This window comes from Eulemur rufifrons, chromosome 24 (assembly GCF_041146395.1).
Source record: "Eulemur rufifrons isolate Redbay chromosome 24, OSU_ERuf_1, whole genome shotgun sequence".
Classification (NCBI taxonomy): Eukaryota; Metazoa; Chordata; class Mammalia; order Primates; family Lemuridae; genus Eulemur; species Eulemur rufifrons.
Window position 1 is genome coordinate 2,926,285 of NC_091006.1, and position 215,428 is coordinate 3,141,712.

At 46.7% G+C, this 215,428-nt stretch overlaps 5 protein-coding genes and 2 pseudogenes across 5 annotated transcripts; 3 read left to right on the plus strand and 4 right to left on the minus strand.

Annotated features, from left to right (window-relative positions):
* The first annotated feature begins 5,790 nt into the window (after positions 1–5,790).
* On the plus strand, positions 5,791–69,954 carry TDRD12 (tudor domain containing 12). The gene is made up of 32 exons (XM_069458113.1): positions 5,791–5,833; positions 9,194–9,352; positions 13,960–14,096; positions 15,739–15,858; positions 18,634–18,689; positions 19,971–20,056; positions 23,788–23,977; positions 24,662–24,754; positions 29,517–29,614; positions 30,507–30,583; positions 34,489–34,569; positions 40,771–40,831; positions 41,342–41,449; positions 44,569–44,754; positions 46,271–46,427; positions 46,996–47,123; positions 48,525–48,716; positions 48,940–49,068; positions 49,892–50,009; positions 50,626–50,765; positions 50,893–51,113; positions 53,577–53,676; positions 56,761–56,948; positions 57,728–57,938; positions 59,955–60,047; positions 61,870–62,042; positions 65,635–65,744; positions 67,073–67,136; positions 67,222–67,335; positions 67,433–67,586; positions 67,675–67,741; positions 68,190–69,954. The coding sequence occupies exons 1-32, from the start codon at positions 5,810–5,812 to the stop codon at positions 68,282–68,284; spliced, it is 3,930 nt and encodes a 1,309-aa protein (XP_069314214.1). The 5' UTR covers positions 5,791–5,809; the 3' UTR covers positions 68,285–69,954.
* Positions 42,084–43,237, minus strand: LOC138374872 (large ribosomal subunit protein eL15-like; annotated as a pseudogene).
* A 510-nt stretch (positions 69,955–70,464) lies between the features above and the next one.
* Positions 70,465–92,465, minus strand: SLC7A9 (solute carrier family 7 member 9). The gene is made up of 13 exons (XM_069458552.1): positions 92,396–92,465; positions 91,620–91,732; positions 89,441–89,588; positions 88,962–89,204; positions 88,426–88,551; positions 88,084–88,183; positions 87,295–87,339; positions 86,701–86,824; positions 85,964–86,067; positions 81,758–81,854; positions 80,974–81,123; positions 71,963–72,137; positions 70,465–70,940 (listed from the first exon to the last, which is right to left on the minus strand). Exons 2-13 carry the CDS (start codon positions 91,704–91,706, stop codon positions 70,876–70,878), a joined length of 1,464 nt encoding a protein of 487 aa, XP_069314653.1. The 5' UTR covers positions 91,707–91,732; positions 92,396–92,465; the 3' UTR covers positions 70,465–70,875.
* Positions 92,466–100,836: 8,371 nt separating this feature from the next.
* On the minus strand, positions 100,837–154,407 carry CEP89 (centrosomal protein 89). Its single transcript, XM_069457217.1, has 19 exons — positions 154,289–154,407; positions 151,307–151,413; positions 148,061–148,219; positions 145,605–145,791; positions 135,420–135,522; positions 131,548–131,573; positions 130,292–130,334; positions 128,017–128,235; positions 126,672–126,814; positions 125,632–125,682; positions 125,385–125,468; positions 123,128–123,231; positions 121,647–121,762; positions 119,440–119,620; positions 110,490–110,657; positions 109,745–109,886; positions 109,260–109,349; positions 107,086–107,255; positions 100,837–102,084 (listed from the first exon to the last, which is right to left on the minus strand). Exons 1-19 carry the CDS (start codon positions 154,379–154,381, stop codon positions 101,715–101,717), a joined length of 2,556 nt encoding a protein of 851 aa, XP_069313318.1. The 5' UTR covers positions 154,382–154,407; the 3' UTR covers positions 100,837–101,714.
* Positions 140,070–140,807, plus strand: LOC138374873 (ras-related protein Rab-23 pseudogene; annotated as a pseudogene).
* A 308-nt stretch (positions 154,408–154,715) lies between the features above and the next one.
* On the plus strand, positions 154,716–157,800 carry FAAP24 (FA core complex associated protein 24). Its single transcript, XM_069457837.1, has 5 exons — positions 154,716–154,843; positions 155,035–155,153; positions 155,288–155,424; positions 155,606–155,758; positions 157,114–157,800. The coding sequence occupies exons 2-5, from the start codon at positions 155,048–155,050 to the stop codon at positions 157,360–157,362; spliced, it is 645 nt and encodes a 214-aa protein (XP_069313938.1). The 5' UTR covers positions 154,716–154,843; positions 155,035–155,047; the 3' UTR covers positions 157,363–157,800.
* A 442-nt stretch (positions 157,801–158,242) lies between these two features.
* Positions 158,243–203,393, minus strand: RHPN2 (rhophilin Rho GTPase binding protein 2). The gene is made up of 15 exons (XM_069458523.1): positions 203,314–203,393; positions 191,286–191,401; positions 182,298–182,426; positions 179,697–179,772; positions 173,524–173,601; positions 173,057–173,181; positions 171,410–171,576; positions 168,591–168,778; positions 168,027–168,183; positions 166,284–166,403; positions 164,325–164,519; positions 162,922–162,998; positions 161,717–161,863; positions 160,914–161,069; positions 158,243–159,510 (listed from the first exon to the last, which is right to left on the minus strand). Exons 1-15 carry the CDS (start codon positions 203,380–203,382, stop codon positions 159,250–159,252), a joined length of 2,061 nt encoding a protein of 686 aa, XP_069314624.1. The 5' UTR covers positions 203,383–203,393; the 3' UTR covers positions 158,243–159,249.
* Between the last annotated feature and the right edge of the window lie 12,035 nt (positions 203,394–215,428).

The window sequence follows — 215,428 nt, forward strand, 5'->3', positions numbered from 1 at the left end:
CTCAACCCAGGCACTTTTGCCCTGAGGGGGCATTTGGCTGTGTCTGGAAACACTTTTGGTGGCCACAACTGAGGGGAGGATGCTACCACCGTCTAGTGGGGAGAGGCCAGGGAGGCAGTTAAGTCACCCGCGGTGCACAGGATGGCTGCCCCTCACAGACTTACCTGGCCAAGGGTGAGAAACCTCCACCTAAGGTAAAATCTTTTTTTTTCCCTCTCCAGTAAATACTTCCAATATGTAAATTTTAGGAACCACAGATACTGTTATCATTGTATGTGGCTTTTGAACTTTTGGCCTTGGGCATAATGTTCTTTCATTCTCACAGGCCAGGAGTGTCACTTACAGCTGGAAGGGGCCTCAGTGAACACCATGATTTTGCCAGTGAGAAAACGGAGAACGAGATTTATGTAGCCAGTTAGCGCCGCAGCCAAGAGTAGAACTTGAGCCCTAGTCCTGCGCCTTTTTCATGGGAGTTACTGTGGCTCAGGGGGTGATTTTAGGGGATGTTGTGATAAAGTAATATGACTGGTTTTTCTTCATAGAAAAGATACACTTGCTGTTTTTAATCTGAATGAACCCTTTCCTCCTAAGAATTCCTTTTGGGTCACTGTCACATGACTTCCTACCTATGGTGAAAGGTGATACCTTGCCCCCCTAGCCCAAAATAATAGCGTTGACCTCATGAGCTGAAAACTGATGTTGTTTTAGAACCCAGCTTGCTAGTGCTCATGGCATTCATCACACAGTCTTTCTTACCTAATGTATTCAAGCTACCTGGGCCCCAGGTACAGAGGCAGAAGGCTGATTTCTTGACCCTTCCCATGACTGTCCATGCCGATATCTCCACTCCATGCCATCTGGTCCAGGGCACGGCCAGGACAATTTGTTTTCTATAATACCACACATTTCCTGAAAGTGCAGTTACAAACTCAGGAATGAGCATTAAGTCAGTATATATTTCCCTTGCCTCTCTTTTTTTGGTTGATTCTTTTGGATGACCTCCCTCAGCATCCAGAATGGGGCTGGTATTGATATTTTAGACTACCATGTCTTGTCCACACAGTTTTTATTTTTCTTTTTTTGAGACAGGATCTCATTCTGTTGCCTAGGCTAGACAGCAGTGGTGTCATCGTAGCTCACCGCAGCCTCGAACTTCTGGGCTCAAGTGATCCTCCTGCCTCAGCCTCCCAGGTAGCTGGGACTACGGGCATGTGCCACCACTCCCAGCTAATTTTTTTTTTTGGTATTTTTGTAGAGATGGCATCTCATATGTTACTCAGGCTGGTCTCGAACTCCTGGCCACAAGCCATCCTCCCACCTTGGCCTCCCAAAGGGCTAGGATTACAGGCGTGAGCCACTGTGCCTGGCCACACAGTTCTTTGTTAATAAAAGTAAAACAATTCATAGTGCCCTATAATATGGGAGATGTAGTAAGGACTCAAATATAAGGGGACTCCCTCTCTTCTGAGGGATAATTTCTCGGGGAGAGGAAGCTCTCATACTTGGGCATAAGTAGTTATTAATATTTTATACTCGTTCCTCTCTCCTCAAGCCTCTTTATTTTTTCAACTTCCCTGCAACCTTTGACTCCTCTTTATTCCCCACTTAGCCACTACTCTGTCTTCATTAGTGTCTTCTCCTCTAACCTTTAGATGTTAGAGTCCCTCAGTCCTTGTCCTCAGACCCACTTCTCTCCCTGGGAGCAGTAAGTAGCTTCCAGGTCATGTCCTTCAAGGAGGAAACTGCCTGCCGACCACTTCCTCTTTCCCTTCTCACTGGCTAGAGATGGTGACAACTGGAGCAGCTGCCTTGGGCCCAGGGACAGAAGCTGAGTGTTAAGGGACAGCTGCCTGCCAGCTCTGGACTGCTCACTTCTTGCCTTTACATGAAAGAAAATACACTTCTATTTTATGGAAACTACTATATTTTTGGATCTCTTTGTTAAAACAGTTTCACTTGTTCCCTAATCTATTTTCCCTGGAGCATTTTGCCACAGCATGGTCTTCCTTATAGCCGACGTGTACTACTTACTCAAACCCGAAATCTGAGTCATCTTTGATTCCTCCCTTTTCCCCATTCCCATATGCAGGAGACTAGCAAGTCCTGTTGATTCCGTTACCCACGTATATCTTGCATCCTATCTTGTTAACTCTGCACTGCTGTCACTGTGGCTAAGCCACAGTCCTCTCTTACCTTGGCCCTGTAACAGCCTTGGAACTGGTCTCCATTCTCTTCCTTCCCCTTCCCATGCACCCTCCCACCGAGCTGGACAAGCGATGGAATGTAAGTCCTGCCCTGTCCCTGCCCTCATTAAAACTCCTCAGTGCCTCTTCTTTGCACGTACAGTCTAAACTTACCATGGCCCGCATGGCCCTGCCTTTCTGATCTCGTCACGGCCCCCTCTCCATCTGCGTTCCCATCAGAAAGGTCTTTTGGTTCCTCAACTGTTCAAAGCTCTCTCTCGTCTCAGAACCTTTTGCAGTTACTGTTGCTTTGAGACAAATCTGGAACTCTGAGCTATTTTTGTTCTTGGGTCTCTTTGTTACTACAGCCTAAGAAAACCAGGTATTAAAAATAGAGGATGACGTCCAATAGGGGCTATCTAAAAGAAAATTCCAGAACAAATGGAAACACATTATTTGGAGAAGAGAATGACGTTTTCTTGAGCTAAAAGAAAAATGTTGATCTTCAGATGACAAGGCCCTCGTGGTCAAAAAATTAACAAAAATTGTCTAATACCTGGATGACATTTTGAATGTCAAAGATAAAGAATGCCACAGATCTTCAGGAAGCGCAAAAATACAAAGGAACGAAATCAGGCTTCTGGGTGTGTGTCGCGGAGCAGTGGGACGCACTGGAGGCATGTGTAGTATGTGGAGGGGAGGATGTGTGTGCTCAGGAACTGTCGGCCACATGTGAAAGCTACAGAAGTAATTCTCACTTGTACATGGGCTCTGAAGATTCCACATTCTCTGAAGAAATTCACTGATAGAAATTCTATAGATGACTGAGAGACTAATCAAAAGCTTTTGCAGTAGTCGTGCATGGTAGAAGTCCTGATGGTGAGTTGTGGAAATGAATTAAATATAGGAAGGAAGTCTGAATAAAGATGGCTAAAAAGCACCACAAATGTTAAAAATAATTCAAATTTAAGCCTATTTTGAAAAATGGAAAAAAACACCTTTTTCATAAAATAATTTGGTTCAATAATCCCAGATTATATTGTCAGAAACAGGAGTGGCTATGGGAAGAATGGGAAAGAACATGAGAGGGGGCAATCCATAGGTTTGTGACCACTGAGAAATAGCTGTTAAGGTGTTTTTAAATGCAAAAGTAGTTAGTAGAATTAAAAAGTAAGGTCACCTTTCAAATCAGTCAGAAACAAAAGCAGAACCCCTAATGCAAAAGGTGGAAAACTATGGAAATAGCAACAGAACATAAAAAGCCAAATGCTTAGAATAAAATGACTGAAGTTAGTAATAGGTATCAATGTGACCATGTACAAAATGGGTTAAATTTATTACAAGATAAAGGATCTCAGGTTAGGGGCAAAAATATATATATTAATGTAAGAACAGAACACTGTCCACTCAGGCTCCTTGCGGAACCAAGTGGCATTCCCGTGATGGGAGAGACTTTGATTTCCTAACAGTGTCTGGTCACCCAGTCTGTGCCTGGAAGAGCCAGTCTGCTCACGGCAACTTTAGGAACAGCTTTCATCGCTAGCTGTGCCGTGATCTGGCCATGTTTGTGACGGGCTGGTGTTAAACCTTTCTGCGTTCCTGAATAAGCCTTACAGCCTATTTGGCCGTGGCTTAACTTTAAAAAAAAAAAAAATGTGTCCTGGTTTTACACAGTAGCATTTTATTTGGGATTTCAGCACCTGTAATGATAAGGGAAATTAGTCTGCAGTTCTTTGTGTTATCTTTGTCAGGTTTTAGTGCTGGGATTTAACTACCTCATAAAAATGCATTGGGAATCTTTTTATCTTATGTTAGCTTCTCACTGGTGTCAGGGTTGGGGGAGCAGGTTACAGTAAAGACACTGATCCCTTTTAGCATCAGGGGGACTGGGGGGCAGCAGAATGGACTATTTATCCCAGTGATGTACAAATATTTCCATTTTCGGTAAGCCACATTGTGAAAAAGTTTGGGAAACACCATACTATAGCATGGCATCTAGTCAAAGAAAAAAGTCTGTCCCCACACGAAGAACTGGGAGAAGGCTGTATTCTCCATCTTCTCTGGGGCTTGGGAACTGTCTCTGGCACCTCCCATTTAAGATGAGGTCTCACTATGTTGCCCAGGCTGGGCTCAAGGGATCCTGCCATCTCAGTCTCTCAAGTAGCTGGAACTACAGGCATGGGCCCGTTTAAATCAGATCCTTTTGTTTCCCCCCCTTTTTGACAAGGTCTGGAGCCTTTAGATGAGTTGGCCCTGCCTGATACCTTGATGGAGGGTGAGGCCTCATTAGCCCAATTTCAGCAACAGGTGAACCGCATGCACTTTGCAGCTGTGTCTTCCTCCTGACTGGCAGGCACACATTTTCCCCCTCAGACCACCCTGCCTGTGGCTTTAAGCACATATTTGTGGGACCCTGTGAAATCAAGGTTGCTTTTAGAACTGGATGCTTATGTGAGCATGCGGTTCCCCAAATACTAAGTCCACAACTCCCAAACCCTTCCTAAACTGGTGCAATCTCTTGCCATCTTGTTGGTTTACTTACTAGCAAATGAACGCATTTTGATATGAGCTTAAGAAATTTTGTTTTTTCACAATTGAAACATAAAAGCTTTCAGCTGTAAACCCGTGTAGGCCCCGCACCTTTTTTCTTCTTTTTTTCTTCAGCTGTGGTCCCTTTAATTTTTAAGGAATATTATTTCACTTTCTTCTTGTCTGTTGCCTTATTCCTGTCTTGGAGAAAGACTCCTGAGCTATTCTAAGAGCCAACATCCCCTGCATGCTTCTTGAGGGTCCTTTGTTTCACACCCACGTGATGTCATCTAATTCTGGGAACCACTTTGCAAGTCCCAATTTTTAGATGAGAAAACAGAGGCTTGGAAGTGTCCAAAGATCCCTGTACTAACTCAACACTAACTCAACAACAAACCACACGTCCGGGCGGAACCCCGCCCACGAGGCCGCTGTTGGCGACCTTTGGCGGTGACAAGGATGTTGGTGACAGAGACTTGGGAAGCCCTGGAGCGGAAGGCCAGCTGGGGAGAAAGCTGGACACTTTGCGGGAGTCGCAGGTCAGGTAGGAATGTCGCCCGGAGTCCACGCAGACGCGGGGGGCGGGGGCCGACCCGCGCTCCTCCTCACCACGAGGCTTCCGGCCCACAGCGGTCCAGGGCCGGAGGCCGGTCCGCAAGCCCCGAGGTCCCTCGGGACGGGTGAGGCGGGGCCGGGCGGGTCCCGGCCGTCGGAGGTCGTGCGTGCCAGGGGGAAGCGCGCGACGCCCTGGACCCCGCGGGGCCCGTGCCTCCCCGCCGCGGCGCGGCGCTGTGCGGGCCGGCGGTTGTCCCGGCCGGCCGTTGGGCGCCCCACGTGGTCTCCGAACGCCTCGAGGCTGCGCGGGCGCGGGCGGGGCCGCGGTGCGGGAGGCCCGAGGTCCGGCGGGCGGGCGCCCGCAGCGGCCTCGAGCGAGAGGACCGGGCGCGTCGCCTCAGGCGTGGCGGGCCGGGCCTGCGGGCGGGGACTGGGGCCCGCGTGGCGACCAGGGGCGCAGAGCCTGAGCCCCCGTGGCGGAAGACCGCGGCGCTGAGCGGTGCGGGGTCGGCCGGCTGTGCACGCCCCCCGGCGTCGCGAAGATGCTCGAGGTCCTGGTGCTGAAGGTGGGCGGGCGCCGCGCGGTCCGCGCCGGGGACGCGGGTCCGACCTGGGGTGGGGGCCGCACAAGACGCCAGAGCCTGCGTTTCACAAAAGCAGCAAGAAAGTTCCCTGAAGTGTGTCGCTGGCGCTACTTGGGACGCACTCAGCGTAATAAATTGGTGGTTTCCGTGAAATTCAGGTGGAGCTGCGGCTGCCTCGGCGCGGGAGGCGGCCTGGAGCCCATCGCCCTGCACTGCCCTGTCCCCGACGGGCCGCGGTTCCTCGGCCTGGCCCGGACCCCCACCCGCCCCCGGCTCTCTGTCTCTCCTGCGCCCCTCACCGCGGGGCTCCTGGTCCCCCGACTTTGCGTGCGGGTGCGGGTGGCTGGACCCGCAGGGGCCTGACCTGACGAGGCTGGCCCTGGGCGGGCGCGCTGCCTGACCGTCCCCGAGTCGTGCGTGCTCCCTGGCGATGCGGGGGACTGGGGCCCTGTTACCGCAGGAAGGCGTTTTACAAACCGGAGCAGAGGGGAGGGTCTCGGTGTTTGGAAAAAGGAACTGTAAATCACTTTGGAAGTCGTTCTTCGGTGGTCGGAGGAGAGAGATGTAGCAAATGGTAGGATTTTTACAACCACCAATTTTCCCGCTGCTATTTTATGTCTTCTGCAATTTATCCGAACAAAGATTCACACACGTTCGAGGCAGCTGGCGCTTCCAGAGGACTTGCCCTGAGACTTTCGGGGTTTCAGACCCAACGGGCAAGCTCCTCTTTACCGCTCAGATGTTGTCCGTCGGTGCTAAACATGCTAATGTGATTTCTCTTGTTAAAAGGCAGGGCTGCTCCACACGTGCCCATCCACTGGGGCAGAACTGCCGCGGGAGGAGCGGGACTCACTGGCTGCGGCTTGGGAGCCCTGAGTTCTCAGCTGGGCCCAGAAACCCTTTCATTGGCCCCCCACTTCTGGCGCTCACTCAGCTCACCCTCTGAGCAAATTTTCTATCCCTTATAGGAGCATTTCTCCAAGTATGGTACAGGTACCAGCTGCAGTCCTCCATATTAATGTAACTTTTACAAGGATTAAATGTTTTTGCCCCCAAATATCCATAGACAGGTGACGGAATAAACAAAATGTGGTATGTGTATATACGATGGAATATTATTTAGCCTTAAATAGCTGAGAAATCTTTGCCTGACTTACAGTCCTAAAGATTTCCCCCATATATTCTTTTAGAAATTATAATTTACATTTAGAGATATGATCTGAGTTTCTGTATGTGGTACAAGGAATGAATGGAGGTTCATTGTTTTGCACGAGGTTATCTAGTTGTTCCAGCATGATGTGTTGAAAAGACTGTCCTTTCTCCATTGAATTGCCTTTGTGGAAAATCAATTGACCTTGTCGGTGTGAGTCTATTCCTGTAGTATTGATTGATGTGTCTGTGCCTTCTCCAGCAGCACACGGTCATGATCACTGTAGCTTTAGAGTTAAGGCTAGGAGACAGAAAGTGTGAGTCTCCCAACTGTTCCTCATTTTCAGAATTATTTTGGCTATTCTAGTTCTCTAGCTTTTCTAATAAGAATTTTGTAATTAGCTTGTTGATGTCTACAAAATAACCAGCTGAAATGGAGTTGTATTTATAGATCAGGTCAGAGAAAATCAACATCTTAATCTAGGAATGCAGTATATCTACATTTATTTGGGGGTCATCTTTGATTTCTTTAAATCAGTGTTTTGTACCTTTCAGCATAGGAATTTTGCACATATTTTTAGGTTTGTGTTATACCTAAGTAATTCCTGGTTTTTGGTGCTGTGGCAAATGGTACTGTTTTTTAGATTTAAATTTCCAATTTCCCTTGATGGAGTATAATAGAGTAGTACAATTGAATTTTTTATGACCTTGTAGCCTGTAGCCTTGTAAAGTCACTTAGTTCTAATATATATTTATTTTTTATTGTGGTAAAATACATATAACATAAATGTTAGCACCCATTTTGTTTCATTTTTTTGAGACAGGGTCTCAAACTCCTGGCCTCAAGTGATCCTCCTACCTTGGCCTCTCAAAGTGTGCCCAGCCTCATTTTTAAGCGTATGGTTCCATAGTATTTTTTCCAGGGTTTATAATTATTACCGGCAGGTGACATATCAACTATTCTGCTATTTGCTATTACCAGACTCAGAATGACTGCCTTTCTTTTTTTTTTTTTTTTAGACAGAGTTTCACTCTGTTTCCCAGGCTAGAGTGCCGTGGCATCAGCCTAGCTCACAGCAACCTCAAACCCCTGGGCTCAAGCAATCCTTCTGCCTCAGCCTCCCGAGTGTCTGGGACTACAGGCATGCGCCACCATGCCTGGCTAATTTTTTTTTCTGTATATATTTTAGTTGTCCATATAATTTCTTTCTTTTTTTTTTTTTTAGTAGAGACGGGGGTCTCGCTCTTGCTCAGGCTGGTCTCGAACTCCTGAGCTCAAATGATCCACCCGTCTGGGCCTCCCAGAGTGCTAGGGTTACAGGCGTGAGCCACCGCGCCCGGCCCCGCCTTTCTTTTTTACAATTATTTGTTATAAAAATGTTCAAACATTCAGAAAAGTAGAAATAATACTAATGTGAACACCTGTATTCCTGCCTCCTGGTATTTAGGATCCAGAATCTTGGGATGTCATTGCTTCTAGGTGCTTTCAGTAGGCAGAGTGAAGAAATACGTTTGAGAAAACGTGTGTTCTTGTTGATATTTTCAACTCAAATTTAACTTTTCATTTTATATTTGTATCTTTAACAATGAAAATCGTGGTTTGTAATAACACATAACAAGGGACATTCAGGGAAGTCTGACTTTTATCCTTGTCCCTTGTCCATTCTTTCATTCCCCTGTAGGTCATAACTGTGTTTGTTTTGGTCATCTGCCATCATTTCTTGTTTTAATATGAGCAGAATGTGCATATATTCACATTTCTTTCTGTTTCTTACAAAAAACAGAATATTGAAAACATTGTTCTGAGCCTTGCTTTTGTATATCATTATGGATATTTTCAAAATATAGGAAATCAAGGTCATCTATTTGCGTATTTTTTTAAATTCTTATTTCACCATATTGTGGTGCTACAAAAGTTTAGGTTACTTATATTGCCCTTGCCCCCCCACCCTCCCATCTATTTGCTTTTTGAGTCACAACATTTAACTGAGAATTACTTACATATTATTGGTTACATGTTTTAATTTATCTTTATTTTTTTATCTTTGGTGTGACCATTTAAGACAAAGGTACTTTTGAAGAATTTGTTAGATCACTTAAATTAAAAACAGTGATTGTGATTCTAAAGTTTATTTTTTTGGTTCTACTTTTAAATCATGCGTTGTTTTGTTTGTTTTTTTTTTAATTTTACAGATTGACGATCCAGGTTGCTTCTGGGTTATTATAAAAGGCTCTAGTCCCCTTTTAGATCACGATGTTGACTATCAAAAACTAAATAGTTCCATGAACGACTTCTATAACAGCATGTGTCAAGATATAGAAATAAAACCGTTAATGTTGGAAGAAGGGCAGGTATGTATCTGAGTGTGCTTTAATCACTGTGTCTTGAAACACCACTTAAAATGTAAAATATTTTGGCAACTAAGATGATTAAAGCTTTTAGAGTATTTTAGTTTCCTGTACTCACTGCCTTGTGTTAGGTTCTTTAGGTTTCACAGGATTCAGGCCAGCCATGGAAAGGGCTGGTGGTTGTGTGAGGTTCATATGGGGCACTGGGAGATGGAAATCTAAACCCAGGCTTTAGAGCCATCCTCCTGGGGCTACCGACCGGGGGATTATTCTAGATCCAACACAGGTGTGGGGACCTCAGCAAAGAGGGCGTGACGTCCTCATTCTAGGGTTGATGCCTCCCTTTGAGTTGCTCGTGACGTCGGCCAACTCACGCGTCTTTATTTCCTTCCCTCCACGTCACGGCCCCTTCTTGCTTTCTTGCAGCCTCCACTCTCGTTGCCCTTCGTCTGAGTCTCTCTATGGGTCAGCCACGTTTCAGAAGAATTTGAATTTTTGCAATAATGTGATGGGAAAAGATTTATAAACTCTTTATGAGAAAAAGTAGAAACAGTTTGAATTCCTTCCCCCACCCCAAAATCATTAATAACATAATTTATTATTTTTGCACCATTTTTCAATACCATTGACTTATTGAAGAAATGAAACCAGGTCAGTTATCCTTCAAAAATATTTTATGTTTTAGATAGCAGTTGCTTCCTTGTGGTGGTGGTTTAACTTTTTCTCAACCCTTTGTATTTTCTGTGGACCGATAGTTAAATATAAAGTTGTGGATAGATTTAGGGTCACTTTTGTTTTTCGAGAATAGGTGTGCTTCATATTGCATTGAATTGGGAGATAATATTACCCAGTTGAAATCAGGCCAGTTAATAACCGTAAAATGGCTTCTAAGTGTTCAAGTGAAAGGAAGAGTCACACATCTGCCACTTTAAATCAAAAGCTGGAAATGATTAAGTTTAGAGAGAAGGCGTGTCAAAAGGCTGAGATGCTAGGCCACTGTGCCAAACAGTTAGCCAAGTTGTGAATACAAAGGAAAAGTTCTTGCAGGAAATTTAAAATGTTACTCCAGTGAACACACAAATAAAAACATAAAACAGCCTTATTGCTGATACAGAGAAAGTTTTAGGGGTCTAGATAGAAGATCAAACCAGCTACAATATTCACTTAAGCCAGAGCCTAATCCAGAGCAAGGCCCTAACTCTGTTGGCTTCTGTGAAGGCCGAGGGGGATGAGGAAGCTGCAGCAGAAAAGTCTGAAGCTCGCAGAGGTGGAAAGAAAGAGGCCGTCTCCGTAATATAAAAGTTCAGGGTGAAGTGCTGATGTAGAAGCTGCAGCAAGAAGATCTAGCGAGGATCATTGATGAAGGTGGCTACACTGAACAACAGATTTTTTCTGTAGACAAAACAGCCTTCTAGGCCTTTCATAGCTAGAGAAAAGAAGACAATGCCTGGCTTCAAAGGACGGCTGACTCTCTTGCTAGGGCCTGATGTAGCTGGTGACTTTAAGTTAAAGCCAGTGCTCATTTACCATTCCAAAAATCTGAGGGCCCTGAAGAATTATGTTAAATCTACTCTGCTTGTGCTCTATAAATGCAACAAGAAAGCCTGGGTGACAGTACATCTGTTTATATACAGCACGGTTTACTGAATATTTTAAGCCCACTGTTCGGATCTACTGCTGTGAAAAAACGATCCCTTTCAAAATATTACTGCTTATTGACAATGCACCTGGTCACCCAAGAGCTCTGATGGAGATATATAAGACGATTAATGTTGTTTTCATGTCTGCTAACAGCATCCATTCTGTAGCCCAGGGATCAAAGAGTAATATCACTTTCAAGTCTTACTTATTTATTTTTTTGAGATGAGTGATCTCTCTGTGTTGCTTAGGCTGGCCTTGAAGTCCTGGGCTCAGGCAGTTCTCCCACCTCAGCCTCCTGAATAGCTGGGAGCCTGGCTAAGTCTTACTTTTTAAGAAACTTTATTCTGTAAGGCAATAGCTGCTACAGATATTGATTGCTCTGATGGAACTGGGCAATGTCAATTGAAAAACTTTCGGAAAGGATTCACCATTCTAGATGCCATTAAAAACATTCATGATTCATGGGACGAGGTCAAAATAACGACTTTAATAGGCATTTGGAAGAGGTCGATTCCAGCCCTCACGCATAGTGGTTCAAGACTTCAGTAGATGAAGTAACTGCGGATGTGGTGGAAATAACCAGAGAACCAGAGTTAGAAGTGGAGCCTGAAGTTGCTACTGAATTGCTTCGATCTCATGATAAAACTTGAATGGATGAAGTGTTGCTTGTTATGAATGAGCAAAGTGATTTCTTGAGATGGAATCTACTCCTGGTGAAGATGTGAACATGGTTGAAGTGACAACAGAGTATTGAGAATATTCCGTAAACTTACTTGACAAAGTAGTGGCAGTAAACAGTTTAAGAAGATTCACTCCAATTTTGAAAGAAGTTCTGTGGGCAAAATGCTATCAAACAGCTTCACATGCTACAGAGAAATCTTTCGTGAAAGGAAGAGTCAATAGATGCCACAAACTTCATTGTTGTCTTATTTTAAGAAATTGCCACAGAGACCGCAGCCTTCAGCAGCCTCCACTCTGATCAATCAGCAGCTGTCGACATCCAGGCAAGACCCTCCAGCAAAAAGACTGTGGCTCGGTGAAGGCTCAGATGATTGTTAGCATTTTTTAGCAATAAGTTATTTTTAAAGTAAGGTACATACATTTTTTAGGCATAATGCATACTTAATAGACTATGCATTACACACTTAATAGACTGCGGTATAAACATAACTCTTATATGCACTGGGAAACCAAAAAATTCGTGATTCTATTACAATATTTGCTGTACTGTGGTGGTTTGCAACTGAACCATAATATCTACTAGGTATGCCTGCACTATTTTTATCTCATGGTTTTTGATATATTTATCATTTGTAATCATTGTTGTTCCTGATGCTTAAATTATTCCAGTTTTGGCTAGTGGAAGCCCTGATAGAACACAATTTCAAAGTCTGACTGGCTGTGTGAATTATTAACTGTTCATACCATTCCTACAAGTTGCTTTGACTTTAGCATTAAATAGAAATGTCCCCCATCCTTTGTCAGGATTTTTCTTAAATTATTGAGGTTTTGAATTGAGCAAGGTTCTCAGGAACCCTGTCCGTTGCCGTGTGGCTGCATTATATTTGTCAACTTAAATTCCTGAGGACAGCAGTCTGCACAGGCCCACTTCTTCCCTGTGTGGGCACAGCTCTCCTTGCTGGGCCACTCTGTAAGCCCGTGGTTAGCACACGGTTTACCTGTCTGTGGATTGCCAGTCGAGTTGGCTGTAGTATGGTCAGGATGCCAAGGGCTGGCACTTCGACAGGGTGGTTCCCCTGAAAAGGGACTACAGGCATTTACAGATGCTCCTTGACTTACGGTGGGGTTATGTCCTGACCAACCAACCCATCATGGACTGAAAATATCGTGAAGTCAAAATGCGCTTAGTACACCTAAGCCACCGAACGTCATGGTTTAGCCTAGCCTACCTTAAACGTGCTCAGAACATTTCCATTAGCCTATGGTTGGGCAAAATCATCTAACACAAAAGCCTGTTTTACAATAAAGTGTGGAATGTCTGTGTAATTTATTGAATACTGCACGCTGTGTTGAAATTGCAACAGTTTCACACCGTCATAAGGTTGAAAATTCTAAGTCAAACCATTGTAAGTCAGGGACCATGTGTGTTTATTCAACCATGCAACAGGTAGTTTTGGAAACCTTAGTCTATACTGGGCAGTGTACCAAGCAGACAAGAGTTCGAGTCGTGATCCAGCGTCCCATTACGGCGGGCAGTGAGCCGTGTTAGAGGACGACAGCAGCTGGGGGAAGGGAATGGGGAGGGTGAGCCTCGGGTTGCAGTTTCCTGTTGGTCTGGTACGTGATAATCATTTGCAAGCACCGTTTGCTGATTTAAGACGGTAAAGCTTATTTTGATCTAAAAATCATCCTTAGTTAAGGAGCCAAAATGATAGAAGTAAGAAAAACAGTGAACTAGAATCCAGGTGGCCTGTTTTCTTCTGAGGTGCCTTTACCGGCAGATGGTGTTGACCTGGCCAGGTCCAGCCTCCTGGCATCTCTTTTCTCTGTTGTAAGGTAAATGTAGGCTGAGATGATTTTGAGAGTATCTTTTTTTTTTTTTTTTTTTTTGAGACAGAGTCTTACTCTGTTGCCCAGGCTAGAGTGAGTGCCGTGGCGTCAGCCTAGCTCACAGCAACCTCAAACTCCTGGGCTCAAGCAATCCTACTGCCTCAGCCTCCCGAGTAGCTGGGACTACAGACATGCGCCACCATGCCCGGCTAATTTTTTCTATATATATATTTAGCTGTCTATATAATTTCTTTCTATTTTTAGTAGAGATGGGGTCTCGCTCTTGCTCAGGCTGGTCTCGAACTCCTGAGCTCGAACGATCCGCCCACCTCGGCCTCCCAGAGTGCTAGGATTACAGGCGTGAGCCACCGCGCCCGGCCGAGAGTATCTTTTAATTCTCATTGTATGACTAGAGATTTTAACACGGAACTTAAAAACGCTTCCTTTTTATTTTGTAGGTTTGTGTGGTTTATTGTCAGGAGCTAAAGTGCTGGTGCAGGGCCATTATTAAATCAATCATGTCCTCAGCAGACCACTACCTGGCAGAATGTTTCCTTGTGGACTTTGCTAAGTACATTCCAGTGAAGTCTAAAAAGTACGTATGTATTTATTTTGCCTTACAGTCTTAATGGAGACAAATGCCAGTTTTAAAGGAGAATGTCAGTTTTTAAAGTAAGTGAGTAAAGGTCATTACCCTTTGAGGAAAAAAATGGAAGTGGCTTTTTTTTAGCTTCAAGAAGAGAAGACTTGGAGGTTCCAATTCCGCGTGCACTGACTGCAAGAGCAGGTGATCAGAACGAAAACTCAGGTGGCTCTGACGCTCCTCCGCCTTCCTGGGGAGGGTGGGGCGTGTTCAGGCTGTTCGCTCTGTCTGGGGGCTCTTTGCCAGCTGCTCTCCTGGTCTGGATGCAGTGGCTGCTTCAGGAGGGCGGGGCTGCAAGGACACACCAGAAGGTGGAGAAACTCTTCTTGTCCCCACCGAAGGGGGAGGTTGCGATGACAACCTCGCGTTGCAGAGAGCAGAGCATACACTCAAGTATGTGTTCCTGCTTGTCCTGCTTTGCACAGTGAGGGTGTGGCCATCGCATGACGTGGGGAGACAGAATGAGCTGGTAGCTGGATGGTGACTGTCCGGCCTTCGGTGATTCTGGGACCACACGTCATAGTTCATTAGAAAACACTACCAACAAGCCAGTCTTGGCATTTTGTGATAATTTTTTCATAGTTTCCTGTCCCAGAGTAAGAGGATGTCAGTTTAATAAATAAGTGTGAGGACTGTTCCTTCACGGAAGGAAGAGCAATACCAAATAGATTTCAGTTGCAATAATAGGTATCTCTTGGATAGAAGAATTTCATGGCAGAGGGGCTTATTGGAAATTTGCAGATACTTAAGGGAAAAGTAGACGTCCTTCTGACTCGTGATTGTGCACCTTTGTATAATATAACCATAATTGCTATGAAAATAACTATTGTGCTTATCTGTTTGAGGAGATTTTCTTTTTGCATTTGGTGCTGTATTTGTTTGGGGCAAGAGAATCGTATGACTACACAGAGCACAAGGAGGCCTCGAGGGGCAGTTAGTGCTGCCACCCTCTTCTGGCCTCTCTGAGCAAAAGCCGGCCAGGCTGCCGGTGCTGGGCACGCTGGGCCCCGGGAGGAGAACCAGCTCCCGCTGAAAGAGTGTGTTGAAGTGATGACCTGTTCTTTGCCGGAAGAAGGATGGAAATAAAAATGTTGAACTTCTTACTGTCAAATCTTTTTCCTTCAGCTCTTTGGTGAAAAGTTGGCAAATACTGTTAAAACATCTGTTCATTTACAGACATTTTCAGGTGGTCAGTATTGAAAATTGATATTTAAAAATCTTGAGTAGAATTTGCATCCAGGTTAGTTCATTATTGCCTAGTAGTTTTCAACCCACAGAACCTTATTAGACTTTTTCCCCTAAACTCCTGCCCTGTGCCATGAAATTTTAATGCCACAGATGTCGTGTCTGTTTATGTACCGTATATATAACTGTGCTTTATGTGTAAAAGGAGTAAGATTTTGCTCAACGCCCAAGAAACAGTTTTTTGCGTCATTGGCCAAATAAAGCACTGTTGGTGGCCATGTTAGAAACACAATTGTTTTTTGTGTGTTTTGTTTTACATTAAGTATGTTGGCTATATAGGTGTACTTTAAAGGAGTATGCTGTGTATAATTTTTCTCTGTAATGGAACTGTTTCTCTTTCACTTTGAAGCATCCGAGTTGCAATAGAGTCTTTTATGCAGCTTCCCTACAGAGCAAAAAAATTCAGCCTCTACTGCACAAAACCTGTCACTTTACACATTGACTTCTGCGAAGACAGTGCTGAAATTGCGTAAGTACAGCTTCTTAAGTAGTTTGAGTCATTAGTACAAGCCTTAGATCAAGTGTATGATGTTATGAAATCAATTCCTCTGTGCAAGTGCCAAGCAGGAGGTCTCTTGGTTCTTTGGGATGTGGCCTCTCAGTGTCTGTCAAGCCTTGTGAGGCAGCAGGGTTCCCCCGGCAGCCCCCACCCCAGGGACTGTGGTTGGGGCATTTGGAGCAGGGCCTGGGCTCTGTGCATTTGCCTTTTTTTAAAAACCTGTAAAAAGTAGCAAGTTAACTGTAAAGAGCACATTCATAAAACACAGGCTCATGGAGCACTTAAAGAAAAAGTTCCTTGCATTCTGCCCTGGGCCCACATCCTCCCTCCTGGGAGGCCTCTGGTCTCTTCAGGCTCTGAACTCCCAGACTTTTGTCAGTGCTTTTATGCACACATATGTGCATGGAACTTTCAATGAAAATTAGAACATGCTATTTTTCTTGCAAAATTAACTTAACAATGTCTGTTGAAGCTCTTTGCTGATACTTGTACCTCTCCTTCCTACCTTTAGCCTTTTCATGGGTGGATATAATTGACATGTTGTATGTAACCATTCCCCTCTTGATAGACAGCTAGGTTGTTTCTCAACCATTTGCACCATACATTCCCACTAGAACGTAGATAAACCTGTATGAAACAGATGTGGAGACATATACGCTGCCCCCCCATCTTTGCTCCTTTTTCCTAGTATTTGCCCCATTGCTGATGCTTGTACAGGAGGGATCCGTGCACTGGGCAGGACCCTGTGGGATATGGGTGCAATCTCTGCTGTCTTGGACGAGCACTGCCGAGTGGCTTGAGTTCTGTCTCCTGTGGTCTGTGGGGCAGTCCCATCCTCCCACCGGTGCTCCTCCTCTCGTCACTCTCCGCGACTGGCATTATGGAAAGAAAAGCCACAGGGAGCAGCCCAGTTCTGACGGCATTTGCACGTCCTGTTGATGTTGCAGGTGCTCTCTGAACTTGGAAGCTGCCTCTCTCGTGGATGCTTCTGTGGGCTCTTTGGAGACTTTCCCATTCTCCACTGTCCCCCAGCCCCCATCACCTGCAGTTCCCTTGAGGTGGCGAATGCGTCACTCTTGTGGCTGGCCTTGGAATCTGCACTGAAGTGGTAACGGGCCAGCTTGTCTCTGCTGAGGCCAGGGGGCTCCACCAGGCTGCCCTGCAGTCAGCCCATACCACCATTCATGAGAGCCTCTGGGCGTGGGGGTCCCCGGCACGCAGCACCCCCTGCCCCTCTGCTGTCCCTCTTCAGAGCAGCCAGCGGCTGACTTTCCAGGTGAGGTTTGGGCGCCAGCCTGCACAGCCCAGTTCGCCTGCAGAAGCAGTCCCTTTCCTGTCTTCCTCACTCGTACCTGCGTGACCCCCTTCCCAGCACTGCAGGGGTCTTCAGGGGCCTTCCCCACCCTCAACGCACCCACCCTAGGATACCCCCAATGTAGGCAAAGGGCCATGAACATGTCATCTTACTGGGTTTTGATCACCTTCTTTGACATGTGATATCTTTGTGCTTGCACTGTAGCATCTTTCTCAAGATGTGTATTACAATTTTTATCAAATTTGCCTCCAAAAAGGTTGTAGCAACTTATACTGCCAACTCTGGAGTATAGAAAGTACTGTTTTTTTCCCCCACACAATATTAAATATTGTTAGACTTTTTGATTGCTGGATGAAACTGATATTTTGTTTTAATTTGTATTTTTTGGATTTGCAAAGTTGGGTATCTCTTCATATGGTTTGTGTGTGTGTGTGTGTGTGTGTGTGTGATGAGAGAGATTGATTTACCTGTTCACGTACTAGGTTGAGTTTTCTCTTAGATTGTGTGCTGTTTTCTTATTAGGACTATACTATATATTTTTTTTTAAGAAAGCGTATTAGGTAAATTTTTTGTGTGTAGTAAGGTTTTAGAACCACTGTCTTTATTTTACTACCTCCTTTTAGAAATCCTTTGTAATTCTCTTCAATTGCTTAGGATCTTTCTTAGTAAAAATAAAAAATAACTAAGATTTTTGAATAATGATTACATCAGGCACTGGGCTGTTTTATGTCCGTCACCTCATTTGATCTTTAAAACAACCCTTAGAGGACGGTGGTGGCATCTCTGATAAATAAAACCAGTAGAAACATAAAATTTATCATTCTAACGTTAATTTTTATTTTATTTTTGTTCCTTGCCTCCAAGTCCTGGTTTCTCCTGTTTTTTGTTCCCTACGGTTTTCCTATGGTTTTCTTTCCAAAGCCCGGGGAAGGGGTAGGAAGGGCACGATGGTAGCGGTGGAGTGGGAGAGGGTGGGAGGGTGGGAGAGCGGGCAGAGGGAGGGTACCGCGGGACGGGGGTGGCTGGCTTTCCCGTGACGGCTTCTTCAGGGTGCGTTAGCCAGCACGTCCTGAGCTGCCCTCTGTGCCAGTCTGTGCCGGACGCTGCACAGAGTCTCTGCTTGTGTTCTGGTTGGGGATGGGTTTGTCACAGGTCACAGGGGATGACAGTGTCACAACAGACGATGCGGAGGTGGTGGGCGTGGGTCCTTCTCAGAGGGAAGCGTCTGCTCTGGCACCGGCAGTGTCGGGAGCAGTGCCGTGCGGGACGCAGCTGGATGTTCACCCCAGAGCTGAGCTCCTTGTTATCTGCATCACGTGTTCAGTACGAAATGTGAGAAACATCCAGTGTGTGGTTTACAAAATGATGTGAGTTTCCTGTACTGGCCTCAGACGTTTGTTTAACGGAGTTGCACGTGTTCACTGTTCCAGACCTGCCAAGAAGTGGGACAGCGCGGCTATCCAGTACTTTCAGAACATTCTAAAAGGTAAGGCCAGTGCACGCCTGATGGCCGCAGCCTGCCTTGACCTGGCACCCAGAGTGGCCTAACCTGTTGGCGAGGGGATTCGAGATGTCTGCTTGGCCGCCTGACCCTCCTCATGCAGGTTTCCTGCGTTGCCTGGAGCTTCCTCCACTCCGGGTGTCGCAGTAACCGCACCGCCGAACTTGGCGGGTGAACGTGGGCCACAGTAGTTGACGGCTGAAATTGGAGGGGGCTGTTTGTGTAGAGGACCCCCTACGCAGCGATGCCTGCCTCTTAGTTTGCGTGAAAGCTGCAGCACTGCAAAATAAATTTATGTGCGTTTTATTGGACCAGCAATTGATGAAAACCCTGGCTTTTAGTGAGCAACGGATGGTAAACGGATCTTATTGTGTAATAATTGTTACTGCTGATTTAAGAAGTACAGAATGTCTTTGCCTATTTAGTGTGCTCTCTTTGTTTTATGTCAGTGACCATAAAACATAGTCTCATTTGTGGCATCTGTCCCAGCCCCTGGCGGTCAGGAGTCAAATACCTGTGCCTGCCTCTTTGGGCTATTCCCGAGAGCTGGTCGGTGGGAAATGCCTGGCACACTGGGTGGTACCTGGCCGGGTTCTGGCCCCTCTCCTGTGCCGGGCCATTGGCTGGGTAAAGGAAAAGCCAGAAGCTTTGAACGTGGGAGGTGGCTGGGTTAGGAGTTTTGTTCCTTGTGAGCCATGGGGGTTGCTGGGAGAGGACACGGGGTCTGCAGGAGGCAGACACCTCTTTCTGTGCGGCCTCAGGCGAGTTCCTTAACCTTCTCAGAACCTGGTCTTCTCACCTGTGAAGTGACAAGGACAGTACTTATCTCAGAGGGTGTGGTAAAAATGGAATAAGGTTTATGAAGGACTTAGCATAGTGCCCGACAGGTACCCACGGAGGGAGCTGCGGTTTGGGTTATGAAGTCTCCGATAGAGTAGCCGAGTGCTCCGCCCTGGGGGGCGTTGGAAGGGGTAGAACGACTCTCAGATGCAAGACTGTGACTGGAAATTTGGGCCTGGGAGTCATCGGGAGAGAAGAAAGGACCAGGACGCTTACTTGAGGAGGTGCCCACGGGTGGCAGAGGACACGTGACCCGTTGCCGCGTCCGGAGGGCCCTTTCCTCGCAGCTCTCCCCAGGTCCTGCCTGCCACTGTGGTGCTGCGTCCTCTTCACGGGTTAGCAGAGATTGACTGGGGGAAATAGTCCTAATTTTTTCAGGTATACTTGCAGTATCAGCTGATTTGTGTTTTCATTTGTACTGTTTAGCAACTACCCGGGTGGAAGCCAAATTATGTGCTGTGGAAGAAGATACTTTTGAGGTTTACCTTTATGTAACTATAAAAAATGAAAAAGTGAGTGAAAGAATTACATTTTTAAAATATTTTATCATTATTTTAAGTTTTACTCTAATAAAGAATAAATGCTAAGGAAGACACTGTAATTCACACAGCATAGAAATTATCTTAATCTTTTGAGGTCTGCCTTAGGTTAAAAGTTGGCCAGGACTGTGCTTTCTTCTTTTGATTACTTTAAAAAATGACTTCAGTGTTTTATTTAGCAGTGGGCAAGAAGTTGTTCTACAGTGATGAATATAGAACTTTTTTTATACAAGGACATCATTTCTATAAACACATTCATCTGCTGTGTTGTTAGTTTACTACCTTTTCTCCCCAGATTTCCTCGTTTGTATATGTGTTCATTGTAAGGAATTCAGGTAACATCAGCAGGAAGAAATCGAACATCGTGAGTGAGCAGCCTGCTCACCCCCGGCATCAGCCGCTGGCATTTTGGCTGGCTGCCCTTTCTGCAGGGTGGCGCGAGGGTAGAGGGGGGCCGCAGGGTGCAGCTCTAGGGCTGTCACCTTAACCACAGATTTTTTTTAAATTGTATTGTGAAGTAATTTCAGACTTACAGAAGAGTTGCAAAAATAGTGCAGAGATTTGCCCAGGTTGACCCAACACCCGATGCTAACGTCATGTAGTACAGTTATTAAAACCAGAAAATTAACCTTGTACAATATGCTATTAAAAATCTACAGACCTTGTTTGGCTTTTGTTTGTTTTTAGAGACAGGGTCTTACTCTGTCGCCCAGGCTGGAGTGCAGTGGAGTGATCATAGCTCACTGCAGCCTCCAACTCCTGGCCTCAAGCCACCCTCCCACGTCGGCCTGTCACAGTGCCGGGATTACAGGTGTGAGCCATCGAGCTCGACCTTGCAGACCTGATTTGAACGTTGCCAGTTTTCCCACTAACTTAACTTTTCCTGATCTAGGATCTGATCCCACACCCCACATTGCAACTGTTTGCCATGTCCCCTTAATGTCCTCTAGGCTGTGACAGTTCCTCAGTCTTTCCTCACCTTTTGTGACCTTGACCCCTTTGAAGGGCGCTGGCCAGTTATTTTGTAGGATGTTACTCAATTTGGGTTTGCCTGATGTTTTCTCATAATGAGATTGAAGCTGTACGTTTTGGGCAAGAATGCCGCAGAGTGACACTGTGCCCTTCCTAGTGCGTCTCAGCAGGGGTCATGCTGTTACTCTGATTACCAGTCATGTTAATGGTGATCACCTGGCTAATGTGTTTGCCAGGTGTTTCCTGTGCAGAGTTACTATTTTCCTGTTGACATTAATAAGTATCTTATGGAGAGATACTTTGGGACTATGCAAATATCCATCAATGGTTCTTGCCTGTAAAAGCTTGTTATTGTGGTGTTTGCCTCGTTCATCAATCTTTCTACACTTTTAATTGGAATTCTATAACAACTGTCCCTCCTCGCCCATTTATTAATTTAGTTGACAATTTATATTAGTATGGACTTTTGTATATTTATTTTAATTTGGGGTTATCATCCATTACTATCATTGTTGTCTTGCTCAGATTGCCTTGGATTTTGGCCATTAGAAGCTTCTTCAGAGGGGCTTTCGTGTTCTTTCAACACGCACCATTGTTGCTTGAACACTCCTTACTTTCTGGCACCACAATATGTTCCAGGATCATTTCGTCACGTTCCAGACCCAGCCCTGGGATCAGCCCCTTCTCCCAGAAGCCCTGGTCCTTCTGTGTGACAGTGCGATGGGGACGGGAAGATGAGGGCGCCAGGTGTGCTTGGTGCTGCTGGGAAGTCATTGATTGTAGATCCGCTCAGAGAAGAGTTTGGAAATACATGTACACACACTAACTCATGCACACGCACGATCTGTATTTATTTCTGCATCCATCTGTACATACATTAAGAGCTTTGATAACTCTGATTTCGATCTAGCACCACAGGGTTCTTTCTAACCCTTTTTCCTCCCTACTCTTAACACCTTTCTCCAACAGTGAGAAACCTGCTCTCCTTAGCCACAGGATACTCATTTGACTAATCCCACTATTCACAGAAGGTAGTTTCAGAATTGCTAAGCTGCATTCCTGTGCAAAAGGAATTTGTCTTTAGCCCTAGCATCATGCAGCCAAAATAGTGTTTTCCAAAGCTCCTTAGGTTTGTTTTTCTCTTTCCCACCCTCTCAGCGTGATGGTTATTCTTTTGTAATAGGTTCATTTGTTGTTGTTGATGTTGCATTTGAGTTCTCCACATCTTGGTTGGTCTTCCCTATGACTTTTCATTGCTTATTTTACAACTTGGTAAAAAGCCAGAATGTTGGCTGTAGGACCAGTCTTGTAAAACATCCTTCTTAAAATAAATTCTCTGTTGTCTTGCTTTCTTCTTGCTTTTCAAAAGTAGATCTTTTTTCTCACCATGGATGTTGCATGCTGATGATGACTTGCTCTTACTTCAAGGTGGTGACGTGCAGAAGGCAGGGAGGTCCGTGCTTAGCCTGTGATGGGTGCATGAGGTCATAACTGCCAGAGAAAGAAAATCGGGCCCACAATCCTTTTCTAGCTCCCAGAGGGTGCACAGGGACGGGTCCCAGAGTGTCCTCTCTTTCTGCCTGGCTTCTTTCATTCAGCAGAATTATTTTGAGACGCATCCACATTGCTGCGTGTGTGCGTGGTTCGTTGCTTTTATTGTCAGGTACTCTCCCGTTGTGTGGACGTACTGCAGGGTATCTGTTCTCTTGTTGATGGACGTTTGAGCGAGTGGCCAGTTTAGGGCTATTGCAGATATTCACACAAGTCCTCCTGTGGACCTGTGCTTTCGTTTCTCTTGGGTAAATACCTGGGAGTTAAACTTTTGGATGATATTGCAGGTATTAAGGAACTGCCAAATTGTTTTTCAAAGTGCTTGACCATTTTTACATTCCCATCAGCAATGAGAGTTCCAGGTGTCCTCTGTGTCACTTGTACGGTCATTCTGATAGGTGTGTAGTGGCAATTCATTGTGGTTTAAACTTGCATTTCCCTAATGACTTATGATACTTTTATATGCTTATTTGCAAACCATATATCTTTGATAAAGTATTCATTCAGATCTTTTGTCCGTTTTTTAATTGAGTTTGCTTTTTATTGAGTTTCAAGAGTTCTTTATGTATTCTGGATACATGGCCATCCAGATACTTGATTTTAAAATATTTTTGCCCCATCTCTTCATTCTCTTTTGAGAAGCAGAAATTTAAAATTTTGAGCAAATTTAATTTGTCAGTTTTTCCTTTTATGGTTAGTGTTTCGTCTTTGTCCTCCTGCCGGATCTTTGCCTGGCCAGTTGTGTTAGCTTTCCAGAGCCTTCAAGAGGTTTTGTATATTTAATGCAGATCCTTGCTGTTTTTCTCATTAGGATTGGTGAGAAGTATTTAGTTCACCACTGCCAGAGCAGAAGTCAGATCTGTTTCTATCAAATCATGTTCTATAAAAAAAAAAAAAAAAAAAAGCCGAGTGTAGTTCCGTGTGCCTGTGTCCCAGCTGCTCAGGAGGCCGAAGTGGGAGGATCGCTTGAGCCCAGGAGTTCGAGACCAGCCTGGGCAACACAGTGAGATCTTGTCTTCTAAAAAGAAAAAAGAAAAGAAAGAAAAAGAAAGAGAAAATAAATTATGTTCTATAAAATAATTTTTCTGAAGATTGAAATTTGAGGTTACTTTAAAATATTTTCTTGACAGTCACTTGACTGTATTTGTCTTATTATCCATGGAGTGTTTAAATTTTTACAGGTTTGCGTTAATGATGATCTTGTCGCAAAGAACTTCGCTTGTTATATATCACCCACAGAGAATAAAAGCCTTGATTATTTAGAGAAACCAAGATTGAATATAAAGTCAGCATCCTTCTCCAATAAACTCAATCCAGCACTTACTCTTTGGCCAATGTTTTTGCAAGGAAAAGATTTTCAAGGAATAGAAAGTGAGTGGATTCTCACCAATATCTATTTCCTTTAAATTGTTTTATTTATAATCTTATTGATATAAGGTGTACAAACTTTCCTCCACATGGGGACAGAGGCTCGGACTCTGTTTAATATTTAAAGTTTAATCCTGATGAGCCTGTGACAGGTTTTACAGTCCTAACGCTGGTACAGTTTGTTTTTATGAGACCAGGAAAAAACTGTCCTCAGTTTCTTATTAATGTTGAGTTTTGTTTTTAGAAGTCCAGGTATTTGTAGTTTAAACATATTAACAAGACAGGGTTTTAAATATTTAGATTTTCAGACACTTTAAAAAGAACTGTTTATTACAGGGTGGGCGCGGTGGCTCACGCCTGTAATCCCAGGACGCTGGGAGGCCAAGATGGGAGGATGGCTTGAGCTCAGGAGTTCGAGACCAGCCTGACCCTGTCTCCCAAAAAAAAAAAAAAAGAAGAAGAAGAACTGTGTATTACAAACGACTCTTAGCATAAAAATATGAGAAGAGTTAGTCGTGGACCATGCATGGAACAACTTGAAACGTTTCTCGCTACAACTCAGTTTTTAGTCCCCCTAGTTAGGTCTCCCGTAATCTTATGGCAAAAGCAGAAGTTATACCAAGAATTCACATTTTTATTTTGGGTTTTATTTCATGCTTTAATTGTGAAATTTATTCTCTTTGTCAGATTCACGTGGCTTAAATTTTCTGGCACAGTCTCTCCAGCATACGTGGTGTAAGGGTGGTGTTGGTGACCTGGGGCCAACTACTGCAATACAGGGTGAGTTCTGCTTGTTTGATTTATTTTATAGGTAGCATAAAAGAATAAAATATCTAAAGATTTTACAGGCTGTTTAGAAAGGATATGGTAATTCTCTTTTTTCTTAATTCAATATAACCAATTTAGGATGTAGTTGCTGATAGAGATAATTTGCCCCGCAGCCTACACTTGGAGATTTTAACATAACGTAAAGAACACAGCCGGCACTGGCTCACGTGTGGGACTGACTTGTTCCAGCCCAGCCACAGACCAGTAATTACTACTTGTCCTCAGTGTATACATACGTATTTATGATCGATTTTTTTTTAAGCAATAGGGTGCATAAAAATAAGGAAGACACACTTATGAGGGCAGAAATAGCTAGTCTTTAATTCCATGTCTTCAAGACAGTTAATGAAGTGGAATTGCTGGACACAAGTCGGATTTGTCAGCCTCTGTGGCAGTTCCTCCACCACGTCACTCTTACGCTGGACGTACGAACAGAAAGTCCTCACCTGACGTCATCGGTGGGTTCTTGGAAACTGACTGTAAGTGAAATGACTTTGTAGTGAAATGACCTTGAACGAAACGTTACTCGAGGACACGCTGTACATTGTTGAGATTAGAGTCACGGTTTCCAAGAACCACTGACAATGTTAGTGAGGACTTACCTGTGTTCCCGCAGGTGTGCTATTTCTTGTGCGTCCCTGGTGAACCACAACTGAACTAAAGCATCAGCCAACTAAAATATTCCCTACACTTAAAATTATTTTTAATTACTTTGGCAATGCGGTTTATCATAGATAAAGACACTCAAAATTGTAAAAACATGTCATCTTGCCTACCTACTTGTTACAATTTTAGAGTCTTTCCAAAGTTTTGCAGAGGAAACGTGTAAAAGCTTTATCTCACAGAAATGGGGACCTATTATACATATTTCTTTGTAGTGTTTTTTACCTAATGTATGGCTGAACTTCTTTCTAGGTCAAATATAGCCAGTATAGCATTTGATTAAGGACATAGTCTCCGATGTGAGGCTGTCAGGGTGTTGGTCCCACCTCCTCTTCTGGGACATGGGGAGGTGCTGGCCCCTCCCTTTCAGGAGTGGGTGGGTGGCCCTCTGCGTGCAGAGTGTGCTCGGCACCGCGTCTGGCTCGTGGCAGCCCGCAGCACATGTGGCCACTGTCCCAGATGTGGGTATGCCTCCCGTAGGGGGTCCCAGGTGAGAATTACTGCTGCAGGTAGCCCTTGTTGTCGACGTGGACGTATTATTTCCATTCGTACTCTTGTCCTTTCCATTGCAGCAGTAGAAACACCAGGTGTCTACATCACTGTGGTTAATCATTGCACAGCTTTCCGTTGTCTGAATGTGTCATAATTATTTTAAGTAGCCCTGGATCGCTGAGTGGTAACTGTTTCCCACTAACCGCAGTCAGTGCTGGAATGAACTATGAATATGTTTGAAAAGGAAAAGGTTATGATGAACAACAAAAAAGCTGATGTGAGGTGTGACTGGATTGTCATGTGCAAAACAATTATCAGATGTTACTTACCCAAGTAAAGATTTCCCTTTAATCATAGCGTGAAGCTATTTCAACTGTATTTGAGTTAATTTTTGGTACTTCTGTTTGAAGTTGCCTTATATTTTTCTTCTATTTTTATACAAGATTCAAAAGAGACTTACATTTTTTAAAATCAAAACGTAATACTTAAATATTTGATTAAATAATCAAACATTACAGAAAGACTATAATGAGAAGTAACTTTGTGCAGCCTCCTCTCAGCTCAGGCTGTTCCCTAGAGGTAAACTCATTTTTTAAAGCTATTTATTTTGGTAGTTGTCTCTAAATTTTGAAGTAATTATGTACATTTTACTATTACTAGGCCTATCTATCTTAGACATTGTCTTAACTTCTATGACAGATTAGTTCTCTTATCCCTAATTCACACTAATTCATTCCAACTTAACAATATTTTTTCCTTTATGATTTTGTGTCCTTTATAAAAAATCTTTGTTTTCCCTGTGTACGTTTAGTTCTATGATCCATTTCAAATTGATGATGTGAGGTAAGGGTCAAGGTTTTGTTTTGTTTTTTCCATGCGGGTATCCATTTGTTCAGGTATATATTATTTTGTATTTGTGGAGACGCATCTTCAAGGTAGAGTCCTGGAAGAGGATTTCTGGGTCAAAGAATGATTTATTATATATTGCCGGGTGCTGCAGGCACCGTGCCATCCTGGAGTCCACCAGGAGTCTAGGAGACTGTGCCTGTTTGCCCATAGCCTCACCAGCCAGAGAGTTTCAAGTTTTTGAATTTTTTCAGTCTACAGTGAGAAATAATATCCTAAAGTAGTGTCCGTTTGTATTTCTCTTAATATGAATGCCACTTAACGATTTTTTAGTAAATCATACATTTGTTGTGATTAAACACATATTTGGACTTATTTTGATCATCTCATTATGTGTTTTCAATTGACCATGATTTTTCTTTGCTTTTTTCCTCTGTTTTCTGCTTCTTCTTAACTTGACCTTTTTTTCTTTTACTTTTTCCCATTTTTCTTTTATATATTTCATTTCTCTTGGCCTAAATTTTTTTATATACTTATACTTTCTAGCAAAGTTTCAAGGTAATCATTGCCTAGCCTTCTCACATCAAGAACCTTACCTTTTCTAGTCTAAAAGTCTTCTATATTTGTTCTCACTGTTTTCTAGAATTTGGTTTTAACTTGTTGAACATGCACATTTTGAACTGTTTTTGTTTAAGTTCTTTGGAGCTGAACTGTGCTTGGGTTTGAATCCCAGATCTGTGCTTGATTAGCTGAGCAAACATAGGTAAGTTCTCTCACCTTTCTGAGCCTCCTTTTCCTTATCTGAGAAAGTGGGAAATAATTGTGTCATATAGGAGCCATATAGAATTCAGTAACATAATTCAATAAAGTAAAATCCTGTCACATAACACTGAATTAGTTAATGCATGTAAATCATTTAGTGGACTAGTTCTTGATGTATTATAAACACTAAGTAAATGTTGGTTGTATTATTAATATTCTCATACTACTGGTTTATTTTTCTTCTTTCTCAAGTCCATACTTCAGCAGATCTTCTAGTAGGGGCCTGTAGGTAGGGTATGTGAAAGTAAAGGAGTAGTTAAGCGGGATGCAGTATTTTAGGTTCTTAGTTCTATTTTCTTTGAGCATTGAAGGTAGTACTCAATATTCTTATAAATCTGTTGGTCTTTCTTTGTAAGTAAGTGGTATGTCTTGTCAATTGACTGTTTAGATTTTCTTTTTATCTTTATTATTTCTGCAGTTTCTTTATGGTGTGATTACAAGTAGATGGTTCAAAATGTATTCTGTTGACACTTGGAATTTTTCAATTACAGAATTCATGTCTAACTTGAGTTTTTGAAGAGTGTTAGATGTTAACATCGTTAAAGACTTTTTTCTTCCTCTTCTCTTCCTGAATCTGTCAGACAGACACAGGTCTCTGTTTCCTCATCTGTCACTCATTTCTCTTAGCCTCTTTTTTGTATTTTCTATCTTCTATTTCTCTGAACTGATTTCTGAGAGATTTTCTTAATTTTTTAGTTTACCATTTTTCTCTTCTAGCCTAATATTTAGTCCATCTTTTGAGTTTTCAATTTGATGATGACTTTTTATTGCTTAGAGTTCTAATTGGCTCTTTTTTATGTTTGTCTGTTCACCTGTTTTGTTTCATAAATGCTGTCCGTTATTTTATTTCTTGGATATTTTATTTCAAAAGTTTTTCATTTTACAAATTTTTATTGGTACATAATTACTGAGAGTAAAATGCACAAATTTAAACATACAGTTTAATGAGTTTAACAAAAGTTTAAAGCTATATCACCTAAATCCCTATTAAGTTTAGGTCCCCCTCCCCTCCAAAGACAGCTGTTGCTATGCTTTCTATCCTTATAGCTTAGTTTTTCAAGTTTGTGAGCTTTTTTTGCTCAGTCTTAATGTGTCTGCCAGATTTCTCCTTGTTGCATGGATTAGAAGTTCCATCCTTTTTTTTGCTGAGTAGTGTTCCATGGTATGAATATATCGTGGTTTATTTATCCGTTCTTGTATTCATGAACAGTGGGGTTGCTTTCAGGTTGTAACTATTATAAATAAAGCTGCAATTAGCGTTCTTTTGCAAGACTTTGTGGGCATATGTTTTCATTTATTTTTGTGGAACTATTTAAGAGTGAAATGGTCGGATCGTAAAGTATGTGAATGTTTATAGGAATTGCCAAAGTGTCATCTGAAATACCTTTCTGTATGGCTACTTCCTCACAACACAGTAGCTGGATTCCAAAAATGAGCATCCAGGAGAGCAAGTCACAAGTACGGCGCCTTTGTGATCTCGTCATGGAAGTCGAGAGTGGCATCACTTCCATGCTGTTCTGAGCCCACCCAGCTTCCTAGGAAGGGAATGCAGACCCCGCCTCTCACTGGGGCTTAGGGTGTGATGCTGAGAGACATTATCGTGGCCCTCTTAAGGAAATACACTCTGCCAAGTTGGGAAAATAAATTAGGTTCCATTCTTAGCAATCTGGTATGGGAATTGTTAGAACTTGTAAATCTTTTTACGATAAAGGTTGAAACAAGATTTTAAAATTTAATTCTCTCAAGCAAGGTTTAATACAAAACTCTATTCCATAATAATTTTATGTGTTAAGATTTTATAATGGTATTTATGTTTTATTACTTTTTGTCCTATATTCTATGTTAATACTATTTTTAGGGAAGCTTTTTTTACACTATTTTTATTTTGCAGATAAAACTATAAAATGTCATGTGGATTCATTGAGAGATTCACCAAAAGATAAATCTGAAAAGAAACAGCATTGCAGCTCTTTCAAAGATATAAATAAGGTTATATATTTTAAATGTTCCTTAAATATAAAGTTTATATAATATTGATTTTAGAACATTCTCTTTTGAAAGCCATTAGGAACCATGAGATTCTATTGGGAACAATGAATAGAAACTATATTTTCTATTCAAAAATCCTTGGCTGTTATAGTTTTTCATGAAAAAATATAGTATGCATGTTTGCTTATTTTGAAAGAACAAGATACCTCCAGCTCATCTTGTGCTACGCTCTTGTTCTTGGCCCAGTGGCTTCCCTACAAAATTGAATATTTATTCTCATTTTAACAAGAGTGTGTGTATCTGGGATTTGGGGACATTCTAATAGTTAAGTTCGAATCTAACCTGCCTTTCAGTCCCTTTGACAACACAGGTGTGAAAGTAATTACAGATTTTAAATACTGATTATCTGAAGGGCCCAGTGGGTGGCTGTGATCTAGCACTTTGGGAGGCTGGGAGTTCAAGACCAGCCTAGGCAATAGAGCGAGACCCCGTCTCTGCGGAAAACTAAAAAATGAGCCAGGTGTGGTGGTGCATGCCTGTAGTCCCAGCTACTCAGGAGGCTGAGGCAGGAGGATCACTTGAGCCCAGGACTTTGAGGTTACAGTGAGCTATGATCGTGCCACTGCACTGCGGCCTGGGTGACAGGGTGAGACTCTGTCCCTAAATAAACATATGCATACATATCTGACATGCCAGCTGCCTACTATCTGGACGTTTCAATCGAGGGGTTATAGCAATGGCATAATTGCCCAACTTTCCAGTTCTTTGTTCTTCCATATCTGTGTGTGTGTGAAAACTGGCTGGAATTGTTGTTTATGAGAATAAGTCATGGAATTTTGGTTCCAAAAGAATATATATCTTTCTGAAAAAAAAAATTTTTTTTTTTTTACAGTGTGTTGAATCTTCGGCATACTGGCCAACAAAAAGAGGTATAACCATATATGCTGATCCAGATATACCAGCAGCAAGGTAGTATTTGAAAATTCATTGTAATCAACTAGAGATTTAAGTATAATGTTATACAGTGTTCTATAAGAGTGATGACAGCAAAGTATTGCATTTCCAAAAAGGAGTGGCCCAGGAAATTTTGATTAAACATATATTGATTTAAAGGAAAAATATTTGTGACAGTTGGTTAGCACGGTTGACTGAAAACTGGTAGAGGCTCTAGAGTCTCCTTTTACCGTGTTGGACAGAGCTGGTCATGTGAGGCAGGTGCAGCGAAGGCTGGCCCGCCCTGGTCTCGAAGGGCAGAGTGGCTGGCGTGGGCCCGATGGCAGGATGGGGCGATTGGTTACAAGTGGGTGGAGAGCAGAGAATGCTTTGCTGTCTTCCCGGAGTTGAGTATCAAAGGCTTTGACCTTGTCCTCTTTAATATACATGTCGGTGACATTAATGAAACCACAGAAAGGATGTTGTATGGTACCCGTTTGTATACAGTACAAGAACTCAAAATAGTATACTTTTCATTTTTCTACTTCTGGACTTTATGGTATCGTTGTCATACATTTTATATATTTTATAATGCTAGAATCTATTATCACATTCATTTGAACAGTCCATTATATTTTAGAGAGATGTAAGCAAAAAAAATCTGTATATTTGCCTGTGTGGTTACACTGGTGCTTTTCACTTTTTGTGTAGATCCGTATTTCAATCTGATACCCCTTTCCTTCCACCCGAGGGGCTTCCTTTAATATTTCTCATGTCGTGAGTCTGCTGCTGACCAACTTTTTTAGCTTTTACAAAATAATTTATTTGAAAATGTCTTTCAGCTTCATTTTTGAAAGAATTGTTTTGCTAGGTATTGAATTCCAGGTTGACAGTGCTTTTCTCTGTGTGTGGAAGATTTGCCCCACGGTCGTCTTGCTTGCGTTGTTCCTAACGCATAACGTCCTCTCATCTTTTTCTTTCTTCTCTTCCTCTCTGGTTTGAGCAGTTTAATATGCCTTGGTGTGACGTCTGTCGTATGTCTGATGCCTGAGCTTCATTAATGTGCTTCGTTTGCAGCTTTCTGTCTTTCGTTAAATTCGGGACGTATTTAGCCACTATTTCTACGTGTATTTTCACTGCACCAGTCTCTTTCCTCACCTTTTGAGACTCTGATGAAACAAATATCAGGCATTTTGATATTGTCCCCAAGGTCCCTGAGGCTCTTTTCATTTTTATCAACCTTTTTTCTTGCTATTCTTCAGATTAATAATCCTGCTAATCTGTCAGTCAGGTGACTCTTCTGCTATCTCCGTTCTGCTATCGAGCCCATCTGGTGGATATTTTATTTGGTACGTTATGGTGTTTTTTTGTTTTTTGTTTTTTGTTTTGAGACAGAGTCTCGCTTTGTTGCCTGGGCTAGAGTGAGTGCTGTGGCGTCAGCCTAGCTCACAGCAACCTCAAACTCCTGGGCTCAAGCAATCTTTCTGCCTCAGCCTCCCGAGTAGCTGGGACTACAGGCATGTGCCACCATGCCCGGCGAATTTTTTCTATATATATTTTAGTTGGCCAGATAATTTCTTTCTATTTTTAGTAGAGACGGGGTCTTGCTCTTGCTCAGGCTGGTCTCGAACTCCTGACCTCGAGCCATCCTCCCATCTTGGCCTCCCAGAGTGCTAGGATTACAGGTGTGAGCCACCACGCCCGGCCTGGTATGTTATGTTTTTCATTTCTAAAATTTTCATTTGATGTTTTAATAGTTTACATTTCTTTGCTGAAAACTTTCATTTTTTCCATTCAAGAGTACTCCCTTTTCTTTTCTTTTTTCTTTCTTTCTTTTTTTTTTTTTTTGAGACAGAGTCTCACTCTCGCCCAGGCTGGGGTGCAGTGGCCTGATCATAGTTCACTCTGGCCTCGAATTCCTGGGCCCAGGTGATCCTTCTGCCTTGGCCTCCCAAATTGCTGGGATTACAGGTGTGAACCACTGTGCCCGGCCCCTTTTCTTGTCTTATGCTGCATGGTTACAACAGCTGCATGAAAGTGTTTGGTAATTCCCCCTGCGAGTTCCCTTAGGGGTGCCATCTATTGTCTTTTCCCCGACAGTCCATCTGATTTTCCCGGTTCTAGGTACGTGAGTAACTTTGGGTTGTAGGAGTTTAGTCTGGACTTTTCAATATTATGTTGTGAGACTCAGGTTTTTGCTAAAATCTCCTAGAGAATGTTGATTTTTGTTATTGTCATCTGTCTCGGCAAGAGGTTGACAATTCCATTGGGTTCAGACCTGAAATTCTGTTTTGCTGTCCGTGGTTGATGGTTGCAGTGTTAGCCCAATTCCCAAGCCGTTGGTGTGCTGCTTTGGGTCTGTTCTGCATATTCTTAACTTGGAGTGAGGCTGGGGCTTGTGCTGGGTCATAAGAAGAAATAGGGGAACCCCCTCCCCATCTCTCTCTCTTCAGAATTTCCCTCACATGCATGAGTTTCTGGGTGTTCCTTCTCCCTGTTCTTCTGGCCAGATAATAATAGACAGTTTCTCCTGGAGAAGTTGCTGTGCAGTAACGTGGGATTGGGCCACTTTGGGAACAAAACAGAGATAGAAATAAAGGGAGGAAGGAAGATGGAGATTCCCGCACGCAGCCTGTGGACCACAGGGTTCCCATTTCCCAGTTCCTCTGGCTGCAGGGACAGGTTTTTCTCTTGGGCTTTTAGGTGACCATATGCTGTTGCCTTTGCTGTGTGCAGCTCCCAGATGGAGCTGCCCTCGAGGCAGGGCCAGGAGGGAAAAAGACGAAGGAAAGAAAATTAGTGGGGTTCCCTGCACTGTCTGGCGTAAATGGTGCGTCTCCCCAGCTCTCTGGCTTGAAAGAGGGGAGTGTAAGGTTTTTTGGATTGGCCGGCACCAGAGAAAGAAAGACGAGCAGAGTTGAAAGGGATGAATAAAGAGGCTTTATTGGAGCACTCCCAGGTGGGGGTAACGAGTCCCAAGAGAGGGACCCGGGCGAGGTCCCAGGTCCCGGGGGGGAGAGACCTGAGAAGTCACACCGCCCAGAAGTCTGAGTGGGTTTATATATGTTTTTTAGGGCTGGGGGTGGGGGTTTCTTTGGCAGAAAGATTTATGGCGGGGAGAGCAAGGAATTTTCTGTTGCAGTTTTAGGGCAGGTGTGGAGAAATAGGAGGGGCTGTTGGTATGGGTGGACTCCAGGAACTGTGAGGGACTCCAGGAGCAGAGACCCTTATCATGGTAACCATTAAGTGTGGTTATTCTTTTAACTCAGCTGGGCCTAGCAGGCATTGTTCTCGGCAGGTCTCGTGGGCTTTTTCTTTTTACCATTAGGGAGGGGAGGGGTGCCTGCCACCAGCCTTACAGGGAGGTCTCTTGCAGAGCTTTTTGTTTGTCTGTTTCTAGAGATGGGGTCTTGCTCTGTTGCCCAGGCTGGAGTGCAGTGGGTGATCATAGCTCACTGCACCCTCCAACCCCTGGGCCCAAGCGATTCTCTCCTCCCTCAGCCTCCCAGGTCACCGGGCCCACAGGTGTGCGCCACTGCACCTGGCGCTCTCTTGGCGTTTCTGATGTGTGCGTTTGCCACGCAGTTCACCTGCAGGTCAACACCAGGAAATAGAAAAAACCCAGGAAATGCTCTGTGATTCTGTTGGTTTTTCAAGTGCTTACTTCTCTTCCTGTTGTTTTGTGCCTTATCCAAGGTTTCTGGCTGTGATAAATAGGAAAGGCAGGCTGTGGTGTGCTGGTTTCACCTTGGCCAGCGCCAGAAGTTTCCAAAGTGATTTTCATACCTAAAGGGCTAAGCATCATTCTCCCAGAAGTGTCCTTATGTAGATGAACTAATTCCTCAGTGGTACTTCTTAAATTTTCTCCTAGAAAATAAAGATATTTTCATGCTTGGGATAAATGAATTTACAAGTTTTAATGAATGTTTTTCAATTTCTAGTTCTTTGAGTCAGAAGCCAAACGAGAAGCCACTTAGATTGGTGGAGAAGAAAGACTGCGATGAGAAGAATGGTTGCGTGAAGTAAGAATTTTTTTCTTGGCCTGAATTGTTTATTTAAATAATTATAATAAAATTATAAGCAAGACAAATTTACATATTTTATTATTAATTTCAAACCTGTATTCCAATCAAAAGATATACACACAGTAAGTCTCCTGTAGGCTTTAAAGTAAGTTTTTTCTTTTCCATTCACTGGGGTAGATTTTTCTGTTTGAAGCTTTGTTCCACTGTCAGTAGTCATTTTCTGCTACTTCTTCCTGATTCTCATGGTGAATTTTACAGAATGAATTAGAGGGACAGGTGCAGTGGCTCACACCTGTAATCCTAGCACTTTGGGAGGCCAAGGCAGGAGGATCATTTGAGGTCAGGAGTTTAAGACCGGTCTGAGCAAGAGCGATACCCCATCTCTACAAAAAAGAAAAATTAGTGGAGTGTGGTGGTCGCACCTTTAGTCCCAACTACTTGGGAGGCTGAGGCAGGAGGATCGCTTGGGCCCAGGCATTTGAGGTTGCTGTGAGCTATGATGACGCCCCTGGACTCTAGCCCAGGCAATGGAGTAAGACTCTGTCTCAAAAAAAGAAAAAAAGAATTAAGATACAGTTGATCTTTTGGGCTGTTGATTTTCTATGGATTGGTGTTTGGTTTCTTCCCATTTTTCTGATGTTAAATAAGTCCACCACCTGCTACAGAAACTATTAACAACAGAGTAATAACTTCATTTTATACTTGTGTAATCTATAAAATATTTTCAAACCAATTTTTATGATACTTTTTACCATACTAGCCTGTTTTCATATTCCAAGTAACTGTGGCTACTCTGGAACCACGAGAGCAACGAAGAGCTTAAGACAGTTGGGAGGTGGGTAGGTCACATTGTATCCAGTGATTGGCCCGGAGTCCAAGGGAGTCGTTGACTGTGCAGCTGTGCGGCAGGGCTGCTCAGCTTCCCCAAGGCCATGATGATGGCTTACCCCTTAGGAGCATCTCACAGTATTCCAGGGCCAAGGTACCAAGGGCTGCCTCGGAGCCCCAGAGCTGGGGATGGGCATCAGTTCACCTGACTGACGCTCTCCTCCCCGGGCAGGCCACCACCCCAATACCTGAAGGCTTTCCTGTTCCAGTGGTTGTTTCCTTTGGAACAGAAGGCCTTGCAGTATTCATGCAACTCATTTCTTTCTTTTATTATTTTAAATTATAAGCTGGTAAATTAATGCTGAAATATTCTATTCCCTTTTGTTTTTGTATCAGAGAGTTCTGTCTCATCTCCTGTTCTGCTAAATGCTCTTTACTTAGAACCCACTGGTTAAACTGCATCAGTCTGCTGTGGGTTCCGGGGAACCTTGAAGTGGCTGAAGATTAAAGAGCAAAGGAGAAGGAAGGCAATGGTTTTCTTAGAAACATGAAGATGAGCTGGTGATCATGTGATCCTTCTCCTTGACCAGAGCAAATGGTCCTGGGTTGCCTGTGCTGTGTCCAAAGTCTGGAGAACCGTGTGCCCGCCATCTCTGGTCAGAGTAGTGAAGGCACCTTTCCTCAAGGGTGCTCAGTCCTGGGTCTGCAGGTGGCACATCCCTGTAACTTAATGTGTGATGAGAATAGCAATAGCAACGTTAGAAAAGGGGATACGGTGACCGTGGCATATTGCCAGAAATCCTCCTTAATCTCCTCTGTTTGAAGCCTGTCGTTTGCTTTTCTTGCCTGCTTCTTGCATCAATAACATTGCTTAAGTTTATAAATTCTAGCAAGCAGTTCTGTTTCTTTTTCCTTAGACCTGTTCTTTCGCATGACACATTTGGAAACCCTGAAATTACAGTAAGTCGAGTAGGAGGTCACCCCAGATGGGGTCTTACCCATGCCAGGATCTCACACTACCTTCTCCTTTGGAATCCTGGATCCTTGGGTGGTAGAGAGAGCACCAGGGTCCACACGCAGAGTTCAAGGGCCCAAATGGCAGATTTCTCTTTAGTGATTTTGGGTATCCAAGAGAAACTGCTCTGTTCACTTAGAGCTTCTGGAGATGACTAGGCAGCTTAGATTGGGTCTGAGATATAATTTCAACCTGTCGCCAACTTCATCAGCTGCCCTGGGGTATATGCTGGGGGTTGCAGGTGAAACTCAACTCTGCTTGGTTGGTAGTGACTCCCTGAGCATGATTGATTTATTTATTTTTAGACAGAGTCTTGCTCTGTCACCCAGGCTGCAGTGCAGTAGCACGATCGTAGCTCCCTGCAGCTCCAAACTCTTGTGCTCAAGGGAGCCTCCCACTTCAGCCTCCCGAGTAGCTGGGACTACAGGTGTGCGCCACCACGCCTGGCTCGTTTGTTTGTTGTGGAGGTGGAGTCTCACTGTGCTGCCCAGGCCCATGCAGCGTTATTTCACGGAGAATTTTGACACAACAGCCAGAAGTGCTAGGGAGAGTACTTTTATGATTGATTAAGATGTCCTATGCCAGGTGTGGTGGCTCATGCCTGTAATCCCAGCACTCTGGGAGGCCTAGGCGGGAGGATTGCCTGAGCCCAGGAGTTCAAGGTTACAGTGAGCTATGATCACACTACTGCCCTCCAGGCTGGGTGACAGAGTAAGACCCTGTCTCTTAAAAAAAATAAAAAAAGAGTCCTGGGTATAGGAGAATGGGGTGGCGGCCTGCTTGCCACTCATTTGTCATCTGTGATGTGTGCTGTAACCCTTTAGCTTTCTTGGCAATGCTGTGCCTTTCCATCTTTCCTGCACCCTCGTACCGCCTATAATATACATTCTTTATGTTTCATTTGTCTTCCTTTAAGCGTTTTAACATGTGCCTGCTTTGTACCATCCATTTAGTTAAGATAGAAATTTCCCGTATTCTTTATAATATTGCTTCGATATCAGAATTTGAACAGCAGTGCTTCTTAAAGCCTAAAGTGAAACACCCTTCACACAGGCTGTTGAATCCTGGTGTTGGGAGCTGTCCTTCCTGACCAGAGCCCGCTGCCAGCACACATGGTGGGCAGTGAGGGCTCGCCCCTGTTGTACCACCCCCCTGCCCTCTTGAAATCACACCCTCGCTTTTGTTCCTCCCATGATGCTACCCCCTGCATCGCGATCCTGGTGAGGTGGGCGTTCGGTGTACGAGGGCTTGGAGCAGATACGTGCTCTCGAGCTGTCGAGCCAGGCAGTGATAGCACACGGTTACTTGTCTGTTCTCGCCTGGCTTTCTGGTTTACCTGAAGGTAACAGTTATCTTCTGTTGTTCTTTCTTTTCTTAGTTTTCTATACATCTCTACTGGTTAATCTCCAGACCTTCTCCTCTGTTGTCTAAACTCAGTTAAACTCAGTGTTCTCACTCACATGTCCTTAGACACCTCTTCAGAGCCTCCCATCCTGCTTTGGTCCATGTCTGATGCATCGTCCTGTGCTCCTCATCACCAACATCCTGTAACTTTCTTGAATTCAATCCCCTCTTTTCTGGATATTCTTCCTCTTACCTGGCTTACTCCCTTGTGTTGGTGGAGAACGTCCTCCAGTAGCTTCCTGGGAAGGGAAACACGAGACACAAAATTTTTAGAGACTTTGCCTAAATGCTTTTAGACTGTCTTCACACTGATCAGTGGTTCCGTTATGGAATTTGAAGGCATTTCTACTTTTTCTAGTTTCTAGTGTTGTCGTTGAGAATTCCACTCCATTCTGATTCCTTATTCTCTACATACGACTCTTTTCTCTCTCTCGGATACCTAGAGGATCTTCCCTTCATTCCCAGTGTTTGGAGATTTATTTCACGACGCTGTGCCTTCGTGGGTTCCGTTGTTGTGGTTGGCACTTGGTGGACCCTTCAGTCTGTGACCCGTGTCCCTCGTTTCTGGGAAGAACTCTTGGCTTTCTCATTGCTGTCCTCTGCTGCATGTTGTATGTCTTCTTTCAAGATCTACTGTGACTCAGATGATGGACCTCTTAGACTGCTTGTGTAATTTTTTTTTTTTTGAGACAGAGTCTCACTTTGTTGCCCAGGCTAGAGTGAGTGCCGTGGCGTCAGCCTAGCTCACAGCAACCTCAAACTCCTCGGCTCAAGGGATCCTCCTGTCTCAGCCTCCCGAGTAGCTGGGACTACAGGCATGCACCACCATGCCCGGCTAATTTTATCTATATATATTTTTAGCTGTCCATATAATTTCTTTCTATTTTTTAGTAGAGATGGGGTCTCGCTCTTGCTCAGGCTGGTCTCGAACTCCTGAGCTCAAACAATCCGCCCACCTCGGCCTCCCAGAGTGCTAGGATTACAGGCATGAGCCACCGCGCCCGGCCTGTGCAATTTTTTAAAAAATTTTTTTTCTTCTATTTTTTATCTCTGTAAAATAATAAAGCACAAGCTTTACCTTTTGGAATATTTTCACAACTTTGTCCTCTTACAGAGTTTTTTATTTCTAATGTCACATTTTTAATTTGCAGGGGTTTTCCTTTTGTTGTCTTTTTCTTATATTGTCCTATCCTTGTTTCATGTATGTGATGCTTTCTCTCATTTTTCTAAGGATACTAATAATTTGGGAGCAAGTTTTTTTTCTCCCTACACTGTTTCTTGCAATTTGCATTACTCTGCTTTTACTTTTTGTCTCTGTAAGTTAGAGGCCTTCCTCAGATGACTTGTGGTCCTTGACTGTCTGCTCACATTTTAACTTCGGGGCCTGTGTGAGCCACCCGGGGTCTCTGAGTGTACAGAGGCTTGTTGACTGTGGGTCTCCCTGTGGAGTGAGCTGCTCATGGTGTGGTGGGGGAACTTCACAGTCAGTCTCTCTGGTCTTTTCTCTTAGGGCTGTCAGATTTCCCAGGGAAGGCTCCTGTTGTCCTCGGTGCTGAGTGGCAAAGGCTGGCTGGGGTCTCGTTATTTAGTATCTTCTCTTTTCAGTACGGTGCCTCCATTCTCAACCGTGTCTCCAGTGCCCCCATCCCGAGAGTTTTGTTTTAGCCTCTCTGGAGAATCACCCCTGGCCGTCCTGGGATGGGCCTGGGTAGCTGTCTGGCATTGAGGAGTGCAAGACGACCCAGAGCTTGCCCCCTGTGTTTTAGCTTCCTGCTACCCTGCCACAGCCAGAGGAGCCTGGCCCTAATTCCTGAGTGTGCTGAAGATTAGAGTTGGGCCTCCCATGGCTGGGTCACATCCAGCTGTCTTGGGTCTGTAGAGTCCGTGACTACCATCTGTTTTCTAGCTTCTGAAATTTTGTTTTGGAATATTGTCTACTCTGTGGTTCTCGCCTTCATTGCGGCTTTTAAAAAAATAGCTTTATGGAGATCTCATTCATAGACCATAAAGTTTACCCTTTTAAAGTGTACAATTCAGTGGTTTTTAGTATATTCGCAGAGTTTGCAGCCATCACCGTTGCTCATTTCCAAACAATTTCAACGCTCCCCCCTCCCCAAATTCGTATCTGTTAGCAGCCACTCTCCATTTCCCCTCTCCTCATCTGCCTCTGATCTACTTTGTCTCTATGGATTTGCCTATTTGGGATACTATGTATAAATAGTCATATGAGTGTGTGGTCCTTTGTGACGGGCTTTGTGCACTTAGTGTAATGTCCTCACAATTCATCTCTGCTGCAGCGCAGGTGAGGACTCCGTTCCTGTGCATGGCTGAACAGTACGCCCTGGCCTGGACAGAGCACATTGCACTTACCCGCTCACTGGTCAATGACATTTGGGTCTTGTGGCCTTTCCATTCAAAAACCCGCATACAGGAATGGGGTTTTAGGGAGGCACGCAATTGGATGTGCGTATTTGATCCTCCCTCTCTACCCCGACGTCCCCACCACCGGTGTGGTGTGTGGACTTTGCTGCTGTCACTGTCCTTGCCCACACTGCGGTTGGGGCTGGGTAGAGGAAGCAATTTCAGGTTTTCTCCTCTCAGTTAGCACGGGTGGTAGTGGACAAGTCCTGTCTGGTCTCGTTTTCTTATCCATAAAATAAAGACAGTGAAGTAGAGCAGTAGCTCCTGAGCTTGGCCGGGCCCGTCTCAGACGCGCTCAGAGGGGCCTGGATGCCGGGGTTGGCACCGCACAGGTCCAGGCCTGGCCCGGGGGAGAGGCACCACGGCCCTTGTGTCTCAATGTGACCCAGCGGAATGGAACGAGCAGTCATCGTACCACCGTGCCTTGGATATTTAGTCCATTTTACCTCTGTCAAGGAAGAATTAAAAAATAGCTCAATTGAGGAAATGCAAACACTTTTTTCTTCAGATTGTTTTTAACTATTTTACAGATTACTGCAGTTTTTAAATCCTGATCCTTTGAGAGCTGATGGAATCTCTGATCTGCAGCAGGTATCACAAGCCCCAAAAACATGAAAAAAGAGAGAAAAGAGTTTATTCTTTAAATTCTTCTCCTTTCTTAGTTGAGCATAGGGATGTGTGCCTGTAGTCCCAGCTACTAGGGAGGCTGAGGTGGGAGGATTGCTTGAGCCTAGGAGTTCGAGGCTGCAGTCTGGGTGAAAGAACAAGACTCCATCTCTTAAAACAAAACACAACAAAAAATTCTTCTCCTTCCGCCCTCCAGTCTTGAGATTAGAAAAGAAATCTCTTAGATGGGGGACTTTACCTAGAGACATCCTTTTAGAAATTATCATCTAGTGGACTGCTTCACAGAAATTGCTCTTTTTTATTCAAGTAATATTGATAGATATTCCTTTCATTTTGGTAGTTTTGTTGTTTTCTTTAATAAGCATATTTACCCAGGGTTTTACGTTGAAATCTGTATTTTTTGATTTTCATGAAGTTCTTGATGTTCTGTGCTGCTAATGCCTCATTGTCTGCGTTACGTATTCACTCACTCAGCTGCAGAAGCTGAAGTCGGGCGTGCAGGCCCCCGTCGTGCTGCTCCGAAACACGGTGGAGCCCTGCCTGACCGTCGACACGGCGCCCCTCTCAGCAGACTTGAAAAAGGTGAGAGTGCTCTTAAAACCAGACTCAGGGAGAAATACCAACCTTTTCTAACACAGAAGGATTTTTTAACAAGCATTTCTAAGGTTGTGTTGAGTAATTTCTTTGCCTTTGAAATTCTCTTTTAAGCTTTTGTTACTGATTTCTCATTCTTAAGTCCAGATGAACTTCTTGTAAGTGGAGAAGCCGTTGTATAACCATAAATCCTCTTCTGAAATAAGTTTTCAGATGTGCCTCTGGAAAGGAGCTTAAAAGGGGCAACAAGGTACCTGGGCAATTGTAATATACCTTTCAAAATTGCTTTATAGACCTGTGGTTTCATTTGGTGCATTGATCGTACATGTGTATCTACTACCTTCCTGACTTAAAAAAAGTTTAAAAAGATAAAACTGTGAGGATGAGTGGAATGAAAGAGAGGTCTCCGGTGGACGAGGGATTTCCCCAGGCCGTTAGAGGACGGAAGGGGCGGCGCAGCGTGGCCGGCAGCGGTGAAGAGCGGGCAGCGGGGGCAGGGAGCTCCCTCCGTTTCCTGGGCACCCGCAGCCCGTTTGGGTTTTTCACGGGAAGGAGCTTGGAGGCTCCTTTTGGAGAAACCAAATGGCCGTGACCTTTAGATGATGCTATTTGGAACTCTCCCCTACAAGTGCTGCTCGCTGCTCTGTCTTCCTACAGTGAAGTGACAGTCGCAGGATGACGAGATTGGCCGTGCCAGCAGAGCCTCTAGTCGGGTTTTGTGTCTCCCTGTTCAGTACGAGCAGACACCAGGGAGCATGGACATTTGAGGAAAGCCTTCACCTTGGGGGGGAAGAAAAAAACCAGAACTCTGAAGGAAGCAGACAATGCAGGGAGTAGGAGAAAATGCTAGAAAATGCACATTCTCAGAGAAGATATTGCATCCATTTAACAATAACAGGAGGCTATAAAACACGAATAGTCAAAATAAAAAGGGTTCTTAGAAATTTAAAATACAGAAATTTTAAAAAATCACTAGTAGGTTTGAGATATAAAATAGAAACTAACTATTAGAATGTGGAAAAAAAGGCAAAGAGATGGAAATTGGTTTGAGGTTCAGTATCTGAAAATGGGATTTCTAGAAAGAATGAAAGGAGACGGCAGAAAATTCTTTTTTTTTTTTTTTGACCATCCTAGATCATGTATTAGGCATGAATTTTACAAACGTTACTCACATTGGCAGTAACGGTGGAGCTGGAGAGTGCTGTGCCGCCTCCAAGCTGCGCGGCGAGAACCATGACAGGCGGCGGAGCTCACGGCCCTTCCCCAGGCTCTCGCGGCCTGCGGGTGTCGGCCGGCACCTCCCTGTGCTTGTGGGCTGGTTCTGTGATCCACCGGCTGTCTGGATTCCTTCTGATAGCTTTGTGGAACGAATCAGTGAGGAAAACCTCAAAAAATGTGTAGGTGGAATGTTCGCCCACCTGCTAAGAACTCAGGACTCTTAGAGCCCCGCAGTGGCGTCCAGCTCGCTCCTCGACAGGCTGAAGGCTTCGCGCCAACTTCAGCTGCTTAACACCACGATGGACAGGTTTGCCGTGGGTTGCACCCTTGGGAACTGGGCGTTTGCGGCCACCGTGGTGCACACGAATCCTATATATGACATAACCTGGCTTGACCTTGTATCCCAGTCTGTGCACTTTATCCGGTCGGGTGGGGCGGGGAGCCCTGTGGGGCGCAGAGAGCTGGCAGTATTGCCAGCAGCGGACCCTCAGAAGAAAGCGCAATTACATCAGACCGCTTCTTCCTCCATAGCTCCTGGATGTCGTTGTGTGCACACATCTTGGCTCACCTGATGGCTGCCGCCAGACGGAAAGGAAAAAACTCTTGAGGGTTAATGCTGCAATAGTTTCTGGACCTAGTGGACATGAATCTCCAGATTAATAGAGTCTACCTACTACACAGGCCCAGCACAACCGATGAACAAAGATATTAGATTCATTGTTGTGAAGCATCTAAACTTGAGGGATTCAGAGACCGTGAAAGCTTCTAGAAAGAAGAAACTGGTCGTACACACAGGACTAGGAATCAGAATGGCTTCAGACTTCTCCACAGTGCACCAGAGGAGCATTGACTACAAAATTTTGATGAGAAGTTATTTCCACCAGGGCATGGTGTCTCACACCTGTAATCCTAGCACTCTGGGAGGCTGAGGCAGGAGGATCACTTGAGCCCAGGAGTTCAAGACCAGCATGAGCCAGAGCAAGACCCCGTCTCTACTAAAAATAAAAAAATTAGCCAGGCGTAGTGGCATGTGCCTGTAGTCCTAGCTACTCGGGAGGCTGAGGCAGGAGAATCGCTTGAGCCCAGGAGTTTGAGGTTGCAGTGAGCTATGATGACACCACTGCACTCTAGCCAGGGCAACAGAGTGAGACTCTATCTCAACAGCAACAACAGAAAAGTTAGTTCCAACCTAGAGGTCCAAACTCAAATTATCAATAAAGTGTCAGGATAGAATGAAGATATTTTCAGACATGTAACATCTCAAAAAATTTATTCTGTGTGCCCTTTGTCAAGAAGCTATTGAAATATGTTCTCCACCAAAACAGAGAAGTAAACCGTGTGGGTTGCAGACAAAAGGGTGATGGCAGGGACAGTCCCAGGAGAACAGCTGGATCCCAGGTACAGGGAGCACTGGGCTTCGGGAATCGGGAGGAGGACCTGCAGGCGGCAGTGCTGCCAAACCCAGCCTTTTGGAAGGTGGTGTCTGTGTGTCTGGAAAGCTCTGTTGGAACATTTGGGCCTAAGTGACAGTTACATCGAAAAATAAGCAAATAAAAGCATGTTTCTAAAAAGCTTTGCAAGCGGAGCTGATAAACTGGCAGATTATTAGGAGAATAAGGAGAAAAAACCACAAGCTTATTCCACTGAGCTTTTAGTGCCTGATCATGGACGACCTATTGGATACTTTTAATTTGGGGCCCACAGAAGCGAGAGTCTTTTAAGAGGAGTTTGGTGTGTTGTTAAAGATTCAGGGAACTTACCAAGTGAGGTCTTGGAAAATACCAGATGAGGCAACATGTAGTGGTGGTTGGAGTAAAGTGAGCAGCGAGACGGGGATTTTGTTAGTTTTCTCCACTTTATCATGGCTTTCGGTTGTTGGTGTTTTATAGGCTCTTCAGAGAAAGAAATTTCCGGGACCCAGCCACACCGAGTCTTACTCCTGGCCTCCCATAGCACGGGGCTGTGACGTGGTTGTCATCTCCCACTGTGGAAACGACCCTTTGCTGTACCTTCCGCCGGTACTCACCATTCTGCAGACAGGGGGCTGCTACAAGTCCCTCCCGAGTAGAAACGGAGTGAGTTGAAGACGGTTTTGTTTCTGAACAAAATGGGTTAAATATTTAATTTTAATTTGTATACCTGACGCTACCCAATTTGGTTTTCAAACTGCCGGGACAGAAACCGTCCTGTGAGGAAGGTCTCCCCTCCCCGCTGCCGATTCCCGAACAGCGATGCTCACCTGGAGCCCCAGCTGTGGGCTGCGGGCTGCAGCTTTTGGAGATGAATGTTTAGCTTTTGAATGATTTCACTGACCTCAATTTATCTAAGTGTCTCGGCAGCCAGGTGAGATGATCAGGCTGTGTACTGTTGTCACTATTTTGTAGATGAGAAAGTTAAGCTCAGGGAAAGTTACTGGGATGAATTCTTAATAGCTGGCAAGCAGTAGAAGTGGGATTAGAATTTCAGTTTCTGCTGCCTTATCCCATGTTCTTTGAATTATTCCATAACACCCGACACTGTTTTACAATCCTCCTTAACTTTCATCATGGGTAAGAATCTGGAAAGGGCCGAGAGATGATGGCAAGGAGAGAAATGGGGGTGAGGATCTGTGGTGGTGGGTAGCGACGTCTGCTTTGCTGGGTGCTGGCTGTGAGGTGACTGGTGGACATGAAACGTCCATCTCAGGCACTGGCTCAAAGGACGCACTGCAGCTGGTTCTGCCACTCATCACATGGTAAAAAATAGTGAGAAAACATATTTAGAGTTGCAGTTAGAAAAGATACTAGTTTATTTTTCTAATTATACCATGCAGTTTAATGATTTCCCTTTAGAAATTTGCATTCACCAGACATGATGCTTAGGATCAGGGGATCTGGAGCCAGATGCCTGGATTCAAATCCTGTTGCTACCATGTATTCGCTGTGCAGCCTTGGGCATCTGACTTCACCTCTCTGTGCCTCAGACTCCTCATCTGTGAAATGAAGTAATAATGGGCCCTACCCCATAAGAGTACTTTAAGGACTAAGAGAGTTAATACCCTAGGAAAATCTGATTCAGTGTGTCTAGATATATTTTTTTTTTTTTTTTTTTTTTTTTTGTTGAGACAGAGTCTCACTTTGTTGCCCAGGCTAGAGTGAGTGCCGTGGCGTCAGCTTAGCTCACAGCAACCTCAAACTCCTGGGCTCAAGCGATCCTACTGCCTCAGCCTCCCGAGTAGCTGGGACTACAGGCATGCGCCACTATGCCCGGCTAATTTTTTCTATATAGATTTTTTTAGGTGTCCATATAATGTCTTTCTATTTTTAGTAGAGACGGGGTCTCACTCAGGCTGGTCTCGAACTCCTGACCTTGAGCGATCCACCCGCCTCGGCCTCCCAGAGTGCTAGGATTACAGGCGTGAGCCACCGCGCCCGGCCTAGAGATATTTTAATGAAACTATATTTTAACTTTTCTGACCTCGATGATGATGATGATGATGATGGGAAAAAAGTATGCTTATTCTATATAGGGAGATGTTCTGGATGTTTCACACGTAGCATGTTTAATTCCTAACTATTTTCCAGAAGTTTTTGAATTTGTCTGTCTTTGCAGCCTCTTGCAGTCATCGTGTGCCCCGGATGGAAAAAGGCCCAGTTTATATCTGAATTGTTGGAAGACTACACCATGTTCTCCAGGCCTCTTCATCCTGTGTCATTAACCATCGGACTCCACAAAGACGAAGCCAAAAATATGAAGCTTCCGCGGGGGTGTAAGCATCCTTTCCGAGGTGTCTGGTTTTTCCTGCAGGAGACAGTGGACCCTGCCCAGGCGGGCCTGGGGTCCACAGGTGCCGTGGCTGCGTGTTGATGCCGCTGAGGGTCACTGGTCCAGACCTCGTGCGTCTCTTACTGACGGGTTCCAAGTGTGAAGGTTTGATCTCGACCTGCGTCTGTTTCACTGGAAAAGCTTTGCGATTTCATTCATTTACCAACCATTTACTGAACACGTACTGTTGTCGGGCGCTGGGCACTCGGCATTGACTGAAACCCCCACAGCCCCCCGCCTTTCCTGAGCGCAGAGCCTGGTGGAGCCCGGGCGGTTGGTCAGGTCGCACAGGTTGTCCTGGTAGGAGCCTTGCCCACTCGCCTGAGTGGGGAGCAGCTTCCTCTTCTGTCAGAGGACACTTCTGGGAAGTGTGTGGAGTCCTAGCAAAGTGGGGAGCAGCTTCCTCTTCAATTAGAGGACACTTCTGGGAAGTGCGTGGAGTCCTAGCAAAGGGAATGTTAGAAAAACCTGTGGAAAATCTAAAATGTTTGTTTTTTTCGTTTAAAATGTAGGTGATGTGATCATTACAACACCGCACAGCCTCCTGAGACTGCTCACCTATCAGAGCCTGTTGTTTCTCCGACTCTGTCACCTGATTTTGGACGAGGTGGAAGTGCTATTCGTGGAAGCTAAGGAGCAGGTGAGTACAGCGTCCACTGGGGCGTCACTGCTCTTCAGAACACGTGTAATTAAGGTCTGACGCGCTCTGCAGGGTCAGGAGGTGTCCAGTTGGGAAACAGACTGGTTATTCTAAAAATACTAATTTTCCCTTAGATTTCTATAATTAAATAGAGAAAATGTTTATCTGAAATTTCTTGCCCAACGTTAAAGTTCTTTCTAAAGAGCAAAAATTCTTTCCCAGGGAGATTTTCTGAAACATTTAATTAATATTATTCCGATTATGATAGTTTTCAGTTTTAAAAAATTGAGAAATAGAGAGGAGCACTTGAGAAAACCCACCACCCATAGTCGTTCTCTCAGAGGTATCACTGTTCCTATTTTCGAGTGTTTCCTTCCTTTTCTAAACATCCCTGTGTGTGTCGATGCGCGTAGCCTTGCCCAGAGCGTCCTGTGCGCTGCTCTGTGACTCGCTCCTGCCCCTGCTCCACAGCACGATGGCTGCTGGCCGGTGGTGTTGATTGTGTGGGTGTAGCACGAGTCATTTGAAAACCGTCTTGGTTTTTGGATATTTAGCATAATTTGTGTATGTGTGTGGCTAAAGAACCTGTTTCCCTTAAGATAAATTCCTAGGGAGGGAATTAGCGGATCAAAGAGCATGAGTTGTTGGAAGGCATTTGTTGGAAGCCGTGTAACGTGACGACCAGGAGCATTCGTTTGGGAGTGATGGTGGCCCTAGGTTCAAGTCCCAGCTTTGCTACTTGCTGACTGTGTGGGGCTGTGCGTGGTTCCTGAGCTCCTCTAAAGTCTCAGGTTCTTATCTGCAGAATCCTGTCCGGGTACCCTGCACTGTGCAGTGGCCTTTCTGGAAACACAGACCGGTTCACAGCCCGTCAGCAGCACGCCCGCGTGCCCCGCCCCCTGCACGCCTGGCCCGCGTGCCCCGCCCCCTGCACGCCTGGCAGCAGCTTCCGCCTGGCTCTCTCCTGTAGTCTAATTGATCAGCAGTGGGGTCTCATTAGCTTAATTTGTGGTTCCTCTATTGCTTGTCAAGTTGAACAATTCATATTGCTCATTTGTATCCATCCTTGTATGAGTTGCTTGTTCATTTCCTTATTTTCTGTTGGTGGGATCATCTTTTTCTGATCAGCTTTTAGAAATTTCTATGCAACCATGTTAATCCCTTGTTGTGTTACACATATTTACTGAGATGTTGCTTGCCCTTTAATTTCATTTATGGTGGAGTTTATAGGATGTTTATTGGCTTTAAACTTAACATTGTCTCCTTTTTAGTTTTTTCTTTTACTTTTATTTTTAGAGAATAAAAACAGAAAATACACAATCTCTTACAGTTTATGTTCTGTCGCACTAATTCTTATTCTCTTTTGAAATACAGATAAAATTAATTATACTAATTTTTTAGATGTTTGCTATATTAGATAACTTTAAAAAAAATATTGACGTTGAAGAAAGGGAATCTGCACCACATCAGATCGTGGCAGTTGGAGTTCACTGGAGCAAACACATAGAGCATTTAATCAGAGAGTTCATGGACGACCCCTACATTGTGATCACAGCCATGGAAGAGGCTGCTCTGTACGGCAGCGTCCAGCAGGTACTGGGCGCGGGGGAATGAACACAGCAAGTAACTTTTATTTCATGGCTTAATATTAAACAGTTATAGCTTTGATTTCAGGCACAAATTTGTAATTGTATATTTAAATTTATATTGATTCCCTACACATTCTTTTCTATTAAAATCATAATTCATCTATGAAAAGTGAAACTGGAGCACCTTGAACATTTTAAAAATCATTGCTTCTGTATTTCATTACCAGGTTGTGCACCTTTGCCTAGAATGTGAAAAAACCTCTACTTTACTCCAAGCTCTTGATTTCACTCCAAGTCAGTCCCAAAAGACCTTGATCTTCACCTGCTCTGTAGGCGAAACAGAAACGGTGTCTAAGGTGAGCCTGCCCACGTATAAAAATGTTCTCACTGTTTGTTTAAACTATGGTGGAATCTCCAGTCATCAGAGGATTGCTAGAGTAGTTGAACACGTGGCAGGGAAATACAGTTTTATGAGTTTAACGTCAGTCAGAAGAGGATGTGGGGTCTGCTGAGCAAGCACTGGGGGCCCGTGGGACCAGCCTTTCCAGGGGAGCCGCGCCCCCCAGGGGGAGCAGGGAGGGCCAGTTTTGTCCAGGCAGAGCATTAAAAGGACCGATTCATACAGAAATGCCAATATCTTCTGTTTCCTCTGTTTGTGAATATTAAGGAAATAACAGTAAAAGACATAATCATGTGGTCAGCAAAGCCAGATAAATTGGCTAAAGATTTATTCAGTTTCATCTAATTTTGTATATGTTTATGCTAAAATGTAGACGCATATTTTGTAAAATACAAAATAAAAGAAACAGTAGTGCATCCACCTTTCCGCAATAGCGAGCTGGAAGGTATAGTTAAAAAGCCCTTGTCAACAATAGTACCGTATATCTGACCTATGTGTTTATGCACATATGTACATATTCAATATGTATGTGTTACTTAGGAAGGAAAATCGTCTTAGCAAAATGTTGTTTTACTTGAGCAGGTTTTTAGATACAAACTGCAGAATTTTGGAAGTATATTTATTTTTTACAATCATCTCATTCTCAAGAACTACCAGATCAGAGAGGTGATGCTCTCACAGGTCATTTAAAGTGGTTAATATTGATAATTGTTGATAGAACAGTTGGCTTCGAGCTTATGTTCCTGACTGTGAACTGGCCTCTTTGGTTTCATCTTTAGGTAGTAGAAAGCAGTTCAATATTTTGCTTGAAAATGCATAAAGAAATGGTTTTTAACTTAAAAAGTGTTTTAGAACAGTGGAAGAAGAAATTAAGTTCTGGCTCTCACATTGTATTAGGTAAGTGTTTTAATTTCTACTTGCACTTAGTGAAGGCTGAGCTCCTAGGGATCATGTCTTCAGTTCACTTGTATGTGTCACCTACAGGTTTCTCATTTCCAGATTTACCGAGAATTTATTAGTCATATTAATTTTAAAATGAAAATTAAGTTCCACTGAGATTTGGTGTTAAGGTGAACGTAGTGCGCCCAGGCTCCCACGTCAGCAGGTAGCAACCCTTAGTCTAGACAGTCTTCCTGGAGCTCTCGCTTGAGGACCACTGTCACGTATGTGTAGGAATACATATTCGTATGCCTATGTGAAACATGGTCATACGTGATTGCTACATGTAATATTAAAAATGTAACAGTCAAAACATATAAAAATAAGTGAAAAATATATGGTTAGTCTGGATTTATAATAGGAAGAAGCATTTTTCAAGCTACAAGGGAGACCACCTTTCTCTGGAATTTAAACACTGGGCCGTGGCATTTTTGGAAAAATGTGAGAGGTTTCTTTGCATCTAAAAAGTAAAATTCAGTATAGAAACGTACTGCTGTGTGGCTGCTGGAACTGCTCACCAAAGTGAGTGCGGCAAACCCAGCTCACGTGACACTGTGGGACTGCTCTCTTCCAGCCCTGACTGACGACTGCATACCGCTCTTGGCCATCACCGATGCCACGTGTGTGATCCACTTCAGCTTCCCCTCCTCTCCAAAAATTTTTGGTGGACGCCTGTATTGCATGTCAGATCATTTTCTGAGTTTAACTGAACAGGTTTGATTAATTTATCATCTATATTCCACTGGCATTTTCTGCATAATGATAAATTCAGAGTCCATACAGTTTCCTCATTTAGACTAGCATGGATGATCCACTTCCTCTATTCACTTCTGGTTTTAAGGGTTCTCCTGCAGAACAGGGAGATAAAAAAACCAAATCTGTCCTGCTGCTGACGGAGAGAAACGCCAGCCATGCAGTCGGCATCCTGCGCTACTTGGAGCGAGCAGATGCCAAAGTCCCGACTGAGCTGTATGAGTTCACCGCGGGGGTTCTGGAAGCCAAAGAAGATAAGAAAGCCACAAGGCCTCTCTGTCCATATCTTAAGGCTTTTGGATTTTGCAAGTAAGCCAGTGTCCCTTTTTTTAAAAAAATTAGGGAATAACGTGTGGTAAAGAGCACAGATGATAAGTATACAGCTTGATGAATTGCTACGTACCCGTGTGAACTACCAGTCGGCTCTGAGAGAGCACCCCAGACATGCCCCCACCACCCCGCGCTCTTACCGACAGCCTCTCGCGGAAGGAACCACCCTCTTGAAAGCTGCTCGGTTTCGAACTCCACGTAAATGGAGTCGTAGTATGTACTCTCCCGTGTCTGGCTTCTCTCAGACTGGCATCTGTGACGCTCATCTATGGTGTGTGTACCCGTATTTTATTTATTTTGCGACTCCATGTTCCATTGTATGAATATATCACAGTGTGTTTCCATTCTCCTGGGGATGGGCCTGTGGGCTGTTTCCAGTTTGGGGCTACTGTGTGTGAAGCTGCTGTGAACGCTCTTGTGTGTGTCTTTTTGTGGAAATACGCACCCATTTCTCTTGGGTATGTTCTCAGGAGTGGAACTGCTAGGTCGTGGGGTAGGTATATGTTTGACTCTTCCAAAGTGGTTGAGCATCTTATGATCCATCCGGTCAGTACTGTATGAGGGAGTTTGAGTTGTTCCGTGTCATCCCCAACACTTAGTATTTGTGAGGGTGTAACCGCTGTGGTTCTGATTCACATTTCCCTAATGGCTAATGAGGCTGAGTATCTTTTCATATGCTTGTGGGACATTTGGCCATGTTCTTTTTGTGAAGTGCCTGTTCAGGTCTTTGGCCCATTTTAAAAATGGGGGTAATGCCGGGCGCAGTGGCTCACACCTGTAATTCCAGCACTTTGAGAGGCCAAGGTTGGAGGATTGCTTGAGCTCAGGAGTTCAAGACCAGCCTAGGTAACATAGCCAGGTCTGTCTCTGCAAAACATTTTTAAAAATTAGCTGGGTGGGCCGGGCTCGGTGGCTCATGGCTGTACTAGCACTCTGGGAAGCCGAGGCGGGAGAATCGCTTGGGCCCAGGAGTTTGAGGTTGAAGTGAGCCATGATCGTGCCACTGCACTCCAGGCTGGATAACAAAGCAAGACTCTGTCTCAGAAAGAGAAAGAAAAATAGGGGTGTTTATCTTTTTCTTATTGGTTCGTGGTAGTAATGTATGTATTCTAGGTAGAAGTGCTTTGTCTGTTACGTGCATTGAGAATATCTTCTCCATCTGTGGCTTGCCTTTTCACTCTTCCATTAGTCTTTTGATGAACAGACATTTTTAATTTTGATAAAGTATTTTATGGTTATTTGTGTCCTTATATAAGAAATGTTGGCCTAACTTAAGGTCATGAAGACATTCTCCTGTATTTTCTTCTAGAAGCTTTATAGTTTTAGCTTTCACATTTAGACCTACAGTCCACACTGAATTAATTTATGTGTTTAGTGTGGGATATGGAGCAAGGCTTGCTTTGCCACGTGGGGAATCACTTGCCTCCAGCATCATGTTTTAGTCGTCATACTGTCTGCCTGAATTACTGCCTTTGACATGAACCGGGTGATGGTGTATGTGGTTCATTCCTGGACTCTGCTCTCTCCATCGGTCTGTTTGTCTGTCCTTGTACCAGGTTTGGAATAGGCCTGCCACTTTCTTCCAAAACCCTGCTGGAATTTTGATAGGGACTCCGTTGGTTCTATATGTCAATTTGCAGAGCACGGTCCAGTATGGTGACACACGCCTGTAGTCCCAACTACTTGGGAGGCTGAGGTGGGAGAATCAACTTGAGCTCAGGAGTTCAAAGCCAGCCTGGGCAACATAGCAAGACCCCATTGCTAAAAAATAAAAAATAACTTTAAAATTTTTTTTTTTAAATTAGGAGAGCATGACTAGCTTGACAGTCACAAGGGTCCCTCTCCTGCCCCAGACTTGACGCCACTACTGGATACATGGATGGCTGGGGCGTAGGAGTCTGATACGTACCTACTGGATTGAATTTAATTTAAAGATAACTGTTGACATGAACGTTTTTGAATTATAGTACATTAAACATGTTGTTAGCATTTCTCTTTATGCCTTTAAATAGAATATTGACTTTTAAAACTGCAACTTCAACTGTTTTGTGGTTTGGAAACAGCATTATAGTTAAGGAATGCCTTCTGGTGTAGAGGTTGATTGTCCTTTACTGTGGGTTATGGTGTTTCTGATTCAGGCTGTCGATTCTGGAAGTATATTTGGTTCATTTGCATAATACATTTAAGACTGTCAAGAGACATAATGAAGTAACTCTAAGTTTATTTAGTGTTGATTGAATTTTAGAACCCTATTCTACTTACTTATGTATTGTTAGTGTCGTCTGAAGTATTTAATATGGTTACTTAACTTTTAGGGTACTTGGAATAAAAGTTCTCTTATTTAATTTGCAGATTAATTTTCTGATGAATGCTTAAAAATCTATGTTAACAATTTTTTTTTCTGGTTTTAAAATCTAGGTTTATTTTATTTTTTTTCCCCAGAGACAAAAGAATCTGTCCTGACCGACATCATATTAATCCAGACATGGACATGCCAAGGAAATTATCCACCCAAACTCTACCAATGTTTGGATACATTAAAGTAAGTTCTGTCAAAAATCCTTTTGTCCAACGATTAATGGTCATTTGAATGAACATGTTATTTTTAAGCAGCAGCATCTTAGCAGAACATAATTATGACTCTAGCGGTTGGTATTAACGTGCCGCTGTCAACCTGACGATAGGTGCCTTGCAAGGTGCCTTATTTCAGGGCCCCAGTTTATTTATAAAACCAAGATCAAATTGGGTAAATGGATGACAATTTAGGGGTTTTCTTTAGTTGTGTTTTCAAAGAAAATTGTTTCCATTTGGGGGCTATTAAAAATAATGCCGTGGCCGGGTGCGGTGGCTCACGCCTGTAATCCTAGCACTCTGGGAGGCCGAGGCAGGAGGATCGCTTGAGGTCAGGAGTTCGAGACCAGCCTGAGCAAGAGTGAGACCCTGTCTCTACTAAAAATAGAAAGAAATGATCTGGACAGCTAAAAATATATATAGAAAAAAATTAGCTGGGCATGGTGGCGCATGCCTGTAGTCCCAGCTACTCAGGAGGCTGAGACAGAAGGAATGCTTGAGCCCAGGAGTTTGAGGTTGCTGTGAGCTAGGCGGACACCATGGCACTCTAGCCTGGGCAGCAGAGCGAGACTCTGTCTCAAAAAAAAACAAAAAACACGATGCCATGATTACGTGAATCTTTTCAAGACGTCCATGATTATTCCTTTGAGGAAGATTCTAAGGTACAGATAGAATTGCCGAGTTAAGAGTTTATTTTCTGTAACCCTAGCACTCTGGGAGGCCGAGGTGGGCGGATTGTTTGAGCTCAGGAGTTCGAGACCAGCCTGAGCAAGAGCGAGACCGCCGTCTCTACTAAAAATAGAAAAAATTAGCCAGGTATGGTGGTGCATGCCTGTAGTCCCAGCTACTCGGGAGGCTGAGGCAGGAGGATCACTGGAGCCCAGGAGTTTGAGGTTGCTGTGAGCTAGGCTGATGCCATGGCACTCTAGCCTGGGCAACAGAGCAAGACTCTGTCTCAAAAAAAAATATATATATATATTAAAAAAAATAAAAAAAGAGTTTATTTTCTTTCAAATCCTTTTTATTGTTGTCTTCATTTCTTTTTGAGTGTAAAATTTTTCTCCTTTTCACCTCTTTCCCTTAAGGCACATTCTGTGGTTAGTTTCCGAGGGCTATTGTAACCGTCACCACAGTTGGTGATTTAGAAATTTAACGCAAATTTGTCCCCTCGTGGTTCTGGAGGCCAGAGTGGGAAACCAGTGTCAGCAGGCCATGCTCCCTGCAAGCTCTAGAGCGTGGTCTAGAGCACGGCCCGGGCCTGGCCTCTCCCAGCTTGCGTGGGCTCCAGGGATTCCGTGGTGGTCCTAGCTCTCGGCGCATCAGTCTGAGTCCTGCCTGCGTCTTCAGGGCGCTTTCTCCTCCTCTCTGTCCCTTGTGAAGGACACTTGCTGTAGGGCGGAGGCCCCGCCCCGTCTGGGGATGCTGAGTCACATCTGCAAAGACCCTTCCTGCGCAGGAGCTCACAGTCGCAGTGACCCTGGGAATTAGAACGCAGACCTGTCCTTTGTGGGAACTGCCACTCACCCCACTACAGTTTTCATTATTGAAATAATTTTTTTCTTTAATTTCTAATTCTTTCCCAAGTTCTGTCACCACATTTCTAAGTTTTTCTAATTTTGATTTATGTTATTCTTTTATGCACATATCATTTTCTTAATTAACAAGCTGAAAGCCACTTGTTTTGAAAGTGAAGGTTACAGTTTTGAGCTATTCTGTGGATCATCTTGCTAATGGCTTTCATGTCTGTAGGGACTGTTCTCTACTCCTTATTCTCTGCTTAGTTTATATGTTATATATCCTGTTGTTTGTTACTTTGTTATGACTTAAATAGGATTTTACGTCGATACTTTTGCTATTGCTTATTTTTAGATAAAATTTGTTTTCCTTAAAATTTTAGAGGAGATATGGGTCAGGGTAACTTCTCTCATTTCACAGGGTTCCCATTTCTGTTGTTTATGTGTTGTGTAAAAAATAAATAGGTAACGGATACAATGAACACTATCTGGGTGGTGGGCACACTTTTAACACTGAGCTGAGCATTGCAAAAGCGATCCGTGTAACCAGAAACATTTGTACCCCCGTAATACTCTTAAATAAAAAAAACAGGGTGACATAGTGTCACATGTCTGAGCTCTGTTGCCCTCCCCACTCTTCCTGGCCCTTATCTTCCTTCATCCCTCTTGCCCCTGGTGGGACAGTTTGGAGGTCTCATTGGGGCTCTGGCTTCACCCACTGTGGGAGCAGAGGACACCCTCCAATTCAGCTGCTCTTGTCACGTTGGCCGGTGCGTTTTCAGTGAACACCCATTGCCTCTTTGGAGGCCTCTGTCCTGGGTCTGTCCGATGCTCTTTTGCTTCCCTCTGTCTCTTCCTGCACAGGCACAGACACGGGCTCCATGCGGCTCTCGTCAGCACGGGCCTCGACTCCCTCTCCTAGGTGACTGCTCGGCACTCTTGGCACCTGCTCGGGGCAGCCAGGGCTCCCTGTCCCACGCAGATCGTTTCTGCTCCCTGCACGCTGCCGTCCCCCTCGCACACAGAGAGCCCTGCGCACCCCGGCCTGCGAGGGCTTGCCTTCCTGACCACACACGAGCTGTGGCATATCTGTCTACTCCTGGGTTGCTTTCATCTCTGCCTCTCTGGTGGTTAGCGGTATACAGTAGGCTCTTAATAAAATGCTGCTTGTTACATGAAAAAAGATCAGAAGAAGCTAAAGAGACAGCAGTGTTATTTTAAGAAAAAATTTTATAAAAGTGTAGATTTTTATAAAAGTAAAGAAAGTAACACTGCTATCTAATAATGAAGTTTTAAAATAATGAAATTTGCAAAAGAAATTGTCCATTAGATTTAAAGTGAAGCTATAATTATTTGGAATATGGTAAGGTATTTGTTTTGCTTTGTTTTGGTTTTTGCCCAGTTTTCTAGTTTATTTTTAAATTCTTGGTTATACACGTGGGGTCCTTAAGTTAGGTGCTGATTTCTGCAGGTTCAGGGAGTGTGCATATCTTTGGCTTAGATTGTTTGTTTTCTGGATATGTTTACTATCTATGTTTCAGGTAATACCTTTTTATATTTCGAATGCAACAAATTACTTTGGTCGTATAATTGATAAACATGTGGATCTTTATGCAACTCTTAGTGCTGAAATGAGTGAATATTTTAAAGATTCCAGTAATGAAACGACTGTTGAGAAGGTGGAGAAATTTGGATTGTATGGATTAGCAGAAAACACCCTTTTTCACAGGTGAATATCTGTTTAATTCATCTCTAAAGTTGTGAAGCATGAGGTAACTTTAAATGGTATGGAATTCCTACTTTCACCTCTGCGCACTGGACTGAATATGCGTGCGTCAGCCTGGCTGCCTCCCGGAGGGTGGGGGTCCTCCCGTGCCTGGCAGTTCTGCACCTGAAGCTGCACCCCAGACTCCTGAGCAGGGTACAGTGACAGTGTCACTGCAGACATGTATTGAGCCGTCACTGTGTGTGACACATACATACATATATATACATCTTTAACTCAGTTCTTGCCAAGTTCCTATAAAATGGGCATCATTCCCATTTTACAGATAAACAAGCAGAGCCTTAGCGATGTTACGTAGATTGTCCAAGGTCAGCTCAGTAAGTGGCATGGCCAGTGTTCCAGCTCCGTCAGTCCAGCTCACAGGCCTGCTCACACCCACTTCCCTGGGGTCCACCTGGTGCTGCTTGGTGATGGCCTTGATTCAGAAACTTGGAAACTTTAATTTGCTTTGAAACTTTAATGTTGTCAGAGAAAGAGATTTATTAGTGTATAAATCTCTAAGTTGTATACTTAGTATTCAAAAGTACTATGTGTTTTTATACTTACATATACTTTAATCCACCACTAAGTGCTTTTGAAGGCCTTGAGTTTTTACTTCTAGTGTGGAGTAAAACCGTGCAGTTGAGTCTCTTTGTGTGCTTTCCATTTAATGGTAAATTGAGGCCAAGACTATTCCCTTTTTGAAATCCCTGTGTTAAAGTGATGCCGCCGTTGTTCTCCAGGGTGCAGGTGCTAGAGGTGAACCAAAAAGAAGACACCTGGGCCCTGGACAACGTCCTTGTAAAGTTCATAGACGAAGGCAGGACTGGACTCGTCGCAAGAGACCAACTGTTGCATCTCCCGGAAAATTTCCGCACTCTCCCCCCACAGGCTGTGGAGTTCATTGTTTGTAGGGTGAAACCTGCTGACAACGAGATCGAATGGAATCCAAAGGTGAGTTATTTGGGCTTTTTTGTTTTGTTGATTTTTGGAATATATTTAACCCAGAATATGCATAGAATTGAGGCCTTGTCTGAACTGAGAGTATTGAGTTTGGGCAAAGTGCTTTGTGTTCCTGGGCAGTTGAGTGCAGTCTGCTTAGATCCTTGCTGGTGCGGGAGTGTACGGACTGCCTCCACCATGGAACCCAGCTGTGAGCCCTCAGAGAGGTGCTGGGTATCCTTGAGACTGTTGCCATCACTATCCTTAGTGCCTGCAGTCTTAGACTTGGCATAAAATGGGAATTATGATGAAATAACTTGCCTGTCAGCTTAAGAAGAAGAAACAATGTCAGCACCTACAAAAACAGATACCCCAGTCACAGAGGAACATAGCTGCTGGATGCTCTCTGGAGAGGCCAGGGGATTCCACTGGGGCTAGGGGGACAGACAGAGAAGGAAAGACGGAGGCCAGAAAAGCCCTCAAAGGAGGGGACGTTTCCTCTGGGCTTCGTGGATAACGAGGACATCACCAAGAGGAATGGATAAGGCAGCTGAAAGCAAACAAGACTACCTGTGCCAAGGCGTGGGCCACAGTGCTCATCCCTGCAGTGTGAGTCGTGCTCACGGTGATGCCCCCAACTCTCCAAGAGCAGCCTACATTTTGCTTACTACAAATAGGATGTGGAAGAGGCCATTGCATTTGGCAAAGTAAAGAACAATTTGGGTTATAAATAAGGTTGTGCAAAGTAGATTCAAACATAAAATTTTTAAAAATAAAAAAAAAAAGCACTCTGGGAGGCCGAGGCGGGTGGATCACTCGAGGTCAGGAGTTCGAGACCAGCCTGAGCAAGAGCGAGACCCCGTCTCTACTAAAAATAGAAAGACATTATATGGACAACTAAAAATCTATATAGAAAAAATTAGCCGGGCATAGTGGCGCATGCCTGTAGTCCCAGCTACTCGGGAGGCTGAGGCAGTAGGATCGCTTAAGCCAAGGAGTCTGAGGTTGCTGTGAGCTAGGCTGACGCCACGGCACTCACTCTAGCCTGGGCAACAGAGTGAGACTCTGTCTCAACAAAAAAAAAAAATAAATAAAAAATAAAAAAAAAAAACAAGGTTAAACATTATCCAGGAAATAAACAAGTGAGTGTTTCCACGATACAGTATGAACACACAACCTTACTGTTGTGAGTTTGGTAAAAATAGCGTTTATCAAATAACAGTCATTTTCCTTCTTTGTAATAAGTATTTACTGAGTGTTCACTGTGTGCTGGGGCCTTGCTGGTCCTGGGGATGTCACCATCAGCAAGAAAGTTACGGTCCTTGTCCTCAGGAAACATGTGGTCTATAAAGATTATTGACCACGCGTATTTCTTGAAGAGCGGCCTTCTATGGAAAAGGGGGAAAGTTCTCTTGTATGTATTTTTCCAAATTCATTTGCAGATTCAAGGGGGATGGAAACAATGTAATGGTAACAGCCAGTTTCCTCCTGCTCTGCTTTACTGGTGTGAACACGTGCAGGAAAGATTGCTCAGACGGATCTTATCTGTTGCCCTGCTTGCGAGGAAAGCACCCAGCAAAGAGGACACAAAAGACCAGAGCTCCTCAATTCCAGTCTCACTGGTTGCAGAGCTGCTCGGTCATTGTGACTTCCTCTGGAACAGCGCGAACAACTTTCACTTCACCCTCATTGAGCTTTCAGAGAAATAAACATCCAGACAGATTGACAGAGGAGAGGGGAGTACACATGTCCACAGTGGGAAACATGCAGTATTAGGAGTCTAAAGGCATGAACCCTCGCCTCTTGTTGGGACTCACTAGGGAGAGACTTTGGGCAAGTTCTGGCACCTTTGTGCATCCATCCTTGTTAAACTCTACTGTCGGCCTCATTGATGAAAGGCGGGTGATCACCTCTGGAACCTCATAGGGTTGTGTGAGGCTCAAATGAAATGCATGGAGTGTTTTGCAAACTATATAACATATACTAAATGAGCCTCAGATAAAAAACTTAAGTGCTTGCTTTTTCCAGGTTACTAGGTACATTCATCATAAAATTGTTGGAAAATTGCATGATGCAAAAGTGATATTGGCTTTGGGAAATACAGTTTGGATTGATCCAATGGTAAGTGTGCAATTTTCTTAGAAAGAAATCTCTGTTTGAATGGTCCCCTAAAATTATTCAAGTTATTCTAGCCTGAATAACCGCTTCACAGAAACAGGGACTTGTTTGGGGCTCTCTTTTAGGGAGAGGTGTTTTCCATGTTATTTGGGTCATAAATTTGGTTGTGGGTTTAGCTTTTGTTCGGGGGAGTATTTTACATTGTGACCCAGTGCACACACGCATTTGTGTGTGTGATACACCTGCACTCACACACAGACAGCTGAACAAAAGTTTCATGAGACTCTTCTTACTACATGGGACATTCTGCAAGATTTAAGTTCTATTTCTCTTTTTCAAGTGTTGATCGTGAACCATGAAATCGCCCTCACAATCCACTGTCCACACCATTTGAGAGGCCCCAGAGCAGTGACTGCTGTGACAGCCCCTGTCTTTTCTAGTTTGTAAATGATCCTGACGACCTGAGACACGGTCAGTGATGTTGAGGATTCCGGTCCCTGGGCATCCAGAGACAGGTGCTGTCACGTTCACAGTTTGTACCGTCTAGTTATTGAGCACTGCCATGCGCCAGGACCAGTACTGGGCTCCTGGGCTCCGTCCGTGAACAACGCGGACAAAGCCGCCTGCCCTTGCAGTGGATTGTGGGGTGGGGGGAGGAGTACGGGACAGGCGCCGACTCTCTCCGAGGCTGGCACCACCCCTTCCTGCTCCGCTCCAAGAACTCTAGTGCTCAATTCAAAGTTTTGCTGCATTAGACTTAAATCTTTATTACTGTGATTATTTATAAGGCTTAAAGGAATTCAGTTTATAAAAGTTGTTTTGCTGAATGTTGTTTCTAATGTGTTAAAAGAAGAGTTTGTGTATAAGATTTAAGAGTAAGAGGAGAAAATCATTTTTACAAGAGAAAAAATAGATGACCAGTGCAGGTAAATGACGAGATTTGGGGGGTCTTAGTTGATGTTGTAATAGTTAATATTGTAGTTCTTTATTGGAGAAAAAATGGAAACTTTATTAAGCAGAGATTTTTAAAACTATAGCTAAGAGAATGAAGTAAAAAGAAAACCCACTGGGCAAATATGATTCCACAGCTGCAAAATATATTACAGAGTCCACCGGCACGCTGGAGGGAAACCAGACCCCCCACACTTTCCTTCTCCACCAGGCCTGCCGCGTCCCAGTTTCAGCGGAGAAAGGCTCTGTGTTCCCAGGGTTCCCTTAGGAAAGTGCCCAGCCAGTGCCAGCCTGGCCCACCCTCCCCCACCGTGCAAGGGCTGCTCAGTCCTGTGTCCACACCCCCATCAGCAGAAATGACACTGTTGCAGATTTTCATGTTTTACTTCATTTTGTAGACATTGAAATAGATGAAAATGTTTTGGTTGCAGAGAAGACGAATGGAGGAAACAGTCTGGAACACAGAACGTAGGGCCTTGGCGGGGGCCCTTTCTGGGCACACAGGGACTCTGAGCCTTGGGATTCTCCTTGTTAATAGAGATAAAAGTCATTGAGTAAGAATCAGAAAAATACAAGAATTTTGTGGCTGCTTACAGCATTACACATTGGTCTTGATGAAGGGTTTTATCCCAGGATTCGATCTCGGCCCCACCCCACACCTGATCATATTTCTGGGGCACAGAGCTGGGCTCTGGGAAATTCTGGCGCGGCCTCAGCTATGAAATGCAGATGCTGCCGTGGGGGCCCTGGCACTGGCAGCCTGCGTGTGCGTCAGGCGTTGCAGAGAGACCGAGAGGCCGTGTGAGAGTGTCTATGATTCCGTTAAAATTCAGAGTGATTCCTGCAAATGCTACGTTTTTTTCTTTGATTCAAGGTGCATATTACAAACCTTTCAAATTTGAAAACTTCTGTCATTGACTATAATGTTCGAGCTGAAATTTTGTCCATGGGAATGGGCATTGATAATTCAGAACATACAGAACAACTGAAAAAATTATACGAAGGAGCTAAAATGCCAGCGTTTGAAGAGAGCCTAAGCCACACTCCGTAAGTGGATTTCTCTTTCCCTTTCAGAAGCGCCGATTTGTGGAAATAGAACACACAAGTGTTAGGGCCACTTTTTATGACAGTAGGGTAGTTTAATCTCCATCCCGTCGCTCGGCTGTAATTATTACCAAGATTTGGGACCCTTGCTTTATTCATACCCCAGCCCACACTCTTGTTTTTAGTGGAATATGATAAAACAAATCTCAAACATATTATTTCCCCTGTATCTCTTACACAAAGGGTTTTTGTTAACTCTCTACTGACAAATCGCACATGCGGAGATGTGTACACATCAGCAGTGTACGGTGTGACGGGTTTCTGAGCGCACTTGTGACCAGCCCCAGATCAAGAAACAGCCCAACTCAGAGCCTCCTCTTCCCCCTCCCCACTCCCCTTCCCAGGAGGAGCCGTTCTCCTGACATGGAAAAACACAGACGGGTTTTCCCTGGTTTTGTACTTCGCATAGAATCATGCAATGAGTCTCTCTTGTGTCTAGCTTGTTTAACTCAGCATTGTTTGTGAAATTTATCCACACTGTGCACGTAGCTGTAGATCTAAGTTCTCATCACTGCACAGTGGTCTCTTGTATGAATATACCAGAGTGTGTTCCCCCATTCTGCTGCTGACAGGGGAGGTTTCCAGTCTGGGGTGCTTCGGTCGTGGTGCTTTAAACATTCTCCTACTCACCTTTCACTGCACTTGCAAGCACGTTTCTCGTGGAATGTGGTTGCTGAGTCATAGACGAAGCTACTGCCCAGCAGTTGTCCAGAGTGGCTGTGCTGGTGTCCGGGCCCACGAGCACGTGGGAGACTGGAAAGTGCCCTGGCGACCCCAGAGGGGACGGCAGGCCGAGCGTATGTGTCCACGCGAGGATCTGTATCCGTAACTCCTTCCAGTCAGGAAGAAAACTGCAGACAGGAAAGTAGGAAAAAGACATGAACAGCAGCTTAAAAATGTCCAATTAACATGTGCAAAGGTGCTGAAATGCATTAGTCTTGGGGAAATGCAAATTAAAACTACAGTGAGTGACACCACTAATCCCTACCAGCAAGGGTGGAATGAGAGAGAGAAAGTACATAGCAAGTGTTGGCGAGGATGTGGAGCAACAAGGCTTTTAAAAACTTGACTAGAGTGCTGTGCTCACATCTAAAAATCTTAAGAGTAATTTCTTAAATTGTGTGTTTTCTTTATTGTGATAAAATACACATAACGTAAAATTTGCCATTCTGACTATTTTTCAGCGTATAATTCAGTGGCATTTAGTACGGTCACAGTGCTGTGCAGCCGTCATCACTGTCCATTTCCAGCCAGAACTTTTTCACCCTCCCAGACAGAAACTCTGTACCATTGAGCAGTAATTCCCTGCTCCTCCTCCCCCCAGCCCCGGTCACCTCTGCTCCACTCGTCTCCGTGAGTCCACCTGCTCCGGCACCTTGCTCTAGAGAGATGGGAGCCGTGCGAGGGTGTTGAGCAGAGGAATGACTCGAATAGAAGACGGTTCTTGGCTGCTGCGTTAAGAATTAGACTGAAGGGGGGACCAAGGCTGTGCCAAGAGTTTAGGGTGGGGCGATGCAGTTTTGTGGGGTGGGGCGAAGTCTCGGCTTCTGAAGCTGGAGCTGGTGAGATTTCGAGCACGGGAGGCGGACGAGGGGAGCGTCCCGGGCAGGCGGTGATGAGCTCGGCCAGGCCGGCCGACAGGCCAAGCCAATGAGGACCGACCACGGGGCTTAGTGGTCATGGGTGACCTCGGAAGAGTCCTAAGGTGCAGCTAAAAGTAGAGGGGGTTAAAAGAATGTGGCAAAAGTGAAAATAATTTGTAGTCTAAATTAGTTTTTTAGTTTTCTATCATAATAAAATTGGGTATCTGTGCAGTTAGGATACAAGTTGGTTTACACACACTTTCAGGGAACAGTTTTTCCATACGTATGAGATATTCTGTTAGAAGTGAAGATGTCGCAACAGTGGAGTAGATCTAATCAAAACGAGGCTCAGTCCCTTAGGGAAGCACTGCTGGTGAGCCCAGCTATGTGCAGAGGCCCCGCACGCTCCCTCTCCACACTGGGGTCTTGTCACGGAGCAGGGAGTGTGACACAGACGTGGTCGTGACGCGGGCGGAGAGAGCAGAGCACTGCGAGACTCTGCCCAGGAGAGCGCGTCCACGCAGCTCTTGGAGACCGGGAGTGATGTGACAGGTGGAGGGGGAGCTGGGAGGAGTGTCACGGTTGTGAGAAAGGATGAGAAGGTGGGCGAGCTGGGGCAGAGTAGCGTAAATGGTGAGTGGCAGGGTTTGGTGGAAAGAAGGTCTGCAAGGCTGGGTTGGCGGCTGGTCAAGTCGCGGCATTTCTGGCGCGGCACTGAATGGACGGCGTGTGGGATGCGGAGAGCCAGTGCGCGGTGACACGGGTGGGAAGTGCGGGCAGTCAGCTGGATCAGAAGTGAGGAAGGTGGCACCGGAGGACAGACAGATCTAGAAGCCACGGATAGGACTTAGTGAGTGGCAGCTGTAGGGAGTGGGTTTCCCAGAGAGCAGCTTATTGGCAAAGAAGAGAAACTGCCGCGTTAGGCTTTGGGCGTGTTTCCAGGTTGCTGAAAGCACAAACCTGGAGCTCTGGAGGCTGCTGGGGAGGCTCCTGGTTTGCTGGCACCCGAGGGGCGTGTGAGGAGGAACAGGCCTGGCAGAGGAGGACCCGGCGGGGAGGTTGGTGCCAAGGTGAGGGCAGAGAGTGGGTGACCACACCAGGCTGAGGAGGCCACTGGGGGTCCCTGCGTGGTGGCTGGCCTGGTGCGCTGCCCCTGCCACCTGGGGCGTGTGTGCCACAGGCTTCCTCTGTGGCCCTCAGAAGTCCCCCTGGAGACACACGCACACCGTCCTCACAGGCGTGTGTCTGCATAGGCCTGCTCGTGCGGGCTTGCGTGACCTCTGAAGGAGACACAAATGACGCATTACGTTGCCACCAGGAGGAAGGGGGCTGGGGTGGGGAGCAGGTGTGAGGGAGAGGTTTTCACTGTACAGACCTCATTGCTTCCTTTAAAATACGGAACCACACGGATGGTTACTTGTTCAAAAAACCAAAAGAATAACACAGTTCAAATTTTTTAAAAGAATGAGGCAGCCCTCTATGCACTGATATGAAATCATGTCTAGTTATTAAGTTTAAGAAAACGAAGGAATTTGGTAGGTTTCCATGTCTTTAAATGTGTGTGTTCTAGATAGAAACATAGATGGCAATGTTTCCTTTTTTATGCAAAGAATTCTTTGGACCATCCCAGACCCAAACCGGGAACAGGGATGGTCTCCGGGAAGATGGCCCGAGAGACTGGGGCGGGGAGGAGGAGAACTGGCTTTTCCTTTTCTGCCCTTTGATCCCCTTTGAAGTGGGTAGCAGTGTAAGCTGTTACTCTCACAGCTCCGTGAATCTGGAAGGACATTTTGGTAAATGAGTTAGTGCCTTTCTTCGGTGACAATTACGGGGTCTGACTCCAGGGTAACAGGCACTTCACAGTCACTTGTTGCCCTCTTCCTCCTCCCCCCACCCCCACGTGCCTGTGTGTCTCCTGAAGGCCCGAGTTAACCTGCGCCTCTCCTGTCTAGGACGCCTCCTCCAGCAGAAGATGCCGCCCGCCTGCAGGACACACAGCAAGGGAACGAGGGTGCAGAAAGAGAGGCCGACCCCGGGACGAACTCAGAAAACCAAAAGCCCGGTGGGTACTTGTTATTTGAAAGGCGGTTAACTTCAATCATCAATGTTTGGGTGTTTTTTAATGTTTAGACTTTCCACTTTTAGGTGAAATGTAGAGAAGGTGACATAAACTAATATTATCTAACTGTTCTATTTTTGACAGTTCACCTTCCAGTGTTTGTTTTCTGCAACTGTTTTCTTTCCTTTTTTTGAGGCATGATGTGTAGCCAGTGAAGTGTGCTGGTCTTGGGTGAACAGCTCGTCAGAGTGTGTGTGTGTGTGTGTGTGTCCCCGTCCATCCGTCAGCCACACCCACTTCCAGCTGTTGAGTGTCTCCGGAACCCAGCAGTCTCCTGTCTAGACCCCTCCCCAGCGACCACTGTTCTGATTTCTGTCACCAGCAGTTTTGCTGAATCGGGAAGTATATAGTATACACTCTGTGGCTTCTTTCAATGTAATTTTTTTATCAGCAAGCTGTATTCTGTAATATTAACGTACCACAATTTATTTATCTTGTTGCCTACTGATTGTTTTCTATTTTGGGCTCTTGTGATTCAAGCTGCTATGAACATTCTCGTTCAAGTTTTTGGATGGAAGGTTCCAATGTTTTAGGTTGAGAAGTTTAAATTGCGTTGTTTTAGAAAATGTCGTGTTTGGCCTATGGGCTGCTGCTCTGGAAGTCATCTGTAGTGGGGTCCTGGCAGGTTAAGGTAGCACCAAACAGGACGGAGCGTTTGTATCTCATGGTCAGCAATTGTAACGCGGTTCCCCTTCAGAAGAGTAACTTGACTTTCCTGATCATTTAACTTTAATATTTGTCAAAAGCTGTTTTATTTTCAAATGTTATGTTATACTAAGTGATGTTCATTTTAATCTTTTACATAATTATTCTTTACAACTGGATACTTGGCTATGAGACTCATACTCTTATGTAAGTGATTCCTCATCTAAAAGTTGCATAAAGGCCAGGGGTGGTGGCTCATCCCTGTAATCCCAGCACTTTGGGAGGTCAAGGTGGGAGGATTACTTGAGGCTAGGAGTTCTAGACCAGCCTGGGCAACATAGCAAGACCCTGTCTCTACAAAAAATTTAAAACTTAGCTGGGCATGGTGATGTGGGCTTGTAGTCCTAGCTACTGAGGAAGCTGAGGCAGGAGGATCGCGTGAGCCCCGGAGTTGGAGGTTACAGTGAGCTGTGATGACACCACTGCACACCTGCCTGGGCAACAGAGCAAGACCCTGTCTATTAAAAAAATAAAAGTTGTATAAGGTACAAAAAAGTATATGTGTGTGTACGTCATGGAGTTGCCTATGAATAACCTGCAGGAAAATCTGACTTTGATTTGTACAGAAACTTCATCGGAAAACACTGAAGATGCTTCCATTAGCAAAACCGCACAGCCAGCTCTGAAAAGGTATGTCCACCCATTGCTGGGGGGTCACTTCGCCTCACCGGTGAGTGAGTGTTGACGAGCATGCAAGTCTTTCTCTTCCTTCTAGCTTCCACCCACAAATAAAGTGGTTCCAAAAAGATGATGCCGTCATCTTAAAGATAAGACTAAGGAATGTAAAAGATTACAAATGTAAATATTTTAGAGATAGAGTCATCTTCAGGTAGGTTTATATGTATCTTATAAAGTAAAATAGAAATAATTTCTGTTTTAAATAAATAGATTAAAAGGCTGACTTTATTTCTTTTTATAAATCCTAGCGCCTGGGTGGGAGACAAATTTTACTTGGCTGATATGGAGCTACAGGCCAACATAGTAAAAGATGACTGCAAATGCGTAATTAAAAATGATGAACCTGTGATCACTCTGGCAAAAGAGAGAAGAGAATCTTGGTGTCGCTTACTCAAACAGAGGGTGAGTTGGAAAGAACTGCAGCTGGCTGGTCTTGACACCCTGGGCATGTCCTGTTCACTCACTCAGTGTAAACCGTTCTGTTGAACAGAACCCTAATGTGACTTTTGATTTTGATCACTGGGAAGACTGTGAAGAGGACAGCCACTTCTCCAAGGGTAAGATTCGGAGCTCCCCTCCCTAGAGGGGCGGTAAGTCCTGGGGGCCGTGGGGGGACACGGACACAATCATGCCTTAGGCTGACCCACCCGGGGACGCAGCTTTTGTAGGGTGGGCTGTTAATGTAAAGCCCTTAGACATTAGTTTGCTTTTTTGAGGTTGGTCTTGGTGCTAAATGTTCTGGTTTGAGTACTTAATGCTTGGTTATAAACACACCTTGTTATAACACTTTTACAGATATTCTTTTAGCAGAATAATTTATTTATAAGCAGACAAATTTTATCTGCTCATTTCTTGCCTAAAATAATGAAAATATAAAATAAGTTGCAAGACAGATAGAGCTGGAACCCAGGGATTTTTTTCTGCATTGACCAAAGTAATGGGGGAGAAAAGATTTGCTAATTAGTCTACACTTAACGTATTTTTTATAATATCTAACTCTTTTAGTTGTGAGTTCTAAAAACCTGCCCCACAAAGTGACAGAGGCGGTTGAAAGCAGCCCCACGACGTCAGAGGATGAGGAGGAAAGTGAGAGTGACTGAGAATGTGCGTTAAATCCTGGGAGCGGCTGGAAGGCGCTGAGCAGAAACGGACGTTGCCACGTGCTGGGAAGTGAGGACATTCACAGCCAGACCTTTTCACCTGGTGCCGGGACTGGTAATGGTGAGAAATTCTCAGTGGGTTTAGAAATGGGCTGGTAAGAAGACGACTGTGGAAGGAGAGAAAGCAGAGAGAGGAAGTGTGGTCTAACCGCCCGGCCCTTGGAGCTCGACTGGCAGCAGAGCCCGGCGCTCGTTCGGGTAACAGAATGTCCTCTCTGGAGTTAGTCCGTTTGGTTTGGTTTGGTGTTTTCATTTAGACCTACGTTTGGTCCCTTGCTAAAACCTGGTCGTAGGCGTGCGGGCTGGGGCTTCCAGCTCACAGACTCACTCTCAGCCACGAGTGAGCTGGGGTTTGACATAGCCGTCCGTGTGTGCAGGACGTTAGGTATTGTTAAGATATTGGTAGCTACTAAGAGTAAGTTCGCTTCTGATGAAGAGAGAGTCCAGGGATAAAAATGAGATTGCCTCAGCGATGCCAGCAAGACCCAGCGCTTTCTGGAGGTGACGCTGCTGCTTCTAAATAGTATCTTGGACAGACAGAGTCCTGAGCAAATGAGACAAAGGTTTCTTTTTAGTGGAAGCTGAACAGGACCTGTGCGGTACCTGGAGGTAACCTCGAACACCTGGAGATGGTGGTCATGACCATAAAGCATCCGTGCCCCCCTGAAGGGGTAAGGCTGTAGCACCTGGGGTCACCTCATTCCCTGGGAGGGGAGTGTGCAGGCAGGGCCACGTGGACAGGAGTGCCCGAGGCCGGCTTGCTCTGCTCACTGCGAAAGTCACCAAGGTGAGCTGCTGGGAAATTTAAAGCCCCACGCACTTCCTCAGGAGGCTTTAAGCGTCGCTAGAAGTGGAGAAGAACACAGACAGAACATGACTATCGCGTGACTGCCCCAAGATCTTTAACTTTTTACATCAAAAAGCAAGATGTCCCAGTTTATGTATGGCCCAGATATGAGCCACCGCTCGCATCCAGCTGTCCCATGAGCAGGTCTGGAGCACGCCCCGCCTCAGTTTCCTCATCTGTAAAATAAGACATCCTTAGGGAGTGCCACAGGGTATGGCTGGGTCAGGCTACTTTCCTGCGCAGCGGCTTGGTCAGGGGCCCAGACCACTGCCTCCCTGGGAGGATGTGGCGTCCCCCCCGGACGCTTCCAGGAGCATGTCCTGCTGCTGTGATTGTCGTAGGTTGGCCAGCAGATCTCACATCGGCCCGTGAAGTAAGACAGTGCTTTTCCTTTTTCTTAGCTAAACTGAGCAGGTTCTTCAGGAACTAGAAAGTTCTGTTGTCTTTGCTGGCAAAGGTTTTGACTCTGGAGCTCTTCTGCATGTCCTCGTCAGTGTGGCTTTGTCTCAGGGCTGCTCTCGCTCTGTCGGAGGTCGGGCTCGGGGACTGGGCCTCCTGAGACGGTCCTGGTGGCTTGCCGTGAGCGCAGCTGCCTGCCCTTTGTGCTCGGGGTGTTGAGTCTCTTCTGTGAAAAGCAGGCAGTAATGGCAAGTCACAGAGCCGCAGGGAGGTGTGTTTGCTACGTGCAAAGGGGTCCTCCCCGCGAAGACACAGGGCGAATTCTCTTGTGTGGTTAGTTCACAAACAGCTAAATGAAAGTGTTGAGGAGGAAGGCTGTATGTTTAAAGCTCAATTTCTTTTTTTCAGACATTCAATTTTTCTAATACTTGAAGCTCTGAATAATATTTTGTAGGACATAGGATGCTGACTGTGTAAACAATTAGTATTTTTTTTCTGTACTTCTATTAATATGTGTGATTTCAAGTTTTGGGTAAATTTCTGAAATGGAGGTAAAAGTACTTTTATCTCTGTGCTTCCAAAATTGCTCACACACTTACACGGTTGTGGTGTGAACGTCTTTTGTGGAGTAGCATCAATAAAATTTCAGTGTTTCCACAGAAATGTTACTTTTTACTTTTTTTAAACAATATTTTCCAAATGCCAAATAAAATTTTATTTACCACACTTTCTGCTTTGACTGCATGCCAGTGAGGGCTTCTGTGGAGCCAGGGATGCTGACCAGTGACAAGGCCCTGTGAGCACATGCCTTGGAAGGTTCCAGAAGGGCAGTTAGCTTTGCAGTGGGGGCCTTGGCATTCAGCCTGCACAGACCTGCCACGTTGGTTTTTGGGGTAGGTGGTAGCTAGTAAAACATTAGCACTGTAATAATCTATATCAATTAAAGCAAAAATGTCATCAGTTTTATATAAAAGAAGAGACCTTATTGGTCATCGAGTTTAAGGAACATCCTTTATTCAAGTCAGTGTGATGTGCCACCACAATGGTGGTAGTTTCTGTGTCCACCTCTGTTAGGTGACATCTTCACCTGATAACTGTAACACACACCTGTCACTTCTCTCATCTGGAACCCCACCCAGAGAATTAAGAATATCTAAAAATAACATTATCAACATCTGAATACGTTTTTTTCTTAAGAAAAAAAATCAGAAAGAAATAACCACAAATATTGCTTATAAAAATAAATTCATCACAGCCTTGGCTTGGCTGTAAGAGGCAGCACTTGTTACTCAGTATCTTCCTCTGGCGGGACAGCTTCAATCAGCATCTGCAGGTACATGGTGACAGGCTCTGGAATAAAAGTCGGTAAATAAATGCGGTTAGAAAAATGGAATCTAAAAGCTTCGCCACGACTGTTGGTGAGCCGTGATGTTGTTCTTACTCTTTGGTGATGTGCCGCCTCTCAGACTCTACACCCAGGGCATGGCTGGTGTTCAGAGCTAATCAGATCCATCCTGGTAGCTACACGGGGTCTTTGGAGATAAGTTATTGCCCATTAAAAAATTAGAAGGCTGCTAAATATTTTATTGCCACCAAACAATTTACACTCTAGGAAACAGACCGACGACCACCTCACTGCCTGGTGAAGATCTCAAGGCGGCTTTGACGGCTTTCGTAAGGGGGCTTCCTGCAGCCGAGTCTGCCGTGCAGGGTGAAACACTGAGTCTAATACAGTTACAGACTTTTAAAAAAATAGGTGTAATTCAGAGTCTCTTTTGATGTACTTTGACACAAGTGCTTTCTTTTTAGAAGCGAAAGTGGCTAATGTAGCTAAACTTTTAAACAATTGTCCTAAAATACACGAGGATCAGGACTGCTGAGTGGAGAGTGAGGCCTGTGCCTGGGGCATCATGAGGCTTAGGCCCAGCCCCGTTCTCCAGTCCCAGCTCTGTCGTTCTGGGTGTCTGGGACGCGGCTGACCCTCTTAGAGGATGTCTGCATATCAGGCCAAAGAAAGAGGTGCTCCGGGGATGAGAAGTACAGCGTGAGTGTACTTAAAACACTGCTCAGCTATACACTTCAAAGGGGTGAGGATGGTAACTTTTATGTGTATTTTGCAATTAAAAAGAAAATAGTGTGCTCCCTTCCTACTTGTGAAGAGTAATTTACAGGAACACAAAGATCAAGGGTGGAGCCAGAGGTAGGACACAGAGAGAGCGGGTTGTGTCCTCCTGAAGAGGACGGGGATGTGCTGGCAGGTGAGAGCCTGTGATAGAAAAAGCCTTGGCAGAACCGGGACAGACGCGGCTTGTAGGACGCTGTGCCTGCCTGCGTTTCGCTCACAGCTGAACCGTCCTCCTGTTGATACTCACTCGAGATTTTCTGAGCCCATCCAAACTTGTAGTAGACAAAGAGGAAGTAGAAGATAAGGCCACTCAGTATGAACAACACGCAGTAGAGGTACTCCCAGGCGGGGGCGCTGATGATCGGGGCCAGCACCAGGAACACGGCGATGACAGTCACCAAGATGGGGATGGCAATCGGCACCTGGAAGCAGAACAGCAGGTGTCATGCTTTGGCCACGTGCATTCGTTTGCTTTTTGAAACTTTTCTTTAAAAACAAACTGATAAAGAAGAGCATAACGCACGCCACGTGCGCCCGCCTCCCGTTTCCATAACTTTTACGCAATTTTGCCAATCTCATTTCCTCCACTCCATCTTTTCTCCCCTAGAATATGAAGAAAATACCAGACGTCATGTCATCTTACCTGTGAAATATTCAGTATGCATCTCTAGGTAATGAGGACTTTCTGTTTTTGACATGTTTCTTCCCTCCCTATTTTTTCTTTAATCTTGTCATTGATTTGTTGGAGAAATTGGATGACTTATCTTCTAGAATGTTTAATTTTAGCTTTGCCCGATTGCTTCCTCCTGGTGTGGTGCAGCTTGCTCCTCTGTCTCCCCTGTTTCCTGAAAACTGGCGGTTAGTTCCCAGCTGGAGCAGTGTGCGTCCTTTTGTAACATATGTCATGAAGCACAAAACGTGTGACTGTCTCACTTTTGAATTGCTAGGACAGTGGGCAGGGGAGGGAGAGCGGTCCCATCCCACCATGATAAACATCCCCATTAAGTGTTCATGGTTTTGCACCAGAAATACAGGTAAAAATTACAGATGATCATTGCATTGATTTGTTACTTCATCAAGGGTTACAAAATGGCAATTTTCTAATTCTGTCATTCGTCTGATATTCTATAATATAATGGAGAACTTCGATCATTTGGTTATTCTATATTTTTTTTTTTTTTTTTTTTTTTGAGACAGAGTCTCACTCTGTTGCCCAGGCTAGAGTGAGTGCCGTGGCGTTAGCCTAGCTCACAGCAACCTCAAACTCCTGAGCTCAAGCGATCCTCCTGTCTCAGCCTCCCGAGTAGCTGGGACTACAGGCATGCACCACCATGCCCGGCTAATTTTTTCTATATATATATTTTTAGCTGTCCATATAATTTCTTTCTATTTTTAGTAGAGATGGGGTCTCGCTCTTGCTCAGGCTGGTCTCGAACTCCTGAGCTCAAACGATCCGCCCACCTCGGCCTCCCAGAGTGCTAGGATTACAGGCGTGAGCCACCGCGCCCGGCCTGGTTATTCTAAATTGAAGGTTGTACAGGAAAGGCAGGATAAATGCTTGATTCTTTTTCTTTTCAGAATGATGAGTTGAGCCCTTGAGACTGGTAAAGGTGACTCACACGCATGCATCTTTATATCTTTGGTGGGTCCATTGTGGTCACTCTTCATGATGTTCAGACTGTCCTGTCGTTGCCTAGTAGGAGCCCCTCAGACTGGCCTCTGGGCCCTCATGACGTGACCCCGGTGTGTTCCGAAAGCTCCCACGCCTTCTGCCAGGGCAGGACGTGCCAGACCTGGATCCATCCACCTCTCTAGGGAGCCTTGGTTCCTTTTAGTGGGAAATGGCATTTTAAGACCATACTCCAGGTGACTGGAGGACTCACTGTTCTTTTACAAGGAGAGATATAATTTGTTTTTAAGAAGGAAAAAAATTTCATGAATTCATACTGATGTTTCCAATTCAAATGTAAGATTATGTGGGGTTTTTTTTTTTCCCTTCCTTTGCTTTAGACCTGTGTCTTTTCTTGTGCTTTGGAAAATCTTGTTTCTTAATAATTTTAACATAATTGCTATTTGCTTTTTATCCTATAATGTGCCTATAATGAATTTCAAAATAACTATGCCAGTACTACTGTTATTATCAACCTATTGACTGACGTTTGGGTTGTGTTACACCTTTTGCTAATGCTGCGGCAAATAACGTGTACATTTCATATTTTTGCCAGTTTCATTTAGGGGTAGATTTCCTCATAATGGGTTGGCTGGGTCAAAGAGTAAATTTTTCTAGATAGTGCCAAATTTTCCTTCATGTGGGAAAACCATTTGTATTCCACTAACAACGTGTGAGAGGGCTGCTTCCCCACAGCCTCATCAGTGGATCGTGGCATCAGACTTTTGGATTTCTACCCATCTGATAGGTAAGAAATTGGTGTCTCATAATTTTGGCATGCGTTCCCTTAGTAGGAGCAAAGTTGAGTTTGTGAGGGGATTTTGTGGGCATTTTTAAGTGTCATTGCATTTTTCCTTTGAACTGTCTTTATATCTTTTGTCCATTTTTCTGGAAAGTTTTGATATTTCCTATCTCAATTTTTAGAAACTCTTTATGTTAAGGATATTAGCCTTATATTACTTGCAACTCTTTTCCCTGTTATGTTACATGTTTTTAACTTTCTTTTTTTAAAGGCATGCATTTTTATTTTATTAAGGTTGCGTTTATCAATTTTTTCCGTTACTAACTTCTGGATTTTTGAATAATAGGAACATTTTCCTCATTCTTGGATTTATAAAGCAATTTATATGTTTTCTTTATGCATCACACTGTAATATTTAAATTTGAGAACCTTTATATTTTAAGTGTTCTCCTTTTTTAGGTTTTTCCTGGGTATTCTTATTTATTCTTCAAAATAAAGTTTGTAATTAACTTATGTAACTCCAGGAAAAAATATTAGATGGTCCTTTTTATTGCAGTTGCATTAAATGTCTAAATTAACTTAGGTCACCACTGATATCTTTCTGCTGTTGAGTTTTCCTATCCAAGAACATGTATGAATTTCCATTTATTTAAGCTTACCTTTATGTCTTTCAGGAATATTTCAGAGTTTTGCAGCTATGCTTAAGAGGCCTAACATCTTAAGTTTATGGGTAGGTTGGTTGTTTTTTGTGGTTTTGTTTTGTTTGATAAAATGAAGTATTCTGGTATTATCTTTTCATTGGATATCATTTATATTTCTTGTAGTTTTTTCTTTGATCCTTTTGGGTCTTCCAGATATACAATTATATTATCTTTTACAGGAGAGAATTTTAGAAACTTTAAAAAGTCTTTTTTGCCAGGTTTGGTGGCTTATGCCTGTAATCCCAGCACTTTGGGAGGATCGCTTGAGGGCAGGAGTTCAAGAGCAGCCTGGGCAGCATAGTGAGACCCTGCCTCTACAAAAAAAATTAGCTGGGCTTGCACCTGCAGTCCTAGCTACTTGGGAGGCTGAGGCGAGAGGATCACTTGAGCCATTATTGGGCCACTGCACTGCAGCATAGGTGACAGAGCGAGCCCCTATCTCAAAAAGAAAAACTGAAGGTCTTTTCTAATTGTCTCCACGTTGCTTTTTTCTGTCTAATGGTCTTGCTAACAAAATGATAGTAGGAATAGAAAGCATTCTCGTTCCTAACCTTAGCAATGATCTTTCTAGTGCTACCATGCTACTTTACCAATTAAAATTGTTTTTAGCCTTGTGTGGGGGGAGGTGGGTGTGTGTGTGTGATATCATGTTGAGAAAATACCTATAAATTCCTATTTGTATCATTAATGTGTGTTGAATTTTATCTGTGGAGGTGATCATAGGGTTTTTCTCCATAGGCTTATCAATGTGATGAATTATATCCATGAATTAAACCTTTAATGGATTTTCTAATTTTATCCACCTTTGCATAGGCTGGCATTGGTCATGATACATTATCTTTTAATGTAACTGGATTCTGTTTGTTAATTTAAAATTTTAATATCATTCCTAGGTGAGATTGCTCAGTAATTTTCCCCTTTTTTGTGCTTTGTGAGGTTTTGGTATCAGTGTTATAGTTTGTAAAAATAATTTGAAAATCAATAAAACAACTCATAGCTAACCTTAAATGGAGAAAGCACAAACACACAAGTAAAAACTAAAAGTGGGAGCTGGGCATGGTGGGTCAGGCCTGTAATCCCAGCACTTTAGGAGGCTGAGGCAGGAGGGTCGCTTCAGGCCAGGACTTTGAGACCAGTTAGGGAACACAGTTAGACCCCATCTCTACAAACAATTATAAAATTAGCTACTCAGGAGGCTGAGGCAGGAAGACTTGAGTCCAGGAGTTCAAGGTTACAGTGAGCTATGATTGGGCCACTGCACTCCAACCTGGGTGACAGAGCGAGACTCTGTCTCTAAAAAAATAATAATAATAAATGGGGAATTAATCTCCAGAACATAGATTTAAAAAAAAATTATGACTATTTTTACAGAGCTCTATACAAATAAATTTGAACACTTAGAGGCAATGGACAATTTTCTAGGAAAATATAATTTACTGAAACTGATCTTAGCAGAATTAGAATCACAGGCAAAATCTAAAAATCAGATAATTCCAGTATTACTTTTATTCCAGATCATTGAAAAAGGAAAACTTTCAAAAAGTCAGCTTGATTGCTAATTATTCCCTCATTCATTCATTTCTGTTTTTCTCTTTTCTAATACCTTAAGTTCTTTTATGTTATTAATATCTTCTCTCTTTTGGTTTTCTTTGTGTTCTTTCTCCTGCTTTTTGAGTTGCCTGTTTGTTTTTATTCTTTTCGTTTTTACTGACAAATATTTAATGGAATAAAACTTTCTCAAAGCACTATTTAGGCTGTTTGTTGATTAAATATCCTGTTTCTATCATTATTATTTTTAGGAATTTATGTACTTTCATGTCTTATTTCCTTTTAGACCCTAAAGTTAATTTTTTTCCTTTTGTTAATTTGCTGTTTGGTTTCATTATAGACAGAGAATGTGGTTTGTATTATTTTTAATTTTTTTTGAAATGTCAGGGTTTTCTTTGTGGCATTAAAGATGGTCAGTTTTCAGAGGCGTCCCATACTCACTTGGGAAAGGTGTGTTTGCTGCTGTTGGGGTTCAGAGTTACGTGTAAATCTCTAAGGTCCATCTTGTCATGCTTTTTAGATCTTTAGTCACTTTTGCCAGTGATATGTCTGGGTCTGAAGGAGATGTTTCCAAGTCGCCTATTATTCGTGTGTTTGTTTCTCCTTTTATTTTCCATAGTTCCTGCTGAAGATGGTTGCCGTATCAGTTGGTGAATAGGTTTTCATAACTATCTCTTCATTATGAAGTTAGCCTTTAGCATAACTAAATGGTCTTTGTCTTAAGTAATGCTTTGGGCCTGAGTGCTTATCCAGTAAGATCACGACCCCTGTTTTCTGTGTATGCATTTGCCTGATAGCATTTTGCCTGTCCTTTCATTTTTAATTTTTATAGCTGTGAAGACCTGCCTGAAAAATCTTTTTCTTTTAACTAAGTCCATTTATTCACACAGTTGATAAGTTTGATCTCCATTCTCCCATGCTGTTTTATATTTCTGTATACCAGCATCTTCTACTTACTATCAGTCTTCTGCCTCTTAAGTATGACATACTATGGGGAAACATTATCATGCATCATATGAAACTTCACATTCCCAAGTATTGTGCTTAAATATATCCAAACACAGTAAATGCATGTATCTAAATAACATATTACCCGACACATATTACGTAAGATACTAAACGTCAAAATGATTCAAAATGATTTCCTGGTGGTCAGTTAACATAATGGTTGCCTTTGATACAATAACATGGCCTTGTAACATCTGGACACACGTGTGTAATTCCGGTGTGTGTAAGATTTGGAATGTAACTTTGAAACTTTTATCACACGTCTTATTAAAAATTTGTACTGCCTTTTTGGGATTTAAATGATATTTTTTTCATGTAAATATCAGCTCTAAATGAAAGTATTGAGAGAGTCATAGATTCTATGTAGTTTTGGGGTGTTAAAAACTAATAAGCAAAAACAGTAGCAACAATAAAAAATCCCTAATAAGCATTCTACCAAGGAAACATTAACCAGGAAGATGTTCTGACGGATGTCCCTGTACAAGTCTTTATACAAAGGGACTTTTACAATAGGGTCTGCTGCTTCTGTGTCCCACCACCACACCTTTTTTTGAAGAGATGGGGTCTTGCTATGTTGCCCAGGCTGGAGTACAGTGGCTACTCACAGGTGCAATCATAACATACTACACCTCGGACTCCTGGGCTCAGGCAATCCTTCTGCCTCAGCCTCCTGAATAGGGACTAGAGGCGTGCAGCACTGTATCTTTTGGTATGTATGAAAGCTGCATTTTTATTCTGAGAGTTATCGTGACTACTCTGGTATATCTAGTAATATTATAACTAATAATGTCTTTTAAAAAAAGGGGGCTAACGAATATTATATCCTTTGGGAGGCCGAGATGGGAGGATTGCTTGAGACCAGCCTGGACAACAGAGACCCCATCTCTATTAAAAAAAAAAAATTAGCCAGGCGTGCATGCCCATAGTCCCAACTACTCAGGAAACTGAGGCAAGAGGATCTCTCGAGTCCAAGAGCTCAAGATTACAGTGAGCTATGATCACACCACTGCAGTCTAGCCTGGGTGATACAGGGAGATCCTGTCTCTAAAAACTAAAAACGGTATTTTTTATTGGCAGCTTATTTGGCATACTTTCCTTAATTGGCACCTACTTTCCATATGCTGTCTCTTTTCCATTTTTGTTGTATTATATTGCCAGCACATAACATTGACATACTGTTCTGTCACCTCTCATCATTTAGTCATATAGTTAAGTATTTTTACCTTACTGGTTTCTGAAGCTAACTCTGTGGGTGATTCCCTCAGGAGGTTCTCACGTAATGACATATGCCTTGAGTTTTTCATAATAGTAACTGTTGACTTTGTTCTCCAAGGTCAGTTTGGCTGGGTATAAAATCTTTGGCTTACGTTTTCTTTCTCTGAAATCTTAAATATGTTGCTCCACTGTCTTGTGGCATGAAGCATTGGTGGTAAAAAGTCTGATGCCAGTATTAATGAGTGAGTGGAGGTAGGGACAGGAAAAGGGGAGTGGATGCCCAAAGCATTTTTTTTTTTTTTTGAGACAGAGTCTCACTCTGTCGCCCGGGCTAGAGTGAGTGCCGTGGCATCAGCCTAGCTCACAGCAACCTCAAACTCCTGGGCTCAAGCAATCCTCCTGCCTCAGCCTCCTGAGTAGCTGGGACTACAGGCATGCGCCACCATGCCCGGCTAATTTTTTCTGTGTATATTTTTAGTTGTCCATATAATTTCTTTCTATTTTTAGTAGAGACAGGGTCTCACTCTTGCTCAGGCTGGTCTCGAACTCCTGAGCTCAAACAATCCTCCTGCCTCCCAGAGTCTTAGGATTATAGGCATGAGCTACTGCACCCAGCCTCCAAAGCATTTTTTTAAAGCTCTGTAATTTTATCAGAATATATTTTTATTGTCTATTCTAACTCACATTTCCCAATTACATTGTATGCCTTTCACTATGTTGGTTCAAGCCCTACTCCCCATTTTCCCTCCCACCCCAGAAAATATTTCTTGAATTAGTTTTTTTTTTTTTTTTTTGAGACAGAGTCTCACTCTGTTGCCCAGGCTAGAGTGAGTGCCGTGGCGTCAGCCTAGCTCACAGCAACCTCAAACTCCTGAGCTCGAGCGATCCTCCTGTCTCAGCCTTCCGAGTAGCTGGGACTATAGGCATGCACCACCATGCCCGGCTAATTTTTTCTATATATATTTTTAGCTGTCCATATAATTTCTTTCTATTTTTAGTAGAGGTGGGGTCTCGCTCTTGCTCAGGCTGGTCTCAAACTCCTGAGCTCAAACGATCCGCCCACCTCGGCCTCCCAGAGTGCTAGGATTACAGGCGTGATCCACCGCGCCCGGCCTTGAATTAGTTTTTAAAATTCTGTTACTTTCATTTTCTTCTTCACGGACTCCAATTATACATGTATTGGGTTCATTTTTATTTCTGTTTGATTTTTTTTTTCCCTTTTCCTTCCTACAAGGCCTCTGTTTCCTTCTTGCTTTTTATTGCTGAAATGATTTTTCCCCCTAAAATGATGTTTTGAAATACTGACACCACATGGCCTCTCCAGTGTGAGATCTGTCTTCCCAGGCTGCACCACCTTGACCCCAGTGTTTCTGCCAAGTTCTGTGTGGTTTCTCATCCCAGGCAGTTGTTTCTTTTGTTGTTGCCTTCTGGAGAGGAGTTTCTGGGACTGTCAGGGGCTTAGCTTAGGCCACTGCAGCTCTGCTCCCCCAGCTTCCAGTGGTGGTCCTCAGCTCTTCCTATCGAGCATGTCAGAGTGGGGTGGGGGGCTTCCACTTAGGGTCTGGAGTTTATGGCAATACCTCTTTTCCTCATTTTGTGTTGAAGATGGTGGCTGCGGGTTTTTTCCTTTGCTATCCTAGTGGCTCTAGCTGTTTTTATCAGGGATTCTGTGCCCATGAACAGTCTATACTGCCTGCGAGCTGACCTGACCGAGGCGGAGCTGCCGGACTCCAGGCAGGCTGCCCTCTGGCTCCAGAGCTGACTCCAGAGACGTGTGGTAGTTAGGATACAGGGCCAGAAAGACCACTAGACAAATTTCTGAAACAAAATCCTAAAGCTAAAGACATTATCCTTATTCTTATCCTGGTTACTTAAGCCCTCAGCTTGCCTCACTCTTTCTTATACCTGTGTGTGTCTGTTATCATGAGAATTAAACAGCACAGTTGTTAAAAAAAAAAAAAAAAAAGCCCCTAACACAGGAAAAATGAAATAAATTCTACCTCTTCCTCATTGGTGCATAGACCCACACGAGCTGTGCAGGGAGAGAGCCCAGAACAGACGGCAGGTACGGGCTGTTAGTGGCTGGATGCACAGGAGTGGGGCTGAGTGCAGAAGTCCCCACCGGTGTCTACACAGAGTGTACGTGTGAGAGACGCCAGGACTGCCAGGACTGGACCATTAGAGAGACAGGTACTCTTGATAACTTAGTAAAATGAATAGCTGTCTCATTGGATCATAAACCATAATATGAACAGTAAACTCCAATCTGAGAGTCAGATTGGAAACAGAAAGCCTGCTCCTAGTATTTAAAATAGTTACCGTGAATTCATTTTGTAAAACTACAGCCACTTGTGACTTTGGGGTTCTAAACTTACCTGGATAGGCCTCTCCAGTTCTTTCCTCGTGAACCTCATCAAAATGAGTCCTAGAATCGTCATGCCGTAAAAGAGCCACGAAGCAAAACTGAAATAATTGACTAACGAGTTTATGTCACCGGGGATGATATAAATGATTGCTGTGATACCCTGATAGAAAGAAGAGTGCATTTTTAGGCCATTAGTACATAAAAACATTATTCTATTCTCATCACTTTACAGAAGACCACACACTTGACCATGAAAGGAATGTCCTATGAATCCTATTACAGCTGAGGGTAAACTTAACTGTGGCTATGATGGCTGTCCTCTTTGAAGCCTGACAGAAAAGACTTGGAAAATTTTTGAATGTTGAAGTCATTTTCAGCAAGGAAAAAACAAAATACGTATGTACGTTGTGCCAGCTTCATAATCGTGAATTTCCCTTTCAGACAGTTTTCGTCATGGGCAAGGACCCCCAACTGCAAAACTCAAGTCCAATTTTGACCTGCCCTGGCCTGTCACCGCCACCGTCTGGGTCTGGTTGCTGAGGGAGCACTGGTCCTCCTCGGGGGCTGGGGGCTGTAGTCTGGCCCCGAGGCTGAGAATGGTCTCTTGGTGCCCAGAAAAGCTGCACACAAGCAAGGACTGTCTACCCGGAAGCTCCCGTTGGAAGGCGTCAGGGGCCTTTACTGCACAGAGATCCGAGAACCACAGGGCGTAGCAGGACAGGTCTACGTCACCATGCACACCTGGGGGCCCTGTGCCTTTCAGGCGGGTGACGCCATGGCGGATTCACACTCACGTGAAAGATGATGGCGGGGGCTGGAGTCAGGCGCTTGACGCTAACGTAGGAGAGCACTTTGAGCATGTGGCCTTCCCGGCCTGCGACGTAAATGAGTCTGAAAAACAATGATGGAGAAAGTTAACCCCACGCAGGTGGGTCCCCGCCCCTGAGAAGGTGTGTCCTGGGTTTCAAACCTCAGGACACCCACAGAGAAAGGAACTGAGTGGTGATGGGTCGCCTGCCCTCTGGAAGGGAGCGAGTTTGGGAGGAGCAGGCCAGGTGGCCAAATGAGTCCCGCTGCAGTGCAGCCACCGCCACAGGGCAGGGTGGGGGCTCTGGAGAGAGACCTGCTCTGAGTCCCGAAAGTCATGCAAGAAACAAATGTAAAAACTAGGCCCGTGGACCCCAGCTCCTGGGGTGCCGGATGGACAGAAGCAAACACAGCAGTGCCTTGCCAATTTAAGTCCAACACCCAGTCAAAGAGTTTCCATGTTTAAAAAAATCAGGCAAATTAAGGGCACATCAGCAGACACAAACAAATGGCTTAGTCCCCAACCCAAGAACTCCTGATAATTCAGTAATCTGAAAGACTGTTTAAAAGGTTAAAAAGAGAAGCATTAGAATATTTTTTCTATTTTTTTAAGTTGATACAATAGTATTGTTCATGGAGGACACAGTGACGTGATACATACATATACACGCGTAGTGATCAGATCACGGTAATGAGCATGTCCATCGTCTCGAGCATTCGTCATTGTGTTGGGAACATTCAGTGTCCTCGTCCCAGCGGTTTGAAGGTACATGTCGTGGTTAACTGTGGCCACCCTGCACTGCTGTGGAAGAACGCTGGGACGTGCTCCTCCTGGCTAGCTACACTTTTGGGTCCTTTAACAAATTTCTCCCTATCCCCTACCCCCCACCCCTCCCTTCCCATCCTCTAGTATCCTCTGGCTAAGGAGAATTTCTATTTAAAATGTAATTATTTAATAGATACAAATGAAATGAAAAACTAAGTTGGAAGCTAGATCCGAGCATGAAGCAGAGCTAGATGAGAAATTTGGATGGGAAACTAAGAGAAGAACGGGAGAAGGTCATGTACACCAAGTGGAGTACGGCAAATTCAAAGAGCAGAGAACGTTCATAAAATTAAAAACACTGTGAGCCTTCAAATTGAACCCTGTTCTATACAAGGCATAAACATACCCATATATAAACATTATAGTGGAAGAAAAACAAAAAAATTCCTAAGGGCTACTGAATTTAAATTATTACTATAGAATTAGGACAGTAAGAACAATAGCAGACATATGAGGAATAGCATTTTCAAAATGACGAGGGAAACGGATTTTAGACTGGAATTCTATGTAGCTAAGCTGTCATTCAAGACTACCAGCAAAATAAATTCCTTTTTAGATAAACTATGAGCCATTAGCTCTCCAGCCTTCACTGGAAGCTTATAGCTCAAAGGGAGCTGATTACAAGAAGCAATGTTAAGGAAAAGGCAGAAGAACATGCTGGTGTGTAGATGAGTAGTGGATTTATTTATTTTGTTACAAACTTTTCTTAGAGGGGTGGGTTTATAAACCAGGTTTTAGCAAGAAAAGGGAGAGCCCTGCACAAGAGGAAAGAGAATTGAATGACTGACACTCTGTTGGGTATTCACGCTAAATTTTAAGGGCAATCATGGACAGAATAGATACGCAACTTCCATATCAGCAGGAGACAGACGGGAATAAAGAACCTTTGATGGATATAACTCAGGATTATTTTGAAAGCCAAGAAAACAAAGTAATGTGTTAGAAATTCAGCTCTCAGTGACCACAATAAATGTAAACAGGTTAAACAGGATTAACTGTAGTCAGGCATGAAGGAACCTCCTGGGGCAACTGAAATGTACAGTTGGGTTGTGATATTTGCACAGCCTTGTAAAGTCACTAAAATAACTGGGTTGTACAGCTGTAAAGGGTGTTTCGGTATTTGTACCTCAACAGAGCTATTAAAATTGTGTTTTATATACAAGCAATGAACTATCAGAAACTGAAATTTAAAAAATAAATTTTAAATGCCATTTAAAATAGCATGAAAAGATATGAAATACTTTGGAATAAATCTGCCAAAGATGTGTAAGAACTGTATACCAAAAACTACTCAAAAACATTTGTTAAAAAATATAAGGGCTAAATAAACAGTCCACCCGTGGATTGGCAGTCTCAATACTTGTAGGATGGCAGTCCTCCCCAGATCCAACACAGTCCTGATCAAAACCCTCCAAGCCTTTTTTGTAGAAATTGAGAGGCTGATTCTAGCATTCATGTAGAAATAGGAAAACTGGCCATCCACGTGGAGAAGAGTGAAATTGGGCTCTTAGCCCTGATACAACTCAAAGTAGATTAAAGACTTCATTCAATGTAAGACTTAAACTGTAAAACTATTAGAAGAAAACACAGGAGAAAAGCTATGTGACATTGATCTGGATGATGATTTCTTGCATATGACCCCAAAAGCATAAGCAATAGAATCAAAAATAGACAGATGGTATCACACCAAACTAAAAGGCAAAGGAAACAGGGTGAAGAGACAACCCACGGGTTGGGAGAAAATATTTGTAAATCATTTATCAGATAAGGGGTTTATATCCAAAACATAAAAGGAACCCAAATTACTCAATAACAAGAAAACCACCCCATTAAAAAATGGGGAAAGTACTTGAATAGACATTTCTCAAAAGATGACACACAAAAGACCAACGCATACGTGAAAAAACATCGCACATCACTAACCGTCAGGGAAATGCAAACCACAATAAGGTATCACCCCATACCTGTCAGGATGGCTATTATCAAAGAAACACAAGGTGGGTGTTGGCAAGAATGTGGAGAAAAGGGAACTGGGGTACAATGTTGGTGGGAATGTCAATTAGTGTAGCCGTTTTGGAAAACTGTACAGAGGTTCCTTAGAAAACTAAGAATGTTAACAGAATCACCACATGATCCAGCAGCCCCACTTCTGGGTATAGAATTGAAATTGGTGTTGGACGTCCGCGCTCCCCTGGTCACCGCGCTATCAGTCACAGTGGCCACGGCACGGGAACAGCATAAGTGCCCGTCACCAGATGAGTGGACAGAAACAATAGGCCACATATAACAATGGAATACTGTTCAGCCTTTTAAAGGAATGAAATTCTGTCATTTCTTGAAAATGTGAATCAATCTAGACATTATGCTGAATAAAAAATAAGCCAAACACAGACAAACATCACATGGTCTGATATGTGAGATCTAAAAATTTGAACTCTAGTAGCAGAGAGGAGAATGTCGGTTACCAGAGGCTGAGGGGAGGGGCTAGTCAAAGGGTACACAATTTCGGTTAGGAGGCAGAAGTTCTGGTGATCTGTTGTACAGTAAGACGACTAGTTAATGTATATTTCAAAATTGCTAAAAGAGAGTGGATTTTAAATGCACCACCAAAAAATAAGTATATCAGGTGATGGATATTAGTCTGAATTGCTCATTCCACAGTGTACTCCATAAATATAAGCAATTATTTGTCAATTAAAAATAAAATTAAAAAAAATGCACAGAGTCTGGAATAGCCAAAACACTTTTGAAAACAGAAGTGGAGGCCAGCACTACAGACAGGTTGATACATCTTTGGAAGAATGATTTTGTGGTGTGTATTTCATTTTTTAAAGTGTACAATCTTTGGCAATTTCACTCACAAATATATCCTTCTGGAACACTGGACAGCTGAGCCAAGACACGTGTGTGCTCGAGGATGCTCACTGCAGCCGTGTTCGTGGAAACAACCCACACGCAGCCCGGGAGCGGCAGATTTATTACGCTGCAGAGACGATGGACTAGAACACGGCGCTTAACTGTGTCTAGACCGGCTGGGTCTGGAGGATGCCCACCTACCTGTTTGTGTGAATAAAGTTTTGCTAGAGCATAGCTGTGGCTGTGTACTTCTGTGCCACCAGGGCAGAGTTGAGTAGTGTGACAAACTCATGTGGCCTGCAAGCCTGAAACAGAGTGCGAGCTCGTCCGTGCGTCCTGGCCAGCTGGCCGTGTGGGTTCCGGCCACATCCCTTCTCTGCACTGCGGGTTTCCTGCCTGTGCCCTGAGGGTTCCCCTGGCAGAGCCTGAGCCTTCGAGGCGCGTCTCCCTCAAGCGCGAACCGGCTTTGCTGCCCCTGCCCACTGGGAGCGAGCAGCCGGGGGTCTCCTACCTGCCCGCCGTGAAGCAGCTCCCGTTGGCAGCACCGAGGGTTGAAAACGCCACGAAAAGTGGAACGACCCAAGAGGCTGGGTAGAGAACACGGTCCCCAAACGTCTGCAGAGAGAATGAGATCGGGGTCTCCAGGAGCCACTGGTCCAAAAAAGGTGCTCCGCCCCGAGGACCAGGGAGGACCCCGCCCCCTGGGGCGCAGCCTCCGACTCGTCTACTGGGGAGGGGAGGGTGGAAATGCTCAGGAAGGGACAGTGTTGCCTTTTCTCCCTTCAGAGCATCTCAGGACCTTTGATGGTAACAGAAATCACACGTCCACCCCTTGGCGTAGTCCTCAGTCACTTCTGCCTCCTCCGGCACCCGGCCTCACTGCCTCCACCTTGTCCCATGCCCCGCTGCTCCCCACCTCCGCGTCACCCGCCTGCACGGCCTCCCCGCTCCGAATCCGTCACCTCGGGACCTGCGTCCAACCCCAGCTCACGGCTCCCACCTTCCCACTGTTGCCATGCCTGTCCCCTCCTGTCCCCGCTTCCCTCCCGCTGTTACATGATGACTTCTCAACTCCTGCTGCCAAGACCCCAACCCTGGGGGATCAGCCCTGCCCTCCCCTCAGGTGGGCCTCAGCCGTCCCCTCTCCCGGGCTCCTGGCTGATGATTTCCCTCCCTGCCTGCGTGGACACCTCGTCTGACCCCTTCCCACAAGCCACAACCCTCCGGCAGCAACGCCGGGGCACTCACCACGGCCACGGCCTGGGACTGCAGGAGCTCGGTGGGCGTCATCACAGTGAAGTAGGCAACGTTCATGAGGATGTAGCACACTGTCACCAGAGGGATCCCGATGATAATCGCCAGGGGCAGGTTTCTGGGTGGGGCAGGGACCAGAAGCCAGGGTCAGACCTGAGCATCCGCAGGAGACCCGCGAGGTGGCTGCTTTGTCCGGCGCTTTCCTCCCGCCCTCCTGGGGGGGCTGGGTCCCAGATGCCCGTCCTGAGGTCTTCCCCGGCAGGGGTCTGTGCTGCGGCAGAGCCCCAGCGGGGACGGGGGACACTCTCAAAGGAGAATTCTCCCTCTTGCAGACTCTAGGGTGGTAAAACTGAATTGTTTATGAAGCAAAACAAGCCAGAGACAAAGCTGGAGTCCTTCCTTCCCCTTAGCAACCATTCTATTGCCTGCAACAAAACCAAACTCCAACGAGTACATAGGACCGTCCCGTCTGGAAGAGGGTTGTGGACTAACGGGAGGAGGCAGCGCCGCGTTTTGCCTGGAGAGGAGGAATGTGCCACCTGTCCCCCGTCCCCCGTCCCCCGTCCCCCGCCCGGGCTCAGCTCTTACCTGTAAGGGTTTCTGAGTTCTTCTGTGATGTAATTGAGTTGATTCCTGGAGAAAGAAAAGTTAACCTGAGTGACTTTCAACATACCTGGACTTATGGAACATACAATAATAAATGTTAGCCTCACTTAAGATTCTCCGCCACAGAGAAAATTCTGCAGGCCTCCAGGGTAATTTCTCTGGGAAGGCCCTGGTGCTAGCGGGGCGTGGGGTCCTACCAAGACCTACACGTCTGTCCAGTGGTCAAATCTTTGCTCTCTCTGAGAGTCACCTGCATTTGCAAGAATAATTGGGAGTGGTGAGTCCCCAGGGTGCTTTGAAAACATAGGACTTCTTTGTCTGAAAAAGAAACAAAACCTACAGTTGCTTTGCAGAGGGGCAATGGCCGGGTTCATCCTTAAAGAACATAAACAGCGTTGCACCGACTAAACCGACGCTTTCGGGTGTAAGCGGAGGCGCTACTGAATGTTCCTGCCGTGTCAAGACTGCGCAGCCCTGGCTGCCTCTGTTGGGCTGAGCCCGTGTCTGCCTGGTGAGACTCCTGCAGACAGGGTCCCCCACTCCTGCCCACGGGACACTGTCATGGGGAAAGGGGCAGGTGTCTCAGCGTCCGAGGGTCCGAGGGAGACAGAGGGTGAGGGTTGGGTGCTTCACAGAAGGGAAACGAGGTGACTTTTAGGGTCACACCAGACACTAGAAGGGGGTGTCGCTCACTGCTTCCCATGACAGCTGAGGTCACAGCAGCCTAAGGAAACGCAGCACCAGACTGGGGACACCTCAGGGGCGCCTCACCATCCGTCGTAGGCCCAGAGTCCGTTGTAAAACGCCAGACTGATGGCTCCCACAGACACGTCCGCACCCTCGAAGGAATTTTCAAAATTCTTCGTATTTCCTGTAATGAAGCCAGAGTGAACAGCGGGCGTCAGCCCATCAGAGCGTGCGCACGGCTCCTGGTGGAGGGAGGGAACGACTGGGGACCTCGGGTTACTAAACTAACTGAAGGGTCGGGCCCTAAGGCGTCCTGCTAAGTTCCCGCCAGGCTTCCTCAGAGAGATGCTCATGGGTCAGGGCTGCTCCCACGCAAGAGAGGGGCAGGGAACGCGGGGCGCCTGCCCTCCTGCCTGCCGAGGTCACCTTGGGCCAGGAGGACGAATCCGCCGATGATGATGACGGCCACGATCACCAGCTTGGCGGCGGTGAAGACGTTCTGCACGTAGCTGCCCAGCCGCACGCTCAGCGAGTTCACTATCACGATGAGCACTGCAGGGCGGGGCGGGGCGTCCTGCATGGGTGGTCGCAACAGGGCCTGGAGTGTCCCCATTCTACTGCCACCCACTCTGCCGCCCTGAGCTGGACGCTGGGGGCACGGCCAACCAAGGGGTCCTGCCGGGGCTGCCTCCGGGGCGGCAGAGAAGCAGCAGGCCTCGAGGCCAGGGCGCTGCCTGCGGGACGGGCAATTCCTGCTGCTCAGATGGGCAGGGGGGTGGGGTGCTTCTCGGCACGTGGCACCCACAGGGACCGCAGGGGCCAGCGCCAGACCCCGAGTCACCAGAGCCTTCCGCTGACTCGGCCTCTTTCTGGGCAGCGAAGAGCCGAGGGCGGCGCCTCCCCGACATCATCTGTGCCGGGTTCTCTGACCCCTGCCCCGGGTTTCGGGCCTGGGTACTCACGGAGGGCGGCAGTGGCCAGGCACTTGACCACCACGGTGGGCGGCTGGCAGCCCGAGTAGAAGGGCGCACAGACGTACTCGGAAAAGGTGAGGCAGATGATGGCAAAGGACGAAGGCTTCATGACGACCATGCTGGTCCAGGAGAAGAGGTAGGCGGGGACGGGGCCGAAGGCCTCCATCAGGTACGGGTACTCGCCGCCCGACTTGGTGATGGTCGTGCCGAGCTCTGCGTAGCACAGGGCGCCTGGGACACAGAGAGGGGTCCCCCACTGCCCTCGTGAGGGGCTGCCCTTGTCCCCGGGCGCCTTCCTCCCACCACGGTCCTCTCACCAACGGCCCTGCGTTCTGGCCACCGGACATTTAGTCACGGCCAGATTCATAGTTGCTACACAGGCATCGAGAGGGCAGCCGGCCGCAGCCAGGACCCTCATGTAAGCCGTCCCCCGCGCTCGACAGGGAGGAGTCGACCGTCTCCGTTACCCAGCGTGCCGAGCACCCCACAGACAGCCCAGATGACGAGACAGGGCCCCACGGCCGCCGTGTTGCTGAGCACAGACTTCGGGGAGATGAAGATGCCGGAGCCGATGATGGTGCCCACGATCATGGAGATGCTGCTGACCAGCCCCACCTCGGGTGCAGAGGGGGAGGGGTGTCAGTGCCACCACCCGGACCTGGTGGCACCCTCTCACCCCCTCAGGGACAGCTGGGACAGCCCCACGTCCCAGGCACTCGCATCCTGTGCTGTCACAGTGGCCACAGAGGCCTGTGCCTGGGGCTTCGCTAAATCGATTAATTTTCGTGGCAGCCCCACGCATGGGGTATACCACGTCACCCCCATTTTCCTGAGAAGACGGGCACAGAAAGGGTGAGTTGCTGCCCTTGGTTACACAGCCGGCGGGGGGTGGGGGGACCTGGCTCAGGTTCCACGCTCCTGACCGCAGCCCTCGTGCGCCACGGAAAGGCTGACTCGGCACATCGGCCGCCAGCGGGGAAGGCCCTCGGTGCGCCCTGCAGCCCGGCGGGGGAGAAGGGAGTCGCCAAAGCAGAGCAAAGTTGAGGCTCACGTCCCGGCCAGAGGAGCCACGTGGGGGTGAGCAACGGAGGTCCCCCCACCCCGAGCCAGAAACACTCGGGGACCCCCTGCGAGCATCCGTCGGTGCCACTGTCCAGGTGTGAGCTTTCTAAGAACAAAGCCCCGCCCACGCAGGTGCACGCGGCGTGGTCGCGTTCCTGTGGCGTCAGGAACGGGCAACACGGATCCGCAGTGCTGGGAACTCAAGGCTGGGGCATCTCCGATACGTTTGTCAAAACTCATCCAACTGCGCACCGAAGATCTGCACATTTCACTGTATGTAAATTATACACCAGTCAAGGGGAAAAAATACTTTTTTTTAAAGGAAAAAAAAGCCTGACTCAAGCCCCTACTCATAGCATCGGCCTTCAGAAGCCGCCCTAGGCCAGGTTTCCGCAGCAGGAAGTTTCCAAGGCCCGTGTTCGCCTGCCTGGGCAGAGGCCAAGCTCACGGTCACACCCCAGGGGACCGGGGAGATCCCAGTGGTGGGCTGGCCACCCAGGGGCCTCGGGGCACACGTGAGGACCCTGGGGAGCTGCGTGGGCTTCCATTCCAGCCGCGGGGCCAGGGTGCAGTTCCAGGCGCAGCCCCTCCTCTCCAGCCCTCCCCAGGCTGGGGCCCCCAGGATTCAGACGAGGTCTGCATTCGCCCTGAAGCCGCCTGGGGTCAGGACACACCTGGGGATTTCTCAGTGGCTCTGTGTGGCCAGAGGGCCCAGCAGGGTTCTGAGAGGACCTTGCTGGGATCAGGCATGAGACTGGCAGGGAGGGAGGGTGCTGCCTGTCACCTGGGGACCCGATCCCAGGACACCCAGTCGGCCACGCCATGCCCCTTGTCAAGCACCAAAGCCTCAGTGCCGTCCCTCCTCCATCCCCTCTGGGCCAGGCACGAGAGCTTCTGGGGGCTCTGGCCAGATCTCAGCCCCCTCGTTCTGCCCTCTAGCCTGAAGCCGTCCTAACCTCACTCTGGGGCCCTCCTTCCCCATCCTACGGGCACGAAGCCTGGCCACACCCTGCTGCTCCCGCCCAACTGGGACTGGCACGGTGTGGAGTGCTGAGCTCCTTCCTGCCTCCAGCCCACCCCTGAAGCTCCCCTTCCCTCTCGGCCTGGGGCCAGCCTGCCCTCCTCAGGACCCTGTGACTCAGAGCCGTCCCTTTGCCACAGCTATGTCAGGTGACCGTCCCAGCTGGACTCCTCTAGAACAGAATGTTTCCCATCGCTACACATGTTCAAACACACAGGGACAGAGATTTAGCCAAGATGCTGTAGAAGGGGCTCGACCATCAGAAGAAAGCCTTCTCTGACCAGCCCTGGGAAGGCCACCGGTTTGAGCAAAAGTACCAGCCCCTCCAGACACTTGCCCAGGGCACAGACACGCACGCACGAACCTCAAAAGCATGCGCTGAGTTCTCTGGCAAGAGGAAGTGAGGGAAGCCCAGAGAACTGCTCATTTAAGGATGAACTCTACAAATCAAAGATCACACCCTGTGCCCCATCACCAGGGATCGGCGGGCCTTGGCTGCCAGTGGCCCCTCGTCACAGCCCGGCTGCAGCCGGACAGCGCCCGCGGCGGGGAGAGGGCCTCACCTCCTTCTGGAGACTCGTGGTCTTGGGCTCACTGCTCTGGACCGACTTCCCATCCGCTCTCCGCCTCCTTGGGCTTGTCTCCCCCATTTTCCGCTCCTGCGTGTCCCAGGAGGCTGCAAGCGGGTCACGGGCGGAATCGCGGTTCAGCACACGCGGGCCGGACGGGAACGCGAGCCCCGCAAGGGCTCCGTCGGCCAAAGCGCCGTGGAGCCGGCTCCGAAAGCAAATCCTTAGCCAGTGCTTCCGGAGAGGACGGCTGTCGGTCCCTTAGGGACGGTTTGCTCAGCCCCAGAAGTAAAGATGGGTCATTAATACTGTGCAGGCCGCAAGGAACAAAGCTCTCCGTGCTCCCTTCCAAAGCTGAGGTGCTCGTGTCCCCTCCCCGCCAGCCCCTGCTCCGGTCCCTGTCCCTGTGCTACCATCTCTCTCCTCTCCCTCCACAGGGACACGCTTGGAAGTCATTCTATTTCTATGATCCAAGTTCATTTCTTTCAAAAGCAAAAAGAAATATTTTAAAGCACACTGGAACACACTTAGGGCATCCAGCCTGCGGAAGGCTGGTGTCTCGTGGTTCCTCCCCAGGACGCAAGCGCCTCACACGCGACAGATCACAACGCAGGCGCTTTTTCATCCGGGGATGGAAGGAATGAAAGTTGCAGAGGAAACCAGCTCACGACTGCACAGAGCCGGCCACGTACTGCACCCTCTCTCTGAGCGAACCCTCTGCCCAGGTCCCGCCGGGAGAGCAGGCGGCGTCCGTTCCCCGCCGGCCTTACCTCCGCCCTTGACCTTGCAGAGCCGGATGAGCCGTCTGTCCCGCCGCTCGCCCGCGCCTGCACAGCTGAGCCCCAGAAATGGCCATGTCTTGTGCCCAGCAGTGGAGGAAGCCAGAGGTACAGAGGTCACAAGGTAATCATTAATCACCGTTTTTTTTCAAAGCAACGGAGCTTAGATACACTACACAAAAAGGGGAGGGTCAGGAGAGCCAGTTTCTCTCCAAAAATACTTTTGTTCCTTTGTGTCTAGATCAATGTCTTAAAAAAAAAAAAAAAAAAGAAAAAAGAAAAGAGAAAAAACCACAAAACAAAAAACAAACAGATTGGCCCAAATCAGCTACATTCTATAAGGAGAACTCTCTCTAAAGAATAGAAACAATGCTTTTAAAAGATAAAAATCTCTGGAAATCGGAGGAGATAAACTTTGGAGCCAACTCATTTAGTACCTTAATGGGCTGTATTTACAGCTCAAGTCAGGCAGCAAATAGTAGCTGCCTCCCACCACGCAGGGCCCTCAGCCTGCCTTCGGGGGCCTGTCCTGCCTCTGCCCTCTGCCAGCGGCTGGGTCCGGCACCACCTGGGACCTCGTGTGGCCTCACTGCAGCCCCGGCCACAGGCCTGTCAGGTTTGGCAGATGTGCTGTTCAAATACCCTGGTCCCACATGCAGCGGGCAGAAGAGGGAGAAGCCCACACAACGTCATCAGCCCCACGCTCTCACTTGCCCCATGGGGAAACCGAGGCCAAGGCCCATGAAGCACAAAGCCACAGAGCTCTGGCCCCATCCAGGGCTCCGTGGAACTGGCTCTTTCCCTTGGGGAGGGAGCAGAGGTTCTGCAGCTGTGCTCAGAGGGGTCCGGGCAGAGCCACCCCTCCCCAGCCAGCAGATAAGGCTCCCCTGGGACCCAGCCAGCAGATAAGGCTCCCCTGGGAAGGAAGTTCCTTATCGGAGAGGCAGGAGGACAGCAGGGGCACAGCCTGGAGCATTGTTGCTGTTATCTCCAGCCAGAACTTAGCATCCCAGGTATCAGGATGGGACCAAAGGTCGTGTCTCTGGGGGTGATGTAGGAGCACTTTGGGGCTGGCAGACCCGAGAGGGGACAGAGTTCTAAGGGTCACCTCTTAAAGCCATCAGGAGAACATGGGGACCCTTGCTGTCCCAGAGCCAGAATCCCCATTTAGAAATTTGTCACCTTCCCTCCTAGGAGGGCCAAGCCTGTTCGCCTGCCTGCCATGCCCAGAGCCGTGCGCAGAGTGCCTGGGTGCTCACCTGCCTTTCAAACACTGTCACACTCAGATCACAGCACCCGGCCCATCTGAATTTGCACAACGCCGTGCAACACTCCCTGGATCAGGACTGCGCCCAGCAGGCTGGTGTTCTAACAGAAGCCACTGAGGAAAGCAGGGTGGGACAGTGGTCCCCAGTGGACCCAGGCAGCCCTGCAACCCACCCACCAGCCACGTGGCCTGGTGGTTACTGAGCCCCTCGGCAAGGATCAGGTTCTCAACCTGTAAAATGGGCCAGTAACAAACAGCACCCCCGGGAACCATGAGACTGCAGGTTACACACTGAACTTGAGCGCTCCGTGAACACAGAGCACCCCTGGTTTTCAGCAGTCTGGAATATCTGGATGTGAGCACCCTTTGCCCAGTCAGAGATCTCGGCTTCAGTGATTTCTGGTTCATGGTGAGCATTTCCTAAAGCCGTGCTTCTCACCCGCACACCCACAGGGTGAGTAGTCAACAGTTACCATAGGTTGGGTTTTTGTTCATGGAAAATAATACAGGGCCGAGGCGGGTGGATTGCTCAAGGTCAGGAGTTCGAGACCAGCCTGAGCGAGACCCCGTCTCTACTAAAAATGGAAAGACATTATATGGACAACTAAAAAATCTATATAGAAAAAATTAGCCGGGCATAGTGGCGCATGCCTGTAGTCCCAGCTACTCGGGAGGCTGAGGCAGTAGGATCGCTTAAGCCCAGGAGTCTGAGGTTGCTGTGAGCTAAGCTGACGCCACGGCACTCACTCTAGCCTGGGTAACAAAGTGAGACTCTGTCTCAACAAAAAAAAAAAAAAAAAAAAAAAAAAAAAAAAAAAGAAAATAATACAGATTTGATTTAAAAACCAAAAATTTCCCCAGTTCCTCTTCAAGACTGAAACCATCCTCACGGGGTTAACAGGAATTATTATACATGCCGGGTTCTGGGCAGAAATATCGCTATAATTAAGCGTCAATCAGTGCACTTTGGCCCACTTCCCTGCAACGCCAGTCACAGCACTAGACACTGACAATTGGCGTCCCCATCGTCCTACAGATGGAATCTCTGACGTGAGAATAGTAAGACTTTTGTTTCGGAATTGCTCAAGATGTTGTTCGGATCCCGATTCCAGTGGAAAGGCTGAGGAGGAACCGTGAAGGTTCCCCGTGGAGGAACCGCAGCAGGAGAATGCGGTTTCTTCATCTCCCTGTCCCGAGACTTCACCTGACACTCTCAGACCAATCAACGATCCATTGTCACACCTTGGCCCACTACACGCCAAACCCCATAAAATCCCCAGACTCCTCAGAGAGGTGCATTTGAGGTTTCCTTCTGTCTGCTTGTTCAAGGCCCCACGACTACACCTTTCTCTGCTGCAACCCGGTGTCGCAGTGTATTGGCTTGGTGTGTGCATCTGCATCCTGCTGCGTGCATTGTGCTGCGTGCATTGTGCTGCGTGCATCTACATCCTGCATCGTGCTGCATGCATCCTGCATCCTGCTGCATGCATCTGCATCCTGCATCGTGCTGCGTGCATCCTGCATCCTGCTGTGTGCATTGTGCTGCCTGCATCCTGCATCCTGCATTGTGCTATGTGCATCCTGCATCCTGCATTGTGCTATGTGCATCCTGCATCCTGCATTGTGCTGTGTGCATCTGCATCCTGCCGCGTCCATCCTGCTGCGTGCATCCTGCTGCGTGCATTGTGCTGCATGCATCGTGCTGCATCTGCATCCTGCTGCGTGCATTGTGCTGCATGCACCTGCATCCTGCATCCTGCTGCATACATCGTGCTACATCTGCATCCTGCCACACGCATTGTGCTGCATGCATCTGCATCCTGCTGCATGCATCGTGCTGCATCTGCATTCTGCTGTGTGCATCGTGCTGCATGCATCTGCATCCTGCATCGGGCAAGGGACCTGTTACAGTTACAAGGCCTTTGGCTGACTGTGGACCAGCTCTACTACCACGTGGCTGAGGTTTTACCTCCGTGCAGCCAATTCCCTCTTACAGTTATTTCCTAGGAACCTTCCTACAACTCCATTATTTCTTAAGTTTCTGCTAAAGCTCTTGACCTTCACTCTCAGACTGTGCTTTTATCTGATCACAAAGGTGCTTGCAGTTTAAAGATATTAATGACATCTACATTTTATCTTACGTTTGGTACATATTTAGTTCCTATTGGGGAGGGGAAAGTGGCTCCTTCGGCCCTTCTAGGTTCTTTGGTTGGGCTACGAGTTGACATAAGACAGATTAACAGGAGAAAAACTGTTTCAATCATGTGCACGAGGATGAAAGTCGCATGAAACATGGAGGGCCAGATGATTGACACTCATACAGCATCCTGAACCACAGAAAAGAGCAGGGGATGGGGGTGTCTGTGGGTGGCAGAGACAAGCCATAGGAGGATGCTGGAAGGAAATGCCTGGTGAATAAAGCCTGTCTTCTTGTGCAGATGAGAAGTCTCTCAGGTACTAAAAGTTGCCCGTGAGCAGCCCTCTTCCTGATTTACTAATGAAGATTTCCTTCCTAGACATAAATTTCTTTTATAAAAGGGCAGCTCTTCAGAGCTACTCTTGTGTCTACAGTTTCTCAGAATAAGTAGCTCAAAATATGCCAAAGCCTACGCTGGGTGGTGCACCTGGTCTCCACAGTCATTCTGGGGCCGTGTGTCCTGCACCCCAACATTCCCTTCCCCCATGATGGTTTGCACAGACGCGATGCAGATCCATCTCCCATCGCCTCTGGGCTCCGCCCAGGGAACCTTCTTCTCCATTCACCTTCCTCGTGGCAAAGGCAGGGTCCCTGGCAGACATCCAGGCAAAAGCTGGATCTTCCTTTACCACTTAAAACTTGTTCCAGACCCACCTGCGAGTTTTCAAACTTTTCCCTATGCATTCAGCTCACTCTTATCTTCCTTTCCACGGCTGCCAAAAGTAGCTTGGGCCTTTGGGGGATCCCAAAGACAGATATGACAGGTGTAACCCAGACGTAAGAGGTGTTCACGCCCCCACCTCGATTCCAGTCGCAACTCAGGGTGAGTCAGCAGGGTGTGCAAAGTCCTCCAATGCAAGGACTCACAGTCTGGCCATAAAACAATTAGCAAGGAAAGCAAATTTCAAAACTTATCTATCTAGATCTATATATATCCAAGAACTTAGTCCTCCAATGCAAGGACTCACAGCCTGGCCATAAAACAATTAGCAAGGAAAGCAAATTTCAAAACTTATCTACAATCTAGATCTATATATATCCAAGAACTATGGGAATAGTGTAATTCTGCCTTTGGCCTTTGTCTGTCATTTTTATGTGCTCCAAGTAACACAGTTTTTCACAGATAACCTGCTTGGGGAAACCAGTGCTGTTTCAGAGAATCATCATCTCTTTTTTTCTAAAACAGGACTTCTTCCCATCCTGCTCCCTAAACCCACACCCGAAACTTATCACTGTTCGTTACTGTTGTTCCTTCCTCAACCGCGGCGATCATGCATGAGGAAAAGTCGTGTTAGCTGGTGAGGCTGCACACAGAGGGTTCTGCATAATTAAATATCTTCAATAAAGAGTTACAGTTTTTGGTCATCTTGTTTCTATCTGCCCAGCAGTCACGCTAGTGGGCTACCCACCAACCAAAGAGCCCAACTCCTCCAGCCCTGGGGGAGGGCTCAGGACCCCTGCTCAGGCAAGAGGCCACTCTTTCCCAGGATTTGTATCCTGAGTGGGGAAGTGCAGGGAAGGCTGACGATGTCCACCTCCTGAGACCCCCAAGCTATCCTGGTTTCTGTCCTTCTCAAAACATGGTGGGTAAGCTGGGTGTGGTGGCATGTGCCTGTGGTCCCAGCTGCTTGGGAGGCTGAGGCGGGAGAATCGCTTGAGCCCAGGATTCAAGTCCAGCCTAAGCAATATAGCAAGATTGCATCTCTAAAAAAATTAAATAGGTGGGAGCCACCCAGTGTACAATTCCAAAATATTTCCTTCTTTCCCTTAACATTTCTGTAGTTTCTGTTGCAACCCAACCGTGTGCTCCACACACTACACATGGGCCCTTCATTTTCTATTCTTTTTCTTTTCTTTCTTTTTTTTTTTTTTTTTGAGACAGAGTCTCACTCTGTTGCCCCAGCTAGAGTGCTGTGGCATCAGCCTAGCTCACAGTAACCTCAAACTCCTGGGCTCAAGCGATCCTCCTGCCTCAGCCTCCCGAGTAGCTGGGACTACAGGCATGTGCCACCATGCCCGGCTAATTTTTCTATATATATTTTTAGCTGTCCATATAATTTCTTTCTATTTTTTAGTAGAGACAGGGGTCTTGCTCTTGCTCAGGCTGGTCTCGAACTCCTGAGCTCAAACAATCCGCCCGCCTCAGCCTCCCAGAGTGCTAGGATTACAGGCGTGAGCCACCGCGCCCGGCCAGCCCTTCATTTTCAAAGACTTATTCTTCAGTGAAATACCCAGGCCCCTCCTGAACAGGCGCAGCACGGGTGCTGCTGATGGCCCCAAGGTGGCAGGTGCTCTCACCTCCGTGGCTGCCGGTGCGCCTACTCTCTCGTCTCTACCCCCTTTTCCGAGTGCTCTCATGCGTGGATTGGAAAACCGGGGTCGGGGCACAGAGCACCCAGCACGGGGGCAGGTGCCAGCCCAGCCGTCCGCAGCAGATGTCCTGACCAGCTCCAGGAAGCTGCCGCATGGACTCCCTACCTTTGAAGCCCACCGGTCGGCCCAGCCTGGGTCCTCACCAACTACCTTCGTGCCGCTGTTGGGAGACCATGTAGCTGCACAAGCAGCCCAGCAGCCGCTGCCAGATACGTAAGCTTGGGGAACCGCCTTTTCCCTTCCAACACTCCACCCCACCATGAGAAATGAGTCTGGGGGGCCGTGGACTCTTGGTCCCGAGAAAACCCAGAGGCCAGACCAGCCGCGACACTCCCCTGTTCCCCTCCCAACCGCCAGCTACTCCTTAGCTGCTGACACCGGCCCAGCCGGGATGGAGCAGAGAGGCGCCAAGGGCCTGGTCACGCCGGCCCTCCCTGTCCTGCCACCATGTCGTGGGTGGATGATGTTTCCTCGTCACATGAGGATTCGGAGTTCAGCTCAGCTCCACCCCAAAAGGCGAAGGGCCTCCCTGCTGGAAGGGCCACCCCCCCAGGCCCAGGGAGGGTGCTCCTGAGCCCCCCACGCTGGCGACTGCACCTTTCCCTCCTGCAGACAGTACAGGTGGGTGAGGGGTCCAGGCCCAGTGCCAGCCGAGCTCCGGAAACCAAATGCCAGGGTCCCTTCTCCTTGAATCTCTTGCCTCTCAAAACGTTTGCTGACACCACCAGGTGTTGGTGAGGACAGGGAGCAACCGGAACCCACGCAGCGCTTGTCGGTGTAAAACGACCTAAACGCTTAGGAAAGAGGTCTGGCAATTTCTCTCTTAACTGAGGTGAGGTACCTTTAACACAACATTAACCATTTTAGCCATTTTTGAGTGTACAACTCAGCGTCAGAAGTACATTAAGGACGCTCTCCAGCTCTCACGACAAACACACCCGCGCGCCCGCGCCCCGGCCAGCTCCGGCGGTCCACTCCCCAGGGCTGCTTTCAAATAGCGCCAAAGCCAGCGGGGCTCCTGGGACTCCCCGAGTCAGGTTTTACAGCTGTTTGACTTTGGTCACCTGCAACTTGACCGGGAACTTTCCAGTGCCACAGAAAGCCTCACTGGGCCCAGGGAAGAGCCCAACAGATTGGAAACCGCAGGATGAAATGCTCGCCTGAGCCCTCGCCACCCTTCCCCAGCTCCCGAACCCCGTCCTCTCTACAAGGCCCGGGGCACACCAACCCTCCACCGGCCCCCTAACGGCCTCTAGACCTCTCTGGGAACCTGGCGAGCTCTCTGCGCATCTCAGCCGCCTCCCCTCCCCCCTGCGGCCGGGACACTCAGCTCCTGTGCCCCGCCCCCCCTGCCCTGGCCACAGTGTCGTTCCAGGTCACCGAACTCGCAAAGTACATCTGCACTGTGTGAGAACCGTAAAGCAGAAATGAAAGGATGTTCACTTCTCAAGGGAATAAAATGCTCTCGTAAAAGGCAGAACAAGACAGGGATGTCAAAAGTGGTTGGTTCTCTAGGTAATGACGACAACGGCAATGTCCCCAGTGACAAGCCGGCCCCTGCTCACCAGGCTCGCTGGGCAGCTGCCACCCTTCGGCCTGTCTGCAGATCGCTGGAGAGCTGTGATAACAAAGCTTTGAAATAACGTGAAGGCCGTTTGCTAGGTCCCCTCCTCATGAGATGACACTGTTTTAACTTCTGTTGGGTCTTTCCACCTCTTGTAAAATAAAATTAAATCAGAACAATTTAAATGTTGAACAAGTTTAATAAAATGTAAAAGAACTCAAACCCTTTAGGACGGTAAAGGAAACAAATGTAAAAGAACTAGGATTTTCAGTCTCAACTTTGCACCCAGCAATGGAAGATCACGTGCTAACTTCCATCTGCGACCGAGGAGCGGCGGTGGGGCCGACTCACCCCCGAGACGGCGCAAGCCCTGGCGGGGAGGGCTCTGGGAGGGGTGTGTTTCCAGGGTTCCAGCCCTTCCCTCCCACACTTTAGGGTCCCTTTGAAGAACAGGAATTGATAGTAGGAAAATGTGTGCTCTCTTTGATTCTAACTGATGCTATTCGCTTCTGTGACTATGCTTGCTTTTAGTTGTTTGATAAATATAGTTAATCAGAATGAAAAACAGGGATAAGAGCAAAGGTAACTCCATGATAGGCTAGGCTTCCTGGATGTGAGAAGCCTAGTTCTGCTTTTGTATATATGGCTTGCTGGCTTGGTGCTTAGCGTAAGTGGAGCCCTGGCAGGCTTCACTAAAAGGAAAACAAAGCCCCGGGGAGGTAACCGCAAGTTACTTCCTGATAAAGGGCTGGAGAGTCCAGGAGCCTCCAACCAATTAAGTAGATAAGAAGAGCAAGACATGATCAGCGCATGAACGGCTTGTGCAGGGCGTGTGTTCCCGGTATCGCTTGTAACCAAAAACTGGAAGGTGTGCAACAACAGCCCCCCTCCCCCGTCGGAGACCCTCCTCTTCCCCTGGATGACGTTAACTACAACTGGCGCCAGCGCGAAAAGCCCGAAGCTTAGAGTCAACAAACCAAAAGCCAACTCGATCAGCCACTTCTAAAAAAAGAACAAATAAACTGAAGGAGGATGATGTGCAGACTAGTATGTCTGTGCAGACTAACGTGTCGTGTGAAAACTAGCATACAGAGAAGTATAAAAGCTTAACCTTTACCCCAGGGCGGGGTCCTAGTTCGTGGAGAGGCCACTGCGTTGGTGCTCTGGAATTTGGACCCTAGCTCGGGCTAGCCAATAAACTCCTTTGCCTTTTTGCAGCCTCAGTGACTCTGCTTCTCTGTTCCTGGGGCCGAGGGGAACCGGCTCTAACACCTTGTAGCCCGAAGTCCCTGAGCTCCTGCAGCACACCCAGGGCGTGGCTGTAGGTATCTGGCACTTATGCCGGGAAATCCCAGTAACCAGTCCCGAGAGGCCGGGCTAATTTACCTGAGACGGCACAGAGGGGACACAACACGGGCCCTGGTCTCTCTCCGGGTGGCGGCAGTGAGGCAGGGGCTCCACCTCGGTGCTCCAAGCCAGGGTCTCGTCACAGAGGCGGGGAGCTGTGGCCCCAGAATAAATTACCTCCCCAGGAGGCTAGAGAGGGGTCAGGGCAGAGGGAAGAGCAGGTTTTGTGCAACTTACTGAGCGCCAGCACCTTGGTTTTTACCAAACAAGAAACCACCACCTGGGGCTAGCACACAGCCATCGTCCTGCTGCCACCATCGACGGGTTCCCCCAGCGACCTTCCATCTAACACCAGCACCAGGGTTTGTCCCACCTGTCCCGTCCCTCTGCTGCTTTCCCAGCTGCACGTCTGAGAGCCGGGAGACAGGCCAGCAGGTCACGTGCTAACCTGAGCAATGCGGGTCACAAAGCTAGTCTCAGTGGCCATGTGGCCAGAGAACACGCACTGGCTGAAGATATTTCAGCAACAAAACGTTAAAGGCGGATTAAATGCGGAGACGGCTTATTTCCTCCCCGCCCTGCAGCGCTCGGCGGGCTTCTGCACGTCCTCCTGCCACGGCTGGCTCTCCTCTGGGGGCAAGGGGCTGGCCGGCCCCCGCCTGTGCACGGCAGACCTTTCGGGCTGCGGGGGCCTCTCCTCGGGCTCCTGCGCACTGTGGCAGGCGATGGCAGGAGGCTTTGCATCGCAGTAGCTAAAGTCACAGCCAACCAGCAGGTCTCCCTGAGAGGCGCCGTCGAAGCAGCGGTCCTCCAAAGCTCTGGTGCTGTCCCACATGCCTGTCCTCGCCAGTGTGGCCCGCAGAAGTTCTCGGATTCTTCGGTTTTCCTTGGAGGCAGACTCCCAAATAACTTCAAGTTCACCTTCCATTTCTCTGAAAGCAATAAACGAAGCAAAGGAAAAGTTTAAAATAGCACAATTTAAAAAATACTTATACAGTAAGAACTCAAGGGAAAGAATGCCAACATCGGAGAACGACAGCCCATTGCGTCTGGGTTCTGAAGCAGAGACTCCCACGTGGAATGAAACGCCCAGCTGCCCTGGAAACAGGAAGAAACACAAAGGCACGGGCTGCAAAAGGATCTCCTGCCTTCCGCCTCTGAGTCTGCCTTTTCCTTCACTTTGGCTTCCGTGACACAGCCTCTGCTCTCCAAAGAACGAACAAGCGCACGTACAGTAACGAGACACAGCGACCGCACCGCTGACCTAGGCCAGTCGGACGCCGGAGCACACTGGCCTGGCTGCGGGTGTCCACACAGCGTGGGCCCTGTAGGCCTCTCCTGTGTCCTCTCTGCCTGTCCCCACTGCGACCCGGCCAACATCAGGGACCATCCACAGAGCCACTGATGGGCCCAGACATAAAGAGCGAGTTGGGGGTGAGGGGGGGAGTCAAAACTGACGACACGCAGGAGACTGGCCTGGACCGGGCGCCAGGAGGGTGAGTGCCCGGAGGGAAGGAAGCTCGTGAGAAACAGAGAGGGCAGCCAAGCAGCATTTCCCGAGCAAGGACTCGGTGCCAGGTGCCAGAGGAGGGTGCTGCAGGGTGCAGGGGGGACAAAGGTATCCACGTCCTCACAGGGCGGTGGCCCATTGGGGTAACAGACCAGGACACCAGCCACCACCCTATAGGGAGGGAACGCGGGGAGAACACAGCACCTCTGCCCGGGGGTGTAGGCCTCGTCCAGGGTGGCAGGGCTGGAGAGGCCAGCGTCTTCACAGACACTACCAGATGGTTCTGGAAAATGTTAGAAACTGGATTAGCAGGTGGATGTGGCACCACCGTTTAAAGAGCAGGACGCTGAAGGTCAGCGAGGCCAGGGACGTGCTCGCTTGTGCAGGGTCACTTTTCTCGTGAACAGCTGCTTCCTTCCCAGGCCCACCATGTCCACTAAGTGTTGGAGACAATTTAATTAGACCAGGTCTAAAAAATCCCCAGACCTCTATTTTCTGGCATAAGTCACCCATGTATCTGATAAATCACAATAAACATGTTTAAATGTATGGCTGAACTCAACAGGAAGAATACGAAATCTCGAAGGGTAGGAAAAACTGAAGACTAACTGAAGCTGAAGAGGTAGGCAAACAAAATCACGGTATTTCTTTGAGGGCAAAAGCTAACGCCAAAAACGCACATTGTTATAGGACAGGGAGTAGGTCTGGGGCCCACGCAAATTAAGAGTGACAGAAAATCTCAGGGCCCACTTATATCCAGGTTTCTCTTCTTAGAAACACTGAACGGTGTGTCCCAGACGCAGGCAGGTAAGTGGAGGTACGTGAAGGACTCTCAAAGAAAGGATGCGTGGGTGAAAAATCTGCATATCTTCAAAAGAAACCTGCTCTGAAAGGCTGAGTCTCCCGGCGGACTGCAGCCCCCAGCCTGTTTCCAAATGGATCTAGAGTTTGAATCTACACTATTTCCTAGGATGGGCATCCTCAGGCCCTGCCTGGAGTGAATCAAGAGTTAAAAGAAGCCAGGTGTGGTGGTGCACACCTGTAGTCCCAGCTACCGGGAAGGCTGAGGGGGGAGGATCACTTGAGCACAGGAGTTTGAGGCTGTAGTACACTATGATTGCACCTATGAACAGCCACTTCACTCCAGCCTGAACAACATATCGAGACCCCGCGTCTTAGAAAAAAAATTTTTTTTAAAAAGGAGAGAGACATTTTTGAGACAATTAGGGAAAAAAAATTCAAAGAATGAGTTAAATAGTACAATAGACATAGCTGAAAAGAGAATTAGTAAACTGGAATATTGAGCAGAAGAAATTATCTAGAATGCAGTTTATAAAAATTTATTAATTGCCTCACAGATGGAATGGAAAGTAAAAAGAGAAAAAGAAAAATATATTAAGTTGTTTTGAATGTAATGGAATCATAGATATATTTTTTAAAGTCTTCTTATATTTTTTAAAAAGAATTACTATAACCTATTTTAAAAATTAGTAATAAAATTAACTTGGCTCCAGGTTAGAAATGTTCTTTGGTACCAAAGAGAAACAAATACAAATCTTCTCTGGAGAAAAACATCCTTAACCCAGGCCCTAAGGATCCCACTGATTAAATTCAACCAAATATGTGTTAACAGTAAAAAATTATTGTATAGAGAAGGAAATAGCTGCACAGAACAAAAGTCAACAAAACTAGATCTAAGCACCCCCAAATTTCAGATATTTGAATTATCATACAATTGTGAATAAAATATTAAAAGAAATAAAAGATGTATTAAAAATAATCAAAGATCAAGAACTTATTTTAAAAAATGACTAGGTAGATTTTCAAAAGAACCAAAGGAACTTCTGAAAATGAAATATACAGTTGTTGAAATAAAAAACTCAGCTGTGTGCAGTGGGCTCATGCCTGTAATTCTAGCACTTTGGGAGGCTGAGACAGGAGGATGGCTTGAGGCCAGGAGTTTGAGACCAGCCTGGGCAACATAGCAAGACTCTATATCTACAAAAGAATAAAAAAATTAGCTGAGCATGATGACACATGACTGAGTAGCCTCTTGGCTACTCAGGAGGCTGAGGTGGGAGGATCGCTTGAGCCCAGGAGGAGTTCAAGGTTACAGTGAGCTGTGATCAGGCCACTGTGCTCCAGCCTGTGTGACAGAGTGAGACCCTGTTTCAAAAAAAAAAAAAAAAACAAAGTATAAGACTAAATGGCTGGATTAAACAGAACTAAACACAGATGAAGTGAGAATAAACAGGAATACTGAGCAAAATAAATTACTCAGAATATAGACCAGAAAGATAAAGAAATGGGAAATTTGAAAGATAAGGCATGTGGAAGATTCAATGAGAAAGTCTAACATTCATTAATCTGAGTTCTAGAAGGAAATTTAGAAAGAATGTGAGGAAAGTTATGTTTTTAACAGATGATGAGGAGGGGTATGAAAAAAGGGATAATGACTGAGAAATTTCTAGAACTAATGAAAGACAATAAAATAAAATCACAGATACAGAGTTTAATTTATACCAAGTAGATAAATTAAAAGGACCCCCTAGGCCGGGCGCGGTGGCTCACGCCTGTAATCCTAGCACTCTGGGAGGCCGAGGCGGGTGGATCGCTCAAGGTCAGGAGTTCGAGACCAGCCTGAGCAAGAGTGAGACCCCGTCTCTACTAAAAATAGAAAGAAATTATATGGACAACTAAAAATATATATATAGAAAAATTAGCCGGGCATAGTGGCGCATGCCTGTAGTCCCAGCTACTCGGGAGGCTGAGGCAGGAGGATCGCTTGAGCCCAAGAGTTTGAGGTTGCTGTGAGCTAGGCTGACGCCACGGCACTCACTCTAGCCTGGGCAACAAAGTGAGACTCTGTCTCAAAAAAAAAAAAAAAAAAGAACCCCCTAGTTAAGCACATAACAACAAAACTGCACAATACAAAAGACAGAGGGAATCTTAAAAGAGGCAAGAGAAGAGACGAACCACCTGTTTTTAAAAATACCAAAAGGCTTCCGACAGCAACAATGGAACGAGAAGAGAATGAAATACGCTGAGAGAAAATGACTATATCAAGGTAGAATTCTGTACCCAGCAAAAATCAACACTTACCTTCTGGAGCTAAAAATTAATGATATAAAATAGACCTTTGTTTTCCACTTTCATATATATCTAGACGTTGCGACACTAGACAATAACACCATATAAACAGAGCTTGCACATGGACAGAGAAATATAGAGATGCTGACCACATTTAGATTTTTTTTATTTCTTAGAGAGAGGGTCTTATTCTGTCACCCATACTGGTCTCGAACTCTTGGCTTCAAGCGATCTCCCATCTCGGCCTCCCCAAAGTGCTGGGATTACAAGGGTGAGCCACTGTGCTCAGCCAAACTTAGATTTTTAAAATGTTAAATATCTATGGTGAAACGTCAAGGGTAATCACTAAAAGAAGAGAAACAGAATGTACAGCTTTCAAACCATTAGAGGGCAAAAAATGAAAAAAAGGAGAAAGTGAAAAAGTTTATTATTGAAATCCTAAACTTCCCATCTGGCAAGAAGCTTGGTATTGGCCCAACTTTTTACAAAGTCATCAGTTGTGGTGGTAGGGACTTCTGTGACTACGAAACCCGTGTTAGGGACGAGTTCATTTGCCTGGCATCGAGAAGAATCCGGCTGACGGGAAACAAAGACATGTGCGTTTTGCACGGCATCAGACGCGCTTATTGTTCTGTAACTTGAAGAACATTACATTCAAGAAGTACTATGGGTCTTCTGCAGGCGTCGGTTTAGATTCCAGTCTATCCAAGACAACACGCCATTGTGAAAAGGCCGACTGCAGTGTGAAACCCAAACAATGTGAGAGGACCAAGTTCACCTTCATAGAGCACACGACAGTCCCCTGCATTGTCAGCGCACTGCAATACTGCCTCTACCTCGTCGGAAGGACACAGGTGTGACTAAGATAACAGCTTAGAGCCACCATCCACAGAGAACATACCGCACCACAAATGCGTCACTATCACGCTACAAGAAGGGAATGAACGATCAGAGACTTGAACGTTCTAAGAAATTAAGAAACAGTAGCAGAAATAAAACATGTCATCAAAGATCAATAAAACCTCCCAAGAAAATGAAATGAAAGAAAAATATTAGAGAGCTATAAAAGAGTAGAAAACTGGGAAAGTCGTTTAGAGGACCGGACTGACTGAGGAAGCCCGATTCAAACAGAAATTTTTTAAAAAGAGAATAAAGAAAATAAAGAGCAAATAAAATCAAGACCAATATTAACTTCGGATAAAACTAAAATGTAAACACAAAATCAAACAATCAAACAAAACAGGCCCAGAGGGTTTTACCAGAAAATCCCATCAAGCATTCAAAACCCAAAGCATCCTGCAGGCCAGCGTCCTGCGGGCTGGGGCGGCCCCACCTCTTCTGCCGCAGCGCCTCGTCCAGGCCGTCCTGCTGGTCCCTGAGCATCTGGTGGAGGCGCCTCATCTCCTGCAGGTACTGGGCCGTCCTGCCAGCAAAGTCCTCCTGTTGCTCCACCAGACGGTGGCTGATGTCACCCAGCTTCAGTGCTGTCTTCTTCTTATATCCCTGGGGGAGGGGGTGGGATGGGTGAGCAGGGGACCCCGCCTGCAGGTGGCTGGCGCCTCCTGGCCCTGTTCTCACCCGCCGCCTGCACCGCCACGGCCCACGAGTAAGGCCCAGGCCAGTCTGATCTGGGAGGGCAAGTTTGGCTCATAAAGGTCATAAAAGGTGAGGAAAGAATTTTAAGTGTAATAAAACCGATTTCTAACTTTTATTATGTCTGGGTTTTTATATGCCACAAATAAAATAACATAAAATGTCACCACCACGGAACACACTGGATGACACTGCAAGTCACTCCTACCGCTGGCAGCCACAAGACAAATGCCTCAAGCGTTCTGAGTGCAGCACCTTCCCCGAGCAAAGGAGCCCTTTCCTCGGGAACGCCGTGCCCAAACGCCCACATTTAAGAGTAAGAGCGGAGCTGCTCTGGTCCACAGAGGGAAGGGGTACCCTGACCACAGAGCGCTGCCCATTATAAATGATGATGATGATGGTCTGGTGGGTGAGTCAGCCTTCCCCGGGGTAGCCCAGAATCCACACTGCGGTGCTCACAGACGCTGCATGTAGCAGACCCTGCTAAGAAACCAGATCACGGGGCCGGGTGCAGTGGCTCACGCCTGTAATCCTAGCACCCTGGGAGGCCGAGGCAGGAGGATTGCTCAAGGTCGGGAGTTCGAGACCGGCCTGAGCAAGAGCGAGACCCCCGTCTCTACTAAAAAAAAATAGAAAAAAATTAGCTGAACTAAAAAATATATATAGAAAAAAAATTAGCCGGGCATGGTGGCACATGCCTGTAGTCCCAGCTACTCGGGAGGCTGAAGCAGGAGGATCGCTTAAGCCCAGGAGTTTGAGGTTGCTGTGAGCTAGGCTGATGCCATGGCACTCTAGCCCGGGCAACAGAGCGAGACTCCAACTCAAAAAAAAGAAAAAGACACCAAATCACACCGCTGGCAGCATTGCTGCCTGCACCACCTGAAAATCAAGACCTACAAGGCAATGCAGCTTGCAAAAACTTGATACCTGTACTACTTAAGAAATATCTAGGAAACACAGATAAATACAGGAAAATACGCATTAGGACACTATTTGGATCAGAACAATTTTAAGTTAAATTTTGTTGCCTATAACTTTTTAAAAAATAAATACTTCAGGACTAAAACTTACGTTCCCTAAAACAAAACAAATTCACAACATGCATTTACTCATATGTATGCACCATTAACCTCACACAGTACCATGCACACGAGCCAGCCAGTGTTTAGTTTTTCTTAGTTTGTGAATTTTCCAACGTGTTAAACCCCATCAATCTACTTCTCCACTCCAAGGCCCTTTAGTTATGGTTCTACACATACAGACCTGAGGCTACAGGTCCTGGGTCTTGTTCTACATGCGTGGAGCAGCGTGTCCTCACAGCACCTACCCTCCACGGTCCCCAGTTCCTCGCCCTCCCCCGGGGCCTCCAGCCTGCTGTCACCTCCCTGCCCCAAGCCCCACCCTGCCTGCCCCTCCAGGCGGAAACCAGTGCGGCTGGGGGCCCTGGCTGCAGGCTGGCAGGACTCAGCCTGCAGGGAGGTGAAGCGAGGGGTGGTCTGGGGCAGGAGAGGAGGTAGGATGACAATGGCTTCCCGTGGGCAGAGACACCGGAGGTGCAAGCAGGATTGAAGCAAGAGAGGGAGCAGATCGAGGCTGCTCTCTAACACAGACAAACAGGCGTGGGCGTGGCGAGAAAGCCCGGACGCTAACCTAAGGACGGGCCCTGGAGATTTTCCCATCGCTTCCTTTTTCCCCCTAAGAAACAGCGACACAGTATTTTATTGTGCAGATGAATAAAGGTTCATTGAATGCGTTGAGAGGTGCTACTCCTGCCAGCCAAACTTACACTGCTTTATTCTGTGGATGATTAGTGACATATGCATGCAAAATGTGTCGTTTTCTTAAACACAGAAATCTACACCACTAACGCTGTTTCCATCGGAAAATGCAATCTCTGAGGCTGTGACCACTTACCTTAACTTTTTCCTCCAACCTTCCCAAGCGAATATTGCCTTTTATGATTTTGTTGATAACTCCATGCTTCTCACTTTCTAAACATTTAGCCTAACGAGAAAGGTGAAAAAAATAAATGGGCTCTCAGTTTTATCGAAAAATTAAAATACATTCTTTCTTTCCCATAATAAAATATCAAGCAATAGGCCAGGCGCAATGGCTCATGCCTATAATCCTATCACTTGGGGAGGCTGAGGCAGATCGCTTGAGGCCAGGAGTTCAAGACTAGCCTGACCAAGAGCGAGCCCCCATTTCTACAGAAAATAGGAAAATTAGCTAGGCGTGCCCAGCCACTGGGGAGGCTAAGGCAAGAGGATCGCTTGAGCCCAGGAGTTTGAGACTAGCCTGGGCAGCATAGTGAGACCTCATTTCAAAAGGAAATTCTCTTGAAATCATGCTAGCACATTAACTTGCAGTTTACTTGACGCAACTTTCAGGAGACTCACCAAGTGCATCAGACTGTCCCGTTCCTGGGTTACGTTCTCGGCCAGACCAACAAGGTTCGCCAAGTACAGGTGAGCAGACATCTCGTTCCCCATGGCTTTCTCCACCTGCTTTTTGAGGACATCAATTTTCTTTTGAGATCTCCTAGAGTTGCCCCAAATGGTGGAATAGAAAACTTATTAGCCTCATGACTAGATCACAGTGAATATCTGTATTACAAAAACAGCAAGTATGTTAGTGTCTAAATGTTATTCTTCAGCAACCTAAATCTTCTATTACGTTTCAAGGTGAGAAGAGGTAAGTGAATTTAATTTGAAACCAAGCATAAGTATTGACTCCAAATCAAGTTAACAGGAGTCACAAAATGCCTAACAATGAATAGGATAATTAAATATTGTTCTGTTAACTTTTTGGCTCATGTTCTAAAAGACACTTTTGAAAAAGAGATCTAGTCATCCCATAGTAGAATTCTGGGAAGTGATTAGGAAAGAACTTCCAGCACTTCGAGCCTTACGGTCGTCATACGACGATCGACCACATTTCAACTATTGACTTGAGAAATGCCAGTTGGTCGATAGAAAAGCTTACACTGCACTTATGTTCTGATAGCCAATAATTTCGATTACCCTTTTCCACGTTATAGCCACTGTTAGGAAAAGAAGAGATGAAGGAAATGAAATGGAATAGCCTTTGGTCGTCTTTTTTTAAACTGTTGGGGAAAAAAACAAGGGAAAAAAATATATAAACCTATTTATTTTCTGGGCCCTTTCAAGTTCAGCTTCCAGCGCTTTGATTTTCACTGTCAGATTGTTCTTCTCTAAAAGCAGGCTCTTCCTCTGCACTTGTAGGACCGTCAGCTCCTCCACCAGCTCCTCCATCTCCGCACTTCGTGTCTCTTCTTCCTTCTGTAACCGGCTGAAGGACAGAGAGACATTACCGGCACGCAGGCAGCACGCGGAGGCTGAAATGAGGCAGCCACTGCCAGACGAGGGACACACAGCCAGGCCTCCAGCCCCGGGGTGGTCACTGGAAGGTCTCTGTGGAAACCTCTCGCCATCCCCAGCCCTGGGGGACAGGAGGCAGGGCGTGGCTGGGAACACACTTCTTTGCTAGTCATAATCTAACTCCTTTTCTGGCCCACAGTTTTTGCTTATGTCTGTGTATATATGCTTATTTTTACCCTATTCCTTCCAGAAAAAAAAATCTAAGACAGCTCAATGTTTTACACGGTTATAATTGCTAGCAAAAAAAAAATCCTACTGTTGAAACAAATTTTATTTCATGATAAAGTCATTATAAATGCATGTTTTATGGTAAAAGCAACAAAGAACAAAGGGGGCACTTGTTTTGCTGCACACGAGCTTGAGTGTCGTCAAATGCGCAGAGAGAGCAGCTCGGGGACGGGGCACCCTTGTCACGCACTGCAGGAAAACACGACACGGTGTGATTCTAAGGGCGGTCTGCCCACTGTAACTTAAAAATACATAAAATCCAGAATTCATTTCTTTCACTGAAAACTAATTTAACTATTATCTTATTGGATAAATTGCTGACCTGGATTAAGAATAAAGGGATAAAGAAGAATGTGGACTTCTGCTTCCAACCCAGGTAGGTTACAGAGACCAGATTTACCCTGCAGCTAAAAAGCAGGCAAAACATAATAAACAACAGTCTTCAGACTTTGGACAACAGGCAGTGCAGGACTGTGATCCCTGAGAGAAAAACAAGGCGCTACGACCGCCCCGCCTGACTGCCCGGCCGGAGGGGAAGCCCAAGCAGAAGCGCAGGCCTGCTGCGCCGAGTCCGAGACGAGGCCAGGGCGGTTAAGGTAGCTGCAATTTCGAGGGCAGAGAGGAGGGAGTTTCCCAGAGGGGGAAAGTTCGAGAGAGCTGTAGGGGTCACCTAAGTCTTCAGCTGAGCCCCGGTCTGTACACGGTGAGAAGAAACTGCCCGAGGCTAAGGAAAGAAACACCAGGAATCAGTAGGCGGGACAATTCCTGACATTCACGAAGGACAGGAAATAGTGCATGAGCCCACCAGTCAGAATGGCAGGGCCTACACTGCAAGGGACACGGCACAGAAGCCTCATGAGAGTGCTACTGCCTCAGCAGTGGGGCTAACGGAGCCCCAGATGAAGGTCGTGGCCACCCCAACAAAAGTCAGCTTTGAAAGAACACAACTATTCTCCAGTAACTCAAGCATGAATCAGAACAAAATCCGACATTATTTAAAGCAATGCAGTAAACCTAACAAAGTCTGCACTACTCGGCACCCCGCCAAGCATGGGACTAAGCCATAAAATACGATTCGTGGTCTGGAGAGAAAAGAAATCAACAGAACAGACCCAGAAGCAAGAGACGATGGCGCTGGCAGACAAAGGTTTCTAAACAGCTATTACAGATGTGTTCCACATAGTCGAGAAAGTACAGAAAAAGGGCAATGATGAGGGCAGAAATGGAAAATATAAAAAAGACCAAAATGGATCTCACAGAGACGGAAGACAACAGTGTGTGGAGTGAGCCATACATTGGGTGGAAACAGCAGCAGGTGAGACTGCAGGGAAGATCAGTGAATTTGAAGACGGTGACAGAAACCACCCAGTGAAGAAGGCGCGGAGAGGAGCAAGAGTGGGGAAGGACCTCGCGGAGAGCACCAGTGGCCCCCGGGACAGTATCAAGCAGTCCCAGGAGGAGAGGTGAGAGAGGGGAAGATAGAAGAGAATATTAAAGAAAGAATAGCTGCAATATTTCCAAATTTGATGAAAAACATAAACCCACAGCCTCAAGAAGTTCAGTGAACCTCAAGCAGACTAAAGAAACCACGTCAAGACACATCCTAATTAAACTGCTGACAACCAGCGACAAAGAAAGTATCTTAAAAGCAGCCTCAGAGAAACACACATTACCTTGAGAGTAACAAAGATAACAGTGGCAGATTTTCATCAGAAACAACACAGGTCAGAAGACAATGAAGAACATCTTTGAACCCAAAAACCTGTCGGCTTGGATTTCTTTACCCAGCGTCTTATTGCTGTGGTCCCCAACCCCCGGGCCGCGGACGGTACAGTTCCGGGTACAGTTCCGTGGCCTGTTAGGAACCAGGCCGCACAGCAGGAGCTGAGCGAAGCTTCATCCGTATTTACAGCCGCTCCCCAGTGCTTGCATCACTGCACAAGCTCCGCCTCCTCTCAGATAGGAGAGGACCCTACTGTAAACCCGCGCGTGGAGGGACCTAGGCCGCGGCTGCATATGAGAATCTAATGCCTGGTGACCCGAGGTGGAGCTGAGGCGGTGATGCTGGCGCTGGGGAGCGGCTGCAGATACAGACCATCATCAGCAGAGAGGTCTGACTGCACAATACACTTAATGTGCTCGAATCATCCCCAGACCATCTCCCTGCAGTCCATGGAAAAACTGTCTTCCATGAAATGGGTCCCTGGTGCCCAAAAGGTTGGGGACCACTGTTTTATTGTCTTATCAATAACATTTTATAATTTTCCCAACAGAAGTACTGTAAACCTTAATATTCCTCCCTATTTGTGATGCTTTATAAATGGTTCCTTCCGTCTTTTCAAAACATCATTTTCTACATATTTGTTCCGACAAACATATATAATTTTTATAATTTTTTGGTTTCCAACAATTTCGCTAAAATCCCTTATTTCTAATGATTTGTGTATTTTTCTCCACATAGAATTACATCATTTATGAATAATGACACTATTATTTCCTTCTTTCCAGAGCGTCCAGTTTTCCTTTTTCCTGCCACGTGTGCTGGTCCTCACTTAGTAACCGGTGCTGATGTTCCGACACGGCGTCACCGGACACACTCGCACTGTTCCCGTCGCACAGGAAAGTGCTCACATTGCACCGTTTACTGCGATATTTACTGCAGCTTTATTTTTTAACAGAACCATTGAGGAAGTTCTCATCTACTCCTAATACTTTCTTTTTTTAATCTAGATTCCTGAATGAAAATGAAAAGTAATTTTCCTTTCTTACACTGTCACCGTTTGGTTTGGTATCGGGCTGTATTGGCCTCACTAACGAGTGAGGGAGTGTTCATTCTCTGTTCTCCAGGAGGGTTTACCTAAGACTAGGACTGCTTCTCCCTTGAATATCTGTAGAACTCCCTGGCGAAGGTATCTAGGCCAGTAGTTTTCTTCAAGGGAAGATACTTTGATGATTAAAGGAATATTCAGGGTATTTTTTCTTCGTGAGTTAGTTTTGGCAAGTTGTATTCTTCAAGGAATTTGACTATTTCATCTAAATTTCCAAATGTATTGACATGAGGTTATTTCTAGATGCACACAAATGTAAACATCTACTTGGTGAACTGAGCCTTTTATCTTTATGAAATGAATTCACCCTCTGCTCAGCAGTGTTTTTTACCAGACGTCTGTCAGAGATTAAAGTTTATCACCTGTCTTTGGGTTTGCACTTGAGCAGTATAGCTTTTCCCGCCCTTTGACTTTTGACCTTTCTGTATATCTTTATGATTGAGATATACATCTCAGAGACAACACAGACGTTGCTTTTTTATTTTATCCGGTCTGACAATCTTTGCCTTTTAACTGGAGTGTTTAGTCTATTTAGCGTATCTACTACGGATACATTTGGCTTTACATCTAACATTTTGCGTTGTCTATTTTTCTACTTGTCTACCTTACATTTTCCTTCCTTTTCTTGCCCTCATTTGGATTATTTTTTGAGATCATTCCTTTTTCCCCTATACTAGTCTAGAAGTTATATACATTCTGTTTCCAGAAGCTTCATCATGCATATTTTCAAATTATAAAATTAACCAACACGTTCATCCTCTTCTGAATGACACAAAGACTTTACTCCATTACCCTCTCCCTGATTATATGCTGTTGTGCATTTTAAGTCTGTATTTTTAAACCCTCAAAGATATCATTGTTGTTTTACAAAATCAATGTTCACAGACATTTATCCACGTATTACCACTGTCTTTTACTTCCTTCTTGCTTCTCAGACATCCCTCCTTGAATCATTTTTCTGTCCCAAAACATATACTCTTTTAGAATTGCCTTTAACGTAGGCCTGCTAGTGGTGACTCTCAGTTTAAACTGGGTTTGAAAATAGCCTTAATTTGCCTTCATTCCTGAAAGGTATTTTGTCTGGTAATACAATTCTAGGTTGTCAGGGGTGTTCTCTGTTTTCTAGCACACTGAAATGAATATTCAGTGCCTACAGCGTCCCCTGTCATTGTGGAGCACCCAGTTGTCACTGCAGTTGCACTGGGAAGGTCTGGGTGTGACTTTCTTTTCATTTCCCTGTTCGGGCTTGTGCTGTCGTCTGCCTTCAGCTGGGAAAGGTCTTCAGCCGTCCCCTCCCTGACTCCTCCCCATCACACAGACCCCTGCATCGCACACGCCTCCGGTCTGCAGACCGCCCCCCGTCAGCCCGCGTGCCTGCTTCTCACCTAGCTTTCAGCTCACAGACTCCCACTCCGGCTTCGTCTCTTCTACAGGTAAGCCCACCCACTGAATTCTTGATGTTGGTTATTGTATTTTTCAGTTCTAAAAATTCTATTTCTTTTTCAAACTCGCTATGTCACATTTTGTAGTTCCCTGAAGAAGTTTCTCTTTTACTTCTTTAAGCAGAACAGTCACCCGTTGTTTTACCTCTTTGTCAGCTAATTCTAACACCTGGACTTCATTTGCATATTATTTCTGCTGGCCCCCAGGCACTGTCTGGCTTTCGGTGTGTCCTGAAAACTATATTTGAACACTTATTTCCAGGAGTCATTAGAGATCTGTAAGAAAGGGAGGGGCCTTCCTTCAGGGAGCCTTTTCCTGTGCTCCCGGTCCCGGCCTGTGGTCTCCCGAATCTGCAGCAACATGTACCCAGCGCCGGACCACGAGGACTGGGTTACTGCTGGTTCGCCTCACCCTGAGGACGTAGCCCTTTGAAGTCCCAGCTCATTTGCTTGCAGACGATTTGGGACTGTCTCATCGTTCTTGGTTGACCGGTATTTCATTAGGACATGTCTAGGAGTGTGTGGGGTCTGGGGTCTGGGGTCTTTTCAATGTGGTCTTTGGAGTTCTGGAAACGCCCTCCAGCTGTCAACTTCTTCCTCTCCATGGTCTTAAACCTCTTCTGAGATTCCTGATGTCTGAGGTTGGCCCTCCTGGACGGGGCCTCCATTTCTATTACCTTTTCCCTCCATTTCCCAATTGGTATTTTCCTTATGTTCTGGGATAATCTTCAATTTTTTTTTTTGAGACAGAGTCTCACTCTGTTGCCCTGGCCAGAGTGCCGTGGCGTCAGCCTAGCTCACAGCAACCTCACACTCCTGGGCTCCAGCGATCCTCCTGCCTCAGCCTCCCAGAGTGCTGGGACTACAGGTGTAATGGCCATTTCTCCAATTGCCTTTGCCATTAGTAAGTTCCTTTCGAATTTTTTATGCCTTTTCTACTTATACCTGGGAGGCTATTAGAATCATCATGCATCACTTCACGATGGGGGTATGTTCTGAGCAACACATCATTAGGTGATTTTGTCACTGTACGAACATAATAGAGTGTACTCACGCAAACCCAGATGGTATAGCCTGCTACACACCCAGGTTATGAGGTACAGCCTACTGCTCCTGGGCTACAAATCTGTAAAACGTTACTGTACTGAATACTGCAGGCAACTGTAACACAATATTAAGTATTTGTGTGTCTAAACATAGAAAAGGTACAGTAAAAATACAGCATAAAAGATTTTTAAAAAGGTGCGCCTACATAGGGCACTCACTGGGAATGGAGCTTGCAGGGCTGGAAGTTGCTCTGGGGGAGTCAGTGAGTGGTGAGTGAACGCGAAGGCCCAGGCCACTACTGTGCCCTGCTCTAGGCTTTATAAACACTGAGCACTTAGACTACACTAAATTTATTTTTTTAAATATTTTTCTTTCTTCAATCATAAGTTAGTTTGATTACTGTATCTTTTTGCTTTAAAAACTTTTAAATTTTTTTAAACTTTTTGACTCTTTTATAATATTTAGCTTAAAACACAAACACATTATACAGCTCTACAAAAATATTTTTATATACTTAATCTATAAGTTTTCTATTTTTAGAAATTGTAATTTTTTTTTTTTTTAATTTTTAAACTTTTTTGTTAAAAACTAAGATACAGACACATTAGCCTAGGCCTACCCAGGGTCGGGATCATCAGTATCACTGCCTTCCGCCTCCCCATCTTGTCCCACTGGAAGGTCGTCAGGGGCAGTAACATAGAGATGTCATTTCCTATAATAACAACGTCTTCTTCTGGAATACCTCCTGGAGGACCTGCCTGAGGCTGTTTTACAGTTAGCATTTTATAATAAGTAGAAGAGTGCACTCTAAAATAATGACAAAAACTATGGTATAGTGAATACATAAACCAGTAACCTAGTTGTTTGCTATCACTATCAAGTATTATACACTGTACACAATTGTATGTGCTAGATTTTGTATGACTGGCCGTGCGGTAGGTCTGTTTACACAGCATCACCGCAAACACATGAGTAGCACATCGTGCTAGGATGTTACAGTGGCTACTACATCACTAGGTGACAGGAATTTTTCAGCTTCATTTTAGTTTTATGAGACCACTGCTGTATGTGTGGTCATTGTTGACCAAAACATCATTATGCGGTTCAAGACTGTATATGGTTATGACACACGCACAAAAAAAAAAAAATCAGGAGTGGGTGTTTCGGAAAAATAAAATCATAAAGATGAACATGACTTCAAAACAATTTTCTTCCTCTATTGGAATAGAAAAGCCAGGTCTGGCTAGGCGCAGTGGCTTGTGCCTTTAGTCCCAGAACTTTGGGAGGCTGGGGTGGGAGGACCACTTTAGGCCAGGAGTTTGAGACCGGCCTAGGCAACGTAGTAAGACCCCCAGCTCTGCAAAAAATTTCTGTAAAAATTAGCCGGGCGTGGGAGCACGTGTCCCAGCTACTCGGGAGGCCAAGCCAGAAGGATTGCTTGAGACCAGGAGCTTGAGGTTACAGTGAGCCATAATCACGCCCCTGGACCACTGTGCTCCAACCGGGGCAAAAGGGTAAGACTCTGTGTCTCAAGGAAAAAAAGCAACGCAAAGCACAGGTCTGTAGAGTCAAAACGCTGGGTTCCAGGCATCATACTGCCAGCATTTATGAAGCACCAAGCTAAGCACTTCCTAGGCACTAGCTGGTTTGTCCCCTATAGTCCTGTTCCCAGGGAGGAGAAGGGGTTGGAGATGAACAGAAAGACACACACAGAAAATTAAAATTACCTATTCTGATGGTCACTTTAATCTGTCACCTGGGCTAGGCTGCGGCAGTTGGGTGGGCTGCCAACTGCTGAGGCTGCCCTCAGCAACGTGGGCGGCCTCATTCAATCAGTGAAGGTCTTAAGAGCAAAAACACGTTCCCCAAAAAAGGATTTCTGCCTCAAGACTGAAACGGAGAAATCCTACCTGAGTCTCCAACTGGCCGGCCTGCCCTGGGATTTCGGACTTGCCGGTCCCACAACTGTGTGAGCCGATTTCCTAAAACAAACCTCTCTCTCTCTCTCTCTCTATATATATCCTATTGATTGTTTCTCTCAAGAACCCTGGCTGATACACTCATGTGTTCACCTGCAAAAGATACTTCCTATTAATATTTTCCCCACCCCTCCTGTTTTTCTATGTACTTGTATATATGTAATTTTACATATATATATACACGCATATGTAATTATATACACAACTACATACACATGCTAAAGTGATCAACTCATCCCAGTTTGCCTAGGACTTACCCAGTTTTAGCACTAGACATCCTACATCCTGGGAACTCCTCAGTCTCAGGCCAACTGGAATGCTTGGTTAGCACAATACGCACACGCACACATATTTTTTTTAAAAACTAAAATTATTATTATTCTTTATGTACTGTTTTGTAACATAATTTCTTCACCTAAAAATACATTACGGCTATTTTCCATGTTTAAAAGAACCTTATGTGACATCACATTTAATGGCTGCAGCCCATATTCCATTTGATGGTTGAATCCTTTCATTTAACTTATTCCTTACTACTGAATATCTACATTTCCAGTTCTACTACTTTTTTTTTTTTTTTTTTTTGAGACAGGGTCTCTCTCTGTTGCCTAGGCTAGAGTGCCGTGGCGTCAGCCTAGCTCACAGCAACCTCAAACTCCTGGGCTCAAGCAATCCTCCTGCCTCAGCCTCCTGAGCAGCTGGGACTACAGGCATGCGCCACCATGCCCGGCTAACTTTTTCTATATATTTTTAGTTGTCTGGTTCATTTCTTTCTATTTTTCAGTAGAGACAGAGTCTCGCTCTTGCTCAGGCTGGTCTCAAACTCCTGAGCTCAAACGATCCTCCCACCTCTGCCTCCCAGAGTGCTAGGATTACAGGTGTGAGCCACCTCGCCCAGCCGGTTCTATTGCTTTAAATTATCTTTGGTTCTAAAACTAATAAAGGCTGAAACTGCAGGGGAAAAAAATCACACACGAAGTGCACACAGCAGCCTTCAAGGACAGCCAGGCTCTCCTTTGATAAACTATTTACATCTCACTCTAACCTGTGCTGGTAGAGGTTAAAAAAAGGCTCGGGGGTGGGGGGGAAGACTGACAATCTCTCTCCACTCTGCCTGTGATAATGTGCATTAGTGACTCACTAATGCTTGAAAGACATTAAGTCCTTACCTTTTTAATTCATTTACAATTGAAGTATGAACTTTCATTGCAATTTTGCCATTCAAGTGCGTTTTGAGTTCTTGGCATTCGGCACGTAAACTCTCCAGCTGCTCCTTGTTTTCTGTCAGCTCCTTGTCCTGGTCCTGCGTTTTACTCTCCAGAAGCATGAGTTGTTTGGTCAGCTTAGAAACTGAAAAACAAAAGAGAAAAACAAACACTTGGCACAGGAAGACTTAATAAAATATGATTATTGGTTACCAGCAAATACTGATGAGAGTCAGCTCATAAAAATAATCTCCTAAAAATCTTTTGGAGACTTAGAAATTAATACCAAAGGTCTTGTACTTAGAAATTACTGTCCCTACATTAAGCATTCATTAAATATACACTTTTTTAAAACTAGGGCTCATTATAATATTTAACAAGACATGATTCCAGTCTTCATGTCTGGACATCATATATCATGATGTTATCTCTAAAACTGCAAGACTTTCAAGATTTTTAAGGACATCAACCATGGCCAAACTAAGAGCCAAATTTATTATTTTTATTCCCTCTCCTCATTACATTTTTATGTTTTATGTCCTGTATCTAAAGTTAATCATAAATATTTCCATCCTATGTGACATGGTGGTATGTAACAATAAGATATTGCCTGGGGCCGGGCACGGTGGCTCACGCCTGTAATCCTAGCACTCTGGGAGGCCGAGGTGGGCAGATCGTTTGAGCTCAGGAGTTCGAGACCAGCCTGAGCAAGAGCGAGACCCCATCTCTACTAAAAATAGAAAGAAATTATATGGACAGCTAAAAATATATATAGAAAAAATTAGCTGGGCATGGTGGCGCATGCCTGTAGTCCCAGCTACTCGGGAGGCTGAGACAGGAGGATTGCTTGAGCTCAGGAGTTTGAGGTTGCTGTGAGCTAGGCTGACGCCACGGCACTCACTCTAGCCTGGGCAACAGAGTGAGACTCTGTCTCAAAAAAAAAAAAAAAAAAAAAGATATTTCCTGGGCATCTGTTACAACTGGCACTTAAATCTTTCTACTCTGTGAAAACATTTAATTGATCCAAGTGAACAGCTGTTTCTGGGGAATGGGAAAATAATCCCGGCAACTGACTGAATCACAAAGGTCAAAAGGGGAGCCCTGCGTGTGACCAGAAGAATCATCACGCCCGTTCAGACGTGGTATGTTGGAGAAGGTTAAGCTCAGTAAATAGGAAATTAATTCCCCTGCTGTTTCCGATCCCGAGCACAAAGACAGGAGGCTCAACCACTCTCCCCCTCCCTCCTCAACGACGCCAGAGTAAAGGCAAATACGCCCGGGCCACCCAGGCCTGGGGAGCAGTCACAGGGAGGACACTCCCGCGGAGCTCTGTGCGAGACCCTCATCTTTAAACACGGCCTGGTCCTCAGAAACACGTGAAACGCCAGCCCGTAACGTCAGCAACAGCAGAGGCTGGTGATGAACTCCACACGTGCAGAAGGGGAGGTCGGTAAATAGGCAAACACGGAAGGGAGACCGAAGGGAAGGGGGACAGTGGCTCATACGAGACATCTTGTGCCTCAGCTTCCTGTCCTGTATCATTCTTCACTGGCAAAGAAACACCAGTAAGCAAAGGGAAAAAAGGCCACTCACTTCTGAGCTCATAAATTTTGGTCTTAAGCAGAAGAAATGACTCTTCACCCGGCCCACTAGAAGTTCACTGTCAAGGGCTGTGAGGTCCTTAGGGGCGGGGGGGGGGAGGGGGACACACGGGGAGGTACCTGGCAGAGATCTAACCTGCAACGCCCGCAGCTCTGAAGGAAGGAAAGAGTACAAGGAGTTATTTGGAAAGTGAACAGTTCTACTTATTCACTCGACAAATATTTGGGAAGAACCCCTTGTGTTATTTCAAATATTCACCTCACATGATTCTTCCCATTTCTAAGGCACCACTTTACCCTAAAACCAGCCTGCTGGGCCTAGAGGTATCACCTGCAACTGAGTCACAAAACACAAGATGACTGGAGAGAGTTTCCAAGAGAAAGCAATCAACATATTCGGAGCAACACTGGCAATGCTATAAATAGCTGCACTTCGGTAAAGAAGAATAAATTCTAAAAACCACGATGTCCTCTATTTTCAACCAGGGGCTTCCGCAGGAGGCAGACGCAAGCGTACAATGACACAACGGTGACATCACAGCACGGCCGTTCCTCCCGGGAAGACCGTACCTTCTTGGAGCTGCTCCCGGTGGGCGTCCTTAGCTTTCGTTTGCTGAATCTCCAGCTGCTCTAGCAGCAACTTGTTTTCCTCTAAAACCAGCTCTGCCTGAGTCTGAAGCTGACGCCTGCGATCAATCGACAACATTAGAGACCGTGATTCAGGTACTGGAGGACAGAGACACCCCCAAATCCAAAAGAAAGCAGTCGGCGCATCACAGGTAGTGATATGAACATCAAGACGTATTTTAACGTTAAACATTATTAACAGCAGGCAAATCCTGCCATTTGTGTAAAATGAGGAAAAGGAGAGCAATGAAGTTTGAATTCTGGACTGCTTCAGTAACGTTATAACATGTAAAGTTTCAAACTTACACAGCAGTAGAGAGAACAGAATAGTAAACTCCCATGTACACAATACCCAGCTTAAACAATTGTCAGCTAGCCAGTCTTGTTTCATCTATATAAATCTCCAATCTCCCACCCACTGGATTATTTTGTAGCTCACACGGAATGTTTTTAAAGAGTTTAGAAAGTCCCCATCCTAATTAAAAAATACTCATCACCAGTAGTGTATGTGCCAAGAAACAACTGCTTTGTCGGAAGGCCTCGAAGCTGTGTTAACATGCCGCAGCCCGACCTCCACCACGAGCAAACCTCTCCGTCAGGATGGTGCAACCCCCAGCTCAACCTGCGTGATGGGGAATGCAAACTGGAAGGAGCTGAAGGGACTTTAGAAATCATCTAGCTAAATATGTACGACCCAAGTACACTGTAAACCAGTAAACTGTCTCAATTTTCCATTTTAAACCTGAAGTGAGGTGGAGAAAGGAGAGACAACAGATGAGGGAATCAGACTGTAGCAGTGACCTCGGCCGACAGTGGCTGTGCACAGCTCCCTGGCACCGTGGGTGCCCCGCCTGCCCCTGGCACCTGCGCAGGGTGGCGCCGCGCTGTCCTGTCCGGAGGGGCGCACCCAAGCCACGCTGTGCCACCACCGCCTCACTCCTCAGCGCTGGGCAGCTCCACTCTGGTCTGTTTTAGGTTTGGACTTCCTTGTCAGACTTCCCTGCATTTGCTCTTTCCTTCTTTCCTTTCCTTGCTCCCTCCCTCCTTCCCTTCATTGCTTTCTTTTTTAAATGAAAGGGATTCGTCTTAAAAGAAAGTTGTAAACCTCAGATTGGGTTTAAACCCCCTCCCATTTTATAGGGAAAGAAACAGGCCCATAAGCCTGAGGTTACCCAGCTGGGTTGGTACTTAGGAACTGAGGAAAAGAAATATGTAGAGTTCAGTTGCAGCCCAGAAGTTCACTGAGAAATTATTGAAAAGTAGAAAGGATTTCACTGTACCTTATTGACTTCTTAGAAACTCTCCCTTAAAATATTTTAGTTAAAAAATAAAAATGTATCTATGTGTTTAATGATTTCATAAAGTTTTTTCCTATTATCTTTTGTCTTAAATTAGCAAAATACCAGAAATACAACATCACTTGCCATTCCTCACTGGTGACGGGGCTGCTATTATTTAACGCCTGGTGCAATTCTTCGTTTTCTTTCACCACTTCTTGGACTCGCACCCTAAACGTTCTCATTTCCTCCTGAAATGAAATGTGTGTAAATTGTAACACGCACACACACACACACACACACACCCCCCCTATGTTTCTTAGTTCTAGCGCTGCTGCCGTGGCCAGAATCCAGTGGTAACGGCCACTTAGCAGAGTCCCACAACAGCACCGGCCTTGAACTCCGGGTTCCGACACCCAGTGCCTGCCCTCAGCGAGGGACAGTCTGGTGAGAAAACACAAGACACAGCTGCAAGGCCAAGTACCGGGGACAGAGAACCCCGGCTTTTAAATATCCAATTTGAAGTACAAAAAAATAAAAATTTTTTTTTAAAAATTCAATTTGATGACATTTTTCTATAATTGCCAAACACTTGAAAAATTACAAAGGAGGATAAAAAAGGCAGAGATGCCCATAAACGCTGTAATTTTCCCTTTGTTTAAAGACTTCAGAGAATAAATTGAAGTTTTTTATATAAAAAATAAGAACTTTTCATCCTAACTAAAAGCCAGATTTGGTGGGGAACCGGTTAGTGTGGGGGTTGGAGGCTCTTAATCTTACAACCACAAGAAAACCTCTTCCTGAAAGTCCAGTCCACGGAGCGTCAGCGGCCACTAGCCCCAACACGAGGCCTGTCGCAGTCTGTGTGTGACACCTCAGCTGGGCCTCCTCCATCACAGCCCCTGGCCGCCTGTGTCCTGTGTTAACTTCACTGAGAATCTGAGGTGCCAATATCTCCTCTGCCGCGCTTCTGAAATACTCTTCTCCCGGCCATCAGATACTCGTGCAGCTGTTTTGCTTAAAGCAGCCTCCTGGTCACGTTTCGCCTTCTCACTTTTCTGCCCAGACACACTCCCCAATTGCTGGCAGTCTGCTTGGCTCTTTTTCAGGACAGGGAGGGGGTCAGGCAAACTAAAACCTGCGGGCCAGCTGCTTGTTTTTATAAATAAGGTTTTATTGGAACACAGCCTCATCCGTTGTTTGCATGTTACCTGTGGCTGCTTTCCTGCTGCAACAGCAGATGCGAATAGTTGTAAACAGAAACTGCACGGTCCACAAAGCCTAAAATATTTGTCAACTGGTCCTTTACAGAAAAAGTGTGCTGACCTTGATTTGGGAGGAGCACCACGATAGTAATTTTATTAATTATTAGGATGGATATTTAATCAATTAGTACCAAATTCATGCTTTTAGAAAATCAAGTGTTAAGTGTTCAACAGTAAGTCTAGAAAAAAAGGTTCAAAATGGCATTACACGGGACATGTACAAGGGACAGTATGACTACGAGGAATGGGCTCTCTAACAGATTCTTAAAGGACCCTTCCCAGGCTGGGCGTGGTGGCTCATCCCTGTAATCCCAGCACTTTGGGAGGCTGAGGCAGGAGGATCACGTGAACCCAGGAGTCCAAGGCTGCAGTGAGCTGTGATCACGCCACTGCACGCCAGCCTGGGTGACAGAGTGGCAAGACTGTTTCAAAGAAAGAGGAAACTTGCAGCTGAGGGTCCCATGACAACCAACACTTCTCTCCCTGGCTGCTTCCAGTCCCAGAGATCTGTCTGACCCGTTAGGTGCGGCACCCAGAGGTAGGCAGCCGGAGGCGCAGCATGGGTCTGCGGCACCCACACAGGCTCGGTTCTCCTACATGGTTAGAATGGGCTCTGCCCTCAGAAGCCATCCCCATGAAACAAAGGTGAGTAAGACAGAAACGAATAAAAACCTCACCTCCTTACCACTTTCAACAACTCAATAGTTAGACTTCCTTGGGGTTAGCTCTTCTTAGAATTAAGGAGCATGTAAGTTTGCCTAAAACATCCCAGCCTCTTACCTTCCCCTGTCTGCCCAAATGTCCCTTCTAATGGTGGCATCTGCAGCTACAGAGTACCAGGAAAGAAGCGCCTCCCCACTGATGCCTTCTCTGCATCCCCAGATCCCAGCCCACATGGAGCTGCCAATACAGAAAACCACCCTGTCCCTCCAGCCTCTCTCCTCTACCGTCCCCCAACCTCCTGCTCTGCCAGTCACCCCTCCCCTCCCCTCCCTCTCCTCCCCCCTCCCTCCTTCCTTCCACAAACCTTTGAACATCTACTGTACGCTGGGCATACCTACCTTCAAAATGTTTCCGCAGTGTTTGGAATGGTCTTATTTTCATAAAACTCATCTCGTCTGCGACCTTTACCAACCTACCTTGAGGGCGGCGTTGAGCTCATCCTTCTCTTTGATTCTGTCTTCGTAAGCAAGCAGCAGTGGCGACAGGCACTTCATATCCACCTGCAGATAACGATGTCAAAGAGGGTTAATGTATTTCTCACACTTCTCACATCAACACATTTTTAAAAAGGCAAGATGACATACTTATTTTGGAATGTGTTTTAATAGCTCTGCAAACATAGCCCTGAAAATCAGGGTCTGAAATGAAACAACTTCTACTCACCAGCCAGGGTGGTGTAGGGCCCTTTGATGGGAGGCCTCCAACATGTAAACTCTAAGGACAAAACACATATTGAAGACAAATTAAACTACACTTCTTCTGAAATTCCAAGTCTTAGATATCTAGACCGGGCATCACCCATCTATGTGTCTTTGTGTGTGTGTGTGTGTGTGTGTGTGTCTATGTATATGTATGAGAAAATTTTTTTCTATTGTGTTTGAGAATAATTTGCAGATGTAATGCCTCTTTTCCTCTAAATACTTCAGGGAGTATTTCCTAAAAACAAAAACATTCATTTACTTAACCACAGTGCTATCATAAAAATCAGGTAATCAACACTAATATAATACTACTTCTTCTCTCAGAAATTTAGTCATTTAATAATTCCATTTAACCCTCAAACTCAGGATAGGTTGGTGTCTGCTAGCTCCATTTCTTTATTTATTTTTATTTTTTAAGAGACAGGGTTTCACTCTGTCACCCAAGCTGAAATACTGTGGCACAATCATAGTTCACTGCAGCCTGAAACTCCTGGACCCAAATGATCCTCCTGCCTCAACCTCCCAAGTTGCTGGGACTACAGGTGTGCCACTACAGGCGTGCCACCACACCTGGCTACTTTTCTTTTCCTTTTTTCTTTTTTTGAGACAGGGTTTCACCCTGTTGCTCAGGCTAATGTGCAGTGGCATCACCATAGCTCACTGCAACCTCAAACTCCTGGGTTCAAGCAATCCTCCTGTCTCGGCCTCCTGAGTAGCTGGGACTACAGGCATGCGCCACCACGCCTGGCTAATTTTTCTGTTTTTTGTAGAGAGGGCATCTTGTTCTTGCTCAGGCTGGTCTCGAACTCCTGACCTCACGTGATCCTACTGCCTTGGCCTCCCAGAGTGCTAGGATTACTGGCGTGAGCCACTGCACCCAGCCTTGGACCTAATTTTTACATGAAATTATAATATCGAATAACCTCTCAGGATTGGAAATCAATTCAACAGTAAAGGCTAAAATATCTCAAAAGTCTAATTTTTCATGATTGGAAATATTACCTCTTCCTTGGACAAATGCCGGAATTTTGTTTGATATCGACTCAGTTCTACATTCAAACGATGGACAGTCCTTTTCAACCCATCATTTTCGTCCACCAATTCTTGAGCTTGTTTTTGTAGATAAAGTAATTCAGGTGTGGTAACTAGTGAAACAAATCCATTTTATACTATAAGAAATGATAGCAAATTTACCAATATTTTATAAAAATTGCTAATCATCTGCCTTTTCTTCCCCTTTTAGACTCATAGAAGCAGTGAATGATCTACATGTATATATGTATATATATATATATATATAAAAATGAATAAAAGTTACAAAGTTTTTAACATTGAATAGTCAGCATTATACTGGAAGCTTTTGCATGTAAAATAAAGTAAAATAAGAATTATTAACTTGGAAAGGAATAGTCATTGTTTTGGATGATATAAAAATATGTGCTTTGAAAAATCATATAGAATAAATGGAAAATGTATTAGAACTAATAACCTGCCCATATAATGGCAATGTTCTATTAGAAAACATAATACAAAATAGATCCCACAAAATAAGAGCACAAATAACAAAGTATCTAGAAATAAATGTGCCTATGACAAGAATTATGCAGGGTCTATGTGAAGAAAACTAACACCATCTTACTTAAGGCCATAATATTGTTTTATATAAATAGAAAAAGGTATAGAGAAAATACTGGTAAATATTTACATAACCTTAGAGTTAAAAAAGACTTGACACCAAGGGCATAAGTCTTAGAAGAAAAACCTCTTACAGGTTTAGCAAAATTATCAACAAACTAAGAAAATATCACCCACATGACAAAGGACTGAACTCCTTAAAATGTAAAGAGTTCCTACAAATCAATAAGTGTCTCAATTTAAAGTGGGCAACATTATGAAAGAAAATGATCTGCAAGAATATGAAAAAATATTCAAGCTCATCAATAATAAAAGAAATACAAACTAAAATATAGTTTCTTCCCTTTCTTAACCTATTAAATTAGCAAAGAAAATATAATTCTCATCATTGGTAAGTATACAGCTAAACAGGTACTTTTATATGCCCTCATGGAGATATAAACTGATATGAAATATATAGGTAAGATACTATGCTAAGCATCAAGTTCCAAAAGAAGTATTGCAATTTCTTTAGCACAATAATGATACAGCAAATGAAATCAAATTTCAACAAGCATAAGGATATTAATGAAAGAAACTCAATATTACAATAAAATATCACCAACTTAAACATCAAGTATCACCAACATAAAACATTAACCCTCCAAATAAATAATCAAATGAGGAAGTCCTGCTTGTCCCTTTAATAAAAGCACCATGCACTTGTCCCCACCTTCCTGCGACGATGCTTTCTCAACCTCTTTTAGCTTTTCCTTCTGTTTTTCCACTCTCTTTAGTTTTAGTCGGAGCTCTTTCATTGCTTGCCTCATGACATTTAGTTCAAGGGTAAGGGTTTGATTTGTATTGTTTAGGCGTAAATTTTCCTCTTTTAATTCCTCAAACTTTTCTTTGGTTAGTTCCATACATCTTTGACGTGCTCTACCAGTTATATCTGAAAAGGCACAAGGGAAAAGTTTAAAAATGTTAATCGATATTTATAATTTTACAGAAAAATCACGAGACTTTAGTCCAAAAACCATGTGAGCAATGACTTCACGTTGGGCCTGGTGCTGTGTTCTTTGAGCCCTGGAAAGGGAACGGCTTGTACGGGAAGGATGGGGCGGTCCGGCTCGGCTACGGCGGGCGGTGGGAGCCGGAGGGGCCTTGCACATTGCCATGCGACCCGGAGCCCAGGAGCCAGCAGGCCTCGCAGGCAGAGGTGTGCGGATGAAGAGGCTCTGCTCTCAGATGCAGCCCTCGGGCAGCGAGAGTGAAGCCAATCCGGGACGACCGCCCGGGTCTGTGTTAGGGACACACTCAGCCGAGCACAGTGTGACGAGCAGGTGTGGGCACTAAGGAAGAGAGGAGGCAGGCTCAGGTTAGGACACGGGCCCAGAGCTCCACAAGCAGCCTCTGCTGGCGACACTGACCAGCCACCAGCACGTGGGCAGTGTCTGAGGGGACCAGGGAGAGGAGAAAGAGGTCACAGAGGAGTGTAAGAAGGAACGGCACGGAAGGTTGCTGGAGACCAGAGTGGTGTTCTGCAGGGAGATACACTCAGGGAGGCCAACGGAGCCGAGAACCCAACGGGCCCGGCCAGGGCGGGCCTCCCAGCTGCGGCGGAGGCAGGAGCAGAGCTTCTGGCACTGCAGACGGGGGCAGGGGGCAGGGGGCTGCGGGCTGCGGGCTGGCCCAGCCCCTGACACACACATACCCCATCCTAGAACACAAAAGGAGAGGCTGAGAAAGGAGCAGCTCCACAGCTACACGGAAAGCAGGAAGGGAACTGAGAGGAACTGCAGAGAGAAACAGTCGAGATGAGATTGAAGACAGAGGCCACAGCCTAAGATATGCCAGAGGAGGGCGGCTACCAGAGCGGGAGTGGCTCCAGGGGTACGCCTCGCTCTGGTAGGGGTAGGGACACAAAGTGGCCTACAGAGAACTGAGGAGGCACCCAGTCAGAGCACCAGAGTGGGAGTAGCAAAGGTCAGCCTGCCCTGGCCAGCAGTGACAGCAGAAATGCGTGCCACTCACCAGGCAGTCCGTACAGGCCGAGGTGAGAGAAGCAGGCCAGGCCAGGCCAGGGGCCACAGAAAGCCAGGAGGAAGGGGGCACCCACGGCCCCTGGCTGGCCACACATCCTGCCCGTCCCCACCCGTCACCGGAGGCAGGCTGTGTGCACGACCTGGCGGCCCCACTGGCTTCCCCCTCTAAGCAGCCTGAGCGAACAGCGAACAGCGTCCCCAGACGGGCCAAGGGGACTCTCAAGGCCCAAGGTGAGCACATGGCCAAGATCCATCAAATACCTGAGCCAACGGAAGCACCAAGGTCAAATGAGAGGGAAAAGGGGGCCGCAGCACAAACGACAGGACTGGAATGAGAACAGTTAAGATTTTCAGAGCGATGCTAGTCAACATCTCATAGTGACATAAGTCCAAACACATATAACGAAGAATGAACCTGTGGGCTAGAAGTGAGAGCCCCCGCAGTCTCCCAGAATGCGGCACTGGGAACATCGAGATTAAAATGACGAAAATAAAGTCAACCTGACGTGGAGAACAGAATGAAAATAAGATTTTCAGACTAGTGATGTGAGACACAACAGTCACAAATTATCAGATCCATTCTGAAAGCCACTGCAGCTCCGCAGGCCGTGCAGGGCACAGCGCACAAGGCATCTCTGGGCCTCTCGCTCCGCCTTTGTCCCCCGGGGGAGCCCGGTTTGCACACACCCGCCCACCTGAATCTGAGCACACCCGGGCCAGCCTCACCCCAAGATCTGCGCCCCCTCACATGGACCCACATCTGCCACCGCCTATTCAGACCCTTTCTTTTGAGCAAAAGTCAAAGTTCGACGACTAACACCTCGTCCCGATTCCAGTAACCAGACAAAAGCAACAGCCTTTACAGGAAAAAGAAAAGGTGATCCTTATTTTCAGACGAGATTATTCTGGGCGTTCTATAAAACAGTATGCTTTCGACCATGATGAAATTCAAAAGGCAAATACCTGGGGAGGGTGGAGGTTTTTCACACAATGGAGGTTTTTCATCCTAGAGAAGAAAAAACAGAGGAAAGAGTCTCAGCACTTCCCAGAGTGGGCCCGAGCAGCTGGGTCATTACACATCAGGAATATAAGCACAGTTTTTTCCCCTTCGTTTTGGCTCTTTCTCCTACCGCCCCCCCCCACCCCGAGACAGGGTCTCCCTCTGCTGCCCAGGCTAGAGTGCAGTGGCGTCATCACAGCTCACAGCAACCTCAAACTCCTGGGCTCAAGCAATCCTCCTGCCTCAGCCCCCGAGTAGCTGGGACTACAGGTGCACACCACAATGCCTGGCTAATTTTTCTATTTTTTGTGCAGATGGGGTCTCGCTCTTGCTCAGCCTGGTCTTGAACTCCTGGCCTCAAGTGATCCTCCTGCCTCGGCCTCCCAGGTGTGAGCCACTGCACCTGGCCTGGCTCTTGTTCTTAGTTTGTTTTAACTTTAGAAACTTTAATGTCCACTGTTTCTTATAACTGAATCTTAAAGCTTGACGGTCTTCCCCTCCTGGTGGGTTCTCTGAGCGGTAAGAGAAGTCCTGTCTGAGCTTCCTTCCTGCCTTTTTGCCTGTGAGTTCAGCGACTGGGTCTTTACACGCAGGTCTCGTGAGTGACAGGTTGTCAGTTCACGTTCAAAAGCAAGTGATGAGGTCACAAATGCACAAAGCCAACTCCAATCAGGCCTTTTCTCACTGGGATGCCCAAAAAGGACCTCGTCAACCGCAGGGAGGCACGTTTCAAATGCTGAGAAAAGAACGTTAATAAGATCCTGCTTCTCAGTCCCAAACTGAGAGGAAAGGGAGGGCTTTGAACTTTTGTTCCTTACACGTTAGTGTGATATTAAGTTTCTAATTTCTGCTGAAAAAGAAGATAGGGTTATAAATTAACCCTACTGAGAAATGTTTAATTTTTTTAATTCCTATGACTTCGCACAATGTAAAACTTAAGCTAGAACTATTTCTATGTTTGCAAATTAGTTATTAAAATTGTCTATTCATTCTATAAATTATGTAAGTGGTTTCTAACCCTTTACTATACTGCTTTCATCGTTCAACTATGGGACATAGGAGTTTTCTCATATTTTAGGAGTATTTAAAAAAATATTCAATAGGAAAGCACTCTTAAGGGAAGATTTTTTTTTTCCCTTATAAATTACAAAATCTGTTGAAAATTATGACGGAAATTCTATTTATTGAGAAAATCAGCATGTTTAAAAAATCATCTTACCTTTAAATTCAGTACAGAGTGTTTATCTGATAAAAAAAAAAAAGAGAGAAACTTTTAAAGCAGATAATGAAATGACAATGACAGAAGAGAACAGTCATAGAAACTCACCGTCCACAGAGCAGCCAAACAAGGCCCGGGACGGGGACAAACTCCGCAGGGTCACGTGGCCAACAAGTCCCAGGCCAGGCAGAGCCTGGCTCCGAATCGCTCACCTCTCCCTGCCGCGCCCATGGCTGAACCCCACGGTGGCTCGGGGGCTGCGGAACCGGGGCCCCACTCCCGGCGCGACTCTCAGCCCTTCCCGCGCAGGCTGCTCCCGCCTTTCCAACACCCCGTCCCCAGCACCGCAGCCACACGCCTGCCTGCCACCGCCCAGAGGGGCCAGGCCTGGACTCCTCTCTGCCGACCCTTCCTAGAGGTAGCATCCAACTTGCTCAGAAACACGGCTGTTCCTTGACGCAAACTGCTCAGTGACACAGAAGACGACTAATCCCACCTGGTTCCTCGTCTCGCACACGTGTGTAATCCAGGTGCCCTACGAAGGTGACCGTGTGGCCCCGTCTGCCTGCACACTTCGCTGTAGGGAAGCTCGACATCTGAGTTGCTTTTATAACTTTCTACTATTAATTTGCAGAGCAGAAACAACTGGCTGAATAAAGATGAGAAACACGTGTAAACAACAAGGCAAAAACCCCTGTGGAATTCAGGAAACAGAATGAAATGCTAAAGGTGCATACAAAATCCTAAATATGCTTCCTGGTTCATGTGCTCATCAGAAATTACCAGTATTATCAAAACTTGAATAACTGATCACTGAAGGGCTTGTTTTTTTTTTTTTTTTGAGACAGAGTCTCACTCTCTTGCCCGGGCTAGAGTGAGTGCCGTGGCGTCAGTCTAGCTCACAGCAACCTCAAACTCCTGGGCTTAAGCGATCCTACTGCCTCAGCCTCCCGAGTAGCTGGGACTACAGACATGCGCCACCATGCCCGGCTAATTTTTTGTATATATATATTTTAGTTGTCCATATAATTTCTTTCTATTTTTAGTAGAGACGGGGTCTCACTCTTGCTCAGGCTGGTCTCGAACTCCTGACCTCGAGCGATCCACCCGCCTCGGCCTCCCAGAGTGCTAGGATTACAGGCGTGAGCCACCGCGCCCGGCCGAAGGGCTTGTTTTTGAACAAAAATCTGTCTTGATCAACTGTTTTTAACCAAACTGCTTTTGGTCAAATGTCCTGGGGCAACCCTGACCGCATGCGTGTGTTTGTCACCTGGTAAGATCCTGCCACGTCCCTCCGGGTCCAGCCTCACGAAACCTCCTCTTCCTGCCACCTTCTCTAACTGGCGGGTGTCAGCTGCTCCCTGGTCTCCGTGCCCCCCCGCCATGGCCCCCTCAGCACCCAGACGACTGTCCGCAAGCTGCACGTCCTCCCACAACGGCAGTGTGAAGGGACGGGCCTGTGGCTCTGTTGTCTCTGCCACGTGGCAAGTGCTGAACACATTTCTGATGAGTAGATGTTTACAGTGATACAACAAGAAAAAATTTACATGTTTTTTTGGAGACAGGGTCTTGCTCTGTCACCCAGGCTGGAGTGCAGTGGTGCCATCATAGCTCACTACAGTCTCAGACTCCTGGGCTCAAGAGATCCTCCTGGGTCAGCCTCTGGAGTAACTGGGACGACAGGCACGTGCCACCAGGCCCACCTCTTATTTTTTTTGTCGAGATGGAGTCTCACTGTGCTGCCCGGGTTGGTCTCAAACTCTTGGCCTCAAGTGCTCCTCCTGCCGTGGCCCCGACGGCCGTGGGATTACAGGCATGAGCTTCTGTGCCCAGCCATTTTAGCCTTTAGACAGTAACTGTCAGTAGCATCGATGGAATGTGTTGTGCTTCACGTGTGCAACTCAATGTGTGACAGAGACACCTCAGACTGAGCAGAAGAGGAGTAACTTAGCTGAGCCTTGTGTCACCTGGAAATGGCAGAGTAACTTAGCCAAGCCCTGTACAACCTGGAAGTGACAGAGTCCAGGACCAGACTACCAAAAGCCAGGGATCCTGAAGTGTCAGGTCACTCATATGAGACTCCCCGGGTACTTGTTAAAAGGACAGACCTCCAGGCCTCACCCAGAGTCACTGAATTGGAACTTGGGGTATGAGGCTTTTTCACAAGTGCCCAGGGGCTTTTAATGCCCACCACAAACCAAGCACATGAGCTGCGATCCCTCCCTCCCAACCACTGCCTGTGCTCCAAGGTTGTGTCCCCAAGTGTGCGGGTGGTCACTGCCTCTCAGCCCCGAGTCCACGCTCACTGCCTGCTGGTGCCCTGCGACATTTCCACCCGGCCAGTTGGCACGACGACAGGCCTTGTCGGTAGGGGGCGCTGGAGAGATGCTGGAGGAGCAGGGGCTTTGCTCCCGATTCCACACCCACCCCCTTCCTTCCTTCCTTTTTTTCCTTTTCTTTGTTTTCCAGTGGCCAGCAATGAGCAGCACCTCGCCATGGGTGGCTTCTCCTGGAACCCTGTCCCAGCGGCAGGCTCTCGGCACCTTAGCCGACTTCGCTGCCAGCCAGCAGGGCACAGCTACGCTCTCCAGCAGGGTCAGGACCTGAGCTCTGGGCGAGACCCTTCCAGATTTGTTTTTTTTTTTATTTTTGGGGAGGCTCATCTCAAACTCCTGGCCTCAAGAGATCCTCCTGCCTCTGCCTCCCCCAGTGCTGGATTACAGACGTGAGCCACCGGTTTCTTTCTCAGATGCCCTGCGACAGCCCTGTCTGCCACCCTTGCATTCTGGAGAGTTCTCTTTACCCCTTAGCAGGCACTCCTTTATATTAGACTTTCCGTGTTCAAAGAACCATGTGGGTTGTCTCCTGATTAGGCCCTGATGGCCATGTGCTACATCAGGCCTCACAACACGGATGTTAGAGGCGGGAGGGGAGGTCCACGCGTACGGACACAGGAAGATGTTCAGGTTGTACCGTGAGATGAACAAAGGCAGGTAACGAAATAACATGTAGTTTATATACATACATGCTCTTAATTGTTAACCAGTAATCATCTATGGGAGCACAGTTATGTGTGTTTAGCTTTACATATAGTCCTGTATTTGAGTTTTATTTTATTTTTTTACAGCAAGAAAGTATTACTTCCATAATTTTAAAAAGATATAATTTTTACATGACTTTAATATTCAAAATATGTCAAATGACCAATAGGTATTTTCTGGCCCAGGGTTTACTAGGCCGGTATTCTGTTTTCCTTGTGAAATGATTTAAATAGAAGTTTCCCTGAGCGCAGGCAACTCGGAGGGTCCCAATGAAGCAGTTATTGGCTGCCCACTGCATACCTGGTTCTTCTCACTTCTCAGACATGAGCCCCTCACAGGAAACTGAAAACTGCTCCCTCCCGTTGCTGTAATGCACTAAATTCTCTCATTGGGCCAGACAAGACATATAAGTGTCCCTGCGTTCACTCACCAGACAAGCCTTTCCCGACAGCCCCTGTGGGCCAGGCCCTGCTCTGGGGACGGGGACGGCGTGGTGAAACATACACGCGACCTCCCTCGTCACTCGGGGGAGTGGAGGGAAAGGAACGACGAGGGCTTCACAGCCAGTCTCCTCCTGCGTCCTCTCCTGGCTGAGAGCAAACAAAAGGCGCTCAGAAATGAGCGCCTTGTACTTTAAAGACATCTAACAGCCAGGCAGTCAACTTGCTTCAGTAAAAGTGAATTTCAAGTATATTCCAAGTATATTCCTAGTTAAAATCACGGAGCCACAGTGTGGAGGTCCAATGGCTTATATTTTCCTAAAAGGTAAACAACATTCGTTGCCACAAAACGCTGTCACGTTTCATAAAAGTTATGGGTGTTTTGTTTTACCTTTCTGTTGGGTATGCCACGGTGCAAGAGGTGAGCCTGGAAACCCGTCCTGATCAGAAGGACTTTCATCGTCTTCACTGTCCGCCCCACGGGACAACGGCACCTTTTTGTTACAAAAGACAAAGGAGCAACCGTGACAAATGTAACCTGTATAAAATACCCTCCTAACAACAGTTTCAATCATCCTATTTTCCTACCTCCCTCCGGATCCTTAGTGAGACACAGAAGGGCAGGATGACACTTCCAGGCCTCAGGAAAAGCCCAGGTGGCAAAAGCGACGCCACCCAAGTTAGCTTGGGCCACGGAGTGCGTCTCCTCCCAGCCAGGCTGCCCTGGCCGCCGCGCTTCCTTGTTCCTGCCAGGGACCGGCCCAGGGAAAGGGGCGGCCTCCGGCCCGCACTGCACAGCACTCAGTCCCGTCCCACTTGGTGCCGACACTGTGTTGCTAACTTACTGCCGACCTGCCCTGGGAGAACGCTCGTCCCCACACCTGTGTGGGATGTCACTGACGATGTGAGGCCACGTGTCTGTTGTTTCCTAATGGGATGGCGCCCTCCCCTCTACTGTCTGTGAGCACCTCCTATGTAGGCATCACACATGGTGGCAGGGCCATAGAGCTGTCCCTTAGACAGACCCATGGGCCAAGAATGGGACCACCTCTGATGAGGTGGTGACATTCCCACCAGCAGGGGTCTGGGAGGTGGGGACAGAGGCTGTCCAACAGGAAGAGCAGTGAAGCATGTCCTGTATGGTGAACTGCGACTGTGCTCTCTGGGTTGGCTTCCCTCCTGCTACCCTGCTTCTTCAGTAAAACCTTGCTCTTGTTGCTTGATGACTTGTGATTTAAAAAAAAAAAAAAGAAATCTTATTTTTGTGATCAGCTTGGCTTAGCTTTGTGCTGCAGGCAATGAAAGGGCTGTCCTCAAGCCTGGCAAGGGGGGTGGTGGCAGGGACCAGCAAGAGGCCCATGAGAAGGGGCATTTCAGAGCCAAGAGCTAAGGCTGCTGGGGCCACTAGGTCCAGCGTACGTACATGGTTCCAACGTGACCCGGCTCAGGGGCCGCAGACGGCTCTCCCAATTCCCTCATCATTTCAAGGAAGAAAAAAGAAACGACCTCTTGCTCTTTGTCTTCCAGGAACAAACTGCCTTGTCCACCGTGTCAAAGATACCTTGAGCTTCTCATTATCACGGAAAGTGAAACTGATAAGACCCAAACAGCATCCCGAAGATACCCTGTGCGGAAAACCGTTTGGCAGTCTCTACTAGCACGGAAGCTGATCACACACGTCCCTGCCATGGTACACGTATCATTCCCACATACGCACACCAAAGCACACATCCGCGAATGTTCATAGCGGTATCATTCCTAAGAGCCCCAAACTGGAAACAACCAAATACCCATCATCAGTAAAATGAGTCAATAAGCACAGTTGTACAATGGAATATTATACAGCAATAAGAACAAACCAACCCTTGCTACTCCCAATAAATGAAGATTATCAAACCCTCCAAAGAATACATGGCATCTGATTAAACTCACATAATTTTCAGAAAAGGCAAAATTAATCTAAGGTTATTTTTAAAGATCTAATCTTGGAGTCAGGACAATGGTCAACTCCGTAGGAAGCGGTAACTGAGAAGAAGGGGGACTTCTGGGGAACAAGTAATGTTCTCTTTTTTTAATCTGGCTGGTGGCTACTTTATGAAAATTTATTGAGCTATATACTTGTGATTTATGTGCTTTTGTGCATATTTAATATCATAAATAAGTTTTTAAAAAACATCAGAAAGAATTTGCGATACTATTCTATAAACATACCCTAAAAGGCTTAATTTATTTAGAATTTTTTTAACTGCCCAGTCCTTCTGATTGTGAAAATTGCCTTTGGGAACTAAAACAAAACTTGCTGGGTGCTGATGGAAGGGGAGGAAGCCGCAGGCCAGCCCACCACGGCACCGGCAGCTCTGGCGCCGGCTGCTCTCGGAAACACAGAGGCGTGAGGTATAGACCTGTAGCCAACCTGCCTGATCTGGGCCGGTCTATTTCCTTAGTAGCTCCGACACTGCTTCAAAGGTAGCAGGAATGACCTCACAAAAAGGATAAAATTATAAATTATGTACCTCAGATTACAGAATGTCTGTAATAAATATAGGGAAGGCAGTTTTACTTTTTTTTTAAGTTAAAATGTACCCCGACAGGCGCTATCATCTTCAGAGCAGGTATCACTCAGTGACTAAATAAGCAGTTTTTTATGCGCCACACACCCACTTTTTAAAAGACATATATTTCAATCATATTATACATTTAGGAATATTTGGTAAGTTTCAAAAAAAAAAAGCCTTATGTTTAAGAACATTCTTGAAAGGCACAAAGACTATAAACAAATTTTAATTCTAAACAGGGGAGATTGGTCACCTGGTCTGAATCCTGCCTCTCTCAGGTAAGGCAGGGACCTTGGGCAAAGTGGGCTGGGTGACCTTGGGCAAGTCATTTGAAACATCCCCAGGGCTGTGAAGCAAATGAGATGGCTCATGTGAACTGCCTAGCTTTCCCCTTGCTTCCCCATCCAAAAAAAGAGAGACAAAACCAAAAACTAGTAAACCGAAATCCCTTTCCAGCTTAAGGGACCTTTCATTCATGACATCTGCTCTTGGCCAGGACAATGGGCACGTTACGATGCAACCTTTCAATGGCTGTCGGTTACTAAAGCTCAAACTCTAGTTGCCGGGTTACATAGGGAAGGGCTTTACTATTGACTGGGATGTACAGAAACACACAAGCTAGCACACTACGCTGCTGGTGGGAAGGTGAAACAGAACAACTGCTTTTAGGACAATTTGGCAGCGCCTAGTGTCATCCACCACATACAGGTACACGCATCAGACATGTGCAAGGAAACCACCTCTGAGTGTACATCGACAGGCAAGAGGATAAATCAACATGGAAGGGTCTCAGAACTGCAATGCTGAGTGAAACAGCAAAGAGGAGGAATAATCAGTAAGGTTTAAATTGATAGAATTTAAAAATACAGTACTACAGGTGTTTACTCACACGTATTTATAGTAAAAGAATAAAAACACAGACTTCTAGAATGCACTCCACACCCGAGAGAAGACAGCTTCCCAGGGAGGGAGTGGGGTTGGGAGACAGAAGATTTCAACTCTAACAATTCTTCACCCCCACCCCCAGTTTAAAAGAGTTTATTCAAGTGAAAAGCTGAGAATGACCATTCAGATAACACAGACTCCAAAGGAACGGGGTCAGTGCTCCAAAGTTAAGAGTTATGGTCTTGCTTATATAGGCTGAAAACAAATTTAGTAGGATCATAACATTGTCTATATAAGGCTGGTTTATGAGTTACAATAATCTAATCAGTTACAGTTTGTTTTCTGTTCCATTTTCTATTTTTTTTTTTTTTTTGGCCAGTCAAATTTAGCAGTGGGGGGTTATATACCAACTTTAGGGACACTAATGTTAGTAAGTTCTGATAACCCACTACCATCGGACCAGCCTGTTTCCTCTATTTAAAAAGAAATCTAAAGGAAAAAAAGGTCAGTATTTGTTCATTCTGGAGAATGGAAACACAAATGTACTGTATTATTTTCTACTTTTCAAATTTTAAAATAAAACAAATTTTCATATTGTACGTGGGTCCTAGAGGCAGACTTGCCTAAAATAAATAAATAAATAAAATATCTGTCCTTCAAGCAACAAAGGAGACGGTCTAGGCCACTATGACCTCTTTCTCCTACAGGAGCGCGGTAGCACACTCCAGGCTAGGCCGGTGGAGGGGCGCAACTCCACGGGGAGGTCAGTCCGCGAGCAGCAGCCCGCAAGCCCGGCGGGGAGCAGGGGGCCGCACCCCAGCCCTCAAGGGCCAGGGCCCTGCCCAGCACCGCCTTCGGGCTCTGGGCAGCGCCTGCCTGCTCCAGGCGTCCTCGCCACAGAGAAACCTCATTCTGCATGTGAAAGTCTTGTATGCTAAGAAAGTGACGGCCAGTTCATGAAATACTCACATAACGATTCCTCAAAATAAGCTCCGTAAATTTACTTTTCCAGACAGGGTCTTGCTCCGCGGTGGCACCATCACAGCCCACTGCAACCTCCAACTCCCAGGCTCAAGTCATCCTCCTGCCTCGGCCTCCAAGTAGCCGGGACCACTGGCGTGCACCACCATCCCCGGCCCCTAAGACCATTTAAAATGTGTTTTCCCACATAGAAGATAATCAACATAAACATAGCCAACATAGCTGTACCTGCGCGCTGCAAGTCTGTCCGTAGACACGATGAGTAGCACGTTTTAATGGTGGAAAAACGAGAAAGGAAAAAGCGATTACGGCACTACCTCTGGCCGTTAAAGAAGTGGCACGATGCGGTTTCCAAACCCTGGGAGCACCGTTTAGAAATCAGGACAGGAGCGCGGCGGGTCCGCGAGGGGGGTCGAGTCCCCTGCGCCCCGCCACCACCACCGCCGCCACCGCCACCGCCACCGCCACCGCCCCGCTCGGCCCGAGCCCTGACCTCCAGTAAAGGTCGTTAAAAATCACGATTCTTAAGAGCGAAAGAGGGCACGAGCCGGGCGGCCCGTCGGGGAGCTGCCCTCGGAGGGGCGGCGGGTCGGGGCAGGCGGGGACAACTCGAGACGGGGATGGAGATCCAAGTGCCCGGAGTTAGCGCGGGTCCCATAACCAGAGAGAGGCTGCAAGAAGATACGGAAGTGGCCATCAAGACGGGGTCGTAGAGAACGGAGCGGTGGGAAAATCAAGCATGCTTCGGCGATACTGCAAAGGCATTTTTACGAAAGACTACAAGAAAACTACCGGAGTCGATTTTTTGGAGCAACAAATCCAAGTTAACAACGAAGACGTCAGACTGATGTTATGGGACAGCGCAGGTCGGGAGAAATTCGACTCGGTCACAAAGGCCAACTACCGAGGAGCCCAGGCTTGTGTGCCCGAGTTTCCACCACAGACAGGGGGTCTTTTGAAGCGATCTCCCGTTGGAGAGGGAAAGTGGGAGCTGAAGGGGGAGATACACCCACTGTATTGGTGCAAAACAAGAGCCATCTCGTAGATGATTCTTGTATAAAGAACGAGGAAGCTGAGGCCCTGGCAAAGAGGTCGAAGTTAAGATTCTACAGAGTATCAGCGAAAGAAGATCTAAATGTGCAGGAAGTTTTTAAATATTTGGCCAAAAATTGTCTTCAAAAACTCAACACATAGCTGAGGATCCAGAACTAATGCATCCGAGTGGTAAAAAAATTGGTGGCAGTCACTTGGCTCACAATTCAACTACCGTTACTGGTAAAGACATCATCAGTCTCAGACCCAACAGACAAAGAACCAAGAAAAACAGAAATCCTTTCAGCAGCTGTAGCATACCCTAAAACGTTTTAGGGAGGGAAAAAATTGAATCATATTACGCAATTCAGTAAGAAACCCATCCAGCTGTCACAGTATGTTACAAGTTTCTTTTTAAAGCAGACTTTGCACCTAATGGCTCTCTGAAAGCTGACAGCCTTAAATATGATTTTGCAACGCTTTTCAGAATGTAGAGTGAGACCTCTAGTGGAAAAAATTACTGCCCTATGAACTGACTTAAATGTTTTAATATTAGACAAAACTTCTATTTTAGAGGGAAGGCTGTAAAAGTATCAAAACCTGGTTTTGCTGAATTTTAAATGCTGGAAAACATATGGAAATGTCTAAATATATTGGTACAGATTCTAATATTATGGATCAAGGAAAGAGAGCAAGCATCCTTTTTCTGAAATTGGCCATTTAGCTCTTCTGGAAAATACTATTGAATCTGAATACTTACAAAAAATAATACTGAAAGTTAAACACTAAATCTTGCCAGACTGCATTAGTGTGTTTTGGCAAGGTTATGTGAGCATTATCTGTATAATATAGAATGTAGAGGTATGTGTGTAGGATATCTGGTACTGCAGTAAACTCAAAGTATATACAGTATTTAAGGAAATGTAGATTCTAATAAATTCATTTGCAAAACCATTTATACATTATGTATATGTTTTTATTTTCAAATGAGAAATTCCAGGCCAAGTGTTGCGGCTCACATCTATAATCTCAGCATTTTGGGAAGCCCAGGTGGGAGGATCACTTGAGGCCAGGAGTTCAAGACCAGCCTGGGCAACATAGCAAGAGCTTCTCTCTACAAATAAATTTAAAAATCAGCCCGATGCGGTGGCATGCACCTCTAGTCCTAGCTACATAGGAGGCTGAGGCAGGAAGATTGCTTGAGCCCAGGAGCTTCAGGTTGCAGTGAGCTACGATAATGTCACTGCACTCCTGCCTGGGTGACAGAGGGAGACCCTCTTAAAAAAAAAAAAAAAAAAAAAAAAAAATTCCAGACATATTTTGCAAAAATTAGCTAGGATTTAAAAAGTACTTTGTACCAAAAATATCACACCTAACGTTTATAGTGCTTTACTTTCAGAATTTATATTGCTTATAATTTCTTTTAAAGTAGTTTTCCTTTCTGACAGCGTAAAGAGTAGAAACGTTTTCACGCTAGAGCAGCTCCTAGGTGAGACTTACTGTAAAGTCTTTTGCATACGGCCGCCTGTAAGCACGGTGAGCTCTTGCTGTCATAAGGTCAGCCGAAGTCCCCGAGAAGGTACGCAGCACCTCTGCGGTCATTCAGGGGGTTCTGTGAAGTGTGGTAGTGCATCTAGCACCTTCTGATGCTAACTGAGAACTCAGCTTTGAATTTATAAGATTATGCTAACCATTTTGGATTAGTCCTAATCCAAGTTATTGATCTTATAATACCCTGCAGCTCTAAAGCATCCTTTTGTTTACACATTTTTGTATGGTATTTTAAGATTAGCATTTAAAAATTTCTATAAACTTCTGTTTGTATAGCATTTCTCGAGAGCTCTGTCAGCACCACATATAAAATAATTTATATTAAGAAGTGATTTAATATGTAATGTGTCAGAGCATAAATTTTGTGACTAGGGACAATAGCTTTCCAACTAAGATAGTTGCATGAACTCCATTAAAACTGATTATCATTCACCAATGACTTTGTTTTCAACCTATAAATAGCTGCTTCCAATGTACCTGGTTTTTATAGGATTTCAAAATATGTAAAAATCGGCCAGGCGCGGTAGCTCACGCCTGTGATCCCAGCACTCTGGGAGGCCGAGACGGGTGGATCGCTCGAGGTCAGGAGTTCGAGACCAGCATGAGCAAGAGCGAGACCCTGTCTCTACTAAAAATAGGAAGAAATTATCGGGCCAACTAAAACATTATTATTTAGAAAAAATTAGTCGGGCATGGTGGCGCATGCCTGTAGTCCCAGCTACTCGGGAGGCTGAGGCAGGAGGATCACTTAAGCCCAGGAGTTTGAGGTTGCTGTTAGCTAGGCTGACGCCACGGCACTCTAGCCCGGGCAACAGAGTGAAACTCTGTCTCAAAAAAAAAAAAAAAAAAAACCCACAACAAACAAAATATGTAAAAATAACTTTTCTTGGAAACTATATCATGAAGTCATTTTTAATTATTTGTTCCTGCCCAGATTAATGTAGAGAACATAATAGAATTTCCTGGGGAATGTCCCTGTGAAGTCGTCAAGAATAAATGTTCACTTTTCATAATACTGAAATCATCTGGCACTATTTCAAAGTAATACAAAATGTTTATTTTTATGTCACCAGTTGTCACCATATCCATTGCTGGTAGTGGGATAGGTGTTGGGGAAAAACTCAGTTCCCAACAGTGGATATCTGCTAGTGATTAATCTTTTCTATTTTCTTAATATATAATCCCTTTAATTTTTTGCAGAAAAAATGTTTTTGTGACAATTAGTCTTATGGTCTTTATCAGCAGAAAAATCACTATATAATGTGTTGTAGTTATATTAATTAAATATATGTAGGTAAAAGTATATTACTTGTCTATATAAAAAATGTAATCTCTGATGATGTTGCAGTTCCCCTAATATTTGTTATTTTATGTAGTTTTATCCTTTTTATAAAATAAGAACTAAAGAGATCTATTACACCTTTGAAATTTTAATTTGCATTGCTGTATTTTAAATCTAAACATGATTAGTCCTTTTAAACAATTCAGGAGGCCTAAATAGCCACAAATGATGTTAAAGCCTTCAAAATTGACATTAATTTTTCTCTGAGATCCTTAATTCTTTTAAATAAGTTTATTACTAATATCTAATGAAACCACGTATATTAAAGAAAAACTTGCCCAAGATTCCAGGTTATCGTGCATTTGTGCTCTAATCTACATTTTTACCCTACAGCTAACTTTTAGCACACAGAAACACAGCTGTGGAATAACTGCCGTATTTCAGAGTCCTCTGGTTTCATTTTTCCCTTCTCAGTCTCTCCCTAAGAATTAAATAGTCTACACAATAGACCATATAAGGCAATATAGTTAAATATAATAAAACCAGGTTAAATGGTTTCCTTTCCATCTGCCCAAAGTTGATAGCACCCATGTACTTCTCAAAATAAAATAGAGCTAACACTACCAAAAAGAAGATGAATGACTTCCCTCATTGTGGAGTGAAGTTGGATGGTTGTTTCAGAACTTAGCGACGCAGTGCTTGGAAAGAGCGCTCAGTACCACGTACTGCACTGTATGTGCGACTTCAGGGATTGGGACCTTTCCTACAGATCAGCTGGCCTTAGGACCTAATATGTCATACTCCTCTAATGTAAGATCCTATTAATTGTTAGCATCCTTTTCAAACCCTTTGAAATAGTTTCTGGTAACCTGCAGAAATGTTCCTGTTAACGTATCAGTCATGTACCTATTTCTCTGAAAACAAAGTGAGCTGATGGGGTGAAAGCTTGTTCCACATGGCACCTATGTAATGAATAGGAAGATGTATTCAATTTTAACTACTGGTTATAAATATCATGTTCTATTGTCACGCTTTAGGTTTTCACCTATACAACATGTAAATCTATCACACAAGTGAATTTATTTGCTAATAGAGAATATTTGAAACCACAGTGGACTCTGAAGTACCCAATCATGTGGCACCACGCTCAGCTCATTTTTCTTTTTTGTAGAGATGGGTTCTCACTGTGTTGTTCAGACTGATCTTGAACTCCTAACCTCAAGCAATCCTCCCACCTCGGCCTCCCAAAGTATGAGGATTAAAGGCGTGAGCCACCGTGCCTGGCCTGTAATAATCTTTATTAGGTAGTGTTACACCTTTTCTTCTCTCTTGAAATATCTATAGTAAGATGTTGATAATTGGTCTTTTAAAATTAAAACTTTGAGCTGTGCTGAGGCAGGAGGATCGCTTGAGCCGGGAGTTTGACGTTGCAGTGAGCCATGATGATGCCACCGGCACTCTAGCCTGGGCAACAGAGTGAGACCTTGTCTCAAAAAATAAAAAAATTTTAAAAAATGAAAACTTTAGATATTAAAAGGAAAACCGAACCCCTTTTATATTTTTGTTTTTAATAAATGATACTTTCGTAAATTTGCATGGAAAATCACTTGTATTATTGCTATCAGGTTGCAGTTATACTCTCGATCCTAATTTAAAATACACTGATAAAAATTTCATGAAAGATGAAATCTCATAATCAAAAAATAAATGTATGTTTCAAAGCTTGAAACAAAATCAAGATCAGTAGAGCAGCTGGCAGTGGAGGAATGCAGCTTCCTGAACCCCTCTGTGCCTCGGTGCCCTGGCGTGTGATGGGACAAAATGAACCTCTGGCAGAGCTAGTGGAGGCCACTAAGGTAAACGCACACATGGTAAGCACAGAACGGCAGCTGCTGTAGAGACACATGCTGATCTTCCCCGTCAGGCACGAGTTTGAAGAAAGGGTGCAGTGTGTGGACTGGTGCTGGAAAAGTGATAGGAAAATTAGCGTTCAGGGTCAAAGAAAAGAGCAGAGTTATAAAGCTTCAGATGGAAATCTACATCAAGAATGGGAAGATGTTTATCTTTGTCTTTGAAGGTCTTGCCTTTGCAAGATAAAGGAAAGAGGTTTAAATTTTAGGCTAACCGGATAGAAATGAGGCTGGACACAATGGAAATGCTTAAGCCCCAAAGCAAAAGCTATCACATGCAGAACAGAGAAAAGAGATCCTTACAAATGCACTCTACACAATTCACTGAAAGTTAACATCAAGGTGAATGTCAAGAAGACACTTTGAAATAGGAAAAACACCTGATTTCTGTGTGGCACGGCATACACGTCATCACTGCGACCTCCCTCTTCTTTCTGGGCACTGACATCCCCCAAATGCTCGCAGCTGGATGACAGCTGAGATTCAACGTCCTCTTCTTCCCCATAGCCCAGTGTTTCAAAGGATGGCAGAGAAGTTCTTCTTCCCACTTCACTCTGCCCATTTAGTCTGCATTAGAACATTAAAGAGTAAAACAAAAAGCATTTAACACTTGGCATTGAGGCACACACATGTATTAAATGCACTGCCTCCAAGCCCCCCACCATAAATGCGTAATACGTTACAAAACACGTAGAAGCTAAAAGACTAAATCATCTACTATCTCGTCTCTTTGGGCACTCAGAATTTCTTTCTAGTTTTTTTTTCTGTTTTTGTAGTTAATACTGCATATATATACAACTTGTCTTGTTGTTAGTAATCTTTTTTTTTTGAAACAAGATCCCACTCTGTCACCCACACTAGAGTGCACTGGCATTATCATAGCTCACTGCAGCCTCAAATTCCTGGGCCCAAGCAATCCTCTTGTCTTACCCTCCCGAGTAGCTGGTATTACAGGTGCACACCACTGCATCTGGCTAATTTTTAAATTTTTTATAGAGACAAGGTCTCACTGTGTTGGCCAGGTCTCAAACTCCTGGCCTCAAGTGATCCTCCTGCCTCAGCCTCCCAAAGTGTTAGGATTACAAGCATGAGCCACTGTGCCCTGTGATTCCTACCTTTTAAAATGTTGATTATAAAAACTTATTAGGCTGGGCATGGTGGTTCACACCTATAATCCAAACACTTTGGGAGGCTGAGGCAGGAGGGATTGCTTGAGCCCGGGAGTTTGAGACTGCAGTGAGCTATGATGATGCCACTGCACTCTAGCCTGAGTGACTGAATGGGACCTCATCTCAAAAAAAAGAAAGGGGGAGGAGGAAGAGGAAGAAGAGAAAGGAAGGAAGAAAGAAATAGGTAGGAATCAAGTAGATCTTGTAATGAACATCTACATGCAGAAAACCTCTTCTATATTTAGGATTAATCCTATAAAACGTACCACGATACGTTGTATTAATTAAGTCAGACGGTATGAACATTTTGTGTCCATGTGCATACTGCACAAAACCATTTCACAAATCATTTCTCCAACCTGCAACTGCATTGGTAATAATTTTCTAAATCTTGCCAAAACAATTTAATTCCCACCATTTAAATTTGCAGTTCTTACTGAGACTGAATATTCTTCTATGATTTATGTTCGAGTCATAATTCCTCTATTGACTTCTACGTTTTAAAATATGATGGGGCTACTCCAGCCCACCCCTGGGCTAGCATTCCTCCTTCCATATTTCCTCAGACAGTCTTAGGAACTTATACTTTCCAGTGAATTTTAGAATCACTTCCTCATCTTTAGGCCAAAGTATAATTCTTACCAGAAGAGAAACAGGCCACACTATAACATCTCAAAATGGAGGCAATATTTAAATGTAAAAACCAAAAATAAAAGCGCATCCTAGAAGGAATTAAGTTAAGTATTCACATAATGCTTTTGTAGGAAGGTCTTTCTAAATTTGACAATGACAGAAACCGTAAAGGAAAAAATTGATAGACTTTACTACAACAAAAATACAGAATATTTGGTATATCAAAATAACAAAAACAAAATTGAATACACATGACAATTAGAAAGGCAAATTTGATGGGTCCCCACCCCGACCCCACAAGTCCTTAAAGCCGTCAGTGTCTTTTCGCCACTCCTAAGGGAGACACAACCCTGGGAACAGGATGCCATGGGCAGCCCAGCTTGGCCCTGCCCACTCCTCCAGCCCCATCTCGCACCACCCTCCAGCTAACTCGAGTCCTAGGTACAAACATCTTCCTTCCATTGCTTGCATCTGTCGTGCTCCCTCTTCTCAGTCTGGAAAGCTCATCCCAGCCCCAGTGACCATCCCCCAACCCTCCAGCTGTTCCCAGTTGATTCCTGCGGGGCCCTAAGCTCCCCTCAACTCTCTCTTCCTGAGGATGGACGTTTCCCAAGCCCCTAGTCCTGTGTCAGCTCAAACCCAGGTCAAGCAAGAAAGGAAAGGTTATACAGGTGCCAAAGAAGGTAAAATTAGTATGAATGTTCAGAGAGACACGTGAGGAGGGATGAGGGACAGACAACTGTCACTGTTCAGGCTGTGGCAGAGAATCCGACTAAGGGCTGAGAGCAACGCTTAAGTCCTTGGCTCTGTGCTGCCAGGAAAATGACCAATGCTTTTATAAGTCGTAATTTAACAAGATGCACTCCGGAGGAAATTCTCACCCAAGAGCAATAATGTCCCTGGACGGTGTCCCTCTGACGCTGGTGACGAAAACCTGGCGACTAAGACTCTAGTCATAACTATACGCACGTGCACACGCGTGTAGAGACCAGGCTGCCACCCGAGAGAAGCACGACCAGCAATACGGTCCCTACCGAAGTCTCAGCTCCGAGGAGGTGGCATAGGGCTCGATGAAGCTGTCCTTTTCAACGCAGGTCGTGTCACTCTCAGACCGCGATCGCTGGCGAGGCTGAGGAATGGCAACGGTCCGCCCAGTTAATGTCGTTGCCAGAATGGCCGCAGCCAGAGCAGATCTACAGAAAAACATGCCGTTGAGACAGTGGGACGTGAACACTCAAGTTGAAGGCTGAACAGGATATGTGAACTGATCAAGGTTCACCTTCTCTGCTCTATAGTGTTTACTGAGTATCTACTGACCACACGCCCATAGTCCGCCACGTGCCATCAGATAAGCTCATCGAGTCTCACATCAACTGTGTGACCAGATATTCGTGTCATCCCACTTTCCAGAGACATTTGATACCTTGCAAAGATTTCCTAGCCTAGAGGAGGTGGAACCAGATCTCAAATCCAGGCAGCCAAACGCCAAAGCCTATACTGAAGTAGTTTTCTTATTAAAATAAAAGATCAGAATGGGGAAAAAAAGGAGATATAAAAAGATACAAAAGATTTAAAAGGACATTTTTAAAACACTTGAAAATTATTCAAAAATATAGGGACGAGAGAGTAACAGATTTACCCTGCTGCCTGAAAAAAGAAAAATAAAACAATGGAATTAGAATTGCCCCAGCTCACGGCCTGGAGGGATTTCCAGGTCACAGCAGAGGGAGTGGGAACCGCAGTGGAGACAAGTGGACTCCCCGAGTTGCGGAGACGGAGCTGAGAGCCCGGGGACACCAAGACAGAACTAGCAGGACAGAGGACCAGACAGGTGTGATCTTCACAGAGAGAACCCCAGAGGTCTGCAGAAGGTCCCCCTGAGCGTTCAGCAAGATACTCTTCAGCACTCGCTTGTGAAGAAATTATCCAAAATTGGAGGAAGAACCATCCAAAAGGGTTACAGGAACAGTGCCAGGTGCTTACACATGGCTGGGGACAATGGTTGCTCCCACAGGACAGACAGGAAACACTTATCATTCACAGGACATTGGGTACGGCACTCAGAAAGGTCTGGCCTTAGTAGTGGGGAATAATTAACCCCAGTTGGCCATTGCTCTAGAACCCAATAAATCATAAACGCAAGACTCGAAAGATCAAAATCTCTCCAAGAAACTGCATCCCAGAACAACGGTCAAGAAGATTTATAAGAATACAAAACTATCCAGTACTCAACAAGGTAAAATTTACAACAGTGTCTTGTACTCAAAGATAATCAGGCCTGCAAAGAGACAGAAAAACATGACCTATAATGATGACAATAATCAGTCAATTGAAACTTTTTAAATTTTTTTGAGACAGTCTCGCTCTGTCGCCCTGGGTAGAGTGCAATGGTGTCATCATAGCTCACCACAACCTTAAACTCCTGGGCTCAAGTGATCCTCCTGCCTCAGCCTCCCCAGTAGCTGGGACTACCCGCCCCGCCATGATGCCTGGCTAATTTTTCTATTTTTAGTAGAGACAGGGTCTCGTTCTGCTTAGGCTGGTCTTGAACTCCTGAGCTCAAGCAATCCTCCTGCCTCAGCTTCCCAAAGTGCTAGGATTACAGGCAAAAGCCACCATGCCCAGCCTGAATGTTACTTTTCAGAAATAAAAAAATCTGGAAATATGATAAATTTGCCAAAGTTGTTTACAATCCAGGAAGGTATTTTTGTAAAGCACAGGAGACTACAGGGAGAGATTGTCTAATACTTTCACAGTTTGCTTGCCATGAAATAACACATTTCAGATATTTTTCTGCTTTATGATGGAATGTAAAGCTAACCCTCCAGCTACTAGTGGTGCTATACAAACATTTAAGTGCTAACGACACAACGTAAGAGTTGTTTGCTCAAACTCCTTAGAGCTAGACAAAGCCACACGGGCATCACAGCAATGCCACCACACAGTAGCCAGCCTTGTGTACCCAAAATAGAGATGACACAGGACCTCTCTCACGGGGTCCTCAAGAGGAGGAAATGAAGGAATGCTTCTTAAGCATTTACCAGAGTACTTGGTGCAAAGGAAACATTAATAAATGGCTAATCTTTTTTTTTCTTTTTTTTGTAGAGACAGGATCTCACTATGTTGCTCAGGCTAATCTCGAACTCCTGGCTTCAAGTGATCCTCCCACCTCGGCCTCCCTAAATGCTAGGATTACAGGTGTGAGCCATTGCTTCTGGCCAATAAATGCGTATTCTTGTTATCAAGATTATACTGAAGGCCGGGCACGGTGGCTCACGCCTATAATCCTAGCACTCTGGGAGGCCGAGGTGGGAGGATCGTTTGAGCTCCGGAGTTCGAGACCAGCCTGAGCAAGAGCAAGACCCTGTCTCTACTAAAAAAATAGAAAGAAATTATCTGGACAACTAAAAGTATATAGAAAAAATTAGCCTGGCATGGTGGCGCATACCTGTAGTCCCAGCTACTCGGGAGGCTGAGGCAGGAGGATCGCTTGAGCCCAGGAGTTTAAGGTTGCTGTGAGCTAGGCTGATGCCACTGCACTCTAGCCAGGGTGACAGAGTGAGACTCTGTCTCAAAAAAAAAAAAAAACAAAGACTGTGCTGAAGGGGAAAAAAAACACTAAAATATTACTACTACCAAAGAACATTAAAAAGAAGGTACCACCCTTAAATGAAATTACTTCTCATTCACTGTTAATAACCAAGTCAATGTATTTTATGGATTAAAAAGAGTCTAAAATTCTTCCGTATCTAAAACCTTGGAGGGCACAAGCAGGGGTCTCGAGTACACCCAGAAATAAAAGCCAGTCGGCTGTCCGGTGTGTCTGGACACTGGCAGAGGGGCATCCCAGGCCCTAACCGTAAACACGCTTCTCCTTCCTTCCCGTAAAGCGGCTCTTTAAAAGGCAAGCTTGTGGTTAAAAAGAAAAGTATGTGCACAGTTCAAAATTCCCTTTAAAGTACTATAAGCCTGAATACTTGGGCTTTAATGCTTTATATTTTGAAAAACACTAATTGTATTCAATTACAAAATGTGAGAACCTCATACACCTTGAAAGGGACAGACCCTAAGTAAATCCGTTACCCCTCAGAGAAACCACACTAAGTGCACCCTTACGGAACCGTGCTAAGTATTTCAGAGGACATAATGCTAACTGCCCTGTTAGTGATGTTCTGGCCAGTTTGGACTGTCCTAACAGTTCTAGCTGCCCAAACAGTTTGGATCCAGTACTTGGAAGCCGCGTACAGGGCGATCTCAGCACCTGCTCCTCTGAGACTCACCTTGGTCTCTCTGGCGACGGGTTGGGGCTGCGGGGTGGAGGCGTGCGGGGCACTGCGGGCTTCGGAGCGATGCTGGCTGCAGGGAGAAGGCCATGGACGATGTGTTTCTGCACAGATGAAACGCAGCAGAGGTCGCTGGGATGCAGGGCAATCACCTGAGTCTTGTTACCACCGCCGTGCCCCGCGCCCCAGGCTGAGAGGAGACACCTGTGCCGGCCACCCAGGGCTCCAGCTCCGCCAGAAGCCCCACCCCTCCCCTGCCATCCCCAACCCCCAGCTGGCCAGACACGTGCACCCACCCAGGGAGCAACATCACAGCTGCCCACTGTGGGGGCCGTCTTGTCCTACCCTCCTCAGAGCAGCTGCCCTGACTGTCCCCCAGAGTCACCCTCCAGGCCCTCCACTTGTCCCACAGCACTGCCCCTACTGATGTCTCCCGGGCTTCCCCCTACAAAGCAGGGCGACTTGCAGAGAAGCGGGTGACTCTTGTCTTTACCAATCCCAGAACTCTAGCCCTGAGCACGATGCCTCACACCTGGTGGGGGCTTAATAAAGATTCCAGGTGGCTTGTCTCAAAGATGCAGAGTAACAAAAACTAGCTCCTGCACACCATGAAAGTAGAGAACCCTGCTTTGGGTAACTGGGGGTCTCAGAAGTTTGAGTCTAGTCCAATCTCCGTTTCTGGGTACTAGCCATTCATTCACATCCACTAGAGGCAGACAGCAACGAAAAAATCTTGTCCTCATCCTCAAGGAAGGAGAGTATACAGGAAAAACTCTATTCTAGTTCTTATAGAGCACAGAAGAGCCAAGGGAAAGGGAAAAACAAAGTGCTGAGATGGCCTAGGGAGGGAAGGGTTCCTTTAGCTCTGGGCCAGCATGCGGACCTCAAATGCTCTCCGCAGAGAAGATCACAGAGGCATTCAGACTGGGTTTTCAAAGATGGCCACTGCTCCCACATTTGGAACTGTGATAGGAAAGCATTTTAGGAAGGGAGAACAAAGGAATGGAGCAAGCACAGTGCTCTGGTTTGCTGGAAAGCAGAGGCACCTGCGAGGGAGAGGTCAGAAGAGGGGCAGGGGTGAGAGTGGGATTACTGCCATCTGAAGAGCTTTCATTCCAGCCTGAGGAGATCCGGTGGCCCAGTGAGGAGCACCCACTGATGGGCCCTGGGAGGACTAATCGGGCAGTGTTTGGCACAAAGGGGGGAAGGGAGGCACAGTCAGGGGACACCCTTCAGGAGTAAGGGACGGCAGGCCTCCCAAAAGCCTCCCCACCCCACCCCAGTTCCACTTGCACAGCCACCCACCGGAGTAGGTCTTCCAGAACAGTCTCTGCCCAATCCCTCCACTCTCTGTTTACCCCTCAGCATGGCGCCTACCAGCCCGCATTTGTCCAGCACCTTGACAGTTTACATATGTGCCTCCTCCCCTGCCCCCACCACTTGGGAGAGGCTCAACAAGAAAGGGTTTTTTTTAACCTCCAAATCTCCAGAGGCTGCCATCTAGTAGGTTCTCCAAAAAGGCCTTGTGAGCTTTGTTGTTGTTTTTGAAAGAGCGAATCCCCTGTAGTATGCTAAACATCTCTTATACCTCCACAATCATTTCCTAACTATGGTCCTCTCACCTCCAAACTTTAAATCACAGGGCAATCCTACCTCAACCCAACATGAAAACCTTCCCCCATGGGAAGCCCCACTCTCTCGATGACAGGTAAATGCTCCGGTATGGCATAAAAGGCTGCTGTAAGCTGGTTCCTACCATTGGACCCACATTCATTTCTTGCTCACCCTCTTCATCCTTGCATTTATTCTCCAGGCTTTAACACCCAGAGTTGCCTTCCATTTCCCAAACAGCAAATAATTCATTCTTCTTCAGGCCTTGGCATATGCTGTCTTCTCCTCCTGGAATTCTTTCTCTACTCCCCTCAAGGCCCAGGCCAACTCTCCAGACTGACCTTGCTGCCCCTACCCTGGTACACATGTCTACAGTAGTTCTTGTTTTACCATCTTGTGAATTAGTTATGGATTTATCTATCCTCTAGACAATGTAGCCCAAGGCCATCAATCAGTTGTGGGTATCTGCACACACTAGGAACTTAACAATGTTTACTGCTTTGAATAAAAACTCAATAAACAGGCTGACTTGAGTTAGCAAAATTGCAATGCAAAAATGTTTCAGTTATGTCTTCACTGCTTCTCAACACCCTCCTGTCAGCAGGTCATAGGCTGAGAGCACAAAGCCAAATCAGACATGCCCTCTGGCTCACTTTAAAATACAGTTCAGGAGTGCCCTTATCACAGTGCTTTTTCTGCACTTAAAGTATTCATTTTGTGGAGAAGTGAAAGTAAGTAGGTTTGGGGTTTTTCCAGGCAACTATGGAAAAGGAAGGCAGCATCAAGGGAGTTGAGGGTGTATGCCGGGAGCGATGGACGGCGGACTTAGAGCTGGAAAAGAGGGCAGTGAGGACATCAGGGATGGGACAGTCAGTTAAAAGTTGGTAGGATCAATAGATTGTAGGGGGGAAGGGGGAGGTATGAACAGATCATTGGAGTTAGGATTCTAGAGGAAGTGAGTAGGCAGGAGGGACGGTCAGAGAACGAGGCTGGGAGTACAAGCATACAGTGACAGTGTGGCCGTGGAAGGACTCGGAGGGGAGCATTCGAGGCAGAAGGAATAGAAAAGGTGGAAGCCTAGACCGAGGCCGGAGTGGCTGGAGAGGGTGTACGGTGGTGGTGGTGGTGGTGGTGGTGGTAATGGCATTGTTTTCTAACAAGGGCAGAGGCACGATCAGATTTGAGTTTTAAAATAATTCCTTTGGCTGCTGTGTGGAGAGTGGACCTGGGGCAGGACAAGAGCGGAAACAGAGAGAGAAACCAGCCAGGAGCTGCCGCAGCAGCCAGACAGATGCGGGAGGGCGGGGTGGATGGAGGCGGAAACAGCCTACCGATGTATTTGGTGGGGATGGGCGAGGATCTACTTACGAACTGGTTCCTGCGGCCTCTCCGAAACCCCAGGAGCATCCTTGCGGCGGGTGGGTGGGCGCACCAGGGCCTGGATTTACCGGCAGATCTCATCACAGCCAGGGCCCCGCCGCTAAAGCAGTCCCCGGTCCCGAGGTCTTAGCCCTAGACGCTCTTTCATCCCAGAGGACTTTGCAACAACCATGTCTGCTATTGGCTCAATTTTGTCCGCAACCAATCAGAGCCAAGTTTACTTCCACACTCGTCGTGTTGGCAACCCGCAGGTTCCATTCAATTTCCCTCCAGAGCGGAAACCGTCTGCTCTGTCGGTTCTCTCATTGGCCAAATCAGGTGTCCATCTGCCACGCAACAGCCTATCCGCCGCCATGGGAGGCGGAGGGCGGGCTGGATGAAGGACTGGGAGAGCACCCGGGGCGCAAAGCCGGGAGTGGCCCTGCCTCGGGTAAAGTAGCTCCAGTAGACCGGGGCGGAGGTGGGGACCCTGCTGGCTCGGTCCCCGGCCTGGACTGGACTGAGGAGCCATCGTGCGGACCGAGCTGGGGTGCCAGGGGCCAGGTACGTGACGAAAATGAGGGACGCGGCCGCCGGGACAGGAATCTCCCGGTTCTTAGACTTCTACAAATAATTCAGTGTTGAAAGAACACTCTGCAGACGGGATCCTGCCACAGAGGCCCCGGCTTCGAGTGCAGTGTGGGGCCGTGTGCAGGACAGCCTGCTCAGGTGCCGTCTTGTATTCCCCTCATTAGGTCGAGACCAGCAATGGAAAGGAGCCCCCCTGATGGCCCGAGCCCCGTGCACGTGCCTTTGGGGCACATTGTGGCCAATGAGAAATGGCGCGGGTCGCAGCTGGCGCAAGAGATGCAAGGTAAGTGGGCTGCCTTCTGCGATAAGCCCTTTCCTGCCCGCCCCCCCCCCATTTTTTTTTTGTTTGTTTTAACGGTTTGTCTGTTGCTGCCTTTTCATACGAAACTGACTCACGGATCTCACTTTCATTTTAAGGGAAAATTAAGCTCATTTTTGAGGATGGCCTGACACCAGATTTTTGCCTGTCGAATAGATCCTGCATTCTTTATGTTACCGAAGCTGATTTGGTGGCAGGAAATGGCTACAGAAAGAGGCTTGTTCGCGTTAGAAATGTAAGTACTGGATTAAAGAAACTGAAGTTGAATGTTGACTTGGTTATCTTCCCCCCTTTCCCCTCCATCTCTTGGAATAATTTATAAAACCATTGGCCATTCCAAGCACAAAGTGATAGCTTTCTTAACCTTGAAAGGAATTTTGTCACAAAATGGCTTAATATCTTTTTTTCTTTTTAAGTCCAATAATCTTCAAGGCATTGTAGTAGTTGAAAAAACCCGGATGAGCGAACAATACTTCCCAGCCTTACAGAAGTTTACTGTGCTGGACCTTGGAATGGTGTTACTTCCGGTGGCCAACCAGATGGAAGCATCCTGCCTCATTGTCCAGTTAGTAAGTGTGGATTCCTGTACCTTCACAGTGGACCTGACCTCAGGCAGACTCTCAGCTGCCCTTGCTATAATTGCAACCTATCAGTCCAAACTGTGTCATTCCCTGTGTTGGTTTATAAAACCTTTTTGAGGAATTTATTAAGTTCAGAAGCTGCCTCTGCAGCCAGCTGAGCTTGCCACCCACTCTAGACAAGTGGATACAAAGTAAACAAGTTGGAGACCCAATCTGAGACTCCCAGGCTGTGGTGACGCCATCATTCATCATCCTGCACTTACTCTGGAGAAAATGTCAACTAGCAGCTGCTTTGCCTCATCCCCACGTATCTTTATTAAGCACCAGCACTTGCGTGTGCAAGTTTATAATGTTTACTTAAAAACAAAAAACCTGGTTCTCCATTGTCCTGACTTTTTAACTTGGTTGTACATTAGAATGTCCTGGGGAACTTGTAAAATAGTGATACATGAGCCTTACCTCTGACCAATTAAAAATCAAAACATGGCGGTAGGGCCTGAGCATCAATTTTTTTGTGTTATTATTTTATTTGGTTTGAGACAGAGTCTCACTCTGTCGTCCTGGGTAGAGTGCTGTGGCGTCAGCCTAGCTCACAGCAACCTCAAACTCCTGGGCTCTAGCGATCCTCAAGCTGGGATTGTAGGTGTGCACTACTGCGCCCGGCTAATTTTTTATTTTTTAGTAGAAACAGGGTCTCACTCTTGCTCAGGCTGGTCTCAAACTTCTGAGCTCAAGCCATCCTCCCGCCCCGGCCTCCCAGAGTGTTAGGATTACAGGTGTGAGCCACTGCGCCCGGGGCCTATGTTGTTTTTCAGTCTCCCCCTGTGATGTGCACCTAGGGTTGAGAACCAAAAATGCAGGCAGCCCTGTGTGGTTCGCTATTCCTAAGTTCTCTTGATATAATGCTGTTACCTGCCTTAGTATAACCACCACAAGCTGAAGACTGGGTTTCTCCTGTGACAGACAAGCTTCCTGCAGGTCCTGTATGAAGTAGATCTAGGTTAGGTCTAACTATCATTTAATCTTGCACAACTGAAATGTTTCTTAATGGACCATAGGAAAGTGTTTGAATTCCTATGTTTTTCATTAGTTTTATCTGAAACATTCTGAAAACTCAAATTTTTATAAATTGTCTACATCTTACTCCTTTGTATGGCTAATGATTCACATTTCAATAAGTTTGCTGATGTCTGAAAAATTATATTCATGGTATGTGAAAACATTTGTGCCCCCGAGTCAAGCTGAACCAAAGGGAAGAACTGAATTTCCGCAAAACAAGTTTTAAGAAAACTGCCAGTCCTCCAGAGGGCGCTCACGTGCTTTTCCTTTACTTTCTGGTTCAGGTTCAGGAGCAAACCAAAGAGCCCAGGAAGAACCCTTTTCTAAGGAAGAAACGGGCTCCGCTGTCTGAGCTCTCCCTGCTTCGAACTGTGCAGCGGATCCCCGGCGTTGGGAAAGTGAAAGCCCCCCTGCTGCTGCAGAAGTTTCCCAGTATCCAGCAACTGAGCAACGCTTCCGTCCGGGAACTGGAACCGGTGGCCGGACAAGCCGCAGCACAGCAAATCCATGCTTTCTTCACGCAGTCCGGGTGACAGCTGGCCCTTCGACCACAAACAGCGGGATCTTGTCTTCACATTCAAAAACTAGGAAAAAAAGACTTCTCACAGCAACTAGAAGAGCGGCGAGGCCTGAACGGAGCCCGCGGGTGGCCCTGCCTCGCCGTGTGCGTTGCCGTTGGCGGGCACTGCCCTCCCTCTGCTGAGAGGGGAAGGGCCAGTGGGCATCTTCCTCAGAGTCAGGGCCATATCATAACGTGTGACCTTGACCTGTGTCTGTCATAGAAAAGTCTAAAGAGTTTCAGATGGGGGATGGGACCATCTAAAGGAAAGAGATGTACAATGAAGCACTGTGTGCCCTAAGCCCCTTGTTCCTGGTGTCAGCGCTGCTGTTCGTATGTTACTACCTGTGCTTTGAGGCTGCCGCCAACGTAAACACTGGCACAACAGTTCCTTCCCTCATTCTTCCTTTCCTCCCATTTTCTTTTTTTTTGGTAGCTGTACAGTTTGTAATCACTGGGCATGTATTCTGGATCAGAAAGCCTGGAGTCTAAAGTTCCCATTTAAAGATGAAAACTCAATGTGTGTGAGGCAGGAAAGAATGTGTTTGTATGTGTGCAGCCCAACAGTGGGAGGACACACGAGCAAACATTAGGGGCAGCTGCATGCAGTGAGGAGCCAGGGGCTGGGAATCAAAAGGTACAGCTGCCTCTTCAAGAAATAAACACAATGAAAGATGCCGTACGTTTTAGAAGATGAAGGTAATGTGAAAGCTAAGTCCTACTTTGGGAAATGTTAGTCATTTTTAAAATCAAAACAATAAAAACACTTGTGCATTAAAGTAGAAACAATTTGAAAGGGGGGAATTAAAATGAAATAAAAGTGAAAGAAACAACTCGGGTGTGTGAATGTTTATTCAAACATTTATACAAACATGGCCCAAGGAGCAGTGGATACACTTTCCCAAAGGTGGTTGTTTCCCTTAAGATATTGCACAATAGGAAATAATTAAATTCTTGTTGATTCTCAAAATCAGATTTCAATGCTATATTTTTTAGCTATGGAATGTGTGTCGTGTCAACTGTGAATCTTAGTCACAGTATCATCCAACTTATAGCAAGAGAAATCAATTGGTAGGAATGTCACTTTAAAAAGTCAGAGCTTTAAATTTGAATCATTTACATTTTTACCTTATAAGATGTAAAAGTCCTTTTTTACCCCAGACTTAAAATATATAATTATGTACCTTCTACTTTAAACATGAAAAATGTTTTGAGTATCAAACAGTATATTATCTACCTTGTAGACAGCATCTTCATCTAACACTGCCACTGTGTTAGCAACTTTTAAATTAAATGACATCAAACTAGAAGAAAAGCTGCTCCTAAATTGTTTTTATTTAATAAATCAAGACAAATTTGGCACTAGACTTTATCTAGAGATAGCATTCATATTATATAGATATTAATAGTAAAATCTTGTTTTAGGTTAAATAATTCCTATTAGGAAGCAGCTCTTTGGAACGGTTTTTAGTAACACTAATTTAATTCTACCATTATAGTCCTCTGAACTGCCTTCATTCAGGGGTCATGTGAAGTCTAAATTAAGGAATGATTATTACCCAAACCTGGAAACTATTACAAACACTCCTAACCATTTAAAACAGCCATATTTTCAACACTATTTACAATACTTTATATAATAAATAACTTGCAGCAATACAGTGACACTCCTCAAAGAAGTTTGCTTTTCACAAATTTCTAGAGGTTTCTTGTTACTTTCATAAAAACACATGAAATGCAAATTTATACCATGTGAAAATGGGATCTGAAAACATTTAGATATTTTCCATTATGGCACAAATTTTGAAGGCCTCGTCAGCACCGTCAATGTTTGGGGCCTGGACATGTTTATTTCCTCGTGTTAGTATAAAGAACTTTCAGAGTTGAGAAGGCTGAAAGGAGAGGGCAGCTTCTTCTTGATTTGAGGCCTCGAAACCCCGACCGAAGGGAGGCACAAGGTGCTGGCTGACTTCTGTCGGTTCTTACTGGTGCCCCAGCTCAGGAAGGAAAGCTTCTTCGTGATTTTCTTGGTTTTATAAGTTTTATCGTCGTCCTCAATGGCTAAGCAGATCATGGAATACGTTTTCTGCATTCCCACAGAGTACGTGGCACACTTATTATGCTGCACGTAGACAAGCAAGAAAAGGGTGTTAGACGTCTTCAAGATACCTGATCACCTGATACATGATCACCAAGTTGGAGACTCATTCTGCACTTACAGCATCCTCTTAAAAATTAAGTTGATACAATTCTGAAACTCAGGTGACCAACGCTTATGTAGAAAACAAGGAAAATTTTTAAGGAATATACTCAGTAGTAGCAACTCAGGCTTAGAAACCACTACTCACTTCTTGAGGTTCTTACTATATTTGAGAAAGGAATACAGAGTAATGGTCACCAAAATGAAAACACACAGACAATAGGGCTTCCCCCTCACCTGTTGGTGCCCCTGCCTGGGATGGTCCTCTTGTCCCTCTTCAGCTGGCCCTTCTCGTCACCTGCCTAGAGCAGCCTCTCCCCACCCCCAGTCATTCTACCACGTTCCACGTTTTCTTTTCTTTAAGGCACTTATCAAAATCACAACCAGGTATTTGCTTCTTTAGTGTTTCCCGGGGGGCAGGGACCTTATCGGTCGAATTTGAGCTGGAGTTCCAACACCCAGGAGAGTGCCTGGCACATAGCTGATGCTCAGTCAATATTTGTTCAGTGAATAAGTAGATGTTGTTTACAGGGAAGGTACAAGGTACATTAGTCAGTGTGGCAAAGTGCAGAAGAGAACCTGTGGTATGATTCCTCCCACTTGGAAAAATTAAAGGAGAAAACTGCACATGAACTTGCAGAGGAATTGAACACTTCCCAAGATCTCCCAGGAAATGGCTAACGCTGTCTCTGAGTTGTAGAGAGGGACCTTCATTAATTGTCTTAAGTCCATCTGTACTATTGGAACTGTTTTTTTTAAACACAAGTATGTATTACTTTTGTAATTAAACAGAATTTTTTTTTGATACAGAGTCTTGCTCTGTTGCTCGGGCTAGAGTGCAGTGACATCCTTATAGCTCACAGCAACCTCAAACTCCTGGGCTCAAGGGATCCCCCTGCCTCAGCCTCCCAAGGAGCTGGGACTACAGGCACACGCCACCATGCCCAGCTATTTTTTCTAATTTTTGGTAGAGATAGGGTCTCACTCTCGCTCAGGATGGTCTTGAATTCCTTGACCTCAAGCAATCCTCCTGCCTTGGCCTCCCAGATTGCTACAATTACAGGTGTGAGCCATTGCACCCGGTCAAACAGAATTTAATCAGAAAAATAAATCAATTATTTTTCTACAGGATTAAGAGGAGTTTTTCCAATTATCTCTTTGACCAAGGCAAGCACACCCCAGTGATTGCAAGCTTAGGTGTCCAGTCGTTTGTGCCACGTTACGCAGGTGGGAGGCAGAGGGCCTGGTAAACACCTCCGGGGCTCAGCATACAGAGAGTTCACTCCAGGCCAGTGTTTACCGCCCAGGGCAGTGTCGGCACTCACCATGGATGACGTGGAGTCCAGGAGGCTCACAACCTTCATCTCGATCTCGTCCTCACCAAAGCTCTTCAGCAGTTTCATAACCTCGCTCACCGTCAGCCACTTACAATCCACGCCTTGAATGGAAACAATGTAATCTCCCTCCTTGGCTCCTGCCAGCTACAAAGGTATTGTTTAAATAAAGGTCAACGTTTCGTTCACCCAAATCCCAGATCGTTTCCCAGATTCATTAACAAAATAGACATTTGCCTAAGTTTGCATCAAGAAAGCAAAAATTTAGGCCGGGTGCGGTGGCTCACGCCTGTAATCCTAGCACTCTGGGAGGCCGAGGTGGATGGATCACTCGAAGTCAGGAGTTCGAGACCGGCCTGAGCAAGAGCGAGACCCCGTCTCTACTAAAAATAGAAAGAAATTACCTGGCCAACTAAAAATATATATACAAAAAATTAGCTGGGCATGGTGGCACATGCCTGTAGTCCCAGCCACTCGGGAGGCTGAGGCAGGAGGATTGCCTGAGCCCAGGAGTTTGAGGTTGCTGTGAGCTAGGCTAATGCCATGGCACTCTAGCCTGGGCAACAAAGCGAGACTCTGTCTCAAAAAAAAAAAGAAAGCAAAAAATTAATCCTTTTCTGTCTGGGCATGTGGCATCCACGAGGCCTTTCACATAAAGTCAGGCTTCCGGCCTAGGTGCACCCTAAATGCAATCACCCAGATGTGTTTGAACTATTTCTTTGTATTTTCCCAGCCGGACTCCACACGAAGCTGCCAGAGGATTCTGCTGCCAAGCTGGAAAGGCGCGTGCTTACCGCGGCAGGGCAGTGCGGATCCAGGCAGTGGACCTGAACCGGGGCGTTGCCTCTCAAGGTGAACCCCAAGTCCCCTTCTTCTGCGGTGAAGTGAAGGCTTCGAGGAGGTGTCCACCTCTTGTTGGCCGAAAACACAGATAAGGGGCCCTTTGGAAGACAGCACCGTTAAGTGTGGGATTTGAAGGCTGAATCAGACATTTAAAAGCTAAAGGAAGTTTTGCCTCCTGTCCCTGAACAGCTCACTCGGCTTTGTTCACAGACTAACGATGCCGTCTCGGCTAATATTGTGCCAGAGCATCATACTAGAACACTGATTGCCACTTCTCCAACATATCCTATATATTTTCACTAAATTTATCTTTTAGAAATTATCTTAATTAAAATTATCTTAAAAATAAGATCTTTAATATAAAAAAAAAATCTAAAATACCTAAAAGTAAGTTTTTTAATATGTTATGGTCTGAATATTTGTGTCCCCTCCAAAATGTCTGTTAAAACCTAATCGCCAGGCTGGGCGCGGTGGCTCACGCCTCTAGTCCTAGCACTCTGGGAGGCCGAGGTGGGCGGATCGTTTGAGCTCAGGAGTTCGAGACCAGCCTGAGCAAGAGTGAGACCCCCGTCTCTACCAAAAAAATAGAAAGAAATTATCTGGACAGCTAAAAATATATATAGAAAAAATTAGCCAGGCATGGTGGCACATGCCTGTAGTCCCAGCTACTTGGGAGGCAGAGATAAGAGTTTGGGGTTACACTGAGCGAGGCTGATGCCACGGCACTCACTCTAGCCCGGGCAACAGAGCGAGACTGTCTAAAAAAAAAAAAAACACCTAATCCCCAATGGGATTACTAGGAGGTGGGGCCTTTTGAAAGGTGATTAGGTCGTGCAGGAGGAGCCCCCAAGATTGGGATTGGTGTCTTTATGAAACAGGCCCCAGGGAGCTCACTGGCCTCTTCTACCACATGAGGACACAGTGAGAAGGTGTCATCTATGAACCAGAGAGCAGGCCCCCACCACACACCAAATCTGCTGATGCCTTGATCTCAGACTTCCCAGCCTTAAGAACTGTGAGGAGTAAATTTCTGTCGTTTATAAGCCACCCAGTTTATGGTATTTTGTTACAGCAGCCCAAATGAACTAAGACAACAAACTAGCAAAATGTAAAAGCCATCTCCTTAGCTCACTTATGAAATAAGCATCCAACATACCAGCTTCTGAAAGAAGTCTGTTACTGCCAACTTGGAGAACTGGGGCGATGTAATCTCAACCTCTTGCTCAGTTTTAGCTAGAAAAGAAGATTAAAAATGAAAAGATAAGTGTCTCTGTAAATAGAAGTGAGTATCTAGGGAAGGGTGACTGGCACCCCCAAGGCGGATCACACCCCTCTGTCCACAGAAAGACCCTGCGCTTCTTACAAACCACTCAATACAGCGCCGGGCTCTGCCAGCCACTCGTCCACTACGAGAGCAGCGTCACCCCCACTGGAGCCGCACGTCTCCTCTCCGTGGAGTTCAAGTCTCTGCCTCCTAGTCACAGAGGTGACTACAGTGTCCCTGAAGGAGAATCCCTGGGCACCAGCCTGGTTCCACCTACCAGCTTGGTCACTTAGGGCAAGAACTTTGATCTCCCTGAGCCTTTATTTCTTCATCCCTACCCTGAGGGTGATGCTAGTACCTCCCTCGTAGCATTAGAGGGCTGAATGAGATCCTGTATACATATGGTGCCAACTGTCTGTCATGCCTGGCAGAGCCCAAATGTTCAAAAGGTATCCGACAACGTGACTATAGACAAACCGGGATTCTCGCTTGAGCAGGGCCCTGTCTCTAAGGAGCTGGTTCCTGAAAGCTGGGAGGGACCTCCAGAGACCGAAGACAGAGGTGCAGGAAGCAGGGTGAGAGGCGGGTACGCACAGAGGGGGCTCCCTCAGTCGGACTACCCTCCATCCCCCACCCCTAATTTCTGGAAAGATCCTGGTCATTCCTCACTGTGAAGCCACCTCTTTGGGGAGGTGCTCCTGCTCCCACCCTCCCAGGCAGAAGTGACTGTCACCTCCCCCAGGGCAGCAACTATCTATTGTTGTATTCCTGAACTCATGGCAGCGCTCAGCACCTAGGAGACGCTTAGGAATGTTGGTCGTGATGAAAGATGGAGGCAAAAGACAGCAAGGTGCAGAGCCCGGCAAAGACGTCAGGCCACAGGTAAAGCTCCTGGCAGGAGGTGACAGCTAAAACCCCAAAGCAGATCATGAGACGTTACGGAAAGGGATCTAGAGAAACAAACCAGGGAGAGCAGACCCTTGGCAGGTGCCTGGTGCCAAGGGAGGAGAGTCGCCGGGCAGGGGCGCGTCTTGCTGCAAAGGGGTGGACGAGGATGCAGACCATACGGAAGCCCCTGGACTTGGGAATCAGGAGATGAAAATTCCAGGGCAAGAACAGCACATCGGTCCCTCCTCTGTGCAGCCCTCAAATACCCAGCACACGGCGAGGGCTTGTCCGAGCCCTGCACACTCCGCAAAGAAAGGCTGGGTCTCCCGGGGTGCCCCTGCCTCTCGGGCGTGCTCTGTCCACAGGACTGGCACCCACACAACAGGCACATGGTCCCGGTGACTCACAAACAATGTCAGGAGCGTCGATCAAGTTCAGGAGATCATCGTCCGCCTGGTGCTGCGCGTACTTGAGCCGGGAGCGCTCGTGCGCCGCAAAGAGCACCTCCTGAAGCACCTCAATGTTGCGCAGCTTCTTGCACAGGCTGGCCTCCCGCACAGACTCCTCGTGGTGGGCAACGGCTCTGCGCAGGTGGGACTTCCCTGCAGACGGAAAGCACCCACCACGTGACACGGGAATGCATCACAGAGCGCCAGCCCGAGAAGGCGGACGTTCTCTTCTAAAGGATCTACCCGACAGCTTACGCCTCACTTATGTCCATAAAATATCCAATCAACAAATATTCACTGAATGTTCTAGGCACTAGAGATAGAGCAATTAACAAAAAATTGCCCCTGCATTCATGGAGTTCACATGTAAGGGTTGAAGACAGATAATTAACAAGCAAAGAAATATGTCATATGCAGAGTACAAAGAAATATGTAACAGACTGTGCAGTGAGACAAGGTACTAGAGAAAAATAAAGCAGGGTAGGCAGAAGTGGCAAGAGAAGGCGGGAATATGGGTTGTTCTGTGACGGGTGACCAAGAAAGGCTTTTTGAGATGGTAACTTTTGAGCATAGCCCCACTGGCAGCGAAGGAGCAGCAAGTGCAAAGGCCCTGGGGCAGGAGCATACTGAGGTAGGCGTTCAAGGGCAACAAGGAGCTGGCAGTGTGGCTAGGGGGAGTAAGGGTGGGAGAGGTTGGAAAGGGGCAGGGCCAGACCATGCCTGACCTGACAAGTGCAGGATGAGGACCCTTACTCCTGCTGTGGGTGAGATGGGAGCCCACTGGCGTGTGGGCAGAGGACTGATGTGATCCGACCCACGTGACCGCACTCTGATGGAACAGAGGGAAGCAGGCAGACCGCTTATGAGCAGGGCAAGCCGTGTGACCTCTCTGGGCCTCTGTTTCCTGAGATGCAGAATGGGGATCCCACCAGCCCTATCTCACGGGGTTGTGTGAGTTTAAGGGAGTCGATGTTTGTTAAGCAAGCTCTATATGCGTGTTGCTTTGACCAGGGTGGTGGGATAAGAAGTGATAGAATTTGGGACATGTTTTCTAAGGGATTTGCTAATTAAATGTGGGGTGAGAAAGAGTGACAAGAGTAGAGAGTGATGGGAGGCCACGGCGGGAGGATCGCTTGAGGTCAGGAGTTTGAGACCAGCCTGAGCAAGAGGAAGAGACCTCATCTCTACTAAAAATAGAAAGAAATTATATGGACAGCTAAAAATATATATAGAAAAAATTAGCCAGGCATGGTGGTGCATGCTGTGGTCCCAGCTACTCAGGAGGCTGAGACAGGAGGATCCCTTGAGCCCAGGAGTTTGAGGTTGCTGTGAGCTAGGCTGACGCCATGGCACTCACTCTAGCCTGGGCAACAGAGCGAGACTCTGTCTCAAAAAAAAAAAAAAAGTGGAGAGTGAGCCCAAGGTTTCTGTCCTGGGCACCTAGGGAGATACAGCTGCCATCACTGAGACGGGAGACTGCAAGTGAGAGAGTGAGTGTGTGTGTGTGTGTGTGTGTGTGTACGCATGTGTGCATGCGTGTGGAGGGTGTGGGAGGGACCCAGGTTTTGGTGGTGGAGGAAGTCAGGTTTGCACATGGAAAGAGATCTTCACACTGGCACGTGGAGGAGACTGACCAGGACAATTCATTACGAGTCCTTAGGTGCTCTTGGTGATGAAGCCGTGACAGAAGAAACTCCACACACATATCCTTCCTCGTCGGGTTGGCCAAGGGCCCTCTCAGGGACCACTGGGGTGTCGGGAGACCGCCAAAGCCCTGGCTCCACGGTGGGAGGCCTGGGTGCTCTTGGAACCTGCTGGGGGACTCTGTCTCGTGCCTTCTGAGCCCAGTTGCTCCACTCTCCTGAGCCCTCCCCAGGGACCCGTCCGCAGCCGCCTGTGAGCAGGACCCGCACGCACCCAGCTGTCGGCGCTGCGGCTCGTTCTTCAGCGTGGCCAGAGGCGCCAGCCCCTCTGGCATGTGGTCGTAGAGCTGGGCCAGGCACTTCTCCTGGTGGTCCTCGTCTGCGCCTGGCTTCACTGCAACGAGACCCCAGGTGAAATCCCCGCTCCAGACATGGCCACAGACCCACTTAGCGATCTCTCCGTCAGCCACACCTCTAGGGCCCCTTCTTCTCCAGCTGTACAAGGCATTTGGGAAGACAGTCTGCCCCTGGACACCCCTCGGGCCACCCGGCCCCCACGCTTCTGCTCGCGGTGACTAACACACTCCAGGGGCTCATGGTTTGGCCCTGAGCCCCCACGTGCCCTCCTCCAAGTTACCCACCACACAGGACCCCCCAGCACAGCCTGTGCCCCGGCCCCGCCTGGCCTGCGCACCTCTGGAGGCCTCCAAGCCTGCAGCGGGGCCTCTCCTCCCTCAACCTCACCTCCCTGGTGCGCGTCCTCTTCTCGAACCTCGCAAAACCGCTTCCCGCTACCTCAGCTCTCCTGACCCCCGTTCCTGTGTGCACTGCTCGCTCATAGCTGTCCTTTCTCTCCTTGTTCTGCTGGAAAAGCCCAACTCAAATGTCACCGCCTCTGGGAAACCACCCATGACTACACCAAGGATTCCAACCGCTGCCTCTTTGTGTCTCCACAGCAATTACCGAGGCTCGATACAGGGTTTCTATCTGTTTCCCTGTCTTGTCCTGCAGAATAGACTATATAATACTAATGAGGCACGATACAGGGTTTCCATTTGTTTCCATATCTTGTCCTGCAGAACAGACTACATAATACGAACGGTAGCAGCTAAAACTTTGAGAGGGACTGAGATACACTACACAAGGCACTACTTAGCTCTTCACATAGACACTTAGTTTTCATAACAGCCCTTTATATACCCATTTTCTCTCTATATACCCATTTTGCAGGTGAGCAAACTGAGGCATGACGCAGCTAAGTAACTTGGCAAAGGTCTCTCAGCTTGTTAATGGCAGAGCTGAGATATGAGCCTGAACAGTCTGGCTCCAGGGGCTGCCCTTTTAATTACTCTGGGGGCTGTCTTGGTTAGTACTCGTCAATCAAAACTAACCAAAACTGCCACCCAACCTCTAGACCAGAGCCAGCACTAGGGTGAAGAAAGTGAGCCGCCTACTTTGGGCTCCACATTTCATTGAGTGCCAGGAACTCAGTAAACAAGATACATAATGATTTAATGCAAGTTTTAGAGGATCCAAATCAATGCAAAAAAGCCCGTGATAAACAAAACGCCAAAATTTCTTCTTGCCTCGGGCTCCAATACGGCTCAGCATAGATCCCTTATCGATCCCGGTTCTTATTTAAAATTTCCATCATCATAGATTTTATTGATTCATTTAAAATATTACCTTAAAATGTTCCTCATGTTGATTACTGAGTTTTTGGCAGCCCTTAGAGTCTAGATTCCAGGTGAAAAGTCATCTGCTTGCCCCTAGGCAGAGTTAAAGCTGCCCCCCTTCCTCCCCCAACAGGAGTTTGTAGCCCCCACTCCCACCCTGCCCTGTGTGACAGCCGCCTGGTCACGTGCCATTCTCGTTCTCTGCCTTCAGGCTGTGAGCATCTCCAGGGCGGGCAGGCATCTCTCACTCAGCTCAGAGTCCCCGTCCCGCCCCCCACAGCCCCCGGCAGCCTGACCACAGCCCTGAGCAGACCCCCGGCCACCAGGCACCCAAGCCTTACGCTGGTGGTCCATGAGGAGGGTGGCAGTGAAGTAGTGGGCCAGGGCCGCGTAGTGGTGCGCCTTCACGCAGGCCAGGCTGGCCCAGGAGTAGGGGATGTTCTCTTTGACCGGCGCCTGGCTCATGGCCGTGTGCAGCTGCTGGTAGACCTCTCCCACCTGAAACAGAGCGGGCACTGGGAAGGGGCAGCCAGGCGCAGGGGCCCGCACACAGCTGCCTGCGGAGAAAGAGCCCTTCCCTCCATGTGGTTGCCCCTCCCGGAGGCCGCTCCAGAATCTGGGAGCGGCTCCAGGCGACTCCTTGTGCTGTCAGCGTCGGGGCTAATGAGGGGGGATCAGGCAGCTGTCACTATTGCTGGTTTTTAGGCTAAGCTGCAGATGGAATCCGTGATCCGTATCTGAAGCACCGATATTTGCCAAGAAAATGCAAGCCAGCAGTCCCAGCCGGGGTGGGCACGCTGCCCAGGTCGTGGGCAAGCAGCCGTGGGAAGCCCCTGCTGCTTCCAGCACACCTGTACCAATGTACCCTGCCACCCCCAGAAGTCACAGGAACCAGGAAGTCTCACCTTGGCAGCCTCCTGAGCCACCTTCACCAGCATGAAGAATTCGTTCTGGATCCCAGGAAGGCAGATTTTCTCAAACACGCTTTCCTGCGCTTGTGCGAGCATCATTCTGATGAGCACGCTGAGCATGGCGGGGCTCATGTCGTAGCTGGGAGTGTGGGTGAACGTCTCCTTCAGGTAGTTTAAGACCCCTAGAAGTGTCACATTTTTGCTCATTAGTTTGGGGTTGCATTCACTTCACCGTGCTGCTGTAGAGAATGACAGAAGCAAAAATGTAACACTGGCGTCCTACAGCGTCTTCACAAATTGGATTCTTAATGACCATATGATCCAGCAATTCCACTCCTGGGTGTGCCCCACAGAACTGAAGGCAGGGCTTCGCTGTACCTGCACACCATGCTCACGGCAGCATCACTCACAGAAGCCAACAGGCGGAAACAACCCGAACGTCTGTCCGCGGATGAATGGACAGATACACGTGGTATGCGTGCACAATACGATGGAATATTTCTCAGCCTTCAAAAGGAATGAAATTCTGACACATGCTACGGTATAAATGAATATGTGCTAAAGTGAAATAGCCAATTGTAAAAGAACAAGTATTATATGATTCCATTCAGATGAGGTACTTAGAATAGTCAAATTCCCAGGAACAGAAAGTAGAATAAACGCTCCCAGGGGCTGTGGGGAGAAGGGGGAAGGCAGTTAGTGTTTGCTAAGTACAGAATTTCACTTTGGATGATGAAAAAGTTCTGGAGATGGACAGTGGTGATCACTGCAAAACAATATGAACATACTTAACACCAACGAACTGCACACTTATAAATGGTTAAAATGGGCCAGTTGTGGTGGCTCTTGCCGTAATCCTAGCACTTTGGGAGGTCAAGGCGGGAGGATTGCTTGAGGCCAGGAGTTCAAAACCAGCCTGGGCAATAGTGAGACCCCATCTCTACAAAAAAATAAAATGAATAAAAAATTAGCCAGGTGTGATGGTGACGTGTGGCTGTAGGCTGAGGCAGGAGGATCGCTTGAGCCCAGGAGTTGGAGGTCGCAGTGAGATATAATGGTGCCACTGTGCTCCAGGCTGGGAGACAGAGTAAGACTCTGTCTCAAAAAAAAGGAAAAAAAAAAAAAGGTTAAAATGGTAATTTTATGTTATGTGTATTTCACCATAATAAAAAATGGTTAAAATAGTAGATTTTATGTCATGTATACTTTAGCACAATTAGAAAACACTGGATTTTCTTCCAAAACACTTACATCGGTACTGAGCAAGGAAACCGGCCTCCCCTCCGCTGTCTCCCTTGGGACAACTGCAAGACACCCCACCCACGACCAGGCATTTGTGGGGGTGAAAGCGGGAAGCAGGTGCAAGGCTGAGGGGCTCACAGGTGACGCTCACACACGAGAAACTGGGGGCTTTTCCCTAGGACCCCAGAAATATCAATTCAGTCCACTCCGGTGGAAATTTTCATGCTGTAGCTCCCAGATGCCTTTTTTAAACTTTATTTATTTTTTCTTTTTTTTTTTTTATTTCAGCATATTATGGGGGTACAAAAGTTTAGGTTATGTATATTGCCCATGCCCCCCTCACCCCCCTAAACTTTAGAAAATTAACTGTCAGAAGCATTAACTGACAGTCAATCTGGAGCTGAAATATAATCTCCACGCAAATCCCATCCAACTGGTTCCTCTGGTTCTGCTGCCCTGCAGAGGGATGGCACCTGCTGCCAGCTAGAGCTCCCTGGGGGCTCCCTCGCACTCCCCGCTGCGCTCAAGCTTCTCTTTGTCTAAATCCCAGCAATCTGGGAGACAGGTCCCACGGATGCCTGCTCAAGAGTCCTCAGAAAGGCAGAAAGGGAGTGCTAGCCAAAGCAATCCACTCCCACTTGGAATCTCAGCATCCCGTTTCATCCCAAGGGGCCAATCATTTAACACAGGAGATCCCACAGTGAGCCCAAACGGAGAAGCCAGGGCTCTTCACGGGCTTGCAGAGCAGGTGAGATGTCCACAAAGGTTCTGTGCGGGTGGGGGAGGGGACCACGATGAGGGGCAGCACCAAAGGCGACACCCCGTGGGGCCAGTGTGGGGACCGTGCCGCGGTGTGCACTGTGCCCTGCCCCAGCCCACGTTCCCTGCAAGGAGTCTGCCCAGACACAGCCCTGCTGGAGGGAGCGACGCAGGACCCTGGACACACGTGAGCCGTACCAGGCTCTCCACAGCGCCAGGCCTGGTGACCCCAGGTGGGCGCTAAGCCGCCTCTGTCCTCCACCCCGCAGCTGTTCCTGCACCAGGGAGACTTTCAGGGGTGACTGACAGGGAAAAGAGGTTAAATGGGAAACGCATCTGCAAGTCCCAGAAGAAGGTGACAGAACAGCAAGGCATCCCTCGAATGAGGGCCAAGAACACCAAGCCCAGGCGCACACGTGACGGAACGAGCACAGGATAAAGGCGCAGGGGTAACACGCTCTGACAAGGCACACCTGACAAAAGGGGGAAAACGAAATGACTATTCGGGAAAAGTTGTTCCGTTCTTCCGCACGGCGTTGAAAGAAACAGTTATCCACTGCCGGCCCCGGGGCCACACATTTGGAAAGATTAATCGTTACCCACAGGACTCACCGTGTACCCGAGCCACCCCATCCCCACCCCATCCCAGACCGAGTGACACGGTTTCAACCGCTGAGCACGGGCCCAGGCCGTTCAGGCTTGTGAGGCAAGGCTGGGGCTGGGGAGGACCCCAAGACCCTCTTCAGCTGGGCTGCCCTGGCGCCACCTGGCAGGGCCCCGGTTCTACCTGGGCAGCCCTCGAGCAGACACACCTGCGGCTCTCTGAAAGGCGTCCACGGCGCTCTCCAGCCCAGCCTGCGCCTGCCGGTTGCACCGGGTCCCGATCTGCGTGTAGAGGGCGCCGATGTTGAACAGAACACTGGCCTTCTCCAGAAGCAGGTTCTGCTGGCTGACCGGGACCCCGGTGAGCGAGTCATACCTATTTAAAAGAACGCATACAAGTGACTTGGCTACTAAATGCCACTGCGGGGTGAAAATAGACAAAATTCATTTCCTGAATAAAATTCAAAAGCTACACGTGCAATGAGGCTTTTGTTCCCAAGCAAGATGACAGGTCTGATCATACTGAATAAAGACCCCCACAGCCACACACAAAAATAAGGCTTCTCAGCCAGGTGTGGTGGCTCATGCCTGTAATCCTAGCACTTTGCAAGGCTCAGGTGTGAGGATCGCTTGAGGCCAGGAGTTCAAGACCAGCCTGAGCAAGAGCGAGACCCTGTCTCTACAAAAAACAGAAAAATTAGCTAGGCGAGGTGGCATGTGCCTGTAGTCTGAGCTACTCGGGAGGCTGAGGCAGGAGGGTCGCTTGAGCCCAGGAGTTTGAGGTTGCTGTGAGCTATGAAGATACCATTCTACTCTAGCCCAGGCGACAGAGCAAGACCCTGTCTCAAATAAAAAAACTGAACTCTAGACGATAGATTCTAGGTGATGATGACGTGTCAAGGCAGGTTTATCAACTGTAACAAATATACCCCTCCGGTGGGGGAACTGATGGGTGGGGGCAGGAGGGTGGTGTAGCAAGGGGCATATAGGCTCTATACTTTCCGCTTAATTTCGCTGCGAACCTAAAAATCTTCTAAACAATAAAGTCTCCTAAATGAAACACAGCAATTATTAACCCCTCCCAGGATTTGTTTTGAAGTTCCCGTGTCAACCAGGAGGAAGGCAGGGAACTTCTTCCTAATTCCAGACTAAGGAGAAACCACCTGTAGCCCCGTCACCCACGAAGGCAGCTACTGCATTCTGACAACAGGTCATCTGCCCTTCCTTTCCAAAAAGCATCAGTAGCCACCTGTCTGCTCTGGTCAAATTTAATTCTGAATATACCCTTTCACTGTTAGGGTTTACTTTGCCTTCATCCACACTCCTAAGTACACTCAGAGAAGAGCCAGGGCATCTCCAGAGTATTTACACTAATCTTTGAAAATACCCATTTTGGAAAAGGATCAAATGTTCTGCTTCAGTTTTTAAAATCTGATCTATTTCTGTTTGCAGCCCTTGTCTCACTGGGACAAAACCCAAGTCTCTCCTGCGCCTGCTCTCTCTCTGTCTCTCTCTCTCTCACACACACACACCCATCCAACCTGGGATAAAAATCTTACTACTTGTTAGTTCCACCTCAGAGCCCCAGTGTTCCCCCAACGATACAATGAGCACAAAAAAATGCCTCTTCTCCTTGGCTCACTTGCTCTGAGCCGCAAGAAGCCACAGTCTGTTGGAGCCGTCTGCTCCCAGATATGCTTCATAAACAAACACCAATTTATTGGTCTCTCCCCAGACTCCCCCGCATAAATGGGGCAGGCAGGACAGGGGGCCGCTGTGCAGGGGGCATCCGTGGTGCTGAGGCCCCGAGACTGCCGCTGCCGTGGGAAAGCACCCTGCAGACCTCAGGCACCTACCAGGTAAACAAGAGCCCCATCTGTCGCGTGGGCGGGAAGAAGCGACTCTCGACAAAACCCAGCTGGAGGAAGTAAGTCGTCAGCAGTTCGACCCCGGCCTCGTCCCGGCTGGGCGTCCGACAAGACTGAAAGGACAAGAACCACAGAGGGTTGAGCAGAGGAGACCCCAGCAGCCGGCCCACCCCAGAAGGTGCCCTGCACACACAGACAGGCACCTTCTCGACTTCTGTGGCACCTGGGCCCCGTGGCCAGTACTGTGGACTCCAGGAGGTGTGGAAAGGGGGCTGGGATGAAGTCTGGAATCCTGGAGTCCAGCCCCAGCCGTCTCCCCTTGCATGGCTGGCTCATGCAGCAAGAGGAACGCACGACCCCGACAGCCACCATCGCCCCCACTCATCCCTGATGCCACCGGACCACAGCCTCAGTGATCAACCACGCTCCCTCCTCTGCTGCGCACAGAGACCTACTTGTCTCAGATCCATAAGATCCGCGATTTCGTCTTCATATAAACAGCTATCTTCACTGTAGTGTTCCAGGATAAAATCCTTCAAGAAAAATGAGATAAGATACCGTGAAATGTGATTCGAGACCATAAACCTGTAAAACAATAATATGGCAAATGTGTCCCCCACTTCTAAAAAAAAGAATACAGAAAAACACGAGAGATTGCACACTGTGGTGATTTTTGGAGTGGGGGGATTAGTATCTTGATTTTGTCTACGTAGACTTTTAAATGTTGCATGTTGCTTTAGTTGCTTTCGTTTTTAGGAAAGTGGAAGTTACTTATTTAAAAATGTCTTTGTAGTTCGTGCCCAACCAGAGATGCTAAAAAAAAAAGTCTTTGCAACATATTAAGTGACCCACACATTAAACAATGCTAGCAAACCTCACAGGTATATTTAGGGGCTCAGACCCTCAACCTTGGGCTGCCCTCAGAACCTGGGGACAGGATCTTCTTGGCGAAGGAAACCGATGTTACCAGGTTGCTGCCCTCAGGGGCTGTGCTGGAAGATGGGGTGGGAGCCGCTCTAGGCACTTCCCAAACGAAACACCCCAGTGAGACTCCTACGCCCTAACTGGGTCCACAACCCAGTATTTGGAAACTGTTCTGCGAGTTCATTCAGTCATTCAACAAACACAGATGGTCATTTGCCACGTGCCAGGCACTGTTCTAAGTGCTTGGGCTACATCACTGAACAAAGAGCCTTGCCCAAAGAGCTTCTAGTCCCACAAGAAGAGACAGACAATGTAAGCAAATTATACAGTATATTAAAAGATGACAAGTATTACAGGAAAAAAATAAGAGTAGCGTAAGGGACATTGAGAATGGCTCCTGCATAACATCTCCCACAAGCGCTGGGCTCCCTGGCTGCAAGGAGGTTGAGACGGACTGTTCAATTATGTTTTCCAAGTGTCTGTGAGTATTCTCTTTACACACCTCCATTGAAGCTCCTGCTTTTTACATGTTCAATACATAGACACACACAGGTATATACTTGTCTTACAAAAATGGGTTTGCACTGAATATACAGCTTTGCTATGCTTTTGTTTAACTTGGCAATGGATCAGACATTTACATATGCTATAATATATTCTGTAGCATGAGTTTTAATGGTTATATAATCCTCCACTGTGATGAATGTATTTTATCATTAGTTTATTTGACAAATCAACTGAGTATCTACTAGCCAATATGTGCTAGCCAATATGTACCAAGATTTTTACTTAAGTCCTACATTCTAAGAGACTTGTTTCCAAGTTTTTACAATTAAACACAATTTAGTTAACACCATGCTGACCATCCTTGTGTATACTCTTAACTAGTTCCTCAAATAGATCCCCAGAAGATGTCTTCCTGCGTCCAAAGATATGCAGAAGGTTCCTTCTGGGGTTTTTTGTTTTTGTTTTGTTTTGAGGTCGGGTCTCGCTCTGTTGCCTGGGCTAGAGTGTGGTGGCATGATGATAGCTCACTGCAACCTCAAACTCCTGGGCTCAAGCGATCCTCCTGCCTCAGCCTCCCAAATAGCTAGGACTATAGGCACATGCCACCATGCCTGGCTAATTTTTTTTTTTTTTAATAGAGAGATGAAATCTTGATATGCTGCCCAGGCTGGTTTTGAACTCTTGGCCTCAAGTGATCCTCCCACCTCATCCTCCCAGTCTGCTGGGATTACAGGTGTGAGCCAGCTAATTTGGTCATTTTTAACACAACTTTTCCTTTTGTTTTATGATGCTGTCAGAGATTTTCTTCATGACTTTACTTAAAGTGGTGATGTTTAGAATTGGTTCCTCTACTAACACGATGGCCATCTGTAAAACTTGAAATGGTTTTCAAGTGCTCTTGTGCTATTAGTGACATTAAGGGGAGGATGGTCACAAGGACAAAGTTGATCTGGGCCTCCCCTGCTGACCTCCCCGAGAGCAGCGTGAGGGTCCACTGCTCAGGGGATGCTCAAGGGAGAGAACTGCGTCCTTCCCGCTGCAGCACGGCCTGCCAACTTCCACTTCGGATACTGGCAACGACTCTCATGAGGGGAGAAATCACACTTAAAATAAGAAGTTAAAAGGGAAACCTTATGTTCACCTCAAGAAAGTCAGAGAGGATTCTGAGAAAATTCTAAATGTATTCCTGAATTTGAAACTTAGGAAACTAGGCTAGACGAAAAGTACGTAGTAGGATAAAAAATATCTAGCTGAAACCACGGTAAGCATCAGGGGCAAAATGAGGACTTTTACCAACATTGCTATTACTTATTAGCCTAAAGCTGCAAGTTCTCTAGCCAACAAATTAAGAAAAGTAAGATACATACATGAGAAAGAATCAAAATAATATTTTTTAACAAAATAACAGCATGTTTATGAAACCCAAAAGTATCAACTGAAGCATTACTCAACCAATAAGAATTCAATAAAGTGGCCAAAAAGTTAACATATAATAGTCAATAGTAAAAAAGTGCATAGTGTTCCTTTCTTATACAAGCAGCAACCAATTAGAAAAATGTAACCGAGAAACAATACCTTTCACAATGGCAACAAAGTACAACATTCCTAGGGGTAAAATGGATTTAATGAAGCAGACAATTATTAAACTTTACTGAAGGACATGTGTTATTGCCTTCTTTCTGTCATTTATTCATTAAATCATTTTTTAACAAGACAGACGTGGTCCTTGCCCCCAAAAACCTTGCTGTTAGTTGACCTCGACAACGGAAAATATTATTTTTGCAGATAAAAAGAGGCAATTTTGTTTAAAGCTATGAATCTAATGCTATTTCAATCCAACTCAAGAGCACTATGGGGGCGGGTGATCTTGACAAAACATGGAAGCAAAAACGTGGGGAAAAAAGCCAAAAAAGTTTGGAAAACATGGTAACACAAAGGAGGCTTGTTCTACTTGGTGTTAAAACGCACAGGGACTAAACGGGGAGAAATGGCCAGGCAAGAACCAGATATGGATCAGAAACACTTACGCAGAGGTGAGAATCATGTAATTTACAAAAGCCATCATTCCTGTAAGTGGCACAAGAATAGCACATCCATCAGGTCTAGGCAGGAAGGAGGCACACAGTGTGACTGATGTGCGTCTAAAGAAGGGACTATTATGGGACAGAAACAACCGTCTCAAAAGGAAGGTAAAAATAAACACACGAGAATATATTTAACCCCAATACTGATCAAAGAAATGCAAACTATAATAAGATATCATTTTTGCCGGATTTCATGGAAATCAAAAAGGTATTTTTAGAAATCAAAATCATTGATTATAGTGCAAATACAGGTTGAGGAGGATAAGAAGTCGCACACAGTCGGCAGGACTGTTAAGGCAGGATGACTTCTGGTGGGTAACTAGGTAACATGTTCTCTTTGACCTGCCAAATCCACATCTGGAAATTCATTCAAGGGAAATATTCAGGCGGTGGCTCTCGCCTGTAATCCCAGCACTTTGGGAGGCTGAGGTGGGAGGACGGCTTGAGTCCAAGAGTTCAAGGCTATAGTGAGCTATGGTGGAGCCACTGCACTCCAGCCTAGGTGACAAAGCAAGACCCTATGTCTAAGAAAAACCGAAAGGGAATATTCAGCAAAGAGTGCAAAGATGCTCAATGGGGAGTTGTTGACGATAGCAAGCATCTGGAAGCTTCCTAAAGAATTAAAATGAAAGACGGCTTGCTTTGTGCCTGCTATAGGCGGACACCAAGCTAAGCCCTTAATGGATGTAGCTCATCCAACCTTCACTCCCGGCACCCTCACGCGGCAGGGCCCTGATTGGAGGAAGAGACCAGAGTGTCCGAAGATTAAGTACTGAGCAAGCTGCATAGCTCGGTGGGGAATGATCTTCACACGTCTTGGTATTTTCTGAATGTTCTGCAATAATGTTCTTAATCAGCAAAATAAATAAATAGCCCAGGAGTTTGAGGTTGCTATGAGCTAGGCTGACACCATGGCACTCTAGCCCAGGCGACAGAGAGAGACTTTGTCTCGAACAAAATAAAATACATAAAATAAAATTGAATTACCCTAATTACGAGTGCTGAACCACTTCTGTGATGCCTGTGTTCTCTCAAGCACAAATGTGCAAGGAGAAAACACAGAAAGCCTCCCATACAGTCTCATTTCTGTACGACTGACATTTGTAGAGTCCCTTTTAGGCTAAAATGACATGGTTGGAAGCCTCGGCTGAATAGCAGCTGGCCATGCCCACAACATGTGATTTTTTTTTTTTCCACTTGCTTTCATGTGGAATTCAGCACATGACCTAATTGGACCCTCAGAGATGCCTATAAAATCCCTAAGTTTCTCCAAGAGAGTCTCCCCTGTAAGTGCCCACATTCCTGTAGCGCTGGCACCGAGCAACAGACAGACTAAATCTTAAAGAAACTCTTCTGCAAAAGCAACCAGAGACATTTCCACAGACACACGGAGGATTCTGAGCGCCACAGACCTGCGGCACGGAACATCTGCGAGTCCCAGCAGCCTGTGGAGCCCCGGCGTAAACCTGCTGCTCCTCAGTTGCTTCCCACCCAGAAAATCAACCTTCCAGTACGCCCGAGTCCTGAGACGCTCCCAGCTGCCCTTCTCCAACTCCAAAACACACCCCAGACTCAGGGACCAGGACCTGAATTTAAACAACAATTTGGTCAAAAAGGCCCAACTATAACCTAAACATTTGTACCCCCGTGCTCTGCTGAAAAATAAATGAATGAATGAATGACTAAAAACAGGCCCATCTGAGGTTAGGCAGCTCAGTCTCTGTTTGAGAACAAAGATCAAGTGCAGAAGCTTCCAAAATACAAACCAATTGCTTTTAAAAGCAGTGATCAAATGCCATGTGATAATTTTTTCTTTTCTAGACAAAAAGTAGTCTAAGATGAGTCAACAGGGTTACTATGGAAAGAAAAGTAATTCTTTTTCATGATGCTGGATTAATTCCTGTAATGTGCACCACCTTCCACCTCATCCCCTCTTTCTCCTCCTAAATGGAAGTTAGAAGTGATTCAGTGATACTCAATTGATGGAGTTGGGGAGAAGGAAGACAAAGAGGAGGGAATCCGAGGCACAGGACGGTCTCCTGGCCCTGGCCTGGGGGTGCAGCCTCTGCTGTGTGAGCCATCGAAGCCCCTCTCCCACACCCCACCTGGAGCCCCATTGACCCCCAGGCCCCCGTGGCAGGGCTCGTGGCATCTCCAGCACCCAGCACAGTGCCAGGCACTGGGGGGTCTATAAGCATCTGCTCAATGAGAGGGGAGCCCGATTTGAGGGGGGGGGAAAGGAACAAACAAAACACTGTAAGAGTTAATTCAAAGATTAAAGGGTAGTGGGAGGCCAAGGGGGGAGGAACACTTGAGCTCAGGAGTTCGAGACCAGCCTCAGCAAGAGCAAGACCCTGTCTCTCCTAAAAATAGAAAAAATTAGCTGGGCATGGTGGCGCATGCCTGTAGTCCCAGCTACTCGGGAGGCTGAGGCAGGAGGATCGCTTGAGCCCAGGAGCTTGCTGTGAGCTAGGCTGACGCCACTGCACTCCAGGCCAGGTGACAGAGCAAGACTGTATCTCAAAAAAAAAGTATTTCAAGGTAGTGAATTGACATCTTTTGATTTACTCTGAAATAAGATGGATTAATAGACACGGGGATGCCTAGACAGACAGATGTGATAAAGCAGTTATAGTAAAATGTTATGGGTAGAATCCAGGTAGTAGAAGGTACACAGGAGCTCACTGTAAAATTCTTGCCATTTTTGGATACATTTGGAAATTTATATAATAAAATATTGGGGAAAAAACTTTAGCTATTCCTTCCAAAACACGGCCTCAACTGGTTACACAATTTAGGAACAACGATACTAAAATAGGACACAATTTTCAGATGCCGTAGCACATTCACCACAGACCCTCTTTGACTCGGCCTCCCCAGGAAGGCCAGGCTGGGTTTCCAATCCAACCTCTCCAGGCACCCAGGAAAAAGCTTCGAAAGTCACCAAAGACAACGGCAAGAGTATGGGACGAATAAGTACACAAATTCTCTGTGTAGCTGGCCAAGAGGGGTCTCGGGGTCACCTGCAGACATCAACTGACTCTCGGCCACCACGAGGGACACGCCATTCCCGTATTCCCACCGTGTCCAGTGCCCACTGCTTTGCGACTTACCTTAAGGACGACTGAAAAGTCGACATCTTTCGTCTCCTTCAGGCCGAGAGGAATCAGGGGGATTGTAAATGCCTCCCTATGAAGAACACAACAGAGCATGTGAGCACCTTCCACCAGGGCACTTTGCACCTCACAGCCTGGCCCCCCGCAGCCCAGCCCAGGTCCCACCCGCTCCTCGTGCCTGTCCCGCGCACACCTGGCTGACGGGTTCATTTCCCACAGGGTCACGCCTCTCCCTCTGCTCTAAAACTGACCCTGGCTCCTTATGACCCTGGACCACTCAGCCTAAGACGCCGGCCCCCTGCCCCTCGACCCCAGCTTGTCCCTCCAGTCTCAACGTTTCCTTCAGCAACTGTGCTGAGAACCTATCGCACGCCAGGGTCTGCTCCTACCCAGGTACACACTGGGGTTTTGTTGTCAGCCCCAGCCCCCTTCTCCTCCTTCTCTTCCTCTCCTCCCCGCGGGGGGCCCACCTGTTCGCTAGCTCTCCAACACACCCCACACACTTACAACCCTGGTCTCGTAGGGGCCTGCTCCTTTGGGGTATGCCAGTCTAAGGGTCCCATCACTTGAACAAGAAATGCCTTGAGGACAGGTGCCCCCTTCTGACACCAAGTACCCCAGGCCCCCAGCCTGAAGTGAGGACAGCCACTTCCCCTCCACCTCCTCTCCCCTCGCTGACCACTCGGCCACCCACAGGTCGCCCTGGGAGTGCTCCCCGAGCCTGCACTCCTAGGGGCAGGGCCAGCAGGAAGTGAACCAGGCTCAGGCCGTGTTTTGCAAATAGGGATTTAGTTCCCTGACCTGTAACAGGAGACCTCCTCGGGCTGCGCAGCCCAGCCCAGAGAGAAGGCCAGGAGGGCTGGGCAGGGCTGGAAGCTGAAACTGCTTCTGTGGTACGGCGGTGCTAAAAGCAGGCGAGACCCAACCCAGGGACACGGCTTCCCCAGAGCCCCCGGGGAAAAGCTGGACATGAGGGTGGGCGGGGCCTCACTCCCCCAGACCCCACCGCCCTCCTGTCCTCGTGCCACATAGGGCTGGAGGCAAGGTCTGCTCTTCCTGGGCCTAATCAGGCAACCAGAAGGAGCACCGAGTGCCCACACTAGGGCACCCACCCCAACCTGGCACTAACGTGGCTCTCTGGGTGATCTCACGCCTCCCTGAGTTCTCTCATCTGCACAACGAGATCATTTCTTTCCTGCCTATCTCACAAAGTGTTTGAAGACCAACTGTGCTAAGAAAGAAATGAAGCACTTTGAACACAGAGCGGAGAACCTGAATGTAGGGTGTCATGTTGACTGTGTCCTTCCCTGTCCCCTCTTCCCAGTGGCACCGGGGTTTGCCTGGCCACCCCAGAGCCACGGTGACCACACCGGGGGCCACAAGCGCACGGCTCTGCGGGGAGCCCCGCCGTGGACCGCGTCACTCTCCGGCACAGCAAATGCAAGCAGGAAGCGGCGACGTTTACCACCGAAGTTCGGCCCTGCCTTGCCTCCTCGAGGAACTTGGACCTTCTGGGCAGAACACTAGAACTGAACACCGGAGTGCAGTCTGGGAGGACCTTCCCTTTGTTGTCACTCTGACCAGGTGCTCCAAACCGCACCGGCAGCACCGTGAGGGCGCCGGGCACAGGACGTCGCCAGCAGAGGTTTCAGGCACCAAACCTTCCCCGCGGCTCTAAGAGACGCCCCAAGTGCTGTGCAGAGGATTATAATCAGGAAATGCACACTCCAAAGGGACCTAAGGTTCAAACATGTCTTCCTTCTGTTAATCCCAGGTGCTGTTTTCCATCTCTGGGGCCCACCTGTTTTTCGAGAAGTGTCACGTCCCCACACACAAAAAGTACATACACCCTTCTTTCAAGCTTCTCAAAATTATTCCTTCTAAAAGACGGGCATTTCTTTCGAAGGTGGCTCACTCGGGTAGGGGACGGTCTGAGCTTTTCTGAAGGCCACACGTCAACGTTCCACCTCCCATGACACCCCCAAAGGAATGCCTGTGAATTAGACCATTCATTTCTCGAATATGCAACGGGACATACTGCTGAAGTGGCTCCGTTGCACCATCTGCTCAGGGAAGTCAGGCGGGTCCCATTATCCCGGTCAAGGTGGTTTGTACCTTTTGCATGCTACCCACAGAGTGACCCAGCGTCAGACCCTGGGAGGGAAGAGGGCGGGGACACAGGGCCCCACCTGGCAGGTCAGCTTTCACAGCTCTCCACAGAGGCTCCCAGGGTGTCCTTACGGCAGAGCCACCATCTCAGCCTATGTGAGAGATGCCACCTCCCTACCTGTCCCCAGACACTCAGCTCTCCTGAGAGCGGAGAACCTGAATGTAGGGTGTCATGTCCAAAACCTGAGAAGTCTTTGGACAAAAGCGGTTTTGCCCAACACGCCAGGTATTTCCCAGCAAACCCCATAGGTTCATCCCTCCAACTCTAGCACCTTGCTCAACCCCAAACCTGATCATTCTCTCACTTCCCAAAGTGGGGGCTGGCATGCCCTCGGTCTGTAACACCAGCCGGCCTCTCTGTGCAGCATCCCTGATGCAGGCACACCCTCAGGCTCAGCAGTACTTGGAAGAAGCATTGCTCCCACTTACTCTGCGCTCTGATAGACTCCCACTGAGATGTTCAGCCCCTCCAGCTCTTCCTTGAGCATCTGCAGGTCCGAGTTGACAAAGCTCAGCTCTAGCCGCACCTGCTCCCGCACCTTCTGGTTCGTGGCTACTCTGTTCAAAGAAAGGAGAGAAGTGCTTTCAGCCAAGCATCCCAGCTTCTGGGTGAGCAGACCCAACCCCCAATCCCTGCAGGGAAGCTCAGGGCACTGCTTGCAGATGAGTGCCAGATGTGACCAGGTAAGAGACTCCAAGCTCCTGTCCCACCGTGCTCCACACCTGCCAGCAAATGGGCCTGGGGACATGGCCAACGACACTGTGAGCTGCCAGACATTAATCCTAAGACATTCCTGCAAAAAAATTAACCTTAAGAAGAGAAAAGAAGACTGCTCCAGTCACTCCCTAAAAGGCCATAAATTACCCCCTCCAAAAGAAATAGATGAGAAAATAGAAGAAGAGGTACGGCTTTGTAATTCATTCTGTGAAGCTAGCATTAACCTAACCTGAAACAGAGACAGACACTACAAGAAAGCAAAACAATAGACTAGTATCTTTCATGAATATATGTGTAAAAATCCTCAACAAATAGCAACCCAAACCTAGCAACATATAAAAAAGCTATACACCATGACTGAGTGGGATTTACCCCAGGAATGCAAGGTTAGTTTGACTTCTGAAAATCAATTAATGTAACACAACACAACATGTTAACAGAATAAAGGATAAAAAAAAAAACACATGGTGGCCTCCATTTATATAGAAACACAAAGGATTTAGAATAGCCAGAACAATTTTGAAAAACAAACAAAGTTGGAGGACTTAATGCTATTTGATCTAAAAACTTACCAGAAAGCCACTGTAACCAAGACAGCGTGGAAGTGGCATAAGGACAGGCGATGAATTGGAATACAGTACAGAAATAAATCTGTACGTTTATGGTCAAGTGACTTTGACAAAAGTGTCAAAATAGTTCAAGGGGAAAAGACAGCCTTTCCAATAAATGGTGCTGAAGAAACTGGACATCCATAGATATGTCAGGGTCCCCAAGACCACCCCAGCTTCAGTGATTCACTAGGAGGACTCGCAAAACTCATGGCTACGACTGATTACAGCCAAAGGACACAAAGTAACACCAGCAAAGGGAAAGGCACCTGGGTGAAATTTGGAAGAACCAGGCGTAGGCTTCTGGGAGTCCTCTCCCAGCGGTGTCACACAGCTGTGTTGCAATCCTCCAGCAATGATTTGTGACAACACATGTGACGTGCCGCCTGCCAGGGAAGACTGTTAGAGACTCAGTGCCCAGGGTTTCTGCTGGGGGCTGTCAGGTAAGCACCTCTGCCTAGCATGTCCCAAAATTCCAAATTCCCAGAAGGAAAGCAGGCGGTTTGGTATAAACCACATCGCTTACACAAACAGTTTAGGCACAGTGAGTCACTCTCTTCGGTCTGGGAATGGTGGGATATCTTCTAAAATCTAAGTTTCCAGACACCAGCCGAGGGCCAATCTTGCAAGCAGGCCTTGCTAAGGATAGCAGTCTTAGTCCTGCTATATGAAATTCACCTCGATTTAAATCTCATACCATACGCACACATTAACTCAAAATGGGTCAGAGACCGCAACATAGCAATATAAGAGTTACACCTCTAAGATTTCTAGAAGAAAATACAGGAGAAAATATTCATGACTGAGTCTTGCTCTGCCACCCAGGCTAGAATGCCGTGGCATCAGCCTAGCTCACAGCAACCTCAAACTCCTGGGCTCAAGCGATTCTCCTGCCTCGGTCTCCTGAGTAGCTTGATTACAGGTGCACGCCACCATGCCCGGCTAATTTTTTCTATTTTTAGTAGAGACAGGGTCTCACTCTTGTTCAGGCTGGTCTCGAACTCCTGACCTCAAGTGATCCTCCCACCTCAGCCTCCCAGAGTGCTACGATTACAGGTGTGAGCCACCTTGCCCAGCCTCTATGCTACTCTAATAACTTCAAACAATGATACAACTCTCCAATTCTCTGAAAATCACACATCAACTGGGTGTCTAACCATTTAATTTGATTCTGACACCAACTCCTAGAGTTAGCACAGACCCCACAGGTCGAGGGCTGCTCAGTCCCACAAGACTGCCCCCATTTCAGGCATGAGCCACGGGTCCCAGGGAAGGGGCACACCTGTACTTCTGACTGACCAGCTGTAAATAGGGGGTTCCCACAAACACCTCCTCAGGTTCTGTGATTTGCTAGAACAATTCACAGAACTCAGGAAAACACTTTACTTACCTTTACTGGTTTATTATAAAGTATGCAATTCAGGAACAGCCAGCCAGATGGAAGAGACGCACAGGGCAAGGTATGGGGGGAGAGGTGCGGAGCTTCCACGCCCACCCCCGGCAGGAACCTCAACCTCCCAGCACCTCAATGTGTTCACCAGCCTGGAAGCTCCCCATCATTTCGGGGGTTTTATGGCAGTTTCATTAAGTGTGAGTGATTAATCATTGGACATGGGAGACTGAACTCAATCTCCAGCCTCTCCCCCATTTCTGGAGGTCGGAGGAGGGGAAGCAGGGAGGGAGGAGCTGAGGGTCCCACTCCTGTAATCATTGCTTGGTCTTTCTGGGAACAGAACCCATCCTAAAACCCCTCTCCCAAGAGTCATTTCATTAGCATACAAAAGATACCCTTATCAAACAGGAGATTCCGTGGGTTTTAGAAGCTCTGTGCCAGGAATTCAGGAACAGCACAAAAGACCAAATATTTATTTTTTATAATACCACAGCCACCCATGAATTGATTTCATTATATACCATGTGGCACAATCTGTAGCTTGTAAAACCTGTGCTACAGTGATGTTACTGAGAACATAACTGCTTCAGCAGCTGCCAATGTCCACAAGGATCCAGGGAAGAAAATTCTCTCAGCCCTCAGTACTGGGAACACGTTCACTTCTTAGCAATGGCTTCCTTTTCGCTAATAAGTGTACCATGTGTTCCAGATCATACTCCTTTCCTCCTACTGCCTGCCAGGAAGCCCAGAGACAAACTGAGGCTCACTTCTAACGAAGTATACAGGCCAGGACGCTGCGGCATGTACTTGCCTTACCTGTAGATCATACTCCCTTCCTCCTACTGCCTGCCAGGAAGCCCAGAGACAAACTGAGGCTCACTTCTAACGAAGTATACAGGCCAGGACACTGCGGCATGTACTAGCCTTATCTGCAGATAAATCTCTCTTTTCTTTGCTCCGGTCCTCATTTCGCCATTCACTCCCACTTTAATCTTACGTGCTGTATGAAGCATGTTAAGGGCCTCAGATCCATTTTGGAATGAGGAAAGATAAAGAATTATAACTCCTGGAGGAGAAGACTTTTATTTCTTTGTATTTTTCCCAGAACAAGACATAGTCCTTTTCACATCACGTGGGCTCAACAAATTTCACTTCACGGAAGAACAAACGGCAGAGTGAAGATGACTCCCTCTGGGCAGCAGGGAGCTGAATGGTTCTTGCACACAGAGTGGGTCCAACTGAAATATAACAATTGCAGCCCTAAGACCACCCCCCCCCCCCCCCCCGCCAAATCCCTGCAGAGCTTCCAAACAATGCCAACTCTTCATTCTTCCATCTTTATAGATGACTTTGCCATGTCTCCTCACTCCCAGCTTGGTAACAGTTTTTGATTTAACATTTGCCACAAATCAACAAGCTGCCCTTTGGGTGTGGACCTCTTTGCATGGGTCACTCTGAGAAATGTCGGCACCCCGACAGGGTCTGAGGGTTGGTTTCTCTCATACAGGGCTGACCTTCATTCAGGTGCAACCACGGTTCAGAAACCCACCCCAGAATTCGAGCAGGTACAGATTTCTGACTCATGCGTCGGTGGAAGGGGGTTTCTCAAACAAGGCTTCCCAGTTCAAGATGGCGGGTGTGCCCAGCTATTTCTGGGACCAGGCAGGGACGACGGACAAAAATGGAACCAGCTGGCCCAAACAGAGACTGAAGCCGGAGTCTTGGTTGTCACTACTGCTGCTCTGTACCCAGGTTGGCCTTCTGCATGAAAACAAATGTTTTTTTATGTGCCTTTTCAGAAGAACATAGCCACTTTCAGTGTTTGCTTGGGTGCACACCTCCTCTGCGGGCCCCGTGGTCTTGTGACCGATGTTACTGCTAGAGAACTTGAGGTTACCGAGGACAGGGCAGAAGGTGTATCAGCCCTATCCTACCCAGAGTCTTCCTGCTCAGGTCCTCCATGGCCTCCTTCTGGCCTGGCCACCAAGAGAAGGCCACGCCCTTGGGTTTTTCATGGAGAGCACACACACTCTGAGAGGCAAGAATGAGAAGGCGTCCCACTTGCTCTCTGAGTGATCAAACCACCGGTGTGAACAGGGGCAGGAAGGCCACAGTCAACTACTTCCTGACCACTGACCACATCCACACCCACGTCTGCTCAAGGTGGAGCCTCCAAGACCTTTTCCACCAAATAAATCGCCCGTGTGACAACAGCTTCTCTGCCCCTAGTCCAAAGTTTCTTTACTGCCCCGTTTTGTCTTAAAGATACCTGTCAATTTTGTGTTCTGTCACCATTTGCTTAAGTGTAATTTTTTTCCCTCCCCAAGTCTTTTGATAAAATTGTCCCTCCAGGAATAGGCACCACTCTGACCCGGCGGCTTGCACCGGCTTCAGAGACCTTATTAGAGCAGCTTAGCCTTACTGCATCTGATGCCAAATCCCGCTCTGCCGGGGATTGGGGAGGCTGGAGTGAGGACTATCTCACGCTCTCGTTGCCACCTGGCTGAGGGTGGCAGATCAGCCAGACCAGCAGGACATGTGCCCCAGCCCGCGTCTCAGTGTGGGCAGACAGGCCTCAGAGTCGGTGCCGGCCCCAAAGGCTACGGAGGGCTCAGAGCCGCACACACACTGCACAGACGCACACCGGCCCCCTTGGGGCTGAGGCTGCAGGCCGTCATTCCCCTCAAGTCACTCTCATTACAACTGAGGCCACCCCAGATTGCTACTGGCCTAGAATTTATGACCCTCTGGTCCAGAGGTCACCAACTAGAGTCGAGAGGCCAGTGGGACTTGTTCACTTGGCTCTCAGGGTGTTATTTTTTTCCCTCTTAAACTAATTGCCAATATTTAAAAATTCAAGAATCAAAAGATTTAAAAAAAAAATTCTCCAGCTTCTGGGGGGTGGAGGGAGTGGGGAGAGATCTGTCGACTCTGGCCCTGCCCTCCTCCCCCAGGGGCAAACTACAGCTGCCCCTCCAGAGAGGGCATACGCTCTGAACGTCACCGCAGTCCTCACCCCTCCCTATTGCTCACAGCACTGGTTCCAGCCCCATGACTCATTTCCAGGTCCACCTGACCCTGTGAGCCTCAGAGTGGGCCACTTCTGATCCAGCCCAACAAGTTCTCAGTACAAGAGCGGAGCCTGAAGTCCAGAGAGGTTAAGTGACTTGCCCTCACTCAAAGAACTAGTTAGTTAAAACTAGGCAACTTGCTTTACATTTCACAAAGACCACCCCAGTTTCAGAGAAACATAATCCCATTTCTACCCCAGCTTTTCTCAAGAGAGGGAAGGGAGCTGGGAGAAGAGAAAGAATATTGTCCTTGCTTAGCCTAAACGAGCACATTTTAAAATCTCTGATACCTTCCTAATCAAACTCCAGGCCCCTCAGGGACTCTCGGCTGGTACAAATCTGGAAAGGGGAGGAAGCTCAAACCCAGGTCCTCACGGTGCCTGCCCAGCCGTGACACCCCCGGCCAGTGCAGGTGAAGACTGGGGCTCTCACTGCCACCCCTGCATTTCTGGGGACATTTTCCCAAACGTACCCCTGCCCCCATTCCAACTGTTCTGCCTTCGTCTGGGGCTGCAGTGGGAAACCTGGGAACCAGACGGCCGACAGAAGGACAGTGGGGCCCAGTGTACGGCTGAAACTGCCCACTGCCCACAGGGACAGCCACAGAATCGGTTGCCCAGGGACACCACGGGGCCAGCGCTGGGCTTGGCAAAGCGCCCTGTTTGTTTTCAGGAAACCGTTGGTGCCGATTGAGTCAGATTAATAAATACCTACAGGGTTTCCTCTGACAACATTCTCCAGAGAGGGGCACTTTCAACTTTTAGGTCACCGTGGGAATCATTAACAGTCCCACCCCACCCCCACCCCTGCCAGCTCAACAACTGCCAGTCTGACAATGAGCTTGAGCCAGGCTCGGGCCTCCGAGACCACGTTTGCTGGTCAAAAGAACAGGACCAAGAAAACTGCCCTAGTTCCCGCCCGAGAAACTCCAAGTGCCCTGGTCAGAGGCCTCCCTGGCCACTTTGTCCCTGAGGCTGTGTCACCCTGAGCCAACATCTATCATGTTTTTGCTTCATCATGCTCTAGAAAACATCGCTTCCTGATGTGATTTGATTTTTGTTTACTTGTATATTAAGCTTCCCACCCCCCAAAAAGAAATTAAGCCTCATGACAGCAGGGCCTTGTCTGAACTGGGTGTAGCCTCATCCCCTGCACCTCAAATACTGCCTGCCACGTAAGAGGTGCTCAGTGGGGGCCAGGGTGGTGGCTCAGGCCTGTCATCCTAGCACTTTGGGGGACCGAGGTGGGAGGATCGCTGGAGCCCAGGAGTTCAACATCACAAGGAGCTATGATTGCACCACTGTACCTCTAGCCTGGGCGACTTAGCGAGACCTTGTCTCTAAAAAAGTTTAAAAAAATAAAAAAGAGGTGCTCCCTGAACAGGCCACCCATGGTAGCCACTCCTGGAAAGGCCACAGCACCAGGCCTGTCCACCTGCCCCTGGGCCACAAAGCTGACCTGTCCAAGTGTCGACCAGAAGCCACGGCTACAAAACACACCATAGCCTTCCCAGCACACGGCAGGGAGTCCCAGAATTAGGGGGCCTCCCCCAAATAGCAAAGGCCACGTGAGGTCCACTGTGCTGCGGGACGCCGACAATTCCCAAGTTCAGACTTGTCTTAGGACAGGGCCACTGTCAGACGTTTCACAAGCCAAACATTACACTATTTTCCCAGTCTCCTCCAGTGACAACCTCCTTTGCACCCGGTTACAAAAGGAGCTGGAGGCTCCCAGACACCTTCCCACCCGGGACCTCAAGTCCTCCTGTATTCCCTGAGTCACCCAACCGACACAGGCACAGCACTGTACATCCCGATCGAGCGGCAGGTTCAGGGGGATTGTTTATGTTATTCTTCTGCAGCTCTGTGGTATGTCACAACAAAAAATGAATAAAGGCCAGGTGCAGTGGCTCTCATCTGTAACCTCAGCACTTCAGGAGGCCAAGGAGGGAGGATCGCTTGAGGCCAGAAGTTCAAGACCAGCCTGGGCAACATACCCAGACCGCGTCTCCACAAAAACATTAAATAAAAGAATTAGCTGGGCATAGTGGCACATGCCTACGGTCCCAGCTACTCGGGAGGCTGAGGCAGGAGGATCGCTTGAGCCCAGGAGTTTGAGGTTGCTGTGAGCTACGACTGCACTACTGTACTCCAGCATAGGTGGCAGAGCAAGACCCTCTTATAAAAAAAAATCATAATAACGGAAGTATTTCATGCACTTCATTTTAACACTGAAGGGACTAAAATGAAAAGTAAAGAGTCACTTCCACTTCCGATTCCTGGACTTGTCCCCAAGAGCTCTACTAACAGCTCCTTTCTTCTTCCTTTGGTGCATATACAAAAGCGTATGTACAAATCCTTTAAACACACGCATTTATGCAGGGCATGCTGTCTTGCACTTTTCTTTTCCCCACTAATATCTCAGAGCTCTTTCCTAAGGAGCAAATACAGACCAATTCAGAAATGAATCAATCATGGTCAGAATCCATCTTCCTGCTTTGCCACATGCTCAGGGGAGCGGCCCACACGGAGGAGCCGATTCCCACCATTCATACATGTCCACGGGCACCAGAGGCTGGGAGCCCCAGAGAGCCCATGGCCCCTGTCACATACACTCAGTTTGTTTGTTTTTCCCAACAACTTCTCCCAAGAAGTCTCTGGGCTCCCCAAGGCCTTCAGCAGTGAAGCTGACCCATTGGGAACACCCATGATCAATATCCTTGCAGACATGTTGGCACCCCCACCCACCCCACCCCCCGGAATCCCTGAAAGTCCCAGGAAGCTCCAAGGGACTTGCAGTTTCAAGCAGGCAGACCAGGCCCCTTCTCTGCCAGGTTTTCGGGTTCCACGTCTCTCCTGAGGCCCCAGGAGGCCTCTGTCTCACCCACCTGGGCAGCAGGCCTGGTGCCCCCCGAGACTGCCCACTGCAAAAGGCAGCCTGGGGCTGTCAGGAGTTACCCCTAGAACTCTGAAGGAAGAAGAAACTCTACACTTTTTATACAAAAGGAAGCTGGCACATTGTCTCTTGTTGCAGTTAAGGGTGTGGAGAGGGTTTACGGCTGCCCAGACACAGGTAAGGCTTCACTGAGTTCTCTCCTGATAAGTAACTATTTTATCAGCACAGCACGGTAACAGCTGCCCTAGAGCTTGGGGCGTACTGGCCCCTCTCCTGACAAAGGCGAACCCCGGCAACAATGGCCCCCGTTCCCTCCTTTCTGCCTTCCCTTCCTTTACACATTCAATAAACATTTACCAAGCAGTGGTTCTACACCACGCATAGTGTTAGACAGTGGAAAAAACACAGACGTTCCACAGGAAGCAGGGAGAACAAACACCAAGACAACCGGACTTCCGGTCAAGACAGCTGACCAAACTGAGGCCAGACACCCCACTCTCCGTGTCCCTCCCCCACCCACCCAATCCCCAAACACACAAACGGGCTGGGTAAAATATTCGTCTTGAACATAAATAAGCTCTCAGCAGGAATGGGCCCACTCCAGGGTGCCAGAAAGGAGGAGGAAACCCAAAGCTGAAACCCAGAGCCAGGTCTGGGGGTCTCGAGGAGCGGTGGGTAGGCCTCCGGAGAGACCGGGCTCCCCGCTGCGGCAGTGGAGCCAGAGACACCTACTTCAGAAGGTTTTCAGCTCCGGTCCTCATCCGCACGGCTTTCAGGATCTGCTGGTTCAACGCAGCTCTTTGATTCTGCAATTTGCTCCGGCCAGTTTGTGCAAGCGGATTACAACCCTAAGGGGAAATAAGAGATGCCCCTTCAGAGGTCAAACGCTCTAAAAATGACAATGTTGAACATAACGTAAATAATATTTCTGAAAATAAAAGTGACACCAATATATAAATGTATAAAATATTGCAAAGGATAAAGAAGAAAAGTCACTTGTAACACAGCTCGAAAGCAGCCACCGTGAACTGGTCTCTTTCCTTTCTGTCTACTTTATATGCATGTTGTTGTTACTTTTCTGCATCAGTTTGGATAACCACCGCCACGTGTGAGGATTCGCTCAGACTCCCAGGACTCGGTCCACGGTTGTTATCATGGCTAAGATTTATCACAGCAGCTTAGTCAGAATGCATGGCTGGACCATAAGAGGAAAAAACCCAGGCAGTGTGGAGGAATCCACACCTTATATCCTCTTTCTCCCGTGACGAGTCACACAGAGTGCTGCGCTCTTACCCCAGCAACAAAAAGGCAACCATGTGTATGTAGTATCTCCGTCCAAGTTAGCCCATTAGAGAATCAACACCCAGAGTTTTACTGGGGGCTGGTCACGAAGGCACCTTCTACCGAGCATGTACCCAAATTCTAGACTGCCAGAAGAAGAGCAGGAGTTCACCACTGTTTGCACCATCAGTCCAGGCACAGTGAACCAGCCTTACCAGCTAGGGCACAGCGTGAACACCAGAACCAGGTTCCCAGATGCCAGCAGGCAAGGATGTGAGCCTCGGGTCTGCTATGCTAACCATGTCTGCACGAGGGCACACACAGCCCAGCATATTTCCTCACTTAATACTCTGCCATGAAATTTCCCTTTATTATGAAATGTTCCTCAAAAACATGATTTTAATGATTGTATAATATTACCCTTTTTCTTCTAGTACATACCATCTTCCTATAGTTGGTATTTAGATTGTTTCCAAACATCTCATGTGTTTTGTGAGACGGGGTCTCACTATGCTGCCCAGGGTAATCTCCAACTCTGGGCTCAAGCGATCCTCCCACATCAGCTGGGACTACAGGTGCAACCTACAGCTTGCTGATTTTTTTTATATAATAATTTGAGGCACATTTATGAACATGAATCTTTATAAATCTCTAGTTTTTTTCTTTAAGATATCTTTCTAGGGCAGAGTTACAGGGTCAAACCTCTTTAAGGCTACCCATGTACCAACCCAATTATCCTCCAGGAAAGAAAGACACACAAACATAATATCCCCTGTGACCTCTCCCTCACTGTTACTGAGTTTAAGTCTACTTTTTTTTTTTAAATAACAGCTTTACGGAGATAAAATTCATATACCGTATAAGTTCTACCCATTGAAAATATACAGTTCAGTGGGTTCTACCGTATTCAGAGTTGTGCAACCATCACCACTATCTGATTTTAGAACATTTTCATCACCCCAAAAAGTAACCAAGTATCCACTGGCAGTCACTCCCCATTTTCTCTCTCCCCACTTTCCCTAACCCTGGGCAAACACAAATCTATTTTCTGTCTGTATAGATTTGCTTATTCTGGACATTTCATATAAATGGAATCAAATAATATATGGCTTTTGTGTCTGGCTTCTTTCACTTAGCATGATGTTTTCAAGGTTTATCTACATTGTAGCATGTAACAGAACTTCATTCTTCCTTGTCCCTTAATAATATTTCATTATATAGATATACTGCGTTTGTTTTATCTATTCATCAGTTGATAGACATTTAGAGTTTTTTCACTATTATGAATAAGGCTGCTTATTGGTGTACACAGTTTTATATGGATGTGTGTTTTTGTTTCTCTTGACTGAATATCTAGGAGTGGCATTGCTGGATCACATGGCGAATTCTATGTTTAACCATTCGAGGAACTACTAGACTATTTCTCAAAGTGGCTACACTATTTTACATTCCCACTAACAGTGCATGAGGGTTCCAATTTATCTAGCTCTCACTAATACTCGCTATGGTCTACCTTTTTTGTTACAGCTACCCTAGCCTGTGTGGTAGGTCACTGTGGTTTTGAATTGCATTTCCCTGATGGTTAATGATACTGAACATCTTTTCATGGGTTTATTGGCCATTTGTATATCTTCTTGGAAGAAATGTCAATTGAGATCCTGTCCTCAGTTTTAAACTGGGTTGTCTTTTTGTCTAGTTAAAAAGTATTTTTCTAAATCTTTGCCATGTTGACATGCAAAAGCAGGTATTTTATTTTTCCAACTTGTAGGTTTTATTATTATAATAGTGAAGGTAAACATTTTTTCATATAGTATTGATCTTGAATTTTTCAGTGAATTGTCTGCTAGTGTTCTCTGCACATTATTTTCTGGGGTATTTAGATTACATTTCATTCTACAAAGTTTAAGACCAGAATAAAAGTTTCACTTTAACCTATGGTGCTCAACCCACTCCAGACAGGTAGAAAGCAGCCCTGGGATTTGAGTTAGGATCACATTTCCTATTCTGTAGCTTATCTCTGGGTCCTGCCCACGGCGATTACTTCCTGGCGTGGGTGGGGGGCAGTATTACATGAAGAGACTCCCCTTTCTCTCCAGCTACGTCACCGCTGTCTCAGCTCTGCACACAACTAGCCTCCCTAACTTTGGCCCAGTCACGCCCATGGGCTGGACCCCAGGGAGGGAGAAGGGGAGTGGACCAGCAGGGCATAAATGAATCACGTTTCTCCTTCCACAAAGATTTCTCAGCCTCACTTCCCAGCAGGTCACCACCGCCTGACCCCTAGATACTCCCCCCCCACCACCCTAACTTCCCTGGTCTCACAAGGACATTTTCCCAAGTCCAAATTGTACAGATATTCAGAATCTGTGTTGGAATTGATCTTAAATGAATACCTTTTAAACCACTAAAATGATCCCCGATTTTGCCTTTTTTCAGACATAAGATAAAAATGTCTTTAATGTTAACCTAATTTAATATTAATGGACAAAAATAATTGTCAGTCTCTTTCCTTTCCATTTCCAAAAATTACTCCGATGGATACGGTTGGATTTGATGCAGAACTCCACGGTTCCCCAAGGCTGCGTTTCATTTTACAGAGAAGCTTTACTAACCGATCCCTTCCCATGCATTCCCAGGGCTCAGATAAGCAGACATTCCAACAGGCGGATAAGAACCTCTTCCTGCTCCTACTATACCTTACCCAACCTCTGGCTGGCCCAGAATCACCACGCCCTGACCAGCCCACAGATTTGGGGTCAAGTTTCTAGATAAGGCATAGAAATGCTCAGGATTAGATGTGACTGAGTAATTGCGCCCAAAATTACATTACTTCTTACCGACAGGGAGGAATGCCAGGCCCTGCTGGGAACACCAAAAACGCCCCTGGGGCTGTTTGGAGACTTCCCTGAGAGGTCCATCTGGACAGGACTGCCAGAAAGACCCTGAGGCCCTGCTCAGGGCTGCTCTGTTGGGGGACCCAGAGTCCTGAGCCCTGGTCTCGTCCAGTAGCAAAGCCCAGCCCCAAACGCTGCCAGACCAGCCCCTGCAACCCACTGGCAGAGACGGGTTCACGGCAGGACGTGAGGCTGCTCCAAGACTGGAGTGAGGGTTCGCACCAGGGACCAGGGCAGAACCTCTCACGCCTGCTTGGCCCAGGAACCGGGAGACCACCTGAGCTGTCCTGACCTCTAGGTCACTGCTGACAAGCCCTACAGTGAAGTGAGCCTTTCTCCTACACGGAGTCCCTCATGTCCTTGGGCATTTCTGTCGGTCCTAGAACTCAGAAGGATGGTCTGACAGCTGACACCCATGAAAGCAAGTCCTGAGTGAACGCTCAGCATTATCACGAGCTTTGCGGGCAGCTTATGAGGACCCTGGTACAGCATCTTGGATCTCAGAGTTCTGAGGCAAGGGGGTTAGGTGAGCTCCCAAGATCCTAGAGGCAGTCAGGGTTGGAGTGGGACATATCTCACGCCTTTCCCACTGCTCTGAGATGAACGGTGAGGCGGCCAGAGCTGTAGGAACCTGTGGGAGTGCTGGTGTGGCTCCCCTGCTGGCCCCTAGGCGCCCCCTTCATCGAGTGCTTCCTGGATGAGGACTGCCGAGCATCACCCCCTTTCCTTTGGGGAACAGACACCAGTGCCCACTCTCCTACCTTACAGCCCATGATGATGGGGGCAAATACATGCTCCCCCACCTCCTTTCCAAGGGGAAGGGCATCTGACTCATGCCTGGCCAGCTGTAACACTAAGGCCCTTGGCCCTGAGAGCGGTTCAAGGATAAGCACCTGAGGTGTGATGATCTGGTGCTGTCAGAGCCCATCAGGAAGAGGCCCTCACTGGCCTTGAACCTGGGAGGGAGGATGTGAGACTGGGCAGCTGCAGCACATGACCACCAACAGGGCAGTGCCTGCCCAGAAAGGGAACCAACTCATGGGGAACAGAGCTGAGAAACAGCTTTGGTGATGGCATTTGAGCCCTTGATCAAGCCAAGCCTGAAGCCATCCCTCTGGATTTCTCAGTCATGGGAACCAATCAATTCATTCTCTTCCTTGCCTAAGCCATTTTCCGGATTGAGGTATAATTTACATATAATGAAGTACACAGATTTGAACTATGTAATTCAAGGAGCTTGAACAAATGTATAAACCTGGGTAACCATCACTCCAATCAAAACATAGAATATTTCCATCACCTCTAGGCAACCAATACTCTGATTTCTATCACCATAGATTTTCACCTGTTCTAGAACTATGTAAATAGAATCAGATAGGAGGTATTCTTTTGTGTGTGGCTTATTTTGCTCAATATCACGTTCTGAGATTCACCTGTGCTGTTGCATTTGTCAGTGGTTTGTTCTATTTTCTATAGTGGAGAATTCCATAGTAGGGAATGTACCTATGGGTATTTATCATTTTGGATTAGATTTTTCTGGCACCTGCAACTAAAAAAGTCCTAACTAGAATAAGCTTACCTTGAGTAAACTCTCCTTACGTGTGAATGTATACTCACATGCCCTAGTGTACAGATTGTTCACCTCTGAATCAAGTATTTAAGAGCAGCACCCAGACAAAAACGGGAAGCACTCAATTTGGACGACAGGAAAGGATGGTCAGCCTAGCCCTGCAGACAGCAGTACGGCCAGGCCGCCTGGAAGGCAGGCACAGATGGAATGGGGCAGTCTTTCCTCCCACACTGGGGCCCCGCTCCAGTGGTGCCTGGCGCCTGCCTCCTCCCCGCCGCCTGCCTCCTCCCCACCGTGGGCACCAGTGGGGGCCCTTCCTCCACGCAGCCAGAGACAAAGCCCTTACATGTAGATGCGTTTCCAGCAAATGTAGGGCAAAGTGCAAGCTCAGGATCCGGGCACAACACTGAGTGAGAGGTGACGCTGCAGGGCCAGAGAGACCCTCACACAGGGTAGAGGAGGGCAGGTGCTTTTAGCCGCTTCTCCAGGGAAGTTATTTCTCTGCCTATCTCTCTCCTTCCTGGTTACGCAATCCCTCACTCAACCACCAAACTGTGGGAAACAGAATTTTTTGTTTACGAGTTAGCCAGAGCTGTCAACCAGAAAGCACAGAAATAGCATGCGGTACCCTGCAATATACACATACGTCTCATTTAACTTTTCACCACACTGGAGATTCAGGGCAGGTTGGAGGGAGAGAATCTAGCTCTTCCACGTCCATAAAAATAGAGACACGAATTTACAACTAGTAAACAGCCCTCATGCTCTTCCGGGATCTCCGCCAGGTGTCGGGGCTGGAGGTCGAGGCCCAGCTGCCTCCCTCCAGCATCTCAATCCATTCCCATGGGCGGTGGGTCGCCTGGTGAATCAACATCTAGCCATCATCTTTAGCTACAGACTCCCTTCAGCCAGTTCTAGATATCTTTACGAACACCTACTGTGTGCCAGTCACGGTTATTTCTCAACATGCTGAATAACTAACCTTTTGCTATGCCTCCTACCACCTGTCAAATCACCAAAATTTCCATGAATCGAATCTATTTCCAGACCCAAACAAGGACCTGCTTATGACAACTGGCAGGACGCACCCATCAATAGGTAACAGTCTTCACCTAGAAAGTGTGTCTGTGTGTGGTGGGGGACAGGGCTGGCATGTGTATGTGACTTTCAATTTGCGCAGTTTTAGCAGGGCGCGGTGGCTCACGCCTGTGCTCCTAGCACTCTGGGAGGCCGAGGCGGGAGGATGGCTTGAGCTCAGGAGTTTGAGACCAGCCTGAGCAAGAGTGAGACCCTGTCTCTACTATAGGTAGTAAAAATTAGCCGGGTGTGGTGGCGCATGCCTGTAGTCCCAGCTACTCAGGAGGCTGAGGCAGGAGGCTCACTTGAGCCCAGGTGTTTGAGGTTGTGAGCTAGGCTGATGCCTCTGCACTCTATAGCCCAAGTGACAGAGCAAGACTCTGTCTCAAAGAAATCATAATTTGTACACTTCTGTGATTACCTTTTTTTACAATAACTTATATAAATCACATTGGAAAAAAATAAGCTCTCTGAAGTTGTTTTTGATCACCTGCCCTTTTCTCTTCTATCAAATCGAAACCTGGCTGTAGAGGATCTGACCGGAAAGTCCAGAGGGACGGAAACCATTCACCGTGGTCCCTCTGTACCTGCTGCTGCAGGCAGGAGACCTCGTCCCCAGCCCGCACCCCTGGCTGCCGCTCTGCTAGACACCCCGTCCTCTGGCCGAGCTGCACCTGCAGTTCAGCTGTGCTCTACGGCCACCTCCAATGCAGCCTCCGTGTCACGGGACTCTGGTATCTGAGCCAGAGGAGGAAGTGTTCATCGGGCTAAAGCTGATGCCCAGTAGCATCAGGTGGTGTCTTGGCAACCATCCAAACAGCCCCAGGAAACAAGGGACATTTGCAGTGTTACAGCTCATCACTTGACTCTCCTCTGAGTCACCCTGAACACTGTTTCTGCCAGGGGACTCCTCCCGGCCAGGATCCCACAGTGGAGGAGCGCCGGCCAGGCAGGCCCCTGGGCTGTTGGTGTACACTAGTGCGCCCGGGCAGACCCTCTCCCCAAGCCCACTGGGTTCAGCCCCGCCTTTAGGATCTGGCTTAGACCATGCAGGGGTCAGGGGTCAGGGGCAGCATCACCAACTTCCACACCCCTCCTCTCCGCCTCTCCTCTCCGGAAAGGGCTTGGGGCTCCAAGGGGATGGGTGCCAACAGCGGGAGGGATAACATCAGTACCCAATACAGCCAGAGCTGCTAGTCGACCCCCACGACCCGGGCTGTGCGTGGCAGACTCAGCCCATCTGAAGGCTTCCCCGCACACAAGTGTCTAACGTGAAACTAGACCCCACTAAGACAAATGGGGTAGAGGAAGAACTAGGAGCAGCTTCTGGGTTAAAAAAAAAAAAAAAAATTCTCCTCCTTCCTTCTCTGCTGGAGCCTCCAGCAAGCCCAGAGTAAACAGGGACCATGAAGCAGGACACAGTGAACCCTGGCGCGCCCGGTACAGCCTGGAGGTTTCTGTGAACAAGAAACAACTTCTCCTACAGCTCTTGAGTAAAAACAATGGAGCTAACTTCATTGGGGACATTAGCGTTCCCAAAGGATGAAGAGGCAGAGATAAGAAGTGACAATGCTCTACTGTGTGCTCCCTTCTGCCACACAGTGCCAAGACCTTTCTTTCATTTAGGGGCCTTCAGCAGCCCCGGGGGAAGGCTCTCTCTAATTTTTTCCCAGCTGTTTTTTTTTTTTATTTATTTTTTTTGTGGCCAAGAACAGGTTTTCCTGCAGGTTTTAGGACTACAACATTGGGGGACATTTAGGACTACAGCTATCCCTCTATTTAAACATAATAATTTAATGAGAAAGACAAGAATAGTGAGAAGCCAAAGAAAGGTGAGAGAGACGTGACATTGCCATAGACCATAAAGTTGGTTTTTTTTAATTTAGAGAACTCGCAGTGGCTCACGCCTATAATCCCAGCACTTTGGAAAGCTGAGGTGGGAGGATTGCTTGAGGCCAGGAGTTCAAGACCAGCTGGGCAATACAGTGAGACCACAACTCTACAAAAAAATTTGTTATAAATTAGCCAGGCATGGGGACATGCACCTGTTGTCCCAGCTACTCAGGAGGCTGAGGTGGGAGGATCGCTTGAGCCCACAGGAGTTTTATTATCAGCCCAGACCAGGGGTACACAGTCTTAGGGGCGGGGCGGGGCCCATGTATGACCTGGGGCAAAGTTGTGTCCTCAGGCTCTGTACAGAAAAAGCCAAGAAAATCCTGATTTACAAAGGGACCCCCTTCCCCCTACCAGTGACTGACTTGCACACACAGTGTCCAAATCCAGCCAGCATAAGGGACTTTTGGGCAATTGAGTGCAAGTCACACAAAACACAGGTGAAGCTCTGAATATGGCCCATGGACCACCGACTTTTTGCTCACTGGACTAAAGTGAAGAAGGTGATTCCTTTTCAACCAAGGCCTGAGCTATCCCAACAAAGCGTCATTGCCCAGCACCCCAGGAAATGAGACCCGCCACAGAAGCCATATTAAGTCACGGTCCAGGGTGTCCCCAAAACTGACAGGGGGTCAAGCACAGAACTGTCACTCCATAATTACTTCCTGAATGGAGCAGAATGGCATTTTAAAGAAAAGGGGCGGGAAGGTATGACAGCTAAGAGGACGAAAAAGAAGCCCGACTTTAGCAGAAACTCCTTTGCTCCTGCAGGTGTGCACAAAATCCCAGTGGTGCACACACAGGATGGGCGAGCCCGACGCAGAGGCAGCTGTAGATGCCCTGACTGCATGTCCAGTCCCAGGGGTCCTCACTCACCTCCTGGCTGGCCTGGGCACCGAATCCACGTAGCAGCTGTTGGCAATCCTCAGCTCCCTGCGGGAGCCCTGGGGCCCCTCCCCAGTTTGCTCTCTCTCCCCGGAATCTCCTACCACCCCCATGCCCTACTCCTTCAGCTTCAGCTTTAAAAGGCTCTATCTAGACTTCCTTGTTCTAAAACAAACCTGCCTCTCTCTTCTCTCCCCCTCCCTCCAGCAATTATCTTCTCTGCCCTTCTTCCCCTGCACCTGCCATGCTGACTTTTGTCCCCAACTCTCCAACCATCTGTTTCCTAAAAACCCCTAAAGGACTACACATCCAGTATTTTCCAGTGCCTTTCTGACTTGTCAACCTCACCTCTCCCCTAAAAGACTCACCTCTCTGCTTCCTTGACATGGCCCCACCCCTGGCCTGCCTCCCGTCTCTCTACCTGTCCCTTAGGCAGAGGTATTATTCCCTTCCGTCTGTCCTGGGTCCTTTTACTCAATACCCCAACTGTCTCTCACACTGGTGCCTCCCAAAGCCGCATCTCCGCCCAGGGTGTTCCCAGGGCTGCCAGGTCCGTGGAGTGGACTCTCACCAGGACCACTACGTGGATACCCCACAGTGGGATATCTTGGATATCAACTACCCCACACACCAGCCTCTTGGTCCACCCCACCTCGGGGAGGCTCCTGACGAGACACCCGGGGCAGACATTTGATTCCCACTGGCAGGACTTTCCCCACCACATCCTGTCCCATTAGTTCTTCCCATCACTGCAGACGCTGCCTTTGCTCAGGCTGGCATCATTCCAGCCTCCTTGCTGGGATCCCCTGCCCTCAGTCCGGACCCCTGGTCTGAGTTACACGTGCAAGTTGGTGGGAAGGACGGGTGGCCAAGGCTGTATTTAGGCAGCATTTTCTAGAACTGACTGCATTTTCATCAACAGTCTGTATCAGAATAGGAAGGGCACAGATGATGGGGATTGCAGGGGACTAAATCCCGACCCCCCCCCCCCCCCCCCGCAATGCCTCTCTGCCTGGCTCCACCACTGCCTCTCCCCCATCCCCCACCCACGGACCTCTCAGCTGTCAAAGGGGTCTTTCCTTCTCCGACATAAACCTTACATGTCTGGTCCTGCTTTACATACTTAGGTGGATTCCTGCCCTTCCCCAGTTGCTTAGCAGTTTGCATGACGCTGAACTGCCTGGTTCCCGCTCACACTGCTACACTGCAGTGGGCTGCCCAACAATCGCTCACAATCCACACCTTTGCCCTGCTGCTCCCTCCACCTGAAGCACCCTTTCTGCCCTTCCTCCCCTTCTACGCCTGTAGGACACCCACCTTTCATTCAGTGAGCATCTGTTTTAGGTCAAACTGGCTCGGGTCACAGATCAGGAAAGATTCAACATCAACACTTCTTACTTTCCTTGGACAAAGTGACTCCTTGGACTGGTATGACAACACAGCTGTAGCACAGTGATCGTTGCAAGGTCTCCATTTCAAAATAGATGCTTCTAATTGTAAAGTTGTGATTCATCTCACTTTGCACCCATGACACGATCATCTACCACCAGAGAAACTGCATCTAAAAAACTGCCAATCGTGTGTCCTGTCACGGCTCCTTGCCGTCCCCTCCCCCCTGGGACTCACAGATGTGGGCACCTCCCACGGGAAGACCTGTTCTGCAAAGCTTGAGACCACCACCCTCACAGGTGTGCTGCATCCCTCCTGCCTCTATCTCTGCCACTTTCTGCCACTTTTCCCCAGATGCCGCTATAGGTCCAGAACTCCACCGGGACAGGGACAGGGACAGAGGGCAAACAACCCAGGGAAGAAATGAAGTCCCTGAAAGACCAGCAGCTTGCTGGAGGCCACACAGCAATTTTGTGGGGGTGGCAGTCAGGCCCTGGGGCCCTAGGACAGACATCCAGGGATTCTCAGGCCAGGCCTCCTACAACTCCATGGCCTGTGATCCTCTGTCCCAAACGCCACACATAATTAGTAGTTATAATCCTGTAATTCCATGATGACATCTTTGAACTTAAATATACCTCAAAACTACTTTTTTTTTTTAATGCTAAAAGCAACCAAACAAAAACGAACTTTTCCCACTCTGTCCCCACCTGTCTCCAGACTGCCCTCCTGCCCTGCCCACTGCTCCTCACCGGTGAGCAACAGCCCAAAGTGGTCGCCTGGGAGGAGGAAGACGCCAAGACTATTTAAGAACTGGATCGTTAGGCTTTGAACAATTAAGAATTGATTGTTCTGTGGGAAACAGTTTCACTTCCCTATTTACGACTGTGCACTGTGCCTTCGGTCATGTCTGTTATTAAAAAATCAACAACAATCTTTCAACCCACCCAGTGATCCCTGGCCAGGCGCCAAAGGCTATTTTTAGGCCGATGGGGACCTGGAGGAAGGCGAAGAAGGTGTCACCATGACTCCCAGGCTGAACGCGTCTTTGCAGCTCAGGCTATGCCGCCTGCGGGAATCCCAGCGCCCTCGCTCCGCGGGCTGGGGTCGCTTTTGAAGGACTCGGGCACCCGACTGTCACCTCCAGGGCGAGACGGCGGCGTGTGCCGGGGAGCGCCCGAACGTGCCGAGCGCCGGCTGGGCCGCACTGGCCGCCCGCCCCGCGCCGGTCCCGGACACCCGGATAAATCCGCTTTAGCACGAAGTGAGACGGGGCCAGACCGCGGCGCTCACGCCCTCCCGGGTCCCCCCCACCAGCAGCTCTCCCGCCCCCTAAAAAGTCTACGAGGCGGACCCTGGAAGCATTTTGGACGCAAAAAGAGAACGCCAACCAGCTGGGACGGTCTTCAGTCCCCACCCGCGCTCTACGGAGCACTCCGAGGGATCCGGCGCAGCCAGGACGAGTCCTCTCCCCGGGCACGTGCGACTGCCGGCGGGGGCCACCGCAGCTCCCCTCCAGACCCCCGCCCTCCGCCCCACCTGCGCCGGGCGGCCCCACGCGCCCGCACCCTCGGGCCCGGATGCCACCTGCTCCGGGGCCGGTGCGCCGCCGCCCTCCCCGCGCCCCCAGCCTCGGCCCGGCCGGCACCAGGCCGGTGCGCCCCCTCCCCCTTCGGCCTGGCCGACCCCGGCCGCGCGCTCCCGTAGCCCCCCACCCCGCCCGGCCGGAAAGGGGGCCCGTCGCCCGCGGCTGCCCGCCCGAGCCGCCCACCTTCCGAAAGTAGCCGTCGCCCTCCTTCTCCAGCGGCTGGGGGGCCGCGGGCAGCAGCGCGTCGGTCATGCTGGCGGCGCGGGCGCGGGGCGGACTGAGGCGCGGCGGCCGCGGTCGGCTGGAGAGGGCGCCCGGCCAGCCCCGCCCCGCCCCCGGCCGCCCCCAGCCCCGCCCGAGGCCGAGCCCGGAGCCGCGGACCCCGCCCCCAGTCCCGCCCCGGCCCCGAGTCTGAGGCCGCGCAGCCTGGGCCCCCCCGCGGTGCCTCGCGGTCCGGAGACCCGGGCCCGGGCGCGTCGCCTAGGATCCCGAGCTGGGCGGTGGCGCAGGGGACCGGACTGGGGTCTCAGGCTGGCGACCGGCACCCCTCTCCGGAGCCCTGGGAATAAACGCGGAGGGCACGGGAGAAGTCGCCGTCCCTCCCGGGAGGACCCCGGACGCCACGTCGAGGACGCAGCAGGAGCTCAGGGTCCTGGGCCAGGCGGTCAGAAAACCTTCCTGCGGGAGGGGACCCCGCAGCCGAGTCGGGGACACTGAGGGAGTGGTGGCTGCGCCACCGAGAGCCCTAGCTAGGCGACTCAGGTGGCAGCGCGGCGGTCTCCCCACCAGCCCCCTCCCCGCTGCCGACGACAGGCGGATGCGCTGGGGGTCGGACGGCGCCGGGAGACCGGCCACCTACCGAGGGAACCCCGAGGCAAGGAGAGGTTGTGCCCGAGAGACTCTACGGATGTCCTTGCTCACGGTTCTTAACCACCGCTCCAAACCTCACTTTTCTCAACTGCCCGATTCCTCTTTCTAGGGTGGTGGAAGGTGTTGCAACAAGCGTGCAGTCAGAGCTCTCGGTTGGGGCCAGGGACGCGCTTAGTGTAGGAGCTAAAGGGGGACCTTTGGAGATGGGGTTGGCACCGGTCTCCCACCCACCCCCAGCGGGCAGGTAGACTCCAGGTCGCACGCCTGGCGGGACTGAACGCGGGCCGGGAGCCCCCCAGCCCGGGGGCCCAGTCCTCTCTGCCGCCGGCCTGCAGTTACTGTCCCCCTCCCCCAACGAAGGGACACCTTGGCGCAGTAGCTGCTGCCTGTGGCGGCCGCGGTAGATGCCACAGGAAGAACGGAACAAAATCTGCTCACAAAGCAAACCCAGTGTTTCCGTATCTTGGGGGGGTGGGGAGTGAATTAGGGATTGGTTTAAAGTTTTAAACTAAACAGTGGCTAGTCATGGGCTTTCTGCAGTAAAAAAATAAAAATAAAAAAAAAATTTTTAAAAATGAACAGTGGCAACAGCCAAGTAAATGTCAAAAACAAAAACAAAAACACCACGTCACTCTAAAGGCGTTTTGGGGAGAGGATTGTTTCTTTCTAAGACAGAACCTGCAGTCCTGTCCGGCTCAACCTGGGACAGGGTGTATGGGAAATTCTGGCTAATGCAAAAACTTCCCTTCCCTCCTAGGTCAGAAGCAACTCTGAAGCTAATTTCAGCACACGTCTTTAATCCCCTGCCCTGGAAATGTACCAGCCTGGAGCTAGGAGTCGAAAACAGCGGCTCCAGTTGCAGGGGGACCAGAGTGGTGGATCACTGTGTTGCATGGAGTGTTAATATTAGTGTAATACTAATAAATTTAGCAATAATAGAACCTCTACTCTGGAGTTTATAGATATCATGTTTCATGCTAAGGACCTTCCTGCAAATAGAATTAAATCTTCAGTTGACAGGTGAGAATAGCCAGTCTTGGCCAGGGCACACTCCAGGTGAGGGGCTAAACTCACTCTCTGTCACCTTCAGATATTTGTCCTCTCCTGCCACCTGGAAGCTTGAATTGCCTTTACAATTTGTCACATTTACGTGTCACTTGTACTGCTGTTGACTTAATAGTCTTCTTTAAAATTACTTTATTTAAACAAATTTTATTTTAAAAGGCAATTAAGGCCGGGCATCAGTGGCTCACGCCTGTAATCCTAGCACTCTGGGAGACCGAGGCGGGTGGATCATTTGAGCTCAGGAGTTCGAGACCAGCCTAAGCAAGAGCGAGACCCGTCTCTACTAAAAATAGAAAGAAATTATATGGACAACTAAAAATATATACAGAAAAAAAAAAATTTAGCCGGGCATGGTGGCGCATGCCTGTAGTCCCAGCTACTCAGGAGGCTGAGGCAGGAGGATTGCTTGAGCCCAGGAGTTTGAGGTTGCTGTGAGCTAGGCTGACACCACGGCACTCTAGCCTGGGCAACAGAGTGAGACTCTGTCTCAAAAAAAAAAAAGGCAATTAAGTCATAAAGATAAGCAGAAAAGCAGTAGAATTGCCCTATGGAGAGAGACACCTAAAAGTGAATACAATGGAAACCAAAGTCTGTTACTGAATCAAGCCAGACACCTTTGCCTTTTTGAGTTCTTTCTTTTGTTAAAAAGGAAGAAGAGTAAGAAGAGGAAGGATGACACTAAAGACACACCAGCCCACCCTAAGACTGTCTCCTAAGCATCTTCAGAGGAAAGGCTGCGCTCTCTGTGTGGGTCCCAGGGAGGCATCTCTTAGCCATGTGAGCCATCTAAGTCACGCAGGACCAGACACCTTTGGACATTCTCATAACTCATCACAGGGAAGTGACAGGTCTAACCCCGTATCTGATCCAATTATGACCAGGAAATCAGAGCTACCGCTGCTGACCCAACAAGGGAGCAACACTAACCTCCTATTTGTCAACACCTTTGGTGGTCTGTGCAACAGGGCCCTTGTGCTCCTAACAAAAAGCTGGAGTGGGAATTTCTGAACATAGGCAAAAGATTAAAATCTCAACTGCAAACAAATATTTTTGTCAAGTCTCATTTTACCATCTGGTTTAGGTCAGCAGGTGGCTGTCCTGGGACCCAGTTCCTCCAAGTGAAATGCAAGTCTTACCTCCTAAGACCTGCTTGTTGATATGGGGGTGAGGTAAAACCTCCCCTTTCCCCGGCAAAGGTCCCCGAAAGATCAACTCACATTAAGGCAAATTAATAAAGGGAAGAGGTTTATTTACCATGCACACGGGGAGAATCACAGAGTGATTACCCAGTATCCCAGTGGGATGCAGATATTTTTATACCTGTTTTTTAGAGGGGCGGAAGAGATGAGGAGTATGGGTAACTCTGTTTAGGGGCAATAAATGGTTGCTAGGGAAGATGAATAGATACTTGGGAGAATGAATGGAGCAGGGAAGCCAGATTGACTTGTAAATTAACCTGAAGGATATGTATTATGTTTTAAATGATTTGGGCCAAGTCTGGTTGCTTTCTAGATTTTCTTTCCTGAGATAACAAGGAAGGGAAGAGGAGTCCACTGTTCTTTTGATGGGTCCCTCTGGTTATGCAGATAGAGGGAAAGCCCCTTCCAAGCGCCCCTTACTCTCAAAGGGCCTGTAATGCAAAATACTCTTTATACCGAGGAGTCCTATTTTGGGGTGAAATTTCCTGAGCTCCTGCATTGACAAAAAGAACGTTGGCTTCTCTGGGGGCAGTCTTACATCCAACCACCCCCTCTTGGGGAATCTGATGTAATTTGCCAAATTAAATGCAGAAATCACAAGGTCATCCTTAAGTGAATAAAATTCATTGCAAAATATGGACCCAATTTTGTGATTTTTATAAAAAAAAAATTCTTAGAAACTGAAGACATACAGTACCGGGGAGGAACACCAACTAGTAGAGAGGCCCACATCGAGCTCAGCATGCTCTGCATAGCCTGGCCAGACCCTTTTACTCCTCAGGGCCTCAGTTTCCCCAGCTTTAAAATGTGACCTTATGCACAGCAGTCATTTGCTATGTACTTACTCTGTGCCAGGCGCTGTTCTAGGCACTTTGCATGCATTACGGCACTTGGTCTGCCCACAGCCCCATGAGGTGGGTACTTTATCACCCCATTTCACAGAGGAAGAAGTTGAGGCTCAGAGTTCACCAGACTGGCAAGTGGTAGAGTCAGGGCTGTCTGACACACACTGTGCTATACTACTCTGTTCCCTGTGATTTAGAGGAAAAAGTATTTTGACACGTAAAGAAGTGATTATGGGTTAAAAATGAATGGCAAACAACACCTAGTACTGGTGAGAACGTAGAGTAAGCAGAATCTCATATATTGTTTGTGGAACTATAAACTGGGATGACCACTTTGGAAAACGTTTGGCATTTTCTATTAATACCAAAGAATATTTGCATAATTTGTAATCAAAAAATGCTAACTCAAGGAAGATACTCAACAGAAATGAGTACATCTGGCTGGGCTTGGTGACTCATGCCTATATATCCCAGCACTTTGGGAGGCTGAGGTGGGAGGATTGCTTGAGGCCAAGAGTTTCCGACCAGCCTGAGCAACATAGCAGACCCCATCTCTACAAAATTTTTTTTTTTAATTAGCCAGGCATGGTGGTGGCACCTGTAGTCCCAGCTACTCGGGAGGCTGAGGCAGGAGGATGGCTTTGAGCCCAGGGGTTTGAGGTTGCTGTGAGCTATGACACCACAGCACTCTAGCCTGGGTGACAGAGCAAGACTCTGTTTCAAAAAATAAATTAATTAAAATAAATAATTAATAAATAAATAAATAACATATGGCCGGGCGAGGTGGCTCACGCCTGTAATCCTAGCACTCTGGGAGGCCGAGGTGGGCGGATCGTTTGAACTCAGGAGTTCAAGACCAGCCTGAGCAAGAGCGAGACCCCATCTCTACTAAAAATAGAAAGAAATTATATGGACAGCTAAAAATATATATAGAAAAAATTAGCCGGGCATGGTGGCGCATGCCTGTAGTCCCAGCTACTCGGGAGGCTGAGGCAGGAGGATCGCTTGAGTTCAGGAGTTTGAGGTTGCTGTGAGCTAGGCTGACACCACGGCACTCACTCTAGCCTGGGCAACAGAGTGAGACTCTGTCTCAAAATAAATAAATAAATAAATAAATAACATAATAACCACAATTATGTATAACGTATCTCAACACATATCAGAATTTTAGGACTCTCATACAATTTTGGCACACTTTTCCAATGCTTTTTATGTCCCCCCCAAAAAAATTTGGCACACTTAATAAAATGTCCATATAAATATATCTGAAGAAGGTTAAATGTCATTTCTTATTTGACAATGCTTCCCATATAATTCAAAATATCAAATAAGCCCAATATGTCTCTCTTGGACTTCAAGGGGTTCCTTTTGGAAAAGAATGATTTTAGAAATTGAAATGTGGCCAGGTGTGGTGGCTCACACCTGTAATCCTGGCACTCTGGGAGGCCAAGGCGGAAGGATCGCTTGAGGTCAGGAGTTCGAGACCAGCCCCCTGAGCAAGAGTGAGACCCTGTCTCTACTAAAAATAGAAAGAAATTATTCAGACAGCTAAAAATATATGTAGGAAAAAAAAAATTAGCCGGGCATGGTAGCACATGCCTGTAGTCCCAGCTACTCGGGAGGCTGAGGCAGGAGGATTGCTGGAGCCCAGGAGTGTGAGGTTGCTGTGAGCTAGGCTGACACCACGGCACTCACTCTAGCCTGGGCAACAGAGTGAGACTCTGTCTCAAAAAAAAAAGAAACTGAAATGTGATTTTGGGAAGGTTGTGAAATATCAAAGATTTAAAACACTTGATCAAAATAAGATCACAGGAATGTGAGGGCGATCTGGCTGCCACAGCTGTTGTCCCATTGATGGCCAGGGTTGATTCAGCTGATCTGGCTGGCTAGGCCAGTGTCCCCTTCCTCCCTCAGCACTCCATGGGCGTCCCTCCTGAAGCTGCACGTGCTTAGTAGAAGAGGATGACCTTCCCCAGTAAAGGAGGACCACCATTCTACGTTCAAGGGTATATGAATATCTGAGCTCCCCTGCTAGGACCTCCAAAACAACCTCTGAAAATAAGATCACAGGTCACTGTAAAGTACTAGTCATTCATTTAGCCAAAGTGATGTCAAAGATTACAAACAGCAAAAACCTTTACTCTTTAATAGAGAGGAGACTTAGTTTTCTCAACAATCAAAAGACCTAATAAAGGCAGCATGAGACAAATAGAATCTTTCACTTTTTTTCCCCTGCAGTTTACTCAAAAGGTGAACAAAATTCTTTAATTGTCTCTCATGATTATTACATGAAAATCTTGTTCAAAAGAGAAAAACAAATTCTACCTTTGTATGAGTATATTATTATTTTTATTTTTATTTTTTTTTGAGACAGAGTCTTGCTCTGTTGCCCGGGCTAGAATGAGTGCCGTGGCGTCAGCCTAGCTCACAGCAACCTCAAACTCCTGGGCTTAAGCAATCCTTCTGCCTCAGCCTCCCGAGTAGCTGGGACAACAGGCATGCGCCACCATGCCCAGCTAATTTTTTCTATATATATATTTTTAGTTGGCCAGATAATTTCTTTCTATTTTTTAGTAGAGACGGGGTCTCGCTCTTGCTCATGCTGGTCTCGAACTCCTGACCTCGAGCGATCCACCCGCCTCGACCTCCCAGAGTGCTAGGATTACAGGCGTGAGCCACCGCGCCCAGCCTGTATGAGTATATTATTAATGCTAGAGCTAATTTTCATAAAACCTTATAAACAAACCCACCCAATCTCAATCAGCTTTGACCACACAAAGTAAGATTTCCATCTACCTTTTATTTTATTTTATTTATTTACTTTTTGAGACAGGGTCTTGCTTTGTTGCCTGGGCTAGAGTGCAGTGGCAACATCATAGCTCTCTACAGCCTCCAACTCCTGGGCTCAAGTGATTCTCTAGCCTTACATGGGTGTGCTTTTGAATATTAATACTCAATTTTTTCCTCTTTTTCTTTCTTTTTTAATCAACCTCCAATTAATACTCAATTTTTAGAAAAACCTATAAATAATTCCCTTCTAATTTTAGCCAACTTGATCACAAACAAAATTCCTTTCACTAGATTAATCTTCTATAAACCTTCTACAACTTGCCTAAGCCTTCAGTCTTGCCCTATACTTTCTTTTCATACTGGCATTGTGCCTTAGGACAAAGATTTCCTTTCCTTTCCTCCTTATCATTTTGCCCACATGAAGTTCTCTCTCATGCAAAAGAAGAAAAAAATAATTCCTCTCTCTTTTCAACTTTCTTTACCAGAAAACCCACCTTACTTTTCTTATATGCTTTGCATATAGAATTGTCTTTTATCTGGAAGTTTTAATTACATATATTAATTACAATGTTAACTCCTAGTCCAGTGAAAAACAGAGAAGTGATTTTGAACTGTTTTATACCAGTGTTTGTAGATGAAAACCATTTTATAATTTTTAGCTTCCATTTTTTTGTTTACTACCAGATCTAATATATTTAGCTTTTCTATGTTATATAAAAATATGATGCCAAAGTATATTAAACTTATGTTTACTAATTAACATTTCAGTATTTTAACTTAGAAATGACTCAGACATTTTATGATTATCTGTTAGTTAACATAACATGACTTTATGATTTTAAGTCACTGAAAAAATTCTGAAACTGTCACGCAGGTACCCTCCCTAATGTCGTCCCCAGTTGTCCTGAGTCACCAGCATCCATGTGACACCCAAGAGTGGTCATGAAGAGCAGGGGCCATCTGGGTTCTGACTCTATTACACACCAAGTGTAGAGCTCAGGACAGAGGACAGAGCTGTGAAGAGGATGCCTGGAGGATCCGACTCCCCCAGCATGGCCAGGAGGCAGAGCTGGCCCAGAAAGGGCCGTATCAGGCTTGGCTCTGCCTGGCAGCTGGTGGTCTAGGCGCTGAGGACACGTCCCCAGGCCTCACCATGATCACCTGTCCAGACCCAGCATCCAGAGGCTCAAAACTAAAGACAAGCTTCCAGGGAAGCCCCACAGCCAATCTTCCTAGCTTCAGCTTATAGACAAATCAAGCAAGTATCAAGAAAAACCACAGAAACAATAGTTTCATGACCTCAAAACGTCTAACAGACAGTATAAATTTGTCTGACTAGTAGACCCAGGCAAAAAAAATCTAAAATTATTATTTAATACTGTTGGGCAGAGACAAAATTTCCCCTTTGCTCCTGGAAGTTTTGCTGAAAAATCAACTCACGATAAGTTAGATGAATAAGAGAAAAAGTATCAATGTTACTGTATATACACAGGAAACCTCAGAAATTAAGGTTTGGCCACCCCCTCATGGAGTTCAGATGCTTATATGTCTTTCCACAAAACGGGTTATGGGAGATTGAAAAAGGAATTGTGTTGAGGGACGATAAAAGATTGCTGGGAGGATGTATGGAGAGGGAACAAATATTAACTGGTAAATAGTTCTCTTTGGAATTTGAATGAGTCTGAGAGACAGGACTTTATCTTCTTAAAGAGTCAGTTCAGGCGTGGTCACATCCCTGGTCTTACAGGGAGGAGAAGAAAAGAAAAATTATTCCCCTAGGTGGGTCTGCAACTCAGAGAAAGAAACTCCAAGAATTTTGGGTGAGTCCCAGTTGGTGATGGGTGGGGGTGGGAAGATCAGAGAGAACTTGAGGCTTCTTCAGTGTGTCCAGCACGTCAAAATGCCATATTTGGGGGTAAAAATATTTCTAATTTCCCTCAATATTAACAATTCTGAAGACATTCCTATTTTATTCTACGAGCAATTTCTTTCTTTCTTTCTTTTTTTTTTTTTGAGGCAGAGTCTCGCTTTGTTGCCCAGGCTAGAGTGAGTGCCGTGCATCAGCCTAGCTCACAGCAACCTCAAACTCCCGGGCTCAAGTGATCCTCCTGCCTCAGCCTCCCGAGTAGCTGGAACTACAGGCATGCACCATCATGCCCGGCTAATTTTTTCTATGTATATTTTCAGTTGTCCAGATAATTTCTTTCTATTTTTAGTAGAGACGGGGTCTCGCTCTTGCTCAGGCTGGTCTCGAACTCCTGTCCTCAAGCGATCCTCCCGCCTTGGCCTCCCAGAGTGCTCGGATTACAGGCTTAAGCCACCATGCCTGGCCAATCAATATTAATTGTAACAATAAGAACAAGTAAGATTTTCACAAACCAGCTGCAAGGTTTTGCCCAAGTTTTGCTTCACGAGGCCCCAGGCTCAAAACTAGCATGAGTTAAATACAACTCACATGGCAGTTAATATGTTAAAAACTAGTTTTATGTACCAAAAATTATTAAAGTCCTGTGAACTAAAATGCATTTAAGTTAGTTTCTATTTTTTTGATGAAATAAAAACACTTATTTTTAAAGCCAAATAAATAAAGCTCTTTATATATTTTGGTAGTGAAAGATCACATACACATAACAGATAAAACATAGACATACAGACATGACCAGATCTTATGGCTTTATAAGATTCTTCACTTGCCAGGATTCAAATAGTTTTTTTCCCCCTCATAGACTATGAAGCCCTAAAAGATTGTTAGCTGGGCAATCTGAGATCTTTACTTCTAAAGATACGACTTTCTGGGTGAAAATTTTTATCTCAAAGACACAACACTTAGATCTAAACACCATTATTTGCTGAGATAAAAGGAGGATTTAAGGAGAAGGCTTAGTCTAGGCAAGGTGGCCAGGAAAAGTATCTTCAACAAAGGTAAGGTTTGTTATGTAAACTTTAAGCCCAGTAAAAGTTTCTGGTGGTTTAGGTACAGTGAGGGAGACATCCTTGTAAATGGAGATTTCTTTTATAGAAGTTAAACGTTTTTCCAAACAGTTTCACAATAGCCAGCTAAATGCCAGAAAGCTGTGTTTTGGAGAACTGTCTTGTTCAATGAGTGGTCTTTTTAATTTAGCTTTTGTTTCTTAGCTAAAATGACTGAGTTCAGGGGGAAGTATATGTCTGGTGGCATGATTAACAGACTTCCTAATCTTAATTTAAAACAGCCCAAGGCTTTAGACAAAGCTTCATTTCTTTAACCATTTATACATCAAAAAATCTTTGAACCTACCTATATAACCCGTAAACTTCCTCCTCCCCTCCCCCGCTCTGGCTTTGCGATGTCCCACCTTTTCGGGCTAAACCAATGTACACCTTCCATATATTGATTTATGATTTTACATGCAATTCTTGTCTCCATGGGGCATGTATAAAACCAAACTTAATACAACCGCCTGGGGCACATTTTTTCAGGACCTCTTCAGGCCCTGTGCTCTGGGCCAGAGGTCACACAAGCAGGTTCAGAATAAACCTCTTTATTTTATAGAGTTTGGGGTTTTTCCATTAACATAGGGAAGGGATCAAAGACCTGGGGAATTTCCTCAGGTGGTAGCGATGGGTATCTTTTTGTTTACCTCCTGCATGAAGGCAATTTTCTCAGAATTTCTTTTAGAAGCTTCATAGGTGTCATTGGAAATAAGTCTCCTATGAAATTTGTCTACCTCTAAAACCAGCTTTTTCTAACTGTGTGTGAGAATAAATTATTTTAGATATTTCAAAAGACCTCCATTTAGGTCATTGCTACTCAGGATCTTCCTGGGTTAGGTGGGTCCACTTTCCTAGATGTCTACAAGAGGGTGCTCCCTAAGTGGTACATATAAAACCACCTGGTGTTTAACTAGCACGGGTTGGTCACAAGAGAACCATCAAGCCTGAATTTCAAACAACAGGAAAGCAGCTGCAATTTTTTAAAGTGTATATGTAAAAGTAGACCAGTAGTATTGGCAGTAGACTGCCTGCCAATACGTGACCCAGACCTTACTGTTGTGGGACAGAGACGCAACACCAAATGTTCTATGCAGAGCTTTCTGCCTGGCCCTGACCTAATCCTAAGGCAGAGGTGGAAAACGTAGTTTTATCCTGTAACCCAAATCTCTTATCCGCAGTGTAAAGATGGAAAACCTCTGTTCTAGAAAAGGAGGGTTGGAAAGAACAGTTCGAGCCAAGTCTAGACCTTCAACTCAAGAGTGGGATAGGTCCGGATTTTCAGTAGGACTTACCACTTTATATCCAACGATTTCTCTCCGAATCAGAATGCGAGGTGTTCAGAGCTGGCCAGGGCCTGAGTCCCAGAGGAATGTTGATGGTCAGGGGTGTGTGGCTCTGAATCTTGCCCATAGCACCAGAAATGTCAATCTGAAAGGAAGAGGCTGCCAGGCCTAGGGGCTCGCGTGGCTGTAATCCTAGCACTCTGCAAGGCTGAGGCAGGAAGATCGCTTGACCCCAGGAGTTTGAGGTTGCAGTGATCTATGATGATGCCACTGCACTCTAGCCCGGGCGACAGAGCGAGACTCTGTAAAAAATAAATAAATAAATAAATAAAAGGAAGAGGCTGAGGCACAAAATATAAAGAGTTTACTTGAGCCAAAATGACAACAGAACTCAGACCCAAGTCAACTTGGACATAGGCCCCATTTGGCCTTCAGTTTCAAGCAGGGTTTTTAAGGGTTTTTTTGAGACAGAGTCTTGCTCTGTCCCCAGCCTAGAGTGCATTGGTGTCATCATAGCTCACTGCAACCTCAAACTCCTGGGCTCAAGCGATCCTCCCAACCTCAACCTCCCAACCCCAACCTCCCCCCACCTCAGCCTCCCAAAATGCCAGGATTAGAGGCATGTAAGCCACCTCACCTGGCCAGGTTTTTGTTTCGTTTCTATTTCTGTAGAGATGGGGTCTTGCTGTGTTGCCCAGGCTGGTCTTGAACTCCTGGCCTCAAGCAATCCTCTGACCTCAGCCTCCCAGAGTGCTGGGATTACAGGCATCAGCCACAGTGCCCAGCCCATAAGCAGGTTTTTAAGGGCAAAATAGGTGGATAGGGAGTGGGCTGGTACAAAGTTGTTTGTCAGGAATTTTCACTGGTTTACAGAAATAACATCGATTAGTGATTGATTAGACATTAAGTGTGTCACTATTGTGTCTGGTGCATTATTAGGTTAATTTATAGCTCCTTGCTTGTGTCAATGACAAGCAGTTTCAAGAGAGGAACACAGAGCTCAAAGGGAGGAGTAGGATGTGATTGCTGTCTCATTTTAATGTCTCTCTGGGCCTGATAATTTAAAAGGACACACATTCCACAGATAAACATTTTTTTCTGGCCAGACACAGTGGCTCACGCCTGTAATCCTACCTCTCTGGGAGGCCGAGGCCGGAGGATGGCTGCAGCTCAAGGGTTCGACACCAGCCTGAGCACAGTGAGACCCCGTCTCTGTTAAAAAAAATTCCTTCGTGATTTTCTTCCTTTCCTTTTTCTCTTTGACCAAGTATTG

What these genes read in the sequence shown, in the direction of transcription:
- TDRD12 (XM_069458113.1), top strand. Translation starts at nt 5,810, where the DNA reads ATGCTCGAGGTCCTGGTGCTGAAG. An exon ending in ATTCCAGTGAAGTCTAAAAA is followed by an intron (nt 14,097 to 15,738) that starts GTACGTATGTAT and finishes TTCACTTTGAAG; the next exon opens with CATCCGAGTTGCAATAGAGT. An exon ending in AAGGCTTTTGGATTTTGCAA is followed by an intron (nt 51,114 to 53,576) that starts GTAAGCCAGTGT and finishes TTTTTTCCCCAG; the next exon opens with AGACAAAAGAATCTGTCCTG.
- SLC7A9 (XM_069458552.1), bottom strand. Translation starts at nt 91,706, where the DNA reads ATGGGGGAGACAAGCCCAAGGAGGCGGAGAGCGGATGGGAAGTCGGTC. An exon ending in AGCTGCTTCACGGCGGGCAG is followed by an intron (nt 81,855 to 85,963) that starts GTAGGAGACCCC and finishes ATTGTTTTTCAG; the next exon opens with ACTCATTTACGTCGCAGGCC. An exon ending in ATGGGCTCAGAAAATCTCGA is followed by an intron (nt 70,941 to 71,962) that starts GTGAGTATCAAC and finishes CTTTTATTCCAG; the next exon opens with AGCCTGTCACCATGTACCTG.
- CEP89 (XM_069457217.1), bottom strand. Translation starts at nt 154,381, where the DNA reads ATGAGATCTGCCGGTAAATCCAGGCCCTGGTGCGCCCACCCACCCGCC. An exon ending in GAGGCCGCAGGAACCAGTTC is followed by an intron (nt 151,414 to 154,288) that starts GTAAGTAGATCC and finishes TCATCTGTGCAG; the next exon opens with AAACACATCGTCCATGGCCT. An exon ending in GAGGCGCTGCGGCAGAAGAG is followed by an intron (nt 102,085 to 107,085) that starts GTGGGGCCGCCC and finishes TATTGCTTTCAG; the next exon opens with AGAAATGGAAGGTGAACTTG.
- FAAP24 (XM_069457837.1), top strand. Translation starts at nt 155,048, where the DNA reads ATGGAAAGGAGCCCCCCTGATGGCCCGAGCCCCGTGCACGTGCCTTTG. An exon ending in GCTGGCGCAAGAGATGCAAG is followed by an intron (nt 155,154 to 155,287) that starts GTAAGTGGGCTG and finishes TTTCATTTTAAG; the next exon opens with GGAAAATTAAGCTCATTTTT. An exon ending in GGCTTGTTCGCGTTAGAAAT is followed by an intron (nt 155,425 to 155,605) that starts GTAAGTACTGGA and finishes TTTCTTTTTAAG; the next exon opens with TCCAATAATCTTCAAGGCAT.
- RHPN2 (XM_069458523.1), bottom strand. Translation starts at nt 203,382, where the DNA reads ATGACCGACGCGCTGCTGCCCGCGGCCCCCCAGCCGCTGGAGAAGGAG. An exon ending in GCCGCAGCGCCGACAGCTGG is followed by an intron (nt 164,520 to 166,283) that starts GTGCGTGCGGGT and finishes TTCCGTCTGCAG; the next exon opens with GGAAGTCCCACCTGCGCAGA. An exon ending in CAGACTTCTTTCAGAAGCTG is followed by an intron (nt 161,864 to 162,921) that starts GTATGTTGGATG and finishes TGTCTTCCAAAG; the next exon opens with GGCCCCTTATCTGTGTTTTC.